The sequence below is a fragment of the Adelges cooleyi genome, unplaced genomic scaffold, assembly GCF_023614345.1.
Source record: "Adelges cooleyi isolate 19-005CV unplaced genomic scaffold, UGA_ACOO_1.1 ACOO_flye_CR_arks_rails_tigmint_CR_PRNA_1, whole genome shotgun sequence".
Classification (NCBI taxonomy): Eukaryota; Metazoa; Arthropoda; class Insecta; order Hemiptera; family Adelgidae; genus Adelges; species Adelges cooleyi.
Genome location: NW_026095751.1, coordinates 4,829,121 through 5,117,085, shown reverse-complemented (window position 1 = coordinate 5,117,085; position 287,965 = coordinate 4,829,121). Strand labels below are relative to the sequence as shown.

Here is a 287,965-nt window from a genome sequence, read left to right as displayed (position 1 = left end):
CAAAATATCAAATTACCATGATACTGATTGGCATTGCTTAGCCAAATAAACAATAAATGTGCGCCGTGTTGTATTTATTTCTTATTAAAAGTGAATGTATACGATAGCGAGTGTGAGATAATTGTTGTCAGGGATCTAGGAATAAAAAAAAAGGAGGGAAGGCTAGAAAATTAATTCACTAAAAATACATGTTATCAATAGACATAGAAGATTAAATTTACATAGTAAAAAAAAATATTTAATTTAATTTAAGTACACAAGAGGGGGCTTCAGCTCTCATAGTCCTCCTCTTGCTGTCGCATCTGATTTTTATGAATTTTTTTTGAGATTCTTATTTGAATCTATTTGTCTACAGTTAACTAGTTTGAGCAAGGTGTTTGCCATGACTCTTAATATTAAATAATAAATGCCGTTAGATCACAAACGATTTTTTCCCTCCATAAATATGCATTTTTATGTAAAATCGATGGTGAAGTCAGATATAATTGGGTTATATACTTTTTAAATTATTTAAAAAACTGTAATTTCCTTAATTTTCATTTATTTTGTAAAATATAGCTTTTTCATTTTCATATATATTATTTTAAATATCCAATTACAATATCTTTGTTAGATTGTATTATTATTCAGACTAATTATTCATTCAAGTCTTTAATGTAGAAAAAAATCAATTGACTCTTTTACTTGCTGAAAAATGAATCAAGACAAAAATGTTAATAATTTGTTTAGATTTAATTATACTCGAGTATGCGTGGAAAGCCTATGAGCCGGTTTTGCAGATTGTAAAATTATAATAAACATAAATTACTACGCCGACAAGTATTCTCACAGGAAAAATGATTTTATATGATAGTAAATAGGTATACCCAGAACAGGGAAGACAAAAAAATTCAAATAAAAATCTCAAAAATTCTAGTATTTTTTTTTTTTAATTTATTCTCTACTCCTCCACTTGAATCCATTATTAGCAAGCCAGCACACAGCTACTATCCCGGACAGCCCCCTCGTCGTCTTAAAAGACGTTGGTGTCGAGACCTCTTAAATTGTAATGCTACCGTTTGATTTCTAGCCGAAACCTGTCATAGGGTCCTATTACATTTATTACATTGTTAGCATATTTTCTTATTGTATATTTTGTATGTACAGATTGTAAATGTTATTTTAAAATAAAAAAAATTTATTCTCAGCCTATTTCAGAGTCAAAATTAACCAACCACCCTAATACATTAGAAAAAAATAAAATATATTCATCAAAATATAAACAATAATTTCATCCTATAAACATAATAACTTATGTTTTTCATGAAATGGTAAAAATATACTGTGACTATACAGTTTGTTTGCTTTCAATACATATTATTTAAATTTACTCATTTTCTTTGTTTACCGTCGTAAATAAACATTTGTATATTTTATCGTGATTATTCAGGTCATTATTTTCATTTTTTTTTTAACGTCCATCCCGTCAATTTATATATATATATATATTTATAATATTTCAGTTCTTTGTAAATCCGCCTATGATAAACACCCTTGAATAATAAATGACGGCCCGCGCCTGGTCGCCCAGCCACCATTAATCAACCCCCTCCGGTGACATCGATCCTCCACCTAAGTCTCGTTTCTTTTATTTTGGATCTTTCTTCCTTTTCCGTATTTCCTCTTTTTACCCGGCCGTAGGCCCATGTTTGTATCCCGAAACATCCTTAACACCGCAGGTGACAGTCTGCTGACATCAAAATCGTCGGTGCCATCCCCGATAATATTGCCCCCGATTGTCTACCGAAATATATGCAAATTTTACTTCAAACCGGCTAAAACAATTTCCCAGATTTATGTGAACGGACATATTTCATGACCATCATAAAAAAATATAAGTCTTATTAAACACGCTACAATAATACATTTTTATTCCTTTATGTGTAGTATAATTTTTTTTAAATTAAGAAAAGTGTGCTTAATCACTTGTCAACATAAAATATATTATCGATTGATATGAATGTGAGTGCTACAAAGTGTACACATTTTAAATTTGCAGATTCTTTTAGGTAAAACTCATCTTTGTCGTTCGGTGTTGTGAACAACTATTAACACAACAATTCATTATTTCTGAGGAGTCAAATAGGGCATATTTAATACATTTAAATGATTAAAGCTACATCTACAATATACCTATTTTTCAATTATAGTTATCGCTGTTTTATTATTTTTAATAGAAACGAATTATTACGATTGAGGTTTTTAATTTTCGAATATTGTAAGTAGTTTTGAAGACAATGATAATGAAATTAAAAATTAACGATTTTTCTCCGAGTCCCAAGAATAGTACCTCAAAACAATGTTTTAAACTTTTAACTTGGATAAGAACACGTGCACATTATTAAAACGTCGCAACGTGAGCCATCTGCTTCGCCATTGTCGTCTTCGTGTAAGTTGTTTACTATTGAAATGTTTTGCTTCGTCATCAGCATACTCCGCGGGGCAGAAGCAAGAGAACTTCGACATCGGTTAATTACATTTGGCTCATCTATCGCGCCTAAAACCGTTGACGACAGATCGAGAACTTTGAATTTAGTAGATTAGTAAAGTTTAGGTACCATCCTCAAACCGTTGTTACCCCAAGACCGAAATCACGAGACCTGTAAGCCAAAACTTATCCGATTGCCTTCTTGGCCAACCCATAAAACAATAAAGTCACAACGCCGCGCTTCAATAACTAAATAAATAACAAACTATAATTGTCTGTTAATAGCTTTGCTTGGAAAACATTTTACATAACTCGCGTTAAACATCAAACCTGAAGAGCTATATTCATTTAAAACAAATCGTTTTTCGTACATCGATATAATTGGCTTCGATGCGTAGATAACCGAGAAAATATTGTTTTTATAATGTTGGTTTAATTTGTATTTTTGGTCTGCCCCCACGATATATCTTTTATCGCTAGACAGTTTTCTATATATACAAGTCCATACATAGTCAGAAACTGTACTCAAAATATACTTTATAATGCCAAAAATGTGAAAAGTTTCTCTTCCCGGCCAAAGTTGAGAAACTCTCGAAATTTACAAATTTTTCAACATAAAATTACGGCAAGAAAAACTTGTTGAAAACTTTTCGGATTAGTTTCAAATTTGAGTGGGTTATTCTTTAGACTTCAAAAGATAAGCAGTAGAAAGTCAAGAAATGTCATTAACGCTTTGCTAACGCCCTTTTTATTAGGCTTGTAACTTCATCTTTATTTCGATTTTTTTGTAGTTTTTGGACTTAAGGACTAAAAAAAAGACTGAAGACCTAGTGAAGTCCTATACATAAATACAATTTTTTTACAAACCTGCAATTAAACTTTTTTTTATTTTTGGAGAATCAATTTATAATTGTATTTATAATTATCAATTGTAATTTTGGTGCCACAACAAATTCTCAATATGAAAAATATTATATATTTGTTTTTAGTATCAATATTTTGTCCCCAGATTAATTTTTAGTCAACTTTCGGTTGATTTAGATTGCTATGAAAATTACTGTTGAACGTATTTTAACAAATCCGATGAAAAAAGTTATTTTCAAGTGCCGCGAAATCACATCTTTGTGTTATTTTTAACCTACGATAGCTAACGGTCATTACACATTATCATGTGTAATATGTTAGATAAATGTATATTAATTTATTTTGTTATACTCGACATCGGTGTTATCCATCGCTCCACTGTCTTCTCTGTGACACAAACAAATACAAATCGTGAACGAATAATTGATTTTAATAGTAATTGTAGAAGCGAAATAAGAGCACGCTATGATAGTACATATGTATGTGTGGGTGTGTGTGTAACGGTGACTTGTGTTCAATCGAACCATGATCTAATTAGAGCGCGCGCACAACAATATATAAAGTCTTTTGTACAAGAACGGCACAAAGGGGCTGGCATGGGCGGGCATGTATTCTTTCTGCGTATAGCAATTAGTAAGGACTAAATGGGTCTTTTGCACAACACGCTGGTGTAGCTGCAATTAAACAAGACGGTGGTGGCGGCGGTAAAGGCCCTCGCTCCACATGCGATATTTGAGTGCGTGTGCGTGCTACCATTAGAGCCGAATTTACAGTCGGATTAGACGGCTCTTCAATATAAAACGACGACAGACTTAACTCCGGTGCCGGGCTACATATTACACACTTTATGAGTTCCACCCCGGCCGTTATAGAATTTGATGGCATAATCTTGGCAGTTTTGTCATAATCAAAAACACGATTTACGTCTGTCTTCCAATGTTATTATAATATGCTTACCGTTATGTATCATAATGTGGGTAGCGTAACATGTACAATACAGTAGTTCACTGCACGTCAACCGTCGTAGGTTTCAGCTAAAGAGGGATTTGATCGAGGACGGATTAAAATCGGGCTTAAACGAAAAATTAATAATATTCATTGCCGCACCACCGGAGTAGGACATAATAATTCGAATAATTTTTTATTTAAATGAGTTTTACAAAAAACGAATTCAATAAAAAATAACTTCCAACTTCAGGGTTGTGTTTCGTGCTGGTTACAATGTTGTTCACTCTGCTACCTGTAGACTGAAGTGATCGTCTCTGCGGTACAATATCATTTTATTGAAAAAATAAAGATTGACCAATAATGATTTTATTCCAATATTATTATCTTTATTATAATCTATTAATTGAGAACACGTTACACATGCCGTTGTTCGTGTAAAAACAAAAACTAGAGTTCTGTAAATGTCTGTTATACATGTTTATATTATATAAACACGATGTTGACAACAATAAAAAGATCAAGACTTATGCCGAGTCTTGTTGAAGAGTTTATTTTTCAATTTCATGATTATTTTTTGGTAAAAACTTTTAAGGGAGCTCGGTTCAAGTTCCGTATTTTTAAAAACTAAATTAACGTTTTTTATCTGAATTTTTTGGAAAGTTGTAGAGAAAGTGAAATTGGTTTTTAGAAATTCGGTATTAATTAACACTGCGATAGTTTGATAAAAAAATGAACCATATTTATTTATATACGTTTCTGATATTTTTTTACTAATAAAAATTGTAGTGATTCGTTTCTTTTGTAATAACTACAGTATATTATAAAATGTCCAATCGGAACTCAAAAAACTTAATTATTTATTTTGTATAATAAACGGATAAAAACCCTTATTTTATAATACAGCAAGTGTGAATGAAAAATATTAAAATTTCTTATTTACAATCTCAGTTATTAAACAACAGTATTATCTCCATTTCTGTTTTGTTCCCAATTACCCGATTTCGTACTGCGCTCAATAGTTTATTAATTATTAGATACAAATTACAGCTAAAAATGATATTAAAAATTCTAACACATCGCGTAAATTCGTTGGGAAATACTTTTCTAGTGTATAAATACGTTTACAATATTTTTATGAAACTTAAAAAAAAATTCGGTTTTGCTGTATTGGATTTGTACTGCTGGTATTAGATTTGTATTACATAGCATGTACACTGAACATATTCTATTATGCGAACAAACGCAAATTTTACGTTACAGCTGTCGGTAAAGGATGTACCTTCATTTAACTAGTTAAGTAGAAAAAAAATGTAACATTGTCAAAGAATTTTATATATTGTCGAACGTTTTATCATCAGTTTTGAAGGGAAAATATAAAATTGTGACGTCCAATTTTATTTTTATATATATTATAATGCGTTGAAATTTTTCAAAGAATAAAATTCTTAAGAAATACTCGGATGAAAATACAAAGAAAATATTACAAAATGAAAAGCAGACACAGAATAGAAATTACGTCTGCTTTGTTATTTGTTAATAATAAACAAATTAGAAATCAACGCGGTTCATCGAGCGGAAAACTTAATACATATTTCTTACACAACGCCGCATACACATAATATTACCTCTAAAACTGTTGTCTGGTTTACACTTTATGATTCCTCTGTGAAATCTACCGTCCTCACATCGACAAAATACTCCCTTCATTCGGCTCTTGTTAATCCGATTTGAATGTAATTCTGTGGTTTGAGAACAACTCCGGCTGTTAAATTATATAAGAGTAATTATTATACCGCTGAAAATAAAGGTATCATGTGCCTGCGCCGGTGTATGGCGGTGTATTTATGCAGTAATATGACAATAGAGTAGGTAATAAATTACTAGACCACTATGATAATGGCGGAGAATCGTCGAGAGGAGAGGTGGATTTTGATAATTCTCATCGTGGGGCGGACGCAGTAACTTTGTTAATCCGACCCGAAGGACCATTGTCCAAAGCACAACACAAAACCTTTTATACCTCCTTTATCACGACTCAATTTTTTTTTTTTTATAATTTATTTCAGCACCTCTCTCGAGTTAAATTTACAGTTTTAAACGTTTACAGCTTAAGATAAAACAGCTAACGCTGAAAGGGCTAAATAAAATATAACATTCAACAAAAGGTGTAAATTCAAAAAGTATAATACATTTTTGACTAGCCAACAATTTTGAAGAACAATTAATATCTTCAGATCAGATTGCATTGTTTTTGTTCTAACAATATAGAAAGTATCGTGCATAAACTTAGGATAATTATAAATAATTTTTTTTTTTATATCTTAAATGAATTATACACAGCTAAAGTTATATTTTTAGAACAATAAACGTACATTTATTTTTAATTTTCATATTGGGTTAAAAATAATTCTGAGAAAACAGTAACTCATCACTCACATAGAGTGGAACTTTAAGCTTTTAATTAGGTATTTGGTTTTTTTTCTTGTTGCTTAAACAAGGATCAATATATTTGAAAACTTAAACTAACATACTTCCCAAACTATAAGGAGTATATACTTTATAAAGATATGTTTGAATTTGTAAATTATGGGTATTAAATGTTTATCGAAATAACTAAATTTCCAAACTATCTTATGTACTTGCTATATGTACTTGCCATATTGCTATATTGCTACTATGAAATCTTACCGGAAAGTCTAATCCAACTGTACAGTTTGGATTTTATAGGTCGAAAGTCGTATATATAAACCTGTAAACGGGAGTATTCTCAAACAAAGTTTTTAAAAAACTAAAAAACGATGAACTTTTTTATTTTATAGGAAATATCATAATATTCTTCTTAAATTAGTTTTTTTTAAATTAAACTTTATTGCCATTTATACTATAAATAAGTGACATTTAATCCTTATTTTTATTAGAACTATGTATTATTGAATAAATGAGATTAGGTTAGATTAGGTAAAAGCTGTAAGTAATTTTACTAGATGGTCCTTGTTATAAATACCCAATGTATAAAGATTAAAATTTGAAAATTAGAATTTTAATTGTTGTCTTAATCCAAGAAGGTAAAACTTAAATTTATTCATTGCTGTGTTTTCCAAGAAAATATAGATATTATTATTAATTATATTTTTCTATGATAATGTATTTAATTATATTATTTCAGTTTTAATGACGTTTCGTCAAAACGTATTTTTTATGTTTGCTATACGTGCAATTGTATTTATAATATAATTAACAGCTTCATGGAAAAAAAAACTAAAAATATTATTCGGTAATAATAAGTTTTGAAGGATAGTTTGGGCAGTCAAACAACAATTAGTTAAAATGAAAAAAAATCTTTAATTAAAGCTCGTTAGCAGTTCGAGTTAGAGACTCTTGTTCAAGTCTTCATGTTCGGTTTTTACTTACCGAAACTTGTGTGGAATCGATTTTTACGTCGTCGACCTTTTCTTCTCATTTACTGGTGTGTATTTTGGTTCGCCCACACTAAGCACTCTTCTGTGTAGTGCACGTGCACTTTAGTTCACCTCATCAGACATTAACTGGGAATAAACCCAGCTATATTATCGGCCCTTCAAAACTCACAAAAGACCGGACAATCAGGCGATGAATCATCGCCTCTACCATAAACCTAGCAGACAATGTGACAACTGATAAAGATGTCAATAGAATAATTTAAAAAGTAGAACAGTATTCTACAACCCACAGTAAATAAAATAAAATGTCATTTCGCTCGTTTGTCAATTTAAAATTTTTTTAAAAATGAATGAGTCTATTGTAAATAGAAATTTCCAATCAGAATTTTATGGCATATACTGAAACAGTTTATTTTCATTTACCAACTCATGTTTTACGTGTTAACTAAAGATTTAATTTAAATTTTGCAAGTTAAAAAATTGATAGCTGATTAAAAAATAAACGCACTAATGAACTAAAGTTAAGCCTTAAATCAATATCAAACGCTTAAAGTTCATTAAGTTTGCGAAGGAGTATAGTTTCATTGCACTTATACGGTCTTCGTCCTACAAATACTATAGATCAAAATATTTAGGTACGGTATCTGAAATTTAGATACTTCTTGTCTTATAAACTTTCTGCTGTTTCTAAGTTTTCAGTTTCGTGCAAATGGTCAAGATATTATACCAAAAGCAGTCCGGTTATATTTAAATTAACATTTTAAATCTTGCATCAGTACAATAGCAGCTGTTGTTAACAGCCCTTGGCCTAATAGCTACTAAAATCGTTACAATTTTAGTATATAAAATAAGTACATTTTTAAAGATTACGAATTCGAGTTTAAAAGCTCAAATATTAGAATAAAACGGTAAAACATAAACTCTATTGAAAACCTAGATCTAAATGACATTTAAAAAACGCATTATAAGACTATAATAAATATTTTTTATTGTACATTATAGTTAATACTTGAATGGTCATCGCATTCAAAATGTTTAATAATTAAAAACAAACATTTAAAACATAGTCGTATTTTTTATTTTACAATATATCACATTATGCTTTATATTTTTTTATTATTATAAATAAACCGGCGACAGCAAAGGCCATTCTACAAGGGTTACTACAAAGTTGTATTTTTTTTTTTTTAATACATACAAATTATTTTTTAAATAATTAGTCAAGTCCTGTTTTTTCTAGGAATGAATTTTCTTGATATTTGAAGGGTCAGGGCCTAGAAAAGTGATAGGACTTTAGTAATGTTGAGGTATTCATATTTCCTACTTATATGTCTATTAAGTGTTTGATGTTTTACCGTTTATGCACTGCAAGCTTCACTGATTAAGGATTCTATGTAAGTCTTCAAATATTTGTGAGTTATGCAAGTATGTCCGATCCGCAACTTGTTAATTACAACTTCGGTCTTCTTTGCTAGTTGCAGGTGAGTTCATTTAAGTATGTTGTTTTTATATAGCTACTTAATATAAAAACTTAACTTTTGATTTACCATTATAATTATAAAAAACAAATATTTTTTTGATCGTATAAAAAATTATATTCTTTTTCAACTATTATTTTTTCTGATATAATATTCCTGTCTAAGTTTATTTGTTAATAATTTATATTTAAATTTATCGATGTTTTTAACTATACATATACCATAAAAATTGGATTTAGGTCTCCCTAGCGAGAAATCCTAGACTATGACCATAAGTAAAATCTTAAAGTAGGCAATTAACACAACTGAAGTATAATTATAGGTTTATTAAATTATTAATGTAAAATAATTAAATATCAAAAAGGATACATTTTTTTTTACCATAAATCTTTTACTGCTAAAAGGATTCATCATTTTATTCTTAGCTAAAATATTTCAACATGAAAATGTTCGGTAATTATTTTTTTACCAACATATTATTAAAATATGTTAGTTATAACGATGTTTGTTTAATGATAATTTTTACATTTTTTTTTTAACAAGAGACGCATTTTTAGGTGTACTATTGTTCCCATTTGCATGAACGTTTGTTGTTGATTATTTTTCCTTTTTTTGTCGCCGAATCCCTGCAGAGGTTATGCCACATTGTCTCCAGTTAGTGTGGAAACAATGAAAGCGTGAGAGCAAGATAGACACACACAACAAAAAATAAAATTATATTTCCAACCGAAATTATAACTAAACGCGACGACATTTGAATACACAAAAGGAAAAGGGACTGACCGCCAGCGCACGTACTTTGAATTTATTATTCGATGGACCTTTTCGGTGGGTAAAATCCGTAGAGAAGAATCCCTAGGAGAGGACAGAGTGGAATTTGAAGAAAGGGTTCAAAGGGGGAAAGGATACTAACAAAAAGGTTGGATCTCTTTGGTCACAATGCGCTTAAAAAATAATTTCCGAAATTCGCATTTTTAATTTTTTGCTCGCATCGAAAATTTGGTTAAAAGTTTCTTCCTCGTATTTTTATTCATAGGTCATCGAGCAGAAGGTTTAACAGAAAATACCGTTGTGTGTTCGACATTGTTGGCGTTGCTCGCATGAAATTGTCCACATTCTTATGCTATGCTATGTCTCAGCTGTCGTAACTTACTAGGTTTTCCACACTAGATGAAATAAATGTAAGAAAAGTTTAATAATTAGTTTATAGTTTATATGTATTATAGTAAATGTTTATAGTACAAAGTATACAACATAATCAATATTATTTTTAAAACTGGAGTTTTAGGGATTTTTTAAAATACTTGATTTTTTCCAAAAAAACAATGGCGTGAAATAATGTATTTTACTCATAATATATTTTTCTAAATGCAATATAACACTAAAGGAACATAATATCATATTAAGGCTTAATTAAAACAAAAAAGTTTTATCTATAAAACATTTTTAAAAAAATGTTTTATGAGAAATGTGTGTGTAAACGAAAATATTGATTTTTCTACTTACAATGCTTATATTCTTAAGATGAGTTGATGAAGAAAATACCATACAAGAGTATACCCTACTTGAATATGTGTTTTATTAATAGAATACTTCGTCTGTACAAAAATTAAATAAAATAGCCAATATTAAATTGCCATTGATCTCAGATGTATATAATTAGTACGCCGTATTTCTAACGAACGCAGAAAATAGCTATTCAAATTAGAATCCAGATTCCAATTCTCCAACAGAAATATACCTTGAAATACCTTGTATTGTATTGTTTATAATAAGAAATGCAATCATTAATTAAAGTTCCAATGCTCCAGGAAATTATTTTCTCTCCTCATTGTGACATCGTCGCTGTAGTTGTTTGCAGACAATAATTTAAATTTCTCACAGTTGCGTCTACCGTTTGGGTTTACGGAAATATTGTAAGTAAACGAAATGTTAATACATTAATCAATAAATATAAGTTAAACCTTGTGGACTTTAACGTTTCGTAAAAAAATGCTAACGGCATAGTTTTTATTTACACTTTTTTTTCCTCAACTTGGTATACACGAATTATTCGTTTTTTACGCTACTAGTATTTTTAAAGTAATTTGTTCAACAGTTTCCACAATACAATGGGTTTGTGCTTATATTGTATTTGTTTTGCGCAATGTTTCTTAAACGAATTCCGCGTCATTGTATTCTATTTCCGAAAACGTTGGCGTTCTTTTGACTCGCGAATAATGCGAAATATTGTTCACGCTCGAAACAAAAACAGCTGTAAACATTTTGTTACTTTGAAAAATTGTAATTCATTCGAAAAGTGCTCACCCGAAGAGGTGTATATTGTACTGCGAACTAAGTACACGTAAGCATGGTTGAGAGATCACTATAAGGCTTGATTCTTAGTATGGGAATTAAGAAAACACCATATTCTTATTCAATTGTTTGAGACTATTGTTACTGTGTGCACACCACGTACCCGCTGACATTGTTTCTAACTCTAGGGCTAACCGCTGCACCAGCGGTAGTTAGCTTTATCAATAAACCACATAATATTGATGTTACAAAACTAATCAGGGAAGCAATTGTTTGAAAGACCCTAACGGTTCACGGTCCGTACCCTAAAATGCTTTTGAAAGGCAAACGACACGTGAGAACCATTTATGTAAGTCCTACCAAGGCTTAGCCCGTTTGCTTTACCTACATTTTATAGAATATTAAAACAATAAAACTATAATACAATATAAATAATGAAAAACCGCTTGACTAAATCAACTATCATTTTGGATATTTTTAAGTAAAATTCAGTATACTAACAATAAAACGTATTACGTATGCAGCATAACCCACGTCCCATGCACTTTACTATACATAACATTTTTTTTTTTTTTAAAGAGGTCTAACCTAATTATAATTGATGACTCAAGGTGTAAGATGATAGTTTTAAGGATCCAGACTAAATATGTTAGCCGTGTGCAAGAATGGGCATACTGGTGTACATATACAATTTCAAGTACATATACATAAATGATACCTACTGATCAATGACTAAATTAAAGATATCAAATATTAAACATTTATTGGCACATTTTAAGTATCAAGTATTAATGCTTAGTGCTCACCACTGCTACATTAATTTGTAGCCTAATTTGGTACAAAAGTTAGAAAATATAATATTGTCATCTGATATGTTTGAAGCATGACAATGAAACAACACACGGTATGTATATTGTGCCAGATATTGTTCTGAGCATTTTATATCTAAACTGCATTTGCATTTTTTTCTCCTCCTATTATGTATCCAGAGAGGAAATTGAATCTTAGATAATGATTGTATTATAGGCTATAGTATAAATTAAATTAATTATTTTATAGAACAATAAATACTGTATAAATTATTGTTTAATAAATACATCATTTCTAAAAATAAAGTCTTCTTTTAAGCGAGTCTTTAATAATGTGTGAAACGAATAAATAGCCAAAAAAAAATTAAGTATATCGCATTTGTTAAAACTTAGTATATTTTATTAACAATAACTGTATTGTCTAAATATTTAACTTATTCGTTGAATGCAAGAACCTTATTTTAGTTTTCATTCATTAAAACTATCTGGATATAACATCTGATTTGTAAGCTCTAAAATATCTTAACTAATGAACCCTTTAAAAAAATGTTGAAAAGTTTGTTGAAAGTTTATATTCTTAATTGTATGGTTAAGTTCACTTATCCATTATGTGCAACTTTCTTTTGGCAGTTATTCTAATTGAAAAAAAACTAAATAATACCAATTACTTAGGCTATTTAGTAAGTACAATGAAGCATTTGATTTTAGCTCATATTTTATTAAAAGAAATGTATTATACATCTTAGATATATTGTTTATTTTATTAAATTCTCCATTTCTACATTTTGGCGATTCTCACAAAACTTACCTTTCTGTAAATTAGTGATTAATGTAAACATACTTTCCTATTTACATTAAACAGTGATCTATTGTGGTCACTTATACAGTGTTTAACTCATTTTCGTAATACCAAAAATTATATCGCAATAAATAAGGCCCTACAAATTAAAAAAAAAACAATACATTTCCAATTTTTTTAATACTGTACTTAAAGATCAAACTAAAATATTGAACGTTTAAAAAGTGTTGTCCATTTTTTCATAGAAAATAATCGTGTATTTTGTTAAACGCCCTGTATAGTGTTTATGCGACAATAATCGTTAAATCAAATATGATCTACAAACGTCAACAATCATGTAATTTGGTCGTGTTTATTGAAGTAAATTCCTCAAAACACGATGACGTTTAAAATATACAATAGTTTTCTGTCACCCTTTTTCTTTTTTTTTTAAATTGGTAGTTTTGGTATAAAAACTCATTTATTTAAAATTAAATATCAAAACTTTATTAACATTTGTAATGGGCGATTTTTGATATAATTATTAAAAACCGTGTTATAGAACATTGAATTCTAAAAATGTTTAAACAAAAAGAAAATTGGAAAAATTCGTTTGAAAGAATCGGAAACAAGTACTAATTATGAAAATTATCTTATAAGATTAACATAGCTGTTGTTTCTTTTAATATACAAATCTACAAATTTTGCCTTCGTTTTATAAAAAAAATTGCCTATATTATTGTACTCAATCAAAAATAGAGTGTTGTATTATCTTAAAATTACATCATTGTCGAAAACAATAAAAACTATAAAATTAAAATTAAATCAACCAAAAAAAGCCAGTTAAAAGGGGTCGGGGCATAGTGTGAACGCAGCATACTTGGGGGAGGAGAGTCACCTGAATCATTATGGCTTAAAGTAAAAAAAAAACACCTCAAATAAGCGTTTCAGTACGAATGTATAGATGGTAAAAATACAAATATCGATAAATGCATTGTAATGAATAGGGTCTACTATTGTAATAAAGGTTGTAATGATTACGGTCTATCGTCTGTCTACAATAATTTACCTCCGTTGTTTCCCATATATTATAGTTAACAACACAATGAAACATTTTTCATATACCAGCTGTTGACTGTTGATTCAATGTCCCATAGAAACCAGAAAACTACTACAAAGTGTAACTTTACCATTTTGTTTTTTGTTTTACTTAATATTATAAAAGTTTGACTACAGATTTTTGAAAAATTTATATAATGTGTATAACTCCACTCTAGATCTACCTTTAGTCTAGTTTTTAGAAATTAAGCCCTAAAACTACACCTAAAATATAAGCCATCGTGGGTTAAGACACTCTAAAAAAAAAACACATTATTTTAAAAACAAAACTTTCTCAGCTACGCATCGAAGCTAAAATGTATATATATATATATTTATTTTACAATTTTGTACGTCGCGGCAACAAAAACAGTTTCGAATTGAATGTGCACGTTTTCCATTGAAGTCCTTTAGCTATTGTTTTTCCGTTTTTACTTCAGTCGGTTGACTCTTCCGTACGAATAACTCAAAACGTTAAAACAAATACATTCATACCTTATTTTCTGTTAAAATTAATGCCACAGAGTACGCTAGCCATCTTTCGAAGTAGGCATGTAAAGATGTATCTACTTCGTGGACGCACGTCCGCGGTTTATTTTCAATTATCCGTTTAAAAGATTGTAGCATTGGTTTTTTTCTCGTGCAAGTTGATAAATTTGACATGTTTAGCTCTGATTATAAAATTTAATTTCCAACGATATTCGATCAGTTAACTAATTGGGATGCAAAATCAATCTGTATTAATTTGGCAAACTCGATAATGATACCTATACTAATTAAAACGAGGCTTCATCCTGAAAGTTATGGAAACTACTGTCATTCGTCTGGCATACACGTGTACCTGATGGCGATCGACAGTAGGACAATACCTACATTGATGAAAATACTTCGAGTCCATAAATAAATCCACTTTTTGGCTTGAAAGCTTTTTTTGACGTCCGCTTATAGTCATGGAATAACGCGACACAGAGATTGGTTGATTTAATTATAACCAGAGTCGGTCAAAATTTAATTAAATATTGAATTACAACTAAAACAAATCGAGTACAATTTTAAAATTTGTACTCCAATAAATAGTTCGAAGAAAAAAAATAGTTACCAATTTTTAGCTATGAAGTAAAATTTAAATGATATTATAATCTATCCATTGTGAAATTTTGCTCAAATATGATGTATTTTGTTTTCGAATATTATTATTAGTAGAAAACCAGAACATTATTTATACAAAATTTCAAATATTTATTAAAAACAAAAATGTATTTCAACAAAAAACTCAAAGAAAAAATTGTATTTTATATTTAATTGAATTTATATCGAAGTAATAAAAACAAATGACAAACGTAAACGAATTTAATTATCAGGTAAAAATATGTTTAACTACATTTTTAATTTTCATGTCTTAATTTTTTTTAATTAAATGAAAATGTTAATAATAAGAAGAATAAACAAATTATTAAAATGAACATTCAAATAATAAAATTTAATAAAAATTGATTTCAAATAACATATTATTTCTAAATAATTTTTAAATACAAATAATATTTGTATTATTTACTAAGTTTGAGTATTGCTTTATTCCAATAAAATATCCGAATAATCTATTATTTTTTCAAGTTATGTCATTCAAAATCTTTAACATCTAACCTTTTTTTTAAAACCTTAGTATATAAGCTATCTGAATCTATTTCCTAAGAAAAAATTGTGTGTAAAACTAATTGAAAACGTGTTCTAGATTCTACATAACATTTTATATTAGATACAATTTGTAGAGAATACCAAAATTATATAACTTAGATTTAGCATTAAGAACGGGTTTGATGAACAATTCGAATTTTCCAGCCCGGCTCTTAGTACATATTATATTGTACACACTAATATCAATTATCACAATCAGTTTCAACTAAAATAATATTTGTTTTCCGAAATTGCGCAATACAAATACGAATAATGAATGAACTGTACCTAAGTTTTAGTCATACTCCGGCTATTTTACATTTTCATAATATCGAGTAGTTGAGCATATATGCATAAAATAACTTGGTTTTAATAAGTAAAGGTGACGCATCTCTAATTTTTTTTTTTTTTTAATATTATATATACAATCGCTGTTAATAGTATCTTTTTAATAGAGAAGGAATATGCACTGTAAATCATAATTATTTTAATAAAAGCGCCTGGAAATTTATTATTACAGTAATAAAATAAAATATATTATAAGTCGGAAGGTAGATAATGTAATTATGCCGATAGATTACGGTTCCAGTGGCGTTGGCATTGGTCGTGTCGACGGGAGGAAACCCGTAACCATTTGTCAGGAACTACACTTACTGTGAGCGAAATTCAAAACAAAAATTACCAACCATAAATGCATTATGTCTCTGGCCATTAGCGTCTAGCTATGATAAAATACACGTTTCTCGCTGCGTAAAATATGCACAAAAAATGAATATTATATATATTTACCATCGTCAGCCTAAAGAAAAAGGTCTAATTCGACATTCTCTGTATAATTATTCAATTTTTTTTTCTTTTTATTTATGAATTATTATTTCACTGAGTTAGGTACGCATTATAATATATTTTTCATGATTTCACTATATACCAAAACAGAATCGTATCTACCAAATTGATAAATGGTAGAACATTTATTTTAACATGGATTAAAGGTAAAAGTGCACAGCAATGCCATTTTCTTGTTTTTTTATAACAAAATTAATGTTCACGGTTACGGTAGAAAGTTTTGTGAGTGGAATGCTGAAACATGTCTATTGATATACACCAAAACGCTTGCAGGACGTGTAGGCGAGTAACACTTTTTAGATATTGGAATTAAATAAGGATTCCCAAATACATTTCTTATAATATAAACTTTTTATCCTTGTAAAAAATAATAGGGAAGATGTTGTTATTATACTAAAAGAAACTCTTAATATGATGTTATTTCATTTCACAATGTTAAAAAATCTTGACGAAACACAACGTTCTCAACCAATGGATTTTGAAACTGTGATGAATGGTATAGTAAAAAAAGGGATTTTTTTCAAATATGACGGAATTAAAACGGTAGGAAATTTAAAGCGTTTGTGTAAAATAATATGTACGATGCATTTTAACTAAGAATTAATGCTGTAAAAAAAATATTTTACAATGAAGGACGTATACTCTTCTAAAAACAAGCCACTGCGCTGTTTGAGCAGACAAAATAGCTGTATGGTATTCACTTGCATCTCATAAATGCATATATGCATATGAAATATGTATACTGTGGAGATGAATAGAAGTTGATGGGTCTTAAAACGAAAATACTAAGAAAATATTTAACCCCAGGGAGGCTCCAGAAAAAAAACGACAGTCTTCGGTAGCTGTGCTGGCAAATGTTACAAAATTATCTCATTTACACTTGAGAGGATATGTTGTAATTTTAGAAAAAAAACTTGCCGAAGCTACAAAGGGCCTTATTAAGCGGATCATAATCCTAGAAATCTAACAGAAATTCAATACCAGCAGAGATCGACAAAATTTAATTTAACAAATTGAATAACAACTAAAACAGATCGAATACTTATTAATTGAAATAATAAGATTGTACAATTTTATTTTAATAATAGTAATTTGCTCTATTTTATTAAAATAACATTTTTCAAATAAATCACAAAACAAATTATTCAAAATATAATAAAATAATTACTTAACTTAAATCAGTGAAATTTAAAAAACACAATTCAAATTATTCAAACATACTTATATTTTTACACTCGAATAATACTTGTATTTATTTAAATGACCATTTGAATAAAAACTTATTCAAATACTACAATTCCTACTACATGATATTTAATTATAATTATAATATTCAATTCAATACCTGCGCAGGTCTTACATTTGATATAAGAGCAATTTCGTTTATCTTTAACAAAAATTAAGTAATAATAATTTCAAACATTAGCTTAACACACAAATTATATAGCGGCAATAAATATTGACAACAGCGTCAAGTCAAAATAATTAAGACTTTTTTCTTGTGTACTCGTGTTAAGTACACTGTCTGTAACTTGTATCCGCTCTAAGATGTTGCAACTCCAATCCAACAAACACCGTAGAATATTACTTATTCCCAGAAACTCAGCACCACATTTACTCTGTACATAACAATCAACTCTTATAAATAATCTCGTAAATTTCTTAATAAATTGAAATGTTATTGAAAACAATCCAGCAACATTCTCAATAATCTAAAATATAATATTTGCGAAGTGTTTACTCGTCTAGAACTATAACTTAAAGGACTTATGTTATGTGACTAATGTTATTAAGATTTGTCTCATTATTCGAATGTTTCTCTTATGTTTAATGGTTTCTACAAACACTAAAATGTTATAATTTGTTATACATTATAAAAATGACTTTCCATAAAAATAAAAAACTGCAAAATGTCGATACAACATTGCAAGTAGGTTTTTTAGAACACACTGCATAGTACAACTAAGTTTTAAAAAATTTATTTCATCTAAAATATAAAAATATAATGTTTAAAGTACATTTTTCTTGAATAAAGTATAATAAATGTTCTTAATGAAAAAAACGAATGGCATATTATTTTTTCATTCACTTTGTTGTATTTCTCGAACGCATTCGACAGTTTTGTAAACTGAACAAAATAACAACTTATGCAAAAGTTTCAATAAATTTCATAATATAATTGCTTTGACTTACGTGCGTTATGTTTTTTCTCTACATACATAATCTACAAAATATATTATATCAAATCCCAATGGAATTCTTTGCTTCGTACATTTTTGTTTTAGTGCGCTTCTGAGAATTTGGATTAGCTATAAACAAATAATGTTTTTTTTGTCGGTTCACAAGCATTTTTCAAACAGCTGATTGAAAAACATGCCACAATTTATCGATCAGAAATCGTACAAACTTTGTACTTGGAAATTAAAAGTTGACATTTAGTTACACGCAGCTTTTCTTAAACCAATAAGCCTCCAAAACACGATTCTTGTATTCGACGTTTTTTAAGTAAGAACTTATTTACTTTTAAACTTAAGTTCGAATTCCACTCGCTTAACAAGTTTTTGCTTAATTAAGCCACGTGTGCTTTTTTTTATCGATCGTGCAATAAAAACCAATTTCAACCTAAAAATATACATATTAATTATTTAATATCTTTTGTATCCAGTCTTAAGTTGCTCACAATTGGTATTGGCCGTCGAAAACCGCCTAGAGTTCATAATAATACATAATATTTAATTGCACCAGTTAAAATCTCAGTATAATTTATATTTCAGCGTTTTGTACAAATCATATTTTGCAGGAAATCAATCAATATTAATAAAAACAACAATTTCTTAAAACTATAAAACATTTTAAATATCTAAGAATAATTATTGACACATTTCTATAGTTAATATAAGAATTCTCGCTAAAATTGTAGTTTAAAATATTTGTCCAATATTAAAAAATATTATTTTAAACAATTATTGAAAAGAATTATTTGTTTTTAAAATATTTTTTTTTAAAACTTAAAAAATATTATGTAGTTTTTTTAACGATCTTTGAAATTTTTTCAAGGATGTTCCGGATGACGAGAAAAAAAAATAGAAGATGCATCTAATAGTTTTGTTGAAGGCCAGTAAAATTTATTTTTTTAGATTCTGTTTAGGTGCCGTCGATCGACGATAATGATTTTCAATTTTGCTGTTAATTTGTAGAAGTAGTTCAAACTCGTTTTATTTAAGTTTTCACATCTGCAATACTTTCCGTTTGTGTTAATTAGTTACTGTTCATTTAAACATTGATTTCTTTGTACACGTCCTATGTTTTAGCTTTGCTGCGGAGCAGAGAAGGTATTGTTTTTGCAATGATGTGTTTATATTTTTTTTTTTTTTGTGTCTGGACCCACGATATTTCGTAAACTGCTCAACCGATTTCTTTGTGTAGCAACTCTATAGATCAGAAATCATACCTGAAAAGTACTTTATTGGGCCAAAATTGAGAAAAACGCCCAAAAAAATTACAAATTTTTCAACTTAAAATTACGATAATCTATAACTTTTTTAATAATAGTCGAAAAAGTTCCAAACATAGTACTATCGATAAACATTAACAAACCAAAAAAATATCATAAGCCCTTTCCCCTAGAAGGGATAGAATTTTTTTTTTTTTATTTCACTTTTTCAAGCAAAGTTTTAAAGATTTAGATCTGAAAATTAGACCGAAGGTAGATCTAAAATGGAACTATAACATTTACAATTTTCTCAAAAATTTGTAGACAAATTTTTTTTTTATTAAGAAAAAACCCCCAAAATGGGATGAATTTACGATGTATGGATAACTATGACAGTATATTTTTATAGACAGACGATCAACCCTTATCGTTTCCACCCTGCACAAGACTAAATATTAAATTGTAAGTACATCATTGCTGGTTCTTACAATGTCTTCTAAACCACTACAACTGGTTTGAACATACTATCCACAGAATCGCATCGAAGCGTTCATTTAAAAGTGATTTTATCACTTTCAGTTGTAATAAAATCTGTAGACCTGTGACCTCTCCGTCCCCTCTATGCCCCGGCCCACTGTACTGGCTTTTTTTTTTATTTTACTCGATTGGTTATCCATATTGGTTACCAAATAGGATTAAGGCTATCGGTGTTGTATAAAGCCAGTACAGCATTACAAATATTTCAATAAGTCAGCATTGTATTAGACTTAAAAACATTTGGCTTGGCAAATAACTTCCAAATCATTAATGCATGATTATGTTTGTTTAATATTTTTTTAAGGACTGTCTTCGTGAAATCAATAAAAATCATGAAAACATAAGTTTTTGAGAAATGTAAATATTTTTCTTTCCAATAATTATTGAATTTATTTGTATATTGATATATTTGAATGGAACGTAACAGCCAACAGGTATTATAGCTTTATCAACAACTACTGACAAAGGAAAGATTGTTGTCGATTAATAGGATTACGAAACAAAAATTTTATTAATTAACAGCTCTAATGAGGTCATGCACAAACCAACTTCTATGTATTTCAGCAGTTCAAATGTTTATAAATAACTGCGAGTACGCCGTGTTTATTATGTCTTCAATAATTATAGTACAATAATATTAATATTTATTATTTTAATCAATTTTAATTATTTAATTTAAACTGAGGAGGTTTTTTTTGTTTTGTTTCCTTATTTATTTTAGAAAAACAAATTATAATTATATTGATAGTTATTTCTGAAATAATATAACCGTGTAAAGTACGCACTGACTATTTGTTAGTTTTGAATAACATCTTGTGTAGTAATTATAATTGCGAAAAAGAGTCTAATTACAGCGTAGCAGTATCAACTAAAATTGGCAGTCGGAAGTGTCGTGTTTTACATACACACACACACACACATGATATGTTTGTTGTGAAATGGTTATGCAATATTACAACCAGGAACAAAACAATTAAATTTTTGTGGTTATCACCTATAATAAAATATATATAGTTTAATACTAATGGGATAATTATTTCTACTAATTAATGTCAACTCTTTTATGTTACCCTTTAGATTAGAATGTTAGATAGAGTACAATTAAGATGTTTGATTTAATACTACTGTAAGGGTGGATATAAAATAGTCCAAAAACATATCTGTATTTTTTTTAACTATAAAACAGACCTGGGTAAAAAAAATCGTTATTTTAATAAAACGCTTTGAATAAATCGAACTACTGAATTTAAGAACACATTTTTAAACATAGTAGGACATATTTTAATTTTGAAGACTCTTTTTCATAAAAGGAATAAATTATATATTATAAAAAAAAATTAAGTTATTTAAGGAAAAAATGTATCGGACGGTTCCGTATTGGTTGTCAAAACATAAACAACAAACCTAAAAAAAAACATTTCTACTATGACGTTCCTCATTAAGCTATTACACTTAATAATAATAATACACAACCTATTAGGGATTTTTTTGTTTTATTTTCAAAAAAAACAAAAATACTTCACGATTTATTTTCATAATTGATAACAACAAATTAATCTTGATTAAATTAGTTATTAATGGTTAATTGTAATCATAATATGATTAATAATTTAATTTCTTTAACGTTTCCCAAGTCTTCATTACAAATATGTAAATAATAAATTGTATATATGTATATAACAATTTTACTGGTTTAAGTATCATATTCAACTCACAAAAGCCCAAAGCTCTTATATAGTTTTCCAGTCAATTTGATCTGATAAATTAGTTTAATAATTATATGTATACATACAGGGTGATTCTTTTATCATGAAACACTCAATATCTCAAAGGGTTTAATAACAAATTAAATTTCTTTTAACTAATTTCTATTACATTTCGTTTATATTTGATTAACTTTTTAAATTGAGAATAATTTACTAAAAATGTTGACTGGTCGATAACCAGTTTCGGATAATTATTTTTTAAGTTATAAGAGTTTTAAAGTTAAGATTGTAGTGGAAGTGCGGCTGGGAAATGCCCACGGTTAAAAATGAAAATACACTCCACCTCTCCTTCTGCCCTAAACTTGAAACTTCAATAACTTCAAAAATAGTTATCCGAAAATGGTTATCGACCAGTCAAAATGTTTAGTACAATATTCTCAATTTAAAAAGTTAATAAAATATATACGTTACCACTTAAGTTTCAAAAGTTGCTATCAAAAAAAATAAGTTGGGACGGGGATAAAAACAAAAAAAAAATTGTGAAAAATTGAGATCACATTGTATAACCACAATATGAAGAAAAAAATGTAACTTCTTATTAAACCCTATGACATATTGAGTGGTTCATGATAAAAGAATTGCCCTGTGTATATATTTTTTTTTTAGTCTACGGCCTTGGTGGTCGGTTTGAACAAACAACTCTTGCTCTACTAGAGACGAGCGTTGCCATCCTGGGGAAGTGATAATGGTGCGATGGTTTCCCGTTGCCTTCCGCACCAGTCGGGTTTACTTTTCTGAAAATTATTACATTAGTATTACTACTATTATACTAACATCATAATGTTTTACTGATTACATTTATTAATGGTAATCATTTATCAAATTACCATTTTCTTGATACTGAAATGCAGGCACGTAATAATTGAATTGACTTAAATGATCGAATAATAGCAGCCAGTACACACCTGCACAAGTGTACCACGTCTAAGTAGAACAAATGCAAATGTTGTTTTCCAAAATAAGAAATTTGTATAATGTTATACTGTGACGTGGAAAACAAATAAACTAAAAATGAGTGCGTTTATTACTCCGTTGGATTGTTTAAATTATTTATTATTTTACGTCCGGATTTCAATCCATCAATGTTTATAAGCGCGTGCAAAAAAAGAAACAGCAAACAAAATAAATAAAATTCTCTAAAAACGCTGACGCACAAAAACGGACAGGAGTTTTTTTCTGTCTGGTCTGACGGACAATAGTTACACTCGTCCAATGTTGTGTTAGTAACGCGATGGGTGTCAATTAAAATATTAAAACCAAACAGAGACCGGAATCGTAGTTTTCGTTTGCCTTGAATACTTTATACTTTTATCGCATAATTAATTAAAACCGAAAAAAATATGGATATCACATCGTACACAGTGGTTCTGCTGTTAACTGTGTTATGCGGTCTTCAGGCTTCTGGAGAGGAGTACAATAATTACACCAGTAAGTTACATCATTATAGTAATATTATGTTATACGGCCGCGAGTAATTAGGTAAAACTATTTATTATATTTTCTTTTTACTAGCATCGTGTTTTTGCGCTGGGATTAAACACCTTATTAAAAAACGTTGGAATGCATACAAGAAAATGGAATAGCAAAAGACGTTTTCTTTTTATTTATGATTAGGCTAAAAACTGTCTATGTTTTAAAATTAAAACAAATAATAATAATTTTAAATCAAAACTTAAATACCTCCGCTAATTGTATTGAGTAATATAGTAGAAGCAAATAATTTAATATGTACAATGAAACTTCAGCATAAATACTAAATCAGCATTTTTTCTATGACTAAAAAAAAATTGAGAAACATTAATTCCTATAAATAAATCAAAAATACACAGCAGTAGCTGAAGTAATAAATAATAATATATATATTATTACGTTTTATTAAAGTCAGAGGTTTTACGTTTATTATAAAAGTATTTCTTCAAGTATAGATTAAACTAGTATTTTTATTAAAGTTATCAAAGAATGTTAAGACTACCGTTCGGATATTTGGCCCAAAGCAAAGATAATAATATATTATGCAGAAAACAGATTTAAAAATTTTGCAAACAACATTTTAGTTAAACTATTTTACTATTTATGGCATACTTTTTTGAGCGGGGGGCATGATGTAAGAACATTTTAAACGAATAAGGCTAAGCATGAAATAAAACATGATGTTAAATTAAATCCCCACTTTAAAGAGTGAATCATTATGTTTACAAATTAAATAAAAATACATATTAATTTAATGTTTTGAACCTTTAAAAAAACGCAAATTATAAGTTAGTGATCTGTTTAACAATATTAATAAAATAACATCTAATAGGAAAAAAATTAACACCGTGCTGTCTAAATGTAATCATCATGCATTTTATTGGATCAGACACTTTTTTTTTAATCATAATTAATTTTAAAAAGTTATAGAATACCTAATCTCCAAACTAAATTTTAGCCACGGGGGAAATTTATACCGTAATAATGTCGTAAATTTAAGTAACATTCAGTTCGATTAAAATTAATGCAGGTAGAAGTTCAAATAACTTTTTAAAAACATCATATTTTCGCCGTAATCTAAACTTAAAGTTTGCTAAAGGGTTTTTTTAATTCTGTTTACTTTACATTAGTTTAAAAACAGTTTATACAATATTTAAATACGCCTTAACTCCCTTAGGGAATTTCTGATACTGATATTTATTTCCAAACTTATTGGAAGTATTTTTGGACATCATATCAATTATTATTATGAGTACGGAACGACGATTTTTAATAATTAAACGAGAACTTAAAATATTGTTAATGTAATTTTACACAATGATAAAGTTTTAGGTTTTGTATAAGTGGTATAAGTACATTTCTAAAGATTTAACTTTTAATTATTATTTTAAAAACTTTGTAGTCATGTGAAAAGTTAGGTTTATCTCAAATTCACCTAGAATATTTTTTTTTACTTTTGTTCAGTGCTTAAAAAGTTATATAATGGTAAAATGCTAGTAAAAAAAGACTTACCCGATTTAAAAAAAAGACAATTTTTTTAAATTTATCAGCTTTTTTAACGGATAGGAAACAAAGAAATTTGTATGTCCTTAAAATTAAACTAAATATCTGTACTATAATAATCTACAATGCAAAAATTAAAACAAATAAAAAATTGTAATTTTACTATTAACAAGCATAACTTATAAATTTTAATATTTAAAACGAGCTAAAATGTTCACAAATAAATATTTATAGATCATTTTAAGGTACCATAAATAATATTTTACATGATTCAATTTTTTTATCGCCAAATTTCTCATAGCATTTCGATGGTGCTCGGGAAAAACTGGCTAAGTCTATAATTTGCGAAAATGAGAAATTGTAAGGTGTTATGGATGAAACGATCTAAGCCAAATAACGATTTTATCAGTCGTTATACGTTTGTGAAAAATAGGACATTATCATATTTCTTATTTGCGTTTGAATTTTAATTTTTGAATACTAAAAATTCCAAATTATAGACTTAGCCAGTTTTTGCCCAAGCAACATTTTTCACGAAAATAAATTAGGGGTGTATCCTATTACTATTATGATACTTTCTTTTGAACTGAAAATGTAATGATAAAATGTTATTAATTAAACTATAACTAAATAATACTGTTGCCGGTATTATAATAAAATAAAGCTGGTCAGTTCTGTATAATATGTGAAGCTATAAAACAGAATTTTTGCATTTTAGATACAAACGTTATAGTGTATAATGCCATGGCGTTATTTAGTTAAGAATGGAGAGAAGAAAATGGACAACGAAGAAAGAGGGATAATTTTAACCTCTTTTACCTAAAGCTCAAAACCTAAAGACCTATACATAACATGAAAAAAATATATCGAAAAACAAACGTATACAGACAAAAAATTAAAATTAAAATAACTAATAATATTATAAAAACCTAGTTAAAATGTAATTGTGTAACACAATATTTTATTTACGTTTAACATAATCCAACACGTGGAATAATATTAAAAATATCATTACTAATTTTATTAATAATAATTTTCTTACAATTATTATTACCATTTACCTGTTTTTATACATAGTTTTATAAGTATACAACTATGCATAAGAGGCACGTGCAATTGGCTTCCCTTTTCCTCATCTACTATACTACCTTGGACACTTTATGTATAAGTTCTTGGATATTTCAACTCTATAAATTGAATGTATCTCATTTTAGTAAACTTTACTTCATAAAGTTTGGCATGCAGAAAACTTAGTTAAAGATTTGAATAAAAAAATGTGTACACATAAAAAAGTTAATAATAATAAAAAAATATTTTAATCTCTCGTTTCAGAAATTGTATTTTATAAATATTAAAAAAACACCAATAAGTATTAAAACTGAATGATATGAACCCAAAGCAAATCATTTCAAACTTTAATCACATTGGTCATTGTCAATATTTGTAGTTTTAAATTATTTTTTATTAATATATTTTTCAGGCGAAGAAGAATTAATTCTGCAAGCTATGATCAACAAATTTGTTTACAATTACAAGTCTATAGGTGTTCAACCATCTACAAAACCGTCGACACACATACAACGTATTAGTAAAAAACGTCAGGATAACAGTCCACCAATTGTTCCAAGTTACCCAGAATCTGCGGCCCCTATTCCATTTCCAATAAACCCATTTTTCACAAATCCTCATTACCATCACGCTGTATACACTAATTATGTACCGCTAACAACACATGTACAAGTATTACCCATGCCGGACTTAGTATATCCCCAAGAAGAAAGTCACCACCGCATTTACGTACCCTTAAGTCAACCTTATCCCTATAGATACGAACACATTCCGGTATCACAAGGCTTAAAACCGTCAAGTTATTTAACACCGGTAGAACCAACATACACTCCGGTGATTGTGTCAAACGTCAACAGTGCTGAAGATGACAAAACCGGAGGCATAGAAGCACCTGCGGTGGACATTCCTGAAGTGACCGGAAATCAACATGCAGGAAATAACATCCATGTACAAACTTTAGAACCCCAGACAGAAAACACTGTTCCTATGGAACCAAATCCTATTGAAGAAGATAATAAAAATCCGACGAGAATCGGTAAAATACTTGAAACAACTCCACAGCCTAATCTCTCGAATACTGACCAACCGCCAAGTGAAGTACATCAGTCGGCACCGTCTAACATTTTCGAATTAAACGTACCGCTTCCGTCGCCGGCATCAGACAACACGAAACCAACTGTCAATTACCAAGACCTTCAAACGCCAAACGAATTAGATGGGAAAATGCAATCGCCTAATCTAACTACTCCCGAAATCTCATTAACAACACCGATGTTTACTACTATATCGTCGATTAGTTCTGAACAAAGTACAAAACACGAGACGACTGGACTAGAAAATGACAATGTAAGCACTACGACCCAAGAAACGACAACGGAAACCAAAACAACACCATACAAGAAAATCGAGACTACAGAAATATCATCGACGACCGAGTATTCAAACACCGCAAAGAGCGATGAGACTAGTGTTATATTTCCATCGACGCCTTTACTGACAACTACACGGTACGAAACATCTACAAGTCCGACTTCCGTTGTGTATTCAATGACTACCTTGTCTGTTGATACGAAGACAACTGAAAACGAAGAAAACTCAAATTATAAACAAAGAGCTAATAATGAATATGAAAACCAAATAAATATATCCGTTTCAGAAAACCCTTCCACTCCGAATCCATCAACTGAAACTACCACCGTGTCCAAAAACACTGCTGAACCAGTCCAATCTACAGAACAGCCGATACCGTCTACCGAATTTACATCTGACCGTACGATAATATCCGTAGAAAAAGTAGCCAACGTTTTAAGTACTACATTGATTCCAGACACCGTTACAATGTCGTCGACTTCCAAACCAGATGATGACAAAAACAGCAGTTATGTAACAGATGAACCATTAATTAGCAGGAATCAAGTGTCCAATCTGTCACCGACTATTCAAGACGATAAAAGTACAAATATTCCGCCTAGTGGTGAAAAAAAGGAAGCATATATTACACCGGAATTCGTAACTATAGCTGCACCTACACGTCAGCCAACGTACAACAGTGAAATACTTCAACCGGTGCCTACATCTGACGACCCGGTAAAACCAGTTGTGTCTGGTTCCAATATGTCGCCCGAATGTGAAGCAGCCAATAAGGATGCGATTAAAACCATAATTTGCAATTCGGAAAAAATTAAGAGTCGTGCAAAAGCGAATAGTATCCCATCGAAAAAAGCCAATGAACTCAAAATCAAGCCAGCATTAATTACCGTTTTAAACAAAACCAATGGAGCAAGAGTGTCTTTATACGAATCCGGTAAACTAAACAGAAGGATCCCATCAAAAACCCAAGATCATCATGCGACCAACTATGGTGTATTAAAACCTGAAGAACTGGACAACAGTTCACTGTGGTATGAAAACACACCAAATCAGAGATCACGGGAACACGACAATAGCCGGGAGCAAACGCAACTAGCTTTGAATAAAAAAATAGCAAAACTGTTCAAGCCCGAGTATGAGAAACAAATTTTAACTGGACCTAACCAGGGCACAGTAATACGAATAGCAAAACCCGGAGAACAAGACAGAACCGTCCTGATCATTTTACCGGTGATCACGGAACCCGCAAAGAACATGGCAGAAAAAATCAGCGAAAACGTCGAAATCAAACGTTCTTAAACAATTGCAACATAATCTTTATTAATATAGATACTGTTTTTATGTAACTACTAAAAAAAAGAACTATTTAATCTTAAGAATAAATTGCGTTTAATTGTATTTCATTAATATTTTACACCAGGTTAATCGTTCAATTGACACAGTAGGGCTACTCCGCGATAAATCCAATGGGAAGGAGTTTTATCGGTATCCAACAACATAGGTAAAACGTAATTAGTCGAGTGACCCGTCGTAGATAGTATACCTCTTCTTTCGGACGTCTTGTAAATAGGACAAACGTATCTGTACCCTTCGACGAGCTCTTTTTTTCTGATGGGTATAAACCACACCAACGGCAAAACGTCCGATAGAATTTTTGGCATCTGTTCTTCTAAAACCATTCTGTGCAACACAAAATGGACAACAACATTAGGTTCCTGTAGAATACCAAAAAAAAAAAAAATAGCTGTATCCGTAAACACTCACTTAGACCTGTCCCAACGAGCTCCGTCCAAAAACAAACCGTAACAGTAAACGCCATCCTCGGGCGCTGAGTCCATTTTTTCTGTGCGCTGTACTTGAAAGTCAAAACACAACTGATCTATTGGTATTTTATAACGCCGAGCAAAATTTTGCATAGCTCCCGTAAGGAACGCCTGCGTGAAGAAGAATCCGCTCAACCAGAAATTGTTCGGCTTACCATAATCATACCAGTTCTAAGACAAAGTAAGTATTTTATAAGTATAAAATAAAAGTTCTAGGTCTACTCTTCCCGAATAAATCAACTACTCATAATCTACTACTCATCCAAAGAAAAAAAAAATTAAAAAACTATTTTTATATTAATATGTTGTTTATTATTAGTTCATGCATTTGCATGTTTTAACTGAATAGTCTGAAAAATAGCAAATTGAGCTACAAATTTGAATTAAATTTTTAAGAAACCAAATTCCAAAATTTATTTTGCCTAGTTAAGCAAATTTTGAGTTTTTTCATGTTTGCGCATATTTTTTATAGCTTCGATTATGCAGCATATTTTGCATTTTAAAATTTTGTTTACTTAAAAGTACCAATAAAATGAAAACAACATAAAGAAAATGTTTTTGAAAAATACAGAATTACAGTACAACATATATTATTATTATTAGATAAAAATAAAACCACTGTCAATTATTTTTTTTGCATAATTGTTTTTTTTAAACAGTTGTTAATTATATTTTTTATAATTTACAAATCAGTAAATAAATATTGTGACTACAATATTTTTCAAGAGGTAGAGTGCGTCGACCGCACTCTACCTCTTGAAAAATAGGTAATTCACGCAGATAAAAATATTACTTCACATCACCATTCCTCCGGTCCTAAACTTAAAACTTCGATAACTTTATAAGTAATTATTCAAAATTATTCTTATTTTAATAATTTAATTAAATAAATACATATTTAATGTTAATAGCGCTGTAGAAAATACTAAAAATGGTAAATGTTTAGTAATTTTATAATATTGTGTAGAAGTGTATTCAAAACGAAAAACTACAAAATTGTAATTTTTCCAACAAAATAGTGCCGTTTAATACATCATTCGGTTTATAATAATTAAGTTTTTTTCAAAATTGTTGTACAAATACTAGTGATTAGTCACTGCCTATATTATAACATTTGAGACTAGTTCAATCGTTAATTGCACATGCATAGTTTAACTATGTTTACTTGTAATATACTTATAAAATATTTAAAAGCTAAAAATAATTGGGAAATAAATAAAAATTGATTTAGACTTATGTTAAAATATACCAAATTACAACAATTTTGAAAAAAAACCACTGAAAATACAATTTTTTTTTTTTCAAAATGAACGAAATTAAAAACAAAATGGATGTCTAGGGAGTTTTGTTGGAGGGGTGAACAGTGCAAACGTTTCACCCACTATCCTACCCCACTAGATAGTTCTTTAAAACGGTTGGTTTTAAATTTTAATCTCAAAATATTTAACTCGCCCGCCCGCCAGTCAAAGTGTATGTGCGTGTCATGCATTTGTTCTAGAAACTACATAATTTAGCCGACCGTAGAAAGTTAATGTCTCGTAAATGTCTGGGCGTTTGTCTTTTGTCGCACTTCTCCGTCTTTCCTAACACCAAAACAACACAAGGGTCGTACTTACGAAATCATTCGTACGTCACTTTCTAAACGACTAATGCCGTACATATTGCCCGACCGCTATTCTTGGGTACACTATTCGAACGTGACATACAATTTATTCTTTACCTCATTTAGCGATTTTCGTTGTTATTTAAACCGGAACTCAAACGAAGGGCGAGGGGATCAAAAAGATATATCGTCCCTATGGGCTTTTTTCATGGCAATTTATTTTGGTACAATCGCAATACAACAATATGCAGTGTAATAATAGGTATTGAAAAAAAAATAGACAATTTTAATAATTTAGGTTTGTTTTCTCTATCAAATAAAAAGTTATTTATTTATTTATAATTTTATATCAGTAACCAAAGATTAACAGCTGGGCCTCACTGACAATGAGAGAACATTTCAGACAATTTTTGTAGTATCTTAAATATTTAGAATAAAAATAATAATAATGTATTGTAACTTGACGACCGGTAAATCACATGATACAAATTTAGGGTAATCATAAATTTAAGAATGTCATTTCCAAGTTATTTAGACCCCGTAGAACTTAAAAAATGGCAATTTCCCCTTTTTTTTAATATATAATAGTTTTCAAAATTAAATATTAAATAATTTTCAGAATTTAAAATACTGCATACCACCCGATTTTTCAAAGTTCTCATCAAAATTGATAGGTAAAATAATTTTTCAACAAATTATGTAGCGATAAATTAGTAAAAATGATTTTATGTATTTTCATGTCAAAACATGTTGTTCAGCACTAATTTTTTTTTAGCTTACCTACTTTTTTATTTATATTATTTTGGCAAAAATAGTTTGTTATTTGTAATTTCACAATCCAGTCAATAAAACAATTAAAACATTTTCAAAACAAAAAGCACTTAATGTTATGACATTTTGTAAAAAAATATCGAGTGTTATTAAATATTTTAGTTTTGTTTTAGAAAATCTCAAAATTTTAAAGATTAACAACGAGATTTTTTACAGAATATATCGCGTGACTCTGATCAGAAATTATTCAATTATTTTATTAATATAATGATTGGAAGTTTTTCCGTAACAATTTCTTATACTATTATAATAGAATATTTTGGTTTTCAGTTTGAAAAAAAAACTTAAATGAGATTAAAAGGTATATCTAATTTGCGTATAGTGCAAAAGTTTAGGAAAGTTTGTTTTTTATTTAATAACACTTGTTCTTTGACTAATATTTTTTATTTACTAACAAAATATAATCAATATGGTCTCGTTAAAAAATAATTTTCATATTATTGTTAATTTATCACTAGTTAAAAGTTATTTTAACCGGTTAAATTCGATAATCGAATGTATATATATTGAAACGGTAAGTAAACATTGACCAAAATATTATTGTCCCAAACTTTAATGATTCATGACAATCGAGTATTTATAATCAAAACGTATATAAATAAATTAAATACAACACATAAATTCCGGTTTTGGATAATTTTGGATAATTGTGCATAAAGTTAATATCGATAAGTCTACTTAAGGGGTTGCTTGGAGTATATTAAGAAAAGAACACGATTTGCTTTTTCAAAGAAATATTGTTTATAATTGCTCGCACCGTATTTCTGGCGCATAACTCGCATATTTTTGACATTTAAAATAAATTACGATTGAAAGTTTTAACGTTCATTATTTGTATGGTACATTTATTTCTTTGGTTTATTCAGACCGTAAGTATAAATAATATCAAAACTTATCAAAACTTTGATTGGAATTCGGAAACACACCGCTGAACTATTGACGTTTACTGGTAGAACTAAAAGTTTAAAAGTTTACTGTTCAACATGTATTCGATTATATTTGCTATACAAATACATGATTAAATAATTTAATTCTGTTTCTAAAATTTTCCATTTCAAGTGGAACAAACCTAATACAATTAATTTAATGCTTCAAAAACGATTATTACATTTATTTTCTTGTCAATTGGTTCTCATTGTATAAAATTAGGAAACTTATTTAATTAGTAGTTAATGGTGCTTTTATACTAATTATTTAAAAAAAAGTCTTATCGACAACACCAAAATTTACAAATTAGTTAAATCCATTAGACGTTAATCTATTAAACGTTATTAACCATTCATTTTAAATTTAGTGAATTTAATATTTTCTATAAAATAAAAAAACATTTTTATAAATACTGAAAACTTTCTTATAGGTTTAATTAAGGCACGTTTATTAATTTTTATTGAAAATCATGTTAAAAAATGGGTCTTAAAAAACTTTTAAAAAAATGTAAATTATTTTTAGACGATCTCTTTTTCCTAAATCCTTATTAAATAAATTAAAGTAGGTAAATTTAAATGGTATATATAATTTTACTATTTATTTTTTTTATATTAATTACATTAAAAAGATTATTAACCATTTTACTAACTTAATATATTATGATTGGGTTAAAAAGATGCAAAACTGATATTAAAGGCTGTTGGCTATCTTAAATTTTGTACTGACGATGAAAATCGTAAAATATTATAAACAATTAAATAAAATTATGCTACATGAAACTTGTAATTGGATCAATAAAACAAAGATTTCTATAAATTATGATCAAAGTCAAGAATAATAACTAAAATATAAAAAAAAAATGTATACACCCTAATTTCTTATTTCTTATTGATTTCTTATTTTTTTTTAATTATTCATTAACATTAATGTTTCTCCGATTTTAATTTCAGTTTCCACAGTATTATAATGTGAAATCATGTGCAAATTTCGACTTAACGAATTGGGCAAAATATGTCCTTTCAACTAAATTTATTGTTGGTCTGTTGTTCGGCTCCCATTTTTGATAGCACAGATAATAATATTAATACGCTATAATCTTAGGATTAATTTTATATTATAAATGCGATTGCCGGAGTGGATAACTATTATTTTGCTTTTCAAACGAAATTCAGATAACAGCATACTCACTTGAAAGAATTTCAGTCTGTCCAAAAAATTAGTAATATAACCGGCCAGAGACTTGAGACTGGGGTATGAATATTTCGACCAAAACGCTGGGTACTTGGAAAGGGACAACGATAAGGCCATAGTTTCCAGTTCAGGCGTCATTACAATAGCGCCTTTGATAGCTTTTATCAGATCCTGTAAGCTCTTACGAACTACCGACAACAATGCATTAAACCGTTCCATTTCTTGAATGAGAACCGTGTTCATAGACTCGCTATACATGACCGGATATTTTGCGCCGGCAATTTCCACATCAAAATTATTTGGCAGCTTCGACAATATGTCCGTGATGATCGCCAACAATAAATTATCCGTCGATTCACTATCGTCAGTGCCACTACCACCGGACTCCAGCACCGACATCAACGAATTAAAAAGTTGCGTGGTGGCTTGCAAATCTCGGGTAATACCCGAATTCATGTGCAATCCGAATACTTCTGGACTTGGAACGGTTGGCATTTCCTAGTCGGTACAATCATCATTTGATAATTATTTATATATATTATAGTCACATGCAGAGTTGGGCATAGTCGATTATAATTTTATTTTATTAAATTCACGAATAAAAAATTAAATATTATATTCCATTTTTCGTTCAATCGTTTAATCATTTTTAATGCCTTAACTAATGGTATATGTATAAATAAATAAATAGTGGTCATCTCAATTCCCAATTATTAAATAAAAATAAAGTAATTAGTTAAAAAAAAATTGAATTTAGAAAACACTTAATTATAAATAAACATTTTATTCGTGGTAAAAGTTAATTTCTTTATTTTAAATAGTTCTATTCGTAAGTTAACTTATTAAAACATATATTTTAAATCGTTAATCATCTATTCAACTTTTTGCTTTCAACTTGAATACAAATTGCCCAACAATAGTTGTATGTTAATTTTTTTAAATGTTTACAAACGTTTACTATTTCTATTTACCTCGATTTTTTTTATGAAGTCGTGGTAATTTGTGCGGTAGGGTATACCATACTTTGTGCTAATGGCACAAAATAGATAATGGGGATCATCAACCACCGCTGAACAACAAAACATACTTAAAATCGTTTTCATGGTTCGTCTGTCCCAGTCGTCAGTTACTCTACCGCCATAATTACACTCGCCTGTCAAATATGTTATGGCTTCGAACGGGATTTCCACAAACTCGTTTATATACATCTAAAATAACCGTGAGAATATAGTTAATATGCGTATGAAATGCAAAAGAATACATTTACTTTTAGCTGCAATATGGAAATATGATAATCGGATTCGTTAAATCCGTAAGGTATATTCCATCCAATGGCTCCGAATTTCTTTCTTTCCTGTACTACGGCGTGGAAAAACGTAATCCCGTACAATAACTTGGTGAAAGGCCGCTCTTTGCCTGGACAGCCTTCGAAAAATTCTTGATCTTTTACCGGGTACGACTGATAATTCCTGAGCATATTTGCTTGCAATCCCATAGGAGGTTCGTTGGTCATTTTCACGCCGTTTTCAAGAACGGACACTGGAAACTAACAGCAACCCTCGTTAACGGCCATAAAAACAAAACCGAGCATAGTAGTATAAATCAATACTTGAGCCGACGGATAACTGGTCAGCCACAGTCTAAATGCGCTATTCGTATTGGACATGTCAAACGAATTGCATATAGCGTCTAACTTTCCCATCCACGAAGTGGCCAAGTGACAGTTTTGTAAACAAACCCATCCGCCCGACTGTTGCGCTTCTTGAATCAATGCCGCAGCGATGGGCCCCTTTAAAATTGATGAAAATCGTTATGTGAACTTACGCCCGACGTTTAAGCTTATTTACTTGTCCCTGTCCCAACGACACGCTTTGTAATTTTTCGGACTGCCCCATTTTTTCGGCAAATTGCAATAGGTTCGACATTGGGTCCACTCCAGGCGAGAGTATGAATATGAGCGGGGTTAGACATATCGAATCGCTGTATGATTTGCTAATATCGAATGGCGGCGGGTACGTAAACTTTTCACCGAGTTCTTCTTCTATGAGCTTGGTGACGACGGGTATCACTTTGTCGGGTCTTATAGTACGAATAACGAGTATCCTCTGGAAACTACTCAACTTATCGTACCACGGATTAGGAAATTTCGAAGTGTGTGGTTCCGTTAAATCGTAGTAATGTTTCCAATCGTTCGAGTTTTTTGTAAAATGATCTTTCAGTCCTGAAAGTAATGTGAAAATATCATATACTTTACCGAGTGACGTCGTTATCACTCAGTTCGTTAAAAATCCTTAAATGCACGAACCCTTAAAAGCACTTAAGTCATTTAAGCGACAAATCTCGTCCCAACTTTTTTCGAGAAGCCAGTTAGTGGGATTAGGCACTGTGTTTTTAAGACCTACTCCGCCAGTCATCAAAAACATCAATTCCTGCTTGTCGATTTTATTTTCGGCTCTTTGAAAAAATTCATTTTTATGAAAATGTATTACTGTTTGTATTTTTTTTTTTTAAATACTCACAGCATTATAGTAGTGCACATGATAAAAGAGAATAACGTTTTATCTTTTTCAAATAACGACCGGCACACGTTCGAATACAAGTTATAGGTAAATGTTTCTCTCAGCGCGTCCAAACGCACCTTAATGAACTTTGATTTATTTCTAAAAAAAAATACATATAAACGTAAGTATATGTTATCAAATAGTCATCAAAAATTAACTCCTCACAAATTTTAGGTATCCGACAACATTAATAATAAAACAAAATTGCACACTTACGCTGTCTCGATAGTCATAATATAGATATTAATGAACCAGACCAATGAATATTGGTACATGGGATCTAGGTTTGGCAAATCGGTAACACAATAATACAGTATTGAACAGTGTTCAGCAATCGGTTTGTACTGTAATCTGAACTGATCTAATACTGCTACAGTTTCTACCGAAGCCGCTTGTTTTAAAGTGATTTCCTTGGCTAATATCTAATAAATCATGATCGAAAATTATTTCATATTGAAAATATAATAAATGCCTTGTCTTCGATGACCAATGCGGTAAGTCACCTTTGAATTATCTAAAACGTCTACTGCGTTTTCGTCTTCTAAAATGTTTCCCGGCGCCGACAGTATTTGTAAAATGTTGTTTTCGACATCTAACAATGCCCTAGCGTTTTCAGCACCTTCGACAATTAACTGTTGTCTCTTAGATTCTAAATCTGGCCTAAAAACAAATATTCAAGCCCACTGTCAAACATATTTTAATCTGATTAATGAATCAGAAATCATAACTTAATAATTTATCAGCAAAGTAATTATACGATACATGATTATATTAACGATTACAAAATATTACTTTCTTTTTATAATAGGTAAAGATAACTCTTACTGTAGTTGTTTTAAAACATTTAACTGTTCTTAAATACATTTATTAATATTTCCAAATATTCAGATGTTCAAATTACATCTATATATATATATATATATATGTAAATAAATAAAATATATGTTTATATGTAATAACGCCTAAGGCCTTAATAAAAATATAATTATTAATTCATTATTGCAATTTATTGATTATTTTTTTGTCAATATATGTAGATATTGATGATGCACATTATTATATTTATTATAGCACACATCAATCGTCATACCTTTCTTTAGCAACAACGATTCCCAGTAGCTGATCTTCTAAGCCTTCTACAGTCAGTGCAAAGTTAATAATAGTAACTTTGTTAAACACCTCTGGCATGTAGTGAGGATTTCTTAGTTTCGAAGTTATATATAATTGAAATTTCGGATTATACTCAATTACATTATCTCCGAGTGCGATGAAAAACATATTTCCTAAAATACCGTAAAATTTGGTAAAGCGTTTAAAAAGTATGGTTTAAAAAAAAAAATTTTAAAGCATATTTGTTGTAACAAATAGTGATAACTCCAAAACTAAATATTTTTGGACATAAGTGTATCGTTGATATTTGTTTCTACAAATAATTTTAATCTTAAAATGTCTAATTATAACAAAAAATGTATCTATGATTTGAATTGTCACTATTTTCTCTGTAAACAAAATATTATTAGAATAAATTTATATTCGAATGATGTATTAATTTTTTAATCGATTAATATTCAAATAAGTTTGTTTTAAACAATCAATTATTCTGACTATAAAACTGCTAAACTTGACTCTAGAGAAAGGTACTTATTTCACTCGTACATTATTATCATAGTTTGTTATTTACCTTGTCGGTAAATTTGTTTCAATAAAATAGGATCTAAAGGTGGATCCAAGTCCTCGAGTACGTTTTCAATAAGAACAGGCTTCCCAAATTCGATACATATTTCGATCGTTTTCATATAAGTTGGGCTGGATAATTGTACAACGGCTAGGCCGTTCACTCTCTCCATCGTCTTAATCCATTTATGTGCTTGACCTTGAGGATCGACCAGTAAAGACCATCTCTGTGATCCGTCCATGATTATGGCATTGCTGATTGAAAACGAATCCATTGGCAATCCATTAATCGTCCAGTTCTGTATTTTAATAGGAACGCCTAAAACGTCTATTAAACTATAGTCGTCCGAACTTGGGATCTGTAAACTTTTACACAGCGATTTCCAACTGTTAACTGCCGAGATCCTGTAAAACATATGGAATATGTGCAGGTTGTATAAAGTATACTGATTTTATGACAGTACCGGAAATTCGAAGTAAATGGCGCTAAGTATGCAATTATTCCACAAGATATAAGTATGTCGCCCGGTATACAATCATAGTTATATTGTAGCTCCTCAGCACGTTGTGCCCAACGGTGCTTTTCGCCTCCGAGACTTCCTGAACGTTAAATAAAACTATAAAATATATTCTATACTGTGAAATTATTTCGTTTAAGGGCATACCTATAAGCTTTTCGGCTTTCACCAATTTACTCTCGCACAAAGCTACCTCTGCTAACAGTTTTTCTTTATTTCTTTCAGTGTCCTCTAAACGTTCCTTTAAAGAATCGAGCCTTTCTTGTAACTGTCTCACTTGGTTTCTTTTTTCATCCAAAATAGCCATGGTCGCTTCGTACTCGGCATTAGCTATCTCCAGTTTCTCCTTTTTCGGCGCAACGACTTTTATTACTTGATCGTACATGTCCAAAGCTATAATCCATTTACATAGACCTTCAGCGGCACTCGATGCTTTGGCTACGATTTGTGGTTTAAAATTTGGATCCGGCAGATAGGTTTTACGAATTATAGTCATGGTTTGAATCGGTATGTTGTCTTTATCGTACTCCTTTAACCGTTGTAAGAAATTCATGTCGCCGAGTAATCTTTTACTTGGACCCCAATAGTCTAATATCTATTTCATTATACACAAGTTTAATAACAGCGTGCCCATAAGGTACTCAAATTAAATTACTCAATTATAATTAAAGTATACTTTTTGTCCTGGTTTGTTGGGATCGGGAATTTTATCCGGCAGTACGCCTTTCATTACGCAAACAGCAGCCATTACAGTTTTTACAACCTCTGGAGGATTTTTCATTGACTTCACTAACGTTATATCAGCTGGCTTAAGAGTGTTCAAGGCATCAATAGCGTCTGTCAAAAGAAATTATTGTTATTAGTAGAAGCATTCTGTTTCCACCTTACTATCAGAACAGGTCATTATTTAACATGAATTGGCAAGGCTAGCGAATTATTTTAAACCCCAAAAATAATCTATCGGCAAGCGAATAACGCAATAATTAAAAAAAAAAATCAAATGTTTTGAATTTAACCTTCTAATACTGGTATAGCCAAAGCAAGATCAGCCTCGCATTCAGTTTTCAACTCGTTAGCAGCATCGGCTTGAACGTTGGCCACTTTTTCATCTTCTTGGACTCTGGCTGTGGCTTTTTCCACTTCGACCGTCTCGCGAGAAATAATGATCATCATCTCTTCGGTATCCTTTTGTGCTTTTTGCAGCTGAGGTTGTAACTTGAATAAATCTTCTTTCATTTGACTAACTTGCACAGTTGCATATTCTAGTTCCTGAAGACCGCCGACGTAACGCATTTTGGCTTCCATTATTTCTTTTTGTTTGCGATTAGTACAATCGGTGTACGCTTTTATTAAATCAAGATAAGAAGCAGACGTTACGTATGTTCGACGGCGTGTACTTGAATAAAATTCTGATGATAGTTTTCTGCAATTTTTATTAAATTGTCTTGTTTGAAAATTATTCCACTTGCATTGCACAACAACAGCTCTTACCTAGCATCTACGTGAAAACTTTGGCAAACTGTCACCGCCGAATTTTTTATCTTATCCGAAAGATTTACACCTTGTAAATATCTACGAGCGACCATTTCCAAAGCGTCTTCCGGCCAGTCCTCGAACCAATCTATAGTGCAACAGCTGACCATTGACGGGTATAGTCTTAAACGATTTCTAAAACTACTGCCAATAGGGCTGAAGCACAAGCATATATGCAAATTTTTTTTACACCTATTTGTAAAATAGTCGAAAACGACTAATGGAGCGATATCTAAATTTCTATTTCCTCCTTGAGCGGCTAATCTAACCATCTAAACAGAGTCAATATCAATTAAAAGTGAATAATGAAATATATTTAGAAATCAAATTTATATTTTACTTCGAGGATTTCTTGTTGTTCGTCTACAGCAAACAGGTTTGGTATTTCTCCAGAATTTAACAGAGCGTCGATATCTTGTAAGAAATATTCCTCTTTTACTTGGCCTTCGGCAAACAAAAAAACTGTCGGTCGATTTTTGCCGCCAGATTCTTTCAATATCATTTTCATATCGTCTCTCCATTCGTTAAACGCATAACTTTTCGTTATCTCGGGTTGAAATACATTATAACTGCAAATAGCCGCTCCCAAACGAGTCAGAGATTGACGGCCTGAACCTCCAACTCCGACTAACAAGGCACATCCACTGGGTGTGGTCAAAATTCGACAAATTCTCGATAGATGTTCGAGTGCAAATCTTGATTATTAAAAACTAATATAAATCATACGTTTATGTAAAACAATAACTTCTAGCTAATTTTATTACTTGAATAAAACGATATTCAGCTTTGACTTGTGCGTCATATCATATTCGTCCATTACCATTTTAACAACATCTTCAAAACTCGACAGCGAAGGAGGTTCTTCATACTTTTTATCCTCTAAAGCATCTAAGTCCATTGCACTAGTGAACATAAGATTTGACATATCTTCATATCTTATGGGCTGAAATTTTGTTTATTTACATTATGTCAGGGTAATATCACAGGTTAAACATATTATAGATAGGTAAAAAAAATTAATTAGATTCACATTTCCTGTTAAATTATTGTGAATTCCAAAAAGAGGAGAGTCGAATCAATATCTATAATATATTTAATCGTTGGTTATATAAATCGATAATAAACATTAAAAATGTATTTTACCGTCGAACTTGATAAGTAATTGAACAAAACATCAAATGTTTCTTGGAAGTATTGGCTGACATGTAAACGAATTTCATTGAACAACCATTCTCTACCTTTGTCATCAATCAGGCGATCATAAAATACTCTCATGATTTCATGTACCCACAACCTACATTAGTGTCGGTTATTAGAAAAACAAATTTACCATTTAACATTGATAAACATACCTCGTAAACACTTTTCTATTTGTAAAGCTTTCTTTTCGGAACATAAGTATTCCATTGGTCACTTTTGATATGTCTCTTAGATTAAATAAATAATGAGACTTGGCTGGAGTTGGAGCTAAATTAACAATAGCAGATCTATACAGGTTAATTGTAGATTCAATAATTACGTCTATGATCGGCATCACTTCTAACGTGAATCCATTCCTCTATAATTTAACTCCGTGAAAACAAAAAAAACTAATCAGTCGTGCATTTTTAAATAAAGCGCTTACCCTTAATCCGATTTGTAGTAACGTCGAATATATCTTAGTAATACTCTCATCGTCAAACGAATTTATAGCAAACAGTCCGAAATGCCGTAAAAATCGATGGTACACATCTTGCCTGCTACCACCGGGCGGTCCAATAGCAGTTAAAAGGAGAACGTCTTTTATGTAAACTTTGCTCGTGTCTTGTAAATCGTACCAATGGCCGTGATCGAAGAACTGTCTTAACAGCTCGATTGGAGGTTGTGCTCCGTATTGTTCTTTTACAGGCATGTTCATGTCGTCGACGAATATCACACACAATTTTCCAATGGGAGGACCGTAAACGCCTCGCTTGCGCTTTATAAGTTTGGATATGACCATTTCTTGAGTGAAATTAGCAGACGTCTGGATTGTAAACGTAATGAAAGACGGGACGTATTTGTCTAAGGACAGTTTGTTCATCATTTGATTCTTTATGTAAAAACTCTTTCCGGTACCCGTAGCACCGAAAAGTAATAAAGGTTTGCGATGACTGATGTACATATCAACCAAATGCAAATACCTACATGCAAGAATAGTACATTGTCAACTGTATTAGCTTTTAAGTTGATTAAATAATGGATACTTTACCTCGAAGTGTCAGTGGTATGCACTAAAGTTTGTTCGATGTTACTCATTTCTTCTACCTTGTTATTTTTGGAGATCTCCGACCAACTCTTCCAAGACCCTTTTGCCGTACAGCTATACACATAGTCGTACAATAATCCTTCGTTTGGTATGAGTATTTCTAAGCGACTCATTTCTTCCGGTGGTGTCAAACTCGGGATTTCACCCTTCCACAACTGTCTAAAATACAAATCGAACACTGGCCTCGACGCGGTATCGAGTGTCCCCCCAAATCCCCATACAGCGGCATACACAAAACATCCTTGTAAATAGTTTGTAAAATATTCATAGTAAGCTGGATTGTCGATGCTCGCATTTTCTAGTTGCATTTCAAGTAGGTTTAAAACGTTTCTATAAGAAAATAACAATAATAATTAAAACATTTTTCACAATATAAATGTTAAATGTTGGCACAAATAACAGTACAAGACGGTATTCGTTTCGCCAGCATTAGTTAATTGATTGCAACTTCGACGAATAAAGTAAAGACAAGGTGGCGTAATCCAATCGAATAAACACATTATATCAATACTATTCTGACCAGTTGACCAAAATTCGGAACAAGTTTCCATCCAAGATTCTACAATCGGTCTCCAGCCTAAAATCGAAGGATCCATATAAATCATTCCACAGCGAGACACCGTGGCGGGAGATGCCTTTATAGATACAATAAAACAAACGATTAAAATATTAACTACAATTCTTTATTTTCATCTCAGATACCTGAGTAAGATCCATGACTTCAAATATCATTGACATGCACGGTGGCATGCTCATAACTTCACCAGAGTTCAAGCACAATTTTTTATTATCGTCCAATACTGTGTTCATATTTTCTATCCAAACAGCATCGACTGGACCATCGAATATTAACCATTTCCTATCCGGGGTCTCTGACATTGAAAATTTTCTAAAAGAACAAACGAATAATTGAAAATATTTGTACTAAATTATTTCAGTGAATTTAATACCTAAATGTGTTAGCTACAACTCCATCGGACCATTCATGTGAAACATCATCAAAGGATCCATAAAGTTGTCCCATAGTTAACGCTTTAGGGTTAACAGTTTCGTATTCAACTTTCTCTTCTCCTTGATTAAGTTTGTTTTGCAAAGTCAAGGTTTCGGACAGTACTTTTAGTATAGACGTTTTTCCTCCAAAAGGATTACCGACCAACATAAAACCGTGCCTAACCATCATCATTTCATATGTTTGAATGAGCTTCGTCATAAAACTAGCAGTGGCTTGCAAATGTTTTTCAGCACACACCTAGAATAAACGTTTAACTGGTGTAAACCCATATTTTATATTTACATTTTTGCCACTCACTTTTTTCGCAGCACTGAGCAAATTATCATATTTTGGATTGGGTAGTCTAACTCCAGGAAACAGATCAGATATTATACCGTTAAACAGAGGAACGTCTTTATTTAAAAATTTCGCTAAATTTACATCCAAAATAGATCTAAGTAATAGTTCGGACTCGTCATCATTGGGGAATCTCATCTTCAAATTACCAGCTGCCGTGAGCACAGTCTTAACAGCTCTCATTCCTATGAACCGACACATTTTTTTACAGAAAGTAAATAACATGTAACTTATCAGGCCTTGAAGGCCCAACGCTGCCATGATGAGATGGTTTCAAACACACTGTATCCCCACTCGGGAACTCCTCCTCCTCTTAAAAGTAAATAACTTCCCAAAATAAATACAAATAAAATGCAAATGGGTATACCATAATCGTAATGAGATTGAGATGATAACTGTTCGGAACACAGTTTGTAAGTAGTGACGATTTTAACAGATAGTTCTCTAGCATTTACAAATCCGTTTGAATACAGCTGTATTTCACCAATCATTGTGTAGTCGGGTACCATCATAGCCACAGTCCTAAACAAGACCTGTCAAAGAGAAGTATATATTTTGTACTCGCATTGTTTTTTTTAATTTTAAACCTAACTTCCTAACCTTCAAATTATCTGGAAGTTCTGATCTTCCGGCGTAGCCCGGATTCATAGTGATGCATACATAACATCTCGGGTTCAACACAAGTTCCGTGCCTTCGAAGATAAACGTTTCTAGATCAGCTCTAACTGCTTGTGCAATACATAATATTTGTTGTGCGATCACTGAAAGCACTTCAATGTCTATTCGGTTGAATTCGTCGAAACAAGCCCAAGCTCCAGAAGAAGCCAATCCTTTGAAGAACTATAATAAAAGGTTTACTTTTGGATATACACAATTGCAAAATCTTCTCGTGGGTCATACTTTTCCCATGGCCAAGTAGTCGAGACTGTCCGAGCAATTGTATACAACACATTGCACGGCTAAAGCTTTTGCCAAATCCTTAGTAGTTTCCGTTTTTCCCGTGCCAGCAGGACCTTCGGGAGCACCATTCAAATGTAAATGGTAGGCACTAACCAGCGTCCGGTAACATCTATCAGTCAACGGTGTAATAACAAGTCTTGGCGAATTTCCTAGGTACTCATAAGCGTAGTGTATGGTAGCGTTAGTAATGCGTACCATTACGTCGTCTTCCCAATAATATCTAAGGCGAATAAACAAATGAAACCACATTGAAAAAGTGGACAACATAAAACATATCTTACCTAAGTTGACTAAGCCATTTAAAGTCCATAGCATGAATGACGTTGTTGTTTGCTAACTCGTTAACTACGTCACGGCCGTGGACATCCAACGTGACCAGTGCTTCTAGAGTTATTCGAGTTTGTGTACTCAACTTGCCTCGCACTAAATCAACGATATTGTTTAACTGGCTCTAAACACGTTAGAAAATCAGTCCATTTAAATAAAAAAACCTCAATTTTTTCTATACTATGTAGGATATTACAGTTAAAAACGCTTGATGTATTCGCATTTGTCCGGATTTGTTTGCCAAAAAAACTTCATGCACTTCGGAAGTCCAATAAATTTGATCAACGCACAACACCGCTTGACCTGGCCATTTCTGAACCCATTCTGTACGTTTAATAGTTGGATATTCTAAGTAAGCCTTCTCAATAATACTTCGAATGGATTTTATCATTTGCTCTTCGACCTGATGTAACGACGTTGAAAATAAAAGTTTGACCAAATTTTGTTGTGTAATTAATTAAAGCACAATTACAAATGTTACTACCTGAACTAGCCATTTTTCGACACTTCCTCTCGCTTCCGCGGTCGATATAGTCTCTACTAAGGCAACTTCTTCTCCTTCTTTGCTCAAAATCTTTAGTATGTCCAAATCGTCGTTAAACTCGAGCTTAGAAATACCTTCAAAACTTTTTCCCAAATAAGGCTGGACTCTTTTAGGATTTTTGGTTTCAGATAAAATTTCCAACATTTCGTCGTTCCCCAGGAAGAAAAATCTTTATTCCGATTATTAAAACGTACTTTATAAAATACTCTTGATTTAATAAGATAACAAAAAACGACATTCCAACCTACCTCGGGAAAAACAAACGTTTCTTCTCTAGATAATTATTAACTCCTGTAGTAATGTTTTCAATTATTTCTACACAATCTGTTAAGGTCTCTAAAATCCCGTCCTGGCCGACACATTTAACAGCTAATGGATTTTTATCAATCATGCCTAACAGACCTCTAATAATTGTATCAATTTCCTAAACCATTAATAATTTCAATAATAATAATTTCAAATTGTGATTGTATACTGATATCTTACTACAAATAGAGCCCCTTCCTCGGGCATCTGAGCAACAATATCTTTGGAACTGAAAATGGGCATAAGATACAGCCATTTTATTTGCACCTTCGCCCATTCTTCTAGAGTCATGTTCATTCTGTTAATCAGATCAAACCACTCTTTTACTTCCCCAGCAATGGGTTTAACGAAAGCCGATCCACGCATCGATATAGTTTTGATAAGATGATCATCAATCACCATTTGTATATCATCCAAACCGGACAGAATGTTTATTTTTGTAGCCCTTTAAAATTGTATTGGTCGTTATTATTTTAAATAGTTATAAACTACTATTCGTGGAACTTATAATATACTTATAAGGGCTGGTAGTTAGAATGATGGTCTCCCACTCTTCTTTCATTTTCTGCAATGTTTTTTTTAATTGTTCTTCTTTGGTTGCTCCAACACTAATAACGTCAAATCTATAAATATGTTAACAATAAATTAATATTTAATGTCGAATGAAATTGTACATTCAAATGTATTTGTCTGACGTAAAAATTATATTGTTAATACACATTAAGTCTTTTGTTGTTTTTAAAGACTTTCGTGTAAATTATTATTCAATTTACATGTTTTATTGTACTTATTAATACTTTTTGTGATTAAGACAACAAAGACTTAAAACTCAAATAAAAGTCAACACAGACTTGCTTAACGCTTTCAACCGGCAAATACTGTTATAATTCGCCTTGCGAGTATTTAAATATTTAATCAATTTAGTTCTTAGTTCATTATGAAGTGGCAAAAACAAACGTTTTCTTATAAATTACTAAATCTTAATTTTAAAATAACTTCATTCAAAATATTATTTTTGATCATTTACGTAAACACTTTTATTAATTACAATAATGTACACATTTACTACACTCAGTAGTATAAAAAGCGCGCTTATATTGATATAATCATTTTTATATATTCACATAACTAATTTTAAGTAGGATTTAAGAATTAATATTGTTTAAGTTATTGCAAATAAAAATGAAACACTGAATGTTCAACATTTACTTACTGCGGAATAAGTTGGTCGAGGTGGTAATCTATAATTTTGGATAGTGTCGTCCCAGCATTTGGAGTCAAATCGAATCCAACTAGCTCAGACATTTCTTCCCAGTGCCCTTCAGTCAATGCTGGATTGCATAGTATTCCAATGATAGGTACATATTGCTTAAAAATAAAACTCCAGTCATTTTACTGTGTTGTAATGAACGAGTACGATATAATGTGTTACCTTAGGGGTAACATAATACAATCATATAATTTATTATATTTCTAACACATATATTCAAAAATATACTTAATTTGAACATTTACATAGAGATCATTAATAACTGTTTTTTTTTATTTACTCAATACTTTTTCCCGTACCTATACAGAAACTGACAGTTTTTAATTCGGTAACTAAACTGAGAACTTAAGCCTGTGATATTTTTATGCATATGTTAAATTTCTAATGATTGGTACTCCCGAACTCTCAAAATTCGATTTTTCGGTATCGACACAAATCAAAATTCTATCAATATCATATACATGGTCAAAATTGCAGCGTTATTTGTGTCAACCATTTAATTATTGTTTTTGTATTGTGCCTCACCTTGAATTCTTTCATACTATTCACAGTTTGATATGCTATTTTCAATGGCGCTGGCCATAAATTCATGTCGGCGTCGTCGATGATGCCCTCGTACCTCTTGCTGTAGTTTTGCGCCAACATTTCTTTGCACTTTACTCTGAACACTTTTTGTGTTTTTACCGCTTCTCTGAAAACCATCAACATTAACCGTAGCTACACAGACTACCAGATAGAAAAAAAAATTGTTTTTCATACTTGTAGAACTCATCGACTTCGAACTCAATGTCAGATAGTCTCAGCTTGTCGAAATCGCCGTGCATCCAAACGTTCAACCTGAGAAACCACTTGTAGGAAAACGTTATCAAATCTACAAACGGTTTTGTAAAATCCTGCGGACATATCATAACCATGTTATTATAAGAACAAAAACATCAAATATATGTTGTTAACGCACTTTAATCTCGTCGAGTTCGGGGAAAGTACTAATCGGTTTATTGAACAGTTCTTCTTCCCGATTTATCCATGCAACGGTTTCGTCGAAACTTTCTATTTTTCTGTTCAACGTGTTAAGATACTGAAAGTGGAACAAAATTAGTCAGTAGTTCCTTAGCTGTTGAACTCAGTTATGGAAATCTTAAAGTGTACGGTGTACACGTTACCAGTATGTATTCGTAGAGCTTTTTGACGTCATCTATGCGATCCAAGAACGTCAGGTGGGGCGTGAATGCGTCCAAGTCATAGTTGAGTTTGCTTATGACTCTGGCCAGAGTCTCTTCCCTGAAGGATTTGCCCGCCTCGTAATAGCTGCCATATTTAAGGAACACTGGCGCAATGTTCTGTATCCATCTGATAGCCGCCATGTGCACGTCCCAAAATGCCTTAGGCAGATTGGCGTATCGCGATAGTTCACAAGCTACCCCCGTCAGGTACTTGACTGTTTTAGTCATGTCGCTCATAAACGTGGTGCTCGCATACAACATGTACTGGCCTAGCTCGAGGAATTCTTTAGTGCCTTTTGGTTTGGACTCTGCTCTAGAGACCATTTCATTGAACTTATTGCAGACCCTGTGCGTTTCAAACAGTATATTCAGTATTGTTAATGCCGACTGATGACAATAATCGTACATTTTTTTTTTTGTTCGATACGTTAATAACTTACCAAGCTAACGAAGGCCTTAAATGTAAGCATGTCAACAACACAGTTTATATGTTTCTAGTTTTGTTTTAATTGTTAATCATTGTACAGATACTTAACTTAAAATAACTACTTAGAAAGATATACAATCAAATCACTCACGTTTCGTTGTCGTCCAGTTGTTTGGCTATGATGCTGTCGACAATCTGATCCATGTACTTCTTGGCCAGATCGCATACGTGCGATTTCATGTCTACCTGACTGATACTGAACACACACGTTTAAGTTTTATTCTCGATATATAACATATATATATATAATATAAATATCTGTTAGTTAATTACTTTCCCAGCTCGAAATCCCAATCGTCCACTAACTCCGCCGCTTTGGTCCGGTAATCGTTAAAGAAATCCAAAGTCGTCAATAACTCGTCGTACGTTTGATTTTCCTCTAAATATTTCCTGAGAATTTCTGGCCGTTGTTCATCGAGGACTTCGCTAAAATCGTTTTCTAACAAAAACTTGTAAGAATAAAGGAGACGTAAATTAACTTGAAACAACGATTTACTTACCTAGTTTTCTCAAATACGCCGTCAAATCTTTAAATATTACTTCGAGCTTGGCTGTCAATTTAATTTTTGCGTCGACCATAAAGTCGTTACCCCGTTTAATGGTGATAAATTGACTTTGTAACGGCAATCTGAAATGATACTCTAGAGAAGGTAGTTCGCTGACAGCCGTGTTCAACTAATAAGACATATTTAATTGATATATCATACAACTAACTAGCTACTATAAATGATGCGCGGGATTTTCAATTAGGTACTCAACCAATGCTCACCAAGTTCAAAACTGAACAATACTGCTCGCACACATCACTAATGCTAGGACTGCTAATGCATTTGGAACCATAAAAACTTATCTTGAACTTCAGCTTAGGTGTAGTTGACGCATTTCCAAATACATTTGCCACATGCGCCATTGATTTTACTATCAGTTGTTCCATCTAAAAGCAGCATTTTCCGGGTTAAAAAATAGTTTTAAAATTGCAATTTTTTCATTGCAAAGTTTATTTATTCAGGATTGCCCACGTAACACACGTGCCTCTAAACTAATAATTGTTGTAATGCCCCTTAAGAACTGTGGTAAAGCATTCGGCGTCAACCCTTGCATAGCATTTCGTCTGAATAATATGTTTACGATTTCTCTGTACCATTCTTTGACGAGATACGCATCGGCTTTTCGAAAATCATGTTCAATGGTCGCCATCAAATCCTTAAGGTCTCGAGAAAATTCTGCGAGTCTTAAAAATAACGTGTTGTATTATTTAATACAATGTGTTCTAGTGTTATATTATGATCTATAAAAAAACTTAAACAACGCTTATATAGTAAAGAAATAAAATCCTCAGTATATTGACAGTGTTGGGAAAAGATAACTATAAAGTTATCTAGATAAGATAACGGATAATTGAGTAATATATCATCTAGATAAGATATTAAATTATTCATTTAACATTTATTTAGCTAAAAGATAAAGATAAATACAATTTTATCTAGATAAAAAATAGATAAATTAAATTTTAACCTTCATAAAATGTTATACGAAAATGTATGAGTGAAACAAAGTATTTTCACAGATTACAGAATAATTTAATAACCAATAAGACGTAGGTACTAAGAAATGGACAGTTACGTCAAAGAACAAATTTTCCTTATATTAGATTTCGTGATTTATGGCTACTCTGTTCATTTGTCATTTATTATTTTCATGTACTCTGTTTATGTCATCTTTTATGTAGGCAACAGTAATAGTATAAATAGGTATAAAAAGTAAATACGAGTTTATCAAACTCGATAATCGATGACGGGACATTTCATTATCGGTTGAAACTATTTATAAACATATTGTTCTTTTTTGAGGCTTAACTATCGTTTTGGCCACATACGGTCTACGGACTACGGAGAGCCCACATTATGTTTAAAATGTTTATTACAAGGTTTTGTTATTTTATTTTGATTGAAAATACAAATAACTTTTTGGAAACGGCTCATTGTTTTTTGGACTTGTATTACTATTTACTATTTTACTTTTATAGTCTTTACTCTTTACCCTATATGTAGTTACTGATACAGGACTCGCGTGACATGTATATATATTTGTAAAATATAATTTATAACCATTCTGCTCAAATAAACACCTGCACTTTCGACCATTTTTTTTGTTGGGATTTTGGAAAAATATTATCAACATTAAATAAAAACTGAACACTGTAGTCGAGAACTACGAATATAAATAATAATTTATACGATAATACATATATAACTCTTATCTACTTCTACCTATTAAAAATAGGTAAAAGACGTTTTGTATAATCGACTAAAATACATTGGATTACAATGGAATATTGGACTTGTCTAACAAGCCAACCCCAATGTATTAATAATATATTCTTATATCACTAATCACTATTCATTAGGACCTAGGTGTATTAATATTTTTAGGCTAGGACTACATTATGCGTTTCGTCGGATCCCGAAACCTGTTTTTGTAAAACCCACGAATAAATAACTTAAAAAATAGTTACAATTTCTATCTAGATTAATTACCTCAGATAACCGATTTGTTTATCTAAATAAGATAATAAGATGATTTACTTTTTTTTATCTAGATAAGATGTTAATTACAATTTTTTATCTAGATAATTCCCAACACTGTATATTGATAACGCTGAAGAGGATAGCATTGCTACCGAAATAATACGCGTATACGCTAAAATGTACTATTTAGTTTATGTACTATAATGTACTATTTAGTTTATGTAGTTAAGGGTTTTTTAGATATTTTATTTCTTCATCATATTATGATGGTGACTGTAGTCATGTATTAGCGATGTGTATTCAACATTTAAAATCAAAAGAAATTGTATTTTTACTTGTAATTTTCAGCTTGTATCATAGTGTTTGGCACTTGACGTTTGGTAAAGTGTAACACGCTAATTGTAGTTGGATGAGCAGTGTGCAAACGTTTTGACAACAACTTTCGTTTTTTTAAGTAAGCGGGGTGGTTTTCGGTTTTACCCCCAGTGCTGTACCAAATGAACATCTCATCAGGATTGTATAAATACTTAGAAAGTTAGGGCTAAGACTGTCCTTACGCTTTATTAGTTATCGGGGTTTCCTGTGGTTCTTCCGCCGGTGAACGGTACGGACTCGGAATCGGTTTGACAATACCGTCGCTTTGCAATTTTCTCATCACTTTGGCATACTCAGTTTTAACTTCATCCAACATGGCATCCGACACTTTGGTTCGCTTCCAACAAACCGTTCTGGATTTCTGGAATGCAACACATTATATAAATTGAGATAAGTAAACGCCTACAAACTTATTAGAGTCGGTACCAAGCGAAGACCTCGTCCAGCAATCAAAACGGAAATTTTTAATAAATTTTAAAAAAAAATCCTAATTTAAGTCAGAGTTTGTTTGGTCCCGACTCACTTCCGTAATATGTTCTATCCACGATTGGTGAATGGGCGTGGGGTCCATCGCGTCCGCGAACGCCTTCAACTGTTTGTGATAATAACTCTGAGGCATTTTGATCACCTCAATCCGTTCTGGCGGCAAAGACGTTCTGGTCATCATCACGTCTATCTTTTGCGTCACAGCACATTCGTTCCTGGACATTAATACTCAAATATTTTAAGATGCGTTTGTGTTAAGGCTTTTATGGATTCAAATAGTATATGGATAATTTTCGGATGTATCCCCATGTCTTCAGTTTTATGCTGACGTTTCGGACTCGTTGCAGAGTCCATCTTTGAAGCGATAGTCACCGTTCCGCTGTCGAGACTATACTGACTGACTTGCTTGTTATGACATTCTCAACATATTGCTCTACCTTTTCTGCACCTGCAATTTTTAGACACTGCAGATTTGTCTATTCTTTTGCAGTCGACTTTTCTTTCGTGTTCTTTTATCCTTGTCTCTATTGCTCTTCTATTTTGTCCAGTGTAAGACTTTCTACATGAACATGGTATTTGCAATTCTGGTATTTTATCTTTAATAAATAGCGGCAGTATACAAGTGAGCCAGTCAGTATAGTTACGACAGCGGAACGGTGACTATCACTGCAAAGATGGACTCTAAGATGAATTCGGAACGTCAGCATAAAACTGAAGACATAAGTACTTATAAAAATTATCCACATATAATTTCAAGTTGGTTATGAGATCTGAATCTCAGAACCAGACAAACGTAAATCACTCTATGCCAATTTTTCTGGAGAGCATAAAAACTAAATTTACATTACATTTACATAGATTAGAGCCTACGCTCGTATAATCCTAGTTAGTTATAAAAGAAAAACGTTAAATGGAATTCCGTTGGTATGGCTTAAGCAAATTTGTTAAAAACTGTAATAACCTGGAAATTGTCATTTTTGGACTTGTGTTCGTCTAGTTTAGATGTACAGAAATGTATTCTTCGGTCAATTCATCGCGGTATATCTTAACCCGACTAAAAATATAAGCACTATTTTTTTGTTAATATTTTGTTTATTACTCTAACATTAGTAAAATATAAATATCGGTAAATTAATATAAAATACAAAAGTAAAAAATAATAAAGAAACACAAATACATACAAATGATATATCACTTGTCACATTTTCATTGAACCTTACCGTCTTTACCACACTAATTGTCTGAAATGTGTAAAAATAATTTTTATAAATCAACTTTTTTGTTCTCGTTAGCGATAAATTCCATTTTAAAAAAATAAATCATCGTTTAAAAAGTGCGACTACAGATTTTTTATTTTTTTAATCTAAATCTACGATATGAAGGTATACTCCAAACACACAAGTTTAATGTAGGATTGTTAATTGGTCGTATACAATTTAAATATCTTAAAAGTGGATGGGGTGAACTTTTAAAATTTGCCTAACGAAGTACATTTTGTGTACAGCGTCTGATTTATAGAAAAATGAAAAAAAGACACTACTTATATAGTATACGTACTTAATATGACAACTTATATTTGGCGAGTGCAAATATATGCGATTGAATTTTGTATTTTATAGTAATTTACTGCGTTTATATAATTTTGTATACATTTATTAGATTATACGACTTATTTTAAGTAGATAAAAAACAAAATATATTTACGAAAATCGTTTTTTTATTTTTACTTGTGATGAATTGTTTTGAAGATGAAATTGTTTTTGATGAATTGACCTAGAACCTTTTTTTAAAGAACATCGTCTATATATACCTACATATAATTTTTAATGATAGTACTGCGGTTGTTTAAAGTGTTGCCACATCTGACGGTTTTGCCCCTATTCAAGTATTTACTTATATCCGGCATTTTCGGTAATACCGGAACTACCGGTTCAGTCTCCAAAAACAATCTCGTTTCTCTGTCTTCGGCATAGCCACTATCAGCTATTGATTCAGCCGAAAATGTTCTCCCTGCTGTTGTAGTGTGTTTAGCCAATTCCGAAAATTTCGTTTTGGAAGTTAACGGAACAAAATGTTTACTCGACTGTGAATAGTCTCGATTCATTTTTATACTCAAGTCTGCAACAAGAGATCCGTTACATAAATTATGGCGAAGAATAGAGAAACTACCATTTCTGACCATAATATTAAAATTAATCTAACACTGCATGTGTATATCATTCTTCTTCATCGCCTTCAAAGATTGGGTCACTCTATCCTCCTTTTTCACAGTTCTCTATTAACTAGTTAGTTTAAAATGTAAAAGCGTTTCTACGTGTATAGCGTAAAAACAATAAATACAAGGCGATATTGTTTTTTTTTTTTTTTTTTGTGAGATTATGTAAATTTATTTTAAACCGTACTATAATAAGGGAAATATCCTTTCATACTACTTTGAACATTATTATTTGGTATGGGCGCTTATCATTAAGAAACTTTCGGGTTAACCCCCCCCCCCTCCACAACTATTTTTTCCCATGTCGAGACTTATAAAAATATTATTAAATAGAGTTACCTACATGAACTCGTAGACGCTACAAAAATGATTATTTTACTAACATTGCGTACTACTAAATCTTGCCATAACAAAAAAACATCAAATATTAAAAAATATTTGCAAAACGATGAAATATTATATAAAAATCGACTAAAGCTCTTGTCCTCTTGTCCGATTTTTTAAAATGTACATATTGTAATACCGAAAGGGAAACTTTGAATTTCACAGACGATGTAATTTTGCGACGCTCTTATTCCTTTCCATAATATTATAATCAACTGGTGTCAAATATTTATGAATTCACATCATCAACATATCAAAGCAGCAGCTTAATTATTCAACAAAGTAATAAAGAGGCCTTCATAATCCGTTATATCATACTCTAATTACACTACTAAGATAATATCAGCATAATTTAGATTTCTAACATATTTTGTCTAGCAAATTAAAAAAAACCAGTACAGTGGGGTCGGGGCATAGTGGGGACGGAGCATAGTTGGGTCGGGGCATAGTGGGGACGGGGAGGTCACAGGTTTACAGGAATTTTTAAATCTGAAAGTGATAAAATCACTTTCGAAAAAACGCTTCGATGCAAATTGGTAGTTAGTATTTTCAAGCCAGTACAGTCCAAACCAAGCACAGTATAAACCAGCAAAGTTAGAAAGTTTTAAATTAAGGTTCTGTATTTACAAATGAGCATCAAAGCGTTAATTTGAAAGTGATTTTATCCGAGAGGACTAGTACAGTAGAGTATAGGCATAATGTAATCAAAGCAATGAGGAAACGGAGAGGTCACAGATCTACAGGAATTATTATAAATAAAAGTGATAAAATTGAATAAAATCAAAAAAAATATTTAGACATGCTAGAACAATATTCTGAAACAGATTCGGGATTCAGCAAATAACAATTTAAAAAATATGTGTACCTTGGTTTTTGTCCAAAAAAAGTCAAATTTTATTGAACTGTATAGTAGTAACAATAAAAATAATAATAATTTTTAACAGAATTCATAAAAACAAAAAATACATTACTGTAGGTAAGACGATTAATCCAACACCTCCCCCGAGTCCAAAACTCAACACTGTTTCAATATCGATTTACTCAAAATACAATACATACTCAAGTATTACATTTTTACAAAATAAATATTAGAAAGTAAACGACAAATATAAATCTTAAAACAAAATAATTTCTTCACAAAAACTATTCATACCTATGTGTATTATTATAGATCTAACGGAAACTTAGTTGTTATGGTCTATGACAATAACTATGACAACTGTAAGCGGTTCGTAGAAATTCTGATATGAGTACTTCCGGTTCAAATACTACTACCGAGTAAGTTAGTATAGCCTTGTAGTAAGGTCAGTTTAAAAATTAACATATGCCACTTTCGTTTGAAAGTTAAATATCATGTATACCTACCTATATTTTTGTAATATCCAAAATTTAAAAACGATCAGTAAAAATAACATCTTCTAATACATAAATAATACACGTATTAATATATTGTAAATAAACTTGATGTATTTATTAAATTAGATTTAATGCAAATACTGTTTGAATAAACATTTAATAAAAAATTACAATTAAACAATCGGATTTTTAAACTATTATAAAAAAAAGTTACCTATGTTAAAAATCCAACTACAATGGTACTTTAATTTAGTGTAAGATTTGTTTTTTAAATGTATTTTTTATATATCAATAGGATATTTTGTTTGTTAGGATTAGGAACAAAAAAGTATGTATTCTTTTTCTTTAGATTTTTATATATTTTCCTTTTTAATTAATAATTTCTATATAGTACTTATATGTTTATAATAGGTACCTATATTAATAATAATATTGAAAAACGCGTCTTTTTATTTTGAAACCTATCCAAACATATTTAGTGGTTAATTTACCATAAAAAATTCAAACAATTATACTTGTCTATGTGTTTCGTTGTTATTGTTAAAAATTTATCGAAAAAGCGGTAAAATAAATGTTTTATCAGTCTTAAGATTAAATTCGTATACCTATAGAAAAAAATACATATAAACCCATTTTCAAAACGTCCAATTAGTTATTGGTACACTTTGAAGAAACGACGTTGTTAATAGTTTTTTAGCTATAACTCTAGATTTAATTAATGAATTACTAATAATTTTGCAATTAGTTTTTAATCAAGTGGCTTATTTTTTAAGTGTGACAGGCGACCAGAAAAATCTAAAAAAACTATTTAGTACAAAAAAATCAAAACGTTTTGCCCATAAAATAGATTTGTTCCAAAATACTAAGGAATAATTTACATTAATTATTATTGTAACTATATTTATTTAAAAGGAATGGGGTAAGTAACGAGTTTATATTTTGTAGGAACTAGGAAAAGAATACCTAATTACTTTGGAAGTTTGAACTAGTTTTTTTTATTTCATAGAAATTAGAAACTAGAAATAGGACTGTAATTACTTTATAAAAGGAATGTTAACAATACTACATTTATGACGTTAGAGCTATTGCAAAATTCAAATTTACAATAATAGAGTAAATAATACCCTTTAATAATACTCTTTATCTTAAGTTTAATTAATAATATTCACTAACCACTGTCTTTAACACTGATACATGTTCTTTAACGTTTGCCGCCCATAGTTCTGTACAGACATAATCTACTTAAGAAACTCGTATGAAACTGTAGCAGTGCGAGATTTAACAACTCAAATAATTTTACACAAAGTCTTAATCAATTGTCTTAAATCCTGTTACAAGCCAAATAAGTTTGATTTTGATTTAAGTTCTAACAGGCCCAATATTACGTAGCCAGTGGATTCACTATATATGCTTTCAAATACATTTATAAGCATGCCTGTACCTAGATAGTAAAAACTAATTATATCAAATAATGTTTTCTTCCTTTAACGAATAAGTTTCTTACGGTTAAAGTAGATCATTCAAATTTAATTCAACTTGATTAAGACATGTAGTCAACGTGTGTGTCGAACTTGGTATTGGAGGACTTTATTAGAAGACATGGTGAGAATAATTTTTAAAATAATTTTTTTGTGAGAAATACATTTTTTTTATAATTATTGGGAACAATAATTTTTATTTTACTGTAAAACGGAACGAATAGATAGGTACATTCGAGTTCAGTAATCAGACCTATTCAATTTTTATTTTAATAGCAAACAGTAATAAATTATGAATTAAAAACTTTAAAATTGTTTTTCATGTATCAAATACTTTTTTAATTTAAATACAAATTTCTGTATTTTATTTTAATTTTTTGATTCAAAATACATAATTTCATTTGCATTTAAATAAATAATTTGAGTTAATAACTAAATTTTTCTTAAAATTTGAATTTTTTGTTTTTTTAATTAGTGAATTCCAAATAATAGGAAATTCTCATTCTGTTTTTTTTGTTTTATAACTTAATTTGTTCAGTTAATCATTTGTGATGAAAATGTATAAATGATTTATAAGAAAAAACCTTAATAACACACAAGGATGGGCAGTATTTGAAATATGTAAATGAAATACTTTTCAGTACTTTGTGGAACAAAAACTATTTTTTTTCAATGCATTTTTGAAAGTAAATACTAGAATGTTTACTTATTAAAAATGTATCCTGCTTATTAAGACTTCAATACAAATAAAGATTGACTTTTTAAAATCTTTTTTAATTCTTTTTGCAGTAGCTATACTGGCAGTTATAAAACATAAAAATGTTACATTTAAATTCCTCATTAAAAAGTACAAATGGTGTCATCATAAATTTACTTGAATTTCAGAAATCTTTTCTAAAACTCTTTACACAAAAAATAACAGATAATTATAATATAATAACAAACACGTAATAAAAAACAGTGCATAAAATACCGATCACTTATTATAGTAATATAAATGATTCAGAAAATATTTCATCGCTAAGTATAGTTACTTAAACAATAACATAGTAACATATCATGGATAGTGACAAAATGTACATAAAAACTAATAATTTACAAAACATAAACCATGTCTTAGTCATAAAATTTTGTCAACTAGAACCATTCTTTTATCACATATTTTCATTCCAAATATTTTGCTTTAGCTGAGCATCTCGTATCTTTTTCTCTAAAAAAAACAAAATTATTGCAATTAATTCTACACACTATCAACAAAAACAAATAAAGCTCGGTTTACAATGAATTTTTTTTTTAAGAAAATGTTTAAATGTATTAATTGAAATATTATATGAAATATTACACTACAACCATTAAAGGTTTAGGTAAACTCCTTGTAAATTTATTTCAAATGGAAAATAAAGACAATAAAAAATAAGTTATTCTTCAATATTTCCAACAAAAACCTTTTATCAATAATTAAAGTCAATAAAATTTTTTTTTTTAAATGTACTTAGTAAAATCCGAGTAGCTTTTTAAAAAATCAAATTCTTTAAAATATTTAATGTCACATAAATGTATAAAAAGATTCATAAGAAATATTGTGAAACGTTTATTTTTTATTTACATCATTATTCTATGAATAAATCTGTAAATTCCAAATTTGTTTGAGATATATATATATATATATATTATTAAGCAGTTTTATTGTATTAACCAACTTTTTGAAAAACTATGTGAAGAAATTTTTTAACACGTAAACCAAACTTTAAATAAATTTTCCAAAAATCTCAACAAATACCTTTGGCGTTGGCCAACAATGTACGCTCAGCATTCAATGTTTCGGGCGTAACATTTAATCTTAAACCTAGAGCACTACTGACCAAACGTCTAGCCATTGCTGTGCATGTCTTAGGTCTAGTAGCTGGAAGTGGTGCAATCGTTTCAGCTTTTAATTTAGACTCTCTAATTGCATCTTTAAGTGGTCTAGTTTTCACAAGTGCAAAAGGTGTGTTTAATGCTTGATCAGCTACAATAGATTAAACAATAAAAACTATTATTTACATATTGAAAGCATACCACATCTATCAATCTTACCATAATTTGGACTCTCAAATACGGCCAATGCATGTGTATCATCTACCCAGACGATGTCAAAATGTTTTCTTCGAAATGCTGCAAACTGATTCATCAAATCGACTGTTTTGAGTTGGGGTGAAAAACCATAGACCTCTATAACACATTCTCCGTCGCCAGAACGTTCTTCCACAGTTTGGTAACTACGATAATCTTCTTCGGTTCGCTTCACTTGAACTTGACCCATCGATGTGACTATCTGAAAGTAACAAAAAATGAGCAATTAGTAATATGATTATATTACTAAGTCATATTTTTAAAATCAACCTGCTCCTATAAATAAAATATAGCATAAGAGCCTTAATCATAGCCATCAAAATGTAGATAAAAGAATTCAAATAATAATAGTACAAATGTTTACTAAAAACAATTTATAATTTTTAATGACTTCAACTTTTCAATAGAAAACCACTCTTCTATAATTTTTCCTAACCTGTTATTTTTCTGTAAATCAAAAAAAGAATTTTGTTTTTTTATCAAAAAAATATATATTTAAAAAAAAAGACCACCTCTTACTTTTTTATGCATGTTTATACTCTTAACAAAAATTGTAACCTGTGGATAGAATAAAAAAAATTTTCTTTACGAGTACAGGCATACATAGAAAAGTGGAAGGTGAGTACGCACAAAATATACTTCTATAATACTACAGCACTGACATGCCACTTCAATTAAAATATTTACACAAACAAGTTAACAAAACATACATATAATCTTACTTCTTTCATAAGTAACGGATGAATGTAGTCATCTTCTTTGTCAAATAAATCTTCCCAACTACATTCTTCAACATTTAAAATTTTCTTTTTTTTTTTCTTCTTTTTTTCCTTGGTTTTTTTTACTAATGTTTCTTCTACGATAGGAGATTCGCATTTTGGTGATTCTAAACGTTGCTCGTTATTTAATATTTCACTCAAATTTTCAACTTTTTTTGAATTGACACTTTCTTCATCTGTATCTCTGATAGTTCCACTGGTAAAACTATCGTCTAAAGAGTAGTTAGGACAAAGTGTTTCGTGTTCCTGCGATAACAATGAAAGATCATTGATTACACTCGATTCAAAATCTAACTTTTCCATATTGCCTTTAACTTTAACAATTTCAGTATTGTCATCACTGATCAACTCATTGCCAATATTTTCTTCTTTAGTCAAATCCAAAACGGTAGTCATTAGGTGATCTCCATCAACAGACATTTTATTACACAAGTCCGGTGAGTGAGAGTTATTAATATGTATAATATTGCTTGTGGGTAACGAACACTGAAAGTCTTTTGAGATCATCGAGGCAGGAACACTTGTTTGATTATTTGTTGCCGTATCAGAAGTCGTGTTTGAAAACTCTAAACATTTGTTCTCTTTATTTCCTACTATCTTTTGACTAATAATTTCATCTACATCACTACTAAAAACCTTTTCATCAGTTAAAGAGTTTTCTGTTTTAGCTGTCAATGCAACTTCTATTGATCTATCAACAATAGTTGTGTTATTTAAGGATTCTGATTTCTGCAATAACAGTTCATTATCTTCAAAACAAGGTACGTTAACTTGATTTAATTCATTTATACATTCTGAACTTGGTAGACCAGACTTAGATTTAGTACGTTTATCACATTTTTTTACTAAAGAATTATCGCTATCGATTTGAGATATTATTATATTTTTACAAGGTTTCCTCATGGTAGGTGAACCAGAAGACGACAAGGTAGTAGACTTAATGTTGGAATCATGACTAGACGCTCGTCGTGCTTTAGGCACATAAATAGGAATATCTGGTCTTTTGCTTGGCTTACGTGGAGTAATCCTGTAACATTAATTTTGTTTTATATTAATCTTTTAAGTAGTATAAAACGTTATTTTGTAAATGTTATAAATCAATTCATGTAAAGAAAAACTAAATAAATATACCTTGTGTATCTTAAACACTTAATTCCGTTAATATTACCTTGAATTGTTGTCAGTTTGCTTTGGCTTAAGCAAATGAAAAAGTTTTTCCTGAGCTTTTCGTTCAATTGGTGTTCTATACGGACGTTGTATTTCGATAGTACAATTTTCATTATTTGGTTGTTCCATTTCTGTATTGCAAATTCTATTAAACAAACAAAATTATTTTATTAATTAATGTTTTGGTAAAATGTAGACAATTAGAATAAAGTAAAATGCCTAATTTACTAATATTTATACCTAGTCTCTAGACTAGACAATTTGAGCTTTTTAGTTATTCTGACCAACCTTACTATGTTTTATTTATACACAAACATGAATTTAATTCATTGTTGAAAAAAAAATTAATACAAAGAAAATTAGTAAATAGGTAGCCAAAAAGCTATATGTTTCTTATTAAATGTATACATGTCTCTTAACAAATTACCATTTATATAGTAATAAATAAATATTAGTAATTTATAACTTAAAATAACTTGTAATATTGATATTATAATGTGTGATAATACGCAATATTATCACAAAACTATATCCTAAATTTCACATTATTAAAAATACATTTTTAATGTAAAATAATTTACCATTAAAATTAATTAAATTTATGAATGATGAAAACTAATACTGAACATGTGAAAAGTAGGATCAACAGAAAGTTTATCACAAATTCATAGCTAGTTTCAAAATTAAAATTGGATTACACAATTGGGTACACAAATGGCCTATCAGCTTACGGCATATAATTTTTTTATAAGCATAAAAACACTGAGAGACAGGTGTCCCTTTTAAGTGTTTGACTATTACCACATTACCAGACACCTTTTTTTACGACTTTTTTACCATCTTGTAGTATTTTTTCATTGATTATGAATCTAAAGTGAAAAACTGAAATGTATGGTGCGGCGGCTAACGGCTGTAGAGGCAAGCCGCTGCACCACCAACTGTCTATTGTTATACATGGAAATTTGCAAATTTCAAGTAACTATAACTTTAGAGCTAGAGGAGTCGCCGATTTTTTACTTCTGTTTCGTAATCAGCATAAAATGTACTCCAAAATGATAAAAAAAAATGGGTGTCTTAGTTAAAAAAAAAGTGCATTTATTCCAAAATGTAATCAGATGAATAATCAAACCTTAAATAATACTCGACAGCAAACAAAAAATTCTTCAATAAAGGTATGCTGAAATAGCTAGTGATCTGTTAGGTATTTATAAACTGACTTACATTGGCTGAATAAACGAATGATAAATTACGTTGCGTCTTCCGTAACTCGTTCCAATAGATAAAGAGTTCAGCTCTCTAAATTGACTCTGAATCAATGCATGTATTAAAAAGCGTTTACGCGGATTTAATGGTGGGAAAACCAACACAATATCCCTGTAAAAAATGCATAAAAATAGGTTGAGGCACAAACATTTACGGATTTGTATTTGTTAAGAATACAGAAAATTAACCAATACGATAAATTTACTTTTTGTTTCCCGAAACGGAAATATCGACGTAACGTCTTACGTCGACTAAGACGGTCTCTAAGAACGAACATTCGTCCGATCGTAAATTCAACACATCCAATGTCTCCATAGACTTGTATCACGAGAAACTCGATCGCATTTCGTAAACATCGATTAAAAAAAATTAACTTATAAGTAGCTCAACGATTAGATTTTTTTAACGTTTGGTTATACGATACGGGAACAGAATTGCCTTTAAAGTTACACTTGCAAGTTCCAGAGATAGGGTAATCGCAAGTCGCCAATGATAACAGCACAATATTATCAAACATATGGCGGACGGCATTTGTTTATTTTTATAGAACGTCTTTGATAACTCCTTGAACGCGAAAAACAAAGGAATGTAAACAGTATTGCCTCCAATAATTTTTACGAAATAAAATCTAATGTTATATTAAACCTATATAATAATTATTGTAGTAGAACAATTATTATAGTAAATACCCAGATTATACTTCAACCATCACTGTATTGTAGTCTTTTAAACGTGTTCTCTAGGTGTACTTTAAATGTTTGGAAAACTCTTAAGCAATACTTGTAGTTATTTATAGTAAAGAAATAAAATATTTAAATTGACTAATACAATGTTCTCCCTTCTGTTTTTAGGTTTCTAGGGCCGTTTGTCAGTTTTTTATTACATACACATTCGTCTTCGCTTTCGCGTGTACAGTGTAGTTAACCTTATTATCGATATTAATTATTATAACAAATATAGGTATATGCAATTCCAACGACAGATAACATAGGTACTTACTGATATTTGTAAACACGCGTGTCAGTGTAAAGGTATTCGTTGCTTTAGAATAAACATGAATAACACGAAATAGTATAATAATATCAAGGAAGTATAGTGTATGTCATAACATGCTATTTGTTTGCACTATTATAACACTAAAAATGTTTTTAATTTCACTTTGCTGTATTTTACGTTTATCACAAGGTGGATTTATATCCACCTTGGTTTATTTATCCTATTTTATCATAACTTCTAACTTGAATAATCTATCTGCATTAATGGTTTACGTACATAAGTATTGTTCTGTTGTTTTTCTTTATAAAAAGTTATTAGTGTTTTTTTTATATGGAAAAATATATTTCCAACCATAATATTGTGTGTACTAGATACTTCCTTAAATTTTTTTTTTTTGAGTACCACAACATTTATTGATTTACCATTCAAGTCCATAACAGATCGTACCAGTAACCAAGGTTTTAAAAATGTGTTAGGTACAAATTTTAAATTACTAAGTCCTCAACAGAAAAAACAATATTACAAGTAAAAAACCTAATGCAATTTATAAAATCATAAGGTCCTAATGTCCTATACGCATGCGCCGACATTACATCGACCTTATCAAAGTAATGATTTGACTTTATGTGATAACGGCTTTAGTGACGTTTTAACTTTTAAATTATCATTTATCAATGAAACCATAATAATTAATGATCATAATTTTATTTATAAAATAATATAATTCTAATGTTATTGATTTTTTTTAAATCGTAAATTAATTAATTTAAAAACTATAATATAATTATTTATTTTACCTTCAAGCAAGTCAGAACCATATTGTTTTGTTGCTATTATGGTTATAATACATTTTATATATTTTATATTGCCACTAGAATTTTTGATAGCTAACATGATTTACTTTAACATTTCAGTTGGCCTTATTCAATTTACAAAGCCTATTAACCATAATCATTTTGTCCATATGTACTTGCACGTACTTGCGTCAACTAGTACCAAGCATTATCGATCGGAATAAAGTGGGGTAAGTAGAAACTATATAATAACGCTTAAAATAATAATTATTTATTTACTTCAAATTAAATATTAGTTTTTTCATTTAAAAGAAAGCTTTGCATCTTACTTTTTTTCGTTGCATTTTGTTTGACGTTATAAAAAACAAATAAAAATAAGTCAATTTATTAAAACTCGCATAATTAATAAATACTAGTTCTGTAGATAATACTAAAATAAGTAAATATAAAAATGATTTACATATTTTTTTAAACTTAATTGATTTTCAAAACAGTATTAACAATTCTAAACTGTTAAAAACAATAACACACTAATAGAGATTAAAATTTTCAAACCACTGAAATCGCTTTGTATACAAATTATATTTGATCCATTTACAAAGAACTGATTTGTGCTATAATTCAGAAGTTTATGTTGTGCATTCAAATAATAATGAATAATTTTTACTTTTTCTAGGCCAATGGGCACATTCTGGAAGCTAGCTAGAATTGGTGAACGTAAAAGCCCATATGTGTCGTTTTGTTGCTTTGCAATGGCATTCAGTATAATATTTTGGACCTAAGTATACCAAACAAAAGAAATAAAAGAAAAATGCGGTTAATTTTTTAAAAATTATTATAAATGTATATTTTTTTAATGGCGTATTTTGTGTAATTATTAATTGTCTATTAAATTATGTATGTATATATTTTATTTTTACTTTTCATAAATAGTACATACAAAAACATTTACCAACGTTAATCAACAGTACAAAAACAATTTTTTAGTGTGCTTAAAAGTTGCTAGGATTCAATAGTTAAATTGGACACTAGTATATTTTATTAATATTAACACATGTTTTGTTCAACGCATATGTATCATACATATAAAGGTACTAATATCCTAGATATGGATATTTAAGTTTTGCACATAATATTCTTATTATAGTATTAATATATTGTTGCACAAATATTTGATTTAACAACAAATGATTGTACATAAAGCATTTATTTTTAATACAGATTTATTACATGGTTAAAATTTGTTTCTATGAATTTTATTATTATTATATTTATTTTTTATTTAGACAAATAAATTAATTTTATTATGATATAATATAATATAATATTATTATAAATAATATTATAAAATATAATAATTTATGAATAATATAATAAACAAAGTACTAAATTTTTAACAAAATAAATATTTTATACTTCTTTAGTTAAAAGAGAATGCCATACATACCATTCTTTTGTGTAAAAACAAGGGTTAGCATCCTTTAAATATCTTTAAATATCTCTTGTTACACTATGCATTATATGTTAATAGTTTATTCATACATATTTACAATCTTGTGTTGTAAATTAAGTTTTTTTTACTAGTTAATAGTAAATATTTACATAATTAATTTTTTACTTATATTAATTTTTTAAACACATCACCATTTATCATTATCATTAACGTTAATCGCTATAGAACTCCAATATCATGTTTTGTAAATTATTTAAAAAAATTATTTTCTATAACCAAATATAATTAATATATAGTGTGCAAACAGTTCCCTCTCAGGTTAGCGATTATTTGGAGGTGAAAAAAATAGTTAAATGGTAACGATTATTAACTGATACATATTACAAATATTACAAAAAATAAATAATACAAAAATATTTACTGATAAATAATACAAATGTTTCTAAATTATAAATACATATTTGGTTTTAGTTTATAACCGTAAAGCATGTTCTAGAAAAGTTGGAATGGTGCATTTTAGAAATGGTTTTTGATCGTGTATACAGAGTGATCAATTAATTTTTTAAGTGTTTTTTATGATAATTACATAATTATGTAACTTATAACAGTGCAATTTTAAAATCACAAATAACATTATACGAATAAAAATATAATCGAATTTACTAACAACAAATTATTTGAATACATTTGAGCTTGAATAATATTATTAGTGGCTTATTCAAATAAATTGTTACAAAATAATTGTTATTTAAATAAAAAATTATTCGAATAATATCCAATTCTAGTTCGACTATACTTGATAGTGAAGTGGACCGTTAGTGTTGATAACGTCCATTCGTTTTGGAGTATCATTACGAAATGTTAACGTAACAGTCTCGAAAATATAATGACTTAAAGTTTGGACGTGTGAAGTGGATTGATAGATATTGCGTGTGGATGTAAGACAATTTCTAAACTTTGAAAAGTGAACAGGTGTGAGACCAGCCTCCTGCAACTTAAGTATACGGCTATCGGATATCCTATTTTATGTACTTAGATGGTTGCTGGCTGAAATGTGTGTTACTATGCTGAAACGACTGCGATAACAACCGTCTCAGACTTCAGTTGTTTTTCAGCTTTTCACGAGCAAACGACATTTTTGTTGGAAATACAGTTTTTGCGTTTCAAGTATTATATCTAGTATTCTGAAATATGTGCTCTATGGAGAAGATTTTGTGGGCCGGCGGCGCCGTTCTAACGGTGACTGGCGGCGGTTACCTGCTCTATAAGGTACGCGTATGAACATACATATTGTTTGATGACATGTTCAACGACACACCTTCGACCAGGGCTCGCTGTTTTGTCAGTGTCAGCACAATAGTTATTAGTTTAAATAAAAATTGTTCTCGTGTTCAAGGCCAAAAAGAAATGGTGGGACGCGGCACCGGTAGAACCCGCACCGGTAGAACTTGCACCGGCTGAATCCGCACCGGTAGAACCCGCATCGGTAGAACTTGCACCGGTAGAACTTACACCGGTAGAACTTGTACCGGTTGAACTTGCACCGGCTGAACTTACACCGGTAGAACTTGCACCGGTTGAACTTCCACCGGCTGAACCCACACCGGTAGAACTTCCACCGGCTGAACCCGCACCGGTAGAACTTGCACCGGCTGAACTGCACCGGTGAACTTCACCGGTAGAACTTGCACCGGTAGAACTTCCATCGGTAGAACTTGTACGGGCTGAATCCGCACCGGTAGAACTTGCAACGGCTGAACCCGCATCGGTAGAACTTGAACCTGTAGAACCCGCACCGGTAGAACTTGCATCGGCCGAACCCGCACCGGTACAACTGGCACCTGTAGAACCTGCACCGGTAGAACTTGCACCGGTAGAACTCCGCACCTGTAGAACCCGCATCGGTAGAACTTGCACCGGTAGTACCTGCGTGTTACTACCACGACAGATACGGGTCGGCGGCGCACAGATGTCGTCCTCCGTGCGGCTACAGGCCAACTGAGGCAGGACAGCCGGAGCCACCGTGTGTGTACCACAGGCGACACGGCGCGGATGCAGTAAACTGCATACTGCCATGTGGATTTGCAGGAGTGCAGGAGTACGGCATAGGGGAGCCCGTACCATACTGCATATACCATCGACGGTTCGGTCCGGAGGCGGTAAACTGCCGAGCCCCGTGTGGCTTTAGGGCCATACACTGAGGTAACACATTCATTAGTTTCCATAAAAAGCAACATACATGCAACGCGTTGATAATATTTCTTTGTCAGTCTCCTTTTTTTTTCTCTCTGTTAATATTGAACCCAGGTATATTTAACTTGTTTGACTCTACTGAACTCATATCTACAGACTTTCAGGTGTGGAAAAACGGCCGTACTATCTTGTTGGAGACCACTACAATTATTAGTTGTCTACGGCCGCCGTGCTTGAACCCATCACGTGGTTTTTTCTCTCTATCTATTCAAGCTGTCATCCCTGTAGTCGCATTCATTTTGTTGGCCGCCGTCTCAGCCATCCTCGCCGTGGCCGTATTCATGTGGTTGGCCGTCGACTAAGTTTTGTAAATTATTAGTTATTCCCTTTCTCGTGAAAACCTTAGTGATACTAATACACTTAATTAATGATCACCTAATTAATATATACTGTGTTAATACGGATGTTGTTGTTTAATATGTTAGGGAACTCGGGGCAATTTCCCTGGTGTCGAAACACTTAAGCTAAAATATTATGTACTTACTCGAAATAAGTTTATCGACACAAGGGCTTTAAAAACCAAGTCGCTATTTTACTACTTTATCTATTTTACTAGAGCTTTGCTCTAGCTGGGGGCTCCGCCCCCAGGCCCCCGGGTCGGGCGGGTAGGTCACAGATTCCTGGTACTGTACCCGGCTACGCCGGGCACGCTCACGTCCCCTCGCTGCAAAGTATTTTCGGGGAGGTCACAGATTCCGAGGGGGGTGCCCGGCTGCGCCGTCCACGGTGTCGAGCCATCGCAATACGTCTTAAAGGAAGGTGTATTTTTTAGGCATCCTGTTACAATAAGACATCATTTAGAGCAGTATCTATTTTTTTTTACATGAGTTGATCTTCCCCATACTTCACATGCGTATTCCCCGACTGAAAAACAGAGGGACATTGCAGATACCCGTAGGGTGTGGGGTTGTGCTCCCCATTTTTGATCCTATTAATTTTCGGAGTAAACCGTTGGGTGTGTTCATCTTTTCGCAGTGATATTTATACGTTAAAGTTCTGTCAAGAGTAACTCCTAAATATACAGGTGTGTCGCAGTGTAGTAGTGCCTCACCTTCCCATGTGAATTCTAATTTACGATTGGCTTCCCTGTTTCTCAAATGAAATGCGCATAGAAGTGTCTTATTCGGGTTTGGTTTGAGGTAGTTACTTGTATAATATTTGCTCGTGTTTTCCAAAGCGTTGGTGATCTTTTCTTCAATTGTCTCGAAATTGCTGTCCTGCACAGCTATTGCTGCGTCGTCTGCATAAATAAAATGTTTAATTTTATCGTCATTGTGATTTGTGCCTTACCAATAAGAAATTGTTATTTCAAATGTATTGTTCTATCCTGAAGTGCACTATCTAGATTTCAGATATTTACAGACTTTATATGCGAAATGTGCTTTTATTATAATAATAATAATATAACTAAAGTGTCTATTTTAAAAATCAGCTATAAACAGTTTTTGAACATTTTCACAAAAAAACATATAAGTAAAATGTTTTTAAAAAAAAAGACCTCAATTATAATATATATTAATATAGTATATAGGTATAGAGTATTTGTTTATACATTTTTAAACATGGAATAGCCAATAAGCCTAATTACAGTAAGGTAATTTTGTAATAAATAAGTACAGCGTATGACGTGAATGATTTTAAACAATAAATATTATTTTTAGATTTAAAAAAAAGATACATTTTGCCATTTGTTATTGGTAGGCATATTTCTTAATTTAGAACTGTATAAGTTACCTATAAACATTTCTTAAAGTTATTTTAGGTCAGCTTGTAAGCCGTATAATAAAAATTCGTGAAACGAAGTGCGTTTTCCGAGACCAGTTAAAAAGTTTTAGAAAGACTGAATTATGTATGTATAATGAACATAGCTGGAATTCAAAAGTCGCACAAAAGTATAAGATATGTACATATCTTATAGAGTTTTCAATCTAAATAAACCCTGTATATTTTCCTAGAACTCTACCTATATAGTTACTCAGTTTTATATAAATGTCTAGTTTTACTGGGAAAACAATGATTAACTAATGCATTTACAATATTCTAACTGAAGCACGTGTCAATGGATAGTGCCTAAAGCTATTTTTAGTTTAAATTGAGCAACATTTTTTCGAAATCAATTCGAAGAAAAATTTCCTGATTAGAAAATACCAAACTGGATTCCAAATAAGTCAACCAAAGTAAAGTATACTAAATACTAACGTAATATACTTTAAAGTATTGAACTATTAAGTAGGTAAATTTATATAAAATTAAAAATCTTTAAAAGAAGCCTAAATTTCCGTAAAAAAATTGTATAACTTATAACCATTAAAAAATGATAAAATGCAATGACAAATGTGAAATGTCTTTAAACATAAGTATCTAACGTAATTTACCTGATAACCCTCCGTATCGAAATATAGATAAAATCTTTAATTTTCTATAGGCATACAAATGATGAAAAACTTTTTTAAATAACCCATACAAAAAAGTTTCATTAATTTATAGTATGAACAACCTAAAGGTGTTCAAAATTAGCACATGTCCTAGGGAGACCTCAGAGTTGGGCAACATTCGAATGAAATTGTATTAAAAAAAAGTTAAATAATTTGTTGAATTTATTGTTCTTTCGTTATAAATTCAGAAAATTCAGTTATCGTGAATATACCTTTTTGCCAATTAAATTTTGTAATTTGTGATCGGTAAAGCAAGAGTATTTAATTAATTATTTTCATTACTCCTATTTTTTTTATTGTTATTTGTGAATAATTGAATTAATAAATAATGTTATTTAAATAACATAGCTACTTAAACAATTATGGATTTATGATACAATTATTAATAAAATATGTTCTTCAAGCCAAGAACTAAATTGATTACTTAAATAAATTCGAATAACATTTTTTCGTTACGTTATTATTTTATTAGTATTATGAAAACATATTTGTAATTTTATTAAAAAAGGTTTAATTTTGCATTTATTTATTTAATTTTAGTACGGACAAGCTAAGCCAATTAAAATTCTTAACCGATAACTAAGATGAAATAAAACAATGTTTAGGCACCCGTATAGGTTTCAGCAGTCGCCCCAAAAGAGCAGCCAATACTGTTCCGAATGTATCCTACTTTAACGAATGAAAATTTATTTTTTATTTATTTGTTATAACAAAAAATAAAAGAACATATTTTTATCGTCCATTAAAAATGTAATTATTTTGTATTTTATTCGTTATATCTTATTCCAATAAAATCTGCCTAACACATACTTAAAAACTTTAAAATCTGCAAGTTGTAGGTATAAGACTGAATAGTATAAGACTATATGGTTTATTTTGGACTGATTTATGATGTCCGAAAGATATGTGACTCTATTTTTGTTTACACACTTTCCAATCACACTGTGTAATACATTGCATTGCATACATACATTACATTGTAATGTATGTCTAATACCTCAACGGCAAACTGACTTGCATCTTGCACTATAGTTTAATATCAGTTTTGCGATTTTCATATCATATAGAATAAATACATAATTACATTTTGTCGAATTTATGATAATATACCTTAAATATTACAAATTATTATAGATTGATCCAAAAGATTGCACTAAAATGTATAAATGATTTATAAAACCTTTTACTTGATATAGCTCACCAGCTGTGTAGTAAATGATAAATAAATAACAACGTAAACATTACCGCTTGTCATATTATTATGCTTTTATGATCCGGAGCTCTTTGTTTGCAAGTAGTTTTGTTAACAAATCCCAAATGTTAAAACAATGACCATAAATCAACATATATTTGCAGGTCAATAATCGCATCGTATTACTATTTTTTTTTCTATTTGTTTCAGTTTAAAAAGTTGAAAATTCCAGTTATTTATATCGAAATAATTAACGAACTAAAAATAGTTTTTAAAATTGTGCCACAGTCGATTGTGCCTTAAACATGTTATGAAGAATTTAAATGTTTTTTCAAAACATAAATCTAAGTATTCTTAGGAACAGCACGTTTGAATTAGAAACATAAGATTTTGTACAAAAATAGATCCTATATGCGTTAAAAAGAAGAAGAAAAAATTAATTATCCAAATAGATATTTTTTTCTTATGGTAAAATGTATGTTTAAAAAATTGTAGCTTAATATTAAGATTTAGCGAAAAATTGCCTATACAATGCGCCTTAATAAACGCTAGAGTAGAGGCCCCGTATTGGAAAGCGATTGCTTTGTATATTAATCCATAGTTATTATTTTAAGCATTACTCAAATTGTTTTATCCGGCATACCGGATATAAGTGCATTTTTACCATTTTAATTTGAACGATATTTTTAATGCTAAAAAAAATATTTTGAATAGTCATATTATGATTCTCTAATTTCTCTTTCTTAATTTAGGTAACTTTTAAATTACAATTTTTTTTTTCAATATGTAGGTATATTGGTTAAACAAAAAACAAATTTGTTTTTTTTTAAAACCTAACGGTTAACGAATTTTATAACTATTTACGAACAAAGTATGTGTCATCTTTAGTAAAACCATCGTGGATCAATGATCATCAGTTTAATGTGAATTTTGTATTTGTTTTAGATTACTGATTATATTTGATTAAATTACCCATTATATTTTATATGTGTAATACCTGTTAAATTTTGATAGAAAACAATTTTTGCTGTCAAGTTTTTCAGAATAAATATAAAATATATACTGTAAGTTATCATTGTAAATAAAAATTAAATTAGCACAATGTACAAAAATAAAAAAATTGTGCTAATATATTTAATTGTTTAGAATAAATATTCGAAATTTCGAAAAAAAGTTCAAAGTATGGGTAAAATTTGTTTTGTTGATTTTATACGACAAAATCCAGGTTTAACGGCATCAGACAATTAGGATATAAAATAAATATTTTATTTTCAAGTTTTTTATTACTTGCTCATTTGAATACTTTGTAGTTTTCTGTTTGTATTCAAACACTGATTTTAAGTATGTGTTTTCATCCCATTTGCAAGATATTTTTTATTCATATAATCATTCTTTTCAGATTCACATCACTGATTAATTGTACAAACTTGTAATATGTAATAAATAAATTATACGAGGGATATTCTCTCCCCATCTTACCTATTTAACGCCCTTGGAAACTTAGATTAGTTTACTTCGAGTTCGAGTCATCAATTATAAAATATTATTAAATAAATGACATTCCACACAGTGTCATCTTTACCCTAAAGGCACGTGGGGCACGAGCCCAGGGCACCAGGTCTGATGGAGGCCCGAATAATTTAATTTACATAATCTTAGACGGCCCTGTTTCCAAAATACTTAAAAATCATAATTATGGTCATTCAGTTTCCGAAAATTCAATTATGCTATGCAGAGTATTTTTTTTTTATTTCAACCTGTTTAAGATAACTTAGAATTTGTAATCTGGAAAAGGTATTATTTAAACATTGTTACGCGAATGGTTATCAAAAATATAGATTCAGTTGTCAAAGTTTCAAAAAATTCAACTTATTATAAGAGTTTACAGTTACAAAATAGATTTTGGATATTAATTAAGAACTTTAGAGTAACTTCATTTGTTTTTATAACCCGTTAAATTAATAAGTACTATACTTTTTAAAAGCATTCCGGTAGATATAAGTAATTTTTTCAAAAACTGAATTTAGAAAAAATGATTTTGTTAATTTATTTGAAAAGTATTAAGTATTAACTATTTAGGATATTTAATTTGTGGACGGTGATTCATTTTTTTATCAGACTATTGTAGTCGATAGCGTTCATTAATAACGATTGTTTAAAAAACATTCTCTCGCTTCACGGTACAACTTGTTAAACATTTAAGAATTAAGTAGATAAGTAGAAAATATTTTTTTAGCTTTTTGTAAAGACCAGAACTTGGACTTTGTCCTCTTCAAGTCATTATTTAAGTTTTAAAATATTATACATTTTTGTAACTTAACAGTTACTGTATACAAAAAAAAAATATTCGAGAATAAAACAATACAATCATTTCACAACATCTTGTTTATAATTATATGATAAAAGTGTTTAAAGATGTTCACAGAATGCTAAACCTTATTTTTTATGCACGAAAAAACAATCATCTTTAGTTGACCTCCAAACAGTCTCAAGCTGATTATACCGTCAATGTAATGTGTGTCTTTAAAAAGTACCAAATGTCGCGGTGTACGCGAGCGCTAGGAGGTTAAGAGTAACTTTTAATTAAATTTTTTATCTCGAGAATGCCCAGCTTTGCAATTAATAATAATAATAATAATAGTTATAATAACAGCGATAATAATAAAAACTAATGTGAGAGCTAAAAAAAGTAATAAATAAATAATTGACACGGCCAACGGACTATCGGAGACGGCTTCCGCAATCGTTTTGCTGTTGATCGCTTTCTTTTCGTATTGCTCACTGCCGCCGCCGACACGGACCGGCCACGGCCGCTGAGTGCCTGATCAGCCGCGTCACCCGCTTCGCACGCACCGCCACTCTAACCACGTCGTCGCGACGGCCCGTCTTTGGTTTTATTTGGCCGTCAGTCGAGTGGAGTCGATCGTACCGTGCGGTCCGCTGCTAAGTCGTTTTCTGCGTTCGCGTCTCACGCACGCCACACCCGCCGCACTTGTCCGTTCGCCCTCCCCCCGCGCTAGCTCGAAAACGTAGTGTTCTCAGTTCTTCTCTGCTCTCGCATATTTATTCCGTGTCATACACGTCGTCCCCGTTATCTCCGTCGCGCGCCATCCGCTCTTCCGAGTGCCGTCCGGGTCGCGTTCGCAGCACTGTTCCGAGTTTTATTTATTTTATTTTAATATTACAAGCGTATGTAAATAGTGTGTTAAGTCCGAGTAATAAAAAAAAGTCGATTCGCGAGTTTCGTGTGTAAGTTTCCCGGGCGACGTCCAACACGATCATCACTGTACGGACCGCGACAACAAGAGGAAACTCGCGCGGAAAGTGGAATACGCGTCGCGTAGAACACCGTTAACGGACATCGCTTACCGGCCGTCTGACCTGTGAGTTATCGTTAATTCTTTTGTAGCTATTTATTACAAAAACTTACGTCAAATAACTCATTCTTCCCAGTCGTTTCGCGCAAAGTTTTATTTCCATACACTCGCTCTTGGCATAGTTTTTGTTTCTCTTTGGCAGTCTTTTTAAACATTTTCTTTCGAGACTTAAGACGTCGATTAAAATATTAAAATACGTATATTTAAATACTTTTGGAAAAGTGTGTTTTACAAGATTTCCTTTTGGTAGTATAAGCGTTTTCGGATGAGTCTATTGAGCTTTTTTTATAGCTTTGCCCAACGACATTCGAATGTTGTTAAGTCTCTTTATATCAATTAGAAAACAATGATCTCCCGATAATCATATCTAAATTACTCGATGTCGATGGTGATTTTGTTTTTTTGTTTGCAAATCAAACTTGTTACTTGCTCACACCGAAGAATAATTAGGCTAATCATATGGTAACGTTGGCTGTGCTTAAACCCTCAAACTAATCACACTGATTCTATATTAAAATTTTGTATACATGTTTTCTTTTGATGAAAATTTATTTGAATTGCAGTCTGTAATAAGTGTTAATTAATTTGAAAACGTTTAACCCTTTCTATAGATTTTTCTCTAAAAAAAAATCCGCTTTACACCTGTTTGCATTGCCGCATCGTAAAAATCACAATTGTTAAAGAAATGATTATACATAACTCATAAAAAATAATTTTCAGGTTAAATTTTTTTAACAGACTTTAGTTGACTTGTGAAAATGTCGTTTTAATCTCTCTTACTATATAATCGCTTTACATTATTAACTAAAATCTTGTATTATTATTTTAAATTATTAAACATTTGGTTTCTTTACCGGATTAAATATTAATTAGAAAAAAAAACATAAAAAATATATAATAGGTATTTATGTAAATATTTAATATAAATGTTTGTGTTTCCAGTTTTACTGGCATTACAATTCGATTGGTTAAATATGCTTATTACAGGGTGATCAAATTTAACGTAAGACATTAAAATTTTCTCGGAAAATGAAATTTTGTAGTTCTTCTATTTAGAAACATTTTTATTTATATTTATATTATTAAAATATTTATAAAATTATTAAATGTTTACCCCTTTTGGTATTTTCCGGAGCTCTATTAACTTTTGAAACTTAAATGGAAACGTATATCATACATTTTAATTGACCTTTTTGTAATAAGAAACATTTGCTGACAATTTTGACTGGTCGATAACCGGGTACTTGAATGTTCCTTTATTAACGGTAATTATCTAAAACTGGTTATCGAACAGTCAACATTATTAGCAAATTATTCTTAATCCAACAAATTTATTAAATTTATACGTTACCATTGTATTACGTTTTGAAAGTCAATTGGAGTTCTGGAAAAAATAAAAAAGTATATACAAATTGGACTATTGTAAAATAACAACTACTAAAGTGTTTCAAAACTGCAATTATTTTAATTAAACATTTGAGTGACTCACGTTAAATTGATCACCCTGTATAATGCTGACGAATTTGTTTTCGTTCGACGTGACGTGAACGATTGTTTAATGGAGTTTTATTTTTTCGATATTATCTACAATGGTAATAATAATAATAATAATAATAATAAATATAATTTTTCGTCCATTGTAAACACAAACGTTATCTTTCTCAAGTTGATCTCGGCCGGACATTTCGATGAACCGGTCCGTTAATCGGTTTTCCGATTAAAAAAATCACATTACACAGACGTCTGGTTAATCGGTCGAGTGTAATATTTCGCCGGGTTTAATAATAATTGAAAACTTATCAACACACAATGCAGTAATGCTATTTTATACCCTCGTGGTATTTTGATAGCATTTTAATGTTTCAAGTCTAGTGCACAAAAATAAATGGTGTGTTCCAGAAATACATTTGGACGAATCGTCCGGAATATTTATGTTTTGTTTAATTCAATTTTCTACTTGCTGCGAAATTGTCGTCAAACAATTAGACTACAACTACAAACAAAACAAAACCACTCTTGAAAAAATACATTTTATAGAATAACCAAACCCATGCATTATATATTATAATATATAATATATAATAAGACAACTAATTATAAAAATAATAAATAAATATTTCAACAAAAACTCAAAGAAATGATACTATTTCATTATTATTTGAAAAAATATCCAAATCAAAATTTAATTAAATACATTTTTGATTTAATCTCTAAATCATTTTTCTGCGCAATTAAAGAATAATCATAGTTAAATAAAAACAAACGATTTGTACAATTTTATTATTATTTGAACAAATTTAAATAACAAATAAAATATAATTTAAATTAATTTTTAATTTTTAACTAAGGTAATTTTGTATTTTAATAAAAATGAAAATAATAGTTGACATTATCAAATTGTTCAAATAATTTTTTTAAAAAATGTACTAGAGTAACTTGTCGTTTTTAAATGAATATATTTTGTTATTTTTATAAAAAAAAAAATGCTCAGGTTCGGGTTGAACCATTGAACTATTTTAGTATCAAATAAAAGTGTATCTAAATAAAATATAATTCGAAGTTCTAAATAATTGATTTCAAATAATTTGTTATTTCAAACGGTACACGTATGTTCTAGTTTTCCAACTAACACGTATTTCGAATAGCTCGTTATTTGGAAATTATTATTTGTTATTTAAATAAAAATTGCTCAGCTTCGACAAGAACTATTATTATTATTACATTATTATTACTATTATTATTATTATTACAGCCAATGACACAAGGGAACGTATTGAATAGGCGACACACCTGTTGCCGGCCGAGCTTTTATATTTCTCACTTCCGGTCCGCTGCTCCTTCGCAAAGATTTCATAAGTAATTTAAAATGATATAACCTAACCGCCGCGCCGACCCGTTAATTTTAATACATGCTTTGCACGCCAACAGTCTTCTTGCCATCGCCGGCATAATACAATAAAACAATATCATTACATTATAGGTCAAGTTCTCGGATCGATGGGTTCAATGAAAATATAATACCGCAACGCTGTTTGCAATATTGAATTAAAAAAAAAAAAAAAACTCTTAAAAGATACACAATATACCATTGCGATTTGAACTAAACAACTCCGCCGTAAGAGATACTTTACTCGTTCATTATTTTTTAATTGCTTTCTCAATAAAACCGAGCGGTCGATTGGTTTTTTATTTAAAATTTTAACAAGCGTGTACATATTTTATCGAGTGTCTTTATATAAGTACATAACAGTTTTGATACAATTAAATTTATCAAACGAGAATATCGATTGCGACTTAAACTCAAAAGCTTTTCGGCGTGTATCTAAAACGGTCTAGACACAACACTTTCTTAAGAACCTTCTTCCTTTTAAGGTTTCCCGTCCAAGTACACATCAACATAATATTATGTTCTGACGACCGCCGGAATGGACGAACGGTTTATAATATGATAATGTTCGAATCAATAAAATACGACAGAACGTTCAATATTGTTGTGTTAATAGTGTAAACATATATATTTGTAGACCATTTTATTGTCTAAAAGATGCACTCTATGTCAATCCGTATCGATAACCTATTGCTAAAAGTATAAAAGGTCATTTAATACCCATCCATAGCCAATGATCTAACATTTATCTCATATTATTATCAATGGCTGGACGATTTATAGTAGGTCTTGCCAAATAGTTAAATTGCCGTTTATATAATAATTTAATTATGTACATTTGGTGTTGTACCAGTCTGATTACTCCGCCGAAAGAACCGTGTAAAAACTAGATAAAAAATGAAAATAAAAATAAAACTATGGTAAAAAAATTCGAAAAAACTTTTTCCCTATGCATGCACATACGGAATACAGGTCAACGGCCGCCACCCTCTTTATGTGGGTACATATGCTGTATACACTGTTTTTCCACATCTCCGACGCATACGTTTGTTGTGAACGCTAAACGCACTAAAAAATATATTATATAGAACGTGCACCGTTTGCACTTGGTTGGCTAGCAGACCATATTTTTCACAGGAGCAAGTCACTCGAGATCAATGTAAAAGTGTTGGTCGCGCAAGATTCATAACGACTTAATCTTAGATTCGTTGATTTAGTAAGAACTTTAGGTTTACACATTTATAGCGTACGTTCGCGTTTAGACGTATACAAGCTATTATGTAACAGAAAAATATCAACATTTTCCGCAGTTTTGTATACAAAAATAAAACAAAGAAAATAAATGTATTTAATAACACAATAAATCCGTAACCGGCAGCTGTGTTTACATTAAAAGATGCCGGTTTACATTTGAAGTCTTTTCTTGTTTTTCGAAGCGTATATGTTTTTTTAGGAAAACAGAAAAATATAGACATTAAATGTGTTTTCTCGTCGTTTCCATAACTGCTCGGAAAAATCTACAGCTCAAAAACCTCGTTGATTTTTTTTACTTATTAGTATTTGCATAACGAGCGTTTGAAGCGATAAACAAATCCGATAAATTGTGCAACGACTAATAATTATTATTGATACGATAACGCCGTCGGTTCGCGCGTTCGATGGCGCCCGTTTTAAGTTTGTCGATAATGAAAATTACAACAAAAAAAAAAAACCACTAGCGATGTGCCAATCCGTCTGTTTTCCATACCAACGAAGGGAAGGATATGAATTAAAAAATCCTCATCTCGTTTGCTCTTATCTCTCGCCTGTAACACCGCAGACTAATTTTCTTGTGGCGTGATCTTTGTTTCCGCGGCGTCATGGGAAGTTTTCAGGGAAAAAGGTATGACGATAAGGCGGGTTAAATGGAACTCCTCTCTCCTCGACCAGAGCGCGACGAATAGCGGAGATAGAAGCGCATTCGATCGCCGTACGGCCGCTTGTTGTTCTTCCCCCACGGCCAAACGGTATCCTCTGCCGAGATGAGGTTCTTCCTATCCCGTTACTCGCCCGCCCGCCGCACGCATGACGCCCTCGCCCTGTGAAATGGGGGCAACTTTTAAAAAACTCAATTAAATTGTCTTAATTTTTTTAAATAGTATAATTAATATTCAAAGCACATATTTTTTAACGAAAAAAACTAAAACTCTAGAGCCTTTATATAAGTAATGAAAAAAAAAAAATCGTTTATTTCCATGTAAAATTGTTTAGTCGCACGGTATTTTGATATAATAATAAAAAGGACGGGCGATGATGTGGAGGGAACACTCTAGAACCGTCTCGTCGACGATTCCGCATAATTAACAAATTCGTATTACAAGTATAGATGTGCATTTTAATAGTAGTATACTGTGTGAAACTCGGGCGCGAGCGCGCACGTAGACGGACTGTGATCATCACATCTCACACGACCGATGTTCAAGGACGCGCGTGCAGTGCACTCCTCGCGGTCTCCTGGTGTACAAAAAAAAAAAAAACAAATTCTGTGTCTGTGCATTGTGTGTTGCGTGTGCATGGTGCGCCGGCACCACTGGCCTATATGACGGGATTGCCATCTCCGCCGCCGGCACTGCGTTATTATTATTGCTACAAATAATTATTAATTGTGGCGCGATAAAAATAAAACATTCGGTTTTCGATGATGCGTTTGGATCCGCAGCGATTAATAAATGTATTGTTTATACATTTTAAATATGGCCGAGTGGTCCTGCAAAATCAGGTGACACAATATCGGTTCTATTGAGATACTACTGAGGGTAGTCCACGATGTTTGGACATTTGAAATAGACGGTCTTCAAAATTTAACCCCCATTATTGCCCCCCGAAACTTGAACAATTTTGTATTTAACGCTTTAGCTGCCATTATATGCGTACGAGGGCATTTAATCGTATTGATTAAATTGTAGTCGTTTATTATTGTTATTTTGGTTCCTAGTGAATGGACTTTGTTTTTATTTCTGTTTTTTTTTTCATGTTTACATAATAGTACAACAATGTTTAAATTGTACACACGAAAAACTGTATTTTACAGCTAAATTAAATAGGCTTAAGCAAATGTTAACTTGATCGAAATCTATTTAATTCGATTTCAATTTAAGCAGTTAATATTTTTCATGTAATTCTTCAAAAACCGACATTGTTATCGCGAATTGTTTTCCATTTTTTAGTTACATACACTTAAACGAGGAACGTAAGAACGCATAACAAACCTAAATCCTAATGATTAAAAAAAAACAACTATAAAATGTTACAGTCCATTATTGTTATACGTTTTAAGTGACAAATTATTGTAATTATCGTTTGGTAGGAGTTGGTTGCTATATTGCGTGCCATTCGAGTAACGCGTTTTGGTTTCTGCGCAGGTGCGTTTTATATCGTAGCACGAAGTGAAGCTTTTAAGCTATTTTTTCTTAGTAGTAAATTTAACATTTTTTGCACAATATATTTTTACCGAGTTTTCATGTAGTTGAAATAAAAACGTGTACCTCTATATTTTGCGTATACTTTGTAAAGCATACTTAATTTGCGATTTTTAATTTATTTGCTAAAATAGAACATTAATCCGTTGTGCCGTTGATGTTAGTCGGTTATCCGTAAATAACCCTTAGGGTAACCTCCGTAGTTTACCCTTGCAAGATGTAACAAAAAGCCCACGGCAGATTAATCGTCGAGTGCAAATCGTGTAGCCGTATTTAAAATATATTTAAACCAGCTTTCGTTGTGGCAAACATAAATTACACGCTAGATAAATAAAACATATTTTGGTGGGCTAACAAGAAATTTGTATTCTTTAAAATGTTATTGACACCGATTTCGTTTCGGAGCGACCTTGGCTCTTTTGTTGTGCGAGGAAAAACACCAAAGTGCATTATTATCGCGTGTTGTCCGTTGTGCACATAATACACAATACATGCCGTGTTTTCTAAACGGGCTGAATATAATAATAATATATTCGAATGTGTCCAAATTATAAGAGCAATTTTCAATATTGATTTCAGCAAAATAATAACAGGTATACGGATTTAATTAGCACATGACAATCAGAAAACAATCGGTAAATCCTGTTTGTTACCTTCCCCCCATCCGCTCTCGACGTTGTTATTAAGTTTATGCGTTTTTTTCTTAAAAAAAAAAGACGAGTTGCGTCCAATTGCGGATTGCTGATAAGATGTTCTTCAATGATAATGTTCTTATGCAAATCGACAATCGTGTACTGCAACTGACGATGCCGGATCACGTTATATATATATATATATATATATGCCAAATCTGTTTCTTATAATATTGTGATGTATTATATTATAGTCCGTTTCGAAAATATTTTCTCGGCCGTTGAAAACATCATTTAAACGGTGACATAAACGGTTTTTTCTGCTGGTCTTAATTGAAAATATTACCCACCTTTGTTGACGATTAATGAAAACGTTTTTACTATTTGAAGGTGACTGGTGAGTTATAATTAGCAGTGCAATTATATATTTTTCACTTTTAAATGTCTCACAGGCATGTCTTTCGGTTTTTTTTACCCTGGGTTGGAAATTGTATAAAATATATGCGATTCTTTTTAAAAAAGTTTGTGTAATAGTTAAAGCTCTCGATCAGTTCATCAGTTAAATTCGTAGTTTCGTGTATTCGTTGCACGAATATTTGTCATTTTTATAATTTATATTATATTTTGATACCTAGAATATTATAATAATTAATAATTTTAAAAAAATATTGTTTTACAATATTTTTGTAAGAGGTATAGAAGAAAACAAAAAAAAAACATTAGAATACCTTGAATATATATGTATTCTTATACATTCTTTTTATATTTTCTGTTTGCTCTCTTGTGAAATTTGTATAAAAGTCACTTATACCCTTTTGTAGTTTTTGCCCCTTCAACTTATGACTTTTAATTAAACAGCACTATTCGCATTAAATCCACTCGCTTTCAATTTAGCTCCCCATTCATATACGCCACTGTTACTGAATAATATTGTATTTTATAAATAAATATTTTTGTTAAATTTAAGAAACTCGAATAATGAAATACGTTAAGGTTAACATATGTCTCTAATAATAATTGTTTAATTTTTTTGAGTACATTTTAATTTTGACTGTCAAAAAAAGTTATTATTCAACATTTTTTTATAGGAAAAAATGTTTTAAACCAAGTGAATCCTCAATTATTATTGGCCGCGGTGCCATTCTTCGTAGTCTGGTAACATTTGACATTTTCTATTTACAAATATACATATTATGTTTATCCAAGTAACGTCATAATATCGTGGTCTCGCGCCACACCGGACTAATTCGACGGACTTAATCGGCGTTTGAAACGAAGTCGCCGCCGCCGCCGCCGCCCTTCCATCATATTACACTGTTCGTAAGCTATATATATATATATATAAATTACACCGAGCGCGGAGTAGGTAGGTACCGTTTATCGCCGCCACGTACCGACGGGAGCGTCGGCGGCACGATAAAACTCAGTTGACGCTCCGCCGCAGCCGACGCCGTCCGAGTGTTGTTGTTCGTTTGTCTGTGTGCCGCCGCCGCCGCCTGAAAGTTGTATGTTTTTGTTTTGAATTGTTCGTCTGTGTGTTTTCAATACGTTTTTATACGTCGGCCGCGTAATATTTGGTGAACGATAATAATTAAAAACCCGTTTGATTTTGTGTTGTTTATTATTATTTTTGTTTTGTGTGTGTATGTGTAGAAAAAAGAAAGCTCGCCAGTGCGCGCCGCGACACGCATCATTGGGTCTTCTGCCATAACCGGCTGTTTAAAAAGGTACGACGTTGTTGGTGGCGAATAATTATTTTGCGAAACTCGAAAAACATTCAGTGTTGTTGTCTGGTCGGCGGCCGACGGGAAACTGGAAGATGATTGGTTTCGTTCTCAAAAAATAAATAAATAACCAAAAAGCGGTTTTCGTGTTTGTATTTGCAAAAACCGCGTACAATCGATTATCATCATTATTTCGGTATTGGATTTAATAATAATAATATTGTGTTATTGCCGAGACGACGTTCACGACGGTGGGTACGCCCTGCGAATTTATTCCTAGAACAGTAGTCGCATTGAACAAGTCTGAGCTAAAAATAAACGTGCGGGACGTGTATTTCAACTTACTCCGCATAATAATAATAATAATAATAGTGATGTAGATTACGATTGTTGTTAACAAGAAATGTATCATCTCACAATACCGTACATGAACGATGATAGCGTGGGTTATCAGTTTTAACGCTACTTGGTTTTTTTTTTTATTTGTCTACCGATTTTAATTACTTACACGGAATTCGGTCCGGTATTGTCGTTTTGCGGTGTAGGTCTACATTGTCGTGTACTACATACCAGTTGTGGGTCACACTCGCTTACACTTATTTGTCGCCTAAGCATCTCGCAAAGGAAATCCGTTTAATACGAAATCGTCTACTTAACTGTCGTGTGTGTGTACATTTAGCTTAAAAATATGGTAATTAAAGATAAAAAAAAAAAAACACTCGAGGAGATATAGACAACGAGAGAACAAAGGGACGACGTTTAGTAGTTGGCGAAAAAATAGGCCTTTGTGCAAATGTCATCGACCGGGCGCATTAAAATAGTATAGTTTGTATACTTTGGCGAAAATATGGTCACAATATTTGTTATCGTGTGGTATACAATAGTCGCATTTGCCGTGTAAAACAAAGAACAAGTTTCATGGTTATGTTATGCAAAATATTATAAATGCGTGTGTATAAAATATAAAAGAGCGTTAGTTACGTAGTCGAGATTTAACAACATAAACAAATAAACTTTTATTCACCTTTTTTTTTTGTTTGTCTGCTTACAAAAGTGCTATTAATCGCGTACCCAGTTGAACAGCGTAGTGTAAGCGTTTTTCTGTTGACCAATTGAGAAATGTGTGATCTGGTTGTTTTTAAATTAATTTCGTTTTGGTAATTCACTCAAGTAAAAAATCTTTATAATTTAATAGTCGCATGTTAGTTAAAATATTAATCATTTCAATATCGAGTAATGTATGCGAAAACGAGTAATTAAACTTAATCAAGTTTTTTTTAACTAACAAACAAGTAAAAAAAAAAATTTACTTCCCAGTGTTGGTTTTTCGTTGTGTGTCGCTGCCATAATATTATTACCGTGTATAGCGCGAGAGTTGAGCTGATTTTTATCTAGATCTTTATTATTTTAATACCTTTGTGTATCGAATGAGTTTAAAAACAAGTTATCCGAATGCCTAAACACTCGTCGGGGTTATGGGAGTTGGTGTGTCACGACGGACTTCTTTTTTTATTCATGAATAAAAATAGAATGGGATGAAATTGGAATGTGATTTTTTTAGGTAAAACGATAATCGATAACGTATAATTATAAATGAACGTTTTTTTCCGTTGTAGGATGTTTGGATTTTTGGTTAGATTTGTTTATATTGTTATAATAAGTCTGTCTAAAATTTGGAATTTTCAGTATTCAAAAATTAAAATTTAAACGGAAAAAAGAAATGATAATATATATATATTTTTTTTTTTATTTGAAACATGGATTAATCTTTTCCCTAAACTTTGAAAAACAACAAATTGTTATACCATAGAAAAGTAATTATTAGTTACCACAACAAATTAATTTATTTAATTATGTCCTATTTTTGATAAACCTAATTTTTTTTTTACATGTGGTATTGGAATCGTAGGACTCTGATCGTTTTACCCATAACACATTTTTACAATCTAGTTTCTACAACATAATTTTTCTTAATCTAGGTATGGCCTAAACTCATTTTCGCAAATTTTACACTTGACCAGTTTTCCCCTAGCACCATTTAATTATTTTTTATCACCATATAATAAAATCACGATGAAAAATTGTGAAATGGTGGTTATCGCTAGTGTTCTGAGATGGACGTGATCCGTTTGAATGTTGACATTTTTTATTATTATTCCTCTGCCTGTGCATACACACACCTCCGGCGACGTGGCCGTCGTCATCGCCTACGGGATAAGTAAGTAAATTCCGGTTTTAATTAAAACGGCGGTGGTGGAAAAAAAAATAGCGACAAGGACGACGGAAACGCCAAGGATGCCGTTAATTGAAATTGTCGCCGTATGCTCTCTTCTTTTTTTTATTCGGGCAATTTGCCGGCAAAACCCTAGAAAACAAAAAGGAACGCGTCTTAAGTCATTGACATTTATTTCAAACGATAGGTTCGGCTAGTTTACGAGTTCGTGTGCCGCCAAAAGCATCTATAACTACGATGGTGTATAATAATAATTGACTTATGACACAAACCAGAGACCAATATAATCGTTGTAACGCTTTTCATACTTGTAACCTTCAAATGTATTGGTGGTTAACCAATACATTTGAAAACAATGTATGATAATATCATTACAGAATACGGCTTGTTAAATAAATAGAACATATTTTATTATTTTAATAATATTATCCCATTGTTGAAATTTGATGAATGCATTTTATTGATTTTTACAAATTATATTTGGTTCAGTGTACTCTCATGGTAAATGTAATCAAAAAAAACATGTGGTGCATTATAATTCATTTATGTATTAAGATTATGTCAACAACGGTCGACGAAAAAAACACTATACTGCACTTATTATTGTACAATTATATTTCGGTACAAATATCAATAAAATCCATTCACCAAATTTTAACGAGAGGATATTAATTGTTAAATTAATAACATTTCTTGCATAAAATAACAAACGGACATTGTACATTTAAAAAATAATATTACTATTACACATTAACAAATAATAATAATAATTAATAATAATAAATCACATAATTCTCAAATCAATAAAAATTGTATTATCGTCATAATAAATATTATTACATAACTAGTGTTATTTAATATATCATTATATAATAAATGTTAATTGGAATGAATCCTCAATCAGTCAGTCTATAACATCATAGTTAACCTACGGCAATAGATATTGCTAAATTATAGATTAAATATCAATAATAATTCATTGGTTAAACTAACCATAAATGAATTTTAAACGAATGTATATTTTATTGATCTTATATTGATAAAGATTTTTGTTGGATTTACTGGGGGGTTGCTTACGGTGTAGTTAATTATGAGCATGACAAACATTATTATAAGGCATACCTCTGCAATTTTTTGCAAAAACTTAATTGAAAACTAAAATTATCTTGTTTGTTAATTTATAATTTGGAGCATTCAATAATTTGGATAATAGATGCGTTGATAGTTCTTTTTGTCTATAACTGGTTAATACTAATAGTCGCCTTTTCGTAGTTTGCAATTATTAATAACCTACAAAAGTACCGTTATTTTTGTTTACCTATTCGGAAAACGCTTTAAAATTCCAGAAAAAAGTACAATTATACGGCCAATGGGCATGAAGTATAAAACTGTATGCTCGCAGAGGTATAATAATATTATTATATATATTTATAATAGTAATAATAATAATAATAATAGTAATAGTAATAGTGTAATCGCTATACAGCGCGCGCACACAAACACACTCGCACGCACGTCAGCCATTAATAACGCGGTCGGTCCCGGGTCCGCGTCCCGTCGCGACTACTCCACGCCGTCGCGCGCCCCTCGCCTCGCCCGTTCGCCACTGCCTCGCTACCCGACCATTCTTTGTTCCACTTCCTACACGTCATCGTCGTCCCGCGCCGCGCCCTCGCGTTTGTGTCCGTGTATACACATTTGTGCTTACGACAGTGGCGGCCAGCGACGACGAAAATATTTCACAGCAAAAACCCGTCGTCGTCAGCCCTCCTAATGTTTTGATCTTCCAACGACGGCGAACCCGTAAGAAAAAAAACCATCAATGGATTTCGATTTGTATTGTGGATTTCGCTTGCAGTTTTTGTTTAGATGTGATTTTATTAAAAGCTTTTTTTTTCTTCAAAATAAATAATTGTAATGAACGTTTTGTTTGATTTTGGGTCTTTCTCGATAAAACCCAATATATTGAATAAAGTAAACATTTACCTTTTTACAAAAAAAATTTTGAGCTCCGCGATAACGGAAACGCAACGCAGACAATAATCTAGGTTTTTGCCCGTAAAATAACCCGTACAAATTGTTTTGTAATACGACTAATGCAGTTTTTGTATTATTTGTTCGCTCGTTACATAATTGTTCATTAATATTTATAATAATTAAAAAATTCCCAATTTCCGTTTGAGCTTTCTACTTTTATTCGCTCGAATCGTCCGTCGTCTTATATTATTCTATGCCTGCTATGTTCGAAATTTTTCGAATGAAAAAGTTAGAAGTACCTAATGAAATTTCAACTTGAATCAAGACATTTTTAAACGCGTTTAGACATTTTTTATTTTGTCATAAGATATTACAAGGACGACGCTACACGTGTCTTTTCTTCTTGCAAAAAGAAGGGTTTGCATTCTGTATATAATCATCTCTGAACTATTTATCATAATATAATTACGATGTTGATAAAAATCGAGGCTTTTTGGGAAAATATGTACTGAGAAAGCAAAGGGCCGTTCTTTTAAAAAATCGTTATTAATGAACGCTGGCAGTACGATGAAATTAACCACCAATAAATTGTATCATCAGTACTACCCTAATAAAAATTAAAAATACAATTTTACCTCTTAATCGAGTGCTTGGTAAAATTTACCGAATATCTTAAACTGTAGTATGTGTGACGTCCTCTTAATGATATAAAAATAATATTATAATATCAATTTGTCAGCTATTTATAAAAAAAAAAAAATTTTCAATTCAAATGTTTTTATTTATTTGTTGAACTTTGAAAATTTGATAAGGACTGTACATTAGCATTATCGATATAGGATAATAATGTGTATCGGCCATAGCAGTATAAGATTTTTTTCAAAAATGATATTTTCTAAATTATAAAAATTCCGTGTCGGATTTACGGTCTTTTTATTGACTTTTTTTAAACGTCGGTTCATTGATTTTCAATTTTGAATTGAAGTCTCGTTAAATATCGGAAGAAAATATAGGACATATAGGAAACATTTGATTACTGTTTACCCAAGTCGTTGACAGATTAATGTGTAAACTGTAACTTATTAATGCCCCTAGAGATACAGGCATTTTTCTTTTATCACTTTTACTATTATAAAACATAATAGCAATAAACGTAATAATATCACTGCGATTCTATTTTTTTTTTCACCTTCTTCCGAGTTCAGGACGCGCGATGAGCTCAATACATTTTTCAACGTTCTTTGAACGCCTTAGCGGTGAAACCTGCTTACTGTTTTCGACCTAGTTACTACTATAATACAACAGACAGCAATTCGGCGAATAAATCGCGGGCCGTCTATTCAAGCCGGTATAATGTGCATTATGTCTTGTTGTTTGTAAAACAACAGTTAAAAGTACAAAAACATTGTTAAAGAGCCTAAAAAACTTTACTTATTTACATAACATAAAATACTATACTTACCCGACGCTACGGTTTGTTACCAATACTCTTCTAATCATTGTTATCCGTTTCTAATTTACATATTTTTTTTTTTTTTTAGTGTTGACCTAGGACCTTACTTTGTTTTGTACGGATTTTGACCGACCGCCATCGATTAAAACGGAGAGAGGTATGTTGTTGAATTTACAAATAATAATTATTATTCAATTTTCCATTTGTCGTTTAGTACGCTTTGCGTACACTAATCAGTGAAACATTGCTTAATTAAAAAAATCGTATAACCCTTTAAATGATAAAATATTAGTCGATAAACTGTAGATCTCACTAAGGGGCTGTAAAAAATAAGTAGAATCAAGATTACAAGTTGGCCAGTACCCTAGTTACTTTTCAATAAAACCCGACCCAGTTGGCCTCGATTGTGTTTTTTGTTGCCAAAACTGTTAAAAAAAAATTCACACAATCACAATAAATTTGGATTTAATGATTATTATTGTGTTACAAATCTCCGAGTAATAATTACACTAATATAGTGTTCTATTTATAGTGTTGTTTTTCATAATTTTAGTTAGGAACACAGTACAATTATTTATTGCTATACAGTTACAAGATAAGAGTTGTTTTTAATTTTGTAACGTCTTATTCCTAAATATTCGATATAAATTATTTTAAAATTTTACTTTAACGTTTCACGGTTGGACGGAAACGACAAAAGTTGAATGTTCTATGCCTCGCTTGTGTGTGTGTGTTTTTTGTTTTATACACATAATATTATAACACAGAAGATGCGACGGCCTTGTGTTAGAGGTCAACTCTTGTCGGCGTGTGTTTGCTTTAAACGATTATACACACACACACACATAATATTATGCACACACCGCAAATCGAGGCCATCGAGCACTAACATTTATCGCGTACAACAGTAATTGATTTTATTTATTGGTACAAATTATATGGATTAGGATTAGGATATACACTCTGGTGTTGTGTAACGGGTAAAAAACTTTCCCAAACGTTTGCGTTTAGAATGTTTTTGTTTGTTTGTTGTACGTTATCCGTTGTTCATTTGAATAACAACGTACGAATAAATCTTCGGCTCTGTGTAGGATAAGTAATAACATTTTACACGCGCCTAACCCGGTGCACACACAGCACTTAGACCGCCGTTGTAGAGGGAAACTAATAAAGAGACGCACATACGCATACACCTCGTTTAATATATTATGTTGTTTATTGTTTGTTCAACAGGATGCCCTCTAATGCTGTTGTACGCACTGACTTCTGACTTGACAAATTATTGCCAGCCCTTTCAGATTTTATGGGGTATTTTATTTTGTTCAACACACGGGCAATTTACTTGATCTTTACAAAACTTTTCTAGACATACTTTATAGTAAACATTATTTTCATATTTATTTCTCTCGACTTTAGCACGACCGTTTGACGACGATGCACACACTTCTAATGGTTTTCGTTCAATGTGTACGTAGAGTGCTGGAGTAAAGAACAAAAACGACCACAATGCAATATGCATGAACGTTGGTGTAATAGTTTGCAAACCGCACGCGAGCTTACGGTTTTGGTTTCTCGTGGGTTATCAAGGACGTGGTAGTTATATAGTTTTACCTATTAAACTAGTTGCCTTAATATTTTTACTTACAATCGTTGCGAGTCATTGCACGTGGTATAGCTATAATACACGTGAGACGGTTTGAGAACTTTTCTATTTTTTTCTGATTTATTTGTCCCCGAAAACAGTCAAGGTTAGCATTAACATTAGTATTAACAGGCGGCTTTTCAAACGGCTAATTTACTATTTTGTTCGCGATTTTAGTTAATAATTTTGGTATATAATATATTATATTTACCAAAAGAGGACGTTTGTCAGAATTACTATAATTTTTAATAAATATTTAAAAAACAGGTTTTACTACAAAGCCTATCTCAATTGAACATTCAATTTTTATAAAAGTCATTTTTATATTCAAATTGAGTATGGCGTTTTTCACAAGTCCTAAGTTTTACACGTTTAGCGTATACCTGCTTCAAATTTTAAGTATTTTTGTTTTATTTCAAATATTTAATATCGACTTTTACTAATCAGTTTTTGTACTCAGATTTATTCTCCGGCAACTGAATTAATTGATACAATTATTTCGATTTTTTAAATTAAACCACTAATACAATGAATGAAATCGATTCACCTTACCTTATAATATAACGCTATGGATGAAATTGACTTATAGTAAAAGCTAAAAAAAAAAAAAAATGTTCTTCTTGTTTTTTTACAAAGAAACCATTGCGCTGTCTCGGTATTAAATCGCTTTATTGTGGAAATCGACAACACTGTGTACAGTATTCCGTTTGACGTTGCAACATCATGAATTTCATTGTTGTAGAGAGTATAGTATAAATATTAGTATAACGAATATAATAGTATTCATTTAGACAAAACCGGAGGTATTGATTTGTTTTTAACGCGCCATACAATTAATGCAAAAGTTTATTGTATTGTATGCTTACGAACATAATAATATTATTATTATGAATTACCAGACGAAACGTGGTGTTAGCGGTTCGCGTGTAAATCCCGTTTGAAGATGCCGTTTTGCTTCTGTGTAAATAACACCACACAGTGTGCACAGTATAACAGGATGCCAAAGTGGCGTGGCCGTTATTTGTCTGCGGACTCCTCGTAAAGTTGAAAAAAACCACAAGATTTCCGCACAACGCTAAAATAAAAAACTTATCTGTATACATATTCCTCTTGTACGTGGCGTGTGCCATCATTACCAATGCCGCGAAGTGGTGTATAAATATTATTATAATGTTGCAAGTTCTTTGCGTGCAATTCGCTCGAAACGTTTTACAATAGTTATTTTTGTAAATTGATTGTATGCTCACACAAACGCACATTTCCAACAGTTGGTAGTTTACGGTCGTACACAACGCGCTCATTAAAATTTGCTTATTTCTCCGGACAAGACTTACATACTACTATGTACTAATTAGCAATTGTAATTAATTTATACATCGATTTAACAGTGTATAATTCACAGTCTGTCCGTCGTTCCGTGAAATGTTCTAATCTCAGTGCTCGTTAGTCGTTGGGCGATATTATATTTATTTCGTTATGTTGTGAGTATATAATATTACCGTTACAGTGAATACGTTTCAAGTGAAATTAGAGAAAATACATTTTTGTACTTTGCGTGGTCGTGCAATCGCGCCACGACGTTTAACGAACTTATGTATACATCCGTTTTTCTCTTTGTGCTTTTTACTGTATTTAAATATCGAATCTGTGCCAATGTCAATGCAGCTTTTCTTACGACAATATTGTTAGACTCCCGACTTTAATAAATTAAAGATTTCAACAATTCATCGTATTTTTATTTTACAATTTATTTGAAAAAAAGAAAGTCCGTATTATACTCTTTTGTAGCAGAGGATGTATTTAGTGTATTACTCAAAGCTACAGTTATATTGTTGGTTAGAGGGTACATACGATTAGGGTGATCGCCTGTCTTTTCTAAAAATATACGTTGCCGTTGATACTAAAAACAATATCGTTATCAACAAAATAATTAAAATATTTTTCAGATACATGTTGATTGTTGATTCGGCAACCTTAACATGTAATACGGCGCGAGGCTGTTAAAAATTCATTAAAAAAAAAGTTTGACTAGAGATTTTTGAGAAAATTATATATGTTAATTTTTAGACATTGAGTCGCAAAACTTCGCTGAAAAATAATGATATATAAATATAGTTTTTAACCTTTCTGAGGGAAAAAGTTTATGACACAGCTTAGCATAAAAATTGTATGCAGGCAATATTTAAGAAAAAAGTGATTTTAATATTTTGTGTAGCATACAAATTATATGCTGGCAATATTGAAGAAAAAAGAGGTTTTAATAAATTTCGACCATGTCAATTCCTTTTTCGGGTAATTTGTATAAGCTTCAGGGTATAATTTTTAACGTATAAAATTTGTATTTGTTCAACGAGTAAAAGCCATTTGGTTCTTACTAGATACCAATTTAGACTCAAAAGCGTGACAAACTTACGCCTACTTGAAACTATCGGATTTTAGTTCTGTAAAAATATTTAAGCCATCGAAGTTTTCTCGGGTTATTGTTTTAGTGGTTTTTTGAATAACTGGTTCGGATTATAGGGACACAACAAAATACGTATATAGTCGGAATATCTAAAGAAATAGTTATAGGCTAATCGTTGAATTCATATACCGGCTTCGGACGCTCACTTCCGGTCGACTACTCCAAAAAATCGGTTAAACTATTTTATTTTTTGCGCTCAGGCATGTCGGGCGTTTTTTTTTGGGGGGGAGGGGTGGTATATTTTATATTCTAACACCATGCCATCTCCGATGTGTACCGTTGCATCACCGCCGCTGGTGCAACAGCCTTTGGCGGAATGTGCGTTACGGGTCTCCTCTACGGTGCGGTGGAGATGTGCCATGACGGTGTCGTTGTTTACGCCGGTACTCGATCGATAGGATCGCCTTGAGCGCTATCTGCTGTTACGAATTTGACGGTGAAAGCGAACCGCATCGTGCATCGTCCGCGCGGTAAATATTTTATATAATTACTTATTATTGTACACTTTATTATTCCAATGTACTCGCTCGTTTGATGTATATATTGTGTACACCGTTTGGCATTTTTTCAGTATTATTTACCAACCAACGTACGCACACTGCCGGCGGCACGTGTATAATCATTATACATCTACAATATTAATTTTACGAATTGGGAAAAGTCTTGGTATATCATATTGTGTTGTATACGTATTAATTTTGCTCCCCTCAAACGCCGCTCCTCTGTGCGCGCCACTAGGAACTGTTGTGTGTACACGCTTGTGCGACGTTGCAGCCATAGCAGTATGCGCTGCTGTGTGTGTGTGTGCGGCAGGTGGAATTGGGTCATTGTCAATGTAATGTAATTGCTCAACGCTGTACGCCGGACGATTATGCCCCCCTCGCACGCCTCCCCACGCCTAACCGATACGCATAACACACGTATGACTTTTAACAAAGCGCACCAAAGGTCGAGCGATCTTGAAATGCCCCGTGGTGTGCGAGATGTTTTTATCCGGGTCCGTACCACTAATTACACAAGTGTTTTATAAATGTTTTTTTATTTTTGTAATTTATTGCAATAAACGTTTACTTTATCGACGATGTGTCGATGTCGGAAAAGATGTACTCTAAAAGTCTAAACTATAGGAGTATAAAAAAAGGCTCGAGTGAGATGAATAATATTCCTATATTTTAATAATGTTCCATTCGAAACTGAACTACTTTTAGATATTTACGCAGAATTAGAAGTTGCTTTTTGATATTTAATAGCACATGGTTATGCTATACGTTTTATAATATTGTTAGACGATAAAATTATAAATAAATAAAAAATAATTTGTATTCATCGTTTCAATGCGATAATACAAAATGTATAAAGGATCTCAAATTTATAAATAAAAAAATAAATTATACTTTATAGCATATAAATAACGTTAAAACGGGTCCAAATTTTACATTTTTCAATACAACCAAGTTTATGACGAGATCTTTTTTCACATTTCACATTATACGCATTATCATCACGTGGATTACAACATTTAGTTAAAATTAAATATTTTGATTATTACATTAGAATATTGTGTGTGTTGTTCCAAATTCAATTGCAATAATTACCTCACTTGTCTACAATTTAAGATAAAAGAACCATTAACCACTTAATAAAGAATTGACATGCAACAAATTTGCAATAATTCCATTGCAGGTTTCAAAAAAAAAATATTTATTTTATTACCATTTTTTAATGTCATTAATTAGCTGTTACTCCGTTAGTTTCGTTAGTAATTAATCATCATTATTCTGTCGCGAATACTTCTTTTTTATCCACAATGGTGTAGCACCTTGTATGTATACTGTTAATGATCAATATTAGATAAAACACGTGTACTGCATACAAACATTTTATATCTACTTTAAATTTGACTAAAGCTAGGCATAATGAGTGCTACCGTAGGTTACGTGCTAGCTAATAAATTGTGTGCTTAACAAATAGTAATTATCGAACAAAAACCAAGATAAAAGATATTTTTTTACTAAAAGATATATACCGACTTTATGTAGTAGATATTATTCGCATCGAATACCAACGTTATTGACCTATATTTAAATTGGTCATAAACCGCATATTCATGTTATAGTCCAAAAGGCGCGGAGCCAATCGTTCGGAATAAAATTAATAAAACCGCGTAATATATATATATATATATATATATAATAACAAGTAGAATTAGCAATTTATAAACTGCGTCCGCTACTTGGAATTTCGTACAGTGGCAAAAATTGTAAATGGGTTCAATTAACATGACGAGCTTTTTAAAATAAATCAACGAAACTTGCGGGTTGTGTATAAATTAACCGCCTAACCGCTCTGTTTTATAAAACCGTAAAACTCATACTGGAAAAAAATATTTTCAAAATGTTTTTTTAGTATAAGTAAATCGTTGTTTTGGCAGCAGATTAATTGTTCAAAAAATAAAAGTAACCGAAATTATGTTTAAGTTCTATTGAAATATATTATATAAAAAATGCTATCATCTTATTTTACAAGTCAAATATAACAAATATTTTCGTAAACACTTTGTAAATAATATTTAAAAAAAATTAAATTTCTGCTAAAACATTATTTCTAAATAATAAAAAGCTTTTGTATAGGAAAAGAAGACTACCGCTGTGCCTAACTATATATGGGTTTTTTTTTGTCGTATGAATTATGTTTTTGATTTCTGTGTATTAGCTACATCAAAAGGTTTTTAATTAGTCACTTATATTAAAGCGCATCGTAAAAAATGTGACATTTATTATATGTATTTTTTTTTTTTCACAACACAAATTCCGCTTTGAAGTATAAGTCTAAACGTTTGCCAACTGTGAAGGCTCAAGCGAGGAGGGAAAGGTGCCGTACACGGTTTTCATTTGTGCTGATTATCGCTGTTTTTCCCCCACTCGACTGCTCTCTATTGAGCTTGCTAAGAATTACAATATATAATAATATCCGACTCGTTGAGCGTTGTCAAGTTAAAAATCACGGCCTTTTCGTTGTAATCCTATTTCATTAGGTGGAAGTTGAGCGGTCATTGAGCTTATAATATACATGTATTATAATTGTCGGTCTGAAAGTTTTTCGGTATTTAGATCGCTAGTTTGTATTGTAGTATGGCGTGCGTTATGTATACTACACAAACTATATCATGTATTGTACAAAAAACCAATGCCATCTGAACAGCGAGTAGTTTTTCACGCTCTGATTGTTTTATTTTTACATGACACGACGACAGGTGCAAAAAAAAAAAATATTTACTGACGTGAAAAAGTTGTTTTCTTTTTGTGTTACGTGCAAAAATTAGACAAAAACCTTATGGTTCTTGTCAAGCACTATAAAAGAAACCACTGAAATCCGAATTGTAATTATTGTTCTGTTAGTCCGGAAAAACGATTTGTTGTTTTTCATTTCATCCGATTTATCTGCACATGAAAACTTCAGCATGAAAAAAAAAAATTATATTTCGAAGGTAAAAATAACATTATATTTTGCTTTTGGTAAAGTCTCTTTGCTCTTATTATTATTGACCTTTCGCCGTACTACCTACTGTGTATTGGAAATAATAATGACGACCGTTCATATCGTGCGCGTGTCAACCCAACTACGATTTCATTTTTTGATTGGTCGACCGTCATCTCGCATTTGTCCTAAAAAAATAAAATAATAATTCCGTCGCCCGACCGACAGATTATATGATGAAATTCAGCTTTGAGCTCGCACGGCGACGACAGCGGTCAACTTCCGCTCTATGTATTGATTGATTTTATTAAAATTATTATCGTCCTGGTTTTCACGCATCCTAACGTTTAGTGACTTTGTTCTCGCGACCCTGGCGGTAAAGAACACAATAGTAATATCATAGCAACATATTCAATGTGTACAAAATCGTACAATAATGAACGACGTCGTCTTCTGAACGCGGTGATCGACGTCTTCTCGCAGACGAAGCTATATAATATATGTGTAATGTGTATAGTATTTTTTTTTTTTTTTGTTCTTTTCGCGGGCAGACCCCTAAATCGTCAGGTGCAGGTGCGGCGCAGGGATTTTCGACCCTACGCCGTCGATACAACATAACAAAAACGCACACACACATTGAGAAAGAGAAAAAGAACTATTGCAGGTGGTACGCGATGGCGGTGTTCTTGGTTGTCTCGCTTAACCCTCCTCGAACGTTTATAATATTTTAAGAGCAGAATATATATATATATACAATTACGAGCACAGGTTCCCAACACACGAAAACGTTTATTATTATACTGTGAAAATACTATTCGTGTTTGTCACTTTTCCGCTAATGGACAGTGAGAGTTTACTTGATAAACGACGCAGCGGCAAATTTTTATGAATGCAATGCCTTCAGACAGCTTATAATATAAAATAATAAAACTGTTACTGTTGTTTTTAAGTTGTTGTTATTACTTCATAAGTTTGAAAGTGTTGGAATAGGGTTACATATTGTGAGTACGCATCTGCGCAGAGGCCCAAATGCGCCCGCATACGTGTATTAGTATTATAGTGTGTGCTATTGTGGCACAGAGTATCATCGTTTATTTGGTCCGAATGGAATTGAAAAGCATTGGCTAATTACCAAAATGTTTGAAAATCATATCAAGTAATTGATATTACTCGGGTAAAAACTTTCTATAACAAATCAGATCGATTGTTTAGAGTTAATTCCACTCGATTATTACTTGAAGCATACACATGCCACCGGAAATAATAGCGCTTCTGTTTGTTGGTACTTGAAATTCGTTAATATCTGTATTCGTATTATTCAAACACCGTCCGTGTGTCTTGTTGTAAGCAAGTACTATTTTATATATTATATACTTGCTTACTCGTATGTAAGCGTATATTTTTATTTTTTATGTTATATATATATATATATATATATATATATATATATATATATTCTGCCGCGGGCGTTGATTTGTGGGATGAAAACCTGTTACCTCCACTTACATCGATATCCTCCATAAAAAATTCCAATATTTGTTAATATGCAAAGATTTAAGTCACTAAAAATATGTACTTTCTAATAATTTATGCGTAACGAAACTACTAATACTTATAACATACATAAGCTGTTATAAACAATGTTTATTGCTTATCAGTAAATACAATACCCGATTACAAACCAAGTCGAATGTAACGATTTACAGATACTACTATTATTATTATTATTATTATCATAATTAAGACTAAAAGTTGCAATATTAATTTTCCATGAATAGAAGCGACATAACTACATACATAGTAATAAGGTATACACATATACAAAGTAGTTCAAATTGTATTTTTTAAATCGTTCATCGAATACCTCACCACATTATAAGTGGTTTTAGGTTTTAACAAGTGATTTTTCTATTATTGTTATCATGCAGGCATGCGTGCCATTCGTTATTGTCAACCAAAAATTATCTCTGGACCATTCCTAAACATGACAGGAATCGCAAGTTGCTCGCCTTGTTTATGCAAATACACGTTTCTGAAACAATTATATAATCTTCCGACGCTTATCTTTCCCCTTATAGCTCCTTTTTGCGCGTAGATATTATTATCATTATTTGTTTAGCAATTAGCATAATTCAGTACATTGTTACCCAAAATAATTATATGACATTCAATAAGATTAGCTGATACGTACACCAACCGAACTAATGCTCATAACTCATAAGTCATAACTGGTATACGGAGTTCCTAAATAGTAGATAATCTAGTTTGTTTCATTATACAGTATTGAAATACAATTAAAGCATAAATTATTGCTGCGTATACGGTTTAACAGTGAAAAGTATTTAATTTTGCATAGTATAACATCTTAAAATTGTATTCATACACAAATTTTCACCAAAGTCATTCACTACTTTACTGATTGATTTTTGAATATGATTTTTATTAATTATAGATGTAGGCAAATGAGTTTTGTCGTGTGCGACGATGCCCCGTTATAATGATTGGTTTAAATTACATATTATATCACATGATTTTTTACATTTGCATGTGTTCATAATTACAGTATTTGGATCATACCGAGAAAGCGAATTTCGCTAGTCACGCCGTGTTATTATTTTAGGCTGAACTCATGTTTTTTCGTTTCTGCAAAAACTATTATTCGACTAAACATATTATACAAATACATATTATTATAAAGAGGTCAAGTCATCGAAATGTCATTAACGCCGCGAGCAGCGGCAAGGCCTAAGGTGGTTTTATGCGTGCCGGGTTCAACGTTCCCGTCGTCGTTTCCGCACGCTTCATCCGCCCTTCTGTTCGGGCTGTCGTTTTGCCACACTCCGCCTATGAAAGTTAGAAGTAGGGTAGTATACAACATATATACATGTATAAATACTTTTTTTTTTTTTGCGTTTACCGCCATTGCCATCACTCGTCGACGAAGGGCGTGAGGCGCTTATAGCACGAGCTTAGCGGCCATTGTACTTGCACCCGCGGTGGGTTCCTATATACACACACAGACACACTCACTCACTCACGCACACACATATATATATATATATATATGTATATACATAATGTGAGCGTGTGTGAGCCCACATCGATCGGCTGTGGCAGTGCTGCACGGCGGTCTAAATAAATGCTTTAGTGTGCGGACTTGGCGGTGTGTTGTTAACCCCAGAGAACGTCCCAAAAGCGATTCCCCTCATGTCGCCACATATGCGTGTATGCGGTGTTTATCATAACGGCCCTCCCCTGACCCCCCGTATCCTTCTCCTTCCCTTAAAAATTTAAATTATAACAGTACCTACCATGTTTGTGTCCAAAGGTCTACGGAAACACTATTTTAATAAATCTACATCGCATGTGTCCAGTACCCAATGTCGTTTGCCTATAGTTATATCCAAAGGCTGTGTAAGTGGGTTACTAGGTCGGGTTCATTGGAATATTGCAGTAGAAAGAAACGTCTTGTAGTTACTATAGGAAATCGTTTATTTATAATATATTGACTCTTGTCATTAATTCAGCGTTTATGTGTAATAATAAAAAAACACATTCATGTTGGGTATTGAAGCCATGTAAGTTATGCTGTATAATTGAGTTACGTATAATCAAAATTAGAAAAGATAAATTGTTGGGTTCTATAAGTTATCAATGGCAGTATCGCAGGGCGGTCTGAAGCGGTCATTTCGTGCACAGTCCTAGTCATAATGATCTTAATAGGAAAAATGAAACCTAGGCTATATATGAATTAACTTTTGAGTGTTATAAATACTCCCTTGTGAACTGCTGCTGAACGAGACGAATACGCGCTTATAATGTAATTTGAACCTTGAACGTTTTATTTATAAGAACTATTAACGAGCATTGTTTTGTTGTTAAGTTTAATCTCACCGCCAAGAGTTTGTGTTCTACATTGGTACCCGTTTTTAAAACAAACTCGGTTTAAAAAAACGCTCACCGTCTCTCCGCTGCAGTCGTCAAACTAAAAACATTTAGGCCAGGCTTGAGTCTTAGACTACTCAATGGAATTTTTTGTTTTATTACATACATAAATGCCCAAGAAACTAGTATTGAAATTCGTATTTACCGATCGAACCTAGCAGATTTTGTTGAGCGTTCTGAATGTATGTCAAATATATTATATTATAAAACTAAAAAATACAATAGCAGCTCACAAACTGTATAATAATATTGTAATATTTTTTTAATCTGTTTTTATACACATTACCAGTAATAATAATGAATAATGATAATAATAATAAATGTATTACGACTTGATTTGGCTGATTGTCATTAACATTAACTATAGAATTCAGCTGATTGAAGAAATCATACTGTTTAAATATTGTTATTAAACAGCCGCTACTCTTTAAAAGCTTGATTGGCGTATTCCAATTTAACGAACCGTTAAATTTTGTTACTTGTCTGTGCAACGCCGCAAGAGTTGAAACGACTTGTTTTTCATTTTGTCGTGGTTGAGCGCAATAAGGGTTTTTCGTTAAAAACTTACTTTAGATCACGGTGTTTCAACGTTATGAGTGTTTAGCGGAAGTTGTTGTACGCGCCGTTGAGAAATAGTGTGTTAAAAGTTATCGAGTGTAAAATATGTCGAACCGTGTAATCGACCGGGTTTTGATGCGCGTTCCCGAGCCAATCTTCTCTGATTGCGTTTATTTATCTGTTTATATATATTATGATGTATAAACCTAACTAATGTCCACAGATCAAAAGCTTAATTGAACATTAGGCAACATAGGCGCATTTATATGTATCCTATTCCACCCGAGCACGTACTTGTCAATGGAATAATAATTTAATTCCCTACAAATTCCGCCCGTTTTTCCGTATTGTTTTTTACACGGTTCTTTTATCCGTGTAAAGTTTTCCCTTCGAATTATATAAATTAAATACCATGCTTGGTGACAGCTGCGACACAGTTGCAAACGTGCACAGTCCAATACCTATTATCAGTTTTAACTTATTCATGATCAATGCACAATAATCATTCGGCATTCAGAGGTATATTTTCTACACGATTCGTTGCGTGTTTTGGTTTTATCCATTTTTATATCTACTGTTTTTATTCTGAATTTTTCGAAATCCACTAATCGTAACTACCCAATGACAAATAAATTATCTAGATATCGCATTGCTATTATTTCGACTACCTAGTGTAACCATGGTGATACTGAATACTATCCCATCATTAATTGACCATTTATATTGTGTAGGTATATGGATAAGACGGTATAAAGATATTAATGGACGGTTTTTATCGAAGTTAAGGTGCATATAACTTATTTTCACATTGTCGGTGCGTGAATTACAGGAGAATAATTACCTTACATAGTTTGAATACTTAAAATTCCAAGAATCGTTAATTAAATGTTATTATTAATTCTTTACTCGTTACCAACGACTTATGTATAGTGCACATTACTACACACAACGTCTATTATGAACAAATGCAATTTCTATAATAACACCTCAGAACTAAGCCGTTAAAACGGCCAAATTACACATGAATACGTTTCTGAAAAAAATCCGGTTTGTTGCTAGCATAAAATTTGACAGTTAGCAGCTTTGCATTTAACCTGTATTAATCTGTGCATGTACTTAGTATAAAACGTTGAGTTTTGACGCATTAGGTACAAATACAATATAGGTACAAATTATTTGTAAAAAAATTGATTAACTATAATAAAATTATTCTGAGTAAAGTTTTTTTTGTTGTTGTAACGCGACGTTTAATAATTCTTATTTTTAATAATAAAGTAATAATAGTGTAGCATCTATTATAATATAGGCAGTCTGCTTTTGCTTTTTGGTAGTCGCCGTAACAAGAAAGTAGGTATCTTCTTTATGTTCAATGAGCACCTAACTCGTTTTCGATTTGAAAAAATTCACTTTTACTCACTACACACCGCGCCCGATCGCCTCCGTCTTGTATATTATTATAATGGAACAGAATCTGTGTCAGCAATTAATATCGTACACCGTAGTATAAAGTAGTGGGGGTCTCGCGCTGTAGTGTTACTGAGTTGCAAAACAAAAAAAAAACTGCGTGCGATGGTCGTATATAGCCTTGAGGCGTTGCAGTTCCCCTTCTGTCAATGCCGCGTGTGTGTTAAACAGTATATTATTATTATTATTATAATAAACGACCGAGGAAAAAATCCAGACCCACCTCGGAACCGTGTGCTCCCGTATTACATAGAATTTTACCTCAATGTCGCCGTGATAAATTATTATATATATATTTATATTTTGTCTGTCTAAATGTTTTTCGGGTTTTTACATAGCCAGTTTATGTTATGTACACTATCTAAACTATATTGTACACCCAATGCCATCTATGTTGGCCAGCGATGTATGTATACATTTTTTTATTTCACATAAGGTCGGTTTAATTTTTCTTATATCAGACCCCGACAATGATCTCGCACGAGGGCAAAACGCGTGTACATCATCGCAGTGTTCCCACTTTTCTCTATATAAGGTCAAAAAATACTTGGTGTGAAATTTTATCGTTATGAATCAGTAACCGGACGAAAAGGAATTTGTCTTCAAAAATAATATCATAACTGGGTACCCTACGAGCGTTGCCGGATACACGTCATCGTTAGACGATTTCCTTTGTGCTAACGTATAAATAATAAGTATGGTTACGTTGTGCCAGAATGCCGAGCTGGATAGTTCTCGCCGAATCCAAGTGTACATATTGTACTATTGCGTTTTTCCGATCGCCTCTCATTATTCCCGACACCGTTGACGTTTATTTATCGATGTTTTATCCTAGTAATAATATTATATCCTTACGTATACTACCGATAGCCTTGACCCTAATATACGTAATGCGGGTTAAGTCTATTAACAACATTAATAATATCGCACCGACAGGCACATTTATTGTTCTGTAACATCCCGTTGTAGTATATATCGGGGAGCACATGACCCTACTTCCTTTCCCTATAATAATGAAAGTACCTGTAGTTGCAGGTAGAACGGGTACCCACTACCCCCACACTTAATTACGGACTATGACTATCCTTACTACTAAAATATTTTCCATATTTTGTAACATTTTACTTATTATTATTTTTTAAACGCGTGATCTCCTAATCTATATTATACGACGTAAAGATATTCAAAACTTTTTAAAGTATTTTTGTTTTTTTTTTTTTGCTTTATGCATACCCAAAAAAACCTTAACTGGGTCAGAGTATTAAAAAACAAAACGACCCGGATATTGCTATCTCTGATGCCATTTTTTATACAAAATTATTAATTTTGAGTTTTCTTTTTTTCAGAAAGTTGCACACTATTTGCCAAGTACGGTTATTTTAGCGTTCGCCGAAAATGATAACTCCAGTAGGCCAAAGAAGGTACGTATCATTTGTTGAGTTAAAATTATCTTATCGCTGGTTATACAATTACGATAACACTATGACGGAGTACTATTAAATTATATTAATTGAATTCTACAACATATGTTCCACTCGTTCAGTATCTACGCATCTCATTCCATGTCGTTTATGCAACCGTTCGCCGTTGCTATTAATTATATCAAGTTGACGGTTAAAACATTTCAATATCGTAGCACCGTACTAAATTTTTTATATTTGTGATTTCTTATCGGATCGAGAAATTTTAAAACGCCGTTGGCGGCTAGTATATATTTGTCTAACTTGCGTCACTAAAATTGCATATTGTCTCAAGTAATTATTTTCAAACACAGATAGTAATTAATTATCGCAGAATTATTTTTTTTACAAAACCGTACTACAAAAAATGATTTGTGTAATTTTGTCTCAATTAAAAACTAAAATTGATAAAACAAAATGTCTCACTGTCTAAACAATATATTGTTCATGTACCTATTATTAATAGTTATTATTAAGGTTATCACATTTAATTCGTATAGTTGTACGCTGATGTTATATAATACATATATAAATATATTGTTTGAACCACAATAGCTGTTAAAAATAGACGGATGATTAGAAACTTGGTTATTTTTAAAACCGTCAGTTGGCAGTTCATTTTTGTGTGATAATGACCGAGTTTGATTATTTTTGTTTATTAGTATTTCCAACAGTCAACAGTTGACCATAATAATATAATAAGAGACACTTCTAATCTAAACAAAAACGCGACGCGACGGTCATATGTTCTCAATTACTAATATTTCTAAAAAAAATACTAATCTTATCTTACTATTATTGTTATAACAATGTACTGTTTGCGAAATAAGAACATGGCCGACGCATATCCTAATGATTAATATCTTCCCCTAGTTGAACCCCATTGAATTGCTGTACGGCATGATTTAAAACAGTACATATTAATCAAATGGACTGCGCTGACCACCAGTATCTACCCAGTATTCGTTATCTAATCTAGAACCTAATTTTCTACACATCTTCCCATATTATATTTATTCGAATGTTTTGGTTTGAACTCTGGTAAATTACCCTGACCTAGCCCTTCAGTGCAATATATAATGTGGCCTGTAAATTGTTTCTACTAGCACAGTCCATAGTATTAATTTGATTTTAAGCGTCATGCTACGGATACAAAACAATTAACAAGTTGTACTCGCTTTAACTAAATACTAAAATTTATTAACATACTTTTTTTAAATTCAAGTTAGCAAGTGTAATTTATGCACCACAGACAAATATTATTAGTATTTGACGGGTTCTAAACACCCTTATTATCTTTGAAATTGTCGTTTATAGCTATTAGCTCATAATAACAATAATTATTATTCACTAAACGGCTGATATAGGCTCGACGCGAAGCTGTTAACTTTTTGAAGATGATTTTATATTTAGATGTCAAATTGTCAATAAATGTACGTGTTAATATTTCTCGACGCATATCGTATTATTATAATTTATTTATAACGTGTGGTAAATCTATAAAATATTATGGGCAAATTGCGCGACACCGTGTCTGACGTGTCGATCAAGGTTAAAATTAGCTTGGATCACCGTGTATAATATACATACACACATATATATATATATATGGTATTATAGCGACGACCTTAAAAAATCCCCTCGAGTCAACCGCGCGTTTGCCGTCGGTGGTGGTACCCCACCTAGCTCTGTATTGATTATATATTGACACACAAAACTGATACCGCCGTCATTCTAATTAAATAATAATATTGTATACAATGATAATAACTCGGCGATGGCGAGACAGAGGAATTTTGTTTGAAAGTGACCTATACAAGTGAACGGAAGAAATAAACGACGGCGACGTCGGCAGTTGGCTTACATGTAAAAGTAGTTTGTAGGAAAACGCGTTCGAAAGTGAAATTTCTTGTACGATCGTTGTGGCAATCCGCCTTGTCAAATATCTTTGCAACGTGTGTAATATATATATGAACATACACGCGCACAAATTTTGCATTGTTTAACGTTTTTGTATTTTTTTTTCAATTAACGAAATCATTATCAATGCCAAAATTTTGTCGACATTGTCAAATAAAGTACCGTACAAATGTCAGCGTGTATATCCATCCGTTGGCAGTCGATCATATTTTTTTGGAAATATTCTGTTGAAATCCGACTCGATTGTGTCTTCTGAGAAAGTCGGTAGTACCTTTTTTTGTTGTTAAAATGCTAAAAATCGCAAGGTCGCGTGTACCATTTTTCATTTACATGCCTCGTGTATCGTTGTCGGACATCCGCATTTGTTTTTTATACACGAGTAGACATTTTTCTATATTTTTAGCACCGGCCATTTTGTGTAACGGACTGTTTTTCTCGCAAACTTGCTCTGACGGCAATCCATCAAAGCCACAATACTCTACGTTATAGGAACTGATATCATTGACGCACACAGAAGAACCGCCTACAGAACATACAGGGAAGACTTCATTGTCAATAAAAACCACTCGACCTATTCAAACTTCTTACACGTGTTTGTTTTAGGTAAAACAAAAGTGTCGGTCGCGTTATCTTTTGTAGACGGTATATACATTTTAGATGCCATATAGGAACACAAATTGAAGATATTTTGTTCGCACTTATTTGACGAAAACTCTGTGTAAGGAACGTGTACCAACAATCTAATCCAAAGTGATCTGTGTTTATCTAATATGTGTCGTGTTCGATATTGTCGTTAAGTTTTACGACCGTTTTGTGGCATTCGCCGAATTTCCAGTAGGTGACGGATAGCATTTGGCCGGCGATGGTTAACTTTTATTTTTACTTTATGGGTCACCCGTCCGAACGCTAGACTAATGACCGATCTCATAAGGCGAGATAAAAATAATGCGACTAGCTGGAAATGAAATTTGCTACTAATAAAGCAAAACAAATGTACTCATTTTTTTTAAATTTTAAGTTTATTTTCCAATAAAGAAACAAAATGTTTACACGAGTAAGCTCCAGGCGTAGTCCAGCAACAAGGGCGTCACCACCTCGACATAATTTTCGAAGTTTAAAATGTACCATTCAAAACTAGGTTCATTGCATATTATATACGCGTAAACAATTTTTTGAACGGGTTTAGCAGCTTTGTGTACTGGTCAGATTTGAATTGTCTTGTTGTATTGTGAATGGCGCTTGCTGCTGCGGTAAGCAGCATGGACGTTACCGGTAATGGCAATAATTAGAATGCAATATTATTTTTGTGTAATTTCCCCCCGACGTGGTTTTTTTCGCTTTGATAAACTTTTGCCGTCGAGTCTATGTGTTTGTGTGCTCAACAGCTGTAAACGGAGGCGTTACGCCAACCCCCCCCCTTGTCATGCCTAACTTTGCCGGTACAGTGTTCTCTCTTTTTACATTATTATAAATACACGAGGAAGCGGCGATTTCATAGGGGGGAGGGCACGGCGGGCGTCCTCTTCCTCTCGCCCCCTTTGCATGTGTATTACTGATGAACCCCGCGCCGCTCCATGTCTGTTCCGCGACGTTTTTTTCCCGCAAAGAAAACACTTTCACCGAATTATATATACGCGTGGACGACGACGGAGAGGAGGGGAAGGGGAGGCGCTTTCACCTAAAACGACTGCCGTTCTCTTTTATAGGTACGCATACCTTCCCCTCTTCTTCTGCGATCGTCACCGCGCCACCTTCTCATTTGTTCAATAAGAAAAATTACACGACGTTACCAATAACGAACGTGGCAAAAGTCGCGAAAATGTTAATATTATTATACTTACATTGTCGTCCCTTCACCCCCGTAAAAGCTTACCGTTACGATTAAATGCAATTTGCTTGCGTGCTTGCCGTTAGCGCTAATTTAATCGCTTTAATTGTTCGTTACTACGAACCTTCGCCCGAATCAGCAATTTTTGTAAGGAGGACCTTAAAATTTCGCTCGCACAGTACATGTCACATACCCTGTTAAAATTCGCTATTATTATATATATATATATATATAGACAACGGAAGTATTGTGTTTAAGAGTCATTTTATTATTGGTTTATACATGGGTGAACTGTAAAAAAGTGACCAAAAAAAAAAATTTGTTGAATCTACAAAATAAAAATAGTATCGTTGACTGAAAATTGATTTTAGTTTTAATTATTTAATTTAATCTAGTGTTAGAGCTATAGTATGAGTTATTTACTTGAGAAAAAAATATAGGGCTATATAATAACTATTAAATGTTTGGTTGTAACATGTAGAACCAATTTATTTGTAGATAAAATAAAGAATTATTTTTCCACGTGTCACTTATAAATTTGTATTATAATATTCTGTGACTTCAAAACATTCTGTTACTTTTATAGGTTAAAGGTATCAATAAGCTCGAGTTTTACAAAGACCATTTTCATACTATAGAAAGAAAAAAAAGAAAACTGTCTTATATTTTCGTGTTTTCGAGAAATGAATCTAATTCTATCTGGAAGAATAATGTAATAGAACACGTACAGTTTATCTTTGCCCGTGGCTGAATTTTGAAAAGTTAAAAATCTTATTTTTTTTAAAATTATATTAAAATATAATAAATGAACAATTATTTTCTATAAATGTCGTTTTATAATGAAAACATTGGTTTTGTTTTTTAAAAAATTTTAAACCAGCTAGTCAGTACGGCAAACTAAACAGAGGGTTCTAAAATGAAATGCTCTTAGGCATTGCGATTTGCGTTGTATTCGACGTTAAAATAATATCAATATACTTTTTTTTTTTTTTTTTTTGTCAACCCTGTGTGTTAACATCAACGGTAAATAATTATGGTATTTGAGATATTAATATTATGTTGGCATAACGCTTGTTATAAAGACAGGGATTATTACTTCGATGTATACGGCAACAAGAAAAGATTTTTAAAATTATAACCGAAATAAAATGGCGTTTACCCGAAACCACTGTATGTTTTTTGTGCTCAAGGAACACAGTATTCTGTTATCTGTTGTGTCCTACAGCCGGGGTTAGGTGGAGGCATTAGGTGAGTTTTACTACTCTATAAAGTAGTATAGAGATTGGTAAACGCGACCTTGGCTTTTTCGGTATGAAACAACAGCAGCTGTGCATTATGTTCGTTTCTAATCAGTGTCCTGAGTCTATTCGTAACGATTGACCTAAGTATTGAGACGATAAAATAATATATAGAACAACATGCACCCAAAAAGACCCGATTACATTACTATGCATTGCGTTATCGATAAACCTATTGTTGTAACTACGATTGCCGGACGTCCGTTGTGATTCGACGTGTTTCGCGTTTTTTCCCATTGTGTGAATTTTCATACCATACCGTACATTGAAAAATCAAGCTCCGATAACCAGTTCAGAATTTGTAAATATACCTGCCGTTAGGTTTAATTTAATTACTAGAAAATTACTTTCATTGCAAACTATAATACTAGAAGCTAAAACGCGTTATTCTCGTATACGTACCTGCGCAGTCAGGAATAACGCGTTTTGGTTTCTGCGCATGTTCGTTCTCTCTTGGGCCAGGGTATTGTTACACATTTTTTTCACACCGTACAAATTGCCGCGCACCGGCAAGTAGCACCTATAGAAATTGTGACATATTTTTCTTTCCTTTAGCATACGCGGTACGTATTAGTTTAGCTTAGTACCTCTAACCTCTAGGTATATAAATCGGTTGTTATAAGAAAAAATTACGATGGACAAACAAATGGGTAAAATAAAAATGGGTGTATGGGGAAGGGTTCAGATAACAGCCCAAGCTATAACACACTATTTATATGTAACACATCTCAAGTAGTTAACGTTTGAATACCTACATACGTTTTAGTTTATGTGAAGCTTTTTCATTACACACGACAATTTAACCTATTTGAATTAAAATTGTACATTTACTCGTTAATATTTTTCTTGATAGACAGTTTTACAATGACACTATGTCTATTTCGTTGCATTAATATTATTATTAAACAAATTATAATAGTACGATCTACTTACAAAGTGCAATGCCATTTTAACATACATCGATATTTTGTCGAGTCATCTCAGTCAGGGTTACAAGATGAAATTGCCACATTCTCTATTGCTCTGTACTTTGAAATTTTAAACAGCGTCGTACGTATGCCAAAACAGTTTCTTTGAACCGCCTTTGTACTTAATTTAGTATTGTGTACCTATAGTGTCTAATACCGTTTTGATTGAAACGCGGCGTCGGGTTGTCGTTTCCTCGCATCGATTTACCATATTTTGCTTTTTATATTTTAACTTGACTACGCCAAACCAGTACGAACAGCGACGCTAAATGGAAAAAAATTAAATTACAATTATTTCTTCGAACGCGCTACTTGCGGGTTTTTCAAGTTGTGAAAAAAAAAATGTTCTCCGAGTTAACATCCGGGTGTTTGAAATTTAAATAAATAAATAAACATCGACATGGCTAAAATCTTAAAACTGATTCAGATTTTTGATTTTATTAGGTACGCGTTGATAAAAAAAATGTGTTTTTATGCCGAATGTAGTTATGCGACAAAAACAACAGTAGATCAATAGTAGTATGAGAGAAAAAAAAAAGAGTTGGATTATTATTATTTTTTTAAGAATGAAATACTCACCGACACGCGCTGCAGTATTTTATGGTTTTTTTTTTTGCATATACCTACTCTACAACCGCAGCAGGTGACCCAATTCTGTTGCATTTGTTTTGATAAACTTGGCGCACATAAATATATAATATATACATGCGTATATACGCTTCGCATGCATGACAACAGTCTAACGAAAACACAATACCCGTTGGCGATGGAAATTAAACAGGAAAAAAAAACCATTAAACTATCCGTTACGACCTTGCACGGCGGGGTTATGCAGAATGTGTGCGAACGACGTCCAGAGAAAACTGAGTGGAAAATTGTTTCCCCTAGAAATTATCAAAAAAGAAAATACGTGCGTCATTTCTGGTTCATTCATAACTTATAAATAAACATTGACCATTCAAATAGTTTTTACTTTATGTATACGGCACGGTGTTAAATAAAATCTAACAGTCATCGTCAGAGGGATTTTATTATTTTTAGATATACTCACCGGTGGATTCTCCTATGGACCACACTCTATCGCTGGCCAGGCAGCATACAAAAATGTCTAAATTATGAACTAATACCCTTCTTACCCTGTGCTTTTTAGTTAACCCTATTGCGAAAATTAAATTGTTGGCGCTATTTTAACGTTAATGCGATTTCCATTCGACGTCAGGAGTTAATTATTTATTTGGAGTGACTGCGTTTTTCGGTATTTCGGGTTTGGATCAACCATTAAGTGTTTAAAATTACCAAAATAAATGTTTTGTATTATATCATATTATAGCTATCATAATAATTATTATTTTAAGGTGTCATCGTCGATCCAAGTATATAAATTTGTATTCCATGGCGACACTTATAAATTCGATATAAGCCGTTAGAACAACAACAACAATTACCTCTTGATTACACGATGATTAATAATTATCGCGTACTTGGATGTATCGGCTATTATAATAATAATAGTATAATACAACTGATACGATTATAACGGCCGCGAAATCTTTGAACAGTTACGTCATTCGAGCACAAATCGAGTTGTGTTTTCGATACCAACAATAATAATCTGTAGTTTTTTCTCGTTTATACATTTTTTTATTATGTATATTTTTAAATAATAATAAAAACAATATAAGTAATAACGTTGATAAATCGAGGAAAACGGCTGAGTTGCCTCGACGTAAATACACTACTACGTTTCACGGTTTTATAATATAGCTACATAAAATGCGTTATAACTTCTAACTTACCATATTATCCAACAGACTTAGTGCCTACGCGCTTTTATAGAACCGCCGGGGTTTCGCTCTTATCCGATCAAACAATTCATATATAGAACAATACAGAGTGGATTAGATGTTGTATAAAGAAAAATTGTAAAACTATATGAACGATCGAGGCACACGTGAAAATTTAGAAACAAACAAAAAAAGTTGATAATTACAAGCAGTCGGGTGTCCAAATTATTTTTAAATTATTTCCTCTAGTAGTTTAACCTACAAACCACATGTGCCCGGTGCAAAGTGTACGACTGCTGGTATAACCTGAATCATGCATACCACGCTTGTCGTCAGTTATTCAACACATTCAGTTTAGGATAAAAACAATTCTGCTGCTCTATACATTCTACGACATTTCATTAATTTATCCCTCAGAAAACACACAAATGAAAATTATAACGTTGTGAACCTTGTTCATAAGTTTTCTTTTCGAAATATTTTTGAAAAATGAATTCGATGAGTGCCGGACTTATCATAATATTTTGTTATAGACGTTTATATTTTCTTAAACAAATTTGAACAATAAGAGTAGTTTATAGATTATTATCGGTTGTTTTTTATAATTAAAAAAGTGTGTTTAAAAACACGTGCTCGCCTCAAGTACCGTTTATTAATATTGTATATAAATTATAATATTAGTATGTTGGAAGGAAAGTTAGTCCTTAATGATGAATTTATATTAAAATAATATATTTTCCGGGTGAAAAAAAATAAGTACATGATTTGTGTAGTGTTTATATGTCATGTTAATGGGATTTGCCCGGATCTGAGAATGTGTGATCTGACGCCGTGTGTCGCCAATTTATTACACGTGTTGGGATCATATCAAAACAAGTTCAGACTAATAGCAAAGATAACGCGCTAAACGCAGCTTTTTTTTTTATAGTTCATACTCGTAAAATCAAGTAAAGAATTCTTCGTTTTGTCATTAATAAAACGAAATTATCCATAATTGAACGGCGATTATCAGTTTAGTGTACAACAGGTAAACAGTTATTTAGGCTGGGTCATTGCCATTGACCGTTGCATTCGTCATTGGGTTTGAATTATTGTTCCAACGATAATTGTATTATATTTATGTATGCAACGACGAGCGATGTAAACGCGCGCTTGGTATTTACAAGACGAACTTATTAAGTGTGTTATAACTTACAAGTATATAATATTATGATTTAAATGTTCGAAGGTTGCGCGATGAAAACAAAACTATAAATAAAATAAAGTCCAACGGATTCGACTCGCGTCTGAAGTGTAATTTTCGTGCGTTGTTTTAATATTATTATTTTATCGCATTCAGATTTGGAAAACTCGGTATTTATAATATTATTATATATTTTTTCGTCGTTTGTCCCGTTTCAAGGATAACGCATAGACGAATATCGTTTGCATCGACTGCGGCGGGGGACCGGTTTCCAGTGAGACGTGTTCAACGACCTCTAAAAATAAAAAAAAGTCTACAGAAAAAAAAAATATTTTTAAACGCCGCGCGTATCACTGGCGGGACCGGTTCACGGCGGGGTCGACCCATTTTTATTGGCTTTAGGTTTCTTCTACGCGTTTCTTTTTGTTCCCTTCTTTGTTGTGTATAATAATAATATATACTACCCTTCACCGTCCGACCGTTTTCTCCGGCGTGCACCCGAATTCCATAACGTTTTAAAAACATACGTACAGCTGATGCCACAGTAACTTCTGTCGATCTGTTTCTTGAAATTTTAACACGTTCTATCATATAGCTGTTGATGCTATGATAGATAGATTACCCGACAAAAACGCGCGCGTGCACAATTATTCTCAATAGATTATTCATTTTTAGAGATAGTCCTCTCTCTCTCTCTCTCTCTCTCTCTCTCTCTCAAAGCGGCATATGCGTTTGTCCGTTGTACGAGCAGTTTATTAAACGCTTAAAGGGGTAAAAATTAAAGGTTCATAGGAAAAACTACCATGTACGATGTACAGTGATGTAGCGATAAAATAGTAAAGAGGGGATTCTACAAAAAAAAGTTCAAGGGGAGGGCCTTAAACTAACAAAACACGACCGATCGGTCATTTTAGGTTGACATTAGTTTATTTAAATAATTATAGTCAAATTTAATTTAATTCGAGTCAAAAATTGTGTAATAACATTGTACAGCAAAATTTGACCATATTTTTTATGGAACAAGAACGAAAGTATAAACCTTTAACAGTTTAATGTTATAATATAAAAATAATTGCGTTTGTTTTGTCAAAACATAATGTGTATGTTTTTCTTAAAAAAATTAACTTAATTTTAATCGTAATCTGGACTTACCCCTTTCAATTTAAACACCTCGAAACTATAGATCTATATTTTATGTAACAGTATTAATACTTTAACAACAGTATGTTACCATTTTTTGTTGTTATTCTAAAATCGTGTTGTACAGAGCAATGTAGCGGCGGCGAAGACAATATCCTTACTTCTTCTGCTCATCGGCTGTAACATGTGTTACTTTATCAAAGCCGTTTAGTTTATGTTGGCAGTTGAGACACAGAAATAGGTGTGTATATAAATTCTATAATATAGAGAGGAGTCGTATTTCCCTACCCCACGCAAATACACGCTAGATCGATACGGCCATACGGGTCCGAGTGTGCTAAAACTCAGTTTAGCCGAATTCACCGAACACAGAACATCTTCCTACTTAGATAGTCCACCCTTACGCACAATATACAGTACACTATAAGTGCATTCCTTCATGTTTGTGTGTGGCAGTGGGTTTTGTTTACATCGCGTCTCGGCGGGTGGGAAAAATTCGATAAAACACGAATATTTTATTTTCCATAACAGTCAACCCCCACCCCCTCTGTTATATAATTATTTTTTTACATTTATGACTAAACCTTGTTGGTTAAAAAAAAATAACTGAATATACGCATTTACGAAACCGATTTGTTGTGTTACAGTTATAAATTATAATAAATAATCAATCTGTTTCACATTCGACTATTCGAGTATCGATGAAAGCATCCGCTTATCGCGTCGGCCAACCAAATTTAAAGGTTAATGTCATAATCAAACAAAATATTTACTTTTTTATTATTTATTCGATTATCAAGTCATCACTTCAAATGTACACTAACTCGAGCAGTTTGTTTGCTTGGGGTTTTCGCTTAGGAGCTTGATAAATAATATTATTTTTCTACGTTATTACTAAGCTTACAATCAGTATAATATATTATTTGTCAGACATAAGTCATAACGCTCAAATTAAAACAGTTTTTAAAAAATATATTAGGTGGTTAAAAAATTATAAACAAAATCAATGAATTTCTGAAAATAATAAAACCGCTTAACTACAATAACTGAACTTTAAATCGCAATAAAACACGTCCAGGTACTTATATGTCCGTGAAATTTTATGTTATATCTAAGAAACGCATTGAACTTAATAATTCAAAAATGTTTTGCAATTTTTTTGTATATTTTTTAGTGGGAATTTTGAGCGACTAAAATTAACTTTCAGAACTCTGTGCGGCAGTCCATTGACCAATGTTAACTTGTTATTGTTGTACCAGTCATTGCCATTGAAATGTATTGCCAAAACACAATTCCACCACCGTATTAATATTTCTTATCTCATTTAAATTTGCACGTGTTAATAATAAAATCATTAACTTCCATTACAATAATATCCATCGTCAATAAAAAGTAATAATTGTCGATAAATTAAAAACAAAAACACTAGTTCGTACTTCGGCTTTAAAATGTTGTTATTTTAATTGTTATAACGAAGCTCGTGTCTTTTAAAACATTAACAAGTTTGCTTCAGATTATCATGAAATGAAACGCCATATTTTATTTTGGAACCCTACTAAGCAGCTTATTGGTGGATGGTGGTATTCCGTTTTTTAAATGTTTTCATCACTATTTTACCATTTCAATGTTAGTTCGAGATAAAAAAAAATCACTATAATTTATGGTGCATTTATTTATCTGCATATTATTATTGCCTTTGAGTGGGTAGATGAAAAGATGGCTTCCAACACTTTCGTTAAATTTGCTTTCCCTTTCGTTTGCCGAATCATTTTTTTTTATTTCGTCACACTTCTTGCGATTGCTGCACCCGACCCAGCGTAATGTTTTATTATTTGTTACTATAATAATATAATCTATGTGATGAATGACTATGCACATTTTTGTTGCCGTTAGACACCAAAGCATTCGTTTTCGATTTTTTACCCACATATGAGAATATCAAATATGAACATTGAACGTCTGCGTTGTTTTCACTTTGGAATATTAATGTCAACTTGAAATTAATTATATAATAATTGTTATAATACACCGCCTATTCGTTCGTTATTGACCTCCATAGAAGGCCGTGTAATTTATGATTTCAAGGACCGCCAAGAGCCCACGGTTATTATATCAATTTGACGTTACGGTTATATTATGTCGTCAACGCGCGTATCGATGAACTATTATTACATATATTTACAAGTTCAAATGTGTACACGTGTGGATACAGCAATTAAAACAATAAATGACAGTTTTGAACACCGTGTTACGATACAATTAATTTATTACATAACACCGCAATTTTTGTGCTAGAAAACAAACATACTGAATATTTACGAACATGTACATATTATAACCGTTAAAATTCATCATCGTAGTTCGTACTCAGATTTATAACGGGAAAAATAAAATATTATTATGAGATCAAAAAATTTCACTTTTTTTTTACTATTTTTACTTTTTCTACACAAAATGTGTTCGCATACGACGTTTCGACTGTTATCATTAAGCGTTTAATTTAATACGACCACGAACAAGGTTAATAAATTCAAATCATATATACTATTTACATGCGTAATATATTTCTAAGTCGATGTTATAAAATAACATTACTTCACTCGGCATAATGAAGTGATCATAACCAAAAAGTTAATTATTAAATTAAAAAGTGTAGGTATGTTATGTTTTGTTATTTTGCGTACATTGGTAAAATATTTATATTAAATTCATTATCGTCAATGATAATTCATTGACTATCATGATTCGATATTGTAAAATTGTACAAAACCAGTTATACATTTTTTGTTTCCCCGTTGTTTCGATGCAAACATTTCGTTTCAACGAGGAAAAACATTAAGAAATTAAACTCTTTAGTACAGTTACCGTAAAAACTTAAAGAAAAAAAGACAACGAAGAGCGCAGTGTTAATATATGCTTACGATAATTGTTAATTTATTATTATTAATAATATTTATATTTGTGGAAGAAAGAGATAACCTTGAGTAGCAGTGATTGACTCATTCTGAGTTTCTGACTAGCAGTCACGACAACGTCGAGCACATTTACCTGTATAATAATGAATGAATAGTTAATTGGTTAAAAATCGTTTTGGCGTGTAATAGTTCACACAAATATGTTCGCGCTCGCGTATATTACATATACTAGTCAGGACGGTTAAGTGTATTGGTGTCCACTGTCCAGTGTTGTTTGTCGGAATCATTTTGTTGCACCTTTCCGCTAAAAGACAAATTAAACAGTTATAAATTGTTTAATGCGTTTTTTTCGCGCGTTCCGGCCTTTTGATATGAACCATTGTTGTTACTATTTACATAATACATAATAATATTATATGCATACAAATGCATCACTAGCTTTCATTTTCTCTTTTATGTATACTTTTAAATAATAATAACTGTTAATTTTCAACTCTTAAGGTTGTGTTTAACTACAAGCAGCCTAGGATATTATAAGTCAATTTGTGCGTAAATTCTTCTTCTTCTTCAAACAGCTTTAAAGGCCATTGAGGCCCATCGCTGCAAAACAAACTTCCATCCATTTCTCTCTTACATATATTTGAAAAGTAAAATAATCTATAGTTGAAATTATTCGAAGTTAATTTTAAAATCAGAAATAAATGTTATCATAATAAAATAAATTAAGTGTATTTTAATCACAGCTGAACAATTTTTTTTATGCTGTGCATATGGAGCAGGTTCTAGTGGGATATTTTTAAACAAATGGTGCAAATGTAAATGTAATGTTTATTAATATGTACAATATGTAGTTTTAATTGTATAAATATTAATATTAATCTTTCACACGATTAAAAAAATACACACAGAAAAAATGGTTGGTTGTAATTAATAATAATTATAATATTCATAATAATCATAATAATTATTATGAAAAAAAATTGAATTTACAAATGCCCTATATTTGTTTATCGCACTTTCCCTCTAATATATTGGGCGTTTGCAACAAAGATGATAATTTATACTATCCAAACACAAACCGAATTTGTTTTTAATCCAATTGCTATTTTATTGGAGTAACGGTATAATAACGGTATTTTTCCTTGTCGATTTGTGAAGAGAAACGATAACCTTAAAGGTTAGAAAAGAGCCAGCGTACGCTTTTATCCATTTTTTTTACAACACGTATTATTGTGTTGTGTATATTATGTATGTAAGGAGAACGGATAAACACTGACGACTCCGACCGCAGATGGTGGCAATGAAATGCGCACTTGTAATCTACTGCGTTTTCTCAGAAATCGAGTTACCGGGCTTAGTATTTATAATGTATTACAATACGTTTTAAATTATACGGGGGCCGGTCGGACCACGTGGAATAAAAAAGAGACCGTACAACTTTTATAAATTAAGCATAACAATATTCAACGTATTATGTTCTTATCTAATAATATGCGATGGGATTTGCCGGGTAGAATTTAAAAACCGCTAGGTTTACCAGCATATTCTTCAAGCATTACCTTCCGAAAATTTAGATTTGCGATGAACAGCAAACAAAAATGTACATTTCATTAGCATCTTGACCCAACATTTAGTTGTGTTAACTCGTTTTAGTTATATAAGTGTATTATACACATTTGTTTTGTTAGTATAAATATTACTATTTTCCATACACCATGCCAATTGTCTCTTTATCTTCGAGTGGTATACTGACACTGACTTGCGAAACAACTTGCATTTCGACGGCTTAATGGACTGTTGAAGGCAATGGAAAATTACTGCGTTGGTTTGCGCGGTTTTGTTGTTCGTCCGTGTGAGCAATCTGTATTGTGTAACGGGTGTGTATGACAAAAATGAAAACCGGGTCGCTGGTCTTCGTTTATGGGTTTTCTGTGGACGCCCTATCGGTCGTCAGATAAATATTTATCGCACACATGTTGACTTCGAGCCGTGTACAGGCGCAGGGATGACTCGGTAGTACCTCCTGGGCCGGTCTCGTGTATACCCACAAAATATGCTGCTACGAACATCGTTAGTTACACACGGGCGAGGTCGGTGGCTTTTAAGAAAAAAAAACCGTATCTCGTAGTAAAAAACTCCGGATCGACTATAAGATAAACGCTTAGAAAATAAGGGTGTTAAAGAAAACCGAGTAATTTTAAGAGCGTTATTCGAGTTTACAGTACCGCTAGACGTGTTCGAAACCCCTTTGCTCGGTCTCTGTTTAGTATTCGTTTCACGTTACGACCTATGGTATATATATATTACGGTGCCTCAAAGTCGTCGACTTTCTACCGTTCCCGTAATCCCGTCTAAAAAAAAAGTCTCCGTCCGTATAGCGTACCTATTATTATTAAAATAAATGTCTGAATTGTGACATATTATAAACGGTTTTAATGAACAAAAGATATGATATGAAATCGTAACGCGATTTAGGTACCGAATCGAAATCGATGTGGTAAAAGACAAAAATTCGGAATCATCGTGGGCAATTGTTCATAACGTGTTTCCTCGAAATACCGCATCTTTTGTCAGATGGATAAAAATATTATGCATATCTACTACAGAATCTCTAGTTTAAATAATATATTCGATTTTAGTTTTTTCTTATTTATTCCCTCGGTCACGCGAATGCTGTAATACTCTTCCACGTTTCAAAGTCACGGCGTTAGCTCATAGAAACAATGAAGGTTCTATCCGTATAACTGCTTTTGACCAGTTTGCGGAATATCGTAAATAAACCTATTTTTAGAGTCATAACGATTTCCTTATCGCACATAATCATCGTGCATTGAACATGGAACTCTATCAAACCATTAGTAAAAATGTTGTTTTTCATTGATACTTACTGTAAAATTTACAAATTGGTTCTTAGCACGTTATATGGATGTTTAACCATAGAATAGATACAAGCAAAAGGGTCACAATCAATGGAAATAAAAATGTGACGACCGTTTTGTAAAGACCTATTTAGTATTTTGTGTTATATCCATACATAACTAAAAATAATAATGTTTAGATATAACATTATAGTGGTGTAGCTTTAAGAAGATGGCCGCCGCTTTTTTTGTGTGATAAGCATCTTCCCCGTGTTAGTTATTATCAGTGTTCGTGGCCTGGTTCAACCTTCAATTATTATTTATTATTAAACTTTCAGCGCGCATATTATAGATTAATAACTATTATTATTATTATTTGCCGCCGATAGTATTGTGTAGTTTTTATTTTTACATTTTAAAACGACTGTAAATAGATACTTACACGTAATTAATCATTGGCAATCGCTTATCGACGTCTTAGCAAAAACTGAGTCAACAATTTTGTACTGAGTACAATAAAATCGATTAAGTCGATCGTATGTCCCTTTAAATTGTATGATATTATTTAATTCGTTTTTGTTTTGTTTTTTTAACAGCTGATACAAAATTCAAACACGATTGTTCGAAATGGCCGTAAAAATCGACGACGGAAATCATCGAATCCATTCTTCACACGTCACCACGCGGTCTCTTTCAATTGCGTTCAGTAAGTACATCGACTTAAATGTAATTATGTTTCTCATTTACATTTATAGTAGACTATCACATGATAATGTAGGATCACCGATGATTTAATAACATCATAATATTATATAATATAATAACAGTATCGGAGGGTTTTTTTTTATGTGGTATGTATAATATATCCTGCTGGTTCAGTGTTCTGTGTTATATATTATATAGGCAACTACGTACTAACTAATAATAATAATTTATAATACCAAATATATATATATACGTATTATATGTATGTAAGTATATTGTTTCGCTCGTTTGTAAGTGTCCTTAACCCCCACAAAAGGGTTCACGTTACCAACGCGCTTGTTTCGTTAGTGTGTGTATACATACATACATACAAGTAATACAATAATATACCTGTCGTACATACCGCGCGTCGTAATGTTTAATGGCTTGGACATAAAAAAAAAAAGACAACAATTTAATTATTAACAATTGACATTTTTAATTATAGCGTTTAGACAGTAGCCAATAGCCGTTCTTATATTATTGGTATACCCTATGCGTAATTGTCTGTAAAAATAACGTTAAATCCAAACGTTTATATAAAATCGTGTTTTTTTTTATTTTCACTTAATTTACTTGAAATAAATAGGTAAAAGATGCGAGATTTTTTTCTTTTGTTATTGACTTTAAATGTATACGATAAAATTACACAGCAATTATTCAATACATAATGTTATATTTTACAACAGTATAACCTATGCAATATTATGATAATGACCAGAGTCGGTAACTAAATCTATTTTAAATACGAGAGAAGATAACAATTCTACAATCATATTAAAACAATACGATTGTAACTTAATTTTACTATATAAAAAAAAAGAAATGTTTTCTATGTTTTGTTGTAAGTATGTATTTGCATCCGTACCAAAAAAATTGAGTGTAACAAAACGTGACTAAAGTTATATCCTAACCTTGGGTCTAATAGAAGAGGCATAGGACCAATTCCAATTTCGTCTAAAAAACTATTTTAATGTGCACAATAGTTGTACATTTGACCTCGTCATAAAATCAAATAAAAACTCCAAATTTTTCAATAAAAAAATTACCTTTAGCACTTATTATTAATATTTTATTTTTAGAAAATTCATAATTCACTATGAAATTAAAACGATTTTGGAGTTTAATCGACAATATAATTTTAATGTAATAACGATTATCATTAATGCTAGGTCTGAAATTGGCCCTTATACGAGCCAAGGTGCATAATTTCTACATAATACATTATTATAATGTTTTTTTGTGCCTACCATATATTCAACATAGCTGCTTACGTGGTTCGTGTTACACTAGCTGCGCAGGACTGACTCATTAGGTCGTTGAAATAAGTCCATTTCATACGATTTAGTAGCGCCGTTAAGGACGTGTGAAATGAAACACATCTTTACAAACCTGTTATATTGTGGCGTATAATGAAGCAATAGCCGATTATTATTAATATAGATAACACGTGGCTTTGGCGAATGTTGTTCGCATAGGTACGTGCAACGTGCAATTTTCTCATAACATAAAATATGCCTGAAATACTATTAATAGGCTATATTACGATTTTTTACGATTATGCCTTTTGGCATAATCCGAGCGGCGTTCTTCAAAGTCGTTCATTACAATGCAACGATTGCATCGTCTGTGCCGGAAGTTATAAACTAGAGTTTTGACTTCTGTTCGTTATTAATATTTTGTATTTTATTGACAAAATAATACAAAAACTACTGTGCAAACCTTTGAAGGTATAATATTATATATAATAAACGATTTGTCGAAAAAGCCTTCGCTAATGATGATAATCGGGTACAATGCTCTTTTTGTAAACAATGTATTCTTGCTCTTCCAATTGATAACTTCCACCAACAGCTTGCGACGTGTACTGTGTAGACAGTTGAGAATTATTCATGATTTCGGTATTAATTACCTTGTTATGTAATGGGTCGTATAATAACTATTCGGTCACTGTACGGACTACGGACGGCGCGGCGTGGTTTTGTGCGCACGTTTATGTTTGAATTTTTATAATTTTATAGCGTTTCATAGAACACGGGTTATCATCTAGTTTTGGGATTTGGTCGATACCCTTTAACACAGAAAAATTTTATTTACCTTCTTCCTCGTTACCGGAAAGAGCACAATATACAGTTTTAGTCAAATTTTCAACGTAGACGTTTTTAAATGTTATTATCTCCATTTTGTTATAGTTCTTTTATTCGAATAGTTTTCTTTTTAGTGTGAAGGTTTTCTTAAAAAAAAAAAAAATATATATATACATATATTTAACGTTCTGAGAAAATATAATACTCGTATGTTATAGAATTTAGATGATTTATTAACTATAGACATGTCATTGTCCTACAGCCCGCGCGCAACCTAGCGTACCAGCTGACATGACAAACTTTTGTGATTATGTATGTTTTTCAATGATATATCGAAAACTTTGCATACAACAGAAAACTATTTTATCAATTCCGTCTCGTCGCGTCAACCGGTATGAGAAACCAAATTCTAATGTTTCTTTGTTACATACTGTAATGCGATTAACGGCAAATTTACAGCTTATAATGTACTTATAATTTAATGATACTTGCAATAATTTCCGTGTGTACATTAAATAAATCAATAAATACAATAAATCACCAAAAAATATTAAATTGATACCGAAAAAAATTATTTTCATCGGTAGACGGCGAGTGATAATTTTTCAGTATGGTAGCTACGAACGGTACGTCAAGTAAAATACTTTTTATCTTTAAATTAATTAGCAAAACTATTGTATACCCAAATACTTGATTTATTAGTCCATATTATGTTATTAAAAAAATATGAATTATTTTCAATTATAAAACGAATTGTTTTTGTAGTAATTTTTTAAAATCTTACTTCAAATGCATTTTGTTCAATAAAATATCATACTTATATATAGTAAAACGTCTTGTTGAATAAGAATAGTGTGTTCTCTTAATTTTGCTGTACGTATGAACCATCACTGCTCGTAGCGAAACAATATATTGGTAACTAAGCTTAGTTCAATAACAACGTCCATGATTTTAATCGCTTTAGTGATGTGTAAGACATGGGTAGATACTATGCGTAACGTTAAATTTAAATGCATGAACGTATGAACTGTTAAATCCGAAAGCAACTTGGGAGTTAAATGACCTAAATTAAAAACAAAAGAACCCGGAGAGGGGATAATTACTTATTAATTTGCATAGTAATTATTTTATTCAGTGTAATAATGAACATGCATACTATAGAAATCCCATTGTTGTCAAGACGTATCATATCGTAGGTACACGATGATCGTATGTTGATTTTTTTTTTATCGTATTGCACTTTAATTATTAACTTTATCATTTCTAGCTATATTTGTTCTATATTTTGCGTTTATACATTTTACACCTCAAAACTAGCTCGGCTCTCGATAATCTTCAATCTTCTTTTTGTTTTACAAAGTACTGCTTGTTGTAATACAATTTGTCTTTCCTTATGATTTGTCCACAACGCAATTTGCAATATTCAACTCAAACATACTCGGCATCAAGTTGCCCGCGTGCGTTACTAAAAGGAAAACGCAATCATGAACTCTCGAGTGAGCCGTCGTTTAAATTTGTATGTTTCCCCGGGGATGCTTGCCTCTAGCACTAATCGTTAGCTATATATATTTTATGCAACCCTCCGGCCCCGTGTTCGAGTACAAAAAATATTTACATAGAGCACACAACACACCGCTGTTTCCTTTAATATACATTTCCATTTGTTTTAAATAAACTATATTGTCGTGTTATATGTTTGTTGTTATTGTTAAATCACTTGCATGAAATCCCCAAAAAAAAGTTGTCGTATACCCTCCAAAACCTATTACCTTAAACTATCCAAAGTCTTATTTAATGTACCGGAAAAGTGGCGTGACTTCTGAAAATATTAAGTTTTCAACAGTTTGTTCATGTATTTCTTAAATATTTAAAAATCATGTTTTGGTTTAGAAGATGAAGATGTTTCACAAATATTATTTTTAAAATGTGGTTTATGTGTTATGAAAATATTTCCAATATTTTATTTATATTTTAAATATAATGATAATATTTTTTTTTGTTTTAACGATATATTGTAAACATAATTTTGCTTATTTTTTTATAATAATATTTTTCAATCATTGTAGAAAACATAATTTAGAAAAACCTTTTTGGTAACATTTTAAAAACAAATATTATTTCGCCGTTCATGAATGTATGTACCTACATATTATATAACATAAATGTGATAAGTAGTAATTTTAAAACGGGTTTTCACAAGAATCTTCTCGGTTTTTTATGTATACATCTTGTAATAATCTAACGTTTAATAACACAACAAATGCGCGGTAAAACACCAAATGGGTTTCGGCTTTGGCGTGCAAACGGAAACGACTAAGAACATTTTTTTTTTTTTTCTGCACACCGAGACGACGACGCCCCAAGAAAACCGGTTGATGTGTTCTCTCCGGCAACCGCGGTCGCCCGTTACAACTCGACCGTGACCACGCAATACTATACAGCCGTCGGGTCGCGTGTAAAAAGTCGGTGTAAGTACAAGTATAAAATATAATAATGAAACGCTCAACACACACGCATACAGACGTGCACAATCCTCGGTATAACGTTATACCACACATGTCAGTCAGTACCGTTTCAGTAAGAGTATTTAATATATACACAATTAAGATTTGCAGTATCTTATACAATAATCGTATAAATGTATATAAAACAGTAGGTAGCGTCATCGGTATGGGTTTAGTCAAACGAAGATAATATGTGGTCGGATAACGTTTCGTTGTCCACGCGTCATAACTGAACTGAATACTAATGAGTAATGCCACCGAAACAGGAAACAACAACAACAACCAGAAATTCGGTTTATCGCCGTTCTTATATTTTATCACCGAGAATAAATTAATGATAATACCGGAAACGGAGGCGACTCGTAGCTAAATTCCGTTTAGGTACTCGCGGCTCGGCAAAACTAATTTTTACGGTTTTGTCATCATATTGGTCACCTTAAACACGGAATCTCCAAATGTGTGCACTAAAATCATTATAGTTCCTACGAAGAAGTGGGGATATTTTCTTACGAGTTGAGAATTTTTATGAAAAATTGATCGATATACATCACTTTTTCCTTGTGGGTAAAAATAAAAAGCGCACCTACCGCGCGAGAACATTTTTGAATAATTGTGCTTACATATCATCCAAATCCGTACTGTGGCCAGTGCATGTGTATTGTGTACATTGTACGCATAATCAGACTAGTTGGTCGCTTTCCAAAAAAAACTATTGCCGTCGTTTAGCCTCTTGGGCTAAAATACTATAATATCTATCGTATTAAAAAAAAAAAATGAACCCGTTGATTTGTGTATAATTAAAATGATGAAAACCAAAAGGGTAAAATCGTCATTTTTTTGCCAATGAATATAATTTTAATTTTGCTATCCTGTAAAGTTACAAATTCTTTTGATTCTCGCCACTGAAAATAATTGCGTTATTTTTCAAAATTGACAGTTGAGGAAATTCTAATTTGTGGTTACGTAATATTCGTTTTGGCAATAACTGCACTTATATTTTGGTCTAAAAGAAGCAAATAACCATTGAAGTGTTATTTTACCCGGTTGTTTACGAAACGTTTACCCTCTACGGCGAGCGTTGTTAAGTACAGTCTAGTATAAAATGGGTCCGAATATTTTAATTACGGTCGACGGCGGTTGCAATTAAAACGTTGATTGTTTCCACGAAAGACAAATGAAAAAACAGTTGGGAAAATTGTCTTTTATTTAAATTTCGGTATTATATCGTTTTTGTTTGTTTGTATTTTTTGTAAACGTAATTAACTTAACGTAAATGTATACAATACAACGTAATCTATGGGATTTCGAATTCGATCCGTCGAACTGTCAGTTATTTTTTTTTTTTTAATTGGCTTACACTTTAACTACGATAGCAGATTTCGTATTGTCAAATGTAATTTAGTTGTTTGGCACTTCGTCACAGTTTTTAAAATTTAACAAATAATTAAACAGTCTCGCGTTGAAAGTTTTAACATTTTTACTTGTTGATTTTACAATCGGCTGGTTTTTACGATCATGTGGGCCTACTTTTATTGTGTGTGTGTGCATATTTTATTAATTGTTTACCCAAGATTATGTACGAGAAAAACTATTGCCACATGTGTCGTATGATATATTTTTTTTTTTTTGTAAATATAAAATGTTGTTTACATTTTTATTCGCCCGCTCATAAAGTATTGACCCCGAACTAATACCGAACGTATACACTACACTATAGTATAATATCGAGTATGTGTGTTTTTTTTGAGTCCGTGAGAAGTGTGTGCATTGTGGTGGAGGAACATATATTACAGAGAAACTGTACTAGCGTTATAGTGACAAAAAAAAAAAATAAAGATAATAACGAAACCCGCGTTATTGTTGTATACACCTCATCGTTCCACACACAGCACACTATTCTGGCTGTCCGGTGTGTTTTCGACCTTTCGGTGTACGACTCGGTTAGGTTGACAGTTGCGTCGAATGCACGTACACAATGCACTTGGAAATCATCACGTACGAGAAAAATCCGTTTTTGTGTATTCCTCGCCGTCGGTTAGGCCTGTGTGAGCACAATGCGACGTTTCCCGATATGATAATAATCTACAATAATATATTAACATTACTCGTGTATTTGTCGGCGATACATTATTACCATTGCTTTACATATAATTTTCAACATTTCCGGTACCCCATGCCATTATAATAATATATAATATGTAGTATTTATACTGTAGAAAACTCAACGTTAATAATAATTGCTTGTCGAAAAACTTTCGGTCCGGTTTAAGCGTGGAATTTGAAATATTTTGTAATTTTGTAAAAAAAATGTGTTTATATTTGTATTAGCATTTTGGCGTCTCCCGTCTTGTGTTCGCTTTAGTGTGTAGAATGTTAAAATTTCTCTTACATAATAGTATAGATAATATGCTCAATGTTTGTAACGTAAGGCGATCGTATGAATAACAATATTGTTTGAATTGTCTTTCTAATAAATTGCTACTAGGTATACGACGTATGTATTTGTATAATATTTCTTTTATGTTATGCGATTTTGCTGGTCTCTTATAGTATGTCAACGGAGATTGAGGTATTTTAAATGAAATCACTTTTCTAAAGCTTAGTACGAATACATGTTGTTTAGACTTCCATTTTTTTAATATTATTTCAACAGCAAAACGTGGGTAACAACGGTCCAGAGTACTATGACCGCGACCTTGGGCAGAGGTGGAAAATGATTATGTTTTTAAACACAATACTTTAATTTATTTAAACATATAGTACGTGTTTGTGAGACGTGCGTGCGTAATTACTATTTAACCGTAACTACTATTTAAAGTTTAAACAGTTAAAACAAATTGTGATCTCTAAAGTCGCCTTTACAATATTTTTCATGACAATCGTATATTCAAGTATTCGGACAAAACCGAATAAGTAATTTTCTACGTTTTAATCTTGTCAAAGTATTTAATTTTAATAAGCAAACTACGCGGTAAGTATTTTATAAAAAGTCAACAATCATACATTTTATTGTACAATGATCAAGCGAAAATTTATAACTGTAAATGGTTCTATTTTTGTGCAATTTAGTTTAAAACATATTTTATTTTTTGCTAATAATTAACAGAAATAAAAAATAAAAAAAGCGTCGCGAGTCTGACAGAGAAGTTTTTCAAACAAACCATAAAATAGTTCGGCTGTTGTAGAACTCGCCTATATTTGATAATTTCAAAATTATAGACAGTATGCATACATACTACATCTACATTATTTCTCTGTATCTAATAGCTGTTATTACTGATGATTTGTTTATTCGGTAAAAATCGATGCTTTATACTATACTACCATACCATACAGTAAACAAGCATTAAAGTTTTCAAAAAGTTTAATAATATGTTTAAAATATTATAAATTATGTTTTAGGAGAAGAATAAAATATAATAATTAATTAACAAATTTATTTTAAATTTAATTTTAATAATAAATATTCTTAAAATAGGTATAGGAAATAATATTATAATACTCTTACATAGCATAATATGTCTTAAACTTAACCAAGTAACTTATGACTGCTCAAGGGCCAATTTAAAAATTAAGAATTAGGAGGGCTAGCCTGGTATTGAGCAATAAAAATCGTTTTCTGATATTGTTTCCATAACGGTTAAAAACAATTAAATTTCTATGAAAATAAAACCGTTTTCGTTATTACCTCCAGTTTATTTGAAGTTATTAGAATTTAAGTTGCCATTTGTGCTGTTGGTAGTTGCTTGCACTAGACATTTGCCGCAGAAAATAAACGAGATGAGAGTCTGTTTCCGAAGGACTTTAATCGATTTTAACTTTGCCCCAGGTAATATTCCCAACGGTAAGTTGTATGTAGCACCTCGAGCTATATTGAGTGAAGTTAAGTTCCATAAATTATTCCCGGGACTACGAAACGTGTGACAAATTAATTTGAATTTATTGTAACTACGTTTTTTCTCAATTGCGTCTCTCTGGTTTAGTCAAAGGCAGGGAGTAAAATTCCGGGTAACCCAAAACAATTACATTGTCGACTCTCGAATAAGTAAAACCGTTGGTATAACAATATTATTCCGTCCGAAGCTCATTGTTAGAGGCGAGGAAAAGTATACTTACGGGGTGCGGTGCCGTAATCGTGGTTTTCTCGTATGGTTTGCGGCGATCGGCAGCGCTCAACAAATAAACTACTAAAAAAAGAAATTGTAAAATAAAATTGCGCCGAAAAAACTGCTTCACTGGCTACGGCCGTATACCAGCGTAATGGGTATACATATATATATATAAATTACTGGTTTGCACCGCGTGAGGCGCTCACGGTCGACCAACTAGCTAGAAACAAAAAAACAAATTCATACAAACGCGGCCAAGTTCAAGCTCCGCCCGTGTGTACACTCGCCTACTGATATTTGTGTTGGTAGCGTGTCATCGTGCAACGAAACGAGCGTGTTCGGACAAAAAAAAAAGAAAAGAAAAGCATGTTAAAAAAAAATCGACTCGCTGTATGATTTTGGCGAGAGATCAAAAAGAAAAAAAAAAAACCCCCGTCCCTAAAATTAGTTTTTCCTCCGCGTTGGGGATCGATGTTGCGGCGGTTTTTTATTATTATTTAAACGAACCCGTGGGAACGAAAAACGCTTAAACTTAAACGTCCGAATCTTGTTGACCGGCGGCGTGTCCATGATGTCGACGATAAAATTATGTAATTAAAATTCCGGCGCGTGGCGGCTATGCGTTTGGAGAAATTGCAACGAAAACAAAAAAACATTTTACAAACGGTCTTGTTTTTGTTTAATGTTAAAACGGCGCGGGTTGCGGGCGCTTTTTTTTTTTTTTTTTTGTTTGTTTGTTTTGTCGTTTGTTCATACACAGAGTGCTCATAATAATATGTAAATCGTTTTTGTCGCTCGACCTACAGTACTTTATTTTCACGGCCTACGCGCGTTTCGAAATGATAATTCCGCTGGATGTGTGTTTACTTTTCACAAACGCAAACGTGCATTTACAACAATATGAATATTATTATGTATTGTACCTCTTTAGTGTGAGATAATTGACAAGCCGCAGACGATGGTCTTTACGATTAAACACTGCGTTTTATTCGAAAAACTATAATCAGAAGATAAGCAACAGAGTCGAGCTTAAACGACAGATATTTTTTTATATTTTGTGACCAACATTATTTTAAAATAATCTCGGATGGTTTTTTTTTAACAAATAACGTTTCATGTCGATTCACGATGATGTTTTTTTTTGTTTTAATAATTTACATGGTTTTTATTTATTGCCAATTTTGTTTTCTTTGTGTTTGGACTCCTCCCATATTGATAATTAATAATATTTTTAATGTTTTACATCGCTAAACAAGCAAAATCGAATGCAATCGTGTGTTATACTTCAAACGTTGTAGGAAGTAAATTATAATATGTATATTCATCATTTAAGTGTTCTGATTGTTTCTTTTAACGTACTAGTTTGTGTTCACTTTAATTAAGACTTTTTTTTGTGGTAAAAATATGATTTGTTTATTTATATTAAACACAATCTCTAGTCGTACGGATTTATTGTAGAAGTATATTTTACTTAAAATTAAACATTGGCGGCGTAACGAAGCCTGCGCAAGCGTAACAATAATGTCTAGACGACCACCTAGCACTAATTAAAAGTTTTTCATTGTATATAATTGTATTCAGAGTGTTTAATAATGAGGAATTAATTAATAATAATGTTTCAATGGTTGTTTTTTGTGTATTATTTTTACTCGGGTGAAACATAATGCTCTGTGAACTTTCTTAATAAACTGAACTGGCCCCTGTAATTGTGTACGATTCGAATAATCGAGTACTATGACTTAGCTGCTACGCTATCAGAAATGTCAGAGGATTGCCCGAAATTAAACTAGCTAACTAAACTAGAGCTACCTTGTCAAGAATGCTGGATATTATAATAGGAACCAATTACAAACGCCGAATTGGTGACCACGATTGTTGTTGTCTAATGACTAAATTATTCGACAAGCCTGAAAGACCTACTAATAGTTCCACATTATTATAGTACGAAAAAACTCACCAATTACTAATTAGTATCCCCTGACCGCCCATCTTCCTACTTTTAACTTGTGTATAGACACTTAATTTTTGCTTTTACGATGTATAATGCTCTATTTTTTTAACTTAGTTTCATTTTCGACTGTTATACATATTTTATTATTATTTTTGTGTATACTGTTATAATTTAAAACATGTGTTGTATTTCCGAATAAAAAATTACCTGTTTAGGCGTTGATCAATAAATAATAATATTTTGTTTGTACTTGGGTACATTAATATAAATATCCATAAGAGGATAGATGAGGCACGACAAAATTAATTATCTACAAATTACTAATCATAATGTATAACGTATGGTTTTGTGCGAATAGGTCAAATGAAAATTATAGTTTTTTTTAGCAACCTTTCCGTCAAACTACGCATTTTTTAATACTTAAACCGTGTCAGCTCAACACGGTGTGCTATTATGTTAAAATGATCTTACTGTTATTAGGTTTTATGTATAATTTAATTTTAGGACAATTTTCAAACAATGTATTATTCGAGGAACACATTACAGCATTATTACTGTCTCTCCGAAATATGTTGAATTTCAATTATATACATTTAGACGTAGGTATGCTAAACGTTAACAAAACAATTTTTGACGTAGCTGTTGATTTTTCACGGGTCCGGGTTAGCCGTAGATCGCTCACACTGAGCTAAACGTGGCGTTTAAATTTCCTAAATGCTCGTTAGATGTGTAATTGATATTTCTTTTTGTTACGACCGTTTAATGACCTAATTATAGCACTACAGAGCGGTCCGTAACGACGAACAGTTATGATTATATTTTAGTCTAGTGCGTACAGCAATATAACAACATAAAAACACAATATATTTTTTATAATGCGTTTTTTAACCACTAAATTCCGGGTAAACACTATATTAAATATTATTTATACACCTCGGATTCGCCGATTACATTACACGGCAGTCATTTAACCGTGTTACTTGTAATCAGCACGAGTATTACGCACGAGACATGTATATTTATACAAATGTTAAATATTATAAAATTATATTTATTGACGTGTGAAGGTGGAACTGACATTGTACATTGTAGTTGTAGTTTATTTTAATGTCGGGATAATTTAAAAAATGTACATATTTTGCTGCTAGTTCTACATTGTTGCGTACGAACTTATTGAATCGTAATCGTTCGGTTTAATTGATCAGTTTTTTAATAATTGATATAAAAAAATTGGACATTGTTATTATTATTTTTATTATTATTATTGCCTAGACTACAATATAGAATATTAACGACAATTTTCAACATGAACTACGATAACATCTATTTTAATGTAGTATGATAGATACTAACGTAAACAAATAATACTATAGCATGCGCAATTCTGACCACGTCGAATGATAACACGAATTAACTAGTTAAAAAGGTCATAGTGCCCTATATTTTATTATTATTAATTTTTAGTAGTTACAAAATAACGAAATAATTATCAGAATGTTTAATTGGTATTGTTTATATTTTCTAAAGACCGTCTAGATCTAAAGATCTAAAGTATTTTAATATCTTTATTAAATTTTAAAATTTTTGAAAATATAACATTTTCCGTCTTCAATAAATAAAAGAACATACTTATCATATCAGAATTTTTAAAGAGTTGTACTGAGTAAGCCATTGAATGTTTTTTTTAGAAAATCATTATTAATGAACGCTGTGATAAAAAACTGCCAATGAAAGAGCCCCTATACTATTTCCTAATAAACATACAAAATAATTTTATTTCTAAATTAAGTTTTTGCAAAAAGTTGCCTATACCAAATGCCTTAGAACTCAGGGCGGTCTAAGGCTATGCAGGAACCCTCGGACACGCAGAGTTTAAAAGTGTAAATTGTATGTACTATAAGGGGCCTCCATCGGGCCAAGGAGCCCTGGGCTCGTGTTCCACGTGCCCTTGGGGTAAAGAAGGAACTGTTAAAAGTAGTATTGTGTATATTCGGTTATGTGCGCAATGAGAGAGGATGATAGTCTCATTTTTTGTTTACATTACAAGTGTCTCTTCTGCGATTACACTTTTGAACGTAAATTGTACAATTTACCAGCAGCTCTTTGTGACCGAAATTTCAAAATCGCCTTTCTCGCTCTGTGTATTTTGTGATGCCACACCATGCCCACTCCGGCTTGGCCGTCGACCGTCTAAGTGTTCGCTTCGGAAGTAATATTTTTCGTGGCCACTATTACAGTCTGTCGTCGTCAATACCGGAAAGCAAAAGTGCACTTGGGCGCTTAAGCGGCGTTACGTTATTGTCTTGTACGCCTCCGCGTACCCTTCACCCCCCTCCCGGTGTTGGCATAAGTCATCGCAAGCCGTTTTCGCGGCATCGGAACGCAAACCGGTTTACAGCGCTGCGCGGGGGTCAAAACCAGTAACCGAAGGTCGCACCGACGGCAACGCCAGGCTCGCGATGTGGGCCATGGCCTAGTTCTCGGTGCGGTGTTAACGCGGAGAGAGTGGTGCCGTCGTCGTCGTCGTCTCAGCGCGCGCAGTGTCTTAGGTGCGAAATTTTTTTTTCGGTTTCACTCGCTGTTTTCGATTGCTTTTATTTTTTACCGCCGCAGTTTTTGTGTTGTACACAGTTTATGTAAAAAGCAAGTGACAAAACGAAAAGCCCGAGTCGAGCCAGCTCGAAACAGCATGGAGCCACGACGTCATATTCGGTCGGCAATCTCGTCCCGGAACTTCGGTCTAAGGTATGAAAAACGGACACGCGCAATCGTTGGTTTTCCTCAGCTTGGCGTCAACTGACTGAAGTTAATACCGAAAGACGACGCTGTTCTAATCCGAAAGGAGTACCCCCAGACTTAACACGATATAGAATATATAATACGATAATAGGATATAGTACAATAAATGTATAATAGTAATAGCTAAATAAATACTTAAGACAAATTAATTTTCCGTTAAATTTTGGCTTAATTTATTTATTTTAACTGTACATTTTATTGTGTACTTAAAATCGAATGGTATTCCATTTTTAGGCTAAAAAGGCAATAAAGAAGCCGTGGCGGCAAAAATGAATAACGAAAAACATGCTCATCGGTTTACAATGATTCTTCTATATAATCTATATTATACTCGATAATATTGTATTATAGTAGTGAAAGTTAAAACGAAGTATAAATAATACTATATACTAGTACAGAATACTAAAATAATTGTTGTATTAGTATTTTATAAATTGTATAGAAATACAATTTTATAATTTGGTAAAAGCCGAAATTTATCGTTGAGTCTTTTGGCAAGTCAATTTTTAAAAATGACCATAACTTTTTCCCCGTACTTTTCATTTTAAGAGAATAATATAACCTATTCGAAATAATTATCAAAAAGACGTACCTCGTGTTCTTTTGAAGTGGCAATAATTACTTTTACACGTGTCTACTTTAAACTGTAAATCACACCATTTTCATAAAAAAAAAACAATGGAACCAACTATCCCATCGCCTTTCAATTTGCATTACTCGATATACCTAGAGTGAAAGTTTTTTAATCCGTAATCGCAATGTTGCGCGTTCGTCGGTAAGACCAGTCCTTTGGTTTAAGTTGAGTGGAATTTTAAATCTTTATTTAAATTATCGAAAACAACAAAACCTAAAGTAATTAAAAAAAAAAAAACTGCGTGTTCCTAATGAATCGAACTGTCCATAAAAATATGTCTTGTTAGAATTACCGCGGCCACAAAGAGTGGTTTTACAATATTGTTTCTTTATATTATTTTTTTTTTCATTCCAGTTTTTTATGACATGACTCATCGCGTTGGGAATTTTCGTTACTGTGTTGCAGTTTTAATTTCACCACATACTGAAATATAAGAAATATGTACCTATGTATTTTTTTTCCATGTTAACTCAAATATAAATGGTCGAAAATCCGTTTTTCCGAATGCGTTGTATGTTTTGTATAAATGCACGTTGTATGATAATTAGTGACATTATATAGACATATACTATAGTCAATAGTGTATTCTGTTTGAACACGTTCAACGACTTGACAGCGCCGCAGGTAGTCGTGTGTACGGTGTAATAGATGGATGTAAATCGAAAACGTGTGTCTAGGGAATTCACTCGAGACAGACAACTCCGGTAGATTTGACGCTACTAATACTATATTACATTCAGTATATTATATCGTATTATGTTTGTAGAAAAAGAGCGGTAAAATCGGCGTTGTCGTTGCCGCCGCCGGTGAAAATCAAAAGAAGGTTTTTTTTTCTTTGTTATTGTATTCACAGTGACAAGGCTCTATTTCACGTTGATCCCGTAACGGTTTCAAAAATAATAAAATATCTTCTCAAATTCGCACCAAAGTTTATGAAAAAATAACGCTGTTTGTTTTGGAAAACAAAACCACCGTAACACGTTTGAGATAGTATATAATATTATATGTATATTAAAGTAATGTCTTCTGATGTATAAAAAAAACAACTACCGTTAAAAACTTGTCGGTCGGACATACAAATCGATATAAACATTACAGTTAAATGGCGATACGGTTGCACGTGTTTAGATGTGCAGCTGGTGATTGCATTTAACGTTTGAGATCGGAGGAGTGAGGAAATTAAGCGACAACTCGACTTGTAATATATATATATATATATATATACAAATAGCCATAACAAAATAATTTTGCAATGAGAAACTGGGGTTTTTTTTTTTGGTTTCAGCCTAGTTTAATATAGCGAGAAAACTATTGAGTTTTTTTTAGAATTTGGTTCAAAACCTAACCAAGTCAGACTTTTCGAAACAAATAACGGGGTTATTGCCAACTCCTTTTTTCTTACAGTACAAGTACAATAACGAGATTCGAGTACGCGCGTCTTTTGGCAAGACTTGACTGTGTGACCTTGCGCTTAGCATGATATCTCATTGCCGTCTTGTCTCCTTCGTCAAGTGTCATAACGTTTTTCTCCGTTACTCGATTCAGTGACGGCATATAAAAACGAATAGTAATAATAATAATAATATGATAATAACTTTGGTTATTATTATCCTGTGCACCGCTGAACCCGACCAGAATTTTATTGGCTAAAAAAAGTCTACAGCCGTTGTTTTTACACTTGACACATTTGAATGATTACGGTAAGAAGTTAAAAGTTGTTTAAAAAAATGCCTCGATTGGAGAGGTCGTGTGCCCCTTAGAGCGTTTGCTTATTTTTCGGTGCACAGTCTATACGAAATAATGTGAGAATTATATTCTTATAATAACTCTTGTTGCATATTGTATATTTAACGAGGACCCCACGGGCGGATTAAACGTGATATATATGTATATATATATATACTTTTAAATATGACATTAAAAAAAATGTACAACATGTATTGCCAGTACAGTACGACGACCGGAAAACGGTATTATTTTTGGCATACCGCATGCGCCCGTTGGATGGAGTTCACTGCCAAAATAGTGAATTGTGATAATTGTGTAAAAATTCGATTTGCATTTACCCGTTTGGAAATCGACACACCCTTTCCGGCTCGACTGTGTCCCGGCTTTATATTGTAACCGAGCTGTGCCCCGCACACTATTTGCATTCGGTATTCGGTGGGTAGTACACGCAATAATAAACCGTTCGATGTTATTCGAATGTGTCGAGTAAATAATGGAATCGAATATTATTGGAAGAATCTTACCTGACACACGACACGGATTATAGTAAAAAATGCTCACTTAAATAGTTTGTGAATGACATATCTTATAATTTGTTTTGAAAAATAGGCAGGGCTCTAAAAAATAAACAAAAAAATTAATATACGAAAATTTTATTTGTATTTTGTTAAATGACATAAACAAAAATGTTTTTCAAAAGAAAATTGTTTAATATTATCGCCTTAATTGAAATTGATCACCTTGGTACACTTTCAGACTTACATAATATATTGTACAAAGTCTAGTGCGTTTATTACACGGCGTTGATGCAGTAAGTTGATAACGGTCGTGGCCGATAAGGGCCCACAACGTTGTTGTTTAAATTATATTTTTGTTGACTCGCGGGTTGGCGTTGGCGATGAGTTTCATTTTGTTTTGTACATTATTATTATTATGTATCAGTTATACTCTTTGATAGAGTGCGACGTGCTAGAGGTCTCGCTCAGTCCATATTTGGAATGAAACATATAATATCCGTTGCGCGAAAAAAATAAAAACACTCAACTTGGCGTTGGCAAAGCGACAAACGATTGATGATGACACTACTACGTCGCATTAACACACAGGAGGCGTCGCCACGCGCCTTTCCCTACTTATCTGTCGAGTAAATGAGTTGGAAGCCAAATCGTCGGTCGTTGACCCATATACAATGTTGTGCGACCCGTCTGTGACAAAGTTTTCCACTAGACTTCGGGTGTTGTTGTAAATACGTTATGGCTGTGGAAGAAGGAAGTGTTTGTGTGTGGAGCACAACACCGTTGAAAAATGATGAGCGGTTTGTTTCCGCTCGAACCGGACAAATTAACGTCGCAGCCTAAAGGCTAATTCAAAAGTTAGGGGATAGAGTTTAAGTTTGGAAACCCGTTTCTTGGCGGAAACGACGTTAAACGCGTGTGTAGACCGTTCAGACCATGTCATTTTCTTATCGAGTTTTATACTTTTGTAATAGTCTATACTCTTTACGAAAAAGGAAGTATATTATTTCGGCGGGACTGTTCTGGACGTTTATGACTGTCTTTTCGTGTTTTTATTTTCAAGTAAACTCTTTTTGTTGCGTATGGAGTAGGTAACTTCTTTATTATTTTCAGCCGATTTGGATTGATTGATAAGTTTAATCTTAATCACTTGAATGTCTTTAATTTTGTCAACAAACGAACAATATGTGATGGGTTAATAATTGTTTTAAGAATTATTTTTATTTTATTTAAAACAAATATTTTCACAGTTTTGTATCGATGCTGAGTAGGTGTAAGTAGGTTTTAATCATGCTAAAAATCGAATTATGCCCATCGAAGACGTATTATGAAGATACATTTGCTAGTTATTTCAATCGATACGGATACGGTATGAGATGATCTATCATAAAAATATATATTATAACCAAAAAAAACAAGGTCGGTTGATTTTTTTTTAAAGAAAAACACGTACTTAGACTTTGCAGGTCTTAATTGATTTTTTTGTATTATAAATCACCCGTTCGTCGCAAGTTCGTTATGTTATTTTACCCCTTCTTTGTACGACCAGCACAGTGTTCTAAACATGTATTTTTAACGTTTTGAAATACTTTTACAAGCTCACCAAAATCGCAATTATATTTCAAATACTAAAAAAACAAATCTAGCGAGTTAAAACAAATAGTAACATTGCCGAAGTAGCGAAAATAATTTTAGGTGTGTCGTATGTGACCTATTTAAAATATAATTCTTGTTAAAAATATGTTTAAAATAAAAAAAAAAAAGATTTTGCAAATTTAGTTTGAAACAGCAAACCATTTTGGTTTTTTTATTTGAAAAACAATTATTACATTATTTGTTTTCAATTCTGACAGTCGCTGATGTAATAATACTTACGAGAATAAGTAATATTAGTAGTTTATATTTACAGTCAACATTATTTTACTCCGTTTAGTAACTAAGAAGTAATAACAAACGACATTCATCCGATTAATAAAATCTACACGTCATAATAATTGTCGTCTTGAATTCTTCGACAAATTTTCATCTTTTTGTTTGAGTAGTTTCACTACTGCTTAATGGTTAATTGTGTAAACATAATCAATAACACCACCTTTATTAACACTTTATATTGAAGACAAATTCTGTTTTTATTTATTTAATTTTATAAAAATTTTGTAAGAAGCATCATACTATTTACTACTAGATGCATTGCAAGACTGTAAATATATTATATTGAAAAAAATGAATCTATTTGCGTTTAATCAAAACGGTTTCTTTTTAATGCACTAGTCGAACCGGCAATTATTATTTTTATAACTGTTGTCTCGGCATGCATAATAGCATTAGGTACTAATAAAGTGTTTTATATTTTATGAAACGACAGTTACCAGTTCATGTAGTTGTTTAGTTTGTTCGAACATGTCGTTCTCACGACCAAGGCCGTTACCCTTTTGTCCACGCGCGACGCTGACCCATACACGGTTTAGCGTTATTTTTTATTTATTTTATCTCCTATTTAAGACGTGTAGAAACGGAACACGCAGTTTAGGTTGCATTTCGATGCAATGAAAAAAAAAAAATAATAATAAGTGGTGCGCAGCAACAGTGTGTGTGCCCCTATTAAAACAAAAAATAATGATTGGTGTGTGCACAATGGGTAAAGATAACACGGTAGTGTATGGTTCAAGGTCGATTTGTATTTATTTAATTATTGACTCACAATCCGTTTTAATTGTATCACTAGAGTTCAACAAACTTATAATTATTGTGCATAGTACATATACCCCCCCCCTTCACTAACGTTGATATAATAATTATAGTAATTATTATTATGTTGCGCTGCATTTAAAAGTTGATATCCGCCAAAAGACAAATAGATGTTATAGTTAAATCATTTATTGTTATTAAATCATAAAATACATTCTTGGTATAACAGCTAAAACGTTGTCCTACAACGAAAGCATTAATAACAGCTGTGCACATAATATGGTCGTTATCAGTTTTATTATCGACGAGTATTGAACAAACACAACACTCGTGTGGTGGTGTTTCCAAATCAAAACTCTTTTAAGTTAAAAATGTTTATTAATGTATTGAAAAAAAAACATAATTAAGGTTTTGTATAGCTCTGATGTGAACGGAGTTTTAATTTAGAGCTGTCACAGTTTTATTGAACACACTCGACCAAAAAGCTATTTAATATAATCGTCATCGGTATTGGCTCTGTACAATTATTGTTCTATCATTTATTTTAAAGAAATATTATTATTAATTAATTCTAAAACAAAATTGACAAATTGAAAATTGTAAATGTTTTTTGTATTAAGGGCCTTCACACTTGCGTATTTTTGGTCGAAAACAACGGTTCCTAAGAATATTCCGCTTTAGGTTTTAAACAAATATTTGAATTCTTCATAACATTTGGAAGACATCGACCGAGGCATAATTTTAAAATTACTTTTCGTTAATTTATTATTTTAAGTTCAAAAATAAAAGTTAAAAATTGCGTTTTTTTTTATAATAGTGTCACGATGATGCCTTGATAATGTTATGAAGAATGCAAATGTTTGTTCAAAACTTAAATCGGAGTATTTTTAGATAAGTTCTGTTCGAAATAGAAACCTATGTTTTTGTACAAAAATAGATCCTATATGTGTTATAAAAGTCACAAAAAATATGAAATATAAAAATAGATACTTCTTTTGTATGGTAATATATACGATTAAAATGTTTATATTGCCTATACAATGCGCCTTAATAAATGCTAGTGTAAAGGCTCCTTAATAAAATCATTTTATAGAGGCAGGAGGCTTGATACATATTTTAATTATTGATTTTTTACTGTGGTTCTTCGTTCAGTGCACTTCTGATTGTCCTTCGTAATTTGCCTATTTCAGCACTGTCTGAATTATCAATGCCATTACCACCAATTACAGTAGGAGTCACTGACGTACACTAATTAAGTTTAACGTGTACGACCGTCAGACCTAACAATATATCAATTGTCATTGCTACGCGGAGCCGTATCGATTCGTAACTTTCGGCGCATTATTCAAAACGTTACATACAGGCTCGCCCACCTTTTTCTACTCGGAGATAAAAGCCATATCGTAGTTTTATCACAATATATTATGTTTTTTAATTAACACCTGACCCACCCATGTCATTGCGCCATTGTCTTTAACGGTGATCAATTGGCTAATTTCCACTAGATAATTCGCGCATTTATACTGGATATACAACATTTTATCTATGTATTTTATTGCTTTTTTTGTTGAAATTTAAAAAAGTGGGTTTCTATTTTAAAAAGAATAACAATTTTACTAAGAAAACGTATTACTTTTTTAAAACTACAAATAATAAAACTGTTTTTTACAAAACGGTCGGACTAGTTTTAAAATATATCAATTGACCTATTATTGTTTGCCTATAAACTTTTTGAAAACAAAAACTATTATACGCGTACAGCGTAGAAAAATTTGATTTCAAAATATTTTTTTAAAAATGTTAATTATTATTGATATTAACATTTACAATACCTCCTTAGCTCATTTCAGTTCTGGCAACATACTTATTTGATTTTTCTTTTTTCTTTTAACCCTAGGCTGAAGTAATATTATGGATTTCGGTTATAGCAACATGCTAGAAAAAACTAGAAAGTACTTTCAAGGGATCCCGACGGACGGCCAGCTGGAGTTACCGCACCAAATGCACCCGCACCATCCGGACGCTAACGGCAGGACGGCGATGAACTCCGAACCGTCCTCGGCGGCCGCCGAACGTTTCGGTTACCATCCGCACATGCGGTACACTTACCAGCCGTATTCGTCGCCGGGCCACTATCCGCGTACAGCGGTCGACCCGAAACCGGCCGCTTTCCAGTCGCAGTTCCAGCCGCCGTCGACCGTGTTTCAAAAGCGGCAGCAACTGTTCCTGTCCACGGCGGCGGCATCGGCCACCGGTCCGCCGTCTCCTTACAAATCTCCTTACCAACAGCCACAACAACAACAACAACAGCACATCAAACCGCCGGCCGCGCAGCAACCGCAATCGTCGTTCAAAGTAACGCCGCCGCAACCTGTTCCGCAGCAGCAACAGCAACAACAGCCGCCGCCGCCGCCTCAACATCACCAATCGCCATATAAATATGCGCCCAGCAAACCGCAGCAGCAATCGCCGTACCCGCCGGCACCGGTGCCTTCGCCGTATACGATTTCCAAACCGTCGCAATCGCCGTTCACCGTGCCCAAGGAACAGCAAGGCGGCGTACAACCACCCACCGTGCCAGAAACGCCGCCGCCGACGCCGCATTCCCATTACTTAAACAGGAACACGGTGTCGTCGCACAGCCAAGCCCTGCAAGACAGGGATTATTTGAGGTTCAAGCCAATACAAACACCGCCCAAGTAATTATTCTTCATTATCATATGTTTAGTTGTCCAAACGTTTTTTAGATTATTATCGCGACGGTCTTTGACGAATTTATATCTGAATATTTTTATTTTAAATCGGAGCGTTTTTAATTTTTATTAGGAGAACTTAATAAAAGTTTAATGGTTTACTGTTAGGTTGTGTTAAGTTATCAATCAAATACCAATTAGGTACGTATTTTTTCGATGAAATTCCAGCAAACACACAGCACGGTGTAGTAAACACTTCACCACTACCGGGCTAGATAACGAGAACGATTATTGTTTGTGTGTGCGCAGCACGCTTCGCAAAATCAAACTGTGTTGTAGTAATATTATCAGTATATAGTTACAGCTGCTGCGAGAATTATCGGTTTGTGTGTACTACAATCGCATACTATTCGGTAAGCGTGTCGAGCTGAGATAACGTCTTTATCATTTTGAGAAATTGTATTAAATCAAACGCGTACGGATTAATCGGCATGGCTACTTTTTAAACAATTTTTTTTTCTTGCATTTTTATGAAACTAAAAACGCGATTACTATCGTAATAATTGTTGTAACATTTAATATTTTGAACATTTAGTTGATTTTAAATTTGTTTGTGATTTGTTTAGCCCAAGACACTCGTTTTCTCAGAAATTATTATAAATGTTTTAGTTCTTTTTGAATATATTTGTATTAATTCTTTATATTAATGTATTAGGTATAAAATTACCTAATATTTACTTATTTTAGTATTTTCCTGAGCACTATAGAGTACCTACGTTAAGTGAAGTGTTAACCCTTTCACTCAGTAAGGTTTGACATTTTTTCTTTGTTTTGAGTTTTTTAGGGACAGTTCTAAAGCGGGATAATTAGATTTAGTCCAAAAAAGGCATTCACGCCGTTTTTATCGTGAAAAATAACGTTATTTTCTTTTTGTTTTTTTTTTTAAATAGACAAGACTTACGCTAATGAACCGATTTTTCTTTTAGGTACCATCCGTTGGAAAGACCCAAGTCGGAATTGCCGGCTGGTATGGTGCCGATAACTGGTGGTTCGCAATCGTCGCACTTGGCCATCAGGTATGATCCCAAGTTGGAGCAACCCCGCAGTGGAGTTCGAGCCGTGCCCATCGCTCAAGCCAAACCGGCCGAAGCCAACCGCGTGATCGTGCAAAAACCCGAACCTCTGCGCTACCACCGCACGGTGGCCGCCGACGACAAACGACCGGCCTCGGTACAGCCGTCCTACCTTGAGTCCAGGCCGTTCCAAATTAAGCCTTACGACGGCGGCAGTACCAGCAACAATAGCTCCTCGAGCAGTAGCAACAACGGCGGCGGTGGTCAACAGTACCACAGGCCGTTCGCTCCTCAACAGCCATCGACGTCCGCGTCCACCGATCATCGGTGGAATGTGTTCGGTCGGCAAGACGCTCGGACGCCGGTGTTTCAACCCAACGGCGCCGCCATAAACGGATTCCATCAACCGGCCTCCACGTCGGCATCACCTCACCACCACCAACAAACTACCTCTGCCGTTCATCTGACTCCTCGCCAACCACAACAGCAGCAGCAACAACAACAACCATCACCGCAGCAACCGGCGCAGATCCAGAATTACCCGCTCAACTTGCAAAAAACAACGCTCCCCGTCAGACTGCCAGTCCAAATAACAACTCAGGTCAGTAATCTCGCGACTTATCAGTCAATTATTACAAAGCGACGAGGTTAGGTAGGTAGGTTAAAAGTTTTAAATTTGTAGCCGGAGTCGTTAAGATAAGATATTTATTAAAATAGTTTTTGATTTTAAAGTCGCAACACTTGACTCAATGGTATATTTTCAAAGTTAATTAATGGTCGTTTTCATCTGTTTGGCTAAGAAAGCATATTTATCATATTAACGTGTTGTTCATAGTATAAATCATATATTATAATATTATATTATAGATCTATATCATAATATAGATAAAGTCTTAAAATATGTCTTTTTCACATGTGTTTTATCCATGATTATTTTTAATTATTAACACTAGCTAAAAAAAACGAAAAAATATATTTTTTAACTAATATTAGCTTGTCTTAAAATTATTTAAATAAATTCTACATTTTCTATCTGAATTTTCGGGAAAGTTGTAAGTTCTGGGAAAGCAAATAACTGATTTCTTTAGAAAATCAACATAAATGACCAGCGACGTGATAGTCAAATAAAACAATAATGTTTACTAATAAAGTATACTCGATCAATAAAGTATAATCGATACTATAGGTCCCGGGGACACTGATAACACAATTAACACGGGGAAGATACTTATCTCACAAAAACGTAGCAAAATATAAACATGTGTCATCTACACATCTGTAAGAATCTATACATTAGTATTTTTGGTTGTGTATAGGTATAATTAATTATGAATATAACTAACGAGAAGAAGGCCGCCATGTTTTTGTTTACATTAAAACTGTCTATTGTTTTTGTGATACCATTCCAATAAATTTACAAAATAATAAGTTTTCCAAAAACTTGCCCATATAGGTCTACCGCGAATGCTTTGAAAAAGTTGTAACATGTGTGGCTTCTTTTTAACATTTAAATAATATAGCTTAGCGTCCGTAATAATTATAATATTGCTAAACGTCGGACGAGGAAGATGAATAATTTAGTTGTTTAGAAGAAATGTAAAAGTGTTGTTGTTTACAGCTTATCAAATTTTCGTTTATTCTGTTATTACGAATTTAACGTGTTATCGTAGTAAAAATATCGTGTCCGTACAATCGGCCGTCGAGTTCGAATCTATTTTCAACGTTGTCCATCCATAAAAATAATATAATATTGTTACATCACACTCGTGACGTCATCTCGATATTTGATTTCCGTCGTAACTCGATTGCCACCAACGCCGTCTACAGGTCGGCCGATTTTAGGTGTCTGTGAGTAATTTAGCATAATATGAGGCGTCCATTTTCAAAATCAGACTTTGAGCAATTTTTGAAATTTTCAAAAACAACAAAAAACGAAAATAAGGTTAAGATTTGACTATGGTTTTAAAATAATATGAAATCATCAAAGCTTTGGAGTGTATACGTGTTGTGTACGAAGATTTATTTTATAAAAATATTATTACAAGAGTTAAATAGATTTATGATTTTGATATAGTTGGTTCTGTTGCCAATTTCCTCTATTATGGATGTTTTTGAAACCAACAATTACAATTTTTTTCACGTATGGGCTGGTTTTAAACTTGAGTTTATCATATAGATGATTTCGAAACAAACATTGAATAGGCTAGCCATTGATTATGCTAGCCATTATAGCTATTGATTATGGCTAGTTTTTATATAAACATCATCAGTTTAATCTTAAATATTTGAATTTATAAGATTTAGAGTAAAAATTAAATTATGTTTAAATTTTGGTATATTTTTTGGCTTAGGGTTGACAGGTCGTCCAAGGACTACCTATTATTAAAAAAAAAAAATGTTTATGTCATTCAAGGTCAACAACTGCTCACAATGAGCGAATAAAATCGGTGTTGACAATTTTTAAGAGTATAGGCCCTAGAGGTTGCTTAAGAATTATAGTTTGTTTTTACCTTGATAAATGCAAAAAAGAAAATAATTTCTTTTCTCTTGTTGTTCCTTAAGAGGGCGTCGCACCGGTGATTTTCAGTGGTAAAAACATGTTTACGCCAACTGAAAATAACTCGCTTAATTTTGGTTTTAGAATAAAAGCACCCATTATAAAATTAAAAGAGAACAATATTTCGGAGTGCAAGACGATGGTGCGTTTTAAAAAAAAAATTCATTTTTTGAAAAGTTACAGCCATTTAAAAATGTTAAAATAGTCGTTATTTCTAAACTAACGTATTGAGCGTTATACTCGGAATAATGAAAAAAAAAACGCACCGTCTTGCCCTCCTTAATATTGTTCTCTTTTAATTTTATAATAGGTGCTCTTACTCTAAAACCAAAATTAAACGAGTTATTTTCATTCTGCTTAAACGTGTAGAGATAAAAAAACATTTTTAAGTCGCTTTCAAGGATGCTGTGATAGTCCAAAAAATAAATTAACTACCAAAATAGAGTCCTAGTTATTAAACTAATAATTACACATCACGGTTTAACTTTTAAATTAAGATTTTGTAAAAAATTGCCTATACTCCTTAAAAATGGGCGGTGCGACGCCCTCTTAATGGCCGCATATTATAAAATATAACATTATTATAAATATATATATTATGTATTGTGGCGTGCAAAATGTTTTTCTTTTTACAATTTTAAAAATGTTTACACAATAGCAGAAATTGATGTTTTTTTTCTAAGCTCCGGTAACTTCGGCCATTTGCTGTTGGTTGTTTTGTTGTTGATTGGTTTTGGGTGTTGGTTGGGTTTTTATAGGTGAGGAACACCAGCGGTGGGGACAGGGCATGGGTGGCCGCTAAAAATGATTTTTCTGTTTACTAAAATTAGACATTTGTATTTATTACAGATAAAAGTCACTCGCGAAAACAGCAGTACTCGAATGTCCACTTTGAGATTTGAGGCCAAACGTGAATCTCCCTTGGACTTGTCCGTCAAGACTGTTTGTCGGTCGGCGGATTCAACTGATGATCGAATTCATCCTTTCGGGCACGATATTCCAAAAGTCAATTTCAAACCGGATTTCAATGTATGTCGTACCACCACACCGCCGGTCTACCAGCAAACTAATTCTCAGCAGAATTACCAACAACCCCTACCACCACTGCCAGCAACTCAGCCCCAACCTCCAACCAGCCTGTCGTCTGCTGACGAAGCATGGCGGGCTGCTATCGACAGACAGATAGAATATAAATTTAATTTGTACACTTCGTCAAAGAAACAACAGCTGCAACAACACAGTCCGGCACAGGCGGACAAACGGGTATTGGAAATACTTAAACAAAATATTGAAGCTCGTGACGCAAGCAAACCACAAATCGCGGAAGCACCATCCACTCCTGCCATGGTGTTCTCAACACCTATTCGAAAAGAACCATCGACTACACCTTTGAAAAAGACAGATTATTATATGACTGAACGTACTGGAACGCCTTTTCCGAAGAAGATAGACTATTACATGGACAGGGCAAACTGCAATGCCCCTCGTATTAAGACAAAGGCTGAGAGGAAACAAGTACGGTTCATAAGTATTAATAATGTACCTTCATGGGTGAATAAGTATTATAACTGCAAGCTCATGTTTTAAACGTGTAACAAAAAATACCCAATTTTGTTATCAAATTTTGACTTTCAGCCATAAATGTACTTTAATAATATATTATTTGTTTTGAATTTTAGATAACCACCGAGAGATCGTGTAATAACATGAGGATAAGTAGTCCAATGGCTGCGGCTACAGCCATTTCCCCCCATCCGTTTTTACCGTCGCCCAACGCCACTCCTCCGACCAAACAAGAACAAATTCCGCCCGCTCAAACCCAAGTGGCCATAGATCTAAAATTAGAAATAAAGTACAGTATTATATTTATTTATGATTTAAAATATTACCCATGTAACATTCATATTTCATTGTTTCATTTTTTGTTTTTGTTTTTTTAAGGAAAGAACCATCGCCGATCAAAGATTCAGAACTGTGTTTGTTAAACAAAGACAACGTAGAAAAAGATAATGATGACGATGAAGACTTTTGGATGAATACGTGCAACTCGTTTGTATCTCAACTAGCAGAGACACAAGATAATAAAAAAGTTAAATCACCAACCAAACGAAAAGTGCCCAAAGAATCCAAAAGAAAATATACTAAACGTATTAAAGTTGAGCCGGTTTCAGGCTCTGAGCAAGATAAATTATGTGAAGAGTATGTGGAAAAACCAACAGAAAATATTAAACTGGAATTGCCACAAGAGAAACCCTCTGATGAACAGAAATCCAAGGTCGATGATGTACCAAAAGCCAGTACAGAAAACGAAAGAAAATCTGTCTTTACGGATAATATTGATAATAGTAAACTTTTAGACATTGAAGAACCGGTGAATGAAAACATAAATGATAAACGACCAAAACAAAAGCCACACAAGAATGCTAACATTAAGCCTTATCGGGCTGTGCCTGCTAAATACATTAATCGTTATCTGAAAAAGAATGAAAAAGAAGAGCTATTGAAAAAAGAGAAGATTAAAAAACAAGTAGAAGTCAAAAAGGAAAAGAAGCAACTTAAAGTAGAAAAAAAAGAACTAAAGAAAGAAGTTAAAATCGAAAAGAAAGACTTAAAGAAAGGAGAAAAGAAAGATGTAAAAAAGGAAGTAAAAATAGAAAGAAAAAAGGTGAAAAAAGACATAAAGAAAGAAGAAAAAAAAGATTTGAAAAAAAACGACAAGAAAGATGATAAAAAAGACACCAAAGAAGAAAAAAAAGATGTTAAAAACAAAGAAGAAGAAAAGAAAGAAGTGAAAAAAGAATTAAGAAAAGAGACCACCACTAGGAAAAAAACTGAAAAAGAACATGTAACGAGAAACGAAAACACGAGAAAGTCTGATGGGAAATATAACCCACGACAATCCCTTAGACGAAAAAACTCTTTAAAAGATTATACTTATGCATTTGACGAGCTTTTAGATGACGCCTTTGCACATTTTGAGGAAGAAAAGATACCTACAAAACGGAGGAAGAAATGCTCATCTCCAACTCCAGCTCCGGCAGTCGTAACTAAAAAATTAAACAATAAGGAAAATGACGAAACATTGAAAATGAGATTGAGGTCTCGCAGTAAACCGCTGGCAAAACAAGAGCCCGTCAAAAAGAAAAACGCCGTTAAAAACATTCCAAAACGTAGACGAAAGAAATCGCTAGGTGAGAAGTCTTTACATACACCCGACTGGAAAGATGAGTTGTATAAGTTTAAACGATCATTGCGTTTACCGTCTAAATTAATATCTGTAGTATCCGCGCCAACAACCGGTACTGTGGGGGCTGACCAAGTCTCGCTTACGTCAATTATGGATATTTCTCACATGCCGCCTGTCAAAGAACCAAAAGTAAATTCTCAGGTAGTCGGCAAAAAAGGGTTAAAAAATACAATAAAACGAATAGGTCATCTTTTTGGTCGACGAGATGTATTTAAGGGTAGAATAAAGCGCGAAAAAATTGTGTCTGCTGAAAAGTTAATGCAGCGTAACTTACGTAAACGTAGGCAAGAAAATGAAAAAAACGATGAAGTTGTAAACAAGGAAATTGTTGTTGATGATAGTCAATTACATGAAGTAATAGAAGAAAAGCCAGCTGCGCAAATTTTTTTTAAAAGGAAGCTGATACGCAAGAAATTTAGGTCAGGATTTGACTACATAAAAAAGAAAAAGAAGAAGTGTACTACGACAGAACCCATTGAAAAGAAACCAGTGGTGATTCAGCCACAACTGAAACCTGTTACTCCTCGATTCGCATCGGAGATTCAAGCTGAAGTCAAAGGATGGATTGTAAACAAAGGGCACGGTGAAACTATACTGCATCGTGCTGCGAGACAAGGTTGCAAGGTATGTAAACAGAAAACTTATTTTTACTAAATACTGCATCAATAAAAAATGTAGTAAATATTATATTACATTTTGTACAATTTCCCTGTTGAATTGTTAGTATTGATATTAAATAACTTATGTGTTTAACTAAAACATATTATAATGTTACTAACTTGGTTTAAATATTTAATTTCAGGATGTTGTCGCGTATTGTATAGAGAGACTTGAATATGTTCCTTCAATTGCCGACAATGCAGGATATACGCCGTTGCACGAAGCGTGTTCACAAGGTCATTATGAAATTGCTAAGTTGTTGCTTCAGTTCGGTGCCGATGTCAGTGCTAGCGCCCAAGGAGGCATACGGTTAGTACTACAAATAAATATATTGTGTATATAGCAATATTATAATTATAATTATATATATTGATTTTTTAGGCCGTTACACGAAGCCGTAGAAAACGGTGATGTCCATTTGGTACGATTGTTACTCAGTTACGGAGCTGATCCGAAATTGGCTACCTATTCAGGACAATCTCCATTGTCGATAGCTACAGATAAGCAAACTAAGATGCTCCTCGAGTTCCACATGAATGATATTCAAGGCACTGGCAACGTACCGGTTTGGAATTTTGACGAAACTTCTTTAAATTGTTAGTATACCTAATTTTTATTTTGTAATTCATATTAGACAGTCGTTAATTAATTGTTTATATTTTAGGTGAACCTCAATTTGTCGATCGTATGTTGTGGTTATCGCCTCCACAGTCTTCATCGGAAAACCCAACATTTCAGCTTGAATTTTCTGAACAAACGCTGCCCGACGTGTACAGATTATTGGACAGCAGCGACGACACCGAGTGGGTGTTGTTTTCAGACGTATCGAGTGCTTTATCCGTCAAAACGACCGAGGCTCTAGTCAAATTACTCGATGATGAAAACGCAACGACCACGATTCCCGCAGCACGTTTTAATGAGTGTTGTTCAGCCAAAACACCATTAGGGTATTGTAAACCTGAACCGCCAAAGGTGGTATCCGAAGAAAGCGGTCCTATCGTTTTAGTACGCTATGATAACAAAATTAAAGAGATGTTAGGCGTTGATGTATATACAGTGAGTTGACAAATATAACTTGCACAGGGTGAGTTACCGTTAATTTTAAAACCGCTAAGCTATATAAACTTAACTAATGTAATAAAATATTGAAAATTATATCAATGTAAGTTACCCATTTTTTCTTACGATAAAAAATGAACAATTTAAAAAAAAGGTTAGTTAATTTTAATTGCAATTGACATACAAGTAGTATTATTTTTATTTTGTTACTTTAAATTAATATTGGTATACCTCTTTGTTAATTCTAATTACGTTTTAATTTATAAATATTATATACAATTTTTAAACTCTTGTTTGTTTTGTTTGATAATTTTTTCGAGTGCAAATATTTATATTATAATATGTGCAATTTTATTATACATTTTCTAAATACAATTAAAATAATGAATTTAAACTGCGATAATAAAAGTGTGTAACTATTACAGTTTTAGCCCATTTTGTTTTTTTATATGTAAAGTATTTAAAAAAAATTATTATAAGTAATTTCTTGTTTGTATTAAACAATTTGTGGTGTATTGTGATGTTTTTTTTATAAGCGTTGTTTATTTTATTTTAACGAGTCTTATTCTTTAAAAACAAAATTATATTTCAATAAAATTGTAATATTGTGATTCATTTTTTTTTTATCTCTATGAATTCTATTTTATATCACATTGATATTTATAATACAACAGTTATTATATTAGTATAAATAAGTGAAAATAGGTGTACATATTTTATAAATACATTTTCTGTTTCTTTTTAATGACTTTTTGTTTTGTGCAATTCATGAGTGGGTCATTTATTATAAGTGCAACCACTCGGTTTTTTACGTAGGTTTTTATTCCTTACATTTTTTTTATTAATAATTAAAATAATAAAGCAGTGCAAAAAATTTGTATTTTATATATTAATTACAAATTTTAATTTAGGATAGATAATAATATTCAATTAACATACATTTACTGCCTGTTTTCTCAGGTCTGTATCAAAAATAACAAAAACATTATTTTTAATTATAATTTTATACACTGTTTAGAGATAAAATCCTTAAAACGAAGACTTTCTTGTGGCTTGTTTGCGTACTTGATCATATTACTGCTAATATGTGTCTTCTTGTTTGCCCACACATCTATTAATTGTGTTTAGTTGGATGACAACGTCCAATTAAGCACGACGATAATTGACTTAAAGGTTACAAGTACTCATAGTAAAAAACATGATTTTAAAAAAATTTACAATTTGCGAATTTAGGTTATTTAAAAAATGGTAATTACAACCTTTTTATGCGCTAACAAAAATTGCAAAGTTAGTTTAATTATGAAAACTATGTGTTGTGTGATTGACTATTCTGAGAAACACACACTAATCTGTACTTGGAATTTATTGACTTTTACTTATTTTCAAAAAAACTTAAGTAAACCACTAAAATTGTATTATTTGTTAATTATATGTTGTTGTTAAATTTTGGTTTATGATTTTTAAGTAGTTTTATCTAAAACTATTTACATCAAATTTATAAATTTTCAGACAGTCCTAAGCCTTATAATAAGTATAGAAAATTTATGAAATTAAAGTGTATAATATTTTAGTTTGAACACAATCATTTAAATTAATATGTTAGTGTGTTATGTTTCTTGGAAAATATGTGTGTTCTCAACTAAAAGATTAAATTGCAAATGGGATGTGTATTGTTTACAGTTTAGAGTGCAAACTGATTTAAATGAGGTGGCTGGATGCGATTGAAAATTATGTGCGAGATTGTGTCAAGTAGAAGTTTAGGAAAAGGGTGGCCGTCTCTATATAATTAAATATTTAGTTACTATATTGTGAATGTTATCAAATATTAACATTGTAAACGTAAAGTATAAAAGTTTACTTTATTGACTATTTTCATAAAAAAGCAACTAAATTAATGTGTTTATTTATTGTAAAAATATTAAATATTCGAGAAAAAAATTGAACAGGAAAAAATTAATATTTTTGTGAACATTCAAACACTGAATAATATATTGTTGGTGTGTATTTTAGTATTTAAAAAAGTCTTATTAAAATACACATGAAATTTGGTGACAATCTAATTGGTAAGTTAATTTCTAACGAGATTGTCAAAACACAAATACTATATTCATTGTTGAAAATTGTAGTCTGAAAGGATAATCAATTTAAGTTTTGCCAATAATTTTTTTTTAAAAGTACTGAGTACAATGGTCTTTGACAATTCGAGTCAGAATATATTCATATATATTAATATTAATAACAAAAGTAAAATGAGAAATAAATAATCTATTAATACAAATAAAAATTTTATATGAAAAATATGAATACACATCTATAAAGTAAAACTAGAGTTTAATTATATATACTTTATACAAAACTTATTTGATCATTTGAAACATGTATTATAAACACTGTTTTTAATCATGTCTACTGACTTATAACGTAACAATAAGTTTAGTGTAATCACACAAACTAAGCTTATACATTATGATTCGTAACACTATGTCTAAATTATAAATTATACATATATTACATTATACGAGCAAAATTGTCCGCTAGGTATTTTTTAGAGTATATTTTTGGGGCCAAAATAATAATAATTAAATAAATGATCAATAAAAAAAAATAATAATAAAAATGTAAAGAAAAAACTCTCACTATTGCAAAATTAAAATTGACATAATTTTAAATAAATAGATAGAATACGTAAATTGTTGTTTTGTATGTGAAACAATTGTTCGATATTACAAATCAAGATTGTTGATGATTTACAATTCTTAAGCTAGAACTATTAATTATGAAGCACAGCCTAAATTTTAAAAATTTTCCTAACAAATTGTAATTAGTTTTGGTTAGATCTTAGATAAATGGTTACCCAAAAAAAAATAGTAATACTCTAAAGGATAGGCTGTATAAAATAATTATTTATAAGTTAATTAAATCATGCATCAAAGTCATCTTCTTGTTGACTTGAAAAGTATGATACTAAGCCGCCGAATTCGCTAGAAGGATTTTCATCGTTACCTCTGGGAACTTCGTGTGTTGGTGGGAGGACAGTGGTCCTTAACGCTGGTTCGAATCCTTGAGGTAGTGGTCGTTGTTGGTGATGTAACGCAGCAGTATTTCCATAATCCACTGGATATGAAAAACTACCAGGGGCGTGGTACACTTGTTGTCCCTGAGGGATAGGACCATAAGGTGCCGGATTGATGGGAATTTTGTTTCTATAACCCGTGTATGGAACAGGCAGTACGGGGGACGACACTTGTTTGTTTACAAACGCTTGAACGGGTAGCCTAGGTGGTACAGGGTACGCGTGGGTAGGAGGTGGAATGGCAACTTTCTCCGGCGAATACGGATAAGCCGAAAAATCAATGGCGGTAGGTGATTTTTGGGAACGAGAAGATACAGTTTCTTTTTTGTTATCTGCTGGATTGTCTGTTACCAGTTGGATGGGCAATATCCGTTGATTTGGAGATGTATGATTTCCAACGATGTCTACTTGCGGTGGATCGCAACTCGCATCAGCAAGAGGTAATTCGTCTTTGACGGGTTTCTGAACAGGTACATCAGCTTGTTGCGGAGATTTTACCGGTGTTGCAATACGTTGTACAGGAGTTGTCGAGGTTTCTTCTTTGTCTTCGTCATCTTTAGGCAAGTCTTCATCTTCAATATCATCTGCGTCTTCATTTATGTCATCTTTTTCTGTATCAAGTTCATCATCATTTAACACATATTCATCTTCGTCATCACTCAAAGCTTTTGATCGTTTTGGTTTAACTTCCTAAGTACAAACAAAATAAAGTTCATCAGTCACAAAACAATAAAGCGTGTACAGAAAAGTTTATAGAGAGGTATTGAGATTGTAAAATGAAGAACTGAATGAGATAATTCATTATAGAGGAAAGTTCTGATATTGTGAATCTAAGAATTTTTGTAAAACAACAATCTGTGCAAACGTTATATACAATAAGTCATTGTGGTGAAGTTAACATAGGGCATTAATTTACATGAAAAGAAGCCATCCGGCGATGTTCTTCTCTATGTATTGTAAATATTTTGTAATTCTACTACGAGTACAACCGGAAAAAAACATTGTCCCCTGCACAACGAGTTTTGTGCCCAAAATACGGGTGGTATTTAAAAATTATTTTTAAATAAAATCTATGTTAAGAAAATTTTTAACTATTTTAAATCGACATACTTCTTCAGAATCATCAGATTCAGCATAAGTTACTTGTTTTTTTCTTGTTTTTCTTAAAGGTTTACCGTCAGATTCAGAATCTGAATCAAGTCCATACTGAATCTGGAGAAAAAAATTGTAAATTTATCATCAAACATTTAATTAAAAACTTGTGTAATCTAAATAAAAAGATATAAGATATAGTATACTACCTTTGGTCTACCAGGTACTTTGTAATTATCATTTGCTTTTCGTTTCCTTTTCGATACTTTAGATTGTTTAAATGTTGATGATACATTAGCACGTTTCTTAGCTCTTTTCCCCCAAGTTATGTCTTCTTCTTCACTGTCTTCGGATTCTGACCATTCTCTAGTTCTCTTTTTCTTTTTCTTGTGATCACTTTCATCACTTGTATCGTCATTGACTTAATAAAAACAAATGTTAGTTATGATATTGTACTTAAATATTACTTTTGTTATAATTGAACTCACTGAAGTCGGGATCAACAACTGTTCTACGATTCCTTACAGACCGTCTAGTTGGTTGAGGGCGTTTCCTAACAGAATCATCACTATACTCGCTTCCTTCTTCCTCGTCTTCATCTTCTTCCTCACTATAACATAAAAACATATAATACAAATAAATGCAAGTTTTTATATTTCATAGATTTATTGTTGACTTACGATGGTCCTTTAAAATCATCATCGGAATCATCATCAGAGGTAACATCCAAGTTTGTTAACTTTTTTGATTTCCTGCGCCTCGACAAATGTAATAATGCTGGAGCAATAGGAGATCCCTCTGGTTTACTAAACTCGTTTTCCGAATCTGAATTTTCATTTTCACCTTCTTTTGTTGGTTGAGAAGTTTTAGAAATATCTGTAACCTCATTACCAGTTTCTCCCTATACGTAAAAACAAACATAATGTATAATACATCAGTATTTGTATATAAGTCCCTTTATAGATAAAGTATTGGTTTTATGAAAGATCATAGCAGATACTTTCCGCTTCAAAATCAGAAAATCACCATAAAAATGTACATGTATTATTTAACTTAAAATTATGACTTTTTTAAAAACTAATAAAGTTAGTTCCAAAATTGGTTCTCTTTGAACACATCCTTTGAGCCCTACTGATATATAGTCCAAATTCAAGTAAACATTGTTTGTTGGGTTATGTTTTCTTATTTTTTTTTTATGAGGCATTAGGTATAGGCTGGCTGTTTTGCAAAAATTTATTTAGATCTAAAATGATTTTGCAAATTGGTATTGTTTTTACAATAATATATATTTGTTCATCGAAAAACTTAAATCATAAATATGTTCTTGGGCAGGCAGTTTGTAGGCATATCCACATTTTAAACCGACTGCGTTAAACCTAAACGATAATGTTATCATGACAGCAACCACCCCCACCACCGGCCAGTGTTCATTTCCCTCCCCTTCTCTTTCTCTAACTTCAATCTCCTCCTAACCACTTAATATGATTCATCTTATCATGGATCCTAATTCCTTATCAGCAGTTTCTCGTTAGTCAGAAAATGGTAGCGGGAAAATTATTGACGTCGCTAATTCCAAAAACCCCTGCCCTAAAAAAAATCAAAGAGCTACCAACCCCTCTTCAGGGAATTGTCAAGAACTTCCTCAAGGCAGGGTGCCCCAACATAGGCTGCTTAACTGTTTCCAATTCAATAGTTTTTACCACCTACAGTTAGAATGGGTTCCTATTAAAGTGATTTTATTTAATATTGAATGTTCTGTAACCTTTTTAACTACATTGCTTAAAAAGCTATCAGGTTTTTAAAATTCTTTAGTATAATATAATTCGTAAATTGATAAGACAAATAATTTTATCCAGTTAGCTATTCATAAAACAATACTTCTTATTAAATGTGAGTATAAAATGTGGTGGCCATAGATAGGGATAAAAACTCATAAGATGGTCATAGAGAAGGGGTCTTCTACCCATTGATGAAAAATATGGTTTTGTTCTTACTGAAATTGCTTCGTTAATCATGTCGTCATAGTCGTTAAAGCGGTAACTGACATTTGTTTGCCGACGTGCTCTTAACTTGTACAACGGTTCAGAGTCATTGGAATCAGACGCTTCAGACTCATCACCATCGTCATCTTCTTCCTCTTCTTCTTCAGAAGTTGCATCGTTTTTACTCTGTTTACTTTTAGTGTCTTCGATTTTGGTAGATATTACATTTTGTAGACTTATCCCAACATATGCCAACCTTTTACGTCTTAATTCTTCATTTTCTCGTTTTTTCGCCTCGCTATCAAACTTTTTTAGAGTAGCTTTTAGGCTGTTTAATAATGACTCCTAAACACAAAAATATAATTTAGTAAATATAAATTTAAAAAATAATAATAAATGCATACTAACATGTCTACAAGGGGGGCAGTACCAGTCACCATCGGGTATAACCATTAGAGCTGGACGCAAACAGGAAGCATGCCAACCTTGATTGCAAGTATCGCATAGTAGAATCCAATCAGGATGATCACTTTTGTTACAATTTTGACAAGGCATGTCATCAATGATTTGTTCACCTTGGCCTGTATTAAATGAAAATATTAAACATTGCACTTCATTAAATACAAAATGAAAAAGTTCTACTTTTTTTATGAGCAGTTCGAGCTCTTTTTTCTGGTAAATATTCTTCATCGTCTTCATTGATATCAGATTCAGGAGAAAATTCATGATCAGAAACATTTGGTTCGATTCCTGGCCTAGGAATTTCATCTTCCTCTTCGTGATAATAATCATCAAATTCTTCAGCATTGTTATCAGACGAACTACAAATTTATATTAGGTTTTTTTTATATATACTTTCAAATTCTTATACATGTAAAATAAATTAAATACCTGGAATCTGAATCTACATTCCAAGGATTTTTTTTATTTAACCCTTTTAAATTAGGTGTTTTGCCCTTCTTTCTTCTTTTTTTTGATTTTTTATTAATTGTGCTTTCGTCTTCGTCATCTTCATCATCTGATTGTATAAGATTTACGACCTAAAAATTTTTTTTTTTAAAAACTGATTGGAATAATTGTCATATTTTATTTAACTATTTAAAAAAAATAATAATATTACCTTTTTAGTTTGAATATTTTTTTTCCTTCCCTTTTCTTTTTTTGTTGAACTTTTTGAATCGTCATCATTATCATAAATATCAGATGGTAATACTTGTTCCTTAATTTTTATTTCAGCAATACGTCTAGATCTACGAATATTATCTTGGCTTTCGTTTTCTTCGGGTTTGATTTCTACTTCTTCCACTAAAGGAATTACTGCAAAAATATTGACTCAAATTAAAAATACATAACATATTTTAATAACATGTAAAACATTCCAACCTTTCTTTTGACGAGGTTTACGTGGCTTTTTAACTTTTTCTTCTTCATTGTCTTTGTTTACTTTTTTCACAATAATCTTTTTTGCTTTGCCCCTTTTTCCTAATATTATAAAAATAAGAAAAGTTATAAAAATTCATACATTTTAAAAATTACATACAACATATGTACATACAAAATTTATATTACCAATAAACAATTATATTAATATAATTATTATTACATTATATTATTATTAATATTATCAATCAACAAACTCGCATAGCAGCTTGTTTTCCTTAAATTATAATTTTTGAATATTTTACTGAAACTGTAATCGTACAAAAAATAGGAATACCCAAAACAAATTAATAATTTAATATTTTATGAATAATATTTTCAGAGAATGTCAAACAGAAACTCAAATTCAAAAGAAATCTATCTTGATGTATCTTAGTAAAAAGAAACTGTCATTGCAGCTGTTACTAAATGCTTTGAAAATTATGTGGCTTATCTTAGCATGAGAATGCTTAACTTATAACATAGATGCCATTACAATTTTGATACTATCAACAACTTTCTGTACGCTTTAAAAAAAAAACAACATACCATTCTGCCTTAGTATAAATTGATAATATGTATGATATGATAATGTTGATTGAATTTGTATTAAATTAATCGTCTATTTAAATTTTTAATAGTAATTAAACAATTTAAAACTTACTTTTTTTTCTACCGACAGGTTTAGTTACTTTTTTTGGTGATTCTTCATTTTTCTCACTATTTTGTTCATATTCTTCATTGTCATCAGCTTGTTCATCATCATTAAACTCGTTGTCAACTGTGAATTACAGATAAAGTTAGTTATTTGAAAACAATAAAAATGTTAAAGTAAAAAAAAGTTACTTTTTTCAATATCTTTTTCAGGTTTATCAGAACCTTCAAATGTATTAACTTGAGAAAGACACTCTTCTGCTTCTAAACTATTTGTTAACACCAAAGAAACACTTTCTGTATCTTCTTCCAATTCAACAGCTGCATTTAAAATCATGTTTAAAAAAATATTAATAATATATAATTTAATTAAATACAATTACATTTTTTTCGCTCTCTCCTTTTTTTAGGTTTTTCGATGCTATTAAATTCTTTAGTTTTATGTGATTTTTCTTCAAATTGCTCGCCTAAAATAAAATATACATAACATACTAGGGTCAAATAGGGGCAAATGTGAATATTTTTAAATAAAGTAATTGACAATTTTTAATTTTAATTCAATGTTTTTAGTTATAAGATACTAATATAAAAATAGAAACTAGAGTAACTTGTGGAAAATTTTGCTGACCATCAACTCAGACATAATTGACTGGCACTGAAGATTATATTATTATCACATATTATTACATATTATTTCTGTGGATTGACCATTTATAAATTATACTAATATAATTTATTACATATTTCATTTTTGTAAGAAAAGTTGTATTTACACTTATAGTCTCATTACTTTACAATTACCTCACTTAACCCCATTTTAATTCAATATTTTATTCCAAAAGTTTTAATTAGATATTATAAATTTCAATAATTCAAAAATGACTAATTAATATTACCTATTTTTACTGGCATTTCTAACGTTGGCAATCTTTCAGGTATCGTAGGGGTATCATTTTTTTCAGTTTTTGTGTTAGGTGAATCTTCAACATCAGTTTCATTTTTACAGTCGACTGATAAATAAAAATCTTCCTCGTCTTTTGAAAAATTAGTTCTTTCTTTGTTAAGTGTGTGATCAATTTCTTTTTTGTCTATTACTTTAGTTTCCTTAATGTTGTCATTTGATTCATACATAACAGTACTACATGGCTTATCTATTTTTTGTTGTGCAATAGATGAAGATTCGTTCTTTAGGTTACCTTTTTTATTATTATTATTGTTACCCAAAGAAGTTATTTCAGAATTTTTATCGACATTGTCAAAAACAGGATCTTTTGGCGAGTTCTTATTTTCTACTTCTAGTTCATCTGTACTGCATTTTAATTTATCACACAAATTCACTACTGGTAATTTTTGGCCCATTAAATTATTTTCAGATTTTTTCTTGTTCCATTCAGCATAGTTTTTATCCAACTTGGAGCTCGAGGAATAATTGTTATCAGTGTTTTGGCCATTATCATCAAGGTTGGATAATAAATTATCTATAGTATGTTTATTATTATAGTCTAATTCAGAAATTTCATTTTTAATTTCACTATTTGCTTCTTTTTTACACTTATTGTTACTAGATGATTTTTCATTTTCACTATGACGAAATGATAAAGGTTTATTAGTTTCAACCGCATTACAATTAATTATATTTTCATACTTGGCCGATCCAGTTTTTTCATTGTCAGCTTTTAAGTTTTTACTATAATCGTGCAATTTATTTTCAGCTGATTCATAACTTTGATCAGAAATATTTTCTAATTCTTTTTTTGTTTCGATAAATTGATCATTTGTATCAAGAGTATATTTACTAAGAATAGAAATATCAGTTTTATCAAAAGAACTGATTTTACCTGTGGGTGCTATTAAATTATCAACTTTCACACATTCATTAAAATTGTTAACTTTTTTTTCATTTTGATTATTTTCAGTTTTCGATTCATCAATGATAGATTCTACATTACTGCATTCATTAATACCACAAACATTTTTTGATTTTTTGATATCAATTTTTTTATCTTGTTCGACAGTATCAATTAAATTTTTATCTAATATAATTAAGTTGAGATTTTTTTTATCTGCAACTGTTTTATTATCACTACTAGTTGACTGGCTGCTAATTTCAAACGCTAAATTTTTCGTAGTATTTTTTAAATTACTTTGATCAGAATACACATTTTCAATATTTGTATTGTTTGCATTTGAACAATTTTGATCTATTAACTGATTATCAATTATAATATTAACTTCAGTCGGTCGATTGCATTCAATTTTAGATTCCTTTTCTGTTGACTCTTTGATGTGCTCAGAGTCGTTTGATAACTTTTGAAGTAAATTAGTTTCGGAATTTTCATAATTTCTACTGTTGTTAGATTTTTCTGCATTCCTTAATGCTTCGTTTGAATTTTGCTCTGTAATTTGAATTTCTTTTTCGTGAATCGTTATATTGAATACAGACTGTTTTGGAATCATTTTACTTGACAAATCTTCAACTTTGTCTAAAACTACTTTAGAATCAGTATCTAATAATTTATTAGATATTTCAAGATTATCAAATTTGGTGTCATGTGATTCATTTTTTTCATTTAAATTTACCGTTTCTTTTACAGTTATATTTTCAGTTTTATCTCTTGCCTTGTCTTCATTTTCAATATTTGGAAGACACGGCACAGAGTCGTCACCAAAAAAAAATCCCGTTTTGGGAACTGGTATAATTTCTTCTTGAACTTCTTTCGACGAACTACAAATAGTTTCGATACTCCATAGTTTTGGTTTCTTAACTTCATCGGCTTTAGTATTTTCTTCATGTGGTTCATTTTCACCAGGATTTCCAGTGTCACATTCCTGGCCTGTACCTTCTCCTTTTATCATCATAACTGATTCTTCAATCACTTCTCCAACTATTGGATCACTTAAGTTTTCACCAGCTATAAAAATTTTCTCAGATTCCTCATTGAATTTTCTTTTGAAGTTGGTGGTAGGTACATTTAACTCGTTTGTTTTATTTTCCAAATTATTTACATTAAAATCAATATCTCCATTTTTATCTGATTTTGTAGATGAAGAATCGTCCTTTTCTTGATCTAGACCCGGAGATAATTCTGCTTCAATTTCTGAAGTACTCTCGATGCTATTGCTGTCCTCAACTTCTTCATCAAGTAATTTATCATTTGTTCCAGAAAGTTCATTTATAAAATTTACTAATGTACCTCTGTCTCTAAAAATTATACAAGCACATTAGTTTAGATGCTTTAGAATAAAAATAAATAATTTTACCTAGCCACTATATTCCAAGTATCTTCTTCAATGTCCTCTTTATAAACTCGAAGATTACATGAACGATCAAATTGAGCCCAATATGCAATGCCCTGTTTATCCCAGCCTAGAGGTTGAGAACGTAGGGCTGAACTTTCAAGTTTATTAATTTCAGCTTTAAACTTGACATTACTATCGAATTGAGCTTCAAACAAATTCTACAAGTATAATAAAATAAACAATATTTTACAAGCTCAATAGAAATGACATATTTAATAGATAACAAACCATTAAAAAATTATTATTCTTACAAAAACACTTGTATATTTATATGTACAACTCGTACATACAAAAAACTATAATTTAAGCACATATTTACTTTTAAAATCTTTAATTTGAGTTGCGTAGAAATCCCTTTATAACCATAACATTCCACTTCCCAACTTTCAGGAATCGAGTATGTCTGACAAAATTTTATAATTGCCTTTTCCCACTTGTCTGCGTGTACACTTTTTTTTACTTTGCGTAATAGCTTTACATGTAAATCAACCAAAGCACTTGGAACTAGAACAAATTTTAAAAATTAATTTTATGTTTAGTAATAACTATAATCCTAAAGCCTAGACTTAAGCAACATTAATGGAAAAATTTGTAGCTGGCTTTATTTCTGTCTTTAAGATTACCACCCCTTAACGGGAAACAAGTAAAAATAATAGCAAAAATTATGGAATACGTGTTGACCATTGACAGACTATCTCTTAAACTTATGAGGTTACCATGTTTAGGTAATTTAACCTACGATGCATGTTTCAATATATATTAGTGAGCCTTATTGTATAATTGCCCAGTCAGATAGTTTATCATCCCAGGTGTTGAAACTTAATAAAAAAAATGTATGTTTTAGTAATTTTTTAAATTTTAAACCAACTCTTAAGTCAGTATATTTAAAGTGGTGTTAATGAATTTATAAATAATATTGTAATGCATATTATAAGCATTTCTATATTATTTCAAATAGAAATTTTGAAAGACATGTCTTGTAAACACAGTGATAAATTGATTGTGAATTTACCTTCATTGGTTTTTTCCAACATTTCTTGTAATTCCTGGAAAGTGGGAATATCTACACCACAAAGATTACCAAAACGTTCACAGAATGCAAATATAACTGCAAAATTTGGGTCCGACGCACACACGTCTTGTACTTGGGCTACGGGCGATGTGGCCATTTTGTAGTACAACTCGGTGTAATGATTTTATCTACATTAATAAGTTCACATAACTAAACTTCATTGAAAATACTATTACAAATTGTAAGTTGCAATTAATACTATTTGTTAAGAGCACAAATCAAAACATAAATAAAAACCAAAACAAAATACCTACCTATCACGAACTGTCGCCACCATTTTGATATCCCAGTTACCACTTTTTCAACCGGAATATTACAGTGTTGCCACCACGATGATAGCACGTACGGTTTGTTGATAGCTCATAGATAAACTTGATTAGTATTTTAAGTACAAAGTACCTATCTATGCACTATGCAGTTCATAAAAACAAAATATATTTTTATGACTCGTGTTATTGATTTTAAAATGAATGCTTATGGTAATTAAGTATTTTCTATTTGTATGGTAATATGTAATATTATGTAATTAACATAGGTATCATACAAGATGTATGATTTTTATTTGCATATTCTTATCGTTTTTATCGTGTTAACTGTTAAATAATAGCATTGAGTATACTCATTGCTAACAGGTAAATTTGAGTTCTTTAACAAATGTATATACTTAAAATAAGTAATAATAAATAATAAAATAATTGCATACCACCATAGTTGTCTAACAAATTTATTTTTAATAAATTAAATATAACACATGTAAAAAAGGGATTAGTGCAAAACCCTGATTGGCAACTCACAATTTTGTAATTTTTCAGGGTGGTAAAAAAAATACTTTACCCCATTTACTAAAATTGTAGGGGGAATATCATTTTGCGATACTATCTTTGCATAGTATCATAGTAGTTTTTTTCAATAGTTAAATTTATTTGGTTGTTACATCATAATACAGATAATTTTTCTCCATTAAATTTCTTTTTTGAAAAAATTGGCTATCTGGATTTTTACAAGCTCTTTTAATTACTCCAATCAACATACATTAAATACAATTTTAAACAAATTAAGTTTACTCTGTTGTAATCTTGCTACTGTCAAATGTCAATAATAATCTGTAAACAATGATGCCAATATTCTCTCGTAGTTAAGTCGTATTTAATAAATAAAAAAACATACGACCCATGTACACAGACTTATACAATTCGGCAGCCATTTTTTTCTTCATTAGCAAAATAAATTGAAGCAGTACGGAGTACCTAACGGAAAAATGTTTTAGACAAATAGAATTAAATCGACCTTGATCGTAGACCTAATATGAAGAATTAAGAATCTATATAGGTTTATGGAAAACAATGCTACATTTTACATGTTATTTTATCATAACTTAAGAGCCCTGTTCACGGATATAGAGACAGACATATATATTGCAAAATAATAAATATTAAATATGTTATTCGGCACCCGCGGCGGACGCCGCCCAAGGCCAATGTGGGTCTATAAATTAATTTTAGCGCCACCCTCACTTATTATTTACATTTTTTCGTCAATAGATAGCGTGCGTTAATATTGTTTATGGGCCGCGTTCACACTTCATACTATATGCCGAATTGCCGTCTACCGAATACCTATAGGCTATATAGTACCTAAAATGGAGAGGCGAATGTTAACGAACGTTACGAAGATTTTGAAATATTAATTTTATTCTTTGCACTTTAGGTAACTTTTTACCAATAATGTGCAAAATATTAAATTTTACTCTCACACGTAACTATAATGCTGTATTATAACTGGTCCAATTAATTATAATTATATTACATGCTTAATGGCCATTGAATGGTTAACCAAATTGATAAAACGCGGATCCTTCCATGGAACGTCCAGAATTTGACATACATATTTTCCCCACGATCACTTTAATTGCCTACATAATGCGCCGGATTACCAATATTGAAGGGTGTATAAGTTCCCGCTGAAAACAAAACTTCCCAAACTACACCAAGAAACTAAAATCAAAATCAATGACAATTATACCGGTTTTACCTTGTAAAGATTATTATTTATTGGAATAAATATATTTTTTATTTTTATTATTATTTCATATCTATCCAAAACTGTATTTTTCAAAATTAATTTAGCGCTAGTTTCTAAATTTTGAAATTTTATTTTGTGAACTGGTACCATCATTGTATCTAAATAAAATGACTGAGTTATTGCACTTTGTAGCTTTATAATCGGACAAGATATCCCTTTTCCCAAAATAAATTAATACTAATTTAGGATATTATTCAATGTGATGTTTTGATGTAGGTATATCCTATTCATAGAGGCTCCAGGATACAATTATTATCAATATTTATGTTTTTCTCAAAATAAACTTTGTCGACAAAAAGTCTATTTTTGCTTTCCGCATCTCAAGTATTAGCCTTTACAACTAATAGTATTTAAATAGTCACTACTGTTGTAAATAATTTATTAGATTATGAACAGCTATTTAAAACCGATAATTAAGTAAAAATAAACACAAATATTGTTGAAAAATCTATAATATAATTACATAGTGATGATAAAATTAAGCATAATAAAAGATTCTATATAATATATATATACACATTGAAAAAATATTAACAAACATACATAATGACAAGAGTAAATGAAACAAAATTTTAACACTAACTGTTGAATATGTGTAGCGCTACTTTACACCAAATCAGAAAAATGTGATAAAATAACAATAATTTATACAAATATAATAAGAAAAGTGAATGGAATCATTAAAAAGTTAAAATTTGCACAAAAAGCTATAAATGTTTAAGGAACCGTTATTATAATAAGATATTATGCTCATTACTTGTAAAAAAAAAAGCTAGTATTGACAAAAAAAAGTCATTAGTCATTATAATCATAATAACCAACACAATACTTAATTACATAGATTTATAGTCCATATAAGAAGAGTATGTAAACTGAAATAAATGTAATATGTTGGTTATTTTGATTTTGGCTCAATTGTAAACATAGATAGTTTTTTTTAATAAAATGTATAATCAGTGAGATTACAATAACCCAACACACAATTCACAAATATATTTTCACTTTTATGAAATCATGTTTATACCAGTTTTCCATTGCACTCAATTAGCTAAATTTTAAGTCTTAAAACAATCATAAATAAGAATACAACTATGATTATAGTACTTAAATACACATACACTTTTTTAAAACAAATACATTTTTAAACATTTAATTTGAGTATCAAATATTATAACTTAATAGTAAAAAACTTAAGTTTGCTGTTTGGCAGATTAACGTTGTTAAGAAAGCTAAAACAATTACGAAATTAAAATCAGTTGGTAATTACTTTTGAAAAAACTGCCAGCAAATATAAATGAGTTAAAATATAATAATTGGACAATTTTATAAGTTACAACTTAAATATTTTAGCATACAAATTTTCATTTGAAGGGACACTCGAATGCAACAAAAACACACTAATCAAAATTGTAGTACAAACATAAATTGACTTAAAAATTAACATTCTAACTGTTAACAACATAGTGTATTTTAGGTACACGAGGCAAGCTGATTTTATGTAAGTACATTTATTTTTAAGCTAAATAGTAATATTTAACTACCAAAAATACTAATTATAATAATTAGACGAAACCGTCTTGGAATGGCTACATATTTTGAGTGTCAAAATTAAATTGTAAAATCATGCCAAGTATATATTATTAAAACTATTTGTAAAGAGTTTGTGGAACAATTAAAAAGATACTGTGCTTTAGTTATCAATATTATCCTATAAAAAGGAGTGTACGAGTAAATTATTTGAAAAGAGTGAATACTAGAGCTCTAGATTTTTTACTGTGTGTAATAGCTGTAACATAATTTACCTGGCAATTTGAATTCATTATATACAGGTATTTTTTTTTTAAAAAAAAGGTACTTGATTGGTTTACAAATTCTTGTACCTATTCTTCGTAAATCTAAAATACCAAAGAATATGTATATCAAGAGCTCTAGTGATTACTATTTAAAGTTATTGTTTTCATAAATACATTATTTCATGTCAAGGTATATCAACAATAAGTATAATTAATTTAAGAAAAATTTGCTCCACTATGTAGATAATAATATTTTGTGATTTTAATTATTTTTATGCCATAGTATAAATTTAATTTTCAAGCAATTCAATTTTTTAATTATTGCAGTTATTTGGATATGACTTTTATAAACTAATTTTTTTTTTACATTCTATTTTAAATTACTGAATAAACGTTTATAATCATTAACATAGCAATAATCTTATAGTTAAACATTTAATAAATACAATGTTATATAATACAAAATCAAATAAATAAACAATATAACACATCATAATTATGCTATAAGTTTTGTACGTTACATTATGTTTATATGTTTTTGTCACTAAAATATATTTTAAACAGGAATAAGAAGTATTCATAATAGTTTTATAAAGAATAGAAGTAAATTATCAGTAAGGCCCACAATGAAAAGTAAAAATAAATTATAAATATATATATAATGATTAAGGTAGTAAAAATAGAGTAATGTAACATAAAACAAATGTAAATAGTACTTTAAATAAAAAAATCGAAGAATACCCAATTACTTACAATGGATAGATTCCGAGTCAAATAATTTTAGTGAGTTTTGAAATTAAAACCTCTACAGTGCTACAATGTCAGCTGTACTACAAAAATAAGCGTGTAAATTTAAAAACGTCAACCTTCATTTCTTACAATAAAAAATAAAACCCACCAAAAATAACACATAGTTTTAATTTACTACCTAAATGCTTTTGAAAACTTGTGTTTCTAAAATCATCGCTTAAACATAAAACTTACAAACTATTGGTGTATATTTACATGAGCATCGTAGTTGTACTTTCGCATGAATATTTTACCACAAATTTCACAACTATATGACGCTTTTTTAACATAATTATGCACTAACATGTGTAAATCCAAATTGCTTTTACTCAAAAAAGACTTGCTGCACAGTGTACATGTAAAAGGCTTGTCGCCGGTGTAAGATACGTTCATTTCGTGTGTTCTTTTGTGCACAACGAGGTATGAGTTTAACTTGAATGTCCGTCCACATACATCGCATGAATGCAAAGTGCCGTTTTCGTGTCCAGACTCGTGTTCTCGAAGCTTTGACTTGTTTGAAAACTTTTTTGTGCATATGGTACATGTATATGAAATACGCCGGCCGGCATTTTGTTTTTTGTGTGCTGCTATATGGCTAACAATTTGGGTGCGAAGCTTGTAAACTTTTCCACAAAGAGCACATTCATATCGAGAGTCTGTGCCACAATGTATAGCTATATGTTTTTCCAGACGAGTTGCCTGTTCAAACGATTTATTACAAATTGCACAACGATGTATCTTATGCGCAGTGTGCATTCGCATATGCTGTTTAAGTTGTAACGGAGTTTTTACTTTATGTAGACAAAGCTGACAAACGATCCAATCTGTTTGGCCGTTTGAAGGTGAAATGTTTGAATCACATTCGGTACATTCAGCATCACATTGTTTATTGGCTGTTTCAGAACAAGAAGATGAACTAGAACTCGAACCAGAACTACTAGATTCTCCATCGGAATCTGATGACGAAGATGAGCATGATGAACCAGAATTATTTAAATCATCAGTAGGAGCACTTGCTGCAGTCACATCGCCCATTTTATATTGTATTCTAAACAAAGCTGGTTAACTAGAAAAAAAGAAAATTTAAAAAAATTGTTTAAGTAATAATATCATACAAAAGGGATAATATATTAACATACATAGGCATATATTTGGTTAAGCCCAACTAAATATTTACAAAACTGTTACCTATCCGTAAAAAAAATAATAATAAAAATATACTAATTGTTTGTTTTTAAAATATAATGTTTTTTTCTTTATTTGTATTAATAAATACATATTATATAACAATAACTAAAATATTAAAAAAAATTTCAATAAAAATATTAAAAAATTATAAGTATATTATGTATTTATAATATAATATACAGCCTATATTAATGTACAGGTATAACAGTGATACTTATGACTTAGAGAATTCACAATCGGCGTACTTGTACAAATCTGTGTATAATATTTAAAATAGGTAGCTCATTGTTCCATACAGCGAAAATACATATATAATAAAGGTAGTACAGTCTTATGTAAATGAAAATAGAATGTTTATGGTACTAATAATAATTAATAACAATTTTTTTTTTAATATCTGAAGCAGTTTTAGCATTATATCATGAGAACTCAACGAGATTAATAGAAGTAAATACAATTTATAGTTTATAAACCTACTTTATAGTAACACAAACGATTAGTTTTCAATTTTATTTTTCAAAGTATTTAGCTACCAATTAGTAAATATGCTTTGATCATTTACTGATTATTAACTTGATTATTATTATTATTTGAGTATCAATTCGATCCACACAAACCTTTATATTAAAATACAGAATATTATATTGATATTTATAAGCAACTGATTACAAGGTTATCCAAGTAGAAGACAAGTAACAAAATTCACTTACCGACGTTTACTTTTGTAATGTTTTATTTAATGGTAACTGATTATTAAACAAAATTAGACGGGTTAAAATATAAATAACACTACTACAACAATAAATAAGAAGTTACGGTTAAGTTAATTGGTAAACAAAATGTAAGCGTTTGTTACATGAATAATAGGCTTGAGTAGTCTGATGGAATCACAAAAATATTATATACATATATTATACATGTTGTTGTTGATATGGGCGAGCGAATCAAAGTTAGAGACGGGTTTGGTGCGGTGTTTATACGCTTTATACTAGATATTAACATTTTTTACAGGGAATAGAACAAATATACATATATTAAAATCTATGAGCGACTTTTAGTCATAGTTATACAGTTACATACTTATAGTTATATGCAATAATAATTATTATAAACTCTGTGGAATTTATTAATTAGTGAATTGTTCATGTGTTTAAAAATTATTATTATAATCGACCGTTTACGGTACGTTTCGTTGCTAGCTTCAGACTTTATCCCACGCAGCCGATTGCGAGACAAAACGTGCCGACTGCCGACTCGACCACTGCCAATTGCCATCTGTGAATATCGTGTTTTGCTTGTGCGCACGTCAACAGTAGGTACTTTTTAAGTTTTCGATTTTGCAAGTGTATCATAAATATAACTTTACTATCGTGTATGATGTACTTGTCGTATTTATGGACAGCCAAGAACAAATAAATGCCAGTTTTTTGAGAGGGCGATTCCTCGACGTTGTCTCAAAATTCGAAGGTTAGTTAATAAATACAACTTAGTACGTAATACCTAAATAATATTACAATAACAGTCAACAGAATTTGTTAAAAATTATTTGAAAAATATAATAAATAATAATAATAATTGATCTTTGAACGGTAAACATTCTGAAGGTTTTATGAACGTCCAGAGTAAAACTGCTTTGAAACATGCCAACTCGTATTTTTCTCGTATTTAACTCGTAATACTCTCCACGGATAATAATATTTTTTATTTAGGATAACGATATATTAGTTCTAAATTTTAAAACTAAAGACAATTGTTTAAATTTACAATTATATTCGTACTCGATTTTATAATAGGCTTTGTATAGCCCAGCATGACAACCAGTATTACAGATATACTTTTAAAATTTTTTTTTTTAATTATCAGTAAAAAAAAATACTTGTTGTATATCACCTAAAAAAACTGCAATAAAATATAATCACAATACACCTTAAATTAAATCTATGTTGACTTCATATAATTAGCACACTTTATATAACTTACTAATATAATAAACACAATTTATAATATAAATAACTCGGTTTAATAAAACAAGTATAATTAATAATAATTGAAATTGTACTTTTTATTCTACTTTTATCTTATTAGAACTATTGGCAGTTGGCTACTGTGGTTCTATTTTGTTACTTTATTTTAAATAATTAACACAATAAACATTTGTTTTTGCAGGTAAACCTTGTTCAATTGTTCTACACGATAGTTCAACAGTAAATGCAACCTTTATAAGTACAACTGGAGACTACGATCATATTGCTGTCGAAGACTTACAAACTCCAATAGGAGTAGTTAATAGTGCATTGATCAGAACTAAAGATATACAAAATCTTAAAATAATTTTAGGTAATTATAGTATTAAATTAATTTGATGTGTTTAGATTCCAGACTACTTCATAAATAATTGAACGCCTGAGTTTGTGTTATCATTAGGTTGTCTGGTTATTAAAAACAATGTATTTATTTACTAGAAAACTTTATGATTAATAATTTGAACATTTTCTTGGTTTAGAAAATGTCTGATGTCCAGTTATTTGTATCTATTGGTCTGTCGGAGGCTAAAGCAAAAGAGACATTGAAAAACAAAAACCTAACTACTAACTTAAAGTTTGTGATCGATGAGTTCTCCAAGACAAAAAAATCATTGTCAGATTATGGAATTTTGTTGTATCATTTGGCTTCAAAACTAAAAAATCAAGATTCTAAGCATATACCTTTAATCATCAGTTATATATCTACAAACAAATTCGACACTACTCAAAGAATCGATTGCAGTTTAGAGTATTTGCGCTCATCAATATCTGATAAAGATACTGATATATCAGATTTTGAAAAAGCCTGCGGTGTTGGTGTTATTGTTACACCTGAACAAATAGAGCAAGTAGTCGGATCTGTAATTTCTAAAAGCAAAAATGAACTTATTGAGAAAAGATATAAGTTTAATATTGGCGGTCTTATGCAAGAAGTTAGGAAGCTATTGCCTTGGGCTGACGGAAAAGCAGTTAAAAATGAAGTTGATATTCAAGTCTTAGAATTGTTGGGTGCAAAGACTGAAGCTGATTTAGCACCCGTTCAAAAACAAAAAAAAGTGAAAGATGTAAAACTTGTAGAAAAAAAATTGGTTTATGAACCTATGTCAATTGAAGAGGTAGTAGGTAAAGTAGACTTCCATAAACCCGGAGAGAATTTCAAAACGGAAGGCTACGTCGTAACAAAGAATACAGAAAAACTTTTAGCTAAACATCTTAAGGAAACAAAAGGAAAAGTAATCACTAGATTTCCTCCAGAACCTAATGGTATTTTGCATATTGGACACGCTAAAGCTATAAATATCAATTTTGGACTCGCTAAAGCTTCCAATGGAGAATGCATTCTTAGGTGAGTGTATTATTTGTTTAATAAAAAATTTTTATGATATAATTTAAAATTTTAAATAGTCGTGCATTTTTAGGTACGATGACACGAATCCAGAAAAAGAAGAAGAGAAATTTTTCACCGGTATCAAAGACATGGTGGAATGGTTAGGTTATCGTCCATATAAAATCACACATTCATCAGATTATTTTAATCAATTATACCAATGGGCCATTGATCTGACTAAAAAAGGGTTGGCTTATGTTTGTCACCAAAAACAACAAGACATGCAAGGTTTTAACCCACCGCCATCCCCGTGGCGAAATCGTTCAGTCAAAGAAAATTTAGTGTTACTTAACGATATGAAAAATGGAGTTTTTGATGAAGGGGAAGCTACTCTAAGAATGAAAGTCACACTTGAAGAAGGTAAACAAGATCCTGTAGCATACCGTATTAAGTTTTTACCGCATCACAGAACTAAAGACAAATGGTGCATCTACCCCACATACGATTATACTCACTGTCTCTGTGATTCTATTGAAAACATAACGCATTCTCTTTGTACTAAAGAGTTTCAAAGTCGTAGGTCTACTTACTATTGGTTGTGTAATTCACTTGATCTTTATTGTCCCGTACAGTGGGAATATGGCAGACTTAATATGAACTACACTGTGGTTTCCAAGAGAAAAATTAGTAAATTAATCGATGAGAAAATAGTCAATGATTGGGACGACCCGAGATTATTCACTTTGAGCGCATTGCGCCGTAGAGGTTTTCCACCTCAGTCGATAAATTCGTTTTGTGCACGCATGGGTATCACAGGAGCGCAAACCATTGTCGATCCACAAATGCTCGATTCTGAAGTTCAAGATTATTTAAATTTAACTGCACCAAGAACTATGGTTGTTCAAGAACCTTTAAAGATTACCATTAGAAACTTTGATGAATTGAAGAAACCAAATTTGATTAGTGTTCCTGATTTTCCAAACGATCCAGACAAAGGATCACACACTGTGGAGTTGACGTCAGTGCTGTACATAGAATCCACCGATTTCAGTGAAAATGCAGATAAAGATTATCGCCGCTTAACACCTAATCAAACAGTTGGTTTGAGGTATGCTGGTCTTGTAGTTAAAGTAATAGAAGTTAAAAAGAGTGGTTCGTTGATTGAAGAAATTCAAGTTGAAGCTTCAATTATTGAAAACTCAGCTAAACCCAAAGCATTTATTCATTGGGTGTCAAATCCAATTGAAGTAACTGTTAAGTTGTATGGACGCTTATTTTTACACAAGAACCCTGAAGACGCAAATCAAGTGCCTAATGGTTACTTAAGTGACATCAATCCAGATTCATTAAAAATAGTCAAAGCTTTTGGTGATAAACATTTGCTAAAATCTTCGATGCTTAAAATTTATCAGTTTGAAAGATTAGGTTATTATTGTGTTGACTTTGATTCGAACGATACAAATTTAGTCTTCAACAGAACTATAGTTTTAAAAGATGGTTCATCTAAATAATCTAAAATGTTGTTATTTTGCTAATAAAATTAAATAAATGAATTGTTAAAATTATTACATTTTTAATTTGTATTTAGTACTGATTTGTGTGTTACTAACCTGTAGTTAAAAGTTCAAATAGTAACGTTGAAACTAGATTCTGTACTAGAGAGTCACTATACTGAAATACGTCGTACTTGTATCCCTGTTATTTTGATGCTATTATAAGTTGATAAATAAAGATTTGTTAATACTTGAAAATAACTCATTAATTCCAAAACTACAATTATTCGTATATTCATTTTTAATTCGATACTTCATAGTTCAAAAAATTAATAGCTGGGGATAAGAATAAATGAAAAAAAATCTATAATTGTACATTGAAAATATTTATAAATATGTTATATTTGGTAAAAATGTAACTAACGAGTTGGATAATGTAATGAATTTTAAATTCTGCTTGAACATGAACCATACATTAGAGTTGTTCGCTCTATGCATTTTATTATAGTAGGTTGGTACTAAATATTTATTGTCATTACTATGCCTAATAAGTAATATACCAATTCTTAAATTCACAAATTCCTATGGTGTTTTGCACAATCTTGCACAAAGTTAATAGAAAATTGTACTTAAATAGAAATAGAAATTTTATCGAGTAAACCCCAATAAAATTAAATAATAATAATATAAACACATTTATAATCTATACAATTATATATACTTAGTAGCTTTCACCATCTACGCTTCGCAACGAAACGTTTATTAATTTATAGGGGATTATCACTTTCAGTTATAACTCATAATAATAGTTAATAAGAAGTTTTGTATTTGCTAGAAATTATAAAATTGTTATTGTTTAATTAAATCTGAATCTTGATGAGCGTATAACGGTATTTTATGAAAATTATTTCTTTTAAACTAACTAGAAAGTTTTGATTTTTCATTTTGGTTGTATGGTAAGAATAGTGTTATCTAAATAAATTACTTCTTGCTCCACATTTGGGACCCCATTCCCCCACTCTACCTTTGTGAGGGGACGCTTACAAAGCTTAATTTATGTTATAAAAAACGTGTTTACAAATAAAATGTGTGCTTTATTTAATTATATGTAAATGGCTAAAAAGTAAAATAGAAATCGCAAATGCAAGCGCTGTAAGAATATCTATCTCCATTAATGGAGATTAATGTAAAAATAAGTACCAGCAAATGAACAAAAATAAAACGATTGACTGTAAAGAATAAATTAAAAATTATAGTACTCACAGTTATTCGGAACACTGATGACGGTGGTATCGATTGAATCCTATTACGCCGAATGTATAAAAACAACTACTGGAACGCATCGAAAACACATGTTGCATTCGAATAGCCACTAACAATTTATTGATCTCAGCGATTCATAAAATGTTTTAGACTTGTTATCTTATATTTATAATATTACGAATTGATTCTGTTTTAACGGGAAACTATAATCTTATCTCCTGTATCTAATTTATTTTATTTTATAGATCTTGATAAATGATGGAGATTAAAACGCAGATCTGTACCTATAGGCATGGGCGTTTGTCGAATTGTAAATATTACCATCAATAGTAATCGATTAACCGTTACTTAAAAAGTTCAGATTATTCAGACATTGAATTGTTAAAACGGACAAGACAGACAAGCGTAGGAAGAGTGATTTAGATATAGGTACTAGTAGACTGTTCGAAAAAGTTGGTGGATATTTTCATCTTGCTATGTGGTTAAGCGTATTTCAATAACGTAATCCACTAATATTTCATAACATATCTAAAAAACCTAAACTTTAGAAATTAATAGAAAAATAACTCATCCGTCTACAAAAACTGCCAAGCTTCTTTATTTTTCTATTAACATTTAAAGAATTTAGTACTGTCACAGCCTTATAGTATTTATTTGTGCAAATCCTGTTTTCACACTACCAATTATACGGATGCGTTCTCTAAAGATTTTTATAAATATTGATGAACATTTCTTAGTGAGGTAATATGTAATATTTAAATATGTGCCTACTACTAAGACATCGTGACCGCTTTTCTTATGAATGCTTAAGTATATCCAACGGTAGTAAATTCATTCAAATGTAATATAAATAAAAACATCATTGATTTTTAAACATGTATTTAATTATTAATTTTTTATAATACAACTATATGCCTTAAAATTAACCGTTAATATTGACTAAATTTCATTGAATTGTTTTATCTTAATAATAATTTTACATACTAATGTGATATAACTGATCACCAAATGTAGAGTCGGGCAGGGTGACATAATGTAAACACGCGTAGCAAACGTTAATACAATTTTTTTACTCATAAAAATAATATACTAATTTTTATTTTTCATCGCGTTTTCTAACAAATCAATACGGGGTCAAACGCTTTCAATTATGAAAATTACCCATTATTAGTATGCGTAAAAAAATAAATAAAATAGTGTTTACAATTGCCCAACCCGACCCCCGCCGAAAACTTACATTACTAATAATTTTTAAATAATTTCATATATTTATAATATATAATATGTATAGTATATTTTATTTATAACGTTTAAACGTTTTATTACATAAAAATATTATACATGGTGCACCAGAATATTTCCCATAATATGACTAGCTTCACCGTTGGCAACATTTTTCGCCAATGTAGACGACTATTGGGTACTTAAAATATATGGAGGGTATACATTATCAATAATTATAATATACATATTTCTTACTTAAATTTACTTTAAAAATATGTATTCGATTTATTATTATTAATAATCGAGCGAAGTAAAATTACGGTTTAATTGAAATGTTATTATAAAAGTTACAAAAAAAAAAAAAATATATGGGTAGTAAAAAAAAAATTAGGTATTAATTTAGCATCGATATGTTCCGTCAAAAATTGTTTTAAGTACACATAAATCAAGTTTTATATTTTTCACATCCAGCACGTTATGGATCGGTTCATGCGTTATCATATTTATATTATATTATAATGCATTCGAAAAACAAAACATCATATTATACCGCGTTAGTAATAATAATAATAATTATTATTAAGGTAACAAAATGAATAACAATCGAGTTAAATATAAATGAACATCATACTATATAACTTTTTTTATTTTATTTTACATTTATATATCAAAATATATTTTATATATATATATATATATTATATACATATATAAATGCATATACATTTATCTTATTAATTTACTTTATACTTGACTTAAAATTTGGTTTATACAACAAGGCACACCAGATTGAACATATTTTTATACGTAATATTTTATTGTATAATTTTTACTTTTTTTTTTTTGTACACGTAGCAATTTTTCAATATTATAAATTAAAATGAAATTACTGAGTTTTTCTTTAAACATTTTATTTAATGGTAATTATTTTATTTTTTCGGGTATGTCGGGACGGGGAAAATTAACGAACCCTTTTGATATTTCATTAGTATTAACATCCATATATTAGCATCTCTCGCAATATATTCAATACCGTGTAAAGACTATAATTATAGATACAATAAGTAATTGTAATGATTCACGGACAACGCAACTATAGAAGGAATCCTAAGTTATTATACCGGTCAAAATTGTTCAAATGGTTTGTCTATTATTTAAAAACACAGACAAATTCGTTTATTATACCCCACTTTTAGAAAAATACTATAAAACTACTAGTAAGAATGGAACAATAATTTTAATCCGGTCAACAACGATGGTTCTAAAGGCTAAAGTTGCTATCTACTCGTAATTAAAAACTGGTTCTAAATGTTAATAAAAAAAACAAACAAACTTCAGTCTTTCAATTTTTATAAAATTAATGAGTATTATTTTAAATATACGAGTGTAAGCACACGACAACTGAAAAAATATCAACAAAAAAGAACTACAAGCTTGATAATATTTTATTTAACAATTTAATAAGTATTGTAAAAAAAAAAACATCGAGAGATGGCTATATTATGGTTCTGACTTCTGTTAACTGTAAATGCAAAAATTGGAACAAGACGAAAACAAATTCAGATTTCTTTTAAAAATTATTAAAATTGTTTAAATTATCTTGTTTAGTGTAAAAGGGTTTTCGAATCTATAAGCGGAATTGGTACGATTTGCAATTACGGAAAATGGCCGCCTTCGTCATCTGGCTATATCTACTATTACAAACGGAGAAGAATAAAAAATGTTGTAATCAATTTGCAATTGTAAGCAAATTGATAACATTACCTTGTGCTCAATTAATATTGGTTTTGACGTCAATATCACCTTAACAAATATTATATTATACACGTGTATATAATCCTATTTAATAATATTATTATAAATATAATATGTATGTACTTATAATTATGCACGGGTATGTAATAATAGTAATAATAATAATTATTAATTAATAATAATAATAATAATAAAAATTTAGTTAACTATAAATACATGTACAGATTATTTTACCCTTAAAAATAAAATTGAATAATTATCTTATTGTACATATGACTAGATGTGTAATAAAAAAAATAATATTATAATATAAATTCTTTGTAATAATAATTTTATACTAACTTAAAAATTTAAAAAAAAAATGTAAATAAAATGACGTTATAGACTAGGCATTTTAGTAATATAATATATAAATATTTTACTTTTACCTTACAATTACAATTATTCAAATACATTTTATTTTATGGTAATTTAATAATTGCGGATAAAAATAAATAGTAATATTAATATAGATTAATTTTATTATGATTTATGTAGCCGTTATTATGTTTTGTATATCAGCTGCTTACTAAATATCGGGCTGTTAATATTCTTTTGGTTTAATGTTGAGACTTGAGAATAAAAATATATTGAAACTGCAATAATATCTTGATTATATTTATTGATACCTTTTTTCTGGTCAATTAATATAGGCTATCGGTTTTACGCTGGTACGTTTATTTCAAAGTATAATTATTTAGTATTTGCACTTCGCTTTGGGATGGTTATAGAAAATAAATAAAAATATCACATTAAAAACTGCCCATTATGTTTGTTTGGCACACAATCATGTATTCATATTTTACGGAACGGATAAAAATATGATTAAATCTAACTTCAATAGAATTTATATGTAATTGCCGGAAATGAATTGCCTAAGCTTTAGCGCACGAAACGATATTGCAAAATAAATATATAAACTTAATTAAAATAATTGTAAATTAAAATCTAAAATATTAAATAAAACAATAATTTGTTTGCACAAATAAAATAAAAAATCGAAAATAAGATGTTTATAATATATAAAATATATATGTATGATATAATAGAATAAATTGAACTAAACAAAAAAAAATAATAATAATAATAATATGCGCGTTTGAGATGCAATTTCACGGTCGTAACTAATTTATAGGCATGTATACCCTTAATCAGGGTAAGTTAATTACGTTAACCAGTTTTGGTCACTGTATAAAATATGTTATAATTTATAATATAGATATATGCATGAATCATTTGGTTTTATACGCGAGTAAAAGGCCCGAAAACTGTATATTATTAATTATTATATTACGAGGACGGCGACTCTTGAAAATTGTTAAGAGGCAAGGGTTTTAAAATCATTATATTAATATTATAATACTTAAAATACATAAATATAATATATATAATAAATATAGAGCATTGTTTTTATGTTAATATTATATAATGGTTACCCTTCAATAAATTGGAACCGTAGTTGCACTAGAGACGCCGGACACCCGTAAGAGCCTCCAGACGTCTCTTTGTGGGTAGTTTTCCAAAATCTATACGCCTGAACCGGGCCAAGACCACTTTAAAAAGTTCTCAATAGTATTACCTAGGTTTAATTGAAATACTCTACACGATAACTAATTCACTAAAGTGTTACGATAATCTACAATCTAAAAATATAGACATACATATAGAATTGTTTACTTTAACTTTTTGGTATTCCGAGGTCAAATTCGTAATAATATTATAATTACATTAATAACAATGTTTACGCGATTAAAATATAATCAATATTATATATAGCTATGTATAATATTACCGTATTTTCAATTTAAACATTTCAATAATTGTATGTGATTTTTTTTTTTTTTCAATTTTTCGCTTAAAAAATGATTATGAATATCATTTTCGGTTTTCTTTTGCGGCACTACCGAGGTCCCTGATTTTGAAAAATTCGTAATCTAGGACGGAGAGCGCGGGCTTTGAGTTGGCACTGCTACTGAAGCCGCGCTTCTTGTAATGACGCCGCTTGTTGGGCGGCGGCCGCGGTGTAAGGAGACAGGCCGGTGAACGCTGTGGCCGAGCTTGCCGCTGTCGGTAAACCCGCTGTGGAACTGGGCAATGCAGCGTACGAATATGGCGTTACGTAGTTGGCGGCACCGGCTGAAAAACAATGGCGAATATTAAAAAAAAAATTGGAACAAATGACGGCAGAGTTAATCTACGAATACATCGGACGGATTGTTTAAGGCGGAAACCAAAGATCGAAGAGGCGGTGTACCCAAAATCGTCAACATTATTATGAAAATGCATTGCACGTATCATGGCCGACGCAGATACAAGGGGGGGGGGCATGGGAGCAATGCCCTCCCCAAATATAAAAAAAAAAGAGGCCGGTGAAAATTATTATATGTATACATTATATATATATATACGTAATAATAATACTATATTTAACTTGATCTTCTATAGGATAATATCAAAACTTACATGAGAAAAACATTAAATTATTCTTATTGCATATTCTTATATTTAATATATTTCGTAAAAATGATATTGGTTTTCGGTCAATTCTATTTAAAATTTGTTTTTGTTTATTTATTACAATAAAAATTTTAATTATTTATTGATGTTTACTTTTTGGTACTAAAATATAATGAAAAATAACGATCATTTAGGGCACCAATAGTCTGCACGTAATATTTTCAGTTTTGGGCTACTTAAATAAATAATTTCGAGGTACCTAAACTTCGTCTCAATCATAATTATCCTGATTTCAAAATATTTTAACATAGTAAACCCTGATAATATCTATTGATATTATTTGATGCCCCCCCCCCCCAATCAGACATCCTGAATCCGCGCCTTTATCATGGAGGGGTATTACGGGCACCAAAGGCGCATCAAAGCGACTAAGGTTCCACTTAAGAGTGGGCGTCACACAGCTCGCCACTTCTTTCGGGGCGTGAAACATGTCTCGGGAAGAGATGCACGTTTTTGGAAAATTTAGCTGTTTCACCACGTCTAACATAATAATATGTTCTTATAGTTAATGTAACGATTTTAATCATTTTAGTCTAATATCAAGTTTTAACAAAAAATTAGACTGTAATTTAGTCTTTAATAAATAGATGTAATAAAAATCAATATTATGGGAAACTTTTAGGTGATCCACATGACCAAATATTAGAGAGAATGAATAAGAATACCAAATGAGAGTCCTGAAAATCGACAGTTCAGCTGGAACAATTTTAGCCGTGGCAGTTCATAAAAATAGCTAATTTCGATATATTAACGTACCTACGGTCGGTTTAGAGTGTCCATTTTATTAAGGCAATTTGTAGAAGGTGGAAGTAATGAAATAGTGAAAATCAAACTTTTGTTAAATTCCTTATCAGATGTTAATTTGTGATTAGTAGATTTCCAGTGGGGATAAGTCTCTCCTTGCCCTCTGATGAGTACCATGTTTTTCATTAATTTATCAAACCATTGATCAACGCGAAATGTTCTACCTATCTAAAATTGGAACAGTGTTTACGAAGCGACGACGGAAAAACTGAACGGGCCGGATATAAGTCGCGGTTCTGGTTCGTTGGCACGCGGGAGGAAGTATATAATAACAGAAAACACTTTTGTGGCGGACAAACCGGAAGGGTTCGGTAGATCAAGATATTAAACAAAAAAACCGAAAGAGTTTTTTTAATATATGTGACGAAAAAGTTTGATGAAAAATCCAGCGATTAGAAATGTTTCGATAACTTAAAATATTTATTATAATTTTTTTAGTTTGAAATATGTTCAATCAGATATACAATTTACAGACTATGACAGTGGACGGAGAGCCCACTTAGGGAAGTGGAGCGGAGAAAACTTTTATTGGAAAAAGGAGCTAGGAGAGTGAGTTTGCGGAATGCGTTACCTGCGGCTGCTGTTGTGTACGGATCGAAGGACGCGGCCGCTGCGGCTGCAGCAGCGTACTGCGATGGATAGGACGAAAGGGCGGCGGCCGCGGCTGCGGCTGCGGCCGCGTTCTGGTATTCGTAAAACTGCGACGTGGCCGCAGCCATTGCTGCGGCGTGTGAAGGAGCCAGCGGCATGACGCCGCCGCCGCCTAAGTACGCCGCGGTGGCCGCTTGATTCTGGTACAAGTAACTCGGCTGCACCCTGAAACATAAACAATACCAGTAAATATTTGTCGACAATTTACCGGTTAAAAAGCTATTTCCCTAAACACTACAAAAATATTATGCACAAGGAATGCGTGGGTGCCCGGAAAAAACGGGTTAAGTCAGTGAAAAAACCAAATTGTTCAGTACTAACAATACAAGATTTTCAATAAAATTGCAAAAATTAGAGATAGGGTGGTTAATTTGTTAACCCGAAAACGCACATTAAAATTACGCTTTCTTAAATAAGCGAGACTTATATACTATAGCACAATCGTTGGAGGTTTTTTTCTTAATTTGTTCGTGTACATTGCTCGTTTTCCACCACACTGTGACTTGACCCCTTTTTCACGCGCACCCACGCATTTTACGTTTGGTTTCAGGGCAAATTATTTAAATTTTCGACCATGTTTACTTAACAATGGCCTGAAAGATCAAAAATGTAGATAGGGAAAACTGGCATGACCTAATACCGACTAAACAACAATGTACGTTAGTCATAAGTATAGCTGCAGGATCATGCATTTTGATTATAGTTATGCTAACCTTCTTATAGATCAAGAATATTCTGTCGTTTAAACGCGTCATCACTATTATTTATGATTGCGTTAAATTCATTATGGTAACACGCTTAAACAAATAATATTATGCTAACCACTATAAAAAAAAAATTAGGATTGTCAGAGTTTGTGAGAAAATTTAATAATTTTTTTTATGATTCGACCGATAAATATGACAAGATTAGAAGTATAAAAAAAACTTCTTGTTAAATAAAATATGTACACCTACGTTGTTGTTTTTTTTATTTTGTTTGGCAAAATAGGGTGTATGTGTGTTTTCTTTATTAAAAAATTGTACCTATGCAAACGTTCGAGTGTATTATAATCGTTATACTTAATTATGTGGGTATTTTCAATAACGACAGACTACTTCCTTTTAATGATGAATTTTAATTTGAACGTGTCATTAATTTGACCCTAAACCCTTTATATTGTTTAAAAATGGACATAACTTATTCATTTTTATGTATATCCTACAACACAGCTATTATGTGTACGTGTATTCCTAAAAATAAAAACCTTACGACCCAAGGGGAGTCAGTATTTTTTTGCCGCTCGTTTGGTTTTTGTTTATTCGTGTCATTGAACTCTTGGGCAGACATATAAACGCACATATTAAAAAATAAACTCTCTAACCCGTGAAAATATATCGCATTTCATTACCTACAACAATAATTATTGTACTAGTTTTACATTTCAAAATTTATGAAACTTAAAAATGCGTTTTCAATAAGTGTAATATAATATAGGTATAGTATTCATTTAAAAAATCGGGCAAGGGATTAGTTGCTTAACGTTTTTTTTTATAACATTGTCGGTACGCGTGTGGTCTTTTGATTCTGTAGAGACATTAATAGGTGTACAATATAATATATTACAGGGAACTCGTTACGGTCTGCTCATTTATTGTTGGAGAGACTTCCTGTTATGTGGATTAATTGAAACGTTCGACAAGGATTTTTATTTTTTGTCATATCGGGTTTGAATAATAATAATAATACAAAAATATGTTAACATAATACCACTGTAATGTATGCGAAATTTTATAATGAGCACCGGTACATGGCGTGCATACCGTCGACAAACTTGGCGTTGGCTGGCATTAACGAACAGACATTGTGTTAATAATTGAAAAGTTGTAACTGATTTAATGTTCAACAAAAGTTACATGCTCTAGACTTTGGTATAATTTTATAAATATGTAAGAATTTGGTAAATTATTTTAAATACATGAAAATTTAAGTTTATAAGTATTTACTCAATAGCAAGATTCATTGATGGTAAGCATTTGTGTTTGTTATTTTGTTTAATTTTAACTGTGTAAATATCATATTAAGGACAACACAAACCACCCTTGATACTAAATCATCAAAAGGATAAACCTCAATTTCAGGGATATTTTATAAAACCGTTCGTTTAGGGGTGGTTAGGTTAGGTATTGTAATAGCTATCGAATACAATATTTATGCTTGTTACTTTAACCTATTTAGATAATTTATAACACTGTTGTTTTGTACATTATTCAGATCCGAGTCGTATACGGACGTGGGTACACTCAAACGCGATGCGCTTGTACGAAAAGTCGTTTGGATGGTTTTTTATTTTTACTGCACTCGTAAATGTGTATAAATATACGGTGATCTGGGTCGACGCTGTATTCCGGACCGGAAGGGATAAATAGCCGAAAACCGTGAGAGGAAAATAATTTTATGACCAATGAAGCAAAAAAAAAAAAACCAACAAAAAAGCTCGGTTTTGTGTATATATGTGTTGTGCTTGCTGTGGCCTATGTCAGCGTAACCCGTGTAAGTGTAATGCCACACACGTACTTAAAGTAAACAGAAAAAAAAAAACAAAAAAGGACGGTAGAAGGGTCGGGTAGTCGGCAAGAAAAATAATAGGTCAGTCGAGACTAATGTCAAGTTTACCGGGAACCAATTTACCTGAAAATCGTACCCAGGCATAGATGAGATGCTGCCGGTATAATCGTGTAATATGGTCGGACATAAATTAAAACGCTTTCCCCGAGGCCATACATAATATAACACAGCGTTAGTTCCTTTCCTTATACGGCATAATATTGTGATTTGTACAAACGGGTATTTTTATAACATTGCTCTGGTCGGTTGGCGTTTAAAGGCTGGGAAGGAATATAAAACGCGAACAAATTCGTGAAGAGCGTTTTTCCCCAAAAGCTCGGTGAATTAATAATAATTGTAGTTAAATAAATAGTAAAAAAAAAAAGTATGTGTAATTAATATTCACCATTTTAAACCGTTCGAGCACATTCCGTACGATGATGGTATCCTGTTAAAGTAGACAATAATACATTAAATAATTAATTAACTTGTTTAAAAAAAAAAAAAAAAAGTTTAAATGAAAAGTCCTCTCGCCCCTTAACAGTTGTGTCATTAACATTTTTAAACGGTAGGTAATCCGAAAAGGGGAGAATAAAAAAATACAAAGGAGGGATTCTATTATATTCTATTTGGTACAGACTCAACGACTCTATCGTTCTACCAACCCTTAACTTAACGTTATGACTTATGAGCGATGTACTATAGTAATATATTATTATCTATATACACCTAAGTATTCATGTTGCCTATACATTCTGTCTATACGGTATAATATCATGCCATTTTCCCCTAAATTACCATTTATAATACATACATATTTTGACAAACAAGTTTTTAAAACAAAAATATTGTGTACGTTGGGTAATTATTTTATTATTGTTTGTTGAAAGTTAATTCGGAGCAAAACGACACAAGATGGTTACGCTATAACCTAAAACCGTCAACGACTTGTCGCTTATTAATTAATAATAAAAAAAGGTCTATAAAAACTACTGGTAAAAAAAAATGCTAAGTAAAACGCATTAGCTAAACAGAAAAAACAATTTAACTTGTTAAGTTCATCAACATAATATCAAAAAATAATTACTATATGTAGTTAATATTATCAAACAGTTAATTTACTAAATATTCAAATAACAACAGATCAAAAACTTTAATAAAAACCTAAAGCAGCACTGTCGCATTCATATAGTATAATAGTTAAATATTGTTGTGATAAAAAAATACGTTGTGTCATATCAAACCCCCGTGATTAAAAAATGTATATATTTATATATAACATATAAATATTTATAATTTGTGTTTAATAAAATACAAAACGTATAGTTACACATAAATAATTAATAAAATTATGTGTACTTATATTGCCAATTATTGCTTCGTTTTTATACAACACAAATATAAATAAATATATACAAGGCGATGGTATTAAGGATAAGACACTTATTTTCTCTTGATTTATTTGTAATTTTTTAGTTTTTCTATTTAGAGACATTTTAGTTTAAGTTGTTTTACAATTTTAGGTATTCAAATTTTTGTCTTATCCTTAATGAATCACCCTGTAAGTATTTATAATAAATAAAAATATAATAATAATAATACTGTAAAACACATCAAACCAAAAACCCTGCACATCAAACAGTAAATCAAGTAGTAATAATATACCTAGTATATTATATTTATATATATCTATATATGCTTATGATATCTATATTATGCAACATACAAATTAAATATAATATTGTTGTTTTATTGATAAAGTAACTGTATGACGTTGAAATGGTTTTAATGAAAATTTATTACCGATGGATATTATTTTATTATTACCGATTTTTTTTTTTAAAGTTTTATATGTGAATAACTTGTAAACATGTAAACAATTGATTCATTACACCAAAACCTACAAAACGAAAGCTCTAGAACACGCATATTATGTTTTTTTTGTAAATATCTTTTAAGCGATAATCCTTTTTTTATTCACCATTTTATTTTTTTTAACCGTTTTAATGAGCACGTGATGATATGTCAGTCAAGTAAATTTTAAATGATGATAAATGAAAACTATAAAAAAATTCGCTTATATCGACACCCTAAACTTTATTTAGGAACAACCTGAGATTGACCGGTACAACTGTGATGAGTAAGTAACACAGGAGTATAGGACAGTCTATAACATTTTCCTGTTTTTTTTTTAAATTTTGAATTAAGTGCTCATTCTCACTACTTTTATCCTCACTACCCTCCGTCTCCAATAAACTGTCTTTTTTTCTTAGCTAGGTAGTTAACGAATGATGATGTTTTTTTTTAATTATTCATTTTATAACTGACTAATATGGTATAAGTGATATGATTGATGGATAGACAATAATAATTACGTTATAATAATATGTTAAATCAAAATTATAAAAATAATTTATAATAAAAAGAAACTTCCGAAAAAACAAACAACGGAAAACTGTCCGGGATTTAAAAATTGTAAAGTAACGTTATTATTATTACTAATATTGTTGTATATGATTATTATAGTATAATTGTAATGTATTTCCACACGTGCAACTATCATTAACACTTGGTGGCAAAAACAAAAACATGGCAAACATAGAATAAAAAAAAAAACCAAATAAAACCACACGAGACGCACATAGTTTATATATATGTATTATGTTTTGACATGTATAAAAATATGCGCTTTTAATATGATTTTTGGTAAATACGTTTTTTTTTGTTTTGCCGGTTTGATCTCTGTCGTAGAGCTACATCGTCGTTCAACATCATCTTCGCAAAACGTCTATAGAAAGTTTTTTTTTTTTTTTTTAGGCGCTTTTGCGTTATCATGTTTCATTTACAAACAGTAAGAAGAGACACACAGTATTTGGTCTGAACATCTGAAAATCCGACGAGCAACAAATTAGATGAAAATATACGTTCTGAGTATTTTGACTATATATAGTATAATTATTTTTTATACTCATTTAAGGTGACACACACACACACACACACAACGTTTATTATATTTGTCTTATACCGCATACTGTTATGGCACTGGTACACGATAACATAGTAGATGACAATATTTTGATCAACATATATGCCGACAAATAATAATAAACGATGGACATGGGCCTATAAAAACAAAACATTAATTTTGGCGTCTTTAATCCTTTCCTGGCGTTATTTTACGTTTCGAATGTATTGTATTCTTTATTGTATTTTATCCTGTAATATTATTTACCTACTACTCGAAAAAAAACAAAAATTGTTCACAATGACCGTCGTCACCCTCAGAAAATTAATTGCCGTCCCTGTGTTTGTTATATACATAGACAGTCGAGGGAAGACCGCCGCCATTTGTGCGTGGCAAGTGGCAACAAGTAATTCACTCCGAAAACAGTAGATACTGGAAAAGAATAACGCACACGCGACCGAGTGAAGCAAAAAAAAAATAAGGATATACTTGGTTTCGTCAGCGAAGTAACTGTTAATTAAGCAAACGCGGTTTTATTCTGAAGAATGCTTCTTAACCGGGTCGACTGCTAATTATGCTTCATAAACGTTTCGTTGCCAATTAAGCGGTTGGAATTCAATTAACGAAATCAATTTGAATAAATTATGTAACGTCACTCAATCTCGTCCCTTCTTATTATCTCTCCTCGTTTTAAGCAATTCATTAATACGCCATACGGTTACTGAGGCCGGTGACGATTTTTATTTGATTTTTTGTGTAAGACATCGCCAGATAATGGTAATTTTATATGACGCTTCCAATAAACCAAAGTGAACAAGTCTCACGTTAAGTGCTACCCAGATGGTCTGAAATTGTATTTAACATATTTTCACTGAAGATTACCAAATTATTAGCATTTTTTGGTTTCATAGTAAAATTAGAAAAATTAGCGTAGACCTAATAGTTTTGTACATAATTAAAAATCTTTGAATATAAAACATTTTAAGCCTAAAAATATTTATATTTTTTTATTTACATGTTGATATATAGAAGTGGTTAGTGATCGGCATTTGCATATTATTATTAACTTTTCTTGATTACTAATACATACATAAAAAGAAATATTTATCGAGTTGGTAATTAACAGTTTAGTAAACCGATCTTACAAAACGTCTATTAATTAGGCCTTAGGGCGTATTGTAAAATTAAATATTTCGCCTTTCATAATATAATATTTTTTTCGATTTTACAACAAACAATTTTACACTAAAACTACTCGAAGTCTACAAAGAACCCTTACCTAACCGAGTCTAATTGACTTCATTCTTTATGGTACTTTAATAAATTGACTAAAGTTAGTCGACAGAAAACCGCAGTGTAGGCGAGTAGCGTGGTTTTCGACGGAGAATAATGCATTTTTGTAGTTGCGCTTTCGCAATTTTGGATGAGAAACCGAGAAGGGCTTTTCTGTTCAGGTTAACATTTTGACTTTTGCTTGCCTTTTTGAACGCCCCCATAATGTTTACGCATATTGTAATACGTGTTAATAGTGCAGCGTACCTAAATCATAGACTGCACAACTCCAGGTATTTTATGATGAGCGTTAGCGATTAATGTTGTTGTTGCAGTTGTTGTTGTTGCAGTCGGCAAGTCTGCGGGAGGTGGAAATACACTGTCAAACGCACGGGTCGTAAATTTTTCAAATTACTTGAAAAGATCCCTTTTGTACGGCAGGCGGCGGGACCCTTGCCGGGATTTCCGGCATTAACTCTTCTCGTGTACCTCCTCGTCACCGTCGTCACAGCGACCTCCCGGGAAAAGACGGGTTTACTCTCCGGGGAACGGGCCACGTCGTCCTGTCGACAACACTTTTGACGGATACTCGTTGTCGGTCACAAATGGGCTTGTGAAAACTTTTATGAATGATCAAAATAGTATAAAACAAAAAAAAACCTCGAGAATTCGCGCCGCCGCGCCGTTCGAACGGTCTAATTAAGCCACGTTTCGACGTTTACGCGTACGAATCGGAACGGGCTGTTTTTGGAACAACACGTTTTACCGTGTAATTAATTTACACGCTGTCGTTTTATTGTGTGTGTGTGTGTGTGTGTCTAGTAGAGCGTACATAGAAGGCGCGTGCGTCAGGTTTGGGCACCTGCAGGCGCGCGTGGTGTGTGTTTAAATTAAATTCAGCCTACCCCTGACGCTCGGCGTATACCCCTCCGGTCATCGGCTTTCGTTTTACGCGTCGTAGTAAACGATAGTAAAGCGAGAGAGAGAGAGAAAGGACGGCAGAGATAGGGAGGATACTGCGCGCGTGATAGAGATTGAAGGGAAAGAGGGAGAAAGAGAGACAGGGAACGAGCAAGAGCCGAGTGACGTGGTGTGCTTACAACAGCGGCAAAGGAATGGAAACCGCGCGGCTCTCTCACAAAAGCCCGGGAATATCGGTGAGGCAAGCGAGGGGGGGGGGGCGGGAGAGAACGAGAAAGAGACGGATGCTTTTTGCAACGACGGCGGTGAACGTGCGTCCCGGGCAAAAGGGCCCCGGGATTCGAGCGAAAGTGTTTATGACAAGGGGGTGTGGTGACGGCGCGGGGTGTAAAACGGAAAATGGGGTTGCACCGACCCGAGCCGAGCACACACACACGCACACTGATCGATGGTGACCGAGAGTCAGCGAGTAGAGGGCCGGGGGAGGCCAGGGGAGGTGCAGGGTAGACGAGGATGACTCAAAACACGGTCGAATGACTCATCGCGGGCGCGACCCCCTCGCCCTCGTAGCACGTGGCGCGCAATGGATATACACACACACACACCCTTCGCTTTTCTTTTTCCTTTCATTATTTCTCTCTTGCTGTCTTTCTCACTCTCTCCCTCTCGTTAGTGCGTAGCTCGGCGTTTTTTTTTTTTTTAGACGGTTGAGCCGGAGGGTGTAAGAAACAAGCGGGTATGATAAAGTGAAGGGGGTGAAGTGGTATATTGACACATTTTGCGTGCATACGACGAAGTATTCCGGTCGCGCAGTTTTTATTTTCATTTTTATTATTTTCTTTTATTATTGTTATTATTATTGTGCCGAGAACACGGTCGGGACGTGTAAGCCGCATGGGTAAAGAGGACTTGAAGCTTTGACGGCGGCAATTTGTTGCGCTTGTTTCTCGCTTTCAATTAAAACCATCGGCCGCGGAGGAACGGAGAAAAAACATATATATACGAAGACAAATATACATGTTTATTATGGGCTTATTGTTTAGGTACTGTACGTTTCGATATTGCGTACATAATATGTACCTATCGGTAGAACTATATATTGTAATTGTGCCAATAAAACTAGACTTTACAAAAGAGTCGGGCACTAAGCCGGAGGAGGATAAATTAGGCGTATATATAAATTCCGAAGAAACAGCGTTTATATGCAGATTCATGAACCCAAGCGAAACGGCGAAACGTATCAAAGGTTGATTGAATATGTATGCTTGAATAAAATACGACCGACAACCCATGATGGGCGAAGACTGAGAAAGCCTAGTTTGCTTCCAAGATGAAAAGCATCGATTCGGTAAAGGACATAATTGAACTGAAGTAGTGGCGAAAAAAATGTTGTGTACTTACAGAGGCTATCGCAATAATTCGGAAACGGAATGGGTATTCTTTGACCCTTGTGCCGAGACAGCTTATGACGACCTATCTTTCTAGTTTGATTTAATTGAATTTAATCCGAAGTAACAAAAAAAAAGTACGTTCTGAGTGCAAATATACAAAATAGAACGAACAAGTGTTCAACAGTGTAACGCCATTATTATTGTAACGAATTGTTTAGCAAATCTATTGCTCATACGTGCGTACCTCATATCTACGCCCAAGCAGAAGCGCGTTTTTGTTCTGCATCCATTTCCCCAGAATCACGTTTACTATATTGTTGTATAGTAATATATAATATATAATATAAAATATAAAATATTAGGTATTCCGCGGCCAACATAATAAAATATAAGTGTTGTAGTTGGTTGAACTTTTAAAATAAATCTCTTCAATGTTTGCATACTTAAATATATATATATATATGTATTTATTTATTTAACGTAAGATACTCAATATTTCTTAAAATAATTATAATTTTGTAGTTTTTCTTTTTGAACAAATGTTTGTTTATGTGATTATAAATTTCCCAAATATTTATCTTTTTCAGTATTTTTCAGAGCTCTATCAACTTTTGAAACTCTTGCTTTTAAAATGAAAAACTATAAGTTTTCAATATTTTTCGAGAAAATAAGTATCTTACATTAAATGGATTACATAAAGGCTATAAAAGAAATCAGTAGTACGCGTGTCCAAATACTCCAAGTGAAATGGTGGTATTTTATTTTATACTAACAGACAAAACAAAACAATAAACATAATATTCTCTAATCTTTCAGAATTATTTTAGTTTTTTTTTTAGAACTTTTCCCTCAGTTTTCGAATATATAACCATCTAATGAAAATTTGAGTTGCTCTTCGTTTTGTTTGTAAATTACAACTGCATAAATTCATATGAAATAAAAGTGACGCGACACTCGATTTTACTACCAAATGCGACCTTCTAAGCGCTTAATCGTTTTAATGTATGTTTAACGGATTTTAATCGGTGTTACTGAAAATATAATAGTCCAATAAACCGATCTATGTTGAAGCTAATCTTTGGTAACAGTGTCCTAAAATTTTAACAGATAATAATACTCTTTTACAGACATTAGGATTTAGGTGTAGATTAATTAAATAAAATACTAGTCAAAATTATAAAAATATAATGTACCTATGGATTTTAATATAGTCTTCTAAAGAAGATAATTTTTTTTTATCTTATTGGGTATATGAAAAACTATTATTTTAACTTCGATGCGGAGCTGATAAGGTATTGGATGTTTGGAAAAATTATATGTTTTTTTTTCTATCTTTTTAACTACCTGACTGGGGAATTCTTTATGTAGATTGTCGACATGTATCAGAAAGAGTTTACAAAGGCTACGCACGAGTTAAAATTTTTAAAAGTATCATATTTTGTGTGGTCTTTAAACCTCACAAAAGTTGTATCACTTTAATGTATTCATTTTTTTCGTGTATGGAACCCGACGAAAAATTGTATTCGAGTAACAAAAAAATAAAATTGAACAGGTGCGATAGCGCATAGATATATCATACTTACTGCAAAAAGAAGACAAATAAAGAAAAACAAAGCGGATTTTCGTATAAAGTGTTGTGTACACTTTAATAAAACAATATGTGTTGAGTTCACTGTATAGGCGGCAGCGTGCGGAATGTAAATAAAAGACGGTAATAATAATTATAAGAAATACGTAAAGGGTGTTTACGGTGTGTGTAATGTGTATTGTTCTGTGCAAATGACATACATTTAGGTACAAAATATTATTATCATCATCGCCATAGTACGTATATTATGTGTTTTGATAATTTTTAATAGCGTTTTCGACCTAACGGTATCGAGCACGGAAACTTGTATCCACACACACAGACTTAGGGGAAATAATATTAATTGTATTGTATTCGTTGTAAAGTTTCCATTGTTCGGACATCCTTTGCGATCCCAAACAATAGACGGTAACGGGATTTGCTCTCGGAAAGGCGGCGGAGGGACGAGAAAATCTCAATTATATACACTCCGTAATGATTTATATAAGATAACGGCTGAGAAGTTTGTGGACCTAAGAAGAGGTGGTTAATCGGAGACGTGTCGCCGGTTTCTTCGGCGAGATTATATAATATTTTTACTTTTTTCCCTCTTGGTCTTCTCTTTGCTCGACTTTATTCCGCCGGAAACGCACTTAAACACTTTGCGTTGATCGCCGTTGCCCGTTGATAGAACATAATGACAATAATAATATAAAAACCTATCGGCCGTGCAATTATTATATTAATATTTTCGGTCGGTTCGCCGGCAAGAAAGACCCTTTGGCGGATTCGGTGTAACCTGGACGTTGTATACAATAATAATAGTAATGCATTGTAGCGCAGGAGTGTCAGCCGAGAGGGGTCAGGAAAAAGTTTACGACGATACTTGGGGTGGCGCAGCGATTCATTTATGAATAGCAGGAAAACCTCAATAGTGCGAGTGAGTGTGTGTGTGCCCCATTGTTTCCTATTGTTTTGTTTTGTTTTTTTTACACCGTAAAGCGTCTACGCCTGACCCAGTTGTGCGTTTTCTGGCCCCCCTTTTGAACAAGATAAAAATAAAAAAAAACCCTACACGCCGAAACGACTGCAGCACGAAGGCTAAAACAAAATACACGTGGATGGAACATGTGCGCTTATTGTACAAGTACAGCACCGGCGGCGGTGGTAATTTTTTTTTCTCTCGGTTCTCGCATACAAGTGCAATAGTTGTAAATTAAAATATATTGTACACAATTAATTACACAGGTGTCCCAAAAGTCCACGTAACTCTCAGACTATTTAAAATTGCAGTTTAAATTTTAAGTTGAGAAGGAGTTCGGAATTTGTTATAATAATACTGTCGCTGTCGATTATGTGCTCTCCGAATGTGTGTCTCGGTTGGTTGGTTAACTATGGTGTGCAGGTTTCGTTTAGGGTGTATGTCCATACTACATAAATTTGTGAAATGTGTGTCATTTTACGAATTGCATATTATAATGCGAAAGTTATATTACTGTTTATGATATGCATCGATGTCGACGCTCAGTTTTAAACCAAAATAATAAACAAATAAAAAAAAAAACCAAACCTAAATGCTTGTAATTTATTATTATAATAACAATATAATAGTTGTTAGGTGGACTATTTCGAATATCACCGACAAAAACCATCGTGTGTTAACTACACAAATCCACAAACCATAACGTGTAAATTAGTTTTCAACAAATATAAAACATGTCACACACGCCAAAACACACGTTCAATGTTTAAAAAAATATCCAACAAAAATATCGAACTGTTTATGGTTTATTAAAATTTTAGAATCGCAAAAAAACGCTAAAGCCTCGCTAAAAACAAAAAAATAAAATCTTCAAACTCAGAAACTCTGCTTTTAAATAGATTTACTTGTGAATATATCGTGCGGTTTCTCTCATTTCGTTCCATCCAGAACAATCCGCTATACTCTTAAGTATCATTTGGCTCTACAGGCCACAGCCCCGCGGTCGAGCCTGTATAAACCTCTGACCGAGTCCGTAATTCATTTCGTAAAAGTGGAACCTAAGCCTAATTGGTTTGTGTGTATTTTATCTAGGAAATTAAAAAACAAAATTATAATCAAAACTTGACCGATTACATAACATTGCGTGCCTCCAAACATTGTTGCATACATTTGAATTCGGGCCAAACCCTTATTTTATTGGGTTGGTGCCAGCCCGCAACATACTTAAAAGGAAAACAAATGGGTTATTAAAAAAAAATAAATCGCAATAATCGTTAATTTGTTTCTCTTTACAGTAACATCTTTCTTTAAAAAAAAAAATTATTTTGATTCTCTATAAAAATGATCCCAACATCGAACGACCAAATGTGATATTAAAAGAAAATTCGTACTTTTCTGGACGCATACATATTTTTGTATTCATTAGGCGTAGGGTAGATATTGTTTTATATTGTATAACATTGTAAATTAAAGTGTGCATAAGCATTTGAGAAAACGGAAATCGACTTACCCGAATTGGCTAGGTAACACAGCGGAGTATCCGGCTCTTAGACTCGGGAACGCGAACGCTGTAAAATAAAAATAAATAATTAAACATTATACAACGCCAAAAACGGCCAATAGTGAAATGTATCACTATTCGTTTTCGTTTACTGTGGTATTTAGTGTAAGCGCGGAGCAAGTATAATATTTAAACCTCTAAAACCTATAGCCGTTGAGACAGAAACCTTATAGAAATGTATAAACGCAAAACCACTAATTCCGAATTCACATAATAAATTATTCTATTCAGAATAAATATATCTTAAAATATTATAGAAATTTGCTAACATTGCAGCCCACACGAGGGACTTTTGGGTAACAGCTCATATTCTTAAATTTGAATAATTTAATCAGTCATCTGCGAAACAACATAGGTTAGTCACGATAGGACCCAGATGTTTTAAATATCGTCGGAAGCTCAAAGCTGTGTACCACTTTAGGTCTATCATAAAATGTTGAAAACAAATTTGATATTCATGACGTCTTACGTTCTTTAAAAAATTACTGATTCAATTAGGATTGTAATATGGACTGATACCATTTTTAGTCACTAAAAAAAATAAAAATGGGCTTATGATGTCAGATACAAAACACTATTATAAAACAAACACAAAATCCCAAACTATATTTTACCTACTAATATTCAACGTTTATCACACATTCAGTGACAAAAAGCAATATTGATTTCACAAAGTCTTTTGGGTTTATTTATTACAATATATTATAACAACCAAAATCAATGAAGAAAATGTATACAATAGTTTTTTGTTGCTAGGCTTCTCGATTCGAAAATTAAAAAAAGCTTAAAGAAATTTTCCGTTAAATTAATGTTTTTTTTTTATAAAAAAAAAAATTGTTTTTAATTTCATGGCATAGCACTACACAATTTAACTACCTTTGTACCTAACCAAAAACTATATTCAGTCACTAGGGAAATCACATTGGTAAAAAAAAACACTAAACCACCGTTTATAAGTCTATTAAGATGGTTGAATATAATAATTGACACAAATATTATCAAAACCGTTATGGTACTTTACCGTTTGTTACAAGGTGTGGTAAAGTCTGAAAGTAAATTTATAACTTTGCGTTTTGGCGATAATACAATTAGAAATTCGAATAATTGTATTATAAAACTTGACAGATATTATATTGTAATAATTGTGAAATCTCGAACTAAATCAATTAGAAATAATTTCAGTTGTGTAATTTATTAGTGGCAGACGGTTCACCCCTTTTATATTATTTAAGACAAATTAAAGTGAAATCCCCAAACGTCATGTTCTAATTACGGCGATGAATAATTAATGTTATAACGGAGCTTTTAATAAATGTTTTAATTGTATAAGCGCTATTTGTACCTACTACTAACTTATTACATCAAATTGTTATAATATTAGATATACTACATATTTATTTCGATTTGTTTTGTAAATCTTCATCATTGCTACAATAAAAAGAAAGGTTTGCATGATTTTATTTTCAATGGCATCTTAAAAAATTTGTATGCAAATAACTCATATGTGGAGTTATTGAGTTCAAGTATAGTTTTAGGTAAAATACCACTTGTAATAATTTTGCTCCTAATCACTTCAATGGGTTTCTTTCAAAAAACAGAACAACATGTCTTTAGCCAATCGTATTTCTTTAGTATATTTTTTTTTCACGAAAGAAATTCGCAAAATTTATTAAAGTAAGTTTAAACAATACAAAAAAGGTCGTTTTATTCGATTCGTTTTTTTGTGAAATTGTTTTGTATGGTGTTTTTTTATAGTGGCTGTTTAGCACATGTGCCGTCGAGTACTTGGCAGCGTCGGCGGTCGTTCGCAGCCAGTAGCAACTACGATAAGTGTTTATGTATGCGTGTGACTTGTTGGAATATACAAGCCTTTAGAATAGGTATGCGTTTACTGGCTGCCTGTGCGGTATCACCGGTTTGCCCATAAGCTGTTCAGTGTTGACGACGGAAAAAAAAGTCATTGTGACCCGAGTACAAAAATAGCCGACAACCAAGTGTTGCCAAGAGCTCGGTTGGGGCCATACTGGAATGACGTGGTCGTGTTATTTCTAGGGTCGCATCTAAGTCGCTTTACCACCACGTGAAGACTAATAATATTGTATTTTATTTGGTCACGAAGGAGAACAAACACACGCAGGAAATCGCTTTGAAAACGGTCCAAAAATTCTATTAATGTTATTTTAAAATGTACACCTACCTATCTATGTTCTATAATATACGTTAAAAAAAAAACAAACCGAATTTTGACACTTCACGACGACAACCGGAATCTGTTCAACGTTTCTAACCGTATCTGACCTTAAGCTATTTTAGAAAGAACAGAATATTGACAGTGTTCGATTGATCGGCACGTTATCGATGAAACGGCCAGTACATTTTTTTAAATACTAAAAATTTGCATTTAAAACCACAAAATATATACTACATGCTGTTAGAAATGAACCGTAAACCAACTTAAATAACAATTTAATGTAACAAAAAATGAATGTGGTTCTGTGAACAAAAGAATAGGAAAAATATTGATTTCAAATAAAAAGTTTGTAAGCCAAGTTTGTAAGTTCCAAGTGGAACTGTGAAAAAATAGTATTTTGCTATTTTCAGTAAATTTCGTATAGTAAATAAGGTTTAGATGAATTTTTTTTGTAAATAAGCCTCTGATCATTTGAACCATTGGGCGAGTTCCCGCCCTTGTGGTGTGTCGTAAAAAACGAAATATTTAAATCGTCAAACCGAGTTAGCAGCTTTAACACCTAAACATAATTTCATGTTTAAAGCAAAACGGCTAACCGCAGCTGTTGGTGAACGGGGTTGAAACGAGAGTATGGGTCGAATAAGCGCAAATCAATCCAGAAGGGTGCGTTTGCCGAAATCGTACACCCCGGGGTTAACAACCAGCCAGTGTAAAACGAAGCCGAATTAGCGCCAAATCCCTTTCCTCCTGGTAATCGCTTTAGCACCTTCCCAGACGAAGCGGTCGACGATATTTACAAAAGTTACAAATCTAGAAGATTCGTCAAAAAATACCTGTCTAGTATGGTTATAAAATAATCGAGGACTTCGGCTTTAATCGCAACTGTCCACTGGAGGGCGCCACTATGATTAAAAGTTTATAAATGAACCCATATGAGATTCCGGTGACCCTTGCAGAGAAAACATGCCCGCGCGAAGTGCGATGGAACGAGGACGTTTGAATTTGTAAAATATTGTTTTATATTATTAAACTAATGAATAATGGTGCATTACTATAAATCACTATGATATTAAATACTGTAAAGTTATAATAAGAAGGAATCCCACTTATAGTGGGAAATAAATTCTTTAATTATCATGTAGTAAATTGTATTTGCATTGTAATCATTAATTTTGTAGTTGTTATGCGAAACTGTAATCCTTGATTTCGTTAACATACGTTTAATGTAATGTATATACATTTTATAGACGCACACGTGTCAAAATAGACGTGTATTCATGTCATAAGACCGTATCTCCCATCTTTTAATTACATTTCTACTATATTAGTCACTCCTAGAACGATCCATCCGGATGCCACTTGGACTCCAGCGATGGTAGAGTTTGGTATAATTACACCGTATAATAAATAAATAAGACGAAGAAGTCAAACGAGGCTCGACGACGGTCGGCATGGCACGTGCACCTGAACCGTTTGAGCTTGGTCCAATTTATTTCTGACCAAGTTTATTTCAAGAAACAAGCACACCGTACAAACATTGTGCGACGACGTCAGTTCGCGCGACAACCGACACGACGTCCTATCTATACAACGGTGTGTACCTTATACATATATATATATTAAGTAGGAAAAACAAAAAAAAAAAGAGGAAGTCTATATTTAAACATGTCGACGTGCGACGACGTTCAAATCGACTTGCAGTCAAGCGTGTTTGAGATTACAGTGTGGCGGTCGTCGCAGAGATGTCAAATCCAAAATTATAAATACAGTACTTAAAAGCGCTCAATATTTTCGATGTTTTTGCCGGCCGACAACTTGGGACGTTCATTTGCTCTAAATGGTCGCACGCGTTTGTGTCGACTGTCGTTACAAAAGGAACGCGCGTTCGAAGAACCGTTTTTTAGAATTCCCTTTAGAATTTGCATAACAAAATACAAAACTGTTCGGCCTAATAGCCGCGCGTTATTGTGCCTAATAATAATAATAATAACAACGTGTTACCTAAATGAGGTGCGCATTTGTCGGTGTGCACGCCGAGTGTTTAGCACATGTACGTCTGCATATGCGTCGCGTCTCGCCTTGGCCTTCGCTATTAATAAATTAAAACAAAATGGTATCGACTACTGGTACACCACACACACAACTAAAAAACACCGCAAATTATACATATTACACGCAGTCGTTCATGGGCTAAACTAAAAACAAAAAAAATAACATATTGACGATATTGGATTTTCGAAAGAAAATGAAATCATGATTTTGTTTTTTGACCGACGCTGGTTTTGTGACGCAATAAAAATTTTAAAAAACAGTATTCAAAATAGGTAAACATAAAAAACGCCGCTGTACAACCTGTATAGACTTGACCGCGAAAAAAAATTATGTTAAAATTGTTTTTTCTGTGTCAATCGGATTTGGATTAGATTTTGGTACATTACCTCCGTACTTAACACTACAAAACGAATATTCGTTTATAAATGAATAAATAATTTTTAGGTAGGGCGGCTGTCTTCAACAAATCACTGCGGATTGTCATAGTTTTTGTTATGCATATTGTAATAATTAGAAGAACGACCAAGGTTTTTAACAGTCCTCGCCGATCGTACTCAATTAACCCGCCTTGAAATTGTATAATAGAAAGAACTCACGACGGTGTGTATCGTATTAGTTGCGATTGTCCAATGCAATTTGTAAATACCCATAATAAAATTAAATACATCAAGTAAATTAATTTAAAAAAAAATTAAGTTCTAGCATACTGCTAGACTCGGAATAGCAGTTAATAAAGTAAATATTCAACTTTTGGTGCGCAATTTGAGTTTATATTTTAGTTACCTGCCATTTTGAGCGTACCGAGTGCAAACGTCACTGTAATAGATTTTCGGTCTTAAACACCGTGACACTTTTTACCAGTTCACTCTATCACATAAAACCTGTTCCGGGTTAAAATGGATTACTTTTTACATACTTAGCATACACTTTTTTTTTTAATTACAAGAAAACTATTTTCTGATGGATCGAAGTGTTAAAAGTAATGAAATATTATTTAATGGTAGTCTATTTGTTTTTCAACATAGAACCAAATTTTGATGTAAGCCCCAGTTGTCATCATTAACTACCGATTATGGTTGTTAACATAAAAAAGATATATATATGTATATATATATATATATATATATATTATATAAAAGGCTGTACGTATATATCCGCGTCTGGTATTCAACAAATTAAATCTTAAGTAACATAATACGTCTTGCTTTAATTAAAAGCGGTACCGTATATAACTTTGAACTTTAAGTAATATTCGATGGTTTCTTTGAGACTTAATTCGCTCACGCGTTCATGTTTACACTTGACGCTTACTACTATCTATTACTATCGGGTATTTTGATCTTGTGGAAATTCAGAATACGATATTATGTGATAGTATATAATATATTTATAATATTACTCACACATCTATTTGTCGTTCGTTTAACGGCCCTATTTCACAAGTTTGCGAGGAATGTACCGGCCCGACAACATAATTTCTAATTACACGATATCTCATGAGCAAGATAATATTAAAATTATACACAATAGGAATATTGTGACTGTTCGTCATCAGTGAAACACGGTATGTTTATAGAACAATTATTATTATTGACTGTCGTTCGGAAAAAACAAATAAATCATTAAAATGTATCACATTCAAACGGATTGTTGGGTATCGCACTTGTACTTGTATCTAAACAGATACAAGAATAATAAATAATCATAACCATAATTGTTTGAAATAAATAGTCTAATGGTTTATGTTTTTCGATCGGTATTCGGATGGTATAATTGCGAAAAGAGTAGATTACCGCAGCCGATAATAGAAGAGGGTTTTTTTAGTTTGACCCGCAAACGTCACTTTTGATTTTTGCTTACATAACAGATTACAAACGAACATGATATTGGTTAGGTTTGCTGCACATAGGCGCATGTGACTAAATAATTAATATATTAGTATAGGCTTTAAGAGCGCTATGAACCGTCTAACCACTATGAACGTCGGACACCAAATACATTTTTTATCAACGCATATTCGCATTAATGTTTTTTTTTACCGCGAGCAAATGTAAATATAATTTATTTTGTTCTGTGATAAAAGCCGTTTGGTTTTTTTTTTTAATTTTCATATTTAATCAAAATAATACTTTTTTTTATAATATTTATTATCTTTTTATAATAATAAAAAGATGTATAATTATTAAGGTGACAAATGTCAAAACTCCAATCGTCTGTGAAACATTGATAAACGTTGAAACTTCATTTGTGTCGGATAAAGAAGACTTGACGAGGAAAAAATATCTATGATAATTATTATATGCTAAACTAAACGCCTGTGTACGGCAAAAAATCATTTTGTACCCAAACGACGGCCAAAACACATACTGGGCGTTCGACTCTGGCGGTAATAATGATGTTTTACAATAATTTCGGGGTGTATATTATAATAATGGTAATAATACAATATTAAATATTCGTTTTGTCCTTATATTTCCATTACCGTGGCGTCGCGACAATCGCACGTCTCGAAGCGAGTGAATAATGTAATACATTATGTACTTTGTAAGGTATTAAACGAGCAAATAATAACGCCGAGGGGTTGTTGGCGGTGGCAGCACGTGGGCAAATCTATAGTAATGACACGGTAGGTACCCAAGGTATGAAGTATAGTACACGTCGAGTGACTGCGACAAGTACGGACAACACAAAACGATTAGAAAAGCCTATTCAGAGTGTTCGCCCTGTCGAGGCAAAACGGTATACGCCGACGAATGCTACTGGTGCTGTTTGTGTATGCTTACAGTAACATAATACAAGCTCTAACGTTTTAATCATTTAAAGTGTGTGCGCGTGCAGAGAGACCGTATCGGAGTGGCGCACGGGGACATGCGAGTGTTTTGAAAGTTCTTTAATGTCGACTCCGCCGGGTATAGGGTTACTTGCGTGTTTACGGCCAGGTGCCATAACTCTCTGCTGTAAGTATATCATTTCGAGAAAAAAATATATATAAGGAAAACCGGGAATTCGACACACCTCGTTGCGTCTTCGCCACCGCCGACCCCGCCGGCCATGTACCCAGTCCGCCGAAAATCACTTCCAACGAATTACATTATGTTTCCCTCGGGTCCCTTTTCCCGAATACTGCGGACCCTGTGCCGCTAAATCAGTTTTTCCCACAATAAACGACTCTGCAACGACCGCCTCGTCACTTTTTCAGATGAAAGGTTAAAAATATAATAATGAAACACCGACAAATTATTACTGATCATTCGTTCCGTGCGAGTAATTTTATATTCATACCCGACGGATATTGCACAGTCAAATGAGTGCTTAAGCACCCACTATAACTTACAGATTTATGAGGGTGGTGGTCTATATTTATTAGATTACAGTGGTTTAGCACCACTTGAAAAATTCTACATGGCCACTGAAACTCCGACCGAGACGGGTATTTATTAAAATTTGAATTGTCTTAAAGTAAATGCAGCGTTAGTTAGAACTTAAAAGTCGACTGGTGTTTTAAATACTATTTTTTTTTTTTTTTTTTTTGATACATTTAATGAGGCTTCAAGGGGGAATGAGCGAGAATGGTTGACGTTTTATTGATCGAGAGAGGTTTAAAGTCGAATGTAAACAAAATAACTATTATAATATGGCGACGTAGCTCGATCCGATCCTTTTTGTATGGGGCTACTTTGATTCGCAATTTATTTGTTTTCATTAAACTCTTGTTTGTATACTAGCAATCAATCAACCTAACAAGAAGATTAGGAGTGTAACCGTTCACTGTAACCACTAGAGTTAGAATTTTCATACAAAAATAACGTTATATTTAGTCATATAAATTCTTATTTTATATACAACTTGTAAATGTGTATCCGAATTGGATATGTATGTAAACTATACAATATCAAAATTGAAAAATAGTATATACTCATCTCAATCAGAGTTTCTTGGACACCGGAAAAATAATTCCGGGTATTACAATTGAACGTTCAAATATTATGGTAATAAAAAATAAAAGGGTTCGCGAGGTAGAACGTAGAGAAGAATTGGCCGTTCCGACGTTGCATTCGTCACATCAAATATACCGAACTTAGATACTAAAGGGGATGATATATAAGAAACTGTATTAGTATTCTGAAAACGGAACGAACACGAAAGGTTTTTATAAACGAATTTGAGCGAAATAAATCGTGAGTAAAATTCGTTGCCGGCGAATCCAACAGGTTCGACACAAATTCTACTATTCGTTAAAAGAATGAATAATACTTTTTTGTTACTAAACGTTTTGTCGCACTCGGGATAAGATTTTCATGGTGGCAAATTTAAGAGCAGAAACCAACTCGGACATGATTTGTCAGCGCCTTGTGCTGTTGTATTTTTTATTATAAATCTAAAAAAAAACAGGTATTTTAAAGTTTGGAAAATAATGAGCTATCAAAAGGAATTCGTTTTCACTTGTTATGTACAAACTTAACAGAGAGTATTATAGGTATGTGTGCACTCTCTGTCACCGCGTTTCCCGGGGTTTTTGTGTCCGAATGTGTTTGCCGTTACCGTGGTTACTCGTCCAAGTGAAAGACTCGCGCCGAAGGGTAGTATAACTGTACGGTATGAAGTTTAGCGCAGAAGAATAAGGCAAGCGACCGGGAAGCTCCAAATGGGGGGGGGGGGGAGAGAAGAAGAATAGGGAGGAGAAGGAAGGGGTGACGTCCATTTTATCGGTCTGGCCGCCACCGACGCCCGGGTGTTTACGACCGAAACGAGACTGCATTTTTAAAACCCCCCCGGCGGTTATTAAACGAAAACCCAATGCGTTCTTATTGCCGGTGTACACCCTTAAACCGAATACAGCTTACTTGGGTAAATAATAAATGCGGGAGTGTGCATTTTTGAGATTTCTCGAAGAAACTTTTTTTTCACTACGATATGATGATAGTGGCTAAGCTGAATTTTGGAAAAATAGCCTAGCCGCACTATGTACACCGTTTCCGAGTAATACGGTTAGGGTTAGGATATGAAATTATTCAGGGTGTTAATGTGATCCACTCGTTTTCTCGGAGAACAGTTGCAATTTTTTATTTATATTTTATTTTGAAAATGCCTTTGTGTAAATGTTATTTTACAATAATATAAAAATACCATATCAGATTCTGAAACTTAAATAATAACGTACATATTTTAATACCACTTTAAATTAGGAACAGTTTTAGGAAAAGGTTGACTCGTTGATAACCATTCTTGAATGATCACTTTTAAACTTAAAAATGTTAAATAGGAGGAGGGCTAGATTGTGTTAATTTAACTTCGTTCAGTTAAAATAACTGAACATTTAAAACTATTTAATAATAAAAAAAAATAAGTGTTATTAATTATTGTTGATTGTCGATTAAATCGAAAACCATTCGATAAAATAACTATTGGTATTTTTCATTTCGCTAATACTACTGTTTCCCTTTTTGATAATATTTTATGTTGAAATTATTGCTAGCGTAGCCAGTAGACACTTATAGGATAAAAGCCCTATTACGCTTATTGTTATTATTATATTTTTTTTAATTAACGTACTTGCATTCCCCCCGTGATGCTTAAACTTACTCAAACTCCAATTACCCGGTCGTGTCGGTTTCAATTTGCGCACTTGCTTATATGTATGATATGTGTGTATATAATTTATTATTCTTCCCCAAATACCTAACCGTCCAATGTTGTTATATAACACCGCATAAGCCGGTAATCGTATTATGGTCTTCGAAATTCGCATCATACACAATGTACATTATAATATCAAATTGGGATGCACGCAAATAACGGCAATCCTTTTTCTTGGTAAACATATTAGCGCCGCAGTAGCGAACCGACGGAAATCATAGTACTATTGGAAAATACGGAATTCAAAGGGTATTTTATTTATATAATAAAACGTTTTGCCACAACTTGCACAACATCGTTCAATTATACTTTGAAAAGTTTTTTTATTAACAGACCAACGTACAGGACAATGCGGATGACTTTGCTAGCAATATTGTACTAGGAACTTTGGCGCTTGCGGTAAATAAGAAGAATTCATTAATTTCGGTTTGGTTTTATTGCGGCTGATAATGTAGAATAACGAAATATATATATATATATATATATACATCGGTTTCGCTATACTATTCTTCGCTATATATTCTTTAGCAAAGTCCGTTAAACTATCGGCCGAGGATCACCGAAATAAATTGTGAAAAAAGAATAAGATATACCCGGCTCGCAGAAAAGTCATACGCTTTATAGTTTAATTAGTTTTGTTTTTTTTCAAAGAAAAAAAACCGGAACACAACCTAAATTTGTTTTCGCCGCCGTGCAGAGATCAAATTCGTACATAGTTGCTGTACGAGAAAGTTGTGCCCGGAAAAAGTCGAAAACTATTATCTGTACTTTGGGTCAACGGACAATCTCAAAGTGTAGAAAAACTTTGGGCAAACGTTGAAGTTTTCCGTAAAATACATAATATTAAGTATGATTATATTTGTTCTATATATGATAAATAAAATAATTATACAATGTATAAGCCATTGACAACTCTATGGTGCTGCAAGTAAGTTTAATAAACTCTTGGTATTTTCCAAATGGACTTCTTTTGAAACATTATTGTTAACGTATATATGCTTTTAACCAACCAATTAAGCTTTTATTTCGGAAAATTTTGATTAGTCGATAATCAGTTACAAACATTTTTACTTTTAGAGTTATTTAATGACTAGGCGGGAGTGGAAGTGCAGTGTAGTATTTTTTTTATCAGCTGCACCCTATGCTCAACCGCTCCTCCCTTATTTAGCCTACACAAAACGCTGATAACTCTGAAAGTTTTGATTACAACCGGTTATCAACAATTTATTATTTAGTTTTTTCTTGATTTAAAAAGGTTGATAACCATATAGAGTTATTGATAACCCCTAGTTAGTTCCTTTAGTTATTTGCGAGAAGAAAGGAATGTTACTCGGTGTTTAAGTTTCTCCCTATTTTATTTTTCCAGAAAAAATGCAACCCCGGTGTCACTGGTAGATTTCTAGCAAACGCGTGCCCGTCATCTCGCCGTGCATGTGTATTAACAATAACAATTATCATTGCACCTATACTCGAATAATAATAGAATGAAAAAAAATATAAAAATACGAATACGCGGCATGTATGCATATTTCGAATAATAGCATATAGTAAAAACTTGTTTCGGTTGAATAGTCTCTGGTGTAAGTAATAAAGCGGGTGAAATGAACAGAGAACTGCAGCGGCATGGTTAAATCCGGTTTAAGGGGGTGCAACACCGGCGGCGGCGGCCGCACCGAAGGGGGAAGCAGCATATGACGTGTGTACATGTTGTATAAATACGAAACGGAACGTGCAACTGTGAATGATTGTTACGTACAAAAATAAAACTCGGGGTTAGTGTTCCCCGGTTCGTTCTAATTTGGCATGGCCCGTGAGCAGCAGGGGCAGTTGGTTTCGTGTCAATGACCTCGCACACGGCTTAAGCATAAAAAAAATATATATACATTTATACACACATACACACACATATACTCCACCCCGACCCAGTGTGCCTAACTGCTACACACACACACACACACACACACACGAGACCAACAGGATAACCATATGTTACGGTGGTCCCTCCACAGCCGTCGTTTGGGTTTTTTTAGACTAGGTGAAAAAAACGTATGTTGTACACGTTTTCGTATATACACCGGTATGATATACATACATACATACATACATACATATCAACATATTATTAATATCATTATTATATACATTAACACGATGCGTGTGTGTGTTTGTTTGTACGCGGAGTAAAAAAAAAAAACACTACACCTTATACATTAATGCAAATATAAAAAGCCGTATCATAGTATGATAATTATTGTACACCGGTAGTAGTAGGTAGTTTTGTGCAACAGCAATATTGGTGTAATTTATAATGCGCAATCGATGATTGGTTCATAGCGGCCGCGGCGGTCGTTAACCTCCCCCGGGAGATGGGCTAAAAGCCTCTGAAATGTAGGTGCTATAATATAATGCTGTGTTACAGGGCGCCGACTGGTGTGGAAATTGTCAGATTTTACACGAACGGCCATTAGGGCATGTGTCCGAGTTCCTATTGATGGGCCGAACCCGTTTTAATTTTATCAATCGATTGTTTTTGTTTTAGCGCGATACATTGAAAACATAACAATATCGATTCCAAGTATAGATGATACTTTAATCCAAAAAAGTGTATCAAGTACCACATGTGTCGTCAAATAATCGATAGACGTATAAATATATTAGGTATGAATTGATCAAGTTGATAAACCAGCTATAAAAATTAAATTAGTAATCCCATTAGTAATATTATAATATTTAACAATATCGTATTACTAAATAATTTTAATAAAGTGCATAAATGTCAGGAAAAATAAATTGTATTGACTTGCATGTACCGTACCAATGTGTGGAAAATGTTGTAATGATACACGTATCAAGTATAATTATTTAAGTATCTTGTATCCGTATCGGGTGCAAGCGAAGAGTTGTGTTCAATTTTAATGTGACTTCTCAAATAAATTTTATGTTTGTTTAGCCAGCCTTAAATCATGAGCGATAGAGATATAAATAAATTATGCCGTCCAAGCACATTCAAGGAGGGTAGAGCATAAACTTAGTTATAGTAAACGAGCCAAATGTGTGAATGCCTATGCTCCTATACTTGAGTCTCTAAGATATTGCTTATATGACTTACCTGGTTGTAAATTGCCACGAGGTTTTGCTCCCAAAATGGCCAAGTTCACGTTGGCTTTTCGGCCGTCGATGATCGGGTTGGGTTCTTTGCATGCCCTCTCGGCTGCCGGTCGGTCGCCCATAATCACCTGAAAGCCAAAAACAAAGTTCATTCCTTAGAACAATATTGTTTGTAACGTGATATCATATTGGATAAAATCGCACACGTGGTTGCCGTTCAGCAACCATTGTTTTATGTACAATATACCCCGGTGCAAGCTAAGTATGTACTTGAGGTTATAAACCTAAGTTTTTAATGTACCATATAGTATATATGCCAGCACGTAAACAACTATATGATGTACTCTTGGGGCGGGTAGACGCTTTTACGACGGTCTAATCCCAGCAAACTACCCTTATGGTTATGGTATCTATTTATTGGGTATTAATAAAACGCGAATAGGTCGCCTTTCCCTGAGGCTCTTCAATGTTTATCGTGCATATATTATTGTATTAGGTAATAATCGAAGGGACACTGTCAACAATTTGTCTATTTGCAGCAAACGTTAGCAATTCTTCCGCCACCGAAAGTACACGACAGTGTCGATCTTAGATGTATGATCAGCATCACAAATATTCCGTTCAATTTTTCTAATAGTCAACGTCACAAACTTTCGAATCAAAGGTATTGGACCATTGAATGGACACTAAAAACTAATCTGAGTGGGGAAGTCATTCTCTGACGGCACTTGCATATACCGACATGTATGCGTGTGTCCAGTGTTATTTGCAATTGCGATTGAGGCCGAGTAAATGAAAAAGACCTATACAATTAATGGAAACAAATGTTGGGGCACGAGAGGGGAGAGACCGGGCGCAATTTTGGACCGGAAAGACGATTTGTCCACACCACCGACCGCGGCTAATTTAAAGACTAGAAATTCTGTAAGTACATGCAATGGGTCCGGTACAAAAAAAACGTTGGCCTGCATAGTTTCCCCTGTTTAAACGACAGTCGGATCCGGATCTTGCGTTTTGCCAGCACACACGTGGGTTTCGTCCGCTTTTTATACATATTATTATGTAAAACACAGTAGGTACGAAAATTAAGTAATATAAAGAACAAACGAATCGCTAATTACACGGCCGTGAGACGATTAATAACAATTAACGAGAAGCGGTTTTAAAGTACAAGTACATTGCACCGTCGGACGGAAGGGGGAAAAATCGCGCTTTTTACACCCTATATGGGGTCTAAACTCTTTTCACTTTAATTACTACAATTCTCTGGACCGCAGAATACACACGTTCGTTTGTTGTTACTCGAGTGCTTCCGAACAACAGTTATCGGTAATAATAAAATCCGTTCATTGTCGGCCTTCCCCTCACCCAGTTAAATAGTAAGTACTGAACGGTGAATTCTGCAATACGGTGTCCAAATTCACAGTGGGAGTTATCTGCAAATATTTTTTGTAGACTACCAAAATTATAAATATAAACCACCAACTCTGCACGGAACTTGAATTGATATTGGATGCATGAGCATCTTCTCAATTGTAGGGCACTCGTCACTGGAAATTAAAAACTAAACCCATTGTCTGTAAATTCCTTGAATAATTGGTTTACACAGAAAAATGTAAATGTCACAAAGCTCATTATGAACTATGCAGACAAAGAAAGCTTGGTAACCAAATGACAGTCTAAGGTCAGGTAACGGTCAACCCCAGATGAATATTCGGTAAAGATACATATACTCTATACTTTTATATATAATACATACATATATAAGTAGATAATGACGGCTTTATTCATTTGTGGTGTATAATATGAATATTAAAATAGCAAGTAGCCAATGACTTAAATCAGAACAGTCGAATTTAACACAGCCTTAATGATGTATAAATTTGCGGATTTTTTTTTTTTACTTTAAGGCATTAGACAGATCAATTATCGGGTATATTTTATTGTTATTATGAATTTGAGTAAATGTCAAGTTTTTAATTGGTTAAAAGTCTAAGTAAAATAAAAATATCATGCAAAAAGAAACAGTTTATAATTCTTTGTTGAAAAGTTTGCAAATTTCACTTATCTTTTTTTGTAAATTAAAGATTCTCTGGAAAAGAAAAGTTCTTGGTTGGGTATTGCAATACTTAGGCATACGGATGGACTATTTTTCTCACGCCACTAAACTGACAAACTGGTGTTAGAATCAAAGTCTAATATTAACCGACTGGAAGCCTCTTCTAACTTAACAGATTCTGTATCATCTCGAGAGACTCGCTGACCGTTTTCCAGCGCAAATGATTGGGCGCACGTGGAACAGCTGATCTTAGGTAAAAAAAAAAATCGCCAGACGTGACTAGGTTTCGGTATACGTGCCAGCAAACGATAATAGTGCTGTTTGTGTATAAATTATGCATAATATATTAGGTGTATTGTGTATGCTCGGGCAGAGCAAAGGTGTTACGGTTGACAAACGCGTTACGGCGCGGCGAGGAAAAATTGAGTTGGAGACGTCGTTATTGTTTTTGAATACAGCCCTATCAGTCGGGCCTAGACGTTGAGTATATTATCATTCTGATGATACCGAACACTGATAACGGCTGCGGGGTTTGTCATAAGCAATGCCCACCAGGGAGTTATTGTAATATTATTATGAATATTGTAACGACAGTATATATGTTTTCAAAGGAACTGGCGTCACAAACCGTGTGTTCTTTGCGGCCTAACCGAGACCTAACCGTCGCCGCGTACACATTATTATAATATATACATACGGGTACGGAGGATAAACGGCACACACATGTGTAAACGGAATGTACACAATATGTCCCAGAACGACTGTGGCGATATTATACAAAATAATAATACATCTAGTGTACGTGGAAGTAAAAAATAAAAACTCGGCTAGATATTTTGGGGGAAAACCCCTTATCTTTTCTATCGTACTTTAAATGAAAATTCGTTTTTATACAAGTTGACTTTAGTAATCGTCCGGAGACGTTTGTAAGAGGAAATCCGGGTTTTCGTCCCTTCTTAGACGTGCGCAAAGTAGGAAATATCCGGGTATCTAATCGAATTCAAAGGACTTGAACGAGCAAATCGGGGCAAAATTTGTTCGTTGTTTTTATTATCGTTCCACAATCTGAACGACGAAAGAAGTCTTGTTGGACACTTGGTATATTCATTGTACAGTAAAATTTTCTGTCAGTCGAACATCTGTCCGGACATCAGATATGCGAATCATACGTTTTAATAATATATACTCACAAATCCGTATCCTCTGCTCTTGCCGGACTGCCTGTCCGTGATGACTACGGCTTCTTCGATGTCGCCGTAAACGGCGAAGTGGTCTCGCAGCGATTTGTCCGTCGTGTGGTACGGTAAGCCGCCGACAAACAGCTTGGTCCACGTGGTGTCCTTCTGTTGACTACCGGTGCCGGTGCCGTTGTTGCCGCCGCCGGTGCCCGGTACTGCCGTCAAGCTGGCCAGGCTGCCGACCAGGCCTTCGGCCGTACCCAACAAGCTAGTGTCCGGATTAGTCATGGAGCCGGACATCAACATGATAATAATATTGTGATTATTGTTTTACTCTTGGCGACGAGACGAGAACTAGGACAAAAACTCCCGGTGACAATTTCGGACAAACGAAAAAAATATATTTATTTCAGTGACGGTAAACGAACGACAATAATAATTTTAATAATTGATATTTGTTGAAACGAAAAAACGATCACAAACGAAATGATTAATACAAAATTATACTATGCGTTGAAAATACGACTAGCACCTGAACATTGTTGTGTGTTTCGTTAATAATTTTGGTTCGCTTTGTTTGTTTTCGACTAGTGTTCGTCACCGCACTGAGAGAACAGAACCGACGTTAGACAGAAGGGATCCCCGCAACGTCACTGACTGTGCGTCGCCATCGCAGTCGTTGTCGGTGTCGGTCGTCCACGAAACTCGGCGGGGCCCGTCGTCTATATTTAGTACGCGTACGAGGCCTGGTTCGGTTCCCCTCGGCGTGTGCAGCTGTTCCGGCGGTGGTGGCGTTGCAAGCGGCGCGGGCCGTCGACTCCACCTCTTCCTCCTCCTCCTCCACCCCTCCGGCCACGGCAAGCTATCCCCCACTGCTGTAGCCGCCGTCGATCACACTCGGGGGCCCCCGGGAGAGCGGCCGTGTGGCGTGTGCGCGTGTCTGACAGGCCCCGACGTGTGCGATATGCGCGCGCGTGCGTGCCGCGACGGCCCGTTCTGCACCCCCACGCCGCATATCGTCCAGGGAGTGGCGCAGGACACCACGCGTTTACCGGCCATATCAGCTACCCTTCGTTCCGCCGTAACGTTTCCGTTGTCCGTTGTATACCCAAAGCTGGGCAACAGCGGTGGCGGCGGTGTAGATTAATGTTTTGGTCGGTTTTGAAACGGTTCGGCATCGCGCTCGCAAAAACTGTTTGCAAACCCCCTTGTACACACAGCCGTCTACGCGGGTGCACGCCGTCGGCACCTCCGCCGTGTGCCCAACGGCCGAAAGGATTAACGCATCGAAGGATTTCGATAAATAAATAATTAGCGACCATATATGATAATAATTGGCGAGCCGCTCGTGATGGACGTTATTAAATATACAACATTATACCGTCGAGACGTCAACGGAGTGGCAGCGGTGAGGCGGTGGCGCAGGACGGAGGTGGTGGTGGTTTCCGGTGGTGACGACCCGTCACCGCCGCTGCAACAAACTGCACACCGACCGCCGCCGTACTTTTTACGTGTCAACAACAAACTGTTTTGCGCCTCCGACAGCGCGTCACACACATGTACTCGTATATAACATATATAGGGTTTTAAAATTGTCATATATTATATTTTAGTGAACTTAAATGACAAAAAAAGTTTGGAAAAGAACTTGGAATTGTTATAAAATCACCATATTTTTACAGTAAAAAGAGGAGAACTTTATCTGACGTCGTGTCACACTAAACAATTTTTGGAGCGAAACAGTACTTTTGTACTTAATACGAATACTTCGAAGTCGATAATAAACGCAGAGACAAATCTTATAAATCGTTTGTAAGATGATAAGATAGATTAACTACATTTTGTTGCAAACAGATTTAAAAAAAAAAACAGTACATCAATTAATAATAGTTAATTAGGCTCGGTTTTTGTTCTTATTTATCGTTTTACTAATAATTTTTTCTGCAATAAGCTTCTGACCAACCAAAGTAAAACTTAGTGTTCCAAACGCGGTTTATTATATTATTATTACTGTTGCAGAGTGTAGATCTACTCAGGATTTTTTAACACTTAACCCATTTAATCAAACTTCACCAACTTTGAAATAAGTTAAACTTTTTTCGTTTTGTTGTGTATTTTTGTAAATAAAAAAAAATCTTATTTTGTCCAGTTTTTTGGATTATAAAATTTAAATAGTATTTTATGACGCATATAATACATTTATAGAGATACTACTGAGCATTGGACGTATCTTAAGATCAGTCCAATATAGGTAATTTGATAAATTTTTTTCATAATTTTTAGTTTTAGTCAATATATAATATAACGTAGCATTTTTCTCATAAAACAATAATTGAATAATAAAACTTTTTATTTGATTTAGTAAACTGTAAACAATGAAATATTGAATTTATTAACTACTGTGCACTCGTGGTGGCGATTAAACAGTCAACCGCTGAATAATAATAAATAAATTGAAAACGATAAATCGTTCTAGTGCGTGCCATCTACGCCGCCACTGGTGTTCGATGATTAATAATTACAAAATACCTCATAGTAATAATTATTACCATTATCGAAGTGCGCGAGTACCACAGCGGGTCGTTACTTTATGCTAACAAACGACAATTATAATTGTTTTTATGGGAAACCACCGGTTTTGACAGTAAAATATATGTATCAAGTCTCGTCGTGACTAACAGACGCTCCAAATTAAAAATAATAATAATAAATGCCGATTAAAAAAGTACATTTGTGCGTTGCAGCATATGGGAACTATTATTATAAATGAACTAGGAGGCAACGAAAAAAAACTGGTTTAATTGCCGCTGGAAAGGGTAAAAAAAAAAAAAAAATACTTATACATTCTGAATCAAACCACGCGGTCATCGGCCCGACTTCCTCAACATTTTTTGACATTTTTTTTATAATCCTCTAATTGGTCTAATATAAGACCTCCATTTTTTTGACATTTTTATCACTCATATAGACCCCAAAAATAAAAGTTTTTTATATTATTTTTGTTTAATTTCAGTTTTTTTATCTAAGCAAATTAAATAAAACATGTCTTGGTAAAATTTGATATTTTTCATATTTTGTGAGTAAAAAGTGAAAAATTTGCCTAACGAATAAATTTAAAATGAAATTATACATGTTTTTTTTTAGATTTTGAAAAAAATATATAAATAAATCTCGGTTCATTACCGTTTTTAGGCTAAAGGATTTGACTTGAGTCTCTGATTTAATGATAAAAATTTCAGAAGTTTAAAACTGGTCGAAATCCATTTTTCGTGAAAAATAACATAAGAAACCTCTATTTTTGGGGTAAATATAACTGATACAAATTTCAAAAAAATGAAGGTCTTATATTAGACCAATAGAAGTTTAAATATACACATTTATTTATCAGGAGATAAAAAAAACGTTGATCGAGAAGGCTTAATTAAATGTCCAGGCTTAAACTATTTAAACACTTGATTAAAAAACCATAATTCCGCATCGAAAGTATTGTAATTAAATTAAAGTTAAGTTAATGTATTAGAAATACAATAACAGCACAGTAACTTTACAAGTTTAAAAAAATGAACATTATAATATACAATATTATACATCTTATGGTGGAGAATTAATAATATCTAAAAAATGTTCTTCTTCTTCTTCAAAAAAAACAATAAATCTTAAAACAAATAATATTATCCACACGTCGGTCGGATTTACTCTTCGAACCGTTTTTTTTCCACCGACATGTGGCTAGACGGTACGTCGATGATTATAAGACTTACTTTTTTTCAGGTCACTTTTTATCAACTTATATTATTATTATTAGGTATTCGTATTCGTTAAATTTTCGCGTAACACAATATTGTGTCTTACGGTTTCACACGATATTTATTTAACAGCCAGCACGATAGCTGTTGTAGGATAATATGTAACTTTGTGTCAATTTTGGTTTTTTAAAATGACCAATAAGTATTACACGTTGAGGCAGAATATGGTATTTCTGGGTGGTTTCATTATTTGGCTATGATTGCTATTGATTGCTGTCATTAAAATGGATTTTCCCAAAAGTTACACATAAACTTGTGCCACCCTATCACAGAATTATGGTCGTTGTCAGACATATAGTAACAGAAGCTTGTAAGATGTCATACACTGGCCACCGACTGCGGTGAAATTTCAGAATTTGTCTTAAATGGCCAAAACCGGCTCGAAGCGTGCAAAACCAAAAATGTACTTAAATGGATGTGACATTTGCATATTGTCGAGGGGTTTTACATAGGCACTTCTTGCCAGAACACTTATTTTTTTTAATAATAACACACACTCGCAAGCAAGTGTTTGATTCCCACAACAACAGTTATTTGCATTTTAATAAAAAAAAAAAAATACAAAAAGCAGTCAAGCCAGCTGAAACACGTTGCCGGCTTCCAGTATAGTCACAATAGTTTGAGGTCTTAAGATAATAATACAACGTGCCTTGTGCTACCACAGTCGATATCACAAATCTCAAAAACACTTGTTGGAGTTTTTGTACTGTGGTTTTGATTAACGACATTGACTTTGCATCAAGTTAGTTAATTTTCAAGCACTGCACTGACGACCGATCGAACTTTTATCTCCTGAGTTCCTTTGTAATAAAACCCTTAGAAAAGCTAGTCGGAAGAAATGTGATAATGGTACTAGGTGACATTAAAACAGCTAAACCGCAAAAATGTTTTTTTTTTCACATACGAGAAATTTAAGTTTACCGGTCGACAATATAACTGTTTTGCGTGTAAGATCACTGTGGATTTAAAAACCCATACACAAATACATATAATAATTATATCTGGAGTTTTATAAAATTAGTTTATCGAAAAAAAAAAACAAATTTTTGAGAAAGTTGTGGTTTTAACAATAGTTTATATGGATTTTAAATTCCAGCCAAAACATAATTTATTACTGTAAACTCAAACAAACGCGCAGTAGGTATAAATTTATACTATATTATTCTGTTTGTACTGCTATAGTATACTATATATTAATAATAAATTATTTTTTATAAGTGTTTACTTATTTTATTTTTCATTTAATCGATTAATTTTCTGTTCAACATATTGTAATGTAAAACAGTTACAGTAAATGGTCGATAATTTATATCGGTGAGGACATGAGGCACAGTTAAATATTACACACTATTATAGGACTAGGTATATAATATTATATAGTTCATACTGGCGCACAGTACACATTTCTGCACAGATAATTAATAATTAATAGCTCCGGCTATAATGCGAGCCCATTATTATCGCGGCGACAAAACGCATAATACACAAATGTACTTTACATACATAATAATATGCGTATATAATTTAGTTTTTAACGATCTACTATTAACCACTGTATAATGTATACCATTATACATATATCTACACGAAGAAGCCCTATAGAAAAAGTCACACTTTGCTTGCGCTCCGGTCGAGTTTAACCATACCGTTGCCGATCGAGGACGATCGATGATCAATGCGCGTCCGATCATCTTGTACGTTGATCTATTACCGAATTGGTTGTGATCGACACAGAGTCTCAAGAGCACAATGGTCTTACAATGTTGATCCTCAAGGGAAGGGTAGATATAGTGATTTGTCGTCGGCCTTTTGGGGCCATTGTCGTTGCGCCGAGGGTGGCCAAAATCTCAATATATGAATAAACATGGCGCGCACGCAATTTAGCCTTTAGGTAATGCGCTCACTCAATATTCAACGCCACCGTATAGAGAGCTTTGAGATAGATTATGTACAACAGCAACAACAACGGTGACATCAAAGTGCACGTAGAATATATTATATTAAGGCCTAAGGGGACTTGCCGCTGAGCTTTTGCTACAGTGTACCATCTACTACCCGTTATGGGTCGTCTGCAGGTGTTTGGTCAACCTATGGTTGACACCGTATCCGCATCACGTACACATATACAATAAAATTCGGACGGATGTATGGATTAATTAGAAAATATTGTCTTATTGTGTAGGTTAGCAAATAGAGTGAAGCCGTTGGAGATATGACTCCCTGGACGGACACAAATTAAGATGCCTCGTATATGATATCCATTGCGCTTATTGCTAGTAGCTGGTGGAATTTCATTGAATGACTTGCTATGGTAGGCGGTATTTACAAAATTTTTATGGAGTCGTTCGAATAACCTAAAGAAAAATCGGAAACTCAACATCCTAGATAGTTTAGACAAATTTAAACGCTTTAAAAATAATTTTAAAGGAATTGTATCATAAATGAACTTGTGAAAGAATTGAGAAACAACATTAACGAAGGGTAGTTAAATAATTTAATTGAATAGCCATGTCCTGTGATCATTGTCCAATATAACTACGCCACTGATGACGTTGAAACAAAAGAGTTAAAATGCGAGGTATGTCGGCTTATTTGAAATGGGTATAAAAGAAAAGGCGTTGGACGAAATCAAAAAATCAAATTTTAGGTATTACCACATTATCGCTATTTTGATTCCGCTCAATTGAAGTGGGTGTTGTAAAACTTGTTGGCTTTTTGCAGTTAAAACTCTAAGAATAACTTGAATATATTTGAAACAATACATTATTATATTTTACTTCTCTTTCGTCCATTACTATAATATAAAAAAGAGGATATTTTTCAAGTTCATTTTAAAACTACTATTATTGTGCTACATTGATGATGGCCTTATGTATTAGAGATTTAGAACCAATAGTAAATTCACCTGAGCTGATTTTGGTTTTTCAAAATGGTTTATATCAGTTAAAAAAGGCATCCGTACTTATTCCAGCTACTATGGAGCGTTAATAAATCGTGCTGTAGGTTAATAAGTATATTTCACCAACAATTTTTTTTACCATTGGTTCACAAAACGCGTTTACAAGCAAAATTCACGAAGTATCAATAACGCACGTGACACAGAGTGTTTGAACAAGTGATCCGATGGGTTTGGTTGTCAGTGGTGTGTAACTAAATCATGCCATAAACTAGTTGGCCCAAGTTAAAACTATCAAACGGGTTTGTGAATTATTTCTGGTCGCATTTACCCTTTGCAGATTTTTGATGTTCATTGCTAATACTCGTTTTACCCCTTGCAAGTCGGTCGGTGTGACTGCACGCGACTACAAAACCGGATTATATCACCGGTATTGTTAGCTCAAAATAATTGTTATTCAAATAATCTATGGACGCATTCAATAGGTCACCTTTAACACAAATATTACCCTAGAACAGCTACGGTTGCTTTTATAATGACGTCTAGTTTTCCATCCTTGACCGTTGGTCAAGAATGAATACACGTTTGAGTAGTCATAAAACATCAAATCCGACGGCACAGAAGTTATTTATTTTTAAATACATTGAACGACAAAAGCGAAGCCACTGGCACTATTTCCCAATGGACACTATGTGTTTATCAATTCAAATCATAAGTATATGATTGATCCTCAGCGTTAAACTGGTTAAACGGAGAGCATGTTAGTGTTTACGACAAACTTTGCTTTTTATTGTGCGATGTCTCTGGTTCAATATCCTAAGCCTGGATCATATTATAAGGGGGAGAGAGGGGCAAATACCACTTGTTGCTCCGGGCGAAAACATATAGGCCGTGGATATCATAAGGATGGGGGGGGGGGGTTCGGAGCCGTTGATTAAAGTCCTGCCCCGGGTTGTAAAATGTTTATATACGGTTCTGCCGGGACCTATACATTTAGCGTAGACCATCGTTAAACATACAAAAACAGTAATGTGTATAGGCATTCATAGGTGAATCGCATTGAAAAAAGGGTCGTTCGTGGTACAACAGATTAGACAACAACGCGTTTGGGTTGCCCCAGATCATTGCTTATTTGTACTTTTTTTTTTGTTTGTTAAAGTGCATCATAAATAATAGCTGTTAAGCATACACTGTCGTTAATAAATTATTTTTTTCTTCATGCAGTTCTTCTAATAGGTGATGTACAGATAAGAGGAGTTCACTGGCAGACTTGGCAAATAAGTACCTCCATGCAAACAACTTTAGATATTTTTTTGTTTTTGTTTTAACCGTTTAAGAGTTTAACTGACACATCCGCAATAAAATTCATCAATTTGTCGTTTATTCATGTTGTACATACTATCACAAAAGAAACAACTTTTTCGAGAAAAAGGTTTACCCCGATTAAGATAACAGCTGTGGTGACATATTTATATAGTTGGACTCGAATTGTTTTCCTAGATCATCACCTCTTCGACTACTGAATAGACTAGTAGTTGAAGTACGCAATATTGCATAATGCATATAAGTTTGTGATATCTATAAAAATACTACAAATCTGTATTACAATATGTTGATTTGCAACTAAAAACTTAATATATTAAGACCAAGTGTCTATGGTTGCAACTCAACATAGTATGTTTTAATTATATTGTACTTTGATTAATTATTTATTTAAAATTGTCCTACTTTTTTTAAAATTATTATTCAGTAAAACTATTCTACGTGTCAAATCGATCACTTCTGTCTTCATGGTATCGTGTCTATGTTCTGATCAACTATTCCGACTTAGAATCTGTACAGACATTGTGTTTTTGTGGACTTCTTGTATATATGCAAAGTTATTCAAAAACAAATAACACTGTAAAAGCTTGTCGTTTCCGACTTGGACGTCGGACGTCCCCTAAGGAGGCCCGACTACTGCAGCAGTCAATGATAAACGTATAGGTAACGCCAACGGATATTGTACACGTGACAAATCTGGGTTGTATATTCAAATGCTCCACTATGTCGACTGGCGCAATTCGAATCCCTGATCAATTGTTCAATCAAGAAAAGTCCAGGAAAGTCCTATTTTCATAGTGGATAGAATTGTTCGCAAATGTTAATTTAATGCTAACATTTTATTTCTCTTAGTGTGAGGGTTCTTCGTTGGTGGATAATTGTTTTAGCACACAGCGTCCATTACATTGCAATCATAGGCGTGCACAACGGCAATTTTAAGGATGCATAATATAATATAATAGACGGTCTGTTTGTGACTTAAAATGTATAAATGTTTGTGTAATAAAACCTTAATATTTTCCGAGCTGAGCAACGATATTATCGATTATTCTATTGAACCCAGACCAAAGCGGAACAACAGTGCGGATGACTGACAATGAAATTAATTATTGCAGATTAATCGTTAGGGGTGTAACCGATTATACATTTCTATGCGGTATTTAATAGGGCAAAAAGGGTCCACTAATACATTACATTTGTAACTTGCGTAGTTACTTGTGTGTGCTTGTCTAATTTAAAGGATCGAAGTGAACAGTAGTAACTATTATTTTCTAGTCCTTCGAGTGAGTTTCTTGTTCAGCTATTATGTTGAAAGTTTACCTTATGCTTGATGAAGAAAAGTAAGTATTCGTTTTCAAAGGTAGTTGGCCGAGACGGACTGATCTTTACAGCATGATGTATTAGGTAAGTTGTTACTTTAGTAATGATCTAACCCTTTCTCCGTGAAGTTTTTTAAAATAAATAAGTTATTAAGCGGAACGGAAAAGTGATATTCGAGAAATTCTAGGAGATTTTTTAAATATGTCAATAAAAAAAGGGGAACTGACTATAATTTTCGGATGTAGCCATGTATTCAGTTGTTTCAGACTCATTGCTGAATCCATCTCCGAAGCGATAATTACGATTCCGCTGTCGTAGCTATACTGACTGGCTCGCTTGTTTCTTACCGGTATTTATATGTAGTTGCAACCAGGTTTTCTCGAACTAGTGGTGTCGTAATGTACCATGTAACAATTGGTCGAGAATTAACAGTTGCACCTTGTTATCATGACTAGGGAGTGTCGTAAGTATTCTGCCGTGTTATAAATTATCCACATTAACTTGTATAGTTATTTTACTTTAAAATTATACGGCGAAAATTAGGTAAATGAAGATAATGAAAAGATTTGGAAAAAACCGTTGATGTTCGTTGGCTAAGTACCCGAAAGATTAAAATCGAGATACATAGTTTTGGATGCTTAAAAGAAAAATACGGTTGGGGTTTCGGGTTGTCTTGAATAATTTAATTTTTAAATAATGACATTACAAAAAATACTGATTAAATGCAATTTAATTATTAAAAAAATGCAATCGAAAAATTGTAATTTTAAATGTAATTCAAATTTTGAATAGTTACGCCTTTTGCATTTGAATAAATATGATTACCATTTTTTCTCAAATATGTGGGGTCAAAGACATACGAATACCAGACGCAATAAATATCAGGCTATAAAAAACTACCCGTACAAAAAAAAAAAGGATTGACATCGGGGCAAGAGGACACTTAGACGTTTCTTAAGTCTGAATTGTATTAACTATAGTCAGTTATAATTATTAAACATGTGGTAGGCTACCGAACACAGTGTCTTAAATTATGAAAAATTAACACTCCTTGTAATAATATGTCGTATGGGTTAAAACGTAAATCAATTCGAGTTTTGGATGTATCGAGTTTTACGTCCTAAGATTCATTTCGATTTACGGATTTTATAATTTATTTTGAGGGGTTTTGGCTATACGGTTGCAAAAGCCTCGATAAATAATGTTTTTAACTAAAACGACTACTGTACGAAGTTTACTGCCTGCATTGGAAATTTGTAATGATACTATCCTAAAGTGGAGAACAATAAGGGAAGCCATATATAGCCGGTTATATTGTTTTAGTGACAAGGTTAAATAAGTTAAGGGTCGAGATTTCATAAAGTTTTGACAGGTGACCGCGAGCAACCGATTTATGTTAGGTACCAGCTGTTGATGTACGTGTGAAACAAGAAAGCGTCGATAATTTAACATTATTTTGTCGACTAGTATAAATAATAATGATCCTAAAATTATGCCTGGGTAAGTTTTAGCCGTCAGATCGGTATAAAGTTGCATACAGACATAATATTATTAATTATTCCTACGATAAAATTATAATGAACAAATTTGATCAGAACAAGCTTATATCCTTATAGTTTCTTTTATTAATTTAAAAGTTACTCGTTGGTTATTGGCGTTATCTTATCAACTGACGTCTGACATCTCGCTTTGATGATTTATAGCAAGTAGAACAGTCGCTGTGTCTAGTTTTTTAAACTTATTTTCTGATTAAAAGCAAAAAATAAAAACATATATTTTTCAACAGTATCAAAAAAAAAGAAAACATATAATTGTATTTACATAAAATATATAAATAGGTCTGATGCAGAGTTGGTTATCGAGTTATTTTTTAGCATAAAACAGGCCCCCAGCTCGAAAACGACACAATATAGCGTCACGAAAGTAGCGCGAAAGTGGTGCGATCTGGCGGTTGCTTTTTTTATATAATATATATATTACATTTGTATATAATATGTCCTGGCCAATTAATGAAATTAAATAAAAAATTAGCACAATTAAATGAATGGTTAAATTTATCCAAAATAACTGACCAGGTGAATGTTGCCTATAAACCGATTAAGGCCAAATATTAAAAAACTACTAAAGAACATTTGGCAACAACATAAAATTAAGACTATACTATCATCATACGTCGCAAGGAGATTATAGGTCGGAAATAATTATTATTTAAGAGCCAGCAGACTAAAGCATGTTCCATGTTTTATCATTTTAGCCGTTAGGTTTTAAGTAGACTGAACCTATTTGTTGTAAACAATTTTTTACCAAACTTTTTGTGCTGGTTTGCGCTTTTATAACCGAGATTGATATGGCCTCTGGGGCAAATACGATCGTGGGTAGGTATCAGAGTACTTGGCCAAAGAGCTTAAAATATTTTCATTACACCACCGGTATAAAATATGATGTGCTTGTTATGTTTCAGCGTTACTTGTGTACGAAAATTTCCATTACCAAATTATAAGTAACGCAGTATTTCATTGTTATTTTTTTTTTTACGAACATTTAAGCATAATAAAACAGTATGTTTTCTTTGGATTTTATTTAGAAGTTTTAGTTATGTTTTTTTAAATACCTACAATACTAGTAAAAGTATGGCTCTATGTGTAATAAACATAATAAGCATAGTACATATTATGCTGCCAGTACTTTTTAAGTTAGGTTAATTATCATTTAGATTCATCACAATTATTTTTATTGGCTGTGTTATTTTGAAATGTTAAACTATTTAGATTGACTTATTATCTAAACATTTTAATAGTAAAAAAATTGCGTTTTCGTTAAATTAGGTGTATGATTCTTAGGAGTCTTTTAGGTCATAGTAAATGTAATGTTAGTTTAATCGAAACCCTTACTGGATACATTATACATTTTGTTCTTTTGGAAGATTACCATCAGTCGATATTATGTTTGACCTATTCACAAACTGATAATAATGTTGATTTTCAAACGGACGATAGGGGTCGATCTTGGATTATATTATGAACTTTTTGTTTAGTTAAATTTGTTTAGTAACATGTTTGCGTTATCCTTAAAGTTTGACGTATTCAGTTCAAATATTATACTAACCGAACTTCGTCTTTGACCGGAATACAAATAACACAGTAAACTATATATGTATATATATATAGGTACAAAGAGTAAAATAATAAACAAATTTTGAGTATAATAATATATAAAGCGAGTTGTCTAAGAGACTCATATTTATGATGACCGCTTTCGATTTGTAAGGCCTATTAAACCATACGATAATATAAATCGAGGTATGAAATATTCAAATACTATTTTATGATCCTATTTATAGAGAATTCAGGAAATCCGTCATACGAGCATTGTAAAACCTAATTGTAGTTATAAAAAAAATATAAAAACCATAATTATTCATAATTTTTATAATTTTGCAGTTCACTTATATTCAAATAAATGAATAAATAATACATTTTTCGAAGTATGTCTATGTCTCAATAAAAAAGTAATAGACGTTTCGATTCTTAAATCATATAATAACTTTTAACAGCTTCGATGCACAACTTTGTATAAGACTTTAATAGCGAAAGAGGATTTTTACTGTCGAAGTAAATCCTCCTTTCGACGTTCACGGTACTTGTTTTGACAGCAAGTCCAATTGAAGTTGCTTATTGGAAAATTGACATTTCATTTCATCACTGCTATTTCAATTACTAAATCGTCGGTCATGTTATGGTATTATTTTCTATTTCACTTTATCCAACATAACAGGGGTTGGCTACCCTAATCGTTTTTCTTCATATTCTATTATTTCTCCGTTCGTCACTACATACCACGCTATCCCTTCACTTCACATTCATGGTTCCATTCGTTAATAATATCAGCCCACTTCGCTTTCTATCTACCACCTATTCTTAATTTTCTCAGTAACTGGGCTCTGTGCAATAGTGTTATCATAGCATATACAAATACTGTCATCCAGGCAGAGATATGCTTAAATTTTTCAATAAAACAGTAGAGAGAGAGAAATATTGAGATAATTATATAATAGAGGCTGCCGCAGTAGCGCTTATAATATAATTTTCAAGAGGGGGTGCATCATAGGCCTGTCGGCGTATATGCGATTTGGTTATTTTGGATTCACCTGCGAGAACCCGCGCTGAACGCAATCAATCCACGTCAATATAAATATTATATACCTATATATATATATAAATGTATAGATGTTGCACTGGTATCGCTGTCGGCAAAGGGGGCAGCTTGCGAGAATCTGCGTTGATGGATGTCCATACCGCCACCGTAAACCGCTGCCGATGGGTTATTAGAGTATATATGCACAGCCCCTGTTGTAGTGTATACGTACGGCTTCCCCTTCAATCCTTTGACAGTCATCACGTTTAATCAATACGAATAACGGATCTGTGTACATTAAACTTACCCGGCAATATAATATATGTACATAAACATTCTAACATCCCCTGTTGAAAAAAAAAACAAACGTAACGCAATATCACCCGACATATTACTATTATTATTATTGTGTAAGTTTTGTGTAGATACACACAGGATTCGACTCGGCGTGCATCGAGGTAGGTAATAATAATAATATATTGGATTTCGTTGTGACGTGTGCATTGGTGACGCGAACCCAACCCTTTCGTCGATTTAATGTATAACGAACGGACAGTAATGAATTCCAAAATAGATTTGTCCGTATGTGGACGGGACAGTCCGCATAAATCATAGTATTTTTTTCGACAGAGTATAAAATAATAACGTTGTAGTATTATTATTGAATTGTCCAGTATTGACATCGATCGATAGGATCAAGGGGTTGGAAAACGATAAATACAGTCGAAGCTTGTCTGATTCACGCCGTGAGATTGAGAAGCTCTCAATGTAAAATTTCAGTGTACACAAACGTGTGCAGTGAAATGTGTACCAGTCGAAAATTTCTCGACAAGGAATTTAATATTACGATTGTTTTATTTTTTTATTTACAGCTTCGACGCTTCATTAGCGTCATTAACGGGTTTAAAATGGTGATTGGTAGGGATTATTGTATTATTTAGGATCATTGGATATGGTAAAACATTATCATAAATTATTAATTCATAATAAATAATTTGAATTATTTATCATTTTATCATAAAAGCGTTCTGAAGGTTGCTGTTTATGGAATGCATTTTAAATTTTCCTACAAATAAAAAATACAACACGTATTTAATAATTGAAATATTTATTCATGCGCGTTGTAAAAAATTAAAGCCACCGTTGAACATATTCGGCACATTTAACACATGTAAGTCGTATACATTTGTTTACTTGTAAGTTTTTTTTTTAATAGCTGCAATTGTAATTTCATGAAAAGTAATAAAAAAAATCGTTTTAACCCTCCACTTACCTAAATTAACTACAGAGTTCAAATAGTTTAAATATATCGGTCACGCGTTTGTCTTCCGTAAACTTTGATGGTCGTTAGACTCTGACCTATTCGATCGATCCTAGCTTGAACGTTAGAATTATTTTTCCGACGTTCCCTTTTGCTTTTTACTTGCGTTAATCTGAATCTGACGAAATCAACGTCGGAAGAGTTGAGAAATTTGCAAGATAAAAGAATTCTTCGTATAATTTTATTAGTATCTATCTAATAAAAGATGCCAAGTGGAGCAGAAACGAATAAAAGGATAAAAGTAAAAGGGTAATTCTATATTATAAAATATTTTGCATGTAATAGGATTTCGTTGATTCAAATGCTTGTTTTATACGAAAATTGTATTAAAATCGATCTGTTCATTCGCTAAATGAAACGTGAAAATACAATAAGGCAATAATTCCCCTTGCCGTTGAGACTGCCAATTCAAAAGGTGCCTGTGTTAGCACATAATTATATAGCACAACTGAATTCACTGATTGAATTCAGTTCAAAAATTATCATATCCTTCAAAACGTTAAATAAATTAAACTATAATGATTAACTGTGCGTAAATCCTAAAAGTTGTTCTACTCCAATAACGAATGACATGACAACGACAAGTCTTATACAAAAATCTTGAAAAGATATTTTTGACATATTATATTAAATTAAATTGGATTGTGTGACAGTTTTATAAAATTAAAAAACTAAATTTTTTAAAAACATTTGAGTCATTAATATATGCAGCCAAAATATGATGTAAATATAGTTAGACGTGATATTTAAAAGTATTGTGACTATCTATATGAACTATTATTATTATTCAATGAAATTTTATTAAAATATCTAATATTTTTGTTTGGGAGTACATTCATATTTAATGTATTAAGATATTTAAACAATTTGATCAAATGGATAAACTAGAATGATTAAATTTTAACGAAATGTCCGTTTTTCATTAGAGGAGGAAACTTTTACAGGGCTAATTTGTGTTCTCCATCGTCTGACTATATTAATAAAACAGATACTTCTGTCGACACTGTTTAAGATACGCTGTTGTCTAATTTTGCTTCTCGGCTACCCGTCACGCCGCACTTGTTAGACCTTGGTGCTAGTGGAGAGCCTGGGTAGTTAAAGGTTTTTTAATAATTAAGTAACCCCAAAAAAGCGATGGGAAAAAATAAAAACCAGCTTAAAAACGCTACCCATCCGCCATTAGTTGTAGTGTAAAAGCAGGTTTTGCGCGAATGAAAACTGTATAAGCTGTGATAATACAAAATTAATAAAGTTTTCATAGTAACATAGAGGAGATATATTACATTATCTATGCTTAAGTACGATTCCTTGTAAATTTTTAATGTTTAGGTATTTTTTATATTTTTCAATAAATTTTTAAAAACGAAAAGATTGCCTAATCGAAAAAAAACGCACAATTAAAGTTCCCTATATTTATTATTCAAATTTGGTGATTTTATAACAACCCCCAGACATTTTGGTTTTGTTCGCGCATAACTATTTTGATGGAAAATTGTAATTTTTCCTATAAGAATGACCGTGATAGTAAGAACAAAAAAAAATAACAAGTAATAAAGAATCTTCATTCTGTATTAGGATGTATAGATTTGGAACTAAATTGAGATTTTGCGAAAATGTCCTATACTTCAATCTTTAATAAATGTGTGGGTAGCGTTCTCGTGAGGATTTATTTTAATTTTAAATTACTTCCGTTAGTTTTAATTTGTCCAGAAAACATGTCCAAAGATAAAAAAATAACAAATTGCGTTCGGGACGTGACTCCAAGAATATTGTCTTGCATTTTCGAAGCTGTAAAATTTCTCCGTCGACAAAGGGTGTGCGGTGTTGGGTAGTAAAATCAAATCGACACTGCTTTTCCCCCAATTGCAATTCTCTCGGGACCGAGCACACTGATTACACTGCAAATTCGATTAAAATAAATTAGGTATTACATAATTGCGATTTAGGTGTGTTCAACCGGTAAATTATTTAAACGGTCCTGCAGATTTAAACAAAATTCATAGAAGAACTGCAATGTGAAATTGAGGCGACGATACTATACTGTTACATTAATATATTATACCATACTATTATATTATTATACGACGCTGTCGACTTGGTGACTTGGTAGACTCTCCTGGACAAAAAAAAAATTTGTATAAAAAGTTGGTGTGCATTGAGTCTAAATATGACTTTTTCCAAATTTTGTTAAAACTTTTTACTTTTAGGACTAGTTAGAGGATATTATGCAATTATAACAGCACTCGGTTGTTTAGGGTATAAGTGTCTAACTGATAATATTTAGTCATTATAATTAAAATAATAAATGTTAACATTATAAAATAAGAACAAGTAACATAGTTTGTAAAATATTATCAGTCTTAATTTTAAACATAGCCCGAGCTATGCAAGTACATAATTTTTGATAATAACAGATCAATACTTCCAAATCGTAATCACTCATATGCCATTGCATAAGTGACAATTTAACCGCGAAACAATATTTCTACATATTTCTAAAAAACGTTTTCAACTATTTCATATTTTTTCTATTGAGTTATCATGCAATTAAATAATATTAAAAAAAAAAAATGTTCATATTGTATAATTTTTTACTAGAAAAGTATAATTAAATCAAAATTCATTTATTTTATATAATTATTCAAAAAGTCTTGCCATTGTAATGACTACTGGATACTCAAAGGGTTAGTAATACATATTTTTTTTTATCATACTATTATTATAGTCTATCTGATAATATTTAGACCTCAAACCTAACCTAACCGTAATTTTTGTCGATGAATTTAGTTCTGTAAGATAATTCGATATATTATATTATTATGTAGGTTACGGCGAGGTGTTAATACACTTTACACAGTTGGCGTTGCCCACATTAAGTACACGTGGCAAAAACGCTAACAAAAAGTACAAGTCGAATTTGCTCAAAGTTAATATTTGTTGTTTCTAGGCTGACTACACACAAAAATAGTTAAAACAATTTGGTGTATAAACTAGGACATTTGGCCGGCTTGGTTTTTCTATTTTTTTTAAATATAAATTACAAACTAAGTGTAACATGAACTCTCGAATATACATATTATCATGGAGTTATATGATATTATAAATGTATAAATGTATATTTTTAAATAAAACAAATGCGTCTCGCGCGACATTTAATAGCAAAATATGAGACGCCATCGCTATTTAGAGAAACGAACATAAAATAGGGAAATTATAAAAATGACTGGCACGCGGCTAATGATAATATTAAGTGAAATATAAAAACGTTGTTATATTTTGAAGAGGGTAAATAAAATACAAACTATTTTGTTTTTCAGTGGAATGGTGACGTGGAATTTAATTTAAGTTGTATTTTGCTGTTGACGTTTAGCTGGTATTCCTATATAGGTTTTATAGGTATGTAATAACGCGTAAACCCTATATTAAACGCTTAAATAAATAATTAAACATTTTCTTTTCCACGTACCGAATCTGTTCACGAAACTTACTTAAACAACTTAAGCACAATTTTTGTTTTAATATTTACTGAAATTATTATTTTCCGTAAACGCATAATATCGTTACACGCAAAAATTCAATTAGGAAACAGCAAACTTAGTTTACACCCTCAAGTTTGTTTTTTTTTATTACGAAATTACGTCATGTACTCAAGGTAACAAGGTATGTATACTGTCGAGGTTTAAGTACCACGACTTTTTTTATTCCTTCGTTATATTTTATGGGTCGGAATCGTAAATCTGTATTCGGAAGCCAAAACATAATATTAAGGGCACATGAAAATAGATTTTTAGATTTTAACTTATAAAATTCAATGGTTTTGAAGACTATTGATATTTTAAAATATATTATATCAAATTACGTTAAAAAAAATTGGAATATCGTCGCCAATATGTGCAATTAATGGTCTAGACTTAAAAATAACGAAGTACTAACTTATCATACAACGACTTAATTTATCCTTAACATACGCAATATACCTACAATTTACCTATAAGTGATGAAATTAACAGTTTTGAAATTGTAAATAATTTATTGTGACCAGTTAGTTTTAAGGTGTCTAGGTTTAAAAAAAAAAAATGTATAAGTTCATAACAGCTATGTACAGATGCATTAATATTAAAAACACCAGCTTTGGCTATTTAATATTTATAATTTAGCTAATAATAACTCAATTGTATTGTCAGTCCAAAATACCTTAAGAAAAAAAAAATCAGACTAAGAAAAAATGTAAATCAATTTGAGTTTCTAGGAAAATAAAAAAGTAACTATCAATACTTCATAGTTGGCCCTACCTTATTGCATTAACTAAAATAATGTTGACTTAGTAAGACTAAGGTCAAATTTGAATAGACGTGTAATTTTTAAAACGACTATTTTGAAAAACGTGTTGATCACACGGTAACAAGCTATATTTACATACCGTATTGTCTGTCTACTCATAGGCCAAGTATGATCGTAAAGCTTTGTTATTTTAATATTATGATAGGTATTTCCTATACATAATGGTACATCCGCTCCGATCCCTCCCGGAAAATTTTCCCATCTAAGCTGCTTAATAATAATAAAAAAAACCTATGTTCGAAACGTGCCAAATCCTATTATCCTATTAGCTGCTCTGCTCGCTGCTGTCATCTTTTGTTGTACAAAAAAGTAGGTAAAGGAAGTGCATTTACCCGAAATCCGATACACGGTATACTAATTTACACACCGGCATACTACCCATATCGCTATATTTATATAATATACATACATACTATAGGCTTGTGCGCATTATTGTAAACAGAATCTCACAACTTGTGTGCCGCAGAATGTTATCTCACATCCTCATCGACCCATACGCCTGTGCGATAACAATCTGTAACTAGCGGATGAGTGCATATCCGTACACCTACATACAACATCAAGGTTGTTATTGCAGTAGGTTATTTTTGTTTGTTAACAAAATGCAAAAGGCTATATGCCTACCGTTAACAATGAGAATGCCAAAAAAAAACCATGTTTGTCACGTGTGTTTGAGTCTGGGCTGGCTGTAGCCTGTGTAGTGTATATTGTGTACATGGCCTATATCTGATGAAACTGACATCACACGAAATAGAACACTAGGGTGTAATTTCAATGATTTGACTGTACAACCATTTACAATAATAATTGTACCCAAACGAGTTCAAAACTAGGCATTTTTTAAATTTAAACCACGTTTAGAGCCTTGTGGGGTAAATGTAAATGGGGATAATTAAAATTAAAGATAACATTAAAAATATATTTTTATACTTGTATGTATATGAATACACTTGCAAAATATAGATTATTGCATTTTATTATTTTTTTTTTAATTTGTACTCATACTTAAGTTGTGTAACATAACCAAAACCCACATAGCTATAAGGATTTAAGTATTCCAATAATGACCTATATTCTGTAACATTCTATGTTGTTGTAAAGTCCTATGCAAATTCTATTTTACCGTTGAGTATTCGGTCAAAATATGATTGAACAAGCCGGTTGCAGAAGACCATAATTACAACATCGGTAGCGTAGCGTATGATTTTGATCCGGTCGGAAATTAATTGGAAAATGGCTTATGTAGTAATTATCATATTGTACAAAGCATTAGTTTAGTTACCGGTCGTCCGTAGTCGGTTTGCCATTTCCTATTCAAATCTCGTTGGAAATCGGTTATTATATTTTGTATTGTACCATTTTATACCTCCCTTAATTTATTTTTATATTTGTAAGTAATGTATACAAGTAGATGATTTGCTACATTATACCTACATGAAAAATAATATTACTTTTTTTAAAATTAAATGCTCAGATTTTTGACATTTAAAAAACAGTATTTACGATTTTAATAAATTATGGGAGGTTATACTTATAAGATACTGATTAAAAACTCGTATACACCTAGGCGACAGTGCCCGAGGGCGACAAAGACCGCATACAGAAGTGGATGTCAATTTGATAATAATGACGAAGAAGAATTGGGGGAATTAAGTTGCTAGGGGTGATAAAAGCCGTTGCCTTAGGGCACACACTACTTATAATAGTTAACACGGTTCTGGATATACATGAGTATTTAATACAATTTGTTTGTTCTTTGCGGTAAAATCTAAAAAGAGCTCATTACTAAATGTATTATTCATTATTTCGTGTAAAAAAAAAATAGCCAATTTAAATGCTTAATTTATGTAGCTCAAATTTGCTATTCATTATTTAAATAAATTATTTAAGGTAAAAACATAAAATAATTCGTTCGAGAGAATTACATATTTTTTTAGTTCATTATTCGGCCATTTTCCCCATTTTTGCTCTTAGTCATTGAAAACAGGACCGTACATATTTCTCAAAACAGTTATTCTTTTAAAAATGGAAAGTTTATTGCAATTACCTCCTTTTGTGGCCCATGTGTTGCAGTCATTTATGTTGCAGTTGATCTTAAATAAGTCGTATACAATATTTATTTAGTATTTCTAGACATTAGTCTAGACTTAACATAAAGGGCATAGCGTATTTTCATCGTGCATGCAGTTTGTGTTATTCAGATAAATCAGATTAACCCTATAGACTTAAAACTACTAACTTTTTGAAAAGGTGGGCCGTCAGTATCTAAGCCTTTATTGTCTTTCTCACTATTCTCATTTCTCGGTAAAAATATGCATTTGGTTTTTTGTTGGTTAACTGAGAGTCCTATTAGCTTACCAGCACTCATTAGCAAACTATTGTAATTTGTATCTCAGTAACATCTTTCCAGTGTTCTCATTAGGTCATCTGTATAGCTAAGCAGTTATGACTTATGCCCCTCATTCGCTTATATTTTTTATTCTCTGGGTAAACTCCTTATAACTTAATCTAACGCATGGATGAAAAATACCGGTGATAAAGCATCCCCTTGTCTAAGACCTTTTTACTACAAAACTACACTTTGGATAGTGGTATTACACATTTTAACTTATTTTCCAAGAAGAAAGAGTTTTCTAGGAATTTCAAAATTCTTTAACGCAGTCCATAACTTACAACGGTTTACATTATCGTACGCTTGCTCAGTGGCGGGTTTAAGGGGGTGGCTAATGGGGCAGTAGCCCCCCTCCTTGGGACTAAGCTATTTTTTTTTATTATGATATATCAATAATTATGATAAAATATCGTCATTGAAGAATATGGTTATTTTATATTTATGGATATTTGAATATTTAGGCTTCAAGCTATTTTTTTATTGTTGGATTTTGAATTTAAAAAACAGCTAGGTAAATTCTTGAACCTCAATTAGCCTCCCCTTGGTGAGTGATAAAATCCGCCTCTGCGCTTGCTTGAGTCCATGAAGACTAAATGGGTGTCTTTGAAATATTCGTAGTGTTCCTCTAGTATCTGTCTCGTAGTGAAGAAATGCTGTGTAGTCGACTTACCCTTTCTAGATCTACACTTGCAATTGCCTATAATTTATTCTGTACATTTTTGTAACGTTTCCATAAATGAGAAATGACAGTACTTTATACCCTATATTTATGAGTAATAGGTATTCCTCTATAATTTTCTACTCGTTTTGGGTCACCTTTATTAAATATCGGACAAATAATAGCCGTTTACCATTCTCATGAGATTTGTTCTTTCTGCTATGTCAACAAAACTAATTTATAAGTCTGTTCTAACCTATGTACCATTAAGATTCTGAACATTAAACTCGAGTAGGACATTTCGTTTTTAATTATCTCTTCCCGCTTATGATTAAACCAAGGTATAATTTTATATTTACCCTGATGTTGTATTATATCGTCCGCCACTTTAAATAAAGAGTTTAAATTCGTTTCCACTTATCGTCCATCTTTTCATCCATACTGTATATTATAATGGTATTATTTCTCAATAATATCTTGTTGATGTTGTTCTATAAATGCAGTGTCATCTAATTTATCAATATTGAACCCGCGGGGTTTTTTATGTGCGAGTTCAGTAAAAATATTTAATTGTTTATCATAAAACATATTGTTCATTGAGCTGTTGTGTCGCCGTTTTTTCAGCAAAGCGAAATAAACCCATATTGACTTACTGATGATGGTCCACTTTATTTTACATATCAATGAATTAACAATAGCAGTAGTACAAGATTTTACGCTACAATGTCTTTTTTTTTAAATATTTTAATACGATAAACTTTTGACCAGGTTAGTGTGGCTTAATAAATTAAAAACCACAAATATTATAAATTATTCGATTCAAAGAATAATAAAAAAGAAAAAAAATAATTCCTATATTGTTTTACGCTTAGGAATTTATAAAAAATACACCAAGTATGGTAACCATTTCCAATTTTATTCGTTTTACTGTAATTACCGGAAGGTTATTATATTTTACCCGGAAGTTAAACCTTGTCATCAACGAGGTAAATCGAAAAATAGATAACGTATAACGTCAAAATCTGCCCTTCTAATATAAGTATAACTACAAACATTTAATCTTTGGTGAAATGGTTATTGTTTATTTTGCTCGTTTCCGGACCGTTAGGCCTTGTGCAGTTGTTGTTCACAAACAATTGTAGCAGTAGAACATTTTTTTTATCTGATGATGTATACCTAAATAATATGTTTAGTCCGTGTACAGTGTATATAAAATTTTATAATATGAACTTCAAGTGCATAATTTACGTTCGTTATTATACATTCTCTACTAAGTGTATTATGAATATTTTTGTACTGGAAACCGATTTTCAAGATAATATCGAATAAAACTATTAATGAGGAATAAAAAAAAATTAGCCTGATTCGCTTAACTTACGCAAAATTTATGTACTATTTAGTTATAACAGTTTGAAAATCTGTTCGTATTAAACCATAGTTAAACTCATCATTTTTCAGTCGGTATGTTATTAATTAATTGTTACTACTATTGTTATTGAATTCGTATTATTTTGTTTCTAAAATTATTAGGTGTAGCGTCTCTTTGTATTTGTTTTTTGCAAAGTATGTTAAAAATCAAATATTATCTAATAAACGGACTCAGAGGTAATACAATTTTTTATGAGATCTAATTGACAAAATATTTTTGAGTGGCTCGGAGAAGTGTAATTTTCCGGTCTAAACTTAGTTCCTTCTGCGCCCCTGGTTTTGGAACAACTTTTTTCTAAGACGTTGCCCGTAATTTTACCTATTTTTCATTTTTACCGTTGCACTTTTTTTATACGTACGTACATACAGAGATTAGTGAGACGCACACGAGATGATATTCGAAGCGACGGAGGAGAAATCCGCAATAAGAATACGCTTATCCGAGTTTCCACGTCAGTCACGCGAAAGGCGCGGACACACGCGAGGGCGCTTATAATATATTATTATTACTATTATTGTCATTATTATCATCATCATCATCATCATCATCATCGTCGTCGTTCTAGAATGTGTGTGTATAGGGATATCCGTTTGGGGGAAGACGACACAAAAGCGTGCACACTACCAACTCCTATTGTACAACGTATGCTCACCCTAAGCGGTATAGAGCTGCTCATATACGTGCGGACTGTACATAATGATATTGAACTCCATACTTCGTCTAATGCCTATATATATAAATATTATATTTTATTGCAGGGGTGGCTCAACATTATTAGATTTTTTTTTTATGCATATCTAAAAAAAATAATTATTATAACGGAAACGAGCTACGTCCGATCGACCGAGTATGCAATGGTACGGTCGCTGCGTCCTTGTAATAAAATATAGCTTTAGGGAATAAACCATACTATTACAATGGTACTTTCATGTTCACCGTTTCTAACCAATCAAATTGGCCGCGGGACTTACATGTACAAACATCATCATTATCCCTGTTCAAAAATACCATACAAACGATGTAGTTGGAGCATCATTCCCAATTATTAAAGTATGTTCCATCTTACACTAGTTAGTATAGCCATTAGTAATGTAGCCATACATATACACATACTGTTGTTAAATGAATATTACTTATAATCGCTACTATATAACGAATGTAGTTTCTTCTTGCCGTGGTTCTTTTGTTTCCACCCTCCAATACCTTGTTTATTTCTATATCAGAATGTATTAGGGTTAGTCTAATGTGTGTACACTTACACACGGGTAATACCTGTAACGCTAACGAGAAAAAACCACTTTAGATGTTAAACAGACGGCCTTTGAAATGCGACTATAATGAGACTTATATTTATTTTATGGTTGGCAAAGACAAACTGAACAGTAAGATAAGCCAAATGTGCCAATTTTTCAAAAACCAAATGAGTGATTTAAATCAGAGCATTGGTCTTTTACCTTCTGTTGAAAGCGCTTGCGTACAGCTGTCCATGAACTAAGTTTTTCGTTTGTTGTATAAAGTTCTAATTTATAGTTTTACAAAAATGATTAATTATAATTATTAATTGATTTAGTTTGGTCTAGCGCCAATCACTATTTAATACACGGGTCCAACCGTTCGAAGGAGATTTACATATATTTTGGTAACATAATACAAAGGGCGGTAAACTACCAATATAACGCTCCAATGAAAATGAAAACCCGTTCTAGTTAGCGCAGAACTAAAAAAAACAAATTATTAAATGTAGTACAAAATAAGTTAACACATTATGGTATAGCCGACTTTGCTATAGTTAAGAAAGAGTAGTTAGAAGTCATGGGAATCACTTTTGAGAAAATCGCTGAAACGCGAATTTGTGAATAGTACTATACATCTAATGTCTAAGCTTTACTAAAAACCATTTGCTTTTATTTTCATACGTTATAATTATTATTTTTGTAAGGGTAGAAGGGTCTTATGCAGGTATATTTGCACTTCTTGTTAGTGTATTATTATAATCAAATCTGTGTGCCAAACTTTAAAATTTTACTTCCAACATTTTTTTAAGAAAAATCATAAAAATATAATATATATTAATAAAAGTAAAAACAACTTTCTTGATGTTATAAAGAATATTACATCTATTACTAACGGTTAAATGCAGCTTTTTATTTTTTTATTTAATGTTCTGAGAAAAACATATTGTGTTTCCTTTTTGGCAATTTGTTTTTATTGCCCACCTGGTAATTTTTTTTACAGGTACAGGTAGGTCTACCATTTTACACAACTCATCGTTTACTTTAATTGATCCGTTTTCTTTATTAATCGCAACCAGCGTTGTTAACGCTGGTTTATAATGTTGATTAAAGATCATTTAATGGCCGGCTATAATTCAAGTTAACCTACCTTATCTGCCATTGACATTATATATATTTAAGTAAGCTACAACTATTATTATGGCGGTATCGATTACCAAATAAGATCAATGGACAAAGCTTGCGCTAATGTGTTAAATTTATATAATTATTTATACTATCTATGTACAAAGACACAAATTTTCTCGAAAAATTATTTTGTAATTTTTCTTTTTTTAAATATTTGTTTTTTCGGAAATGTGTATATTTAATAAACTTTTTAAAAAATAAACATTTCTGAAAATGTTGATTGTTTGAGAAACAGTTTTTAACAGCTACTGTTAAAGTTATTTAAGTTTAAAGCTTATAGGAAAGGTGGAGTGTAGTATTATTTTTATCTGCGCGCATTATTAAACTGCACTCCACCTCCCGTCCTAAATTGGAAACTCTAAAAACTTAAAGAGTAAATATTAATAACTTGAGCCGAATGTTTTTTGTTAATAAAGGCTATTAAAAAAAAAAAAAAAAATTAATAACTAGTTATCGACCAGTAGAAATATTTTTTAGATTGTCTTTCTTTAAAAACGAATTAAATGTATACGTTAAAGCTCATAGCACTCTAGAAAATATTAAACACGGTAAATATTTTATAATTTTATAGTATTTTACTATGACATAAATAAAAATGTTTTCAAAAAGAAAAACTACAAAATTGCAATAATTTTCCGAGAAAATGAGTATATTAATTTAAATGGATCATCCGGGGTTACATTTTGTAATAACTATATATTATACACACATTTCTGTCAAAACACAGTACTATCTTAATGGAAATATGATATAAGTAGAAACATTAAACATATTCAATTAGATAATAATATAATTTTCATTTATAAAAAAACATTAAGTAATTGTTTTATTTAATTCTATAGTAACAATACAGCATATTTTGTATGCTTGATATTTTGCACGAATGATATAAATAATGCTGAATAAAAAATCAAAAAAATCAGTTATACACTATCTCATTCTCCCTACTCTAACAAGCTTTATCAGTCCCTTACATGATTTTGGAATTAAGATGGTTCCTATTAAGTAGGAGAAGCTTAAGTTAATCAACACTAGGCTAGTTTGGTATTTGGTGAAGACCACTCCATGAGCTAGGCTTCAAAAGTATTTGCAGAAGAGGCAATAGAAATGTTAAGTATGAACAATTTGTATTAAACTGGGACTTAAGTCCACTACAAAACATTTTACTAAAATTCGCCATAACACGTAATGACGACGAGTCATCACTTCCAGTATGACGCTGCTGTATTAAGGTATAAAAGGAAGTTGCTTGCCACTAATCAGTCTCGGTCTATTATGAGCACTGATGATGATAGCATTGCTACCGAAATACGCATATACTAAACTTTAAAGTATGTTTCGTGGTTAAGAATTAAAAAAAAAAAATTGATTATTTTATTCTTTATATAATATAGTAGTTATATAATTGTATATTACCACAATGCGCTGAATAGGTTATTGTTTTATTCTAATGGGTCTGGGAGATTTTTGTGTTGTGATTTAATTTATTGATACAGTAGTTGCAACGGTATCAGATTTCGTTTGATCGTTACCAAAACTATTTGAAACGCTAGAATGCTATAATACATTTTCTTAGCACATTTGGTCATAGTATCTTATGCGTTAAATACCGTCGTTTAAAACTACTTTACGCGTTTCATTTGTACTCAATAAAATTACGTTATTAAGCTCAGGGTCGTCGGAGTGTCATAAGTACCTACAAGACTTCCGAAATTCAATTAAAAAAAAACTTAAACCGTTCAGTGTTCCATACAACTTTTATGCCGTTATTATAACGATTCATCGAGCACACGCAAATAATTTAAAGTACTGGGAAGGGGAGGGGGCGCAAAGAAGATAATGAAAGCAGTTTTTTTTTATAAACAAGGTAATACCATAACAAAGTTCTTAGAGTGAGCGGTTTAATTATAAGTACCGCGACACGTCTTTAAAAGGTGCGGTGTTTTGTAATACAAATATAATACTTTGGCTTTCGAGTTCTTAACAAGAATATACATAATAATATATATATATATATATATATATATATATACAGAGTGCGGTTTAATCACTACTTTCGGGTAAGATAGGAATAATAGAGTTTCGACTTACAAAAAACTTTAACCGAATAAACTTCAACCGGCCGCGATTGCACCATGTTGTGTTACAAGTTTGTGTTTGCTATAAAATATTATAATTAGGAAAATCGGATACGATATTCTATTACACAGGGTGAAGCATTTAACGTAAGACACCCATTTTCTTCTGTTATGTTACAAAGAAAAATATTATTAAATTATAAAACTATTTACCTTTTTTAATATTTTCCAGAGCGCTATCAACTTTTGACACTTAAATGGGAACGTATATATATTTTAGTTTACTTTTTAAAGAAAAATAATCTGCTGAACATTTTAATTGATCGATAACCAGCTTTAAACAATTACTTTTTAAGTGATTAAAACATAAAATTTACGACAGAAAGTGGAGTGCAGTTTAATAATGCGCGCCGCTAAGAAATAATACTACACATCAACCTTCCTATTGTACTAATCTTTAAACTAATAGTAACTATCATGTTCTTTTAAAAAATAAATAATGACTTGAATATTTCAGTTTTCAAAATAACTCATTGAAAAGACCCAGTTTTAGTTCCGTACTTTTCAAAAAGCTTAACAAATATTTCCTATTTTAAGTTTTGGTAAAGTCGATAGCATGAGGATTTGTTTTAAGGAAAAAAAATTAAGATTTGAAGTTTTGATAGTCTAATGAAAAAAAATGTTAAAAAGCATGTTATAAGTAAATTTAATTTATTATGAAATAATGCCTATACGTAGCCCCTTAAAAAGTGGTACAATATAAACAAAACAGCTTTGTTTTCGTGTAAAATGCGTTGTAATTCTAATTCTAACATTAAATAAAACAATACTTTTATGTAGAGCTATATATTTATCAATTGCTAATAGTATGAAATTAGTTATATTTTTTTCTATTAGTGCAAAATTGTTGACGATCATTTTGAAATACCTTAAAAGTAATGCCTTTGAAATGAAATAATGTAAAGCAAAACCCAATTTATTAATGCACGCGATGCGCGTTTTTAGGATTGCGTACCTCGATCAATTATAAACGAATTAATACATTTGAAATCAATCGGTGGTTGATAAGATCAATTTTTAAAATTTACCAAACAACGAACTACGTTCTATTGATGAAAAACAAAAATAGTAAATAATATAACAAAAGAATTTCAAATATCGTTTCAGGAGAACTCTTATCGCATCACTAAATCGACGGGTACGTTGTTGGATTGAAAATAACGGCTTTTTTTATTTTAACTGTAAAATAATATGAGATTATAATATTAATATATTGTATTATTCTGATCGTTGACGTGTGTGCGTGCTCTTGCGAGATAAGCTCGGCCCGCGTGATGCGACGAGGCTGTGACACACACACTGTACACACACAGTAATTATCGTTTATTTTCCACGCACGGGCCGCGCGTGATTGAATCAAACCCAAAGTTAAAAATCACGTACTTAAAAATGGCTACTTATTGCCCGAAAATTCCCCTAAACTTGACGTCCGGCCGACCGAAACTTCTAACGATACAACTCTGCCGCCATCGTGTTTGCTCGAGCGATAAGATTTGTGAGATTTGACAAACAAGTCTGTGCTACACTTGAATCCACTCGACCCACGATCGAGTGCACCGTGGTCGTGAAGTCAAAGGGCTTCGGCTTAGGAGGGGCACCGAGTGCGTACAACGGCCCACTGGGCGTTTGGTTTTCCCAAATTTGCGGCAAAACAATAATAACGGCCGGTATGGTTTCACGAGACACACGTTTTCTATATTATTTACATCCAAGACCGGCGAAACGGCTTTTACAAGTAGCGCGTTCCCGTGTGTTTATTTATGTATATAAGAATATAAATGTCTCCCCCGGTCAATAAACGGGTACACAAACGCACGTGTACGGCACACATGCACGAGTGCCTAAGTAATTGCCTACCACTCAACTCTCAAGGCGATCCTCGACCGAACGGCAAGTAACTTCCTACAAACAGTATTCCCTACGTGCACACATACACACACACACACACACACACGAGATAACAATAAATAATGTCAAGTCCCCGGGCAACAGCTTCGCGTTGAATTATTATATTATTTCGTAACAAAAAAATTGTACGTATATATACATACAATAAACGTACAATGGCAAGACAAAGGTCGCTGTAGTGCACGTAGGTAAAACGTGCAGTATTTTTTTATTTTATTGTACAAAAGTTATTCGAAGTTAGGCTTTTTTTGTGTCAAAAAAAAATAGGACTCGAGATCGTCGGTAACATGCAGAGGCACACCGGACAATTAGTACTTAATGCGTACTACGACCCTTTTATTTTTTATAACGTACAACCGTATTTATTCAGGATTTGCCACAGATTTATCAAGGAATAAAGTATAGGCAATTTTTCGATAGTGATTATTACATACCTACAACCATTGAGTATATATTATACTCAATGCTACAACTAAAATGTATGTTGTATGCATTTATTGATGTAGTAAATAAGCATTTATATTGGTATTTATTATTTATTTTCAACTTTTATAACGCAGCAAGGTTCAATTTTTGTACCAAAGTCCAAAACGAATTTCGGCAGATACACTTTTCTGAAAAGCTGAGCAATTATAGGGTATAACGAACAAACATAAAATAACAAAAGTTTATTTACATGGGATATTTGGATAATAGTTTGGAAAATGCAACGTTTTATCATTATTTATTTTCATATTAATATTTTATATAGTTTTTTTTATAAATATCTTATATATTTAACTTGAACCTTAATACTACCATAAAAACTCCTCGTTAATATGCATGAAGATAGACTCTTTATTTATAAATAGATATGCGCAAAGCTTTGCAATCTCCCAGAAAATGTTGACTATACTTATTCTATAGTGTATTTTACTAAAATTAATTTACTGAGTAAAACTAACATAGGACCCATGACCTAGTTTTACACTACAATTCCACGAATCTGTAAACTTGTTATTGGACTGGAAGAGAAGACAGATCTGATTAAGTACCGCCAACACTTGCAATGTGTTTTTTGTAACTTATTTTATACGTAAAATATAGATAAAGATCTCAAATCTGTATACGGTAAAATTGTTTATTTCAATCTCATCGTCTTAGTTTGGTAAAAATAAATATAAAATGTTTTTTTATTGCAGTAAACTAATTTAGAAAACGTGTAACACATTTTTAAGTCAGTGAAATTGATAATACTTGTCTTTGTAGTAAAAACTCGAATTAGTGTGAATTGTACATAACAACCTACATTTAAGTAGTTAAATTGTAAGCCGTTAATTAGTCTGACGTCTTATTAAATATTTTGCCCCAGCTATCTTATTCTTATATTTGCCATTACTAGTCCCTAAATTTATGTTTCATATTTTCACTTAGTTTTAATGATTTGTTTATTTTAATATCTAATCGCTTAACCTGTTGGCACGGCTTATGCAATTAGATAGAAAGGTTTTTCGGTTTAACGTATAACCTTTTTTTTTAATACTTTAAGAGATTTACATACACTACGATAGAGTATTTTTTAAGAAGTGCCAAATGTTTTTTACTCTTTTATTCTGTACACAAACAGTTTTTAACTGAAGTAGTATTTTTAGTAATTTGACCGTTAAGACTATATTATGTACCTTTTTAAGAATTAAATTTCAAGAAATGTTATAACTTCGGGAAAAAAACTAATATATTAAATATATTAGTAAATAATTTCAACTGAACTTTAATCCCAATATTGAAATCTACGTAAAATATTTTATTCGCAGTCTAAAGTTAAACTTTTGTAACAATACAAAGATAGAAATTCAAACTTTGATCATTTATATTAAAAAAAATACAGCACATAAGATTGAAGCGGCTAACCGATGGAAGATTATGTTAACTTTAAAATGATAAAAACTAAAAAATGCCTTTAAAATTGTACTGTCAGTAGTTTCGGGAAATATTTTAAATAATATTTTGCTTTTAATAATTATTTTTGATTCATCACAATCGTGAATTTTTCCTGCTCAATTTGTGAAATGATGAAATAAAAAGCGTACAGTTTATGAATACCAGATACTATTATAATATAACAATACTATATATTATACTATTTATATTTATAATACTATTTATTATATATTATATATAACAATACTATTATTTTAGCTCTAAAAAACGTCAACAAAACACTTTTTGAAAATTTTGGGCTTTCACGTTTTTTTTCAGTATTTTAACGATTCATTACGATTAAATTAATTTTGATTCAGAACGGTACAATCAGAATGAATGTACAAAATAAACCAACTGCATACAACAGTAAAAAAAGACTTTTAATTATATTATTTAATCCTATTGAAATCGTTTCAATGTGTTAAAATTTATTACAAACTTAACGAAAAGTATACTGAACGTGTTCAGTTAATCAACGCGCTAAATTAAAGGAACTCTTATGACAAAAAATATAATTGTGCTGTAATTTTTACACAATTAGTTTTTCGCCGATAAACAGAATGTACGTGTGGCGTTCTCTTGAGATTAGCGTTCAACTCATAGTATACCAAATCTATTGAAGTCATAAATTACAATATATGATGAATATTACCTGTAACACCTATCTTTATCCTTACAGTCACGAACAGTCGGTCATCACGAGTTAATACTTAACATGTTAATTTGCCAGTCGCGATACCTAAGCAACCCGGTATGATTATTAGTGGGCGCGCAAAGTACACAAAGTTACCTGATTCGAATGAAATATATTTAAACATAACACAAATAAAAAGTCCAGTAAAAAATAAGTGTTTTAAAAACGTATAAAGAACCCTGACAAACATCGGGTCGAAAAAAAAGAACGTATGGTTTCCACAGAACGAACCAGTATCGTGAATAAAATAAAAAAGTATTTGTAAGCGTGTACATTATAGATATAATAGAAAGAATAGGTCTTTCAAACGAATTGGATAATGTAAAAAAATGTAAGGGTCGTTATTATTTTTATTTGTATGCTGACAAAAGCTTACTTTTATTAAAAAGCTCTGTATTTGTTTATTTTTGGAATTCTGACGAATATGGTGTGCTATTGTACTATTTGCTTACAATCTCAATGCCTTTTATTGCACAAAACGTTAATATATAAGACGTATACAAAGAAGTATTCAATTTGAAACCCAAATTATAAAATCGAATCAGCTTTCAATTATATATTTTTCATTAGAACTAAATGATTTTCTTTCATTTTTGAGACGAATAAATAATCATTATTAAAATAATTCGTTAAAAAAAATACATATTAAACGCCAACTATGACTTTGCACCTGCGGGGGCGATATGATCAAAAATATAGTGTATTATTTACCATAAGGAACTCGGCAAGGAGCTTGTCAATAAGCACGTGTAGCTTCACAGAAAGTAGTGTTCATTATAAAACGTTTTAATATAATTATGTCAATGTAATTAAATGGATTCATCAAACGCAGAATTAGAACTTATGGCTTACCACAATTTCACGTGTATTACTTGTAGCAGCTATTGTATGTAGAAATCCTTATCGTTTAAGTTCTGTAGACTCTTGCCGCATGGAAGGCTTCTTAATAGAAATTTCTAGAAATAATTAACTTTTTGGAAAACCTACAAGTACACAAACGTGCTTTTGTTAGCGGCCCAAGTCACTGGAGACTTTTTATTTAGGTTTACTCTAGTTGTTATTAATTTATTTATTTTTCACATAATATGGTCGAATGTTTACTTTTTGGAACGGTCATCCTACATATTACATATATGATACATTATTATGATATCGTATTCCCTCGTATGAAAATAATATGATACGAATAATACCCTGTATATTATTCTTAGAATAACATTTATACTCCACCTAGCTTACAACAATAACAACCCCGACATTGAGACTAGGGGATGTAAAAAATATGAAAACTGTATTTTTGTTTCTTTTCATACTCTTGATATAATATATTATGTATGGCCGTTTATTTGAAAACACTAATATCATTGTAACTCGGGTCAAATGGTTCTTCCAATAGTATTTTATTAGTCCAATAACCGTTTATTTATAGACGCTGTTGTTATTCGGTTTTGTATTTAATTTCTTGACCGAATAATTTATAAAATGATAAATAATTTATAATATATTTTTTCTTATACATATTTACGTCCATAAAACAATTTATGTTTTATTTGTTTAAGTTGGGCAAATTTATTTTCAACATTGTACACTGAAATAATTTAGAATCTCTAAGAAAAACTCGACACCATCGTCACGTCAAAATCACATTAAACCTAGCTTTTATTTGAGCAAATCGTTGGCGGTTAGTCAAGTAAACTGTAAAAAACCATTGTCAATCAAATTATAAGTTTAAAGTTAATTCAATGTTAGCTACCTAATCGAGTTTTGAATAGAAATAAAATATGTTTACTCCTTTTTGTCAAACGAGTTTTTATATTTTACTTTAATCACACCAGTTTTTCTTTTTTAAAACACTTGTACAATTATGTTTTTATACTATACAGTATATTATAAAATTACCAAACATTAGCCTTTTTTAATATTTTTGAGATCACTATTAATCTTTGTAAATTAAATGGATTTGTACATTTTAAGTAACTCCTAAAAGAAGAATAATTTGCTGAAAATGTCGACTGGCCAATGACCAGTTTCGAATAAGAACCTTTAAAGTTTTATTTAGGATAAATGGGAGGGTGGGTGATTGTTCTACGTTAAACGAATCACCCTGTACTTATGAAAAACCTTCTGTAATAATTTTAGGTAAATAATTAATAAATGTCCACTCTAGAACCGTCGTTTAGGTCGAAGATTTTTTAATCTTTTAAGAACAAAATCATTAAATAAATAAAACCGCTTTGTGTGACCAAAATATTGTTATATTAGGTACTTTTTAAAGACATATTTACAGGGCTGATCATTTAAAAGAAATGCTCTTCTTAAATCATGTGATATTTATTAATTAATTCATTCATTCATGCGAGATTTTCACTCTTTCTATAAGTGCCAATAGTTATTTTCCACTTAAACGGACATTCGATTATTAAAAATGTTTTTAATTCAGTTCTTTTAGATTCATGCGACATACAAGGGAATAATGGGATGAAGTCCAGAGTCAATGAGTATATTTATAAACATTTTTTGTTAAATCAACGTTTAAAGAAAACAAAAGTTTTTACATTGTTACACTGATGGGCAACATCGGATCAAATAATTTTTTGTTTTGTAAGCTATTGTTACATTAAAAATAATTTTTCGGGTTTGACTTTGTACCTAAAAAAGCGTCGTTCAACTTCGGTTAAATTCTCTGAAATGCTACTATTTTATATTCAGACGATATATTTTAGCTGTGTTGGTAATAAAAAAAAACTAAAAATAAGTCTACTCTCTTGCGAATAAACAAAGTTTTTATTATAGAGGTATGAGGATAGTTTTATGAACTCTAAACTTATACGGTTAACCAAGCGGGTTGTAGAGATGAGAATTTAGAGGGGGGAAATGGCCACCCCTCTTATTAGACATACCGTTCAAGTCCCAACATAATACAAGATGTGTAATTAACTTCGTATTACGACATTCCAAAAGTTTCTGCTTCTTCGAGATTCTTCCTGTATACTTGCGAAGAATTTTCGCATTATTGTTTTTTCGAAGGGGTCACTATATAAATCGATCGGGCGAATTATATATTAATTAGGGTACTCAGTATTGATAAGGGTATTCGCCGGATGAAAGCGAAGTACTTCGAGAGTGGGCGAAGTTAGTGGAAAGGGAAAACTTCCTATTGTATGTCTTCCGATTGAGACAACATTAATAAACCACTGGGTAAGAATTTCTACCTTTATTTATATAAGACAACAAATGACCGCACGTACCAACCATTCTGTCTCTAAAAGTTAACTAAACACTAACTACTTGCCATTTCTTTTGAATAATTTAGATACGTTAGCGCCGTGGCAGTTTCAATTACCGCTTAACCGCACAAAACGTTTAGTAATTTATTCTACGGTATCATCGCGGCCATAGTGTGTACATTGCAAATATTATAGTATAGGTTAAATTATAGCCTTAAGTTTGTATGCTGACATTTTATATATACCGGTGCCGGTTCACTAAGTATGCGGTTTCAATAATATTGTGTTCAGTAAATTTCTAGCGTGTGCTTAGGTGACAATTATCATCTTCAATGGTACATTATTATTAGTAGTACATTATGAAAACGCTAAACATAATACAAATCATTGCCAAAATAAATTTTTTAACCAGAGTTTGGCAAATAAATTGTAATCAGTCATCTTAATGTTAGTTTAATGTAATCATTAATCAGCAAAGTAATCATATGGTATGATTGCATTAATCATTTAATCGTAATTATGATTACCATTTTTATTTTACTTTTAACTAGCTACTAAGGGTCCTAGATATCACTGGATAGTTTCCCTACTCATAGTCTCCCAGGTATTAAGACTTGTTGTAAAATTGTTTGCTAGTCTCTAAATGAAAATACTAAATACACGTGATAACGTGCAGTCAATAAAAAAAATTCATAAAAATGTTAAACGATAATATATTTTATAATACACCAGTTCGGTTTAATACGGCATTTAATTGTTTGTTGTTCACCTACGCGTTACAGAGATATTATTTATAGTTGTTTTTGCTAGCAACCTGTTAAACTAATTAAACATATAACGTTTTTTCAATTACACGTCGGTCCGTTGACAGATTTTAATGTACTTATTGTACACCTGTATAACGTTTGCTAATCATAGTATGATAATATGCAAGTTAAAAAGAAAACCCAATATTAACAAACCACTCGTGTAAGCACAATTTTCAGTATTATTTGTTCTTTTAATAAATAACGCTATTATAATTATTTGTAGAGTAAAATCATTTTTTAAGTAAATTTGTAATATGCCTGGAGACTGAAAGGTTAACATATTTGTCTAACAGGGATTTTGCTGTTTAAAAATGGATTAAATTAAATAATATTGACTAGCGATATTATTATCTCAGTCCACAAAGTAGTAAGTTAATAATCCTAAAATCAAGAAGATGTAACAAAAGTATGTTTTAAAAAAATAAAATAGATTCCATTAACAAGTTAAAAGGTCCTGTTCCATATTTTTCGGCTTATTAAGGATAAGTTCGCCAAAGGTATACTTTAATTATTAATATAGTCTTTTTACAACGTGTTTCATTATTTAATATTTTTATTTATTAATTATTGTGGAGTTATTAACTAGGTAGGTATCCTATAATTGTCGAAATAAATATTATTTGAATAAGTCTCTAATAAATAATAATAATAATAAAACTATCCTATTTTCTCGTCAAATCTTAAAATGTCGGTAGCACAACGTACAATAGGGTGGTTTTTTTTATTATTTCAATGTTTCAACCATTTTTCCACCGAAGTAACTGAACATTGAAATAAGTATATTTAAAAAAAAACTAAGTTATTAGAGATATTAAAAAAAAACAAGACATACAAGGTGTATAATATGGTTTCTAAAATTTCAATACTCGATTTTCGGTAGGTACCTATCGTCCCTGTCGGGATACGACTAAATATGCACGAACAAAGTAACGGTTGCCTACATTAACCGCGCCGGTAGGTACATAATGTATAATAAAGTTAATAACAATATTTCCTTTGAACAACGTTGTTTATGATAGTAATATTATATTATATTGAAATTTATTGAGCGGACGTCGACGGTATAATTTTCCAGAAACTGTCTATATTGGGCGCAAACCTTTGTAACAGCTTTTATTATATTATTATTGAACCGGCCCAAACGTTTTCGGCGATACATTTTATAGTGGAAAAATTCGCAGAAAGCAAAGTAACTAGAGATCAAAGGGTGTGCTGGTGAAACGAAATCTGTACAGGGTCTTCTGTTGGGGTTCGTTTGGTAGTCGAACGTTGCGAAAGAAAATGAAAAATAATAATTTGTGAAAACACTCCGGGTGGTTTTATTTTTTATTTTTAGCTTTTGCCTGGTGATCGACACCGAAGTGGATGTAAGTTGAAACATTCAATTTATTTCCGTACGTACCTTTTATAAGTTATATTTTTATTTAATCGACAGGTCGACATGACGTGTATAACATGATCAGAGAGTTGAACGATTTCGCAACACAACCCTTCAAAGGAATTGACATTTTTCTGTGTCGGAGTAGGTATTTTTAAAAATGAATAATGTGTATTCGTTTCCTCGAAGTGGCATAAAATACATTTTGCATAACCATGTGTACATGTATATTTTGTTAAAAAATTCGTCAAAAGTGAAATGTGTCAAATAGAAATGAGTGAACCGATAAATATACAATATTCTTTTGTATAATATAAATATTATAACATTATAAAGGATACACTCGTGTAAATATGCCCAGTGTTTGGAAATTTCATGAAGTACACAATTATAAAATACTTAAGTGAAATAATTTATGATAGATAATTCGAACACAATTTCATTCATAATAAAGTGAGTATGAAATTTACGTTTATAACTCTTTTTATTACTATAATTTTTAACGTAATATTCAAGTAAAGAAATTAGTGAAATTTGTTTATAATATTCCAGTCTGATAATATTTCCCCTAAAAGAAAAATATTCTTAAAACGATTAATCCACTAGCGTCGGTTCAAATTATTTTCTACATTTCAGTAAAGTATAAATATAAAAATGGTTAGTAAGCTCACTAAAATTATCTTAATCGCTTATTAGATTACTAATAATTTTGTGCTGCTCGATTTACTCATTGTAGTATCCATATGATTTTGCGTGTATCCTCAACAAATAAAGACAAATATTATGTTAACATTTTGTTTAATCGAGGAAACCCCACGAAATGTATTATTACTTGCGTAAACACACCTTTGAATGAGCACATAAACAATTTGTTACACATAATATTATATTAACAATTAAATATATTGTAATTGCGTTTAATTAGGTAGTATTAATTATAGACACGGTTTGTTGGATTTTTTTATTTTTAATAATGATTACAAAAACATTCGATGTTTTTTTTAGATTACAAAAGAAACATCATACTATTTTTATTGGTGACAGGATCAGATATCTGTTGACGTTTTCGCATACCGAACGGACAGATTTTCGATTTTATCTCGGCGAGAACAGTAATGATCTCAAGACACTGCTTTGGTTGGGATACGTCCGAGAAAACGTGGACTTGCCACAGAAATCCAAGACGAGTCACCGAGGATAGGTTTCGTTATAGCTTAAACCCGACGGGAGAGTTCCGGTTTGGTTTCGGACCCTCGGGTTCCCTTTTGGGATGACCTATTCCTCAACATAACAAGATCTCAAATAGCGGGCTTCTTAGCTCTTAATTAAGAGACACCACTATGATGGGGTATACGCCTTAGGGACTTTGTGGTGTGGCCTGTTTTTGTGTAGGCGGATTCTTTAACAATAACAGTATTATTATTAAAGGACAAATTGCCCAGGAACTATGCGAAAACAATTTCAACCTAAATCTTCACCGTTAGATAATATACATAGATTTGTTGATATTTTTATCATTGTCATTAACTATCAAGACATAGGCTCTTATAGCTTCTAATTGATACAATTATTAACCTTAAAAAACCAGTAGCTACAGTGGGGTCGCATCTCGGCATTGTGGGAACGGAGCATATTGGAACGGGAGCGGTCATAGGTCTAAAGGAAATGTTTAAATTCAAAGTGATTTTATCACTTTCAAATAAACGCTTTGATGCGTATTTATAGATATATACATATTAAATCACTGTCAATAATGTGCTTAAAATTGTATTTTTAGTATTAGGGAGGATACGATTAGTGTTGATCGTCTGTCTATGAAAATATATTATTTATATTGCCATAGTTACCCATACATCGTAATTGACAATGTAATGAAAATATTTTTCGGATACTTGTTGACTGTTGATTCACTCACACATAGCAACCTAGAAAATGACTAGGGTTGAATTGTAATTTTCCCTTTTTTTGGGTTTTTTATTAATAAAAAAAAAGTTTGAATACAGATATTGGATAAAATTGTATATGCTATAGCCCCATTCTAGATCTACCTTCGGTCTAAAAGTTCAAATATGGTTGTTAACGGTTATGTTCGTTATTATACGAATAGTTTGTTTTTCATTGGTTATATTATATTATGTATCTGATTCTGATTTTTCTATCACAACAATTTGTTTCTTAAATCGCCTCCAAAGCTAAACATAATGTGATAACACATTAAAAAAGGAAAATCGTTAAATTTTTACATTTCTTTCTGTAAAAAAAAAAACTACAAACATTCTACAATAAATCTGAAAAAAAATTGATAAATAGTTTACTAGTTACTAAACATTTACCTTTGTTAGTATTTTCCAGATATCTATCAACTTTTGAAATTTAAATGGTAACGTATACATTTAATTAATTTTATAAATTAAGAACAATTTGACAAGTCGATAACCAGTTTTGAATATTTATTTTTAAAGTTTAAAATTTAAGACGGGAAGTGGAGAGCGATTGATAAAAATTACTCAGATAAAAATAGTACTACACTTAATTTTTTCCCCCGTCCTAAATTTGACACTTTAATAACTTTAATAGTAATTATCTAAAACTGGCAATCAATCAGTCAACATTTTCAGCAAATTATTCCTAAATTAAAAAGTTAATTAATTATATTCGTGCCCATTTAAGTTTCAAAAGTTAATAGCACTCTCGAAAAAACTAAAAAAGATTACAATTTGAATATTTTTTTATTCTGTACAATAACATAAACTAACGTAGGATATCCAAAAATAAAAACTACAAAATTACAATTATTTTAAGAGAAAACGAGTGTCTTATCCTTAATGAGTCACCCTGTAGAACATAATGGTTGATGGATGCTTGATAATGATGGTGACGAATGTTTAACAATATACTCTGTTTTCTCATATATTATCATGGCTGTACTTGAACCAAATTTAATTATGCAGACTTACAAAATGGTAATTGAATTCATGATTATATGTATTTCATTATAGCTGATACTTGTGTGTGTGTGTGTGCGCGCAGTGTGAGTGAAATAATATGATAATCAGCGGTAGTATTATATTATGTTATTACTTATTATAGTGAACTCATCGCGTTTGTATAGAAATTCATTTCCATGTACGCAAACAGTTCTTAAGAAAACACAATGCTGGCGTTCGACTCGATTTATCTTGACCTTGGTTATAATTTTGTTTTAACTTTCTTTCTGTTTTTACGATTGTGTATATTGTGTTCAATGGAAATTAAATCACACCGGAGCCCTTGGTTTGGTTTGTTGGCGCACAAGTGATTTCACCTAAAACCATCGAAGGTTATTTAAACCGTCTGTAATATCACCACGGTTAAGTATTAAAGTATAATATAATATTTCATTTTGGAGTGGGAATTTCATGGTGTAGTAACTGTTGGCGCGACGGTCCGATAGAGCTGCAGAGTTTGATATTAAAGAAAATAATATAAGTCTGCCACCCTTTGAAAACTTACTCAAAACTCATTGGGGCGATCAAATTGTACTCTATATATATATATTGGTCTGAAAAGAAAAATCAATCTTATATATTTGTGAATTTCTTGTACCCTAAGGACTAAGCACATCTGCAAGTTCACAGTACAGTTTTATTGAGTATTATCCATACGACAAACAGAATTTTACAGAAGCTGGACAAAGTTTTTATTTTTTCAAACTAGTTAATTAAACAACATTTTTTAAGTTAAAAGTAGTTATTTTTAAAATGATAATTTTTTCCCATTTAAATGGTCTTTTATTAGTCAACTTTTTAGCTAGATTTTTAAAATGTGAATTACTATCAATTATCAACACTAGATTAGTTAATATTTTCAGTCATAGTTCAGTTATGTAATGTATAATTCATTTTTTTTACCAGTTACTGATCAGGACTCAGGGAATCATTGTTACCAATTTAAATCAACACTGTTTTTAAAAATATTATATTTTAATAATATAAGCATTTATATAATCTTGTTTTAAATTAAAAAAATTAGAAAAGGTATTAGAAATTAATGATTTGGATCGTTTGTTTTTTCTTCCAAGTGTTGATGTCTGTCTTAAGTTTTACTTCTAGCTTCAATGCCGAGCACAGAAGGCATTGGCTTAACAATGATGTGTTTTTATTTATTTTTCTACTTTGAAAAAAAATGCAGCGTTTCATAAAAAATGTATACATTAAATTGTTTGTTAAAATTAAATGGACAAATCACGGGCTACTATATAGTGTTTAAGGACTCCCTTAATATCTAAAGATTCATTTAACATTTAATCTAAATGCGTAAAACAAATATAATGTTAAATAAAATACAAATATCAATCGAAATTTTTAGCTTAAAATAGTCAATAAGACATAGATAAGACTTGACATTTTTTCTGGGGATGCTAATTTCAAACTTGGAAATTGTGCACCCACGAAGAGAAGGGTACGTGGTGCGGTTGTCACTTATCAGTACAGTCAAAGTGGATGAGACTTTTTTTTTTGTTAACTTTCCTTATACAGAAAAATACAAAAAAGTAATTACCACAATATCGCTATGCCACAATAGAGAACTAATCACAAATTCGGTACAGGCGATTAACGTTGAATGCCGAAGGTCGAAGGATCGCACGCACAAACGGTATAAGCAACGCGTACCTATCTGTCTATAATAGGTAGGTACATTTTTGTTATTAATATTATTTTTATTGACGTTGTCGGCCTCGGACCAGTTTTGGCGGTCGTCTCTTTTTCGCTAGACCGGCCTGTCTTCGGTTTTGGCCCGAAGTAGTTGGTACCATCGTTATTAGTAGTAATATTTTTTTTATATATCCAAAACAAAAATAATTACACACTCGCGCGATTATATTTTATTGTACAGAATATAATATTGCTACACTGCCCATCGTTTTCTATAATAATATGTACCCACCACACGACAGGGCCGGGCGTCCGTTCGCACATTAAAATATACACGCTGTGGCATGTATTCAGGTACTACTTATATAATATTATTATCATAGCTGTTATACTATTATTATTATTATTATCATTATTGTACGGGCAGAGCGTACAAGGTGAGTCGGCGACGGCGCGAGGAGACGCGACGGTCGTGTGCGTTTCGTTCGGATGGAAATAATAAAAAAAGGCGTTTTGTGAAAGTGTTACCTCATGCGAATAGGTTTCAAGGTCGATGGGCGTAATAAAACAATCCGGCCAACTTGCCGTGTATATTTTTTACTGGTGTGTTATGCTGTACTCGAAACAATCCACGACGATGATTGGCGAGATTGAAAAAAAAAACCCCAAAGAAAAAGTCATTTGTTAAACGCTGTCAATTATTGCCGGTCGCCCGAAAATAGCAATTATAATAAAACGCCTTTGGGGTGGAAACGATAATTGACGACAAAGGCGTCATACGGTAGAACTTTAGGAATCCCTTAAAGTCGATACGGGTTACGCAAACGGAGAACAGTTGCAACACACACACACGAATGATAAAAAACATTGATACCGGTTACGGCTGTGGTGTTTTTTTTCACTCTAGGGTGGTGTCCATCTCGGATTCTTTGTTACTGGGGCGATACCTATAGATAAGGCTCAAGAGGGTGTACGACATATTGTTCAAGAATAGGGGGGCCAAAGTACGAACGTTCACTAAAAAAAAAAACCCAAGACAAACGAATACAACCGTATTTTCATATTTACCACCCCATTAGTCATCGTTAAAATTTAGATCGGTACCTCTGCGACGGGATTCCTAGTGATGGGAATCTGAAAATCCTGATTTAGTACAACAAAACGCTATATAAGCCACTTAAAAACCGTATAAATAATATTACAATATAAAACTGCATATGTAAGTAAAATATTTTGATAAAAATTTGAAGAAAAAAAACTTTTAACTTTGACTATAAACCAGGCAGACCACAAATACTTATAAGATTTTTAAGTGGCCAAAATAGCGTTTTTTTTTTTTGTGTAAGACTGGATTTTCGGATTCCTATACTAATGGTAGTAATTTTACTGTAAGAACAGTGTTAGTGTCGACAAATTTTCGCCAATTCTTTATTGAGGACTAAAACAGTTTTGTATAGTTATTTTTATACTTAGTTTTTTTTTTTTTTTATGGTAAAACAGTTTGTTAAAATTCGGTCTCACTGAATAATGGCCCATATTTTACTCAAACATAAATAATTGATGTAGCGTCTTCATAAAACAAAATCATTTTAACATACGAATTTATGAATTTTATTTTTTAGGAAGGAGAGTGCGTGGAACTGTTGCGTTCCCATCGAAATAAAAACCAGAAAATACCGCTGAACCGTGGAATTTCTCGCTGTTATCTACTATGTAAAATGTCTAACTAACCCAGTACCTCATACTTTAGATTTTGTAGTTTTAAGGCTCGCGTCATTTATATAGTTTTCAGAATTCAAAGCTCCATTTGCATAGTCTTGCAGTATTATTGTTTTCGCCGAAGTCGTTGTAAATTTTAAAAACAGGTAAATTATTTTTATTGTTTTATATTTTTATATTTTCCGCGACAATCGCAATTTACCGAGTAAAAGGGGACAACGCGAGGACTCGTTGTTCAAATTGTATTATAATATTTTGTAATTTATCTAGCGAGAATTCTTATCTATATCAGAGGCAAAAATTCTGTAATCGCAAGAACGTAAGTAGTTTTTATTAGTTTGGAAAATTGACACTGTTTGACAAGAACAATAGCCTTGGTAATCTTCTAATTTCAATTACCAAAGTCAGTTTGCCTTTGTCATTTTAAAATTCAGTAGATAGATTCTATTCAAAAACTAAAATACACCCAACAGGTGTTATGAAAAAAATATTAGAGAGACATTATCCGTTACGCAAATGTTGGTATACCGTATATCTCATGTTTTTTGAGTTTCCTGAAAATTATAAGAAACATGTACTTATCTTTTTCTTCATTATATTATTGTAGCTATTGTTAGTGTCTTTCCAATGTAAATATATATATTTTTTTTTTGGCGAACCTCATGTACAATATATTAATAATTCGCAAACAATGCAAGACGGGTCTGCCTAAATACTTAAATTAATCCGCTCGACAATTTTCAAACTTCATTAAGTTTTATATTTAATCCAATTAGCGAGCGATTGCGCGTCAATACACTGACGTGGTCGATAGAACTTAATACCGAAAACAACTTTTGACAACCCCTTCCTGGCGCGGCCTCTTGTTTACACTGTAGATTTGACAAATTACTATAGTTAGGCAAACATACCTACATGGCGGTATCTCGTGACGGTTAGAGGGGGTGGGTTGGTGCTGCTTGTTTCACGTTAATTGGCTATTTTAACAGTTTCGACGGTACTCGGGCGGTTCCGAACGTTTCCTTATAAATTATAAGAGTGAGACTGCAATTTTTCAAAGTATTAGCATTCATAGGATTTTCGCTTCTGTCGCAGACATGACACGCCATGCCATTCGTTCACGGCGCAAATGAAATTCACAACTGACGCACTTTTAACGCTAATACTCTTGAAGTTGCAGGGAACTAAAGGTATATATTTAGTCACACAAACAACACAACATCATGGTTTCTTTGTTAACCCTTGAGCAGACGATGAGATAAGAATGTATTTATGTATCCTAGTCACATTTAATCACACTGTGATTCAGGTAGGAAATGTAGGTATGCCGGTTACACTTAATTTAAGTTACCAAAAGTCACGCGCCTACTTAAGGGTTAATTGAGCGTAAATCACGTTGGCGAATTCTCAGCACGAAACGGAATTTTAATCCTAGTTTAATTGTATAAAGCTTTATGCATCCTCACTCTCTCTCTCTCTCTCTTTTCTCATATTTTCTATGTAACTATAGCTTACGCCAGTATATATATATATATATAGTGTAGAATGATTCATAGATTTGGAGTAACCCAGTTTCTCGAGAGAGTCAATACAATTCCTTTTTTTTTTGTCATAACAAGTATTAGGGTGAGAATTCTACCTTACAAAATAACGGCTGATTTAAGTTTATTCGGAAGTATGGAATAATTATTCTCAAGCGAAAAATACTTTGATGTTAGAGCATGTTTAGAGGAGTAGTTTGGGTTTGGTAATTCTATATCTCGAGTCTATCGATATCTCATAACATACTCGTATTGCGACCAGAATAAGTTAAACTATACTCGACAATATGTACTTACGCTGCTAATTGCTATAATTTCGATTTTTTCTAGAAATAAATTACATCACCAAGTTTGTTACTTAAGAAGTTAAACGTATAATAGATTTAAATTCATCCCACGCGCTCTTCCGGAAAAAATGAAAAATCATTCAATGTTCATTCGCCAAAATCTTACACTCCATTATCTTAGGAGTGTTTTTAGCTTCGATGCAAAGTGGCGAAGGTATTGGTTTTACTCTGATGTATTTTTTTGTTATCTGTATACACTGTAACTTTTTTAATACTGAACCAATTCCTTCGATTAGCAACTCTATAAATCACAAATTTCATCTAGTTGGTACTTTTGGGGTAAAAGTTGAAAAAGTTTACTTCTTCACAGTCGACATTTGAAAAAACAAAAACAAAACCGTACGAGTTTTTAAGGTAGAACTAGTGATGGGAAAATCCGGATTTTGCGAAATTAAAAAAACCGGAGTTGTTAACTTTGAAATCCGAAATCCGGAGTTGTAATATTCGAACTGCGAAATCCGGATTTCGAAGTTTTCATCATAAATCCGGATTTCGGAGTTTTCGGTATAAATCCGTAGATTGGATTTCAATTTTTTTACAATAATAATTTAATTATATTAGGTAATTATTGAATACTATGTACAACGCGTTTATGTACGATTACAGTACACAAAAGTAGATTAATATACGATATTAATTAAAATTGATCATTTAATTTTAAACTATCATCAATTCGTTTTTTAATTAACCAGAATATTTAGTATGTAAGAGCATACTTAAATATTTATGTAGTACAAACTCTGTAGCATTGATTAGTCAAAGCTACTTTACATAAAAAAAATAACTATAATATTGTTAAATTCAAGTATAGAAAATAGAAAATGAATTTTAAAAAAAATGTTCTTCATAATATCTTCAAATACTAATAACACAAAAAAAACCAGTACAGTGGGGTCGGGGCATAGTGAGGACGGCGAGGTCACAGGTTTACAGGAATTTTTAAATCTGAAAGTGATAAAATCACTTTCGAATAAACGCTTCGATGCAAATCGGTAGTTAGCATTTTCAAGCCAGTACAGTCCAAACCAAGCACAGTATAAACCAGCAAAGTTAGAAAGTATTAAATTGAGGTTCTGTATTTGCAAATAAGCATCAAAGCGTTTATTTGAAAGAGATTTTATTCAATTTTATTACTTTTATTTATAATAATTCCTGTAGACCTGTGACCTCTCCGTCCCAACTATGCTCCGTCCCCACTATGCCCCGACCCCACTGTACTGGTTTTTTTAATGTTATAATAGTTTTTACAAGAAAATATTATCCATTTGAATATCGAATATGCTTTGGGCCATACATCTATTATCAGAAAACATTAAAATTTAATTAAAGTCAACCGACTAACAGTCACTGTACGAGTACCCTGTAGATATTATCTGTACGTATATTAGAGTTATTGTTGTAATCACTTTTCTCGGTAGACACCCGGCAAGCTATTATATCACAAGGTGCTTTGGGGTGGGTTTAGCGTGTGTGTGTGTGTATAAAGTCACGTGTCGTATCGCGTATATTAAATGCCAAATTGAAATGGCTTATTTGAAACCCTAAAGGTGACTTTGTACCTTAATTAAACACACGCATGTAGACTTCAAGACTATACGTTTCCATTGTGCTTGGCGGGTGTGTGTGTGTGCGCGCGCGTTTTCCTTTTCGAAACGATGACGCAACGGCCTCGGGTAGAATTGCAAACATCTCATTCTCCGTGCGAGTATACACATATAATAGTATTAATAATATATATATATGTTTTTTTAAATATGAAACCAAAACGCAATCGCAACGATTAATCTTATCCGCACAGCCGTTTGCCCAGTTGCTGCCTACTACTAATATAGTAAGCAAATCGTCCTAATTGGCGTTGTTTAATTTAAAATAGAACACAATAGGCGACGTCTTGTTTTCACTAATCGACTCGTGTGCGAAGGAGGCGATTTTCATTCAAATGTCTTCCGTCCCCAGAGCGATTAATATTAGCGCACTTGGACTCAACTCGACGGTAATTCGTTTCGGTCCACCGAGCCCGCGGTCGACCACAGATTTTGCGTTCAAACAGAAAGCAATAAAAGATAACGTCTTTAAATAAAACGTTGTGTTATGTTTATGTAGGTGCCAGAAAAGATTTACACAATGTACTCCGTTCTACGTGAATTTTTTTTTTACCAAGGGAAATATTAACGGTTAAGCAAAGTTGTTATTCGAACACCTGACACATGATACGATTTTCGGTTCACAGTACTCTTTTGTATACTATCTGCAACTTAACTCATATTATGCACAGCGAGTATACGAAATTAAATATTCATTTTCAGTCGGCGGTTTAACGTCACTTTCAGTTTTCGTTCTGAAACTTTATATTGGCTAAATCACATGTACACCAATGCCGTTGTACAAGACTTTGCACTTGCAAAAGGCGTTTTTTTATGTATTAAGTATAAATAAGAATTTTATTTTTTAACCGAATGAGATATTTTTTATAATAATATGTATTATGTTTTTTTTCAGTGAACAAAAAACTTACTTGATAGTATAAACTATACAAATACCCAACTCGTTATCTCGCGCTTAACCCATTATAAAGTGTACGATCTATTAAACTTAACCGACAAAAAAATATATACCAAAGTTTTAGTGCGCTTAAAACAGCGGCTAAACTTATTTTATCGGTGAAATGGTTAAAGCCAAATTACTAAGATGTTTTCCCTTGTGTAATTACTAGAGTCGACTGCCCCGAAGTAGAGCAAAGTATTTGTTTACAGCCATTGGTTTTTAAATTGTAATTTAGTTAGTTACGGATATTAAGGCTGTCCGTCCTTTCTTCGATACTTGGCTAAGGTTTAGCTAAAAATATACTATATACGGATTGAGATCACAAAAAGAGATTTTGTTCATTAAAATAACCACAAATGTATTTTGTGCATATTTTTATTTCTAATTCGTACCTAGCCTGTGACCAAAATATATACATGTTTAGGTATATTCAACAATATTTGTATGATTTATTAATTTTTAGTACGTTGTGACTTATAAAATCTATTTAAAATCTTATGTTTTACCAGGTGCTTTGTGAAAAAATTTTTTTTATACTGATATTAATATCTTCCAATTAAAATTATTTTAACTATTGACTCACTGTATAGGCGACACCCATAGACAGTGTATTTTTCATTCAGCCGAAAGCTGATCATGTAAAACTAAAGGTTTTACTATTTATCTAGACTAAAAAAACAATACGCATTTTATATCATTTTTTGATGATATAAAATTAGTTTAGTTTGAAGATGCCATTGGATTTTGAAAAATAGTTTTGATGAAGTTATTTTAATCTCATACATAGTCAGATAACTAACTTGATCGAAGTTTACTTGAATGAATTTTATGTAATAAAATAATAGTCTCGTTAAAAAATGCGTTGTGCTCTGCTAGACCCTAAATTACAACAATACAGTTAACTTTTTATGTAGCCCGTAGCATTTCAGTTGAAAGCAGGCTGAAGAAGGAGCTCTAGACATTCATATAGACTCGCCTGTCCAACCCTATTGTTAGTAGTTTTTTTAAACATTTATACTATTGCATTTTGGTTAAACAATTAAAAAATCACTTTGATGATCTACCTAATGCGCTTATTGTTGGCCAAAAAAATATTTTACAAGAATGCTTATTGGTTACTATTTAGAAACTTTTCTTATGGCTATTCTATAATTTGATTTACAACAATTTCCACTCCGCAAAAATGTAATATTATATAGAATAGATACAACGAGTAAGTTTTTAGATTTGTTGAGTTAACCTATTGTTATAGTATTCAAAAACGTTAATAAAAATGAAAATGGTTGCAAAAAATGAAATGGTAAGAAAAAGGAAGAACAATCGCACGTGTTATTGCTAAATATGAACAAAAGAATCAGATTTTTTCAATTACTCCTCCCTTATCGTCCATTCGTGTGGTATAATAAAATAATAATAATAGGTAATCAGTGTTCTCGGCGCATGTCAAATGAACACCAACAACCAAAAAAAAATATTAAAAAACCATAGTATAATCGAGTTATTTTTTATACAATTGCATGTGTGTGTGTGGGTATGGCGTATGCCCATGGCGTCTGCAATCCAATTTCACCATCGTCAACGGGTTACGACAGTTCCCATTTTTACTTTCTTCAGCTGTTGTCGAAAAAAAAAAGAACAACCAACAGCTGTGGCCTGCGCTTACACGAAGGCCATATAATAATACAATATAGAAACACCTTCGAAAAGACTCTACCTGTTGCTCAACAGTGATGATGTCCATAAGAAGTGTACCTACACCCATGCAATTATGTTTAAACGATATTATATTCATTTGGGAATGGTTCCCATCTATAATTCAGCCGAAGCAGACGTTGAACGTTGTTTTGTATATATATTATTTATTTCATCACCTATTATATCGTTTTAGACTTCAATTGCAACAGTTATTTTTAACTAATTGTATGTAACTTTTTTACTAGAACTAAAAAAATGTGCAACTAGTTAAAATTAAAAATATCCTATTCAAAATGAAAAAAACGCAATTAAGAAAAACCGCCACGCCGACAATAAGATTCTTATTCATACGTATATTTAAACTTTTAACAATGAAGTACAAAATTATTAATTACAATACAGAAGTATGTTAATTAAATAAGTAAACTATAAATATATAAAACAAACTAAATAAAAATAATAAATATTTTTTCGTCCCCATACCTAAAATAAGAAATATAATCCTATCTATTCATGTTCGAAAGAAAATAGTGGAATTCGTTCATAAGACGTTTTCCTCTAATAAGGAATGTATAAAATAATTCCTTGAAAGCGTGTCTATGGAACTCGTTCTAAACAACGCTCGTTTTATATTAGAAATGGTTATTAATATTTTAGTTTTGGCGTTCAACATTGCACACATATTTATTAAAAGACGAATGATGATTCTTTTGACATCATATATACCAAAATGTGACATAAATTGTCTTAGAAGGATTCTATGTGTGCCGACAAAAAAAATAACAAATGATTGTTAATTTGTATGTTTTGCTCTAAAGGTATGACGAAATTTTGATTAAAAAATGCTTAAATTTTCTGGTATGCCTATCTATAAAATAAGATAAACTATGGGGGCTAAAATTGTTGTTGATTTTTTATTTATTTATTTGAAAATATAATGACTTTATTAGAAAAACGTTAAAAATTAAAAATTTAAACGTTTATACCACAAAAGGAAATTGGCTTCTTAGCCCACATAAAGATGTTAAATTTTTTAACAATTTTTTTTATAAGTTTAGTAGACATGGTGTCTAGGGTACTTTGAAAAGTTACTTCGCGGTTTAGTCTTTCTCGTATGAAATTTTGCTCTTCATAATAATAAAGAAATTTGGGGAGGGTGTTTAACATAATTTTATTTTAAGACTATTGTTGAATAGCAACATGCAACTAGGTATCAATCTATTAAAAGTTCTATTTTCTATCAGTTACTTATATCAAAAATGGCAATTACTCAAATCATCGATTTACTAGTTATTAGTAATTATTACGAATTTGTCGAAGTACAAAAGAAATTTGACAAATTTTTTTTTTAATTTCCTGTTATTGATTTTTGTCTAATCACAGTTTAATTTTCAACATTCGTTTTAAAATTGCCCCCTTTGAACGCATCGATACGTGTCATAAATTATAATCACCAAAGCGCTTATGAACTGTACTCTATAGTTAATAAAAACCAAAATTGGACGCCCACCGAGCACGTCGCTTAAATATACAAATATCCTTAAACGACTTTGGCGGTTATCACTGGAAAAACTTGTAATGTCGGTCAGCTCGTGTAGCAATGCAAACCAAATCAGTACGATTCGTTTATCGCAAGGTAATGTCAGGACCATTAATAACCACAGAAGGTCGTCACTGATAATTTCTTAAACCGTTTCCCGAAGGTATGTGGTGTTAAGGACGATCAGTACCTACCTCTTTCCGTCGTCGTTTTTCCCAATATTAATATTCACACAAACTCGAAATAATTTCTAAGTAACTCAAACTATCTATGCCTTTCAAATCGTGGAGATTAGCCAAATATCATAAAAAACAGCTTAGCATCGAAGTTAAAAAAAAAAAAAAATTAAATATCAGCTTAAATTATTCAAATCTGAGGAAAATACATATTATTGCCCTCAACTGTTACCTATGTTAAGTACAACTTATATTATTTATTATGCACCGTCGACAGTGGCAATAACAAAATCAAAATATGTCATAAATTGCATAACTTTTGTACTCGTTTGAACGTTAGCCAACACACTTTAGCAATTTCGCATAATATTCACGTCTATAACAAGGGATTTGTTTAGTATTTTCCTCGTTAGATATATGGTTTCCATAATAAATGTTTGCAAACAACAATTGTGGCAGTTATAATAATACTACGGTCAAACGTTATTTGACGATGAACACGAATGGTTTTAACGGGAATAAAAATACAGGTATTTTATAATACCGTTTACTGGTGTGCAAATAATAATTGTAAAAATAATGCTGTACATATTATTGTAATGGTTTATTCATAAATATTAAGATAATTCAATATTGCTGTCGGTATTGACAACACGACGTGACGCTTTGATTTTGTCGGTAAATAATTTTAAAAACCTTTTGCCGATTTCTTCTTGTGGTTCAGTAATAAACACAAGCATTATGTACAACAGAAGGTGTGAAATTTTTTTTGAGCTGTTTTTGGTGTAGTTTCAGGATTTAAGGAATAAAAATTAACCCAAAGTCGCCTAGAACTAGAGTGGGACTGTGACACATACAATGTTTTCAAAAATCTATAAACAATTTTTTTTTAATAACAAACCCAAAAAAAATGGGAAATTGCACTTTGCCTAATTAAATTATTATCGTCTTTTTATTGTTATTATTTTTTTTTTGCAAGTTTAGTTTTAGTTAATATGGCAATGAACCATGATAATTAAATATAGTATGCCGTAGTTTTTAGTGGAAAATATGTAAGCCTTGGGGTATTCTTTTTATTTTGAAGAGGAAGGGGTGAACTTTTTAAATTTTTGGTCCAATAAAATACATTTTAGGTACAGTTTCTGATCTATCGATGTACTACATGAACAAAATCGGTTAAGCGGCTTAAGAGATATCAAGGAAAATAATAATAAAAACACCATTGTAAAAGCTGTACTTTCCCAGTCTCGCAACGGATCTAATTTCTAAAATATGAATTAAATAATTTAATATACTTAAACGATATCAATTTTTAACTATTTGAGAATTTTCATTGTAATCATAAAAATATTTCCTAAATTAATAACTGTTTATTGTTTTGTGTCACGATTGTTAGTTCGGTTATCTAATTTTTTAGGATCAATTTCAGCAACACTACTTTAACATAACAATAGTAATAAACGCTTTTATCAAAGGTTATTTTCGGTTTTGTACAGCCTTGACATTTAATGTATATCGCTGGGTGATTAATTTATTATGAAACACTAATTTTATCGGAAAATAATAACAATTTTTTAATGTATTATTTAAATGATTGTAAAATATAATATACGTTTTCAAATAATTACCTTTTTAATATTTTCTAGAGTGCTATCAACTTTTGATACTACAAAAACTATAAAGGGAGGAGAAGTGTGGTTGAATAAACTATATGCACTTTTAAAAATAATACTATACTCCCCTACTCATTCCCGTTCTTTAATTTGACCAGTCGAAGTATAGGACATGTCATCATTTTTAGCAAATAAATTTAGTCTCATTTTGTTCCTTAGGTAAGTACAAATTTTAGGAAAATGTTTTTTTAAAACTTATTTAGTTGTGTCTATTTAAACACCAGAGTGTTAAAAAGTGATTATTATATTTTTTTAAATATTCAAGTATACTACTTTTAAACGCTATACGTCATTGTTCACCTTGCTTCTTATGATTGTTAAAAATTAGTTTATTTTATAACTGTAAACCCAAAGGTTTTGTTTTTCAGAATATTAACAACAACGTACATTGGTTGTAGGCCATATTATTTCTTTTGGTTGTTGTTCTTTTGTTATTTGTTATTTTTTTCAATTATTATTACTTGTTTTTCCCTTCTCATTAAGGATACTCGGAAGTTTCATAAAATATTCAATAGTTCTTTTAGAAGTGCAACAAACATTTCGACTACGCGTAACTAAGCGGGAGTTTTACATAAAATAAACAACTGCTAACTGGCATAGTTGGTAAAAGTTGAACAAGACTTAGAGCAACAGTTAATTACATATACATCACCACTGTTAACAATGCCGGCTAAATAATTAAAAACAAGTAATCAAAACAAGCTTGAAATATTATAATTACAAAAAAAAGTATTAAAACTGCGCGGCATTTGCATTTTTTTTATTAGTGCTTTATTTTTACCGGCAAAGATAATAAATAATAATATGTCCAAGAAAAGGGTTCAAATGTAGACGTTGATGGGACGAGTTTTAAATATATTTAAGTATATTTTACTAAATAACAATTTTATTATAAATATAAACTAGCAATTTATAAGGTGTATTTTTTTATACATATATTTTTTTTATCTAGTTTGTACGTACATTCGCATTGTGGGTATTTTATTGTTTGGATTTACTTAACCTAACCTTACCTACAGCTAAACGCGTGAATTGTTGAAAAATAGCTTTTTAATTTTTTTTTTTGTACCGTTTTTTTAATTTAATCAGGTACTTCCGCTATGCTTAGTTAATTTGCATATACGAGCTATGTTTTGTGAACGTGAATTGCTAATGTAATGTATTTTTTTTTGTACAGGGTAACAAATATGAAAATAAAAAAAAACATTAGAGCAAAAGCTCTAATATTTTATCAAAAGCTCTTAATTCTATTAAATTATAAATACCATTTTTTTTAAAACTTATTATCACGAATTGTCTTACCGTTATAATGTGTAACATAATTTTGCATTATGTAATATAAATAATTTCTATTATGTAAGATTAGTGACGAATGATTATGACCATAATTGTTTAATTTATTTCTGAAAGGCACTAAGGTTCAGTTTAAAAAACAAGTACTCCTTTCTGTTTTCTTTACGCGGAACTACTGTGTAACATTATGCAGATTTAAGTGTACATTTTGTAGTAATATTAAAAGAATTTTATGAAACAAAATAGCTGTTTTTAGTATTTATACGGTGTGAATAATTATAACCGACAGCTGACTACTAATTTCCACGAATTTGTAGTGTTGTTTCTTTAGCTCGACGCACAGCAATTAACAACTTTTAATCTTTCCCCCTCGTAGAGTAGTTTTTTGAAGGTTAATGATTATTATTGTGACGTATCGCAACGTTAACTTAAGTTGTTTGTTAACAACATATATTAAATAAAGGTTTTTTATTTAACCATAAAAAAAAATTATTTTGGTCAAAACAAAAATAATGTTTGGTTTTATAAAAAAAAAAAAATTATCAAATTAAAATATATTAATAAAAAAATGTATTCAAACAAGTCGGTAAGTCATGTATTCAATTTATGGATTATGTGAAACCATTATAATGTATATCTTGCTTTAGTTAATAATAATTTTTAGAAAATTTAGACTAGAACATCTTTTTGTCTAAAACCTACTACCAGAGTTGGGCGTTATTCGAAAACAATACCCAAATAAATGAACAAATAATAATTTAGCAAATAAATTATAATCGTCTTATACTTATTAGATATTATAATATAATAATATTAATATTATTAATGCGTTATTTGTTTGGTTTTAATTTTTTTTTTTAATTAAACGTTGCCCAACTCCGTGTATTTCAACTGGTTAACTGCTAACTTTAATGGGTTTTTTTAGAATAAAATATTTATGTTTTGTTTTAATTATAAAGTGTCGACACGTGTAACTGAAGTCTGAACTCGATCCGAGGAGTTTAGGGTATACTTTTATACTGTAGAAGTTGTCCTAATTTTTAATATTTTAATATTTAAGTTTATGTTCAAATATAATCAAAACTGACTATATCCATAAAATATGTTTTACCATTACATTACTCGTATTGCATAGTATGATAACAGTTTTGAACTAGCTTGACAGCTCTTTTTTCTTCTTTAGGTCCATCTCGATGACCGCTTTCGGTTGACGAATTTAACGGTATCTACCAGTCACATCTGCAATTCCGTTTTGGATCAACACCGTTTGATGATAGTCACACCCTGAGGACGTTTTCTTGAAAAATATTCTGCACTGTCACAACTCACAACGCCGATTGCTTACAAATCGCCAACAGCGTCCATACTATTATTATCGTTACTTTAATGATGACCACGTCCAATCTCGAACACTAAAGTAGGTATATTATGATCGTACGACCTTGGGCGAGTTCTTACTGTGAGAAAGGTCAGTAGTTTCATAAAAAAAAAAAAATTAGTATCTAATAAAAGTGGTCGTATTTCACTTTCGGTTTCGTCGGTACGCACTGTCTTATGTATATATACATAGGTAGTGTGCGTACCGTCAGGCCAAGGTGCGTCTAGACTCCAGTTCAAAAGGACGGTCAAAAAAGGATGTATAGAAACTCTACACACTTTCTGTTGGCAGATTATTATTACACATTTTGATATACATATATAATGTGTTTAACATATTGCGTGAGAATGGAGATGTTACCTTGGCTGTTCATATATTGTGATGGAAATTAAACAACTACTACCGTTCAATAGGCGTATTTAATATCTTCTCTATACCTATTTTGTTGTAATCAATATTTTTTTTTTTAAACAACTCTTTACCACTCAAATACTTATAATCTACTACCTAACTTTTTTTTGCTAAATAAACAAATTTAAAAGGGTTTTTTTGGTTTTGAGTATAAATTACAAGTATTGTTATTGTATAAGTATTCAAATTTTTATTAACAAATTATACATTTAACGAAAAAGCTCTAAAACAAAAATTGTTTTCGTTTTAATTATACCATGTGTTTATATCTATTGTACTACCATGCTTTTGTTTTATGTTTTGATGTTTAATATCTTCCCAGTCCGACTACTAAACACACTTGCGTGATCCAGTTTTGTAATCTCGCTGTTCTACTCAACTGTGAACAGACAGAATAATAATATAAATATAACTAATTTGAATAGTCTAATATTAATAGCTAAAAGTACAAAATATTGTAGTTGTCCAAAGTATCGGCACAAAGTGAACAAGTTTTCAGGAACACTTAAAAAAACTGTTCATATTACATTTTTAATGATCATGATAACTGTGTATGGTATTTTGATTTTATTATTTAAAAGTTAAATTTTTATTAAAAAGAGGAAAGGATTTTTTTTTTACAATTCAATAGAGAACATCAACATTAAGAATATATACATAAGTAAATTATAAATATAAACTATTATAAATGAAAAAAATTAAGTAAGGGTTACAAGGTACGCCTAATTATATTTTATTACATTAAAAAAATGTTTAAATGTTGAAGTCGCTAGTAAAAGAAGTCCCTTCACCACACGACTCTTAGAACAAAATGTAATACAAGTGATCTATTCGAACAAAGCAAGTAAAAGTCTTCAATATGCATTATAACGAGTGCAACCAAGAAGATTCTTTACTTTTAATTATTCTAAGATGATTTAATTTTGTCAAATTTAACAAAGTAACACAGTAATTCGCTTAATCTCATACAAATGCATTAATTAATTTCAACAAATTAATTTTTTTTTTTAAACATAATTCAGACTCGAACACATATAAGTGGTACTAAGACACTATTAGGTTACAGCAAACCAATGAAGATTTTTTTTGTTGTAAAAAACCCCATAGCTGTTGTAAACTACAGTCTACACGGTGAAGAGACTAACTATTAAAACTAAGTATTTAAATAGTTACTGTAGTTAAAGTGGATGCAATCTGGTTTATAATATTGCGTATTCCAATAAATTATATTTTGATGCAAATCAGTTATGGAAAGTTGTATTCTGCTAAAATATCAAATCATCTAACCTTAGCATGCACTGAGCACTAGCGGAATAGTTTAATACACAATTAGGCTTGTTTAAGCAAAAGTTTTAAAATGCGGTACTGAAATCGCCGCCGTTGACTGACAACTCAACTAAATACAAAACCATGGGTTTTTTGTTCTTTTAAAACTCAAAAGAATATTCTCTATGCAATTAGGTCAATTCCGAAGTCAGACCTGAGGTCAGCATGAATATAAAAGATGCTGCGTTTTATAGCCGTTATGTAGTCAACAACGAATAAACATATTTTGTCAACAGTTTTATTATCATCATTATCGGTTACAATAAAGCATCGTTGGAAATAAGCAATTAAATAAAAAACAATAAAATATATTTTTTGCGTTTAAAATTTAAATGATTTCTAAATATAATTCCTTAGTTGGTCTTTACTTTGTATGTACAGTTATACCATTTACTATTTACTATTATAATAGCAAATGTATTTATTTTTAAATCATCACAACCCAGACGGTAATTTAGAAGTTTGAATATTTTTTGAAGTTCGATAGCAATTGTTATACTTTAAATTACTAACACAATAGAAGCACTTAATCGCTTAAGCTAAAGTATAATGTTATAAGTTTGTTGAAACAGAAGTTTGTAAATATTTAAAGTTAGTGGTAAGAAATAAAAAGGTATACGTACCTTTTACAATATTTTACAAGAGAGCAAAATGAAAATTTGATTTTCAATGCATTTTTACGGGTAATATATTTTATTATTTTCTTTCTTTAATACCTCTTCTAATTGATGAAAAATGATAAAACAAACGTAGATAAGAGAAGAGTTGAATAAAAAATATTATTTATAATATATTGGTTCTCATTACTGATTTTTTCACAATTTTTCAAGAATATTGCTCTTATTGCTTTTTAGTAAGACCTTGATTCGAATTTGGATTTTTAATTTGCACTCAAAATTCTTCTGATAAACTATTACAAATTTTTAAAATAAACTGTGTAGAGACTTCACACCTCAATTTTAAAAGATTGTTTTATTATTACGATTCCTCAACAAATCGTCAGTCTTGGGCAGTTAGAAGGAAATAAACTGTAATTTTAATTATTTTTACTCTACTTAATAACATTAATAGTTGTTCCGAAATTTTAAGTAAAGTCGCTTTATGTACATATTACTATAGAATTACACATTTTGAGTTTTGTTATGTTTTTTTTTTTGTACAAAAGAAACATGCATACTTTTCCAGGAGCGCTTTCATTATGTTATGTCATTTGTAAAGATGTTGATGTTTTTATTATTTCACGTGAATTATTTAAGGATGTTGTTTTAACCAAAATAGCACTACGCTTTTGAATTATAAAAATTAAATTAAATTTAAATTGTAAATTATATTTAGTTTTAAAGGCTAGTCCCGTAGAAATAAATATCTAGTATTAGCATAGTATAGGTTAAAGTTATTACTGTATTTATTGATATAGATTTTTTTTTTTCAGTGACATTGATTTTTTTTAAATTTATATCACTTTTATTGAAAACATAGAATCTATACATTTTTTAAAAACTATTTACAATAAAATATGTACATGATTAGCATGAGGGGGAATCCCCACATTAGGGGGCACCTTATCGACATAGAATTCATAATAAATAATTATTGAGTTCACTATTCTAATCCCAATCAAAGCAGAGTTAATTTTTATACACAATTATAATATAAACCATGCAGGTAAGTGTTACGCGTCGTTATCAATGTACATAATATGTTTAAATATTTTACTAAAGTTAGAAACGACTACGCGCTATACTGACTCGCCTAATATATAAATAATATCGGGTCCTATAAGTTACTGAAAAATTTACGATTTCCGGAATAGAAATGATTTGGTAATAAAACATTGTTTTTTTTTTCAAAACACTTTTGGTAACAATTAATAATACATGCGACCTTCAAGCTCAAGGGTTAAACGCTGTATTGTTGTAAGTCACCTATGTACACATAGACAGTGACTCACATTAGAATCGGCACAACTGCAAAAAGCCAATACGGCGATAGTTACTAGATTATATAGCAGAGTTGGCGAAAACCCGATCAAAACCCAACATTGTTTTTACTTTAATTTTTATTAATAAGTGACCTACAGTTTTGTGATTTATGTTATGTACTTGTATAATTACTATTATTTTTATACAATATTGCTTATAAAATCTTACCAAAGAAGGATAAAAAATTAATGCGTCAAAGAGATGTTATTTTTTATTTACCTAAGTACAGAAAAACAGCCATTTTCTAAGTACCCATTTTATTAAAAGATTTACCTAAAAAAGCAGCCCGGGGTATTTATAACATAGAATGGGCTTAGTCCGACGAAAAAACACCCTGGGGGTTTTTTATGTCAACCCAGCTGTTGTATAGGTACGACCACAGGATAGAACATTGGTATGTATGTATAATATATTGCAATAATAATAACAATATGACAAATTATTATTTTACCAATGTCAAAATATTATGTTAAGTGTCAGTCCTGTACACGGCGTTATACCGTATATATCACGAGATGTGTGTTATTGTATTAGAAGGTATACGGGGCGCGTGCTTTACCATTAATAATTCAAGTGTAAAAGTGAAATTTCTGTTTTCTATAATAAATATTGTATTGCCCATATTTTATATACACTCACGAGGTGGCCCGAGGATCTAAAGGGAAATCGATTATTCAAAAGGGTCGCTTGTTACGTTATATTGTTTGTCATTTTGCATGCCACGCGGTTTGCGCGCACAATATACATATAATAGTATTAGTAATATATATAATACATATTTTATTGTTCAACGACAGCTGCTTTATTAAAGTAATAGCTGTGGTCGTACCTACCCAGTAAACCGCAACTTGTGTATTTAAAAGAAAAAAAAATACAAAAAGCTGTCGAGCCCGTTAAAAAAATGGCCGTTTCCAATCGTCAAACTCACACTTAGACAGCGCCGCGCTGTTTACATAATAGATATTTGCTATATTACTCAATACAAGTTTGCTGGATTTGGGAGAAAAGCTTTTTAGATTTTCATTATTCTATTCTAAAGAATTAAGATTATGGGATTATTAAAATCTTAAACATTTAAAAATTTTCTCAACTTTGTAGATTTTCTAAAAACCCGTTATAGGGCGCACGATGACTTAAATTAGTTAGCTAGAAACTGCTTAGTAATGATATGATTAAAATGCGTGCATTTTTTAGCTAAAGAAATACAATTTAACTAAACAATGTAAAATGCTTTAACTTTTACTTTACACAAACTTTTCTTCAGATAAGTATGTATTTTGTTTTTCAAAATTACTACTTTAAATTAAAATAAATATAATGACTTACATATTTTAGAACTTTGTAAGTCTCGAGTGAACAATTAGCACATAATAGTTAATGTTTTAAATCACTGTCGCAATGGCAATCTATGCGAATAATTTAGATATTTGAGTAGATCAATATTATTGATGTTTATCGATGACGTTATGTATTAATTATATCCAACAAATTATAATTAGCCGTATGATGTGAGAACCATTTGGCCATGAATCGTCACGAAGGAGGTGGCTCACATTGACCTAAAACGTTTATTTCATGCCTATTTAATTTTGTTAGGTATAATGTATAATCTAAAATCTAGTCTCCATAACATATCTATGCAGCAATAATATATCTTTTACATTCCTTTGTGCTTACCTATAAATTATTAAACCATTATTTTTATATTTTAAATATCATAAATTCAAAACAAAAAAAATGTTATTATAAGTTACTGGAATTATTGTTGTGTTCGCTTGTACAATTTGTATTATTTTATTAACTAGCTGCGCTAGTTTTATTAAATATATAGTAGGTAAAAGTAAATAATAAATACTATACATATAAATATACCTACATGAATGTAATCAATGTAACCGTTCCGCCAAGCTTTATCATTAAAGTATTGAGAATTATGCTGTATATAGCAGTGATGGGAATCTTATAAATATTAAATACTATTACAATATAAAGATGTGTACCTCAGTAAAATAACTCTTAGCTTTGTCTATAAAATGCTTTCGGATTTCAACAAATCCGAAGTCTAAAAGCCGTTTATCTTTTTAGTGTTTTGTTTTATTTTTGCATATTTATCAAAAAAAAAATTAAGTAGCTTAAATAGCGTACCTTTGTGTAAATCCGGATTTTCAGATTCCCATTACTAATATGTATATAATGTATACATATTTATTTTAATATTTGAACATTAATATTATAAGAAGTAGTTTAGCTTTTCTTTGATTAGAAGCAAAATTGCGAATGAGTTATGAAGTGTTGCCACAAATTATTAATTTTATAACGTTTTTTAAATTAAATTTGAAAGATTTTACGGTAGTTTCATAACAGTAATTATTTAATTACACCTTAATTCAGAACAAAGTGTAAGATGTATAGAACAAATACAGATAACTAAGGGTTTTGCATGTACAAAACCTACTGTATATGTTTCTAACAATAACGATAAAATAAAAATAAAATAATGATAAATTAAATTCTGAATATTTATAATTCATATTTTTCCAAGTGTGTTTTGTGTGCACCTGTTGCCTTTTTACCATCCCAAACCTGCGCCTGCGAAAAATATAGGTACCCAAAATAAGCGCACCGCAATAATTGATGCTACAAGAGACAGATTACGTTTAAGTACGATCAACGCTCACTGCAATTTACTGACCAACACACATATTTGTAATAGGCGTTTGTATCATATTAGTACAGCGTACGTCATACTTGTGTTACTATATACATTAATGACAACAATACAAAAATAATAACATCGTGATATGTTAAAATAAAATAAAAATGTTTTAAAAAACGTGGGGTTGGCGGCGACTGCGGTACAACACTGCGGTAATTTGACTTGCAAAGGCGCTCGGTTTGACTGACAAAATAAAACGGACAACCGTCTCAAGGCTAAATCGCGCTTCACGACAATGACGTGATCTCCTTTCGTTTGTTTTATTACTGTTACTACAATATCATAATAACAATAATAATATAACTAATTTTATGTATAACGCGCACTGCAGTCCGCGTGCACGGCTAAGGGCATGAGATATTTATGTATATATATATATATGTATACATAATGTATAAAGATTATAGCACTGCCAGAGAAGAACGTATAGAACTGTGTAAACAGTAAACACAGTGTACAAAGTACACAAGCCGTGATACGCGCCCAAAGCAGATATTCCGCAGAGAGTTTGGCAAATCCTGATAAATCCTTCGGGATTTTCAGATGACACGATGTAATTAATACATCATTATGGACACCTATGTACATATTGACAGAAGAGGGTGTGTATCATCTATTCCTAATTTTAGGTGGCAAATAGCAATAATACTTTGATAGAAAAAAATTTAAGAAAAATATAACGGCCGATACTTATCTATATATTATTTACCAATGAAACTAGTTGTTAAATCAATTATAACAATTTATTTAGATACCTCACAATTAAAGGATGTTATATTTTGCTAATAATATGCTACTCGTTGCTTATAAAGTGGATAAATGTCAGAAAAAATAACAAAATGGTAAAAACAGTACAGGGTGATTTATTAAGCATAAGACACTCTCGGAAAATAATGACAAGTTTATTGTTTTTCTTTTTTAAAAACATTTCTATTTACGAGTATAATATTATCGTAAATAACTATAAAATTACCAAATATTTATTGTTTTAAGTATTTTCTGGAGCGCTATTGACTTGAAATTTTTTTAATAGTAATTGGTAATGTATGTATTTAATTAGCTTTTTAAATGATGACTAATTTGACTGGTCGATTTGTTTCTGGCCAGTTTTAGATAATTACAGTTTTAAAGTTATTAAAGCTTAAAATTTAAAACGGGAAGAAGGATGTAGAGTAGTATTAGTTGTATCTGCGCGGATTACTCTACCTCCCGTTCTAAGTTTTAAACTTTAAAAGCTTGTAATGTAATTATCCAAAACTGACTACCGACCATTCAAAATTGCAAGAAAATGATTCCCAAAAAGTTAATAACGTAAATACGTTACCATTCGAGTTTCAAAGGTTGATAGCGATATGGAAAAACCAAAAAAGATACAAATTTCAATATTGTCTAATATTGTAAAACAACATAAACTAAAGTGTCTCAAAAAATAAAAATAATAAAATTGTAATTACCGTAAGAGAAATTAAGTGTCTCATCTTTAAGTGAGACCCATCTCACCCATTATACTATATATTTTCTCTCAGTATTTTAATACTTAACACCTTTCAAACGTGTTTTCTTCAATTATGTCGAAATGTACATTTAAAAGTCAATACTATATATACACACAAAATAATTTTTCCCTTTTTGTAGTTTGTATACATATATTAATATAAACTAATGTGTTTTTACAAAAAAGATTTGTTTTTACTGAAGTGCTCTTGGACTCTAGTTTACAAATTATACCTAAACCAAACGTTTAGATATAGAAGAAACAATCTTACGGTAAGGTTCTTACCCAACGGACAATTATTAAAAAGGTAAAAATTACCTCCAATTGCATCATCCACTTTATCTCTATGAACTCTACATAGTATCATATATATATATATATTTACATAATAGGGAAAACTCATTATTTGTGACTTGTTTTGAATAATAAACAGCGGGCGCTATTACATATACAGTGGTTTGTTTTACTGTAAAACTTTTACACACATTAGATATGTTTTTCGGTATACAAAAATATACAATACCTACCTACATAATTATTGTCGTTTGGCTTAATATCGTTTTCTATTACGGATTACATAAGTTATTATTTTATACAATTCCGTTTAGTCGTGTGAGGAAAACACGGTACGATTTATTATTACTTGTTGATGCGACGGGAAAATAAAGCTCGCCCTTTGTACATTTTCATGTTCACAAAGTCGGCAAGAAATTATGCTATACGATATTATTATTATTACCACAATACAAGTTACGATATGATATTTTATATTATGAACCGCACGTGTACCGCCGTGAAATTCTCTTGGGATTGGTTGTATAACAACAGTAATAATATTATGATCGCCGGCGGACGTCAAGTACAAAGCTGCTGTACACGACTCGAACGACGATGTGTCTACCGCCTTGGAGACATACGGATATCGGTGTCGTGTATTTGTTACTTTTTTTTTGTATTTTGTTCTTTTCTATCTTTTGACCCAACAACACGAAACGCTTCGCCGTTCGGCCTTCAATACAATGTATAGAGGTACACTGCCGTGTCTATATAATAAACTCTCTTTTGTGTTTGCGGGCAGCGACTGAACGCGAAATCAATAAAAACCGTTGACGCCCGCGAAAACTTGCAAACAGCATACACACATACCGCTTACCTATAGGCTATAGCCCTGTGATGTTATTGTACACCGTCGAGTGAACACAAACACAACAACATGCGAGAGATGTGGCCCGTCAAGGGTTATTAAATATTTAATTGAACTTTAGCGCCGTTCCAACGTTGAATTGCCGAGAAACGGTTAACTTGGATGTTGTCTTTGATGTTCGTACAACAGGTCTAGAAAACATAATCGATTTGCTCATTGTGAAATTCAATTGCAAAACTCGAGTTTCCGAAATCCGAGGGAATAATATTAAAATACAATCGGGCGATTGCGAAGAACTGCAAACCCAAGTTTATTTTTTAGAATTGTAAAAAAATATAAGGCATCTATACTTCAACACCGAAGGTATTAAACTATATTCGTTTCGCAATAGACCACATTTTTTTAGTATTCACAAAGTTTTGTATCGAGAAAAGTTTTTACTAACGTTCAACACCATTAATTGTAAATGCAACGTGGACCGTTGTAAAAACAATTGACGAGCACGCTGATACATTAATATTATAAAAAAACAAAGTAGCTACCCCAAAATAAACTTATGTTATTATACATGTATAATATACTAACTACCCATAAAGTGTACAAATGTGGTGGAAAATAAATTCTGTTAACAAAATAACACTGCCTGGAAACGTTCCACGACATACATTCAAGACCAACGTCATGTCAGACGTGTTATTATTGTTATGATATTATTATGCGCATTTAAATGGTGTTTACACGAATTTATCCTGTAGAGTGTAGACCGTCTGGACTAGGCGGCGACGCCTCCACCTTGAACACCGGTAGATCGTTATAACGCCATTTAAAAAATATGAAACGATAACGTAAAACAAAACTTTCGGTTTTCTATTTGGAAAAATTAGTGTTGTAGAAATCCGTTGTAGCGCTTGTTGTAAAAATCCAACGCGGTATATAGTTTGTTTTCGATCACAACAAATCGAATCGCCATTACTAATAATTGATATTAATTATGAAGACTAGTCCTCTTGACTAGAACTCTCTTTTCCATCAAATGTAAGTATAACGTCGGGGGGAAAAACATTGTAATATGGCGGTTAAGACCTTCGACAATGTCAGCTCCGTCCGTTATGACATTTAGCTGTGAATACCCGTACAAATTATTGATTATAATAAAGGGTTTGTGTTAAGGTATCCGTCAAAACCATTGTTGCCATTGAACAGCGAAGTCGCATTTAAAATTGTTTAGCTCGAGTCGATGGTTAAAACCAACATCTGTCACAGTGAAATAAAAACGTTGGTCGCTGCGATAATGGTCAATATAATTTAATAGCATAAAACAGCTTTAGGCCAAGACCGAAGCCGTCCAAGACGAGCAGAACATGTTAAATTGTGCGTAACAATAATGATATGCATTAAGCCTTTGTATAATAGCCGTTGAATTTTCACTGCCTGCTTCTCCGGCAACTCGTTATCCTATTTGGAATCGCGTGACTTTTAGTAAACTTTAAAGACGTTAACTCGAACACTTCTATCTGAGAGTTATAAGTTTGATTTTTTTTGTTTCGTTGTAGCCAGTTACGATGTACATATTATGTTTTACAAGCCTAAGCCCAGGAAATAAGTCCAACGTATCCTATTTTGTTTTAAAGATTTTTTTTACAAAATATATATGGATTTGTTTTTTTTTTTATGCTAGTTAAAAATATACTATACAATTATTGTCATAAACGTGGATCAAGTGAAAGTATTAAAACTCTTTACCCTAGGCTCTGAACTCAAAATACAAAAATGCAGTAAACTATAGCACATAACACACGTGGTATAAATGAGATGCAGTGAAAGCTGCCATAATATGCATTCATGGTTATGCGAGAATATGCATTTAAAAATGTTGAATTGAAAATATACACAATATTACATAGGGCATTTTCAAAATATCAATAAATTAAGTTCCTAGGGCCAAACCAATCAATAATACATAGTGACTAACTTTATACATTTTAACATCTACTTAATTTGTAAAATATTTGTAAGTATTATTTTGCGAAACTAGCAATAAACATAATTTAATCATTTTTGGATGACGTACACAAATTTCAAGTGTTTATGTGCTGATGTGTTGAACTATTAGAACTGGTAAAGTAATTTTTCATTCCATTAAAGTTTTAACATATTCATTGCAATGAACCTTCCTTATTTTTATGAAAATTGATGTGTTCGTTGTAATATTCACAGATGTTGTTATTCCATAATTTTTTTTTTTTTATTAGACAAACAAAATATACTGTAATATATGACGTGTACAATCTAAAATACTTCTTTATTCAAAAAAATTACATAACAGTACGCAAAAATGTGTTTTTTTTTTATAATGTTAAATTTTTAGTTTGGGTATTATGAAATTACTTATTATTGAATTCATTTTTTCTGTTATTTATTGTTTTCTATAGGCAACAATAGTTATAATTTTATTTTATAAGTTTCAATTAAGAAAAAAGTGAACTCATATCGCGATTTCGAATATTACTCTTCATTATTTTTTTTAGTAGACTACCTGAAACGATTTTGGTTGGCATGAATTAATTCTTATCGTTCCCTCCACTTTAAATTTCTTAAACTCTACACCAAATAATTACAATAATTAAGTCGTATAATATAGCGTGATATGTATCACGACATTTTTTAATACGGTTTTTTTAGCTACGCCGCGAAGCTAAGGTTTTTTAACAGCCTGTACTATTATACTATGTCCATATTATCATGAAATCCACTCAGAAGTTATAAAGGTCATCAATGAATTCAAATGTGTTACGATATCTAACGCCTAACTAGGTCAAGACAGAATATTTTCGGCTATTACATAGTGTATATATTTGGATCATTATAAGGTTAAAATTCCTTTATTTACATAAACGCGAACAACATCCGAACAAATAGTTTGTCAGGCCTTGACTTCTTTATAAGCATTTAAACAGACACAACGCTCGACACACTCCTTTAGTAAACTACACAATAATAGGTGATAGGCTAAAGATATATATTATATTTTTTTCAAACATTGAATCTACATATTATACAGCTTAAGCGTTTTTATTTTGCCGCGTGCGTATGCATAAAGTAAGTAAATATGGTTTTCTTTTTTTAAATTTTGAGAACTAAAAATATTGAAACAACATTTATAACGCAGCGCTCCAGACAGTGTACACTACTATGTAGGTATAGTTCTTCAGTAACATTAATCATGTACGCAATTCACGTACATTCGAAATAATTGGTTTTAAATAAATACATTATTTTTAAATTTAAATGTGTATCACGTGTGCTCATATTTTTACTCAGTTTTAGAATCAAAATATATAAAAACGTAGGGGAATCAACGATTGTATATTGTGGGTCGCTATAATGCATTACCGTACATTATTAAAATAGAACATTATTTACTATGGCAAACATTTTTTACCATGACGATTATTTCCAGAGGTGGATTTTAATCAACGGTTTTAGAAGTGTTGATACAACTTTGTAGCTAACATTTGCTTTTTAGACATTTTTAATTGTGTATCAAGTATCAATAAATTTTGATGACATGTTTGTTCAGAATTTATAACACGTTTAAAGTATCTGGATCTGTAAACAAAAAACCTATCAATGTCCACATCAGAATGTACTATGTGTAATAGCTCGATACAATATAATTCGAAAATGAAAATTCCTAAAACTATTTTCTTTATTGCAGTAATTAGTTTAGTGCCTTCTTAAATATGTATTAATATTTTTATCAACAGTCGTTCTTATCGCAATACTTCTATTCTTATCATAATACCTCTTAATACCTCTTATTAATCATTTTTCTTATCGCTTTTGTATCTGTTATATTAGTTGACTTTTCCTTTATATCAGATTCTTCTTATAAATTCTGAACAGAATTAAATGTAGCTTTGATTTCGAAAGGGAAAATATAGTTGGCTTTTTAAATATTCTACTCTTTACGATACTGTGTGTCGATAATATTAGCATAATGTCTAATTATGAGCTGTGAGAGATTGAGGTATGCGCTGAATAAAGAAATCAGTTCATTGAGTACAACGTTTGTGCAATTAGAAAATACTACACAAGTGTAAGACAAACATTATGTTTTCGCATTGAGGCTAATATGACTAGAATTTAGAAGACAATGATTGCATTATAGCTGCGAATAAATTATATTTGCCATTTTTTTTCTTTTTTTATAAGATTATACTTTCGTCGGTCGTATTACACATAATATTGTACACATATATAACTGATATACGTCTGGTACCGAAATATATCATTTTGCTTTCACTTTGTATTCACGTGTGTGTCTCGTGGAGGCTTAATACCTTCTCTCGTGGGCAAAAAAAAAACAGTAATAATTTGTTCGTCTAGACCTGGCACGAGCGGCACAAGGCTTCGAATCCTGTCCAACCGAAATCCCAATAAAACTCTGATCATTGCGCAAGCCGGCAAAACCAATTATCACCAATCGTGACTTATTATAAGGCCTCGGTTTATTGTCATTGCATATAAATTGTATATTTGTATAAAATATGTATTTTTTATTATCAGCTTGTACCTACCACGTGTTTGTTAGCAATTTGTTTTTGACGGATAACATATCAAAATAATACTATTATAATATATATATATATATATATATATATGGATAATTTTTCTTTGTCAGTGATTCATACAGTATACACTTTACCCATAAACGACCGACATTTTTATGACGTGCAAATTAGATTAGAATAATATTTAGGACATTTTGTCTTTGATATAATATAACGTTATGCTGATTGCGTTTGTTTCCTACAATGTCGTTACTGTTATGTTTTATCTATATTATTAATATATATTTTCCAATACATAACCCAACTTTATTTTTATGTTTTTGGGCGAACAAGTGTCTCAATATAATATACATATAATATATCTCAATGATGTGTGGGCGATAAGCGAACGAGTGCCTTGGGAATAAGGATTAGGCTTTGACAGTGTAAGCCGTTAACATGCATAATATTATATGATTATGATATTCAATAAATTATTCTATGCACTATGCATTGACGGATGGTTAGAAAGTAACTGTAACACTATAATAATCTATAGTTTTACAACAGCTATTAAAGCGTAGTAAGTTTTGTTATCCGTTATCCGGACTAAGACCCCTCACGGTTGTTTATTTAGCTTACTACAACAGCTGGTGGTATCTAGATGTAAAAACTATACTTGTGTACCATTTGCACAAAATTGTTCACTCCGCAAACAAATAAAAAATCCATACCAAATTTCAAATTCGGTTACTTTGTTTACCGTGTACATTTTTTGCCATCTCTGAATTATTATTACTATTAGTTTTAGGTGACAAAAAAATACACCTTTGTGTATTTCTTATAATAAATATATATATATTATAATATGCGAGCATTAAATATAAGAATTATAACTATAGCGTATAATATTTAAATCTCTATTGCAGTACCTAATGTACAATCATAACCAAACACGGTACGTATTACAATATGTAAGCAACGAGTATAATGTTATATTTTTTTTGCTTTTGATAACGGCATGAGTTTGTATGTATTTATATATATAGAACTTATACAGAAAAATCGTATATACATTATCGCTGTCGCACACTATTTTTACGCCTAGATAAAGCTATGCAACACTCAGCGCGTGTTTGCCTAGAACATTAATAATTGTTATTCGTGTCAAGGCCTTTGGTGAAATCGCCTTCGATCGAGCTTTTAAGGAAGCGTAGGTAAACACTTGAAAATCACATTAACGTTTTATATTTTCTACGCTTTTTATAATGCGTACGTATATTTTACTTTATATTATTATTTAATTCAAAAATATGTAAAAAAAAAAAAAAAAGCGAGCTATCGAGCTATCGTTTCCTCTGACACGTGGACTAATACATATTTTGTCCATTTGTTCGAAATTATATTGACGATCACACGTTCTTAAACAAAACTTGAGTCATACAGTGAACAATTTTTAGAAAAATACATTCGGCCATTAGCGTTGAATAATACTCGAACAACATTATTACTATACCATTTGGAAAATGATAAATAACTATTTTATGCTGTAAGGTTTTTATCGATAATTAAATAATATTTAAAAAAATATTATATCAATTAACCGTATAATAATATACTTATGTGATGATACATTATAATATGTTCTAAAGTATATGAATAAAATAAATTAACGAATTTATTAAATATTACAAATATCAGTTAAATCAATCAACTGACACTTATGAAGAACCGTTTCAAAATCAAAGTCAAGACATTTTGTTAAGCATATTTTCAATGATAACATGATGATATTATTTTAATAACAATATACGTTACAAAGTTGCAGTTATATTGTATTGTAAATAAAATATCAGAAACAACATTAAAATATTTTATGTACAAAATGGTATTTCTACAACATGATAAATATATTTTTTTATCGATATTTTTCGAACTATGTTTATAAAAACCTTATATATTTGTTTCATAACATATTTTACAAACATCTTTAAAAGTTCTTTCCCAAACGTTTTGCTACATTAGTTTTTATTTTAAAAGTATTACATTTTATATAATGTTAAGTGTGATTAACGTTACAAAAACGTATTTAAACGTTTTTTAGTATTTCTTTGGTAATTGGGATAAATCAATTTAAGTAGTAGATGATATATATTTTTTTTTTCAAACACCTCATGTTTATGGACAAATAAACTTGGTAAATAATTATAACCATATATAAATAATTATTGGGATCTTGTGTATTAGATTTTGTTTGCAAAACTTAATTTTGACATAATAATAATAATTATGTTTGTATTTATTACATGCTTTTATTAGGGGAAGAAACGGACTTTTCCAACTTATAACCCACCAAAATCTTAAGTATTGATCCCATATAATTTCTATAGCGATAGAGATCGAATTGGTGCTAACGTAAAAAGTTAATGTATGTATTTATTATAGTATAATATAGTAAATATGTTGAACAAAAATAGCCACTTAATAAACAATGCTACTAGTTTTAAGTATACATTTATCAAGAGTCGAATGCGTTTAAATTTTTTATATGCCTTCAAACAACGCTGACTGTAATAATATTATTACATAATGAACAATAGAATGTTATTTTGATTGATTTCAGTCAAGCCCTCGTGTATGTTAACACAATGGCAACGCATGTTACTCGGTCATGTGTACTGAACAAAATGATAACATGTTGATCTTTTATTAGCAAATTAGTCGATAAATATAGATCAATAGATCATAATAATATGAAATCTGCCCTACATTCACTACGAAATATGCAATTATTTTCTTGCATAAAGACGGAAAGGAGAAGTGGTCGCCCAAATTACTACCCCTTTGCTAAATAAAATATGATGATGACGGGAATTCGTTTTACCATAATTTGAACAGTCAGAGTTTAAGTTTAACAAGTGAAATTACTTATCCTGTACTTGTCACCGATAAACAAAATATATTTTTAATTTCTCGTTCAGTAAGCACACTTAGTTGGTCCGCGAGTGCCATCAAAACGATTTGATCCCATTTAAACTTCTTTTGACAATCTCGTCACGTGACAAACTTTACAACGACAACTTATAACGGTAATACTTATCGATGATAACTTAACATACTTACTTATCGGTCTCGTATCTTCCTAGAACTCGGTTGACTGTTTCAAGTATTCCTATAACCGCTGACCGTACAACTTGTCATTTGTATTCGCAACTGTGGCTGTTAAAGTTTTACATTATAGTCGACTATATTTTTGTACCCACAACAAACTTATGCACTAAATTTTATTACTACTCGATGCAAAAATATAATTAAAATTTCAGTATTATTACACTGGCCGTTAAATTGTTTAAGCGTTTAATTATATTTCGTGGTTTTAAATTGCATTTGTTCTTTATATCGGTCGGTAGTCAAAAACTGAAAATAACAAGGGAAACACAGTGAGTTTATATACAGAACAATAAAGTAGGAAATTGACCGTTTTTTTTTTTGCGTGCTTACTTAAAGTAATCGTTAGAAAGTTACTTTCAAATTCGATGTATAATATGTATTATGTACACCGTTCAAAGACCGTTTACAGTAACAGTGCACACCCTCGTGGTCACTGTATTTAAAAACCCGTCCTCAAGGTCCAATAAATATTATGATATTAAAGGATATGGAAAACTGTAATTTTTTTTTATTTTTTACCCGTCCATAACAAAATATTTCATAATTTCATCCAAAATCACTGAGCTGTTTCTTGTTTTTTTTCTATTTTACAAAAAAATGCACCTTTTATTATGTGTATAAATTAATTGATACATTTAAAAGTATCGTGTGTCATTACTATACTATTATTATTTATTATACAAATTAAATTTGTTACCTCATTATATTGACGCATGTAATATTTAATTTTATTACACCTGACATATTATTACTTATAAAAGGGTATAGAAAATATGTCGAATAGATAAACATACATTTTGCCAACGTTATTACAGTAAACATTTTTTTTTAAAAGTTTGAATTTTTTAACAGCGCGTCAAGTATTAACTCATATATTTTACAATTCGTACATGTATCAAGTGTCTTGTGATTGTATAAAAAAATATATAACACATAAACGCCCAAACTCTGGTTGTAGTTACCTTTCGTAACAGCTCACGGTGTACAGACAAAATGTGCACATTTAAACTTAAAGCAACGCCGTTGTCACGTGCCCCCCCCCCCCCGAAATTTGTGTTCTTAACAGCAAGTGCCCCTCATCCGAAAAATGAATTTCTTCCTACGGTAAACAATCCTTAAAAATCAATACGGTGTGTGTGCTGTATTGTTGTCGCGTTTAATAATTATTATTATCGAGCGTGCTCAGTACTTACACCGAGTGCGCGGCGTTCACACTTTACACTCAAAAATAATATAATCAACAGGTGGCCGTTTCGATAACAAC

At 31.6% G+C, this 287,965-nt stretch overlaps 10 protein-coding genes across 15 annotated transcripts; 4 read left to right on the top strand and 6 right to left on the bottom strand.

Annotated features, from left to right (window-relative positions):
* Positions 1-23,578: 23,578 nt before the first annotated feature.
* On the top strand, positions 23,579-29,222 carry LOC126834686 (uncharacterized). Its single transcript, XM_050566793.1, has 2 exons — positions 23,579-23,840; positions 26,866-29,222. The coding sequence occupies exons 1-2, from the start codon at positions 23,753-23,755 to the stop codon at positions 29,121-29,123; spliced, it is 2,346 nt and encodes a 781-aa protein (XP_050422750.1). The 5' UTR covers positions 23,579-23,752; the 3' UTR covers positions 29,124-29,222.
* On the bottom strand, positions 29,218-50,171 carry LOC126834681 (dynein axonemal heavy chain 7). The gene is made up of 47 exons (XM_050566788.1): positions 50,007-50,171; positions 49,738-49,912; positions 49,511-49,676; positions 49,329-49,433; positions 49,191-49,205; positions 48,691-49,096; positions 48,486-48,605; positions 48,287-48,420; positions 48,053-48,218; positions 47,471-47,625; positions 46,773-46,880; positions 46,438-46,702; positions 46,200-46,375; positions 45,892-46,120; positions 45,604-45,810; positions 45,362-45,531; positions 45,021-45,300; positions 44,721-44,960; positions 44,488-44,653; positions 44,082-44,305; positions 43,723-44,021; positions 43,475-43,661; positions 43,178-43,407; positions 42,716-43,102; positions 42,110-42,647; positions 41,838-42,043; positions 41,629-41,779; positions 41,250-41,428; positions 40,826-41,180; positions 40,444-40,757; positions 39,969-40,375; positions 39,629-39,789; positions 39,100-39,547; positions 38,899-39,034; positions 38,442-38,839; positions 37,851-38,043; positions 37,264-37,420; positions 36,977-37,182; positions 36,719-36,859; positions 36,505-36,653; positions 36,047-36,420; positions 35,809-35,988; positions 35,467-35,745; positions 35,171-35,407; positions 34,197-34,697; positions 29,589-29,818; positions 29,218-29,504 (listed from the first exon to the last, which is right to left on the bottom strand). Exons 1-47 carry the CDS (start codon positions 50,169-50,171, stop codon positions 29,246-29,248), a joined length of 10,974 nt encoding a protein of 3,657 aa, XP_050422745.1. The 3' UTR covers positions 29,218-29,245.
* A 2,147-nt stretch (positions 50,172-52,318) lies between these two features.
* LOC126835771 (uncharacterized) lies at positions 52,319-54,730 on the bottom strand. The gene is made up of 3 exons (XM_050568577.1): positions 54,441-54,730; positions 52,664-52,841; positions 52,319-52,501 (listed from the first exon to the last, which is right to left on the bottom strand). Exons 1-3 carry the CDS (start codon positions 54,728-54,730, stop codon positions 52,319-52,321), a joined length of 651 nt encoding a protein of 216 aa, XP_050424534.1.
* Positions 54,731-58,869: 4,139 nt separating this feature from the next.
* LOC126847660 (R3H and coiled-coil domain-containing protein 1) lies at positions 58,870-63,845 on the bottom strand. Its single transcript, XM_050588044.1, has 7 exons — positions 63,586-63,845; positions 63,339-63,491; positions 62,119-62,262; positions 60,894-61,977; positions 60,136-60,373; positions 59,840-60,067; positions 58,870-59,269 (listed from the first exon to the last, which is right to left on the bottom strand). Exons 1-7 carry the CDS (start codon positions 63,693-63,695, stop codon positions 59,214-59,216), a joined length of 2,013 nt encoding a protein of 670 aa, XP_050444001.1. The 5' UTR covers positions 63,696-63,845; the 3' UTR covers positions 58,870-59,213.
* Positions 63,846-65,048: 1,203 nt separating this feature from the next.
* Positions 65,049-66,410, top strand: LOC126833682 (protein kish-A). The gene is made up of 3 exons (XM_050565154.1): positions 65,049-65,214; positions 65,291-65,400; positions 65,847-66,410. Exons 1-3 carry the CDS (start codon positions 65,212-65,214, stop codon positions 65,950-65,952), a joined length of 219 nt encoding a protein of 72 aa, XP_050421111.1. The 5' UTR covers positions 65,049-65,211; the 3' UTR covers positions 65,953-66,410.
* A 9,016-nt stretch (positions 66,411-75,426) lies between these two features.
* On the top strand, positions 75,427-152,633 carry LOC126836337 (lysine-specific demethylase 9). Of its 5 annotated transcripts, none has more exons than XM_050569577.1 (12): positions 75,427-75,886; positions 90,333-90,401; positions 105,141-105,215; positions 121,745-121,854; positions 142,805-143,606; positions 144,587-145,274; positions 148,080-148,745; positions 148,910-149,082; positions 149,172-151,101; positions 151,280-151,446; positions 151,519-151,733; positions 151,802-152,632. In XM_050569577.1, exons 5-12 carry the CDS (start codon positions 142,819-142,821, stop codon positions 152,200-152,202), a joined length of 5,028 nt encoding a protein of 1,675 aa, XP_050425534.1. In that variant the 5' UTR covers positions 75,427-75,886; positions 90,333-90,401; positions 105,141-105,215; positions 121,745-121,854; positions 142,805-142,818; the 3' UTR covers positions 152,203-152,632. The 5 variants fall into 5 exon arrangements, with proteins under 5 accessions (XP_050425534.1, XP_050425554.1, XP_050425544.1 ...); XM_050569587.1 differs by lacking the exon at positions 75,427-75,886 and adding an exon at positions 84,301-84,584; XM_050569597.1 differs by lacking the exon at positions 90,333-90,401.
* Positions 152,634-153,064: 431 nt separating this feature from the next.
* LOC126836330 (remodeling and spacing factor 1-like) lies at positions 153,065-165,039 on the bottom strand. Its single transcript, XM_050569566.1, has 18 exons — positions 164,729-165,039; positions 164,036-164,220; positions 163,678-163,874; positions 161,313-163,618; positions 160,800-160,883; positions 160,609-160,737; positions 160,427-160,543; positions 159,727-159,825; positions 159,464-159,660; positions 159,235-159,383; positions 158,986-159,164; positions 158,752-158,924; positions 158,356-158,688; positions 157,042-157,262; positions 156,850-156,971; positions 156,571-156,782; positions 156,380-156,481; positions 153,065-155,959 (listed from the first exon to the last, which is right to left on the bottom strand). The coding sequence occupies exons 1-18, from the start codon at positions 164,883-164,885 to the stop codon at positions 155,117-155,119; spliced, it is 5,805 nt and encodes a 1,934-aa protein (XP_050425523.1). The 5' UTR covers positions 164,886-165,039; the 3' UTR covers positions 153,065-155,116.
* A 4,122-nt stretch (positions 165,040-169,161) lies between these two features.
* Positions 169,162-171,517, bottom strand: LOC126847545 (zinc finger protein 235-like). The gene is made up of 2 exons (XM_050587866.1): positions 171,351-171,517; positions 169,162-170,518 (listed from the first exon to the last, which is right to left on the bottom strand). The coding sequence occupies exon 2, from the start codon at positions 170,485-170,487 to the stop codon at positions 169,651-169,653; it is 837 nt and encodes a 278-aa protein (XP_050443823.1). The 5' UTR covers positions 170,488-170,518; positions 171,351-171,517; the 3' UTR covers positions 169,162-169,650.
* A 1,337-nt stretch (positions 171,518-172,854) lies between these two features.
* Positions 172,855-175,556, top strand: LOC126834721 (probable glutamine--tRNA ligase). The gene is made up of 3 exons (XM_050566852.1): positions 172,855-172,977; positions 173,144-174,009; positions 174,083-175,556. The coding sequence occupies exons 2-3, from the start codon at positions 173,147-173,149 to the stop codon at positions 175,500-175,502; spliced, it is 2,283 nt and encodes a 760-aa protein (XP_050422809.1). The 5' UTR covers positions 172,855-172,977; positions 173,144-173,146; the 3' UTR covers positions 175,503-175,556.
* Positions 175,557-177,637: 2,081 nt separating this feature from the next.
* LOC126833068 (RNA-binding protein 24-like) lies at positions 177,638-213,988 on the bottom strand. Of its 2 annotated transcripts, XM_050564200.1 has the most exons (6): positions 213,220-213,988; positions 209,972-210,098; positions 196,932-196,989; positions 186,730-186,771; positions 183,658-183,902; positions 177,638-181,901 (listed from the first exon to the last, which is right to left on the bottom strand). In XM_050564200.1, exons 1-6 carry the CDS (start codon positions 213,511-213,513, stop codon positions 181,735-181,737), a joined length of 933 nt encoding a protein of 310 aa, XP_050420157.1. In that variant the 5' UTR covers positions 213,514-213,988; the 3' UTR covers positions 177,638-181,734. The 2 variants fall into 2 exon arrangements, with proteins under 2 accessions (XP_050420157.1, XP_050420167.1); XM_050564210.1 differs by lacking the exon at positions 186,730-186,771 and having other exon boundaries at positions 213,220-213,987.
* Between the last annotated feature and the right edge of the window lie 73,977 nt (positions 213,989-287,965).

Excerpts from the sequence above, each read along its gene's own strand:
- LOC126833682 (XM_050565154.1), top strand. Across the intron at positions 65,401-65,846 it reads ATCGATCGGAATAAAGTGGG|GCCAATGGGCACATTCTGGA; the intron begins GTAAGTAGAAAC and ends TACTTTTTCTAG.
- LOC126836330 (XM_050569566.1), bottom strand. The coding sequence starts at position 164,885 with ATGGCCACATCGCCCGTAGCCCAAGTACAAGACGTGTGTGCGTCGGAC. Across the intron at positions 159,826-160,426 it reads ACCTGTCGGTAGAAAAAAAA|GAAAAAGGGGCAAAGCAAAA; the intron begins GTAAGTTTTAAA and ends TTATAATATTAG. Across the intron at positions 159,661-159,726 it reads TAAACCTCGTCAAAAGAAAG|TAATTCCTTTAGTGGAAGAA; the intron begins GTTGGAATGTTT and ends ATATTTTTGCAG.
- LOC126836337 (XM_050569615.1), top strand. The coding sequence starts at position 142,819 with ATGGATTTCGGTTATAGCAACATGCTAGAAAAAACTAGAAAGTACTTT. Across the intron at positions 145,275-148,079 it reads CAGTCCAAATAACAACTCAG|ATAAAAGTCACTCGCGAAAA; the intron begins GTCAGTAATCTC and ends TATTTATTACAG. Across the intron at positions 151,447-151,518 it reads AGCGCCCAAGGAGGCATACG|GCCGTTACACGAAGCCGTAG; the intron begins GTTAGTACTACA and ends TTGATTTTTTAG.
- LOC126834681 (XM_050566788.1), bottom strand. The coding sequence starts at position 50,171 with ATGGAACAACTGATAGTAAAATCAATGGCGCATGTGGCAAATGTATTT. Across the intron at positions 49,913-50,006 it reads ATTGTTCAGTTTTGAACTTG|TTGAACACGGCTGTCAGCGA; the intron begins GTGAGCATTGGT and ends ATGTCTTATTAG. Across the intron at positions 49,434-49,510 it reads TGGGATTTCGAGCTGGGAAA|TATCAGTCAGGTAGACATGA; the intron begins GTAATTAACTAA and ends GTGTGTGTTCAG.
- LOC126835771 (XM_050568577.1), bottom strand. The coding sequence starts at position 54,730 with ATGAATCGAGACTATTCACAGTCGAGTAAACATTTTGTTCCGTTAACT. Across the intron at positions 52,842-54,440 it reads ACTATCATTAAAAATTATAT|GAACGAATGTGCTGTGACGC; the intron begins GTAGGTATATAT and ends ATTAATGTCCAG. Across the intron at positions 52,502-52,663 it reads GGATAGAACATATTACGGAA|AAATCCAGAACGGTTTGTTG; the intron begins GTGAGTCGGGAC and ends GTTGCATTCCAG.
- LOC126847545 (XM_050587866.1), bottom strand. The coding sequence starts at position 170,487 with ATGGGCGATGTGACTGCAGCAAGTGCTCCTACTGATGATTTAAATAAT.
- LOC126834686 (XM_050566793.1), top strand. The coding sequence starts at position 23,753 with ATGGATATCACATCGTACACAGTGGTTCTGCTGTTAACTGTGTTATGC. Across the intron at positions 23,841-26,865 it reads GGAGTACAATAATTACACCA|GCGAAGAAGAATTAATTCTG; the intron begins GTAAGTTACATC and ends TATATTTTTCAG.
- LOC126833068 (XM_050564200.1), bottom strand. The coding sequence starts at position 213,513 with ATGTTGATGTCCGGCTCCATGACTAATCCGGACACTAGCTTGTTGGGT. Across the intron at positions 210,099-213,219 it reads AGAGCAGAGGATACGGATTT|GTGATTATGGGCGACCGACC; the intron begins GTGAGTATATAT and ends TTTGGCTTTCAG. Across the intron at positions 196,990-209,971 it reads TCGTGGCAATTTACAACCAG|CGTTCGCGTTCCCGAGTCTA; the intron begins GTAAGTCATATA and ends TTTATTTTACAG.
- LOC126847660 (XM_050588044.1), bottom strand. The coding sequence starts at position 63,695 with ATGGAGACATTGGATGTGTTGAATTTACGATCGGACGAATGTTCGTTC. Across the intron at positions 62,263-63,338 it reads CATTCGTTTATTCAGCCAAT|AATTTGCAATACAGAAATGG; the intron begins GTAAGTCAGTTT and ends TTTGTTTAATAG. Across the intron at positions 59,270-59,839 it reads ATTGTTGGCCAACGCCAAAG|AGAAAAAGATACGAGATGCT; the intron begins GTATTTGTTGAG and ends TGTTTTTTTTAG.
- LOC126834721 (XM_050566852.1), top strand. The coding sequence starts at position 173,147 with ATGTCTGATGTCCAGTTATTTGTATCTATTGGTCTGTCGGAGGCTAAA. Across the intron at positions 174,010-174,082 it reads AATGGAGAATGCATTCTTAG|GTACGATGACACGAATCCAG; the intron begins GTGAGTGTATTA and ends GTGCATTTTTAG.